The sequence below is a fragment of the Dendropsophus ebraccatus genome, chromosome 4 (assembly GCF_027789765.1).
Source record: "Dendropsophus ebraccatus isolate aDenEbr1 chromosome 4, aDenEbr1.pat, whole genome shotgun sequence".
In the NCBI taxonomy this organism is placed as follows: domain Eukaryota; kingdom Metazoa; phylum Chordata; class Amphibia; order Anura; family Hylidae; genus Dendropsophus; species Dendropsophus ebraccatus.
In genome coordinates, this window is record NC_091457.1 from 61,596,233 (window position 1) to 61,835,853 (window position 239,621).

General features: G+C 43.2%; 2 protein-coding genes across 4 annotated transcripts; one reads left to right on the top strand and one right to left on the bottom strand.

The window, feature by feature from the left end:
• Positions 1-58,330: 58,330 nt before the first annotated feature.
• Positions 58,331-92,557, top strand: BRD7 (bromodomain containing 7). The gene is made up of 16 exons (XM_069965938.1): positions 58,331-58,583; positions 59,505-59,707; positions 60,423-60,552; positions 63,199-63,253; positions 63,557-63,701; positions 67,187-67,297; positions 67,426-67,604; positions 76,036-76,159; positions 82,900-82,972; positions 86,368-86,475; positions 87,147-87,282; positions 88,604-88,715; positions 89,046-89,160; positions 89,758-89,901; positions 92,162-92,305; positions 92,416-92,557. The coding sequence occupies exons 1-16, from the start codon at positions 58,361-58,363 to the stop codon at positions 92,475-92,477; spliced, it is 2,064 nt and encodes a 687-aa protein (XP_069822039.1). The 5' UTR covers positions 58,331-58,360; the 3' UTR covers positions 92,478-92,557.
• Positions 92,558-100,754: 8,197 nt separating this feature from the next.
• ADCY7 (adenylate cyclase 7) lies at positions 100,755-213,450 on the bottom strand. Of its 3 annotated transcripts, none has more exons than XM_069965939.1 (26): positions 213,187-213,450; positions 161,048-161,524; positions 150,235-150,432; positions 143,565-143,726; positions 132,860-133,009; positions 130,384-130,529; positions 130,148-130,259; positions 127,995-128,122; positions 125,032-125,190; positions 124,438-124,570; positions 121,670-121,858; positions 121,012-121,055; positions 120,518-120,598; positions 119,761-119,833; positions 118,932-119,029; positions 110,141-110,225; positions 109,686-109,823; positions 109,532-109,600; positions 109,224-109,387; positions 108,785-108,872; positions 108,330-108,488; positions 107,380-107,526; positions 107,169-107,276; positions 104,908-105,022; positions 103,229-103,353; positions 100,755-102,489 (listed from the first exon to the last, which is right to left on the bottom strand). In XM_069965939.1, exons 2-26 carry the CDS (start codon positions 161,219-161,221, stop codon positions 102,343-102,345), a joined length of 3,192 nt encoding a protein of 1,063 aa, XP_069822040.1. In that variant the 5' UTR covers positions 161,222-161,524; positions 213,187-213,450; the 3' UTR covers positions 100,755-102,342. The 3 variants fall into 3 exon arrangements, with proteins under 3 accessions (XP_069822040.1, XP_069822041.1, XP_069822042.1); XM_069965940.1 differs by lacking the exon at positions 213,187-213,450 and adding an exon at positions 187,142-187,301; XM_069965941.1 differs by lacking the exons at positions 143,565-143,726; positions 150,235-150,432; positions 161,048-161,524; positions 213,187-213,450 and adding an exon at positions 141,799-141,832.
• Positions 213,451-239,621: the final 26,171 nt, after the last annotated feature.

Here is a 239,621-nt window from a genome sequence, read left to right on the forward strand (position 1 = left end):
AGCATGTGCAGCCGCCATTTAGTTTTTTGTGAATTTCCTTAACAAATGGGCGGAAATTCGCTCCACAGAATCAAGTGAATTAACGGCCCAATTCACATCGCATTTTTAATTGCCAGATTCGCTTTGCTCATCTCTAACCGTCATGTCTGAAGTAGACCCAAACCCTTGATCCAAAAGTGGACATCTCTGATGATACATCTTTTTAAAAATGAGGACGCTGAAATATTGACCAAATCTGTGCTTTTTGGAAGCATCCTAACACATACAAAATAACAACCAAATACCTATATGTTCAAACAAAACAAGGTCAATAATTTTAATAATACATTTAATTTAAATAGTCAAAGTCAGGATGGGATTTCCAGTTGATGCAACATAATGAAAAGAGAAATACTTAAATCCCTGGTTTCAGTTTATCAAATGCAATTTAGCAATTTCCACACATTTATGGAAAAGTGCTTAGTTAACTCTGTCTGTGCCAGCATAGCAGGTTCCTTTGGGAACAGTAAAGTTTAAAGTCAGTTCAAAGCAAGTCAGTCTGCATTTGAACAAGCTCTAACTTTGATCTCCACCCCATCAGGATCTGGAATTTTTGCTCTGCATAAAATGTGTGAATACTTTTATGGGTATTAACCGAATATCAGTCCGCTGTAATAAATAATTGACAATAACCCTGTATCTCTGTATATCCAACATGAACATAACTCTTATTTATAACATGTTTATTTGTTCTGTGCATGCTGGACAAGTAATTACCTTAAGGCTTTTTGACAGGCACAAATTTTGCATGGCTTTTGTTTGGGCAAAAAAAGCGCAACAAAAACAGTTTTTTGGTATTTTCTGGCGTTTTTTTAAGCATTTTCTCATTTTGTGTAAATTAGCATAGGCATTTTTTATGTGGCATTTTATCCCTTTCTTTTTTCATTGTAAGCCATTGCAACAAAGCTCTTATTCTCTTACCAAATTTTAAATCTGACAGAAAAATTGCCATTAGTTTTTGAGAAAACCAATATCAGGAAACAATTGTCTGATCTTTAATAAGCTCTTCCAGTCTGGAAAATAAGTGCTGGCTTCCCTGACATCATTAACCCGATGTCTTGGTATGGGTAATTAGCAAACAGTAACAAGAACTGGATAATCCAGCCATCCCAGGTTTGACCCCTCACTCCCATCTAGATGACTGTAATTAGATCCTATTTCACAGAAAGATCCATACTATAGTAGCTTTGCAGCTCTCTGGCCAATGAAAAAAAAATTGGCCAATGATTCCCACCATTTTTCCTTTAGACGCAAAAAAAAAAAAATACATGCTAAGAAACTGTCAACTGTCTGATGCATTTCATGAAACGTGTAAAATTACTTTTTATCAGCTTTTTAACCCTTAAAGATCACAGTTTTTGCAGCAGCTTTTTAAGGGACTTCTGATGTGGTGCCTATATACAGCAACACATAAGAAGAAGACAATGCAGGCTTTTGGGCATCAGGGTATTAATAAAAGACCAACAAAGTTTACTTCTGATCACTTAACTCCCTAGGGATGCATTACACAGTCCAGCTCCTGTCCAGAATGAGCACCACTCTCCTAGATAAGCATTTGTTTACTGACCATGTTACATGGCTTAGTATGAGATGGGCAGGACCACACAAATGACCATTGGATCATTTGTGCAGCCCTTTACTTCTATCATTCATTGGCCACACATGTTTTCTAACCCAGCGTGATGTGCAGCCAATGACAATTTCTGAACCTGTCAAAAGCATGTGAACAGCCAGCAAACCAGCATTTGCTTGTGTGTTGGCTAATTACTGAAGGCCCCCAGCATCCTTGGAAACTTATAAGTCCCACCAATTATTATTGCCATGCTGCCAATGGGTTAAACCACCAGGATCTGAGATTTCACTGGACCTAATAATAAGTGTGGGAATATGGCATGAGCAACAAGGCTCGAATCATAAAAAGCAGGAGGCCTAGTAACAGGTTTACTTCAATGACTTATTATGATCATACAATTATACATGTATACATTTCTCTTGCACCATCAGTAAAGAGTCAGCAAGAGCAATAAAGCGACTCTGTACCCACAATCTGACCATTCCCCCCCCCCAAAACACTTGTACCTTCAGATAGCTGCTTTTAATCCAAGATCTGTCCTGTGGTCCGTTCGGCAGGTGATGCAGTTATTGTCCTAAAAAATACTTTTAAATTTGAAGCCCGTGCCAAATGGGAGTATCTGTGCCCTAACTTTGAACCACCCCTCCGTCCCTCCTCTCCACCCTCTTCATCATTAGGAATGCCACTGAAACATTATCTCCATGCTGAAAACTGCCCAGGTCCTCAGCGATCCAGCCCATGTGCCGGGCTGCCACAGGTGGGGAAAAGGAGGCAATCTGCCTGGAGCATTCCTAATGATGAAGAGGGTGGGGAGGAGGGACAAAGAGGTTGTGCAAAGTTAGGGCACAAATACTCCCGTTTGGCACGGGGCTTCAAATTTAAAAAATTTTTAGAACAATAACTGCATCACCTGCCAAACAGACCGCGGGACAGATCTTGGATTAAGAGCAGCTATCCGAAGGTACAAGTGGTTTGGGGAGGACAGATTGTGGGTACAGAATCGCTTTAATGGGCTGCGTTAAAACATGGCAATTTTGCCACAATTTTTCCACTATTTTGCCATAAATTTCCCATTTGCCATAAAAAAAATAAAATAATAAAATTTTGACAAGATTTTTGCAAAACTCTGCAAGATGGAGCTATTTTACAGCAAATACGCAATTCACTGCAAAACTGCAGGTGAACTGCAGTAAGAATGGCAAAATCCCAACAAAAACACCATGTGTAAACACAGACCTACAATCTGTACACAGATTGAACACAAAGAACAATTTAAAAAAGGAATTGGATTATTTCAAACATCCATTTCATTGCCTAAAAAGTCAGAACAGTGTAAAAAGTAGCCCCCGCCCCCAATCCAATCATCATATCATAGACTATGAGAACAGCGGCGGATCCAATATATAACATGTGTAAAACATGATGACTAAGTCAAATAACAGTAACCTATAAATTGCTCATGGGTTACACAATAAATATTCAGTGTCTCTCCGGCTTTCTTTTGTGATGTGCTTAAATGAAGCAATTGCTGTACGGACATTAGATATAGACACTAGTTTTAGGGTAGGAGGAGATAAACCTTTTTATGTCTGTTTCTCTTTGCCGAAGAAGAAAAGAAATGATATTGACTTAAATGTGGGAAATTTAAAAAGGGCCATATGTTCTCACTTTGTGCTTTGTCTCTAATAGATAGGGAGAAATCTTTGAAGTGTGGATTGGCACAGCAGGCTAAATCTTTCAGTAAAGAGAAGATTGTAAAAAGGGGGGGGGGGTGAATGGGGATAGGATACAATATTACCCATGCAGCCCAAAAGACACACAAGAAAATCCTATGATAATGTACATCTGTTTCAGGGAATTATAAGCTTTGAACATTTTTATGTGCTGATAAGTGGATCCTTCTCTTGCCATAACTTAGAACTTCAAAGCAGATTTTGTGGATAATGCAAATTGCTGAAATATAAGATTTTTCTACAAAGAGGTTCTGAAAAAAGAGGAATTAGGCCTAATTGATGCAACAGCCTTTAATGTGCCGTGCAAAAGAATGTTACAAAAATTGATTTTTCCTTTTTAATGAAATGCGGTCTTGTATCCTTTTTTCGCACAGGAACTTTGGTTGGACTATCTGTACATGATATATTTATCTCTCCTTTCAGCAAATTGTACTTTAAATGAAAACATCAGTCAGAGTTTAACGCATCAGTACCAGTCTGTCGTAGCAGGAATTGATGGGAACTAGCGTTTATTTCTAACAGGGGGCGACAAGTAATACAAGTGTAAGAACACTATATTGTCAGGGCCTTAATGAACAGATTGATCTGAAGAAGTCAATTCGGTATTTGATGAAAGCATCTCGTACCGCTGAGTGCACGGCTGTGAGACCGTTCATCATTTTATTTATAGCTATTTGAATGTTCTGTGAATTACATTGGCGCTATCTGGAATAAAAATATGATTATGTGAGTTTCTTTTTTTGTTCTTCTGACAGATGGTCTCAGAAAAGTAGCAGGGGTCCAGTGCAAAATGAGTAACAGGGTCCCTACCTACCATTTATAATGATTGTTGCTTTTGAGATTTTGAAATCTCACACAGCTTTGGACTGTCTTATCTCTAAGTCTGATTCAGCTATTAGTTTTTGACAAAGAATGTTTTCAAATCAATTGGTGCTAAAAAGGTATACAGATTTTTAAATTACTACAATTTAAAAATCTCACGCCTTCCAGAACTTATAAGCTGCTGTATGTCCTGCAGGAAGTGGCGTATTTTTTCCAGTCTGACACAGTGCTCTATGCTGCCACCCCTGTCCGTGACAGGAAATGTCCAAAGCATGAAAGGTTCTCTATGAGGATTTGCTACTGCTTTAGTGTAGAAACACACACACCGGATTCGCAGCAAATTTCATGATGCAAATTTGCAGCGAGATCTGCTGCAGATCCCTTGCCTGTCATTTTCAATGTTATTACATCCTCGCAGCAGGATTGACATCCTGCTGTGAGTATGTAAGTGACAGCCCACTTAACCCCCCGCCGCTGGAGCATACTGTACCTGCTCCACGCTCCAGCTTGCTTCGGGGGTTATCTGTGTCTAGACATCGCACTCAGCCAATCAGTGGCTGCGGTGGGGCAGCGCACTGATTGGCTGAACCCCCGAAGCAAGCCAGATTGTGGAGCAGATAATGTATGTATCGACCGGCAGGAGGTTAAGGTAAGTATAACCCTCCGGCAGGCCTAGCAAACAATCGGCACCCCTGTTCTTTGCTGCAGGGGTGCCAATCGGAGCCCTGACAGGTCCAGTACCTGTTAGGGCTCTCTGTGCATGCTGCGATCAATATTCATCAAGGCATGTACAGGTATTGGGATCAGATTTAAATCCGCTCCCTGTAACTGCAGACAGGTGTCACCTGTAACATACAGCTGACGCCCACTGCACAATTACATAGGTTATCAGGTTTTCTATAGAACAGAACAGTTTCCAGCCCCAGTATTTCTAATATCAGTGAGCAGCAGCCTGGCCTGTAGTGTAGGTGCCATTACTCTGTTACACAAAGAACATCAGGTCTTCCACAATTCAGGTAGCTGCTGGCCACTCTGTCTGCCCTGCCTGCTAGGACCTGCACTGCTAGAAATATATATTTACCCTATTATTGATGGGTATGTAAATTATAATATCTTAAGGATCTCCCTTTCACTTATTTGAAATTAAATCTTTTGGGGGCTAGTCTTAGATGGGATCTTCTGGGCCCTGGAAATGGAGCACCTATTGCTCCGATAATACTCTGGCTCTTGCCTCTTCTGAGTGTTGTACCCATAACAATGGATTGTGACTCTTAAAGTGTTTGCAATCACAAAGCTTTCTGTTCATGTTCACACTGAGTAAAATAGGCGGAATAGGCTGCCTCAGCGTGTCATAGCATCTCTATGGGGGAGCGCGCGTCTTCCGCTGCCGCGGCTCTCCACTTCTCTGAGCGTGAAGCGCGTGCTCTCCCATAGAGATGCTATGACACACTGAGGCAGGCGGAGAGTTCCGTCGCGTAATTCCGCCTATTTTTCTCAGTGAACATACCCTAAACCCCCTATTACACGGGGAGATGTAGAGGAGCAAACTAGCGCTGCTCTACAGTGTCTGAGCTCCTGCTGTGTCCCACCTGCGCTACAGTATCTGAGCTCCTGCAGTGTCCCACCTGCACTATAGTATCTGAGCTCCTGCAGTGTCCCACCTGCACTACAGTATCTGAGCTCCTGCTGTGTCCCACCTGCTCTACAGTATCTGAGCTCCTGCTGTGTCCCACCTGCACTACAGTATCTGAGCTCCTGCTGTGTCCTCTGCCTGATCTACAGTATCTGAGCTCCTGCTGTGTCCCACCTGCACTACAGTATCTGAGCTCCTGCTGTGTCCCACCTGCACTATAGTATCTGAGCTCCTGCTGTGTCCCACCTGCTCTACAGTATCTGAGCTCCTGCTGTGTCCCACCTGCACTACAGTATCTGAGCTCCTGCTGTGTCCCACCTGCACTATAGTATCTGAGCTCCTGCTGTGTCCCACCTGCTCTACAGTATCTGAGCTCCTGCTGTGTCCCACCTGCACTACAGTATCTGAGCTCCTGCTGTGTCCTCTGCCTGATCTACAGTATCTGAGCTCCTGCTGTGTCCCACCTGCACTACAGTATCTGAGCTCCTGCTGTGTCCCACCTGCACTACAGTATCTGAGCTCCTGCTGTGTCCCACCTGCACTACAGTATCTGAGCTCCTGCTTTGTCCCACTTGCTCTACAGTGTCTGAGCTCCTGCAGTGTCCCACCTGCACTACAGTATCTGAGCTCCTGCAGTGTCCCACCTGCACTATAGTATCTAAGCTCCTGCTGTGTCCCACCTGCACTATAGTATCTAAGCTCCTGCTGTGTCCCACCTGCACTACACTGCCTGTATGTCTTCTGTTTCCTGTGTTCTCTATAGTATCAGTTCCTGCTGTCTCCTCTGCCGGCTCTACAGTGTCTGAGTTCTTGCTGTGTTTTGCCATGCCTTATAGACTGTGTAGTGTTTATCAAGCACTAAAATGCTTGAGTGCTCATTAAACAAGTCAAGCATTTTTAATACTCAAGTGCTCAACTCAAATAATGAGCCCCATTAAGTACAACAGGAGACTCAAACATTTAACCAGATGTCCCACCCCCCATAGGTTTAAAGGGGACCTGTTATAACTTTCAAACTTAACAGTAATCATTTTTTTATTAGTGTCATAGCTCAATGCGTCCATCAATCAAATTACTGCTTTCTTCCAGAGCCAGCACAAATCTTGTCTCCAGATCAGGTGTGGTTTGTAATTAGGCTCCATTCTCTTCAATGGAACAGATTTACAAAACCCCTTTAAGGACAGAGCGTAAAATGGCCTTGAGTAAAGAGACAATTTTAATTTTTGCGTTCTCTTATTTCCTCTTCGCCTTCCTCTTTTATATTTCTATCTACAGAGCCATATAAAGGCTTATTAAAAAAAAAATAGTACTTTGTAATGAATCCTTTGCATCTAACCTAAAGTTTATATTTAACCCTTTGAGGACCAGGCCCAAAATGACCCAGTGGACCGCGCAAATTTTGATCTTAGTGTTTTCGTTTTTCCCTCCTCCCCTTCTAAGAGCTCCAGCACTCTCAGTTTTCTATCTACAAGCCATGTAAGTGCTTGTTTGTTACAGGAATAGTTGTACTTTGTAATGGCGTCATTCATTTTACCATAACATGTATGATGGAATTCCAAATATATTATTTATGAAGATATAAATAGGTGAAATCGTAAATAAGAATGCAATATGGTAACGTTTGGGGGGTTCCTGTGTCTACGTAATGCACTATATGGTAACAGCGACATTACACTATTATTCTATAGGTCAGTCCGAACACAACCATATGCAGGTTACACAGATTCTCTAATGTTATATATGTATTTTTTTTATGAAATCCTTTTTTTTGGCAATTAAATATTAATAAAATGGGCCTATTGTGACGCTTATAACGGTTTTATTTTTTCACCTACGGGGCTGTATGGGGTGTCATTTTTTCCGCCATGATCTCTAGTTTTTATTAATACCATATTTGTGAAGATCGGACGTTTTGATCACTTTTTATAGATTTTTTTAAATATATAATGTAACATAAAATCGGTAATCTGCGCACTTTTTCCCCTCTTTTCGTGTACGCCGTTCACCGATCACAATGACGCTTGTTATATTTTAATAGATCGGACAATTACGCACGCTACGGTATATTATATGTTTATCTATTTATTTATTTTTATATGTTTTATTTATATAATGGGAAAGGGGGGTGATTTAGACTTTTATTGGGGGAGGGGCTTTGGGGTAGTGTGTTAGTGTTTTGAACTTTTTTTTTTTTACACTTTTGAAGTCCCTTTGGGGGACTTTTACATTCACTACTTTGATTTATACACTGATGATTGCTATGCCATAGGCATAGCATTGATCAGTGTTATCGGCGATCTGCTCATTGAGCCTGCCTGTGCAGGCTCAGTGTAGCAGATCGCCGATCGGACCGCACGGAGGCAGGTAAGAGACCTCCGGCAGTCGGTTTCAACGATCGGTAAGTGACAGGGTCACTTACACTTAAACGCCGCGGTCGCGCCGCGATCGCGGCGTTTAAGGGGTTAATGACACGCGGCAGCGCAATCGCTGCAGCGTGTCATTACCGGTGAGGTCCCGGCTGCTGTTTGCAGCCGGCCCCCACCTGCTATGAAGCAAGCTCCGCTCCGGAGCAAGCTTCATAGCGGGAGAAACACCCAGGACGTAAGGTTACGTCATGGGTCGTCTGGGGACAGACTTCCATGACGTAACCCTACGTCCAGGGTCGTCTAGGGGTTAAACAACCAAAATAATATTTATTTGGTGAAATTAGGAAAGAAAGCAATTTCACAACATTTTGGGGGTGCAGTGTTCACACAATGCACTTTATGGTATAATTGCCATGTCGATATTGGGTCAGTTCAATGACAACATTAACCATGTTTACATAGCTTTTCTAATATTTTATTATTTTTAAAACTCCTATAACGATTTTATTATTCCACCTACTGGGCTGGTTGGGGCTCATTTTTGTGCCACGAGCTATAGTTTTTATTGGTAATAAATTGGTGAAGATGAGAGTTGTTGATTGCTTTTTATTCTTTTTTTCTTTTTGCTACATAATGTGACAAATTAGCAATCCTGACCATTTTTTCCTGTTCACCGTTTGGGAAAATTACTGTTATTTTTAAAGGGGTTATCCAGGATTAGAAAAACATGACTTCTTTTCTTACAGAAACAGCAATGCTCTTGTCTCCAGTTTGGGTTTGGTTTTGCAACTCAATTCCATTTAAGTGGATGGAGTTTATTAGCAAAATCACACCCAAGATTTGTTGTGTTTTAGGAAGAAAGCAGCCATGTCTTACTAATCCTGGATAACCCCTTTAATAGATAGGACAAATGCACAGTGTATCCTACAATATCAAATATGTTTATTTTTATGTGTTTTATTTGTAAAATACGAAAGGGAGGGATTTAATCTTTTATTTGGTAAGGGGCCTTTTTATATTTCTAAAAACATTCCTTTAAAAAACATACACTTCCTTTACACTTTTTAAGTCCCGCTAGGGGGCTATTAGAAGCAATCACTGGATTGTTTATACTGTTCAGTGCTATGCCATTTATCAGTATTAACGGCACTCAGCTGCTAGAGTCTGCCTGAGACAGACTTTATGAAAAGATTGATGATCGGACCACATTAATCAGGACACCCGCAGTCACACTGCGGGGGTTCTGATTGGACAGTAGCCAGAGCTGCTACTGTCACTGACATTTAAATGCCATTATCGCTCAGTGCAAGCATTTAAGGGGTTATTGGCTGGCGGTAGTGCGATCTCTGTTCTGTCATTAACTGTGAAGACTCGACTGCTGATAGCAGGCAGTCTTCACATGCTATGGAGCTCGCTCAGATCCTGACCTAGCTTCATAGTTCTTAAAGTGACTGTACCACCAGGCCTAGGCTGAAGCACTGGAGGCGGGCCGACCCACCCCTAGTGGGAAGAAACCCCAGCCCCTCCATGACGTGACTCCATTAGAATCAATGGAACCCTATCATAGAGGGTCTAGGGTTTCCTCCCACTAGTGGTGGGTCGGCCCGCCTCCAGTGCTTCAGCCTGGGCCTGGTGGTACAGTGACTTGACAGTTATAAAGATAAATTACAGAAAGTACAGGACCGATCGGAAAAACAGAGGTATGGGACGCCACTACAACACACAGACCTTCCTCACACTGTCAGCACCTCAGACCAAGAAAAGGTGCTGACAGATTCCCTTTTTAAAAAAACACAAAAAATAAATAATAATTTTTCATGATATTTTGATGTTTTTCACAAAAAAAAGATAGTGACCAAATTCTGCCCATAATATAAAGTAAAATATATCAGGAAAAAAACAATCTCAGAATCGCAAGCATACGTTAATGCATTACGGGGCTATAACTGTATAAAGTGAGACAGGCCAGATTTTGAAAACTTAGCTTGGTCATTAAAGCCCAAACTAGCTGTAGCACTAAGGGGTTAACAGGACCCATTTCTTGACGGCATGTTTGTTCTGCCACCTGAGACTCAAGCCTCCCTGCATCATCCACAGATAACATCGCTGAGTTAGGTTATTCATACCTTGAACTGATTATGCATTGCTCTATAAAGGAGAAAGGGTATGGGTACAGTTTACAACTTTCTCCCTCTGTAAGGCATTAGCCAATCTGCTCCAATAGGGAAAATTCTATACATTTACATGTACATAGTTTGTTTGTTTTTCTAAGAAATCATCTACTTCTCACCTGTCACTGCTGTGTGAGGCATGAATTTGGGGCCATCACTATTACATGCACACTAGCCTAAAGCGGACCTGTCAGCAGATTTTTGCTGACTAGGGATGGCCTGAACCCGAACGCTCGGCATCGGATTCCCGCTGTCTGCCCGCTCCGTGCAGCGGGCAGATCCAGCGGGAGGAACGCCTGGAAAACTGGGATACAGCCATAGCCATAGGCTGTATCCCAGTTTTCCAGGCGTTCCTCCCGCTGGATCTGCCCGCTGCACGGAGCAGGCAGACAGCGGTAATCATTGCAGAGGGTTCGGGTTCGTATGAACCCCGACCGAACCAGGTTCGGACCATCCCTATTGCTGACTAAAACAAAGACAAATCTGTACAATCTGCTTAAGGGCGGACGATTAACATAAGCTTAACATAACCCCCTTTGTAATGTATACATCCTACTATGATATTTTGTTCATTTTAATATTTTTTTAATTGGTGGGCAAGCTGTAACACCATTAACCATACTCCTTATTTTATACAATATATTAATGGTGTTCACTTTGCTTTTTTTTGTAAGGCCTATGTGAATAAACATTCTTGCAAGCCTACGTTCCATTCTGGGCTGTTCAGTGGGTGGCGTACATGGAAATTATAATTAACCATCTCACCACTATTTCAGCCTGTCGTTTGGAATGTCCGGTGACATGACTAAGAGTGTTACTTGCACTGGAAACGTGTTGGAAATGTTGAAGGTGTTACTGCAGCAATCAGGAATAAAGAAATTCTTAAAGGGAAACTAAGAAGTCACTAACTTGCTGATATGTCCCTATACCACATGGGGCGCTGAGCATGAAGCTAAGTTTCTAACCTTCATCCTAGGCACAGTTTCCATGCACTTTGTAGTTTATTCCTTATGCTAATGAGGCAATTGGTGCACTGGAGATGGTACTACCACCCTTAGTTTACCGATCTACCCTGGGGGCAGTGCTTTGCCGTGATTATGAATATTCATTATACGGGGCAGATCATTGCACGGAGGGCAATAGTCCTGTCCCCAGTGCACCAAATTAGCATATGGATTAAACTAAAAAGTTCATGAAATTGGCACCTAAATTCAAAGTAAGAAAGATGCTTCTAACTTGCTTAGTTTCCCTTTAACTGCATGCCATTTGCCAAGCTAGTCTTTCTTCCTATGGTATAATAGGGTTTCTAAGTCTTTTTAAAAGGAGAAGTCTCATGTAATTCAAAACAGGCAGGGGGTGCAGGAACATAGTAAACATCCTCATGCCCCCTAGCACCGCTCCCGGGTCTCATTGACAACCAGCCTCCTGCAGCTTCTCTAGCTGCAACATTACAGCTCAGCTGATCAATTGCCTTCTCAGTGATGAGGCAAAAGGAATGGTAACTATGCTTTGTTAATTAAACTCCCAGATGTGTGAGAGACTAACTCTTTACAAAGTTTTCCTACGGGACACTAAACGCTATCTCTGTGATAGCACTCAAGTCGTGTGTCAAGATTTGCACTATTGTATCACGTGTACTGTTGAATCTGAACCTTCCTTCAGTAAAGTGTTCTGTCAAATCTGTCAAATCTGTCGGCTCCTGCATTTTCACCCACACACACCACCGTCTATTTGGGTTATCTCTCCGTTCTGTGAATGGCGGTACCAACTACCTGGGTGGGTCTGCCACCACTCCAGGCTACCGTGACAAGTGCCCAAGTGACCCCCAACACCCCCAGAGGTTACCGACCATTGGGGATAGCAAACCGGCCAAAGTAGTTACCTACATCATACCTGTATACACCTACACCCGAGGCCCCAGCCATTATAGAAGTGGCTGAGTATCACAGTATATCTGTACATTTCCCATAATTAGTGTACAACAGGAATTTGTCTGACTTTGCTTATGTAATAACATATTTAAAAAAAATGCTATGGCCGGAGTTCTCCTTTAAGTGTGAAAGGAACAGCTCTTGTCACTGGCCGATCGAGACCCCTGTAGTGTGGTTGCAGGGGTCCTGATTGCTTTCCCGGACTGCCGGAGGTATACTGCTTACCTCAGTGCACACCAATCGGCAATCTTTTCATAGACCTTTCTCAGACAGGCTCTATGAGAAGAGCCCTAATAACACTGATCAATGCTATGCTATTGTATAGCATTGACTAGTGTATGCAATCTAATGATTGCATGTATTAGTTTCCTAGGGGGACTTACAAAATGCAAAAATGTACAAAATTAAAATAAATTTATAAAATAAAAATATTCCAAATCCCCTCCCCCCAATAAAAGTTTAAATCACCCCCTTTTACCATTATATAAATAAAACATGTAAAAATAGTTAAATAAATTAGCACATTATATATTGCAGCATGGGTAATTGTGTGATTTTTAAAATATAAAAGTATTGTTCCCGTACTGTGAGCGGTGTAAAAGGAAAAAAATAGGATTGCTGATTTTTTTGTTACATGATATATAAAAAAAATTATAAAAAGTGATCAAAACTTCTGATGTACACAAATATGACACTGATAAAAACTAGAGATCAGGGCACAAAAAATTACATCCCGTACAGCTCCGTAGGTGAAAAAATAAAACCGTTATAAGATATAAGAATCACAATAGGGCCATTTAAGAAATAATTATGTGCAAAAAAGCTTCGAAACGCTATGAAACCATGTATATCACTGTGTTCTGACTGACTTATATTGTATATATTAGAATAAAGATAACATGTCAGTTTTACCGTAAAGTGCATTACTTTACAAAATTACAAAATTTCATTTTCTTCACCAATTTCACCCCATAAATAATTTTTTGGGGGGTTCTGTCATACATGTTATCGTAGATTGAAAGAAGCAATTACAAAGTACACTTGTTCCTGAAAAAAACAAGCCTATACATGGCCCTATAGATGGAAAAATAAAAGTGCTTTTAGAAGATGACGAGGAAAAAACAAAAAATGCAAAAATGAAAATTGGCGTGGTCATTTAGGTTATTTTGGGCTGGGTCATGAAGGAGTTAAATGTAGGCATAGGGGTGTTAGTTTACAGTGAAGGGGCTGAATGTTGCTGGATTTCTGATTCAGGGTAAGAAGCCCTATTGTATGCTACCTTACTCTAGCAGCTGACCGGTCCACTTTAAGAACAGTTTACCTAGTTGGCATTACTGCAATGCAAATGGATAAACACAGAGGTCCTCTAAGTACATTGTGGGCTAACTACCAACCACTCTATACTATCATTGCTTGCAGAGGGCTTGATATCAGGGAATAAAATGTTTCCTACTAGTGGACAGCACTTAGATGCAATAAGATTGAAACCTCCCCACAACAGACTGCACATTGCTATTTATTGCAGTTAATTGACTTAGAGATGATTTTTAGTCTTTGGTTCAAAGTTTGTATTTTCCTATAATCCTCAACAGTGACCTCTTATTATGTTTATAATATCAATCATATGGAGCAAATATCTATTACTGTTATACAATCTCTAAAAACCCCTGTTATATCTCAGATCTTTTCAGGAGATGAATGGTGCTTTAACAGGGTCAACGCTTCAGTTCTTCAATCAGAATCTTTCATTATATGTATAAAAGGGTTTGTAATACATTATGTTGGATAAAAGCTGAGCACAAAATTCTTTTTTCTTTTTTAGCCTTTTTCTCCTATTGTCCGCTGGGAAGGTGAGAGTGTCCCTTTAAGAGAGAAAAACCTAGCAGATTCAAAGTTCTCTCAGTCTCTACAAATCATAAGGCGTTTTTTCATTTTGGTACATCAAAGCCATCTGCACTGCTTTGAAGTCCTCGCATGCTGTTTAAGGTAGAGCATGAATGAAGAAATGTCAATCTAGCGGGCGTCCGTGTAGTTTATGCTGAACACTAACGCGGAGTTGCTACATAAAAGGCAAACAGGAGCCTTGATAACGAATGTCCTACATGGAAGTTTGCATATCTAAAAGAGAGATCTCAGCTGGAGGACACGTTTCCAAACCTCAAACTGAAACTCAGACCAGGTCTGAGAGATTAGGAACAAAGCAGAAACACATAAGTATAATATAATCCTCTATCTATCTATCTATCTATCTATCTATCTATCTATCTATCTATCTATCTTACAGTACATATACTCTATCTATCTATCTATCTATCTTACAGTACATATACTCTATCTATCTATCTATCTATCTATCTATCTATCTATCTATCTATCTATCTGCCTATCATTAACACCTGTCAATATTTAGAACTGAGAAATGTATTTTTGTTGTTACCAGTATAGCCATTGCTTTTTGAGTAATGTTCAACCTATATATTTTATTTTAACTTTCAATGTGTTGAAATACATAGCCGCAGCAGGTATCCAAAAGGATAGTAAACCAAAAAAAAAAAACAAAGACTGTATGTCTGTATGAACAAGCCCTTTAACTGAGAAAACATAGAATGGCATATTACAATATTGTGGTCATGGAATATTGACATGATTAAAGGTGGTCTGTCAGTAGTTTTGGCCCCTCCAAACTGCTAACAGTGATAGACAGGTGATGAACAGGCCAGTTAAACATACCTTAGTTAAATAAGCAGCATATGTTTTAATACAGTTGACGCCACAATCCCAAGAGTACATTGGACGATCCCTAAAGGGGTTGGCCACTTTATAGTAAAATTGTTCTATAACAATAGATAAATAGATAAATACCCTGCCTTTACAGACCTCATGGTCTTACATCTTGGAGTGAGGTGGAACTTCTCAAGTTGCTATAGGAGTAAGGGCCCTATTAGACGGACCAATGGCAGCCCGATCATTAATGTAAACAAGCGCTGATTTGCTAGGTTTGCCTATTACTTGGCTCGATTATTGTTTAGCAAGGGCTGCATGGACATTGTTAGCAACTTACGTGCAGCCCTTGCCCTAAACTGTTCAGTCTTAAAAAAAAAAACATTTTCAAAATTGACATTGACATCCTAGTTTTTAACCCTTAGAGGACCGGGCCAATTTCAAGTTTTGTTTTTTTTTTTTACCCTCCTTGTGCTTAAAAGGCCATAAGACTTGCATTTTTTTCACCTAGAAACCCACATGAGCCCTTATTTTTTGCGCCACTAATTGTACTTTGTAATGACAGGCTTAATTTTTTCATAAAGTACACTGCAAAACCAGAATAAAAATTCAATGTGTTGTGAAATTGAGAAAAAAAATGCATTTCTTTTATTTTATTTTTTTTTTTCGTTTTTACGCCATTTGCCCTGGGGTAAAACTGACATGTTCTTCAAGTTGTTACGATTACAACGATATGTAACATGTATAACTTTCATTGTATCTGATTGCTTGTAAAAAATTCAAACCATTGTTAACAAATATATGTTCCTTAAAATCGCTCCATTCCCAGGCTTATAGCGCTTTTATCCTTTGGTCTAAGGGGATGTGTGAGGTGTCATTTTTTGCGCCATGATGTGTTCTTTCTATCGATACCTTGATTGCACATGTGCCACTTTTTGATCGCTTTTTATTACAATTTTTCTGGATTTGATGCGACCAAAACTGCGCAATTTTGCACTTTCGGATTTTTTTGTGCTTACGCCATTTACAGTGCAAGATCAGGAATGTGATTTATTAATATTTTGGGTGATTACGCACGCGGCGATAGCAAACATGTTTATTTCTTTTATTTTTTTTATTTATAACATGGGAAAAGGGGTTGATTCTGACTTTTATTAGGGGAGGGGGCTTTTTATTGATAATAACAATTTCTTTTTTCTTTTACACTTATACTAGAAGCCCCCATGGGGGACTTCTAGTATAAGTGCACTGATCTCTCATTGAGATCTATGCTGCATAGATATGCAGCATAGATCGATGAGATAGGCACTTTGATTGCTTCCGGCTGCTGCAGCCGGAAGCAATCGAGTGCCAAGCCAGGATCAGCGCCATTACGGCGCTGACCCCAGATGCAGTAAGATGTGTGGATCGCTCCTCCAGAACAACGTCCCGGAGGAGCGATCTACCCCACTAGACACCAGGGATGGCTGCATTCAAGTAATCGGATGCAGCTGTCAACTTTGACAGCTGCATCCGATTACTTTATTAGCATGCACGGCGATCGGACCGTGCCCGCTAATAGCCGCGGTCCTGCTCCCGGTTGCTATGTGCAGCTGGGGACTGCATGTATTAGCTGACAACTGTATTTAAATAGCCTGTGTCCCCCTTATCCCTATGGTCTAGTAGGGGAAAATCCCGTCTACTGAGCCAGCCAGGGCTCAGCGTCAGAATGAAGCTGAACCTGGCTCGGCAATCAATGCATCTGGTCTGCAGCAGACCAGACTAATACAACACCGATCTGATGGATCAGAGCTCTATTAAATACACAGCGTTGATCTCAATGGGAGATCAGTGCTGTGTATATAGAAGTCCCCCAGGGGGCTTCTAATTAATGTATGTTAAAAAAAAAGGAAAGGTTTTTTTATTAATAAAAAATCCCCTCCCCTGATAAAAGTTTAAATCACCCCCCTTTACCATTTTATAAATAAAAGTAAATTAATTAACATATTTGGTATCACCACAAGCATTATCGCCCAAAAAGTCACATATACGCAAACAAGGTACCAAAAAAAAAAGAACAGATCATGGTGCAAAACATTACACCTCACACAGCCCCATAGACCAAACAATTAAAGCATTATTAGGCTATGTTCACACTACATAAAACTACGGCCGTAGTTCTCGCCGCAGAACTACGGCCGTAGTTTTGCGGGGTGGGACATAGCTTTATTTTTAATAGGAACCCGTCCGGAGCGTACACGCATCGTATGCGCTTCTGCCGGGATCCCGTGTGGCGCCGGAAAAAACTGACATGTCAGTTTTCTGCGGCCGGAATTCAGTGAATTCAGGCCGCAGAAAGACCTGTCAGTTCACACAGTGAAGCAAGCTGCTCCGGCCGCTTGTTTCACTGTGGGCTATGGGAAGCTCTGATGCGGGCGTGCGCTGATGCGCCTGCATCAGAGCTCCGTGGCCGGAAAGATCATCCAGATGATCCGGACTAAAACCGGCCGTTCCGGTTGTTCATGTAGTGTAAACATAGCCTTAGAATGGGAATAGAGCACTTTTAAACATATTTAGTTTTTTTTTAAATGTTTTCATTTTTAAAAGCCATCAAATAAAATAAAAGTTGTACAAGTTACATATTGTTGTAATCGTACTGACTTGAGGAACATATATAACATGTTAGTTTTACTATAGGGCGAACGGCATAAACACAAAAAATAAAAAGAATTGCACCTTTTTTTTCCAATTTCACTGCACATATAATTTTTTTCTGGTTTCGCAGCATATTTTATGGAAAAATTAAGTCAGTAATTTCAAAGTATAATTGGTGTCGCAAAAAATAAGGGCTCATGTGGGTCTGTAGGGGAAAATATGCAAGCGCAGTGGCCTTTTCAAAACGAATAAGAAAAAACGAAAACAAAAAAATTAAAACTGTCTCCATCCTTAAAGGGTTAAAGGGGTAGTGCGGCGCTAAAAAATTATTCACAGAATAACACACATTACAAAGTTATACAACTTTGTAATGTATGTTATGTCTGTGAATCTCCCCCTTCCCGTGTCCCACCACCGTGTACCCGGAAGTGTGTGGTGCATTATACATTACCTGATCCGTGTCACGTCATCAGCTGCTCAGCTGCGATTGGCTGAGCATAACACTGCTCAGCCAATCTCGGCTGAGCACAGTTGGGACGCGGCGGAGGGGGGACGGCGGCAGGGACACGGACCAGGTAATGTATAATGCACCACACACTTCCGGGTACACGGGCGGGGGTGGTGGGACACGGGAAGGGGGCGATTCACAGACATAACATACATTACAAAATTGTATAACTTTGTAATGTGTGTTATTCTGTGAATTATTTTTTAGCGCCGCACTACCCCTTTAAGCACAAGGCCTTAATATAACAAAATGTGAAAAAAATTAAGGGTCTGAAGGTCTGTAGCTCCGTAAAGTAATAACCACACATGAATTATTGAGCCCTCATCCTTGTCTCGTTCATACTACTTGCACTCTCAGTATCCAAATGGATCTGCACCAGAAGGTGTTGCAGTGGACAAATGATAAATTTATTTAAAGAGTCACTGTCGTATTTTTTTTTTTTTGCAGAAATCAATAGTCCAGGCGATTTTAAGAAACTTTGTAATTGGGTTTATTAGCCAAATCTGCCATTATCTGCATGTAAAAAGCCTTTTCCCAGGTCCCCCCCTCCTTCCTCTTTTTCATCCACTCCAAAAAATCTGAAAATTGTGACTTGTTGAAGGAGACGTACCCTGTCTGCTCTAGGGAGAGGGGAGGGGGGAGGAGGAAGGAGGGAGTTAGCCGGCAGCAGAAAGCAGATAACAGAGGATTACAGGCACGGAGCTGGGTGACAGCTGTAATCTGAGCTCAGACAGGTCACTGGTGACTGTCACAAGAGATATCCTGTGAGGGATTTGTAGATTAACTCTTTGTTGTCCTGTTTTGGTCTTTTCTTTAGCTCTCTCCATAGGAGAACAATGAAGACAGGGGGGAGAGCTTCAAACTGCTTTTTCATGATAAAAATGCATTTTTCGGATAATAAACCCAATTACAAAGTTTCTTAAAATCGCCTGGACTATTGATTTTTGCAAAAAAAAAATTCACGACAGTGACACTTTAAGCTTTCAGAAGCTCTTTTTTTTTTACTTTTTTTTCATTTCTGCAATTTTGGTCTGCTGCAAACTTTTCTCTATAGTGGCTTGCGAAAGTATTACCCTTATTCCACGGATTGATTATCGTTCATAAAATCGCTCCAACGACCACTCGTTAACGATCACTAAACGATTTTTTTTAGCGAGCGTTAACACATAATGTGAACGATATATGTAGTGTAACGATTATTTTGCGGTCGTTACATGGTCTTTTAAAATGTTCATAGAAATACACACATGGGAATCAGCTCACCCCACCTGAATAGAGGTGCGTGCAAAAACACGAGTCTCCAGGAAAGGAATGGAGCACGTGGATATAGATGCGGGCCGTGTCCCGTATATGCAAATCCAACGTAGAAAGAGTTTCCACAGCTCCTTAAGATAGTGCAAAATTCTTTATTGGTACATACAGGGTGAGGTTAAAAGCTGGTTAAAATCGCGCCGACGCGTTGTGGAGGCAACCCTCCTTAATCATGGCAATATCTCCGTTACAAAAATAAACCTTATATAGTGTGTGGGATGTACCATGTACCACTAGCTCCTCCCCCACAAAGGGAGGAGGGAGGAGAGGGGGGGGAGAGGGGAAGGGAAAAGGAGGAAATGGACGGGGGAAAGGAGAAGGCAGGTGGGGGAAAGAGGAGGAGGGGGGGGGGGAGGGGGGAAGGGAAAAAAGAAAAAGGGAGGGGGGAGGAGGGGAGAAGAACGCCTCACAGGTCAACGCCGGAGAGGTATGAGTGCATAATAATGAGTAAATAGTAAGTAACGTATAAATAATTGCTGTATAGTAACAGAAGCAGATACATAACAATCCTTTACAATGTACTATGGAAAAAATAACAGGAGTAACAAAAAATGACCAAAAAAGTGAGAATAAAAAGGAGAAAAGGGGGAGATGACTATGATCATAATGATGATGTCAGAGAATAAGTATCTGGAAATCAAAAAATATAAAACAAGTCCGTTTTGAGATTCATACCCTGGGGAAAACGTGTGGCCAGGTTTAGGTTTCAGTATGCTTCCCGTTTTCTAAGGAGCTTGGCCCAATCTCCACCTCTTGTGGGTTTATTCACTTTTTCTATGGCTATTATTTTAAGGGTGCTAGTGTCGCCCATGTGACATTGGTGGAAATGTCTGGACAAACCAGACATGCATTTGGTCCCCCAAGGCACGGTTGTGGAGCGAATGTCTCGCATATGTTCAGAGAATCGAACCTTTAGTTTTCTGATGGTGGACCCTACATATTGGACATGGCAAGAAGAACATTCCGCAAGATACACTACGTGTGTACTAGTACAATTAATGAAGCTCTTGATGTTATAAGAGCTTCCCGTGGTATGTGACGAAAAAGAATAGGTTTTAAGTGAGAATGTACACATTGGACATCTGGGGGCAGCACATCTAAAAAAGCCGGTCATATTAAGCCAATTCTTGTTTTTTCTGAGCTGGTGATCAGTTTTAAGTGTGGATAGTGACAGAATATTTCCTAGGGTTTGACCCTTTTTAGCCACACATTTAACCCCCCCTATAAGTGCTTGTTCACACAATGTATCTTGATACAGAATGGGTATATATTTAGTGATGATAGTCTGTATGTCCTTGAACTGGGGGCTAAATGGGGTGGAAAAGATTAGTGGAGATTTACCATCCGCTGCATATTCAGTTTTTTTATATCTGTCAGTGAGATGGTATGTTCGGTCGTGGCTCTCGGCAATATTGCGCGCTCGATTAATGTTGTGGTCACTATAACCTCGTTTACGTAGTCTATCTGTAAGTTGCGTGGCACTAGCCAGATATGCTTGGTGAGTGGTGCAATTACGTATTACGTATATACCACACTTCAGGACGTTAATAAATTTATGCGTCTGGTTACGATCAAGAGACATTTCCTTACTAATGAAGATGCAGTATCTAATTTTCCTTGTTCCCCTACCTCCCCCCTGCATGACTTGAACATGGTAGGAAGTAATGTTACACCCTTAAATTTATTGTTTCATGAACAAATGTCTGTTCAATGTTTATTGGATCTGGAAGGGGAGGGTTCCACACACACTGAAAGGGTTACCAACACTTAAAAAATACCAGTTCCGGACTTTTACCCAGTCAACTCCAGGGCACCCTGTATGGATGTTTTCCAGACTAAAATAGAAGAGGAGTTGACTGCCCTGGCACATAGGTCCGTTGCCGAAACTGTTAAGGATAACCTGTCCAAGGGGGAAAGACTTGCCCTTAAGGATTTAATGCTTAACCCCTACCTCATCATACGACAATCTGACAAGGGAGGGTCGGTGGTTGTCCTAGACAGGGACCTCTATGTACGGGAGGTTCTCACTATCTTGGGTGACACCTCCACATATAGGTCTCTTCCCTCGGACCCCACCAATATAGTTAGGACAAAACTACAGGACATCTTGGACACAGGACAGGAGGGAGGTTTTCTGACCACCAAACAATGCAAACACATGTTGCCCCCTTTTCCCAAAACTCCTGTATTTCATGCCCTACCTAAAACTCATAAGGGGTTGTTCCCTCCACCCCTTCGCCCGATAGTCTCGGGCATTGGCTCTCTACTGGAACCCCTATGCACTTGGGTGGATACCCTGCTACAGCCTTTGGCTACACGTAGCATAGGATTCATCCGTGATAGTAAGAGTCTCCTCTCTGCTCTGGACAAATTGCCACCCATACAAGATGCCACTTGGCTATCGTGTGATGTGGTGGCACTTTACCCCTCTTTGCCACACGACCTTTCCATCACAGCATTATCCTACCATCTGCATAAGTATGGGAACTATAGTAATGCTCTCTGTACGTTTATCCTGGAAGTCACACATTTCCTATTATCTAATAACTTTTTTCAATTTGGAGATGCTTTTTTCTTGCAGATTAGGGGCTGCCCCATGGGGGCTGCTTTCTCACCGTCGCTCGCCAACATCTACATGGCCTACTGGGAGGAGGTCGTCCTGTACAACACCCACAACCCATACCGAGGATTTATCCTCTGGTATGGCAGGTACATCGACGACCTCCTCCTAGTGTGGGCGGGCGATGCTGAAAGAGCCAAGGATTTTGTTAACTACATCAATGGCAACACACTTAATCTTAAATTTACTTTTCAACATGAGACTCACTCCATTCCTTTTTTAGATGTGTTATTGTCCTGGGAGGGGGATAAAATCATTAGCACATTATATAGGAAACCTTCCGCAGGTAACGGGATACTTCATGCTCACAGCAGTCACCCGAAACACGTTACCAGAAATCTCCCCATTGGGGAATTCATAAGAACAATACGTAATTGCACCACTCACCAAGCATATCTGGCTAGTGCCACGCAACTTACAGATAGACTACGTAACCGAGGTTATAGTGACCACAACATTAATCGAGCACGCAATATTGCCGAGAGCCACGACCGAACATACCATCTCACTGACAGATATAAAAAAACTGAATATGCAGCGGATGGTAAATCTCCACTAATCTTTTCCACCCCATTTAGCCCCCAGTTCAAGGACATACAGACTATCATCACTAAATATATACCCATTCTGTATCAAGATACATTGTGTGAACAAGCACTTATAGGGGGGGTTAAATGTGTGGCTAAAAAGGGTCAAACCCTAGGAAATATTCTGTCACCATCCACACTTAAAACTGATCACCAGCTCAGAAAAAACAAGAATTGGCTTAATATGACCGGCTTTTTTAGATGTGCTGCCCCCAGATGTCCAATGTGTACATTCTCACTTAAAACCTATTCTTTTTCGTCACATACCACGGGAAGCTCTTATAACATCAAGAGCTTCATTAATTGTACTAGTACACACGTAGTGTATCTTGCGGAATGTTCTTCTTGCCATGTCCAATATGTAGGGTCCACCATCAGAAAACTAAAGGTTCGATTCTCAGAACATATGCGAGACATTCGCTCCACAACCGTGCCTTGGGGGACCAAATCCATGTCTGGTTTGTCCAGACATTTCCACCAATGTCACATGGGCGACACTAGCACCCTTAAAATAATAGCCATAGAAAAAGTGAATAAACCCACAAGAGGTGGAGATTGGGCCAAGCTCCTTAGAAAACTGGAAGCATACTGGATCCTAAACCTGGCCATACGTTTTCCCCAGGGTATGAATCTCAAAACGGACTTGTTTTATATTTTTTGATTTCCAGATACTTATTCTCTGACATCATCATTATGATCATAGTCATCTCCCCCTTTTCTCCTTTTTATTCTCACTTTTTTGGTCATTTTTTGTTACTCCTGTTATTTTTTCCATAGTACATTGTAAAGGATTGTTATGTATCTGCTTCTGTTACTATACAGCAATTATTTATACGTTACTTACTATTTACTCATTATTATGCACTCATACCTCTCCGGCGTTGACCTGTGAGGCGTTCTTCTCCCCTCCTCCCCCCTCCCTTTTTCTTTTTTCCCTTCCCCCCTCCCCCCCCCCCCCCTCCTCCTCTTTCCCCCACCCGCCTTCTCCTTTCCCCCGTCCATTTCCTCCTTTTCCCTTCCCCTCTCCCCCCCCCCCTCTCTTCCTTCCTCCCTTTGTGGGGGAGGAGCTAGTGGTACATGGTACATCCCACACACTATATAAGGTTTATTTTTGTAACGGAGATATTGCCATGATTAAGGAGGGTTGCCTCCGCAACGCGTCGGCGCGATTTTAACCAGCTTTTAACCTCACCCTGTATGTACCAATAAAGAATTTTGCACTATCTTAAGGAGCTGTGGAAACTCTTTCTACGTTGGGTTTAAAATGTTCGCCTGGGTAATCATGACCATACGACACACCTACTTTTTTTAAACCTTTTTACGAACAAATGAAAGATTTCTAATTTTACGAACTGATTAGCGAATTATCTTTCAAAGACCAACAACTTTTTTTCGACATGCTGAAAAAAATTTTGAACGACAGTATAACGATTTCGCCTTTGTCGTTCGCTCGTTTACACCAATTCCACGAAGTGACTATCGTTAACGAGCGGTCGTTGGAGCGAGTTTATGATCGATAATCGTTCCGTGGAATAGGGCCTTATTCCCACCCACCCCCTGGCTTTCTACCTATTTTGTTAGCTGTGATTAAATGTTGTTTTAATCTTAATTGTGTGTCATGAATCTTCACAAAATAGTCTAAAAAGTGAAAAGAGAAAATAAATTTAAATAAATAAATAAAAATTGGCTTGTGCACATGCCTTTCCCTTTGAACCTCCTTAAAAATTTTGGCCCAACCTTTTTCCTTCAGAAGTCACATGCTTGGTGAAATGAAGTCCAGCTGTGTGCAATCTTTCACACGGTCTGTCAGTATATACACACACCTTTCCTGAAAGGGTTATAAAAAAATATTCAAATCACTGATGGTCCCCGGAGCACCATCAAATCCATTATCGTTAAATGGAAAGAACATGGTGCCACAACATACCTGCCAAGAGCAGGGCTGTATTAACAGCTGCTGCTGCTCTAGGCACTAAACCTGAAGAAGCCCCATCTTCACTCACCAATTAGCATCATGATTTTCTTGGGTGTATCGCCTATAGGCGTATTGCTAACAATCCTGGTAATCAATGATTAGAGCAGTCTGCATATTGTTAGGAATTCTCACCACAGGATTGGTAGGTAATAGCTCCAGCTACTGTAACTGGATAACACCAGTATACCAGACCTGACCAATACCACCATAGCCCCCCCCCCCCCTTCTTCGAAAAGACACCAGAGCTACTGGCAAGTCTGAAAGGGATGTGAGAGACTAAAAAGAATTAAAAAAAAAAAGTTGTTTTCTTCCCCCTGCTCCCTGCTGCTGCTCCCCTGCAAGGTGCTGCCCTAGGCACCAGACCACGGGTGCCTAGTGGTAAATACGGCCCTGGCCAAGAGAGGGCCGCCCACCAAAATTCTCAGGCTGGGCAAGGAGGGCATTAATCAGACAGGCAGCACAGAGACCAAAAGTAACCCTGAAGGAGCTGCAGAGTTTTGTCGCTTCCTTCACAATAAAGAGAAAACAGTGGGGAACATTAATCATCATGTGCCCATGTCATACGCCACAGAAAAGAAACAGATTTGTCCCTTTTACATGGCATATGCCAGCCGAATGCTGGGCTTGCCTGGAAGGCACGTTTACTTAGCGCTATAATGATTTTTTGAGTGTTTGGTTCCCTTTAAGGGTACGTTCACACATATTGATTTTAATTCTTCTGTGAGAATGTTGTGGAGTCTTTCTTTAATTACTTCCATGCTGTGTCGGTAGACCATGCTCACCTGCTCCCGTTCCTCTGGCGTGCTCCCATCTGCTGCTTTGGGTCCCAGCTCACTGACAGTCTGCTCAGCCAATCACTGACTGTGGTGTCACAGCGCAGTGATTGGCTCAGCGGACTGTCAGCAAGTCAGGACCAAACAGGCGGACTGTAGCGTGCTTTAGAAAGAGGTGCAGGGGTGTCCTTATTATTTTTACCAGCATGGCATGGAAGTATAAAGCTCCCACTACATTTTTGCAGCGGAATTAAAATCCACCACAAGAATGCAGGGCTACAGATTCTCAGCTGCCAAACTGCCCTCTTCATGCTCCTGAACTGTGCTCACTTTCTGTTTTGGGTGGAAGGTAGGCACTAGGGATGGTCCGAACCGAGTTAGGTTCGGGTTCATACGAGCCCGAACCCTCGGTAATAATCCAGCGGGAGGACCGCCTGGAAAACTGGGATACAGCCATAGCCATAGGCTGTATCTCAGTTTTCCAGGCGTTCCTCCCGCTGTATCCGTGTCAGGAACCAGTGACACCAGACACACAGAGACAGTGACCCCTAAGCTCAGCCCCGCCCACTGTCCTCTACCTACTTGCCACAATCCGCCCTAAGAGGGCGGCGAGCAACTGGGCGGCGGTCCCTGCACTGACTAGGTGGGACACAAAGACAAGACAGACAGACAAAACACAATAAAGAATGGTCGACAGTCCGGGTCACAACAATCAGGCAGTGCAGTACAAAATCACAATCCAAAAAGCAAGGTCAATAAACAGGCAATATGGTCAGGGGCAGGCAGCAAGCAGGGATAGTCAGAATACAAGGCAAAATAGTCAGAATAAACACAGAGCTAAACAGAGGCAGAAGCAGGCTGAGACAAGCTCAATAACCGGCACCAGAATGAGCCTCAGCCAAACACTTATAGGGAATAAGGGGAAACTCCCAGCCCCTATTGGACAAGGCTCCTGGTATCAACTAAATCACCTGTGCACAGAACTGGAGCAGTGTAACTCCTACATGGCCAGAGCACACAGCAAACGGGTGGGGCTGAACATCCTGATAGAAACAGGCCAGTGTTCAGACAGGGTTCAGGTTACAGCACAACACATACAAAACACTGAGTATCAGCGCCATCTCAGTCGCACAGCACGAGCCGAGGGGCGCACGGAACTCAGCACAGGCACATTCATGACAATCCGCCTGCTCCATGGAGCGGGCAGACAGCGAGAACCTGCTGCCGAGCGTTCGGGTTCATACGAACCCGAACCTCGGCAGGTTCGGACCATCCCTAGTAGGCACCTTCATGGTCAATGGCTGTTCTGGCCAGCAGTGCTGTGCTCCTCTGCTCTGCACTCTGCAATGCTGTGTTGGGCTCTGCTATGCCATGTCCACGGGACTGGGAGCTGTCAGTGTGAACATAGATTACTGCAAATAAGGTGGCCCGGCAAGAGAGCCAGTACACAACTTTTTACTGATGCTTGCTCCAAGATCCCAACCACCCCTCCCTTCAAACCACTGCTCTTAATACACAGAGGTGGTCGGGACCTAGACAACAAGCTGTAAACAAAGCAGACATACAGTATCAATGCTTAGCAGGCTGATCACTTGCCCTTTTACACGGGACAGTTATCAGTGAATGAGCGTTTCTAGAAGTGCTTACTAACTATAATAGATCCATGTAAAAGGGTCTTAAAGGGGTTATCCAGTTCTACAAAAACATGGCCACTTGTCCCCCTCTCTTGTCTCCAGTTCAGGTGTGGTTTGCAATTAAGCTCCATTTACTTCAATAGAACTGAGTATAAAACCCCACCCAATCTGGAGCCAATAGAGGGGGAAAAGTGGCCATGTTTTTGTAGCGCTGGATAACCCCTTTAATACTGGGAGCCTTCTCTGCGGCCCCATTCACTCTTATGATTTAGCACCTCCCCCATGCTCTCTGCCCATTGCTGTATGCAGCCAGATGGGTCCTGTGTCCATACATGGCAGCCTATAGAGGAGCATGTGGCGATACATATCATGAGGTAGCCTAATGGTTGAAATCAATTAATAGCCATACGAAAAAAAAAATCTCTGTGTAGCCCAGGCCTTTAAAGGGAAAATAACAGCAGGTTAGAAGACACGAACCTGCTGTTATGTTCCCATCCTCAGCTTTATTTTAGCTCTATTTAGTAAATCTTCACTTTATTCAATATGCAGTTTGGTGCACTGGGGGTGGTGCTACCAACCTCAGTGCACCAATCTGCCCCAGGGCTTAAAATTTTAAAGTTTTTCCATTTTGTGGGATAACCCCTTTAAATCGAGAAAAGTGATGCACTGACTGCCATCAGTCTATATAAAGAAATTTGTCAGCCCAATTATGGACCTAAAAATAACATGGCTTTAGGAAGGTGGACGTTCACTTAAAAAAAAAAAAAACTGGCAATATAATTTAGCTAAATGTGCCTGAAAAATCTCTTAACATGATAGCCTGGCATTCAATGTTACAAACATAGCTTTCCAACCATCTGCTTTCATTTGGAAGTCAGGCTTCACTCCTAGGACTGTCAGCAGACAAATAACTAGTTGCTCTTGTGAATAGGAGATGACTGATGTCTATATTACATAGGAATAATCACTGACAATTATGTTATTATAAGACAATATTTTTATTCTGAATCATAACTTGCAGTCCTAGATCTCAATACTAAATGTGTAACACATTCCCCCACTTACCATGTACCAGGTGGCCTGGGTGTAACTACCCCTGTGCCCCCTTTTTATAATTTATTTAATTTTCTGTTTGGTATCACATGCATGCTTTTTCCCAACTTGTTGGCCGTAGCCCGCACTGCCCTAGTGCCATGGGTTATAATTGTACTGACTGGTGGAATGCACCACCAGTCAGCTTTGTATTGTGGCTGGGGGCTGAAGTCTCTGCCCCAATCACATTCTGGGGCTGGGACTTCAGTCTCCATAAGACTACTACCTCCATCATGGTTAGTTGCCTGCAATGGAGCCTTACTTGTGAGTGCCTAAGCTAGCTATTTCTTTTCTGGTTATTCTCCCTGGTTTACTGATCCTTGGCTTGGCTACCTGACTACTTTACTTCCTGACCGGTTGTTACCTACCCGACTAGTGGACCCTCCATTTATTATATTTGTATTGTCTTGCCTCTGTCTTTTGTCTTGCACCCAGGCCCGCTTCTGCCATGAGGCAGAGTGAGGCTTCCGCCTCAGGCAGCAGCTCTTGTGGTCCTGCAGGGGGTGGCAGAATCTTCTCTGCCACTGTCATTTTAGTGAAGTTTAACGTCACTAAAATGACAGCAGCCCCGATCTCCTAACAGTGCTGAGTGCCTGGCCGCCCCTACCGCCCTCCCCAGGAACTGCCGGGCTACGTCTCTGTGAGGTGTGACGTCACCCTGCAGTCTTCCTGAGTATTGGGTAAGAGCCTGCACAGCCGGCCTCAGCGGCTCCACATGCTGATCCCTCCTCTTCCTGAGTCCTAGTGAGTATGATAACAGGGCAGGGGGGAGGCTGGTGGCTGAGGGTGTTGATTGTTTGTAGGGGGGGGGGGGGGGGTCTGGAGGGTAGGGGTCAGGTCTCAGAGTCCAGGAGGGAGCCATGTGTAAGCCAGAGCAAGATCTGTAGCTCAGACATTACAGCTGTGTTGTGCTCCGTGTGCATGTATGAGCTCAGTCAGAGCCCGTCCAGGCAGTGGAGTGTGAAGATTGGAGTGTGTGCACACAGGAAAACACACCATCCGTCTTTGTGACAGCTTAATTCCTATCCGGGTGAGAGAATGTATGCTGATAACAGTAGCAAAGCCCTGTGGTATCATGTCAGTGTGTGCTCCTCCTGCCTGTGCTGGACTCCAGCTCCCCCCCCCCATTACTATAACCCACTGTATACCCTAGTGTGAGGCATAGTGGTGCAGGTGGCGTATATAGCAGCACATGTTGATATATGTGTACACTGGGGCATAGTGGTGGTATATAGCAGCACATGTGGATATATATGTACCCTGGGGGCCCCAGTGTACACATATATCCACATGTGCTGCTATATACCACCTGCACCACTATGCCCCAGTGTACATATACACATTTGCTGCTATATACCACACTACACTGCTTAATAGTGTGGAGCTGCTATGCTGTGCACACTAGTTAGTAATGATTGTTGTGCCTAAACAATTTTTTGGAAGATGGTTAGGCCTGGACCTACTAACCAAATTGTCCTATAATGGCTCCTTAGTAGGAGGATGCATAATTGTCATGAAGATTTAAGTGTGTCACGCTGCCAGATGATACTGATTGGCAGCTACTATATCCAGGACCAGCACTTGCTCGCCACCAGTGTCCGCTCCGCTTCTCTGCTGTGCTCATGTCTTCTGGCAACTTCTTCCTTGTTTTTCTGCAACAATACCTCTGGCCACTAGGGTGTGGGTGCAACCAACTGTTCTGAATTTATAAGGGCAGCTTGTCTCCACTTGCCACTGCTGTCTGCCAATCCAGAGGCACCTGCACCTATATAAATCAGGTTTATACTGCCCTATCTAAGGACAGCATAAACTAATGACAGAATGTTGTTTCACTTACACTGTTTTGTGCAGCTGATTATGATATATCCTTCTGAATAATTAGGGCTCTAAGCACATTATGTGTGTGTGCTCAGTAGTCCTCAATATTCATGAGCACCAGCTATCTCTCTGTTTACCACCTGCTGATTGTCAGTTGTCTGTCTATACCAGGGGTGGGGAACCTTTTCCATGTCGAGGGCCGGTCGCGCATTAATAAAATCATTCGAGGGCCGCATACCGTGTGCGGCAGTTAGTAGCGTGGGTTTGCAGCACCCAGGGCAAGGCAAAGTATTGTTCCCCTAGTTCCCCTGCTATTGTAGTTAACCCCCAGTGATGCCCCTGCTATTGTAGTTAACCCCCGAGTGATGCCCCTTGTAGTCTAGTTAACCCCCATCAGGCATGTCCCTGGTGGCCTAGTTAACCCCCATCAGGCATGTCCCTGGTAGCCTAGTTAACCCCCATCAGTCATGTCCCAGGTGGCCTAGTTAACCGCCATCAGTCATGTCCCAGGTGGCCTAGTTAACCCCCATCAGGCATGTCCCTGGTGGCCTAGTTAACCCCCATCAGGCATGTCCCTGGTGGCCTAGTTAACCCCCATCAGGCATGTCCCTGGTAGCCTAGTTAACCCCCATCAGTCATGTCCCAGGTGGCCTAGTTAACCCCCATCAGTCATGTCCCAGGTGGCCTAGTTAACCCCCATCAGGCATGTCCCTGGTGGCCTAGTTAACCCCCATCAGGCATGTCCCTGGTGGCCTAGTTAACCCCCATCAGGCATGTCCCTGGTGGCCTAGTTAACCCCCATCAGTCATGTCCCTGGTGGCCTAGTTAACCCCCATCAGGCATGTCCCTGGTGGCCTAGTTAACCCCCATCAGGCATGTCCCTGGTGGCCTAGTTAACCCCCATCAGGCATGTCCCTGGTGGCCTAGTTAACCCCCATCAGGCATGTCCCTGGTGGCCTAGTTAACCCCCATCAGGCATGTCCCTGGTGGCCTAGTTAACCCCCATCAGGCATGTCCCTGGTGGCCTAGTTAACCCCCATCAGGCATGTCCCTGGTGGCCTAGTTAACCCCCATCAGGCATGTCCCTGGTGGCCTAGTTAACCCCCATCAGGCATGTCCCTGGTGGCCTAGTTAACCCCCATCAGGCATGTCCCTGGTGGCCTAGTTAACCCCCAAATAAAAAAAATAAACATCCCATTCACCTTACCTCCGCTCCCACGCTGCCCATGTCCTCTTCTGTCCCAGGTCCTCTGTGCCGGTCTTCTCCTGCAGGCGGCGCGCAATGAAATGACGTCATCGCGCGCGGCCCGCAGGAGACTGAAGACACGCGCCGCTCTGCTGGGGAAGAAACCGGCATAGACAGCATCCTCCTGTGTCCGGCAGCTGTCACAGACACCGGAGGATGCTGTGTATGCCGGCTCCTTTCTCCTCCAGAGCGGCGCGCATCACAGGAGAGCTGCGGGCCGCGGGCCGCATCGGGAGGTCTCAGGGGCCGGATGCGGCCCGCGGGCCGGAGGTTCCCCGCTGCTGGTCTATACTGTGTATACTGTGTGCAGCCAGACAGCTGTCAATACAGCAGCCAGAGGGCAGAAGCAGTGGTGTGGCATGAAGCCCATTCTCCTAAGTAATACACCATTCTGTTCAGCATTTGTGTCACAAATTTGTTGTGCCATCATTTAAGGCAGCATTGACTTAGAGACAGATTCTCGTGAGTACAAGAATCTTATCTCTTCTACTTTTACACTTGTTCCGGCAGAACACAATCACTACATTGAGAAAGGGCTCCTATGGCAACTCCTCTCCTCTTCTTCTCTCTCTCTCTCTCTCTCTCTCTCTCTCTCTCTCTCTCTCTCTCTCTCTCTCTCTCTACAAAGCACCTTCTACTCCTACAAACAGTGGTTACCTTTGTGTCAGCACTAACGATGTGTGTCAAGATTTGCACTACTGTATCACATGTACTGTTAAACTTGAACCTTACTTCAGTAAAGTGTTATATCTTTTGACTAAACGCACAGGACTCTGGTCAAATCTGTCAGCACCTGCACCAATACACACTCCACCGTATACTCAGGTTATTTCCCCTTTCTGTGAGTGTCAGCACCAACTACCCGGGTGGGTCTGCTACCACTCCAGGCTACCATGACAAGTGCCGAAGTGACTGTAACCATTCCCAGAGGTTACGGACCATTGGAGATAGCAAACCGGCAATCCCTTGATAAAGCCACGCGAAACGCGCGTAGGGTGAGTAGGTGAGTGGGACTTTATGGTATACAGGCATCCTCCATTGCCCATAATTATCTAATATCTATTGGTGATTTCACTGTGTATGTGATACTTATTTAGTATCTTTATTATTCCCCAGGGCTCTGCCCGAGTATATACCTTTCATTGATTGTTGTTTGCATCATTGTGTGTGCCATCTAGTGGAGGCTGTCTGTATTTCTGTAACTTTACATATTTTTATTAGCATGTGCAATATATGATCCTATAAAGTATATTTATATGTCCCCTCACTGTTTGGATGTCCATCTGTTTGGTTCTGCTTCACTCCCTTCATTTTTAATGAATTTTATCAAATATGAACTATCTAAATAAAGGTTTTTGATAATATTTACTTGTGATTGTCCTGTATTTTTTGATCCTTAATTGGATTTTCTTTTTCTGTGGTGCTTCTAAGCTCAGTTTAACCGTGAAGTTTCTCATCTTGACCAGCCAAGCTAAATAAGGCCCCTAAAGGAGAAGGCTTACCGCAAAGGCCCCTGAACCTGCCATCCAAGTGAATTCAAATGCTCCTGAAGTGCCTCAAAGTCATACAACAGCAAAGACAAATGGAGAGCCAGCACTGGAATCTGTCCACTTTGCTGGTAACACCAAACAGAGCACAGATCACAATCACAGCACAATTTCATCTACTCAAAAGTTCTGCTTTTTGGCAAGTGTCTTTTTCAAGCTTAAAAATGCCATTGTTGCTGAAACATAACAGTTTTGTGTAGAAGCAATGTAGAAACATCTTTAATTAAGACTTGCCTCTGAAAGCCCCTGTACATGTGGGTAGGACCAGGGCAGTATTAACATGCTGCTGCCCTAGGCCCTACACCTGAAGATGCCCCAATAATCCTGGTAACAGCACATAACTACTGAGAGTGGGAGAGTGGGAGCCTGGTTTCGGCCACATGCATTTCTCTACATGTAGAAACATTGTCTGAATCACGTTTTTCAGGGTTTCTAACTGCTTAAACCATCAACAAATTACCACATTGAGTCAATGATTAGAGCCGTCTGCATATTGTCTGAAGGTATTCTTACCACAGGATGTGTAATAGCTTTAGGCATCACATTTAATACCTGACCAATACCGCAATACTGTGGCTGGATAACACCGCCACACCAGGCCTGAATAATACCACCATACTGTGACTGGGTAACACTGCCACACTAGACCTGAACAATACCACCATACTCTGACTGGATAGCACCACCATACCAGACCTGCAGACCTGACCAATACCGCCATGCAACCCCCCAACCCCTACACCCCCCCACCCCCCACCCCCACCCCAAAAAAAAAAACCACCAGATTTTTTTACTAACAAGTCTGAAAAAAGGGAGGTGGGAGAGGGGAAAAAAAGGTTTCTCCCCCCTGCTCCCTGGTGCCTAGTGGTAAATACAGCCCTGGGTAAGACAAGCTACAGTACAAGCAAGAAAGTCTGCCTCTGCAAGCCTTAGAGACAACTCTGAGCATTTCTCAAAGCTGCTACAAGTAAGTAATTGCTGCCTGTCCACACTGCCAGGATAGTTTCAAGCTTCAACAACTCTTTCCAGTCTACGGCTCAATAAATTTCAGCTCAAGGGCACCCTAGCATTCACCTGTCTCTTCCTAGACCTCTGGTCAAGGTCAATGCTGATGGACTGCTATAGTTCCCTCTGGGTGTAGTCACAGATCTACAGAGTTCTAGTGTGGGCATAAATTTGCACTTAAAGCGAATGTACCTGATTGTACATTTAAAGCGACGCTGTACCCAAAATCTGTCCCCCCCCAAAAAAAAAACCTTTTGTACCTTTGGATAGCTGCTTTTAGTTCAAGATCTGTCCTCGGGTCCGTTCGGCAGGTGATGCAGTTGTTGTTCTAAAAAACAACTTTTAAACTTGCAGTCCTGTGCCCAATGGTCATGGCTTGGAGTATCTCTGCCCTAACTTTGCACCACCCCTCCGTCCCTCCTCCCCGCTTTCTTCATCATTTTTCCTGTTCTTCTGCAGTTAAAACTACACAGGTGCCTTAACGATCCAGCCCATGTGATGTGCTGACACAGGTGATGAATAGTAGAAAATCTGCCTGGAGCACTCCTAATGTTGAGGAGGGCGGGGAGGAGGGACAGAGAGGTTGTGCCAGCCTAATGCATACCCAATCTAGGCCATGGCCGTTGGGCACAGGGCTGCAAGTTTTAAAGTTGTTTTTTAGGACAATAACTGCCGAATGGACCCCAGGACAGATTTTAGATTAAAAGCAGCTATCTGAAGGTACAAGCGATTTGGGGGGGTCAGATTGTGGGTACAGAATCACTTTAAGTATTACCCATGTATAGGACGATGGCGGCGCAGGGAAGGCAGTGCCATAGTCCATTTTCCAAACCATTCTATACATGGGTGATATTAAAGCGAATGTACCTGATGGTACATTAACTTTAAAGGGTACCTATAATTTAAACAAATGTCATGTTATAGGGCCATGTTAGATATGTGTATCAGTGGGCGCCCAGGTGCTGAGACCTCTGCCAATCGCTAGAACGAGACAGACGCACTACCTCTTCATCTCCACTCTAAACTGCTAATGCGAGTGGTCTATTGTTATATTGGAAGTCTATGGAACTTCCAGTAGATAGATTTGCTTTTCCATAGGCTTTCATTAAAATTGTCTTGACTGTTTCTGTTTAGCAGTTTGGAGCGGAGATGTAGGGGCAAAGCCATGAGCGTGCCTGCCCCTTTGTTCCAGTGACTGGTGGGGATCTCAGTATCTGAACTCCAACCAATACAAATTTGTCACATGTCGCTCTCATATGTCAGAACTTTTGTTTAAATGATAACTGCCATTATTTCAATATAATAGCCGTTGTTCTAAAATAACAGCAAATATTTGCCATTAAATGGCGGCCATCCACTCAATTTCAACATTGTGTGAACAGATCCTTTATGTGTTTTTAATCCACTCCTGGTTTTGGTTGCAATACTGACTGAAATATACTGACTGAAATATACGTAGTGTGAACGCAGCCTTAAAATGAACCTTAAAGGACCCCCTACAGATTTCATACAAAATCTTATTACTTATACTTATATATTACTTATAAAATGCTGTTTCCTGATGTTAAAGGTGCTGTCCCACTCTTAAAAAAAAAAGCGGGCAGCACATGCTACAAAATAACAAAAAAGAGTAGTTCTCACCTCTTCCATCCACCAACGATCCTCCACATATACCCCTGTGATACCCTGTCAAGCTTTGTTAACAAACTGCCAGCAATGACCTGCCACATTAGGACTTCCCTTCTGCAGCCAATTAGTAACCTTAGTGGCCATGTACTGTACCACTAGCATTGCCACTAGATGCTGTCAAAAAGTGCAGTGTATGATTGTCAAGGCCATTGATTGGCAGCGGAGGCCAAGTGCCAGTATAGAATGCCAACTCTGACAGCTTGTAAACAAATACCAGTAGGGGTTCACTGGGGCATGTGCACTGGATCAGCAGGGGACTGATGAGGTTTGCTCTTTTCTATTTTGCTAATTTACATTTGCTGTTCCTCTTTTTTTTTAAAGGAGTTGGACAACCCCTTTAATAAGTCATGAAGAAATGACATTTTGAAAAGGATTGTGTGAACTTTGTATAAAATCAGGGGGTCTTTTAAGTTTTATTTTAAATAAATATAAAATTCTGAAAGTCTGTATAAAGTTCACACCGAGGGCACCTGAAAAATCTCCCTATTACTAGTACACACAGAAGCCGAGCCTTTTCTCCCTCCAGCACAGATCCATAGGCTCAGATGCTATAAAAGCTTAGTGTACCAGCAGGGCAACTGCAGCCTACATTAGAGGCATGATAGCAAGATACTGATTAATAACAGGAGGGGGTGTTAATCAGGAAAAGCCATATGCTATTAAACTTAAGATGAAAGTGGAAATGATAATCATTATTTCAGAAAAGATGCAGTTAAAAGTGTAGTTGAACAGCAAGCGGCATCTTTTTATCATTACGTCTTCCTGCAAAACCTCTCTCCATTTTCTTTTCTAAAGATTTCTTTTTTCCATGAACATGTGATTCATTTCATCTTTAGACATTCTTTCAATGTCCCCCTCCCCTCCATCCACTACATTTGATGTTGTTTTTTGAAGAACGACTTCTAAATATGCAATTAATTCCTATTAATTATGGCCTTTAAATATGCAAAATTATACTCTATTAAGATAATACATTTTATTTTATCAGAAAACTGCTAGCAGCTTTTTTATGTTTATATACAGATTGTTGTGCTTAACTGTTCTGTCTGGTGTAATTTGTTAACACAGAGACTGAGATGTACCTTGAAGCTTGGTAATGTGAGGTTTTATAAATGGCTGCCCTCTAAAAGAAGACAAGTACCGACCAAAATTAGGTTCAGGCTATTCAGCTGTATTGGTTCCCATTTTCACATACAGTGACAAAGGAAGGCTTGACAGTTGCAGGCAATGGTTGGTTGGTCACAACACGTATTCTGAATTTTGGCGGATTCAACACAGACAAGGCAACATGTTGCTTAAACATTGCAGTACTTAACTGAACAAAATTTAAAGTATACCTGTCAAGAAGCTCACATTACCGTGTTCCATCTACATAGATACCCAAACCTTCTGAACTCTGAGGAGACCACCAAAACCACTATATTAAGTGGCCCTTTCAGCCAATATCCAATACAATCATGAGTTAAGTACATAACAAGGGAAATACTAAAGCCAGGTACCCATCCACAGACAGCTGTTTCGGGGTGTTGTCCCCATCAGTGTGGAGCAGTCTTTTGACTAGGTGGGAACAATGCCTAGTAGACCACCACAGCAAAACAATCACTGATCTCAGGGAGATCAGCCATGGATGACACTGTAGGCTCTTAGTAAAAGCACTCAACACAGTAAAAAAACCTAGGTGCACTGCCCCCCTGAAAACATAAATATAAATAAGATCAAGAGTAGCCCAGCCTCCCAGCTGAGAGTGCTTAGGGAGCTGAAGTCATTTTACACATTTTATGTAACTTTTATTGACTTCGATGGAAGTTGCAAAAACATTGCATTGAAATTTGGCTTTAAACACAGTCACAATCCCACAGTTGTGTCCAAAAGATCGACAATGGTGTACATGTGCAATGTGTGAAAATTACTTTTGCTGGAAAGGTTTAAAATGCAGATATTTGTTTATTTATGTTAAAAACCTCTATAAAGGATTGAAACGAGTGATTTATAATTTAGTATTTACATATTTTCAGCAGACATTACAGCTGTAATGTAATGCCAAGCATATCATATATCATTTACAGCCACAAAATTACAATCACTTTGTAGGCAGCAACAAATGTAGATTACCCCATGGGGAAAGTTTAAGGAGAAAAAGTGGGAGATGGTGCACAAGGTATATGGAATAACAAGACATACCGGTCACCTCTCATTTCTGTGTCATGCCATCTGTAACACAAGAGTGGGGGGAATGTCGTAAAAGAACCCTAATCTAAATGGATACTTCTGAGCTATGCACAAAATTTGGGGAGGAACCAATGAACCATAGTAGCATCTTTGATGGACTGGCCCACAGAAATGCAAGATGTGTTACCTACTGAGCACTTGTAGGATGATCCTCACCATAAGGTCAGGCATAATACCCTACAAGCCAGTCAACATCTGAATATCTCAGAAAACTGACAGAGGAGAATGCCAAACATCTGTAAAACATCTGTACTACATCTCTAATCTCTACAATGACTATTTGTTCAATGTTGACTAAATAGTTAACTGCATAGTTTGCTTAATATAACTGTTATAGGTCTTATCTTTCCGTGTGGACTGTTCTTTTGTATGAGTACAATTTAATTTTAGTAATGGCTAAAAAAAGAAAGTGCAAAGACATAATATTAACTTTTTTATATTACTTTTGGTGAGTCTTTTTTGTTCTTGGGACTCAAACCAAATCATTCAATGAGAGGAGCACCACCTAGTGGCCAACTTGGCTACTATCCACATTAGAGAGAAAATAAATAATAATAATAATTTTTATTTATATAGCGCCAACAGATTCCGCAGCACTTTACAATTCTGGAGGTACATACATAGACAAAAAAAATCGACATTACAGAGATACATATAATTATCCATACATGAGGAGTGAGGTCCCTGCTCGCATACATGAGCTTACATACCATCAGGAGGGGGTGCGAGACAAAATGGCAGAGGGGCAAAGTGCATCGTTGTTCTTATGCTATCTTTTTAAGGCAGTGCGGGTAAGGGGGGGTGAACCTGTCACCAGCCAATGCCTGCATGCACAGGTCTAAGTGCTTAAATGCTTGGTGTGTGCGTGTATGTATGTGTCTGTGTGTGTGTGCGTGGTGGAGGTGTGTGTGTGTGTGCGTGTGTGTGTGTGTGTGTGTGTGTGTGGAGGGGGGGTTGAGGGTTGAGTCAAAATTAGGGAACTTGGTAAGCCTGTTTGAACAGATGTGTTTTGAGGGCACGTTTGAAGCTTTGGGTATTGGAGGTGAGTCTGACAGTCTTGGGTAATGCATTCCATAGAACTGGTGCAGCTCGGGTGAAGTCCTGGAGACGGGAGTGAGAGGTGCGGATCAAGGTGGATGTTAATCGTAAGTCATTAGAGGAGCGTAAGGCACGGGTAGGGCGGTAGACAGAGATGAGGGAGGAGATGTATGGAGGTGCAGCACTGTGGAGAGCCTTGTGGGTGAGCAGGAGGACTTTATATTGTATCCTGTGTTTAACAGGGAGCCAGTGTAGTGACTGGCACAGGGGGGAGGCATCAGTATAACGGCTGGACATGGGGATGAGCCTGGCCGCTGTATTGAGAATGGACTGGAGAGAGGAGAGTTTAGAGGAAGGAAGACCGATTAGTAAGGAATTGCAGTAGTCAAGACGGGAATGAATCAGAGCGACAATAAGAGTTTTAGCAGATTCGACAGGAAGGAAGGGACGGATTTTAGAGATGTTTTTTAGATGCAGATTACAGGAACGTGAAAGAGATTTAATGTGAGGAGTGAAGGAAAGATCTGAGTCAAACATAACCCCAAGGCAGCGGGCTTGCTGTGTAGGGGCTATAGTCGCACCACAGACAGAGATGGAGATGTCAGGTGGAGGGTGTTTAGCAGAGGGAGGGAAGACAAGAAGCTCAGTCTTAGAAAGGTTTAGTTTTAGGAATAGGGAGGACATAGCGTTAAAGACGGCAGACAGACAGTTACTGGTGTTCTGTAGAAGAGCAGGGGTGATATCACGGGAGGAGGTATATAGCTGGGTATCATCAGCATAGAGATGGTACTGAAAACCAAACTTGCTGATGATTTGTCCGGGAAAAGTGTAAAGTGAGAAAAGGAGAGGGCCCAGGACTGATCCCTGAGGAACCCCAACTGTAAGGGGGAGAGAAGATGACGTGGAGCCAGAAAGTGATACACTAAAGGAGCGGTCGGAGAGATAGGAGGAGAACCAGGAAAGAGCCCTTGAGGCCGATAGAGCGGAGCGTGGAGAGGAAGAGCTGGTGGTCTACAGTGTCAAAAGCTGCAGATAGGTCCAGGAGGATGAGAAGTGAATGGTCACCTTTAGATTTGGCGGAGAGGAGATCGTTAGAGACTTTAGTAAGGGCAGTTTCTGTAGAGTGGTGAGGACGGAAACCGGACTGAAGGGGGTCAAGGAGAGAGTTGTCAGAGAGGTAGCAGGTTAGGCGGGAATAGACCAGACGTTCCAACAGTTTGGAGATAAAAGGAAGATTAGAGACAGGTCGATAGTTGGCTGCACAGGAGGGGTCTAGGGAGGTTTTTTTCAGTAAGGGAGTGATAATGGAGTGTTTGAAAGCCGAGGGGAAGATGCCAGAGGAGAGGGAGAGGTTGAAGATTTTAGTAAGGTAAGTAGTGACAACAGGAAAGAGAGACTGGACAAGGTGTGAGGGAATAGGGTCACTAGGGCAGGTGGTGAGACGAGAGGAGGAGAGGAGTCTGGAGACTTCCTCCTCTGTTACAGGTTCAAATACTGAGAGGGAAGAGGAGGAAATACAAGAGGAAATGGGATCAACACTTCTTTGGGACTGGGAGGTGATCTCCTGACGGATGGTATCTATCTTTTCCTTGAAGTAGGATGCTAGGTCTTCAGCACAGAGGTTAGTTACGGGTGTCTGAACTTTGGGTTTGAGGAGGGAGTTGAGGGTCTCAAAGAGACGTTTTGGGTTATGGGATAGAGAAGAAATGAGAGAGGTAAAGTAAGATTGTTTAGCAGAATGAAGAGCGGAGTAGTAGCTTCTAAGCACAAATTTGTAATGTAGGAGGTTTGCATCAGTTTTAGACTTCCTCCACGAACGCTCAGCACACCTAGAACACCGTCTAAGAAAACGAGTTGAAGGTGTGTGCCAAGGTTGTGGTCGTCTGCGTTTTGCTGATTGAGGTGTGAGGGGTGCCATTTTGTCAAGGGTTGTTTTGAGGGTGTCGTGATAGCATTTGGCAGCCAGATTGGGACAGGAGAGCGAAGAGATAGGAGGCAGTGATGACTGTACAGAGTCTGTAAGTTGTTGGGTGTTGATGGCACATAAGTTTTTGTACATGACCAAGGTTGGGGTGTCAGGAGGAGAATGAGTATTAGTGATTGAAAAGGAGAGAAGATTGTGGTCCGAGAGCCCGGTAGGAGTGTTATTAAGGCGAGAAACTGGGCAAAGTCTGGAGAAGACGAGGTCCAGGATATTCCCACCCTTGTCGGTTGGAGAGTCAGAATGTTGGGAGAGGCCAAGGGAGGAGGTTAGGGAAAGAAACTGAGAGGCCGATGGGGAAAGTGGTTTGTCAATAGGGATATTAAAATCGCCCATGATGAGGGCGGGAATGTCAGAAGATAGAAAGTAAGGAAGCCAGGTAGAAAAATGGTCAAGAAAGCGTCGTTGTGAACCAGGGGGGCGATATATGACTGCGACTCTCAGGGAAAAGGGCCGGAAGAGTCTAATGGTGTGCACCTCAAAAGAGGAGAATGAGAGGGAGGGCTCAGGGGGAATGACCTGGTAAGTGCAGTCCTGAGAGAGAAGTACACCCACTCCTCCACCATGTCTGTTATCAGGTCTAGGAGTATGGGAAAATTGAAGACCTCCATGGGTCAGAGCAGCAGGTGAGGCTGTGTCTGACTCTTGTAGCCATGTTTCTGTGAGAGCCAGCAGGTTGAGCGATTTATTGAGGAATAAGTCATGGGTTTCAGTGAGTTTGTTGCAGACAGATCTAGAATTCCATAGAGCACAGTTAATGGAGATGGGGTCTGGCATGCAGGGAATCTTAATCAGGTTAAAAGGGTTTCTGTAGGTGGCCGATGAAGAGAAGCTGTTAGTAAAGGTTGGAGGACCAGGGTTAGGAGAGATGTCTCCAGCAGTAAGCAGGAGCAGAGATAGAGATAGCAGGTGTGAGTAAGAGAGGGAGGGCGGATGTTTGGAGGGAATGGGAAGAAATGGTTTATTGTATGGGAAAAAGACAGCAGGGGGGGTTAGATCAGCAGGTAGAAGGGAAGGAGAGATAAATATACTATTGCTTGATATAGGAGTTGGGGGTTTAGAGCAGAGTTTGAGTATTAGGGAAGCAAAAGTAATAGCAAAGGTGAACATTTTTGGAGAGCAGAGGAGTATATGGAATGCAGTTACCTTCAGTTCCCTTCTGGTTCAATTCTGGTTTAATTCATCTAGACACTTTGACTGATCAGCACTTAGAGTGATCAGCAATGACTGTATGGGTTTCCGTTTTCGTCACGGATGCCACCGTAAAAGTCTATGGGAGTGTCCAGAATCCTGGATGCTTTCCTGATGAGCATCTGGAATTCTGTATGCTACAATACATTTTTTTTTTGCTTGATCAGAAAATCCTGAAGGCACTCCTGGTGGCTTCCTGATAGCTTCCTGAACAAAAATACTGATTGCTGTAGGGAAATCCTCATGGTTTCCTGAACCTTGTCTGATGGCCTTCTGATCGGGATTTCCTGACAGTAAAACTGACATGGATGTGTGAAGGTGGCCATAAGAGTACAAATACTATATTTTGGCTGTGGGGGCACAATATGGTGTTTTCAAGCAGGAGAATGCTATTGTAGATGAAGTCCATCACAGCGCCTTTGGTTGTGTGACACAGAGTGCAACATTGCACCAAATGTTAGTTAATAGTGTCACATTGTAACTGCAGCATGGCATGACTGCAACCCAACAGGCACAACCAAAAAATCCTCACAATTAGAGATGAGCAAATCAGATTTGTTTAGCTTCATACCATCTTCGTATGATCTGAGCTCATCTCCCTCAGGCTTCTGACTCCACGCAGAGAGATGATACCACCTGGGGACCACCTGGAAAACCAGGCATTTTCCAGGTGGTATCCTTCCTCTGCACGGAGCCGGAAGCCTGAGGGAGATGAGCTCAGATCATACGAAGATCGTATGAAGCTAAACAAATCTGATTTGCTCATCTCCACTTGCAATTAGGGATGGTCCGAATCTGCCGAGGTTCGGGTTCGTATAAACCCGAACGCTCGGCAGCAGATTCTCGCTGTCTGCCCGCTCCGTGGAGCGGGCGGATACAGCGGGAGGAACGCCTGGAAAACTGGGATACAGCCTATGGCTATGGCTGTATTCCAGTTTTCCAGGCGGTCCTCCCTCTGGATCCGCCCGCTCCACGGAGCGGGCAGACAGCGGGATTCGTTACCGAGGGTTCGGGTTCGTACGAACCCAAACCGAACTCTGTTCGGACCATCCCTACTTGCAATCATAGACCTAATGCAAGACTGAGCCCAGCTTCAGATTTCCCCGCAACTTTCTGCAACTTTCTCTGTGACTGCAGTAATTTTGTAAACAGCTGAGTTGTAACTGTAAGGCCTTATTCTCACATATATGGACAGTGTGCAACAGAGCAGATTATTAGACCTCCCGACATTGCGTCTCATTATGATACCAGCATCTCCAGAACAGCTCCAGCTTGAGATTCTCTCATCTCTACTTGTACCTAAAGGAAGCTTTTGCCTTCAGATAATTAGACATGCAGAAGACACCTCTTCTACTCACTTCACGTAATTTAAAAAGCTAGGAGGATTCAATAGTCTTTTTATCTCATTTAATTCATGATCTTCTGGTCTTTTCTCACCAGGAGACTTTTTTTGTTCAGTTTCAGACTTGCAGGTGTGTTTTATCTACTTTACTTATAGTTTTACACATGAGAAGTCTTTTTTCTGTCTTTCTCAGCCTTTTATTATGCAGCAAGATGTCATAGATTTGTCTCCATACGTGTAATAATTTAGAAACATAGAAGAGTGTGAGCAGAAAAAGACCACTGGGTCAATCTAGTTTGCCCTTTTTTAGTACTGTATTTCCATTCTAAGGTGTACTTGTGCCCCACAGCTTCAACCTTGGACCTTGATGGCCTTCAGATCAGGCCTACAACCATGTGACTGGCAAGTTACATGACTTTAGGGACCTACAACAAATCCTGCTATTAGGCTGTAAGAGACTGTGCATCCATCTTGGAAGAATCTGTCTAAAGTGTAAGTTGTGCCTTCTACATGTTAGACCAGTGTTAGGCTTTCTTCTACACCATCAATGGCACTCATAAAGTCAGGCATCTTTCATGGTGTACCCTGGGGTGCATTACTACAATCAACATCTACTGTGCAGCCCCCTTTTCAATGTACCAGCCCATGGAATATTGGACAACCCATTAAAAGCCCCTATACCAGTGTGGTGTACCCCCGGAGGTGTTATATGGGAGGGTTGGTCAGTCACTTGCTAGGTGTTGTAGTGTGACACCACTCCTGTGGTGGATGGCCGAGATACAGCTGGACCTTAAAGATTTGTCACATGATGCTAGTGCCAGGTGGGCACACAAGTGTGATGGCACGCCTGCTTTTAGTGTGTAAGGCCGGTTGTACCCTTTTCCCCTGTTGTCCGTGTCCTGCCGGGTTGCTACTGGGTCCCTTGGGATAATGTTACAGATGATGTAGTCGCGTGGTATAATGACCCTCCCAGAAAGTAGGACCCGCCACCCACAGAAAGGGGAAGAATCCCAAGGTTGCGGTGTGTATGCTGGGTAGGTGGTGATGAATGACCACAGACTCTTGGAGTAACGTTGAGTTAATTTACTACTTGTAAATGTTTAACAGGTAATACAGGAAGTCTCTGATATACACTTGACAAAGTTCCAAGACTTGAACATAGGACGACCAGATCTGTAGGATAAGTGCAGTATAGGAGATAGTCGTGTCCGTAGAGTTGTGTTGAGAAAGAGTAGCAGAGAGGAGGATGCGGTGAGAGTCTCAACCCATGTAGTAATGTGCTCTGCTGGGATGTTGGAGAATGAGGAAGAATACTTAGAAGAAGAAGAAAAAGAACACCTGTGCCTGTGTATTGACCTTTGACTTCAGTCTTCACACCACCTTATGCCCACTAGCGTTGGCCGAACCGTACTAATGGGTGACACAGGCCCCAGACCTTGTTACCTGGGGTGAGCGGAATGCTGAGGGTTCCCTGCTGACACCTTCGCTGCGAGACCCTAAGCTCACTACAACTTTGCTCTCTCCGGACCAGTTCCTGGCTCTGTGGCTCTATAGTGGATACTGTCCTGCTCTGTGACTTCTCCTTGTCCATTGGCATGGGTTGAGGTTATCTTTTGGCTAGTGATAAGGCCAGGTCATGCGATTTTACCTACTTGCGCCGTACCTATATGACTACACCTCTATATTTATACTGCCCTCTGAGTTAGAAGATGATCAGAGTATGATCAGAGCGTGATCAGAGGGTGACAGAGAGATGTTCTGGATGAAGAAAAGGAATGCTGAAAGCACGTCAATGAGAAGAGCTCCTGGAAAATTATAATTTGTAGTAACAATACCCAAGGAGAAGAGAGCCAGAAATCTATAAACAATTTATGGAAAATAACATGTTGTGCTAGCCTGACTGCGCCGTACAGGAAACTGTTACCATTTATGGACTGGCCTATCAGAGTGTGACATGTATGTGTCTTGTGACTTGGAACCCTGCCTGTATTAAATGTTTACATTTCATATGAATACACTATGCATGAGTAGTACCGCCCCTTATTCTGTCTATAAAATGTGATTACCATAATAAAACTTGGGCCATTTATCCAGGCTTATAATCATGATACATTGTCTTATCTGTGTCTGTGATTTATAAGTGACGAGTTGGTAATACTGCAGGTTACAGCTCTAGATATATTAAAAACCATCCATCCTGGGAGGACCTGGCTCCATAGAGTCAGGTCAACATCTAAATTTGGACTTATCAGCTAGTCCTCTCCTGAGAAGTTTAACACTGCATAGTGCTTGGTGTAGGTACTTGTGAGAAGGTTGATAACAGTGTACTGTCTTGCGTTCTACCCATGTGGGGTAGTAGCTAAGACTGACTACTTGGGGATGTGGCAGCAGGCCTAGGCCCAGATAGGACTGCTGTGAAGAGCTGTCTAGTTTGCGTCCTTTCTCCACACCGTCCCGTACAGAAGATTCTTGCTTCTCCCCCACCCTTGGGACTAACTTCCTCTGCAGCTTGTAGGGTGCTCTGTGATTGGGTGAACATAGTGCAATAGAAGAAGAGAGAGGAGAGGTGATAGGAAAGAAGAAAGCAGAAATCCTACTGATCTACAGATTCTGGTAACATAAATAAAATAACCCTTTGCGATCCTTCAGCTGTGCAGCTTCCATATACACATACATAATACAGCGACATCTAGTGGGACACCACACCAGTGTGACTGGAGATACCTAATCTTTTATGGCATGGGACTACAGGTGCCAGCCTTTCCACAGGCATTCTTATCCACTGCCCAAGGGAGAATAAAACTTAACCTTTATTGTTACAACAATAAAAAAAGTCACTTACACAATGTGTGAAAAATGTGATGCCATCACCAACGTGCTAGCGCCAGCCACACAGGTTGGTGTATCCATAGGCTGCACATATAAGGGGTCACTATGCCTCACCAATGAAGGGAGAGAGGGTAAGGATAGGTGGGGAGCAGGCTGGAGGGGAGTGGGGGCAACTAGATGTGGGCATGCCTATAATGCCCTAGCCTGGGTAGCTGCTCTATCCTGTCCTAGGTGGAGTGCGCTTCCTAATAAGGGTGGCCCGCACCAGATCCTCTCCCTAGGCTCTGTAAGTTCTTTGACTGCAATTTATCTGTAAAGCATGAACTGCACTGCTGTATACCTGTGCTAAGTGGAACTGTTTTGGTATCTACCTGTACAACATGTACTGCTCTGGTCTCTACTTATGATACATGTTCTTTTTCAGCTATCTACCTGTACTAAATATATTGTCTTCCTGTACTACAAGTCTACATGCATTGTTCTTCTTTCTATCAATACTAGGACAAGCTGGTCTTTTGGGCACCAAGTGTTAGGGCCACGGCGGCGTCCCGTGCTCCGGACCGCCGCCGCACCCCCTCTCCTACTCCTGCAGCAGCCGGTGTCCATATGTAGGGACCCGGTGCTGCGGTTGCTTCGGCCCCGGGGGGTGCCTCACCTCACCGCACTCCTGCCCGACGCTGTGCCGGCCGGCGCGCGTCCCCGCCTCCTAAACCTGGCTCAGGTTTAAAGGGGCAGTGCGCTCCTAATTGGCTTCAGTGTTAAAGTGTCACTGTCGTGAAATTTTTTTTTGCAGAAATCAATAGTCCAGGCGATTTTAAGAAACTTTGTAATTGGGTTTATTATCCGAAAAATGCATTTTTATCATGAAAAAGCAGTTTGAAGCTCTCCCCCCTGTCTTCATTGTCCTCCTATGGAGAGAGCTAAAAAAAAGACCAAAACAGGACAACAAAGAGTTAATCTACAAATCCCTCACCCGTTATCTGTTCTGACCATCACCAGTGACCTGTCTGAGCTCAGATTACAGCTGTCACCCAGCTCCGTGCCTGTAATCCTCTGTTATCTGCTTTCTGCTGCCGGCTAACTCCCTCCTTCCTCCTCCCCCCTCCCCTCTCCCTAGAACAGACAGGGTACGTCTCCTGCAACAAGTCACAATTTTCAGATTTTTTGGAGTGGATGAAAAAGAGGAAGGAGGGGGGGACCTGGGAAAAGGCTTTTTACATGCAGATAATGGCAGATTTGGCTAATAAACCCAATTACAAAGTTTCTTAAAATCGCCTGGACTATTGATTTCTGAAAAAAAAAAATACGACAGTGACTCTTTAATCACTCCCCTATAAGTTCCTGCCCTGCCCCTTCCCAGGTGTTGGAGCCTCTACATGCTTCCCATAGCGTTTGGCCCAGCTCCCTGTTGTTCCTGATTCCTGTCCGCTACCTGGTCCCTAGTCCTTGTTCCTGATTCCTGTCCGCTACCTGGTCCCTAGTCCTTGTTCCTGGTTCCTGCTCCTCTGTCACACTATTGCTCCTGTGTTCAGCCTGTCACCTGCGGTTACGCCTACAGACCTCTGCCAGCACCTTCTCCTGCCTACTCCTCCTGCCTCGCCTCCCCTGCTGTCACTAGCAACCAAACCAGGGGTAGCGACCTGGGGGTCGCCTGCTGCAGCAAGCCCATCCCACCTTGCGGCGGGCTCTGGTGAAAACCAGTGGCCCCTTAGACTTCGCTCCCTGGTGCGGTTTAGTGCCATGGCTAGTGTCGGCTCAGTGGATCCACTACTCCAGGCGTTACAGTAGGCTCCAACCATGGATCCGGGCGAGGTGCCTGATATCCGTGAAGTAGCCCGAGTGGTCGCCCTACAGGCTCAACAGATCCAGCAACAGTCACAGCTGATCCAACAACTGACTGCAGCCGTACAGCAGCATACCACAGCTCAGCATTCATCACCTCCTGCAGCCTCTTCAAAACTACGACTGGCTCTCCCAAGTAAATATGGAGGTGACCCCAAGTTGTGCAGAGGATTCCTGACCCAATGCACTATGCATATTGAACTTCTAAGCAGTCAGTTCGCCACTGAGCGCTCTAAAGTGGCTTTCATCATCAGCCTATTGGAAGGTAGAGCTCTGGCCTGGGCCACACCGCTGTGGGACCGTGATGACCCTGTTGCTGCTAATCTCCGAACCATCCTGGCCGAGTTCCGCTCTGTCTTTGAGGAACCTGCCCGTGCGTCTTCGGCTGAGACTGCTCTCCTCAATCTATCTCAAGGAACATCCTCCGTTGGTGATTACGCCATCCAGTTCCGCACCCTGGCTGCAGAACTAGACTGGAATGAGGCCGCCCTAATTGCCACCTTTAAGAAGGGCCTGTCCAGTCGAGTGAAAGATGTGCTCGCTGCCCAAGACCTTCCTACCTCCTTGAACGGACTCATTCTACTGGCTACCAGAGTCTACACCAGGTTTTCCGAGAGAGAGGAGGAGGTCCGGCAAGAACGGCGTTTGAGTCTGCCCCGTCGCCATCCCCGGCTGGCACCGGTGTTCCAGAATCCCGTTGCTGCTATGCCCCAGTCGTCTCCAGACGTTCCTATGCAGGTGGAACGAGCTCGCTTGACGACTGATGAGAGGGCCCGCCGACTGGAACTGAATCTCTGCCTCTATTGCGGTGGCGCTGATCACTACCGGCAGAGATGTCCCCAACGTCCTCAGCGTCCGGGAAACCCTCGCACCTAGGTCCGGTGGGAGAGGCCTCCCTAGGTGTGAATGCCACCTCTCCAAGGTTGACTATGCCAGTCTCTATCCAGACACTCTCAGGGCAAGTTCTCCAGACTACTGCCCTCATCGACTCTGGCGCTGCTGGCAGTTTCATTTCAGCTTCATTGGTCCAAAGATGGCGGCTACCCGTGATCCAGCTAGCCCAACCCCGGTCTATCTCTTCGGTCATGGGCGAGATTCTTACCGAAGCTGTGCACTGCCAGACTGCACCTCTAGTCCTCCAGGTGGGCGCCTTACATCAGGAGAGGATCTCCTTCTACGTCTTGCGCCATTCCTCTTCCAACATCCTGCTGGGTCTTCCTTGGCTGCAATTACATTCCCCTAAGCTGGACTGGAGAACTGGGAGGTTCTCAGTTGGTGTCTGGACTGTCCTAATCAGTGTCTGAGGTCTCCTCAGCCCAAGTGCTCTACGAATTCACCTGCTTACGCCAAGCCTCTATCCAGCCTACCGGAGGAATACCAAGACTTCATTGATGTCTTCTCGGCCAAGGAGGCGGACTCTCTACCACCTCATCGGCCCTATGACTGCCCCATAGACCTTCTTCCTGGAACTTCTCCTCCACGTGGTCAAGTGTACCCTCTCTCCTTGCCCGAGACTGAAGCCATGTCCTCCTACATCCGGGAGAACCTACAGAAGGGCTTCATTCGCAAATCCACGTCCCCTGCTGGCGCTGGATTTTTCTTTGTGCAGAAGAAGGATGGTTCTCTCCGCCCATGCATAGACTACCGTAGCCTACATAAGGTGACTGTCAAGAACCGCTATCCCCTTCCGCTAATCCCTGAACTATTCAACCGTCTCCGTGGAGCCAGGATCTTCTTCAAGCTGGATCTCAGGGGAGCGTATAATTTGATCCGTATTCGTGAAGGAGACGAATGGAAGACCGCTTTCAACACCAGAGATGGGCACTACGAATATCTGGTCATGCCTTTCGGCCTATGCAACGCCCCAGCAGTCTTCCAGGAATTTGTGAATGATATATTCCGTGACCTTCTCTATGTCTGCGTCATCGTCTATCTTGACAACATCCTGGTCTTCTCCCCTGACCAGCAGACCCACGTGTCCCAAGAACGGCAGGTCCTACGAAGACTACGGGCCAATCATTTGTATGCCAAGCTGGAGAAGTGCGTTTTCCATCAGCGCAGCCTGCCGTTTCTTGGATACATTGTCTCCGACCAGGGCCTACAGATGGATCCAGCCACGCTTTCTGCTGTTCTCCAGTGGCCACGTCCTGTGGGACTTAGAGCTATCCAGCGTTTCCTTGGATTTGCCAACTACTATCGGCAGTTCATCCTACACTTCTCTACCCTGGTCGCACCCATCGTGGTTCTCACCAAAAAGAAGGCGGATCCCAGACATTGGCCTCCTGAGGCCGAACAAGCCTTCAATAGCCTTAAGTCTGCCTTTGCCTCTGCTCCTGCTCTAGTTCGTCCAGATGTCACCAAGCCATTTTCTCTTGAGGTTGATGCATCTTCTGTGGGCGCAGAAGCCGTCCTCTCGCAAAGGGACACATCAGGCAAGACCAGAACCTGTGGGTTCTTCTCTAAGACTTTTTCCCCTGCCGAGAGGAACTACACGATTGGAGACCGTGAACTCCTGGCAATTAAGTTGGCACTGGAGGAGTGGCGTCATCTCCTAGAGGGGGCTAGACATCCTGTTAACATCTACACTGATCACAAGAACCGCCACATAGGGATGGACTTCATCACGGACCTACCTCCATCCGCGGGCAATACAGTCATTTGGGTGGTGACTGACCGCTTCTCTAAAATGTCTCACTTCGTGGCTCTTCCTGGACTACCCTCTGCTCCCCGTCTGGCCCAGTTGTTCTTCCGACACATCTTCCGCCTGCATGGTCTTCCTCTTCACATTGTGTCCGAGGCTCACAATTTGTCTCCAAGTTTTGGCGTGCCCTCTGCTCACAGCTTCAAGTGAAGTTGGACTTCTCATCTGCCTATCATCCCCAGACCAACGGGCAAGTGTAGAGAGTCAATCAGATCTTGGGCAACTACCTACGTCATTTTGTCTCCAGCCGCCAAGACAACTGGTCCAATCTACTTCCATGGGCAGAGTTTTCTTATAACCATCTGGACTCGAGTTTCACAGGCAAGTCTCCCTTCTATGTGGTCTACGGGCATCACCCTCATCCTCCTCTGCCTCTCTCTCCATCATCTGAGGTTCCTGCCGTGGAGGAATTGTTGTCTGACCTGCAGTCGATCTGGGAACAGACTCGACAGTCCTTGCTCAAGGCCTCCGATCGCATGAAGGACCAGGCGGATAAGAAAAGGAGACCTGCCATAAACTTTCTCCCTGGAGACAAAGTCTGGCTTTCGGCCAAGTATGTCCGACTCAAGATTCCCAGCTACAAGTTGGGTCCTCGATTCCTTGGTCCTTTCTCAGTGCTAAAACGCATTAACCCAGTCACCTACAAACTCCATCTACCCCCTACTATGCGGATCCCAAACTCCTTCCATGTCTCCCTCTTGAAACCAGTGGTCCTCAACCGATTCTCCAGTAGCGCTTCATCCTCCACTCCACAAGCCGTCTCGGACGACGTATACATTGTTGAAGACATTCTAGCTATGAAAACCGTCAGAGGAAGACGTTTCTTCCTAGTGGACTGGAAAGGGTTTGGTCCTGAGGAACGATCCTGGGAACCCGAGTCTAATATCCTGGATCGGGATCTCATCAAGGGATTCTTGCAGACTAGAAAGAGGGGGAGGCCAAAGGGGGGGGTACTGTTAGGGCCACGAAGGCGTCCCGTGCTCCGGACCGCCGCCGCACCCCCTCTCCCACTCCTGCAGCAGCCAGTGTCCATATGCAGGGACCCGGCGCTGCGGTTGCTTCGGCCCCGGGGGGCGCCTCACCTCACTGCGCTCCTGCCCGATGCTGTGCCGGCCAGCGCGCGCGTCCCCGCCTCCTAGGGCGCTCGCGCGCCGGCTGTCTCAGGTTTAAAGGGGCAGTGCACTCCTAATTGGCTTGAATGTTAATCACTCCCCTATAAGTTCCTGCCCTGCCCCTTCCCAGGTGTTGGAGCCTCTACATGCTTCCCATAGCGTTTGGCCCAGCTCCCTGTTGTTCCTGATTCCTGTCCGCTACCTGGTCCCTAGTCCTTGTTCCTGATTCCTGTCCGCTACCTGGTCCCTAGTCCTTGTTCCTGGTTCCTGCTCCTCTGTCACACTATTGCTCCTGTGTTCAGCCTGTCACCTGCGGTTACGCCTACAGACCTCTGCCAGCACCTTCTCCTGCCTACTCCTCCTGCCTCGCCTCCCCTGCTGTCACTAGCAACCAAACCAGGGGTAGCGACCTGGGGGTCGCCTGCCGCAGCAAGCCCATCCCACCTTGCGGCGGGCTCTGGTGAAAACCAGCGGCCCCTTAGACTCCGCTCCCTGGTGCGGTTTAGTGCCATGGCTAGTGTCGGCTCAGTGGATCCACTACTCCAGGCGTTACACCAAGTCATAGCAGCTATATGTGTACTGTTCAGGGTACTGAAGTCCCCTCATATAAGGGCTTGCTTTAGATGTGTTAGGTGTCTGGTTATTTTTCTGTAAATGTCATTGTTTCTTTGGTTATATTGGCCTATTGTGACACTTTTCTATTTCTTCATGTAAATATAAAAGTAAAGAAATTAAAGCACTTTCAAAGTATATAAATGATGATAAATAGACTTTTCGGGGGCGATTTATCAAAGGGTGTAAAATTTAGACTGGTGCAAACTACCCACAGCAACCAATCACAGCTCAACTTTAGGCAGTGCTGAAAGGAAAGCTGAGCTGTGATTGGTTGCTGTGGGCAGTTTGCACCAGTCTAAATTTTACACCCTTTGATAAATCTCCCTCTTCATGTTGGTATGATATGGGAGATGCAGTGACTGAGCTGCAGTGACAGTACTTATAATTTGGCAGTGTTATGAGAGAAGGGTATTGCAAACAGGTTTCTTAGTATTGGTAGGGTCGGGGGGACTCTCTCTATGTCTTGACAACCTTGGTCTGTGCCGCAGAACCCAATTCCTGTGTCCTCAATGTGATAAGAATATAGAGGCAGTTTATCAGTGAACTCTGGGCAAAATCTATTTATTAATATGTTATTATTACATATGCAAACTTAGACAAATTCCTAATGTACACTAATGCTATTTCCCTCAATTTTGTAGATCAGGCAGGCTTCAATTTCTCTAAAAAAAGTGACGTCACGACACGGATCTATATACCTGAAGGGTTCAGCAGGGGATGCAGTATATGTAGAAGTATATGTAGAAGTTTAGAAGTAGAAGTATATGTAGAAAGTATGTGTAGTGGAATCATACCCAATCCCCCCACTGCCGTGCTGCCCGGTGCCCGTGCATCTCCCTCCCTGTGCTGCCCAGTGCCTGTGCATCTCCCTCCTCAAGTTGCCAAGTGCCTGTGCATCTACCTCCCTCCCTTTGTTGCCCAGTGCCTGTGCATCTTCCTCGCTCCCTGTGCTGCCCAGAGCCTGTGCATCTACCTCCCTCCCTTTGTTGCCCAGTGCCTGTGCATCTCACTCCCTCCCTGTGCTGCCCAAAGCCTGTGCATCTACCTCCCTCCCTTTGTTTCCCAGTGCCTGTGCATCTTCCTCCCCGAGGTGCCCAGTGTCTGTGCATCTCCCTCGCTCCCTGTGCTGCCCAGTGCCTGTGCATCTCCCTCCCTCCCCATGCTGCCCAGTGCCTGTGCATCTCCTTCCCTCCATGTGCTGCCCAGTGCCTGTGCAACTCCCTCCCTCCCTGTGCTGCCCAGTGCCTGTGCATCTCCCTCCCCGTGCTGCCTAGTGCCTGTGCATCTCCTTCCCTCCCTGTGCTGCCAAGTGCCTGTGCATCTCCCTCTCTCCCTGTGCTGCCCAGTGCCTGTGCATCTCCCTCCCCGTGCTGCCCAGTGTCTGTGCATCTCCCTCCCTCTCTGTGCTGCCCAGTGTCTGTGCATCTCCCTCCCCGTGCTGCCCAGTGCATGTGCATCTACCTCCCTCCCTGTTCTGCTCGGTGCCTGTGCATCTACCTCCCTCCCCGTGCAGTCCAGTGCCTGTGCATCTCCCTCCCCGTGCTGCCCAGTGTCTGTGCATCTCCCTCCCTCTCTGTGCTGCCCAGTGCCTGTGCATCTACCTCCCTCCCTCTCTGTGCTGCCCAGTGCCTGTGCATCTACCTCCCTCCCTCCCCGTGCTGTCCAGTGCCTGTGCATCTACCTCCCTCCCTCTCTGTGCTGCCCAGTGCCTGTGCATCTACCTCCCTCCCTCCCCGTGCTGTCCAGTGCCTGTGCATCTACCTCCCTCCCTCCCCGTGCTGTCCAGTGCCCTGCACTCATCTCCCTCCCACCCCCGCAGTACCGTGCAGCGGGGTGAGCGTTCCTTATCTGCCGGGTCGTGACGTCACTTTTTTTAGGGAAATTGAAGCCTGCCTCATCTAAATTAAGGAAATAGCACTATATGTGCATTACCTATAATTAGTTTACATTAGGAATTTGTCCTAACTTAGGGAAGTTTCCTTATGTAATAAGATATTAAAAAAATAGATTTTGCCTGGAGTTCTCCCTTAATTTTTATACAAAATGTATAAATAAAATGTACCTAAAATCTGAGGCTACCAACTTGAAAAGCCCAGTTCTAGTCATTGAATTTGATGAGGCATTTGGTTTCAAAAACGTTTTTTTCATTACATAGTGAGAATTTATATATTTTTCCATTATATTTACACTTCTGTATCAATTCCCCAAATATTTTAATATACCTGCAGAAATCTGATCCAGTCATATGATGTACATACATGTGCAACTCCCTTTGACATCGCATCTTCTGAAAAAAATAAACCACTAGACATCCCTCATTCTTTTTTTCTGTGATTTTTACTGCACAAATATTTCAGTATTGTCACAAGTATAAATATTATAGAAAAACACAAAGAAGTCTCATCAGCAGCATAGCTATAGAAGTCGTAGGGGTTGCTACTGTGACCGTAACTGCTTATGCCTGACCTGCTTAAATTCAGCTCCAGTGCTCAACAGTATATGGGGGTCTATGCAGCAGCACTGACAGGAGCAGAGCAGAGTTTCACAAGGGTTAGAGGTCAGATGCTTAAATGGTTCTGTTTCTACTGATTTGCTGAACAGGTACAGTACATGTTACATGTAAGAGCTATAATATGTCAACCAAAAGATTATTTACTTGGAAACATTGCCACCGTGTGGTAAAACCTATATTTTGCAAGCCAGAAGTATAAAATGATAAAGAGATGATCCCATGAGCTTAAAGGGGAACTCCGGATAAGAAAAACTTGTTTTCTATTAATAATACATTAAAAGTTTAATATATGTGGCTATACAATGTGTTACTGTATCTGTACGGCTCTGCCACACTGGTAGCTGATAGAAATCCAGGAAGTGAAGAATAATGGCCTCTGTGCAAATCCACTTTGTCTCCTGCTCCTTCTGCTATCCCCCCTTAGAAGACAAATCTTCCATGCCTCTGTCTCACATTGTGTGTTTACTGAGCACAGGCTGATGATGCAGACAGGGGGCAGGGCGTGATGTCACAGGAGGCTTGGCTGGATCCCCCAATCCTCTGAATGATTCACCATCTCTGACCGGCCAGAAGCAGCTGCTGCACTGATTTCTCTGATATGTGTAGAAGTCTGCAGTGAAATTAGGGCTGTGCTCACACATGTTGGAGTGTCATTGCAGTACTGCAGCGTATTCGCAAAAATTATGCAGTAACACAAGTAAATGATGCTATGTCACTTCTTTCGGCGGAATGCGGAATCAGCCGGCCCATAGAATGGTGTCTATGGAGCCAGCGGAAAGGTGCGCGGCCGTGAACGGACAGCCAATGGAATTCCACCGAGTTTATCCGCGAGAATTCCTCAGTGTGAATCCACCCTTACAAGTAGAGAATACAGCGTGCTGTGTGGTGTTACAGGTAGAGAATACAGTGTGCTGTGTGGTGTTACAGGTAGAGAAGACAGCGTGCTGTGTGGTGTTACAGGTAGAGAATTCAGCATGCTGTGTGGTGTTACAGGAAGAGAATACAGTGTGCTGTGTGGTGTTACAGGTAGAGAATACAGCGTGCTGTGCGGGTGGGACAACAATGAAATGATAAAGTACTGCAAATAATTTAGTAACACAATGAAACTGCAATGTGTAAACACAGCCTAGATGTTCTGCAACAGATTTGGGTGGGGAATGTGCAGGGTGGAGGACTGTGATGGAACAGCTGAGGGAAAGCATTGCATTCTGGAACCTGTAGTACTGTGTACATCTGCTCAACCAGGAAATACAGAAACACTAAACAGAACGAAACCCCCCAAAACAAATGGATTTTTGGTAGTTTTAAAGCTGGGATAGATAGGTAAGTATTGTTATATGCTTCTGCAGAAGTTTCATTTTTTTAACCTGGAGTTCCCCTTTAAGTGATGGCAGGATATGCTGTTTTTTTTATAGATCTTTTGGGGTCCAGCTGCCACAACCCCTTAGAATGGCTACATGACTTAGTCATAAGACTGGGGTTCCCATTATATTCCAAGCCCACAGTGGTGATCATTGGGAGTGGATCCTGTGTATAAGTGATGAGTTTTCTTTCTCATGACAAATATTCATTAAAGTGATATTGTCACCCCCCCCCCCCCCTTAACCCTATATGAGGTTCTCCGCATGATCCACAAGCGTACGTGCTGCACATTTAATATATACTTGTATAACACTTGCCTGTGTCGTCTTTCTGCTCTAAAATTGGTTCATTTTATTGGTGAACAGTGTCACCTAGGAGGGGCTTCATGGAAATTAGGCACCGCCATAAGGCCCTGCCCAGGTGACACTGTTATTTTTTTATATACAATTTTACTTACTTATCTTTTGGTCTAATTGATTATTATGTTTCCTTAATGCGATATTACGGATCCTCCTACTGACCCTCAGGCTTTTTGACAGTTCATTGGAAAATGTATACATAAGCCTGCTGTCATTAGCCTACCTGAGTAGAAAGCTTCATATTTATACATATACTGTCTACAAGTCTGGATTCCTCTGGAGCAGCGCTGACATCCAATTCCTATTTATTCTGATCAATAATTAGTATTTGTGGTATGTCTCCATGCAATGTGTAAGCAGGATTTGTGTACTGTGTGTTAAATGCATGAGTGCTATGTGATGTGAACAGCATGATTAGCATATGTATGAATTCACTTGTAACTTTTTTAGGAATTTTCTACATATGTACAGATATATATAGTGAGCTTAGTGCTTGTTTGCAGTGTTCTTACAAGACACGAAAAAACGCATAGCCGGTCCACACACACAATGACTGCATTGTTCGTGTAGCCATTGAAATGCCTTACTATCAGCTGCACATCTCCTGTTACACAGGGGGATGTGCAGCCAATAGCGTTAGATTTTTAGCACTGCGCAAAATGAGCCGATGAGCGGGTGCTGTCCCTTTTGTCATCTGATCGCTGTCCTTTTTACCCAGGCCAGTGTGTGGAGTAGGATGTAAATAAAAGAACACGCTTGCTTTCGCATTTATATTGGACTGTCTCTAGGACATGTCAAAAGTTTTTTTTTTGTTGTTTTTTTTAGGTGATATAACTACTTTACAGCTAGTGACAAGTATGGTGGTCATAAGCTGCTACAGACAGCAAACTAAATAAAATAAAACAATATACAGTTATTTAGTATGGTCACAACCACAAAAACCTTCACAATTAATTTATTACATCGATGACTGGTATATTCTTTTATTGGTGGGGAAAAAAAAACTGTAAATGTATCATTATTTGTATACTGCATTTAATGACATTTCAAGTGCAGGTCCTCCTGCAAGGGAAAAAAAAGCCTCATACATCACAGGAAGAATACTTATACTATGACTGCAGAAATGCAGGGATAAAAAAATTAAATAAAATTCATGTCCTGAAGGGCAAAATTGGCCCAAATCACAGGGGATTAAATGGGTTATCCAGCGAAAATCTTTATATTTTAAATCAACTGGTGTCAGAAAGTTATATAGATTTGTAATTCCCATAGAAAACCTCTCCTGCTCTGGACAATTCCTGTCTCGGCCAGATATGTCAGCAGAGAGCACTGTGTCAGACTAAAAATAAAACATTTCCTGCATGACATACAGCAGGTGATAAGTATGGGAAGACTTGAGATTTTTAATAGACGTAAATTACAAATCTATATAACTTTCTGACACCACTTGATTTGGAAGAAAAAGATTTTCAGTGGACAAACCCTTTAATACCAGCCGTAGTACTACAGTATATGAAAGTACTAATACCTGCCTGTAGGTGGCACTGTGGTACGGTGTAAATATTAATGAATAGAGACAATGAGAATCTGCCACTAAAACGATGTTTCTGCTATGAAATCAGACTTTAGTCTGTGCTGGGCCTCTTGTCATTCCCCTTGAAGAGCTTATAATAATTTACATGCTAGGTTCTACTGAGAATTAATCTACACAAGGATTTGAAGTAATCGCCGGTGTAGTTCGCTATAGTTGTCGGCAGGGGGAGCGCTAGCGTGTACATTTACTCGAACAATACCAGCACTGGCGCTTTTTCCGGCATCAATGAACGTCTCTATGGTTTCCTCCGCCGAACCGAAACCACCTCCGGGAAGACAACAGAAAGAGTTGTCGGTCCGGCGGCGTGACGTCATCAGCGGGATACGGCGGAAGATCCTGAAAGGCTCGGCGGGGGATATGGGCAAGAAGCACAAGAAACACAAAGGAGAGAAGCACGGCTATGAGGGGAAGGGGGAGGCGCGCTCTGCGGCAGCTGCTGCTGAGAACCGTGAGTGCCGCACATTCTGCTGTGTGTGTTGTGTGTGTGCGCGTGTATACATATATACACACACGTATGTGAGGGCACGACTCCCAGCCCGAGAGGAGGTGCGGGGAAGTAGTGCCTTATGGTGGCGGCCACCGGCCATTCATTCTCCTCCATTCAATCCTTGTTTCCTTTCTGTTCCTAGATCCACGACCCCTCATTGCCCAGGGCATCACTCCCCATTGCCCAGGGTTTCACACACCCCCCCCCCTCCCCATTGCCCAGGGTTTCACCCCCCCCCCTCCCCATTGCCCAGGGTTTCACCCCCCCTCCCCATTGCCCAGGGTTTCACCCCCCCCTCCCCATTGCCCAGGGTTTCACCCCCCCCCCCCCCCCTCCCCATTGCCCAGGATTTCACCCCCTTCCAATTCTCTAGGCTCCCCTTATTGCTCTGGGCTACTGTTGATTGGCATGTATTTCTGTCATTGCACCTTGTTATGGCCGCTCTCCTACGCTGTATAGGGCTATATGGATGTAAGGCCAGCTTCTCGTATGTCCAGCCACACTAGATGGTACCGCCAAGCACAGCTAGCTCCATTGTTGTAGCCCGCGTCCAATCTGGTGCTACACTAGTCACAGTGGATGCTTCGGCCTAGTTGTCTTTCAGCGTGGTTGCATCTGATCAGAAACCCAGCATTTTTTTTTATCTGACACAGCTAGGGCAAATGGCAGCTATGCCATATCACCAGACATGGCTGAAACGCCTACCCTATTAGACAATGACAGTAGGGGGCAGCCAGGTGCTGCTCCCAGCTTCTTTTCAGCGATCGGTAGAGATCACCCAGACCCCAACTCACCTAAACTTTTCAATATTTTGTTAAATGCCAGATGTGGTTTAAGTTTTCTTACTCTCTTATGTTATTCTTGTCTCTAATATTCTGTCAGAATATGTGGAAAAACCACTGAAACTTGTCTTGAAAGTGGGTACTGGAGAGGTGAAGGAGCTTTCCACAGCCCGAGCTGCCGCCCTGCCACAGGGTTTCCATGAAGATAAGTCAGACCATGATAAACATAAAGACAAGAAAAAAAAGAAGAAAAAGAAAACTGAAAAAGTAGCACCTTCTGGTGAAGAGAAAAAGAAGAAAAAGGTGAGCTGGATTCATGGTAGAAACATGGTAGGACCCTCCATTATTAGGGTAGGTTCACACTACGGAATCCATGCGGATAAGTTCCAGCAGATTCCGTCACTTGTACCTATTCACAGCGGCACGCCTATCCGCCGGCTCCATAGACGCCATTCTATGGCCGGGCCGATTCTGCATTCCACAGAAATCAGCGGACAGCAGAATCTGCTCGGCCATAGAATGGTTTCTATGGGGCCGGCGGACAGGAACTTATCCGTGTGGATTCCGTAGTCTGAACCTACCCTAAGAGAGTACATTTCTTTGTTAACCCCTCCATGACCAAAGGTTATTAATGCACGAATGTTCAGGTCACCCTTAAACAGTGTTCCTCATTGCCTTCTAAGATCCATAACACTTTTATTTTTCCACCTATAGGACTTGTTGGGGGCTCTTTTTTTTTTTCACCCTGAGCTATAATTTTTTTTGTATCATATTAGTTTAAATGTGAATTTTTGATCACTGTTTATTCATTGTTTTTCTAATATAAAATTAAAAAAAATTTGTAAAATGGAAAAGGGGGCGATTTAAACTTTAATTGGTGTAGGAGGTTTTGTAATATTTAAAGGGAACCAATCAGCCCACTTGTGCAGCTCACGGCACACACTGGGCCTGGCTGCAGTAGATGTTGAATTTTGGAGAATATTTACATTTCATATTTTCTGGTCCCTCATATTTTCAGGATGATAAAAAGAAAAAGGATAAAACATCACATGAGAGTGACCTGGATAAGGACCGCACCCTCCATTCACCACTTAGAGCTGATTTACCAGCAGTATCTGTTTCAGAATCTTCCTTGGCGAAACCAGAAGGTAAAGATAAATGTTTGTTGGGTGTATCTAAGCTGATAAGCACTCATCATTAGAAGTTCAAAATCAACTTTTACCAAAAGTACAACATTTAACATTTTGCTGTATTTAATGGTCCTGATCAATTATAAAAAAAAATGGGATCCAAGAACAGAGATTGCATTAAAGGGAATTTATCAGCTGCTATTCACATTCCAAACTGCTGTCAGATGCTTTTAGGACAACAAGACACTTGGTTCTTTTCATATCTGTCTGGGATTTAGGGATGTAGAAAAATGCTTTGATTACATAGTAAGAAGAGTCATAGAAGCTTTCCTTGGCTCCTTAAGTGCAGCAAGCTGTAACACCTCCTTCCCTCCCATACCTGACCCTGCTGGGGACTCAGCTTTTAGGTGTCAATCAAACAGAGGAAGGAGAGAGGGGGTATTCCAGCATTCAGCTATTCAGGAGCTCGGGAAAGCCTCTTTAACTCTTGGCACCAGAGAATAAAAGCATGTTTCTACATCCTGGAATCTCAGCTGGCTATATGAAAGATACCATGTCCCTTTCCTAACAGCATCCATCAGTGTCAGCAGTTTGGGACATGACGTACAGCTGACAGATTCCGTTTAAAGGGGTGTTCCATTTTTTGCTTCATCTTACTGTCCCCTTCCAGCCTGTTTATGGCCAGGGGAGGTGGTCAGGGAGTGGGAAATAGCCAAAGAAAGTGAGTTACACGATTTGTCTAACTTCTATTGACTTTAATGGAAGTGGGGTATGTAGAGTAGACCCACGTAGGGGGCCAGGTAGACAAAAGTATGATCCATTCTGGAGCCAAAAGCAGATTTCTTTTAAAGGAGAAGCCCAGCGGAAATTTTTTTTAAAGTATTGTATTGCAAACCAAAAGTTATACATATCACCAATATACACTTATTATGGGAAAGGCTTATAAAGTGCTTTTTCCCTGCACTTACTACTACATCAAGGCTTCACTTCCTGGATAAAATGGTGATGTCACGACCCGACTCCCAGAGCTGTGCGGGCTGTGGCTGCTGGAGAGGATTATGATAGGGGGACACGGAGGGACACAGGACACTGAGCATCCCTCTGCCATCATCCTCTCCAGCAGCCACAGCCTGCACAGCTGTGGGAGTCAGGTTGTGACATCACTATGTTATCCAGGAAGTGAAGCCTTGATGCAGTAGTAAGTGCAGGGAAAAAGGCACTTTATAAGCATTTCCCGTAATAAGTGTATATTGGGGATTTGTATAACTTTTGGGGGGCAATACAATACTTTAATAAAAATTTTCGCTGGACTTCTTTAATTCTGGTGAAATCCTGCTGTGGTAATGCCTTTATATTCATTTAAAAATATGACCTGAAATTTTATAAAATGAGATGTTAATGCTAGCCTAAGGAGGCTTGATCAGGAACACAATCGCACCCCATGAGTCTAGCATTCACACCTCATTTTACAATGAATTTTCTGCCCATCTGACAATTCAGTAAAAAGTGCAGATAGCCACATAGTAAAACCCCTAGATCTTGCGAATGGATGGTGTGTAGCAAGAATGGCCCTCTTTGTCTATTTGTGTACATTTGAACCTCATTATTACCTGAGATTGGGTACGTGAGTACAGCAAAACTCATGGATTTTTATTTTAGAATCTGCATAATAAAAGATTTATTGTCTCTGCAAGAGCTGCAAGTTTTCTATTTTTCCATTAACGTATGATGGCTTGGTTTTGTGCGACGAGTCGTAGTTTTTATTGGAAAATTTTTGGGCTACATTCCGTTTATACAGCTTTTATTATTTTTGGGAGGGGTTGTTTTTGGATGCTAACATGAGGATTAGTGAGCATGTTCAAGATCAAAGTTTCAATAGGTAGAGAGTACCCCCTTTCTCTGCCACATCACCAAGGGGCCAGGATCAATATTGACGCAGGAACATTATGTCCAGCAGGACATGTCCAGCAGGAAGATTCTGTATTCTTTCCAGTTAGTGTTCTCTGCAGACATCTCTGTCTGAGACAGGAACTGTCCATTACAGTAGCAAACCCCCATAGAAAACTTGTCCTCCTTTTGGTCAGTTCCTGTCACAGACAGAGGTGGCAGCAGAGAGCACTGTGTCACACTGGAAAGAAAACACCACCTCTTGCAGGACACACAGCAGCTGATAAGTACTGGAAGGCTTGTAATTTTTAATAAGTAATTTTCTGTATCTTTCTGACATCAGTTGATTTGAGAGAATTTTTTAACCAGAGTACCTCTAAGTAATGCCCTGTCTAAGCCGAACCAGCCCTGACAGGGTTCAGAGCAAACTGTTTGAAGAGTTAGAAAGACAGGATGATTTGTATAAAAGCTGTTTCCATTAACCATACTGGCTATAAAGTGTCACTTTGGAGGAAGCAATATGTCTGTGTGTTACATTGACAGCCCATTGATTTTATGTTGGAACAGTGCTTCATTTCTCTACAGTGGAGCTGCAGTGTAATTATTTGCTGCCGATTTCCATACAGATTACAGCTGGTAGCAGGGGGTCTAAGCATGTTTTCAATTTCAGTTCAGAGCTTGTTTTGTTGAGGTATGTTGTAGTTCTGCTGCACCTTTCCTGCAGCAGATCTGTTATGTGTGAACATTCCTTTACTTTTTTTTTTTTTTTTTAATCAGAAGAACAAACTCCACTGCAAGAGGCTTTGAATCAGCTTGTGAGGCAACTGCAAAGGTGAGGGACCTTGCCTGTGTGTACATGGCAGACTCATTCTGTATGGTAAACAGTAGATGCAACATGTATAGTCATGGTTCAGGACAGTCTTTCTTATAGACATAAAGTTAATACGAGCAGTCAATGCCTTTTATTCATAATAAAAGTTCAGGGACACTACAAGCAGTTGATATGTCTGTATAATATAATATATTTTTTTTCTCTCAGCATTCACTGTGCCAATACTCTTAAACACTTGTCTGTTTCAGTTAATACTTTTGTTCCCCATTAAAAACATTTCAAGAATATCATTTACTTCCACAGAAAGGACCCCAGCTCTTTCTTTGCATTTCCTGTCACAGACTTCATTGCACCTGGTTATTCAATGATCATTAAAAATCCAATGGACTTCAGTACAATGAAGGAGAAGATTAGGAATGGTGAATATGAATCCATAGAGGAACTTAAGGTATGAGCAAGGTCAACCATAGCATTTCACAGTAAGAACCAGTGAACAGCCAGTGATCAGCTGGCCTCCAGCACCTGTGCAGACTTGGGCCAGACATTTAAACCCGGATTGGGCCACTGCCAAAAGTCCCATAACAAGTAGTTTGCTATAGGTTTTCAGCTTTCCTGGATTCCTCCATGTCTCACCCAGCTTTTCATGGATGAGCTATGGGCTAGAACCTTGTGCACATGTATGACATGTATCTTGGGGAGATATAGTGATTCCCAACCACCATTCCTGTCACTGTTATGGAGAAAAACTGATGCAGTTGTATGCCATATGTCCGTCCGTTTTCCACTTTCATATTATAGAAAAAAATCCTGATTGAATCGGATCAATTTATTTTTATTTTTATTTAATGTACTCAAAGACGTGGTTGACCGCATTTTTCTGTACGTTAAAATTGAATGTTCAAAAACAGATACAGTGAAACAGATGCAAAAACGCAGTGCAATCTATGGACAGTTTACTCTAGTTTCTATTTCACTCTTTGATAAATTAAGGCCCATTATTTGCAGCGTAAAAATAAAACAACTCTCCTTATTTCATCATATTGTCTAACATCAAAATATTTTAATGACATAGAAAAGCTTTAAAGGGAACCAATCACGCTACAATTGGCCATAAAGTTAAGGAAACGTGCTGGTACATCACCCAGCACGCTTCCCAAACATACCCCTGTAGCCTGCGTCCCCTGTACATATAGACCGCAAAGTTAGTTTAACAATCTCCTGCGCTGTATGTAAATTACCAGCTAAGTAGTCACGGTGGGCGGGTGCCTGGTCTTCTAGTAACGGTCCTGGGCGGGTTCCGGCGCTGTAATCACACCCCTCTGGGCATGTTCGAAAGTGCCACATGCTGACGTCACCTGGGGGGGGCGGCATTGCACATCTGCAACGCACACTTCTTCTCTATGCTGCGCATGCGCAGTACAGCGGGAGAAGCCACTGCTGCTTTTCATTGAAGGCTTATAACTAGAGAAGACTCACTGAACTTCATGTTGCCGTATTTTATTTTACATCATGGCACCTCGTAACACTCTGCTCCTAGGCTGATGTGTGATCAAGCCACACGGGAGGCCGAAGTGGTCGGAGTGTGGCTTGATAACACATCAGCCTGTGAGCAGAGTGTTACGAGGTGCCATGATGTAGAATAAAATACAGCAACATGAAGTTCAGTGAGTATGCATCTTCTCTATATAGAGTTATACGCCTTCAATGAAAAGCTGCTAAGATCTAAAGTAAGACTCGTATGATGGAATTACCATTGTTTGTAACCATACTTTTTTTCCTGATACTATTACAGACAGTACAGATTTAGTGGAGTCTGGATAGTGCAGCTTAGAATCTTTATTCAAGGGCGGTGTTGGTTGTCTTTGAGAATCATTCAATAGAAGGGAGCTGTACTCATTCAAAAAAGTATTGTCCTTTTACAGCTTCAGAGTCAGAGATGGTCCCCCATGTATCTAACATAGATGGCCTATCCTAATACTTTTTTATTTGACACTTCTATTGAATGCCATTGGGGAGTACAGCCACATGGGTATAAGCTCTTGCCACTAGGAGGTTGACACTGAGGCAGGGTTCACATTCCATTTGTGCCAACATATTTGTGCACGTACAGCTATGAACCCCATTTTTGTGGTTTGAAAGTCAGCTGGTCACTATATTGGGGTCATTTCCTGCACCTGCACAGTTACCAGTTTTGCTCATAAACAAAAGCATTTTTAGTTCAAGAGAAAACATGTAGAAATGTGGGAATTGACCTAGATGTGTAGGCTCATTCTAGGCAGGCTATACCCCTCTTACCAACACAAAGCTGATCAATTTTAGCTTGTTGTAGGGGTGGGGTCTATCAGCCCACAGGCCGCAGCATCCGGCCCCTCAGATGTTTTGATGCGGCCCGTGTGTTTGTGGGCCACACCCATCGCACTCCTTTTCTATTGGTTGCTGTGCAGAGTATAACATTGAGTGCAGCAGACACAACACACAGGAGGATGCAGTGAGTGCTGTCTCCTGTAGGCCTGAGCGACATACATCATCTTCTTTCTCCTGCGGGCCCTGTGCGATGACATCACTTCATTGCGCCTGTAGCAGAAGACCTGCGTTGCTCTGGCACAGACTGCACTTTCTCTGGGGATTTCTCGAACTCCAAGAGTGAACCGAACAATAATATCACTTTTACCATGCAAGTCCTTCTATGAGCAGTATGGGACACCTTGCAAGTCCAGGAGGAGTCTCCTGTCCCCTATCAGTTAAGATTTCCTTCTGTCACTGCAAATGAGTCTCTGGCTTTCCCTGGCCACAAGGACTACTTTCCAAGGACTAGAAGCACTCCGACAGGCATGTGACCTGTTCTAAAATAGCTGTGCCACTAAGTGATCAGTTCATCCATCTGTGTCTTGCCTAACCAAGAATACCTCCTTTACCTTGTCAGATGGCACTTTACTTCGCGATCCTCTCTCAGTTGACACAATTTCCGCTGGAGCCAGAGCTAGCTCCATGACTATTTACCTTTCCATTTGGCTAAAATCTTGGGTAGCTGATTTAGATAAAAGTACATACAGTACTCCCCTTCTCTGACAGCAGACATTTTGGAAAATTCCTGGGAACAATCAGCCCTGAGGCCAGGGCCGTATTTACCACTAGGCACCCGTGGTCCGGTGCCACCTCCACTTCAGACTTGCCAGTAAATCTGGTGCATTTTCAAGGTGGTGGGGTGTTGGGGGTATGCATGTGGCGTAAACCATGTTCTCATTTCTTTCCCACTAGTCATGTGCTGTTACCAGGATTGTTGACCATACACCTATTGGTTATCATATGAGTGTCTGGTATCTTCTGCATGTGGTGATGTACAGTAAATGTGTGAACGCAGCCTAAGACTGATCAGATATCAATGTGATGGGCATTGAAGATGGGGCGTCTTCAGGTTTAGTGTGTATGGCGGCAGCAGCTGTTAATACGGACCTGCCTGAGGCCACTGGAAACAATTGTATTGTATCTCTGAGAATCACTTTAGGCTTTAGCAATCCTGTCTGGGATTGGGCTATTATTGTGGGTTCCTGGTTACTTTGCCTTTCTACTGCTTTTGCATAAACTTATTAGCCTATAATATTGGTAGGGGTGGTATAGCATGCCTAGGCAGAGCCAACACTTTTCATCCTAGTGTCATCCTTGTTAGTGAAAAGGATTTTTACAAAGTCTCCTTTTTTCCCTGTGTGCCTAAAGGAAGCTGTTCTTAAAGGCTCTTGGGACATGATTTGTGGGCAAATTTGTATATGGATTGTGATACAAAATGCATGTAGAAATCCACATCTGACTGTGTGAACATATCCTAAGTGTTCTGTTACGTGGTGACGGGTGCCATTTACAGCAGCACTCTTCACTCATCACTACAACTAATACTCGATAATCCGACAAACTAAATTTATAAACATATACTCTTAGGAAAATTTCAAGCAGATTTGTGACAATGCAATGATTTACAACAAGCCTGGAACCATTTACTACAAGGCTGCCAAGAAATTGCTTAACTCAGGAATGAAAATCCTCAGTCAGGTAAGAAAGAACTTTATTTACTATTGCAGAGTAATGTAATAGACTTTAAATAGTTGTGAAGCTACAATAACAAAATAATGGAAAATAGTGTAGTCAGTATAACAGTTTATCTGCCATGGCTGATACAGGAGAGAATACAAAGTCTGAAGCAGAGCATAGAATTCATGGCAGATCTTCAGAGCACCGGGAAGGATAAAGACAAAGTCGACTCGCAGGGCACTTCCGAGGTAATGGACGAGCTAACAGAAGAATCAATGGACACCAGTGATATAAAGGCTTTAAGAAGTCCTTCCAAGGACCTGAAAAGGTATGTGTACAAAAATGGCTCAGTTAACCCTCTTCTGCTGCTGCACAGTAAATTAATGCCGCTGCAGCCTATGCCTGATGCTGCAGCGACGTTAATTTACTGCACAGGATGACACAGGCGTAGGAGCTGCGCCCGTGTCATCCCCGGCGGGTCCCGGCTATCAGTGATAGGCGGGGACCCGCCGCAACTCTTGGCACCGGAGCTGCGCTCCGGTGCTGAGAGTTAACCCTATAGATACTGCGGTCAGCAAGACCGCAGCATCTATAGGGCTCCGGAGAGAGAATTTTCCCTCTACAGCAAACTGATCGCAGAGCCCCGATGGTAGCCATGGAAACCGGAAGCCTCAGGCTTCCGGTTTCTAGCTACGGAGGACGACGGGGGGAGGAAAGGCAGGGCATCCGGCCGGACGCTCTGCCCCCTCCCCTCTCTCCCCTGCCGCTGTCACAAGATTTTGACAGCGGCAGGGGACATCAGCTTATGGGATCACTATGATCCCATAAGCTGATGTCTTAAAGAAACCTTGGCATTGAGGAATCGATGATCCCCAGGTCGCTAACATCTGTAAAATGGCCTGGGTTTGTAGCATACTTTTGCATACTGGCAGAAATTATATACACACACACCACCGTTCAAAAGTTTGGGGTCACATTGAAATGTCCTTATTTTTAAAGGAAAAGCACTTTACTTTTCAATGAAAACTTTAAACTAGTCCTAACTTTAAAGAAATACACTCTTTACATTGCTAATGTGGTAAATAACTGTTCTAGCTGCAAATGTCTGTTTTTTGGTGCAATATCTACATAGGTGTATAGAGGCCCATTTACAGCAACTATCACTCCAGTGTTCTAATGGTACAATGTATTTGCTCATTGGCTCAGAAGGCTAATTGATGATTAGAAAACCCTTGTGCAATCATGTTCACACATCTTAAAACAGTCTAGCGCGTTACAGAAGCTACAAAACTGACCTTCCTTTGAGCAGATTGTGTTTCTGGAGCATCACATTTGTGGGGTCAATTAAACGCTCAAAATGGCCAGAAAAAGAGAACTTTCATCTGAAACTCGACAGTCTATTCTTGTTCTTAGAAATTAAGGCTATTCCATGTGAGAAATTGCTAAGAAATTGAAGATTTCCTACAACGGTGTGTACCACTCCCTTCAGACGACAGCACAAACAGGCTCTAACCAGAGTAGAAAGAGAAGTGGGAAGCAGTGTTGCACAACTAAGCAAGATAAGATAAGCACATTAGAGTCTCTAGTTTGAGAAACAGACACCTCACAGGTCCCCAACTGGCATCTTCATTAAATAGAACCCGCAAAACACCAGTGTCAACATCTACAGTGAAGAGGCGGCTGCGGGATTTTGGGCTTCAGGGCAGAGTGGCAAAGAAAAAGCCATATCTGAGACTGGCCAATAAAAGATTAAGATGGGCAAAAGAACACAGACATTGGACAGAGGAAGACTGGAAAAAAGTGTTGTGGACGGATGAATCCAAGTTTGAGGTGTTTGGATCACAAAGAAGAACGTTTATGAGACGCAGAACAAATATTTCCCTTACGTCCTCAGCAGCAGCACAAATGGGGAAGATCCTATCTTCCTGCAATGGTAGGACAGATGGTACTAATAAAAGATTGATTAGGAGCCCTATAAGAAGGCCATACAGACCCCTCCTCCTTGTGTTTTTTTCTGTCCTCCTGTGGGACAGGTGGTAGGAGAGGGAAGCAGGCTCAGGCCTATGTTTGTGTCTGACTTTCCTTTCCAAAGATTCTTCCTTTCCACATGGTCGTGTGGAGAGGGGAAATTTATAGAAATGTTGTTTTTCCTGCTCTGCTGTATCAGAGAGGAGATTATTTACTTTTTAGTAGAGTTATCGCTCAGCTTCTCTGCTGTATGGAGCCGCTGTGTGAGGGAAGCCATGAAGCTGCTGCAGTAAGTATCATGGTGCTGCCAGACCTGTGTCCTCACCTGGGCGGCTGCTAATGTTTCTTGATACTTCAGCAAGGTAAGATATGCTGTTTTTTCTTTTGAGCTGGAAGCCTGGCATGTGTATCAGGAGGATTATTGGATATATATATATATGTTGTATGAGGCTTTTATGCCTCAAATGTTTCGTTTCAATGTTTTTCACTTTTTTTTTTTAACATTGGTTGTGCAAGTCCTGTTAGACTGCTTCACTATATGAGTGACCTATGTAACTATAGTGAGTATACATGAACACAGCTTTAAAGCTGCTAGTTGGGTATTTAGTACACCTGCTGTCTCATAATTTTCTTCAGTACTGCTACAATGAAACTGTGTATGTGTGTGAACACAGCCCTAGAGCTGCTAATTGTGTACACCTGTTGCCTCATTACTTTCTATAGTACTGCCATCGGATGATGCAGTGAAGCTATAAAACTGTGTGTTTGTGTGTGCACACAACCCTAGAGCTGTTAGTTGTGCAGTGTGCACACCTACTGCCTGATTACTTTCTATAGCACTGCTACCAGATGATGCAGTGAAGCTCTGAAACTGTATGTGAACACAGCCCTAGAGCTGCTAATTGTGCACACCTACTGCCTCATTACTTTCTATAGCACTGCTACCAGATGATGCAATGAAGCTATAAAACTGTGTGCACACAACCCTAGAGCTGCTAGTTGTGCAGTGTGCACACCTGCTGCCTGATTACTTGCTATAGTACTGCTACCAGATGATGCAGTGAAGCTCTGAAACTGTATGTGAACACAGCCCTAGAGCTGCTAATTGTGTACACCTGTTGCCTCATTACTTTCTATAGTACTGCCATCGGATGATGCAGTGAAGCTATAAAACTGTGTGTTTGTGTGTGCACACAACCCTAGAGCTGCTATTTGTGCATTGTGAACACCTGCTGACTAATTACTTTCTATAGTACTGCTACCAGATGATGCAGTGAAATTGTGTGTGTGAACACAGCCTTAGAATTGTAGTTGTGTAGTGTGTATACCTGCGGTCTGATTACTTTTCCAGTATTTCTATCAGATGATACAATGAAGCTATAAAACTGTGTATGAACACAGCCTTAGAGTTATCGGGTAGTGGTAGATACACCTCCTGTCTAATAACTTTCACTAATACTGCTAACAGATGACGCAGTCACCCTATGGAGCGTCTGTGTGCTACTCCAGTGCTGCCATTTAAGAATGCAGTTAAGCTACTGTGTATGAACACGGCCTTAGAATTGTTAGTTGTATACTATACACCTGCTGTCTATTTACTTTCACTATACTGCTATCAGATGATATAGTGATCATGTGGACCTTCTGTGTGCTGCTATCTAAGAATGCAGTGAAGTTATGAAGCCACTGTGTGTGAACATTGCCTTAGAATTGTAGTGTACTGTGTAACACCTGCTGTCTGATTTCTTTCATTATACTGCTATCAGATGATGCAGTGCCCTATGAAGCTACTGTGTGTGAACACAGCCTTAGAGTTGCTAGTTGTGTACTGGATACATCTATCTAATTACTTTCCCTAATACTGCTATCAGATTATATAGTGACCATATGGAGCTATGTGTGTGAGCACATGCTTAGAGCTGCTGGATGTGTACTGGATACACCTGCTATCTGATTACTTTCCCTAATACTGCCATCAGATGATGCAGTGATTCTATGGAGCTTTTTTGCGCTGCTCCAGTGCTGCTATTTAAGAATGCAGTAAAGCTACTGTGTGTGAACATGGCCTTAGGATTGTAGATGTGTACTATCTGATTAGTACTGTTATCAGATAATGCAGTGACCTATGAAGCTACATTCTTAGAGATGCTGGATGTGTACTGTATATACCTACAGTCTAATTACTCTGTAATACTGTGTACACCTGCTGTCTAGTTACACTCTGTAATACTGATATCAGATGATGCAGTGACCCTATGGAGCTTCTGTGTACTGAAGGATGCAGTAAAACTATGAAGCTGCTATGTGTGAACACTGCTTTAGGATTGCTGGTTGCATATTCAGTGCACCTGTGTGTCTGATTCCAGGCACTCTGCACTAGTCTGTTAGTCGGCCGGTCAGTCTGGCACAACTTCCATCCTTGGATGTAGCAGGATTCTGGTAACAGAACTTCTGGGGAAAAAGCTTTCTTGGCGTACAGATCCTGCAAGATTCCACTTTAAGGTGGCAGAGAATTCATTTGTGGATTGCAACTTTTTCTCAGAAGAGACAATGACTGCTTAAGATTTTACATCTGAATGATAATCTACAGGCTGAACTGGATGGAGTCCGAGGTCATGGCTCCTTCAGACGCACAAAGTCCTTGTTCAAAAAAAAAAAAAAAAATTTCTTAGTAATTTAAAAAAAAAAAAAATAATAATAATAATAAATAAATAAATAAAAATAAATAAATAAATAAAATAAATGTCTATATTACTATAGCTGAGCAGTATACTTGGCTGCCCGATCCCCACAGTTTGGAGACTGGTCCTTCGTTGTAAGGGGGCAGATGTTCACTCCAATATAAAGATAGTTGGATCTGTATTGGACATTCTCATGAAAGTCTAATAAGAGAAGGAACTTCTACTTTGTTCCACATTCCGTAGGAATTCTAGTATGGAAGGTAAAGGAAAGAATCCTGCACAAGAAGGACCAGACGTCTCGGAGGCCTTGGGGATGGGGACAAGAACTTGTGACTACGTCTTTTCTGACAATTTATTTCCATAATGAGAGAGGTCTGTACCAGTGTTATATGATAGGAAAGGCTACCATATTGAATTTTGATCTGTGGGTCCCTCCTAGAGGGATGTTATCTGACCGTGTATACCTGTATACAGCCTCCTCTGAGGAAGGTGCTGTATGTGGGATCTATGATCTGTAGGTCCCTCCTAGAAGAAGGATGTTATCTGACCAGGTATACCTGCATGTACCTGTATACAGCCTCCTCTGAGAAGGCGGTTGTATGGAGGATTTATGCTCTGTAGTTCCCTCCTAGAAGAAGGATGTTATCTGACCAGGTATACCCGCATGTACCGGTCTACAGACAAAAGCTGCATATTCCTTTACATCAAGACCTTTTGTACAAGGCAATTGGCATTCTTTTCAATTTACAGCCCTTCTATCTGGAATAATCTTGGCTCCATCTACAGTCACCAAGAGGATGTCTATTGTACTTTGACTGTTTGAGAAAATTGAAGCTCATCATTGTTTTCTGGCATCGAACAATTCCTAAGGAGGAGAATAGATCCCCAGTCTGTGACTTTCTTCCTCCAGAGAGATTACAGAAGTTGACACAAGTCGGGGTTCTCAGCACTCCCCAGTTGCTGTCACTTCATCTGATACCCTTGGGTCTTATGTCTACACTGGAAATAACACCCAGAGACAAGGATAGCTTTTCCTGCTCAATGGCAGCAGTCTCCCAATGAAGTGGGTAGAGAAAACCATTGATATATCAAGCAGTGGGGCGCTTGTATGAGCAACTGGCAAGGAAGCCTTAATCCCCATCAGAAATGTTGCTGGCATCCAACATATGAAGGGAATACTAGTCCACTCCAGCACACCAATCTATGGTAAGCTATCAGTATAAGATCAAAACCGCATCTAGGATGGCGCATACCGATCTTTATAGGGGCACTACTGGAGGCAGGGGCATTTTGTCTGCTGGCAATCTATGCTGCGATGTAACCCTGTCGGAGGAACGGTCTCTGGACCAGAAGCTTTCTGGAAAATCGCATGGAGGATAGACCTATTCCTATTCAAGGTTCAAATTGGAAAACCTTTTTTCCTCACTCCTAAAAAGCCCAGAGTCTTGCAGAATCTGAGACAAGGTTGGGCCTTGGTCAGCCTCATTTGCCCCTATTGACCCAAGAGGGCATGGTTCACAATGGTGAGCCCCCTGCCTAAGAATCTTCTGGGAACTCTCCCAGTCTCCCCAGCTACTGACACAGAGTAGCAGAGATTACTCCCAGCGTCCCTGCCAGGTGTGGGCAGAGTCTAAAAATCTTGCAAGTAGCAAGTCTCTGGTTTCATGATAGCCTCTTATATTATCTAAAAGCATGGCGCTAATTCCATAGGAATAATCTGGAGGCTTCTGTATACCCTCAGTTAATAACTCAAGAGGACAGGCTTGTCCGAAGCTTGACTGCCGTCAACAAGGTGGGAATTGATATGCTGTCAAAGTGGTGACCACTCTTCTGTAGTCCAGAGCCACAACTGCCTACAGAACCTACCTGAAGGTAAAGAAGATGTTTGAAGCCTGGTGGGTGAAAGTCTCTTCCACATCTCCATTGTTACAATCCATTACTCCTGCCAACACGGGAGAGAAGGAGCTTCATCCCTTAGATGTGGGAAGGGCTTGGAGCATGTATATTGAACGGGCAAACTCCTTCAGGAAATCTAACCACTTGTTTTTATCCTTTGCAGGGAAAAACAAAGGATGCAAGTCATCCAAAGCTTCTCTGTCCAGATGGATAAGGGAAGTCATCTCCATATGCTAACAAGAAGCTGGATTACAGGTACCTGGTGCAATCAAGGCACATTCAATGAGGGCAATATCATCCACATGGGCTGAAAAAAGATCTGTACCCTTGGAACAAATATGCAGGACTGCTTCATGGTCGTCCGTCAATACCTTTTGTCAAGCACTATAGACTAGATATTCACGAGTCAACCAGTTTTTGGCTCAGCCATTCTGTCTTCTGTAATGTAATGGCCCTCCCTAGTCTGTTTTCATAGCTTGCTATATCCCCATTTGTGCTGCTGCTGAGGACGTAAGGGAAAGGATAATTTTTTACTCACCGTAAATTTTCTTTCCTGTAGTCCGAAGCAGCAGCACAGACTTCCCGCCCTGATTTAAACAAACTATTATTTATGCAGCATACCTTGATTGTTTTAATGCCTTATTAACTAAGATTTTATTATGAATTTTAAATTTTTTTCGTCGTTAGAATTAACACAAGGAGGAGGGGTCTGTATGGCCTTCTTATAGGGCTCCTAATCAATCTTTTATTAGTACCATCTGTCCTACCATTGCAGGAAGATAGGATCTTCCCCATTTGTGCTGCTGCTTCGGACTACAGGAAAGAAAATTTACGGTGAGTAAAAAATTATCCTAAAGATGCTGAAAGAATGCCTGACGCCATCTGTTAAGCATGGTGGAGGTAATGTGATGGTCTGGGGTTGCTTTGGTGCTGGTAAGGTGGGAGATTTGTACAGGGTAAAAGGGATTCTGAATAAGGAAGGCTATCACTCAATTTTGCAATGCCATGCCATACCCAGTGGGCAGCGCTTGATTGGAGCCAATTTCATCCTACAACAGGACAATGACCCTAAACACACCTCCAAATTGTGCAAGAACTATTTACAGCAGAAGCAGGCAGCTGGTATTCTATCATAGGTAATGGAGTGGCCAGCGCAGTCACCAGATCTGAACCCCATTGAGCTGTTGTGGGAGCAGCTTGACCGTATGGTACGCCAGAAGTGCCCATCCAACCAATCCAACTTGTGGGAGATGCTTCTAGAAGCGTGGGGTGCAATTTCTCCAGCTTACCTCAACAGATTAATAGCTAGAATGCCAAAGGTGTGCAATGCTGTAATTGCTGCAAAAGGAGGATTCTTTGACGAAAGCAAAGTTTGATGTAAAAACAATGTTATTTCAAATACAAATCATTATTTCTAACCTTGTCAATGTCTTGACTTGACTTTTCTATTCATTTCACAGCGTATGGTGGTGAATAAGTGTGACTTTTCATGGAAAACACAAAATTGTTTGGGTGCCCCCAAACTTTTGAACGGTAGTGTGTATATATAAAATATTTTCTATTGCAGCATACCTGTGCCAGATCCATAGATTTTTAGTGGATCAACGGCACCTTTTCTGTGTTTTCCACCAACTCCTGATTTTGGTAATACTGACTGAAATACTGAGTGTGAACCTTATGTTCTAAGTATATTCCATAATACAGTAATTCTAATGGTAGCACATTCCTGCTGTCACCACATCTTCCCCTTTTCTTACTGCAAGTCAGTAATAATTTGTATGGATGCAGATAGGCTAAGTGTATTGTTTCAGTAGCAGGCTGACACGGCAATAATCTGACCTCCCTACAATCAGGTATGACCATGGAAAGCCTGTCTGGCAACAAACAACTTTAGCTTTACAACTGTATTACAGCTGACTGAAGGTAGCTTACTACTAAGAACAGTCCAGATAGGGCCACTCCATAACTGGCGGGTGCTAGCTGTTTCCTGCATCAAAATAAAAATGAACGCCCTATAAAATGACGCCTGACTGTACAGGAGCACTTCTGAATATGAAAGTACTAGATAAAGATGCCTGTCCCTCAACTTCACCTTTATCATTTTATGTAAACTTTGTATTGGAAAGAAAATAACAAAAACTAGAACCACAAAATCTAAGAGGAGATGTGTTTTTTTCATTTGCATTAACTGTCTGTATTTTACCCCCTTTATAGAAAAGATAAAGACCAACTAGAGGACAAACAGAGTGATGGAAATGCAGAGAAGGAACAGGAATTGATTGACCAAATCATTAAAGAATCCTTGGGAAAATTATCAAAGAGAGTGGTCTCTAGTCAGGTAAGAGCTACACTTGTTTAGATGGGGACTGCAGAGAAATCATTTTCAATTTAGCTGGTGCCAGAAAGTTGTTGTTTTGTGAATTATTTCTGTTCAGAAAACTCAAATCTGCTGCTAGATGTCCTGCAGGAAGTTGCGTTATTTGCAGTCTGAAACCGTGCAGTAGTAAACCACCATAGAAATCCTTTCCTTTTCTGGACAGAGGTGGCATCAGAGAGCACTGTGGCAGGCTGAAAAGAACACCCCACTTCCTGTTGGGAATAAAGCAGCTGATAAGTACTGGAATACTTGATTTTAAAAAAACAGTAATTTTCATATTTAAGGGTATAAACCCACACACCGTATACGCAGCAAATATGCAGCAGATGTGATGGTGAAGATTTGATGCGGTGTTCAGTTATTTAGATCTAATTTGCTGCGTATCGCAGTAGTAAATACGACGCATATACGGTGTGTGGGTTTATACCCGAAGTGTATTTTTTGTATTTTAGCTGTACAAGACCTCTTTTTCATGACTAGTATTTTTTTAAGGACCATTTTGGGTACATGTATTTATTTGTGGGTAGGGATGATAAATTATGATAACAATATCGGTTTTATCTAGCCTAACTACTCACATTTTATAAATAGAAAGGAGTGCAGCAGTTATATTTAGGTTGTGTTCATACTACTGTTTGTCAGTGGCCCCCGGGCACTAACCTAATAAGCATATGAAGAAAATCCAAAAACTCCTACTTTGATTTGAATGTATGAACACCTATATCTTCAGGAAAATCACTGACTATAGACTATACACTAAATTTCCTGCTGAAATAACCAATAACACCAAATTACACAAAAGGTAAAATTTATTTATGCATCACTGCTTTGGGAGTAAGTAGGCCAGACAACTAGGACTGCTGAATGCAATATAAAGTCATTTCAGTGCATTACATTTGTGTGCTAACAATAAAACAACACACCACAATTGCATGAAACAGACCTATAAAGTGCTAGGTTGATGCTGTGGCATGTATGTGCAAAGTAAAGATGTACCCAAGATGCAACAATACCAAGTATGAGAAAGATACGTTGCTTGATGTCCCAGCTAGTTTGCCTCCGCCTCCAATGATGTTTTACTTCTGCTTCCTCAGGGAGTTCTATACTTGGTATTGTTGCCTGAATAATGTTTACTTTGCACATACTACAGCATGAACCATGGCACTTGCACTTTATAGGTCTGTGTTGTACTATTGTGGTATGTTTTATTGTTTGATGCTGTGCTGCATGAAAGGTTGGTCTATAAAATGAAGATGATGGAACTAGGGGGAAAATATATGTAAATGGGTAAGTAACTGGCTGAGTGATAGAAACAGAGGGTTGTTATTGATGGAAAATACTCAGATTGTGTCACCGGTTACTAGTGGGGTACTGCAGGGGTCCATATTGGGTCCACTTCTTTTAAATATGTTTATTAATGACATTGTAAAGGGGCTACAGAGTAGAATCTCCATATTTGCAGATGATACTAAACTGGGTAAAATAATCACCACAGAGGAGGATAGTATAATGTTACAGCAGGATATGGATTAGCTGGGGGCTTGGGCAGATAAATGGCAAAGGAAGTTTAAAGGGAATCTGTCAGCACCCGGACCCTACCTGAGGTGCTTACAGTGTGCTCTAGTTGGCAGTCCCCTAGTGAGTATGGTGCCTTTTGGTAATTTGTTAATGCACTGGATTATGCACATCACATCTTTTACTGTAAAGAAGAGTCAAAGAGGAGTTTTGCCTCACACTAGCACACCTCACCACTCCATCCTCCTCCTTTCTCTTCATGAATAATCAATGCTGCCTGGTCTCCTGCTCGCTTAACTGTCAGTATCTGTCAACAGAGGACTGGTCTGCTATCAGATATAGCTGAATCTCCTAACCTGTGTAGGAGCTGTGGTCTAGAGGTAAATCACCTGTCTTCAATTCCCCTAATTGAAATAAAATATAGTTATACACAGTGGTGCCTTGGATTACGAACATAATTCGTTCCGGGACCGTGCTTGTAATCCAAATCTACTCTTAACCCCTTAGCGACCCATGACGTATCTGATACGTCATGGTGCCGCGCGCGGCGCTCTGAACGGCGCTGATCCCGGCTGACATGTGCAGCCAGGCAGTGCCTCTATTAGCCGACGCGGGTCCCGTTGCCGCGCCGGCTAATTAAGCCTCTAAGTGCAGCTGTCAAACCTGACAGAGGCTTTCCTCCGTGCATCCCTGGTGTCTAGTGGGACGGATCTCCCCCGGGCCCCCCCCCCCCCCCCCCCCCCCGCAATTGCATCCAGGAGATCCGTTCTTCTGCCCGTGGCGGGCCTCAGCGTCGGAGTGACGCTGATCTCGGCTTGGCAATAGATTGCTATGGCCTGCAGCAGGCCATAGCAATCTATGACCGATCTAATCGATCTTTGCTGTGTATATAAAAGCGTTATAAACCTGGGAATAGAGCGATTTTAAGGAACATATATTTGTTAACAATGGTTTGAATTTTTTACAAGCCATCAGATAATATAAATGTTATACATGTTATATATCGTTGTAATCGTAACGACTTGAGGAACATGCATAACCAGTCAGTTTTACCATAGGACGAACGGCATAAATGCAAAACTCCGCGAAATCAAAACAAATTCCTTTTTTTTTTTTTTTTCAATTTGACAGCGCAAATTATTTTTTCCCGGTTTTGCAGCATATGTTATGGAAAAATAATGCCTGTCACTGCAAAGTACAATTGGCTTCGCAAAAAATAAGCGCTCATATACGTCTCTCGGTTAAAAAATGCAAGCGCTATGGCCTTTTAAATATAAAGTAAAAAAATCAAAAGTGCAAAAACGAAAATTGGCTTTGACCTTAAAGGACAAGTGCCATGAAAAACTTTTTCCCAGTAATTGAAGCACATTACAAAGTTATATACCTGTGTAATATGCTTCAATCATCTATCTGCCTCCCTTCCCTGTCTTTTCCCCCCTCCACCCCCCACCAGGAAGTGTCCTATCTCACACAGACCTGATTACTGTCGTCATCTTCACCAAGCTCTTCTCTCAGCTCCTTCTCCTGTTACACTGGCCTCCCCCCTCCCCTGCCTTGTCAGGTGACAGGCTTGCTCAGCTCCCATTGGCTGAACAACTGCAAGCCATCACTTGTCACATGTCACTTGCTTATCTTCCCTCAGACTGACTCCCACACATAGGCAGCTCCCCTCGCCCCTCATACCCTCTCTCCTGCTGCCCTGGACTCAGTGAAGGAGTCATGTCACTAGAGAAGATAAGCTGAGCAAGCAGAGTCACCTGACAAGGAGGGGGAGGCTGCTGTGACAGGACCTAGAGCAGCCCTCCTGCTGATGACTCATCCTCACAAGAAGGAGCTGCCTGGTGACGGTGAGGACAGTAATCAGGTCTGTGTGAGTCAGGACACTTCCTGGTGGGGGGTGGAGGGGGGAAAAGACAGGGAAGGGAGGCAGATAGGTGATTGAAGCACATTACAGAGTTATATAACTTTGTAATGTGCTTCAATTGCTGGGAAAAAGTTTTTCATGGCACTTGTCCTTTAAACTAAAGCAAATTTTACCATAAGAAATCATTGATATGCAGACAATTGGTTCCACACCCCTAAAATGATTTTTTTATTCTGAATAACCTGTAGAACAGATGAAACAAACAATGATAGAGAGCTGAATATGTCATATTATAAGTTACTGTACAGTATAGCAATATGCATGTGGTGTATAATGTATAGTTAGTGTATAAACCTGAAAACAACTACAGCCATTTGTAGATACAGGATGGAGCTGCAGATCCTCATAATGCAGTAGTGTAGTACAACAGGCTAGAATAGAGAAGCAGGGCTGCTGTCAGAGGTCGGTGTGGTCACATAGACCTGAGTGTGAGTACAGGCATATTATAGCAGAAGTGTGTATAGCTGAGTGTAAGTGCAGGCACATTATAGGAGGAATGGAGAGGATGGGAAACACATGGGCTGACAGACTGCAGGGAGTATGAAGGAATGAGCAGGACATATGAGGGTACATAAATGCAACACTCTCTGTCCAGGGAGAGAGGGGTCACAGCTATGTAGAGATTACCTCCACAGTCCTGTCTCCTAATGCAAGCCCCAGCCTGAAGTGGATCTGCTATGATTTGGAAGTTGAGGGAGACTTCCTGGGTCAGAGTACAGTGCTGTAAACCACACTATGCATACCATGCCCCTCCTCCACAGGGAGCTCTTAAACCAAAGCAATACTCTTAAACCAAGTTACTATTTTGAAACACTCTGAGCTCTTCTTGCAAAACGCTCTTAATCCAAGTTATATATAAACCAAGGTACCACTGAATAAATATTTTTTTTCTCTTTTATATTGTATCATTTTTAAAAGTGCAAAGAATTCCCAGTCTGGTCCAAATTAGTTTTTTAATACAATGTTTTCTCATCATTGTATTTAAAAAAATAATAATTTGGCCCTGATTGGGAATTCTTTGCACAATGAAAAAAAAACTATTTCATTTCATCGGGGAAATCGAACCAAAGAAAACACTGTTGCTGGTCTCTAGACAGATGATTTACCCCTAGACCACAGCTCCGACTAAGGTTAGGGAATGTAAATGTATCTGCTTGCAGATCAGTCCTCTGTAGGCAGATGCTGACTGACAGCATGAGTGAGCAAGAGGCCAGGCAGCATTGATTATTCGTGAAGGAGTGGGGAGGCGTGCTAGACTGTGACACAAACGCTGAGGCACAACTCTTCATTACAGTAGGTGACGCAGGATAGTGCATTATGCACATACAAATTACCAAAAGCTAACATGCACACAGGGGAACTACCAACTACAGCTCACTGTCAGCACCTCAGGTAGGGCCCAGGTACTGACAGATTCCATTTAATGTGGATAAATGTAAGGTTATGCAGTTACAGTATGTGCTACATAATAGAACACTGGGTAAAAGGATGTGGGAGTATTGGTGGACATTCAACTTTAGTGATCAGTGTCAGGCATCATCATTGGATGCATCAAAAGAGGCATAGATGCTATAGATGAAAACATCACTTTGTGTAATAAAGACAACGACCATCAAGTGATTGTGTCTTTTGGTCCTGCTTAAAAATCATTGGCCGCCAACTGCGCATCACTAGGTGTAGGATCATGCACAGCTGATTACTGTTAAAAAATAAATAAATAAATTCATACATACCTGTTCACACTGGCCGTGGCACTGTCCCGTGTGGGCCAGTGATTGACTGAGTCACTTTAGAGACTGGCTCTGAACAACGGCTGCAGGGAGTGGGCACAAGCGAGAAGAACACTTGGACAGGTGACAAATATATATATTTTTATTTACTATATAAAGCAAGGGCAGCCAGGACTGAGATCCAGCCCTGCACTTGAGGGAGAGGGGTGGCAGGACAGTGAGACATAGGTGCTCTGGCGCAGGCTGATCAAAGCTAGTTAGTGTGCCGGACGTGGCCCGAGGGCCATACAATGCCCAGGTCAATTCCTTACTAATCGGCCTTCCTCCCTCTAAACTCTACCCTCTCCAGTCCATTCTCAATGTAGCGGCCAGGCTAATCTCCCTGTCCAGCCGCTACACCGATGCCTCCCCCATGTGCCAGTCACTACATTGGCTCCCTATTAAACACAGGATACAAACTCCCCCATGTGCCAGTCACTACATTGGCTCCCTATTAAACACAGGATACAAACTCCTCCTGCTCACCCACAAAGCGCTCCACAGTGCTGCACCTCCCTACATCTCCCTCATCTGTCTCCCGTCCTACCCGTGCCTTACGCTCCTCTAATAACTCGGCGCGCGTGCTGTGGACATAGGTCCGGCGCCCATAGAGAATGAATGGAGCCGGACTCATCTCTAAAGCGCGCGCATGGCTCCATTCATTCTCTATGGACGCCAGACCCATGTCCACAGCGCGCGCGCCAGCTTCTGAACAGGTTATCTCCGTACCGGGACCGGCTCCGGGAGCGGGACTCGGCGAGAAGAGGTCAGTATAAGGGGATCTAGCTGGGGGTTGGGAGCCTGTCACCCCGGCACAGGGGGTGACAGTTCTCCTTTAAGACATCCTCCTTAATCCGCACCTCACTCCCATCTCCACGACTTCACCCGAGCTGCACCAGTTCTATGGAATGCATTACCAAAGACTGTCAGACTCCCCTCCTCATCCCAAAGATTCAAACGTACCCTCAAAACACATCATCTGTTCAAGCAGGCTTACCAGATTCCCTAATTTGACCACTACCCTCAACCAACCCCCCCCCAACCACCCACCCACACACACACACATTACACGTTATGGACACTAGATTACATGTGATAGAATGTTGGTTCAGGGATTATTCTGACTGCCATTTTGGAGTCGGGAAGGAATTTTTTTCCCTGTGATGGGGCGATTGTCATCTGCCTCATAAGAGTTTTTGCTTCCCTTTGGATTAACACTTTGGGGTTTCTGTAGATGAAACTTGATGGAGTCTTGTCTTTTTTTCAACCTTATTAACTAGGTTTCTATATTGTTAGGACACATATATGATGCACTGAAATCACTTTTTATTGCATTTAGCAGTCACAGCTGTCTGGCCTTCTTTCCTCTAAGTTGTGGTGTTTTTAACATGTCATTTTTTTTATAGTATGCATAAATAAACTTAACATTTTGTGTAATTTGGTGTTACATGTATTATCTTTAGTTTACAAAAACATCTCTTATTCTTTTACAGTTTGACTTTGAGAGACGCAAAGCAGATGGGACCACAACACTAGCTCTGATCAGTCCGGGAGATGCTGTATTAGGTGCGGAAACTATCAGCATGACTTTTAGATGCAATTTTTTTGTTTCCAAAGTTGATTAATGCTTTAAATGAAACAGCACAGGAAATGATAATCTTTAGACATTGGCTATCTTCTAATACATTTGTTGTTGTATACAGTACTTGCACTTTTAAAGCATTTCCGACATTTAGAACAACTTTAAACATGCCATGAGACATGTCAAAAGTTACTGATCGCATCAGGTCTAACTACTACTCTGCGATCCTGAGATACAGCCAGGGGGAAGTGCACAGTGGTGAAAATGTTGGCTGTTCGGATCGATAGGCCGCGCCTTAACACTTCTCATGACCCAGATAAAGGCATTTCTTTTATTCAAATAAAAACACGGACTTGGGCAACAAAGGTTGCTTTTATTCAGGGCGATTTCTGAGGGAATGAGGGAAGATATAAAGCAGCTTCTCCTGTGTGTGCAGTGGATGCAGCCAGTCTCCAGCCTCCATGTCCTGAACTACTCACAACTAGACTAGATGGAGCAGGTGGTCTTTTCCTGCTGACAATCTTCTATGTTTCTAACTAAATATTCACCATACACACAGAAACACTGCTAACAATGCCAGATCCCTGTGATATAGATGTCAGCCATAGTGATATAGAGGGGGTCAAACATAGTGATATAGAGCAGTCACACATAGTGATAGTGGGGTCACTGTGGGTGTGGGGGCATGCCATAGAGCGCGCGTACACACACACAGCCTGCTGCAGCCATAGCGCGCGCACACACACACACACACACACACACACACACACACAGCTGCAGCCATAGAACACTGAAGAAAAACACCACATTGAGGACAGAGGTTACTGCTGCACCACTTGTCTTCTCCTCCTCTATATTACACAGAACAGCACAGATCTCCCCCCACACAATGGACTCTTCCAGCTCATAAACAAACTGCCAAATACTTTCCCCGACCACCCTTATCTAATAGGGCCAGTGCCCTATTAGAATGTTGCTCATAATATATATTGATGAGCAAAGCTTATAAAATTCACATCAAAACTCAATTTTAAATTGTTGCTTTTTTTTTTTTTTAAGCTGGAGTCGGTACATTTTTTCCAATCCAGCCAAAACTAGTTCCGACTCCACGATTTCGACTCTGACTCCACAGCCCTGACTCCACAGCCCTGCTTTTATTAATAACTATCCAGCGGTGTCCCCAGCTCGGTAGGCAGTGAGAGGGTGACAGATTCACTTTACTTTTTGTTAAATCTTAAAAAATGCAGCATTTTTTGTAAATTGTGGCAAAAACCTTGATGTCTTATTTAATCCTTTGCATTCGGAATAGCATGGGGTCTCCAAAATTTTGGTAACGCAACCTAAGGGCCCTATTCCACATTAACGATAATTGGCCCGATCGGCCCCATTTGGCCCGATTCGGCCGATTATCTTCGGTGAAATAGAGAGAACGATCAACCGATGATCGTGTAATCGGCTGATCGTTCATTTAGGGCCAGACCTAAAATCATCGTTCCCCCACCGCTCATCGCTACGGTTGAATAGCGGTGCGCGGCGGGCAACCAACGATTTGAGAACTAACAGCAGCAGCATCATCATACATTACCTGGCTGCAGGGCTTCTTCTCTGCGCTGTCTTCATCCCCGGGTCCCGCGGGGATGACTGGTCAGCTGACTGAGCGCTCAATCACAGGCCGGGACCGCCGCGGCCTGTGATTGGCTGAGTGTGGCCTGTCAGCTGACCGGCCATTCTGAAGATAGAGCGCGGGACCCGGGGAGGAGACGGAGCGGAGGACAACCCTGCAGCCAGGTAATGTATGATGCTGCAAGGGCTGCAAGGACATCGGTAATGATGTCCTTGCAGCCCTCGCTCAACGATCATTGGGCCGTGGAATAGGCCCAGAAAACGAGTGGCGATCTAGCAGATCGCCGCTCGTTTACATCGTTGATCGGGCCCTCCTCGGCCCGTGGAATAGGACCCTAACTCTTGTGGTAGCTTTAGTGATCAGAAGTTGCTATTGTAGTAACAACTGTATATTGGCATTTTTTCAGTAATTGATCATTATAATTGTCAACATTAAAATTGTTTGAATTTTCTTAATGAAAAAGATGTAACACTTGTGACCATGTATAGCAGTAAGACCAAAGAACGTAAAAAAATAAACTGCCCACAGCAACCAATCGCTATTGATTTTTAATTTTACCTGACAGCCAAGCTGTGACTGGTTGCTGTGGGCAGTTTACATCAGCGTCTATTTTACACTTTGATAAATCTCATGTGTTTGGATCATTCCAGGCCATCATTTTTAATTTTTTTTAAGTATTTCTGTAATGGCTGTGAGGTTGCATTAAAATCATCAGTAAGTTTGGTTTTCAGTACCAATTCTATTCTGATACCCAGCTCTTTACCTCCTACCGTGATATCACCCCCGCACTTCTACAGAACACCAGTAACTGTCTGTCTGCCGTCTTTAACGCTATGTCCTCCCTATTCCTAAAACTCAACCTTGCTAAAACTGAGCTGCTTGTATCTCCTCCCTCTACTAACCGCCCCCCACCTGACATCTCCATCTCTGTCTGTGGTGCAACCATAACCCCTACACAACAAGCTCGCTGCCTTGGAGTTATGTTTGACTCTGATCTGTCCTTTACTCCCCATATTCAATCTCCTTCACATTCCTGTTATCTGCATCTAAAAAACATCACTAAAATCCGTCCCTTCTTTACTTTCGAATCTGCCAAAACTCTTATTGTCGCTCTGAATTATTCCCGTCTAGACTGCTGCAATTACTTACTCGGCCTTCCTTCCTCTAAAATCTCCTCTTTCCAGTCCATTCTCAATGCAGCGGCCAGGCTTATCTTTCTGTCCAGCCGCTACACCGATGCCTCCCCCCCCATGCCAGTCACTACATTGGCTCCCTATTAAACACAGGATACAATACAAACTCCTCCTGCTCACCCATACAACTCTCCACAGTGCTGCACCTCCCTACATCTCCTCCCTCATCTCTGTCTCCCGTCCTACCTGTGCCTTACGCTCCTCTAATAACTTAAGACTAACATCCTCCTTAATCCGCACCTCTCACTCCCGTCTCCGGGACTTCACCCAAGCTGCACTAGTTCTATTGAATGCATTACCCAAGATTGTCAGACTCACCTCCAATACACAAAGCTTCGAACGTGCCCTCTAAACTCATCCTCTGTTCAAGCCGGCTTACCAGGTTCCCTAATTTGACCACTACCCTCAACCAACCTCACTCCTCATGTATGATAATTATATGCATATTTTTGTAATGTCTGATTTGTGTCTATGTATGTGCCCCCAGAATTGTAAAGTGCTGCGAAATCTGTTGGCGCTATATAAATTATTATTATTATTTATATATATATATTTTTTTTAGAAACCGGTCATGGCACTGCTATCCTTGGGTCAACAGCTGGTCGACTGCAGTCAGGAGTCAACTCACTGCAAGGGTTCAAGGAAGACAAGCGCAACAAAGTCACTCCAGGTAACAGGGTTTCAAAAGGTCAAAATTCACCTAAGATACAGAATCCCCAAGTCATGTTTGTTTATCTGCACACCCTGGGCTGGGTTCACACTATTTTTTTTGCAATACGTGTTTTGTTTTTGTTTTTGTTTTTTTTTCATCCATTTTTTGCGAGAAACGGATGAAAAAAACGGATGCATTTGTTTGCATCCGTTTTGATCCGGTTTTTTTTAAATTGACTTCCATTATAAAACAAAAAAGGATCAAAACAGATCCCTTTTTTTTTTTTTTAAACGGACACAAAAATGAGGTCAATTACTTTTTTGTGTACGTTCTTTCTTTTTTTTTTAATAATATAATTGAAGTCAATGAAAAACAGAGCAAAACGGATGCACACAAATGCAAAAAAATCGGATTGCAAAAATGTAGTGTGAACCCAGCCTTGCGGAGATTGCGGTGTATCCGACCTCTATACTTTATGGAGAGCCAAGTATAGCACTCTGCTCCATAGGAATGAATAGATTAAAAGGTTCACATGCTGGTCCCATGGCTGTATTCATAACAAAGAAGCCAGGGGCCGATCTGAAGAGCTGTGGGGCGTATGGCAGTCGTCCTACACCCTGATTCTAACACTTGGTTGACTGATTTTAGGTGACTAGATAATCAGTACATTATATATGATTCATCTTTAGTGTTATACTTGAACTATGGACCATTCACCACCTACGCTCCTTCGTATGACTCAACGTTTGCAAACATCAGTAAGGACGACTCTGACCTTATTTATACAACATATGGAGAAGAACCCAATCTGCAGGGCACTTTCAGGTACAGTACAGTTTTGTTTATTTATATAACTATACATTATATATACACTATTGCCCATATTTTTTAAAGGGTGTAAAACAGAAACCAATGTAAACTACCAACAGCAACCAATCACAGCTCTGCTTTAATTTTACCACCACTGACAGCTGAGCTATGATTGGTTTCTGTGGGCATTTTACACCATTTCTATATTACACCATTTTATACCCATTGATAAATGTGGGACTGTATCGCCCAGATTTATCAGATGCAAATGTATGCCCATTGGCTGTAAGGTACCACTAAAGTGTATGTACATTTACATCCATATGCAGGAACGGGTTACTAGGACTCGTGCATACAACCCTCCAGATGTGGGACATATCCACGGCAATATGGCTTTAATTGCAAGTACACGCCAATCTGAAGATGGTTACACTGGTCATGATGGTTATGATGGTTCTATCACCTTTTGCTGGCGGCAGGATGCACTGTCAAAATGCGCTCTCCGTGGGGGCATGCTCCAGAAATGGAATTCTTATGGCAGCACTGTTGTATGCAATGCATTTAATGGCACTGCTGCAAAGATTCCATCTCCGAAGCGTGGTGGCAGGATTTTGACAGCGTATCCTGCCACCAGCAAAAGACGATAATTACACTTCAACATTTGTGACCAGGGTCCCGAAAGGATTATAGTGAATAGCTTTTTGTCTTGGCACAGACATATCCGGTAATCAGTCTGCACAAAGTGGACAACTGTTTTGTTAGAACAGTCCCTTGATCTTAAACTTTTTAAAAAGATGAATACATTTTAAACGACTAGATTTCTATATACTATCACCCTGTTCACTTTCAAACTTACCTCAGTGTGTATCTTATACATGATAATCATTAAACATTATGATTATTAAGTAGATAATGAGCCAGGCTAGATATAAAAACCTATAGTCTCAAGTTCACACCAGGGTAAGGAGTCTATAGCATTTCTTATTGAATTCTCCTGTTTTTTGTATCTACTGATGTTTGAGAACAACTTCTGCTGGTGAATAACACCCCCCATAACCCCCCCCCCCCCCTCCATATGTCACTTCTTTCGGGGGAATCCGCCCAGCCATTGAATGGTGTCTATGGCACTGGCAGAGACGTACCTGGCCGTGAGCGGGTATGAGCAACTGAATCCGCCGGACATTCTCAGCACGGATTCTGTAGTGTGAACACACCCATACACTGGCTTTCCATTCTCTTAAATTAGCCTAATGTGAATTGCTAGTTGGGCTGAAAAAAGTTGAATTTAAGTCATTACAACAATCATTTTGTCTATATTTATTTGTTTCTTATTTAGCATGGAGGAGTTCTTGGAGAATTCAAAATACCAACCTTATGGAATGGCAGACTGTGTTCTTGATGTGTTTAGCGATGGAGAGTATTCCAGAACAGAGAGAACTCGGAATGCGGTAAGTACATTTACTATACAGAGAAATTTTCTTGCATCCGGCAGATATTTCCCTGTGTGATAGAGACAGTGATTGCAGCCTTTCAGGATTTAAAAATTATCTTCTGTCACCAATAGCTAATTAAAAAAAGGGCTGCATGAACATCGCTAGTGATGTCTGTGCAACCCTGGCTGTGCGATTATCATGCCTACAAGCACAGGTCTGGTCGAATAAGCCATTTTTTTAAACGTCTTTATCCTGTGCAATCATGTGAGTGTAGCTATTGCTAGATGATAATGTAGTTGTTGTCTTTTGTAATTTTTTTTTTTTTTTTTTTATTTGTAATTTTAGGCAACTGTGAGTGAACAGGCAACAAAGCCGGACAGCCTCAATAGCACTGAACAGTTTGTAAGTCTGAAGTCTGTGCTTGGTCTTGGAATATTTGATGAAACGTTTGATAATGAAGGTAAATTTGAGCTGGGGTTGTATTGGTTTTCTCTTTAATACATTACATGCAATAAATATTGCTCATTATTGGTATTGCATATTACACTTGTATAGCTCGCATCTCAATTACCAGACTATTACAGAGGGAAAACTAGGATCATATATCCAATATTACTGAGAACTGAGTTATGTTTTTGTGTTGTAAAGATATGTAAGAAGAGTCTAGTAAAAACATATAGGTCATTACTTTCTCTGTATAACTGTGATATCATATGACATTTTTTTTCCTTACAAATTCTGTATGAAAAAAAGTCACATCCCATTACCTGCCTGTATTACAGAGGTATTCTTCCTAGACATGGATTGTGCAGCTGTACTCCACACCATATGGTGCATGTAGGAAATACAGTAATTCTGTATCTAAGATGCAACCCTTGAATATTGAATAAGGAAATAGTAAAAATGCTGTAATTCTACACATATCCATGGTGTAGTTTAAGCAACGAAATATGTTGTGCTATACAATGAAATACCTTTACCAAAGATATAGAATCTTCTATAAATGCCCATACTGCAGCAAAGGTATTTACTTTTCTTTTGTGAACTATATTTTCAGAAACAGAGAAATTTCAGAAGAAACTGGATGAGACCACTGTTTTGTTACGGGAGCTTCAAGAGGTCCAGAGTGATCGTCTGAGTACAAAGCCTCCTCATAACATGGTCTGTTTATTAGCACCATCAACCAAGGAGCTTCAGATCGGTAAGTTTCACAGATTTCTAAAGTTTAGACTGAATTGCCAATAGAAATGCCCTGATGCTTATGGTGTGTAAACAAACTGTGTAAACGCAACATTAGTCAGTCTCCACTTTTTTTGTCCTACCCTTTTTGGGTACAAAATTTTAATGCCGATTTATTAGATTTTTCTGAGCACTAAGGGGGAGATTTATCAAACATGGTGTAAAGTGAAACTGGCTCAGTTGCCCCTAGCAACCAATCAGATTCCACCTTTCATTTTCCAAAGAGTCTGTGAGAAATGAGAGGTGGAATCTGATTGGTTGCTAGGGACAACTGAACCAGTGTCACTTTACACCATGTTTGATAAATCTCCCCCCTAAATCTCTAAAATCTACCGAAGCCTTTTGGGGGATTTGTAGGTCTGTATCAGAAAAAAACTTGGAGCAAGCATGCAATATGGAGAGGCTGCTTCTAGGTGGAAGTGCTTTGTAGTTTTTCTTTCACTGCCTACACAATCCATAACACCTTTCTATAGTATAATTTATGAAACTATAGTCTACAGAGCACTTTGAAACCTACTTTTGGGGGTGCATAGTGTAAAAATGAATTACACAGTTAAGTTAGGTGGGCTGTAGTGATTCACTTATTTACACTCGGTCAGTGCAGTAGCACGAAGATTCAATTGGTTTCATAGCTCACTGCATAGTAACATAGTAAATAAGGTTGAAAGAAGACAAGAGTCCATCAGGTTCAACCTAGGGAAACCCTACTGTGTTGATCCAGGGAAGGCAAAAACCCCCACTAGGGAGACAAACTCCTCCCCCCCCCCCCCCCACCCGACTCCAATGGCAACCAGAACAATCCCTGGATCAACGTATCACCGGAAATCTAATGCCCATAACTTGTAATATTATATTGTTCAAGAAAAGCATCCAGGCCTCCCTTGAACTTATTTAATGAATCGGCCATGACAACATCATGTGGCAGAGAGTTCCACAGTCTTACCGTTCGTACAGTAAAGAACCCGCGTCAATGCTGATAAAATCTTCTTTCCTCTAGACGTAGAGGATGCCCCCTTGTCATGATTACAGACCTAGGAGTAAAAAGACCACTACAAAGATCTCTGTACTGTCCATTCATATATTTGTACATTGTGATCAGATCGCCCCTAAGACGTCTTTTTTCTAGCGTAAATAACCCCAAGCGTGATAACCTGTCCTGGTACAGTAACCCACCCATTCCCTTAATGACCTTTGTTGCCCTCCTCTGCACCCGCTCTAGTTCAGCTGTGTCCTTCTTATATACCGGTGCCCAAAACTGTACACAGTATTCCATGTGTGGTCTGACTAGTGATTTATAAAGAGGCAAAACTATGTTCTCATCTTTAGCATCTATACCTCTTTTGATGCATCTCATTATTTTATTAGCCTTGGCAGCTGCTGCCTGGCACTGATCACTAAAGTTGAGTTTACTGTCCACCAATACCCCCAGGTCCTTTTCAGAAGTAGTTTTACCCAGTGTTTTATTATTTAGCACATAACTGTATTTATTATTTCTATGGCCCAAGTGCATAACCTTACATTTATCCACATTAAACTTCATTTGCCATTTCACCGCCCAAGCCTCTAGCTTCTCCAAATCCCTCTGTAATATAATATTATCATCCTCTGTGGTGATTACTTTACCCAGTTTAGTATCATCTGCAAAAATGGAGATTCTACTCTGTAGCCCCTCATAAAGATCATTAATAAAACTATTAAAAAGAAGTGGACCCAACACTGACCCCTGTGGTACCCCACTAGTAACTAAAACCCAATCTGAATATGTTCCATCAATGACCACCCTCTGTTTTCTATCACACAACCAGTTACTTACCCATTTGCATACGTTTTCCCCAAGTCCCAGCATCCTCATTTTGTAGACCAACCTTTCATGCGGCACAGTATCAAATGCCTTTGAAAAGTCCAGATACACAACATCCACAGCCTCCCCCAGGTCCTGTCTATAACTCACCTCTTCATTCATAATGAATGATGAGGCCAGGAGTTCTGAACCCCACTTCATAGCACATCGTCCGTATATATGCACCTTGCACAGAACGCGCGAATAAGGCCTGGATTTGCATATGCAGACTCCAAACATTGGAGTCTTTCCACAAAACTGCATCAAAACAGCCTGTTTGATTTAGCTTTAAAACCTACCACGGACAATTAGACAATACTGAGTACAAAAAGACTGGCTTATTCAAAACACCTTGACTGCACTCACCCCTTGTTTCTTGCAGCTGAAAGGGTTAATGAAAACCTGAAGGAATTAGCCCAGCAGGTGCCTCCAGGAGACATTGTTAGTGTTCTTGGCATCCGAAAGGCAATGGGAATTGTCTCTCCTTTTGTGAGCCCAGAAGAGATGGTGATGGATCTGACTGCAGGTACATCAATAGGAGATTGGATTTGCTTACAGATATTTTAGATTTGTCAAACACTGACCATTTCAGTAATGTCATTTTAAATACTTTTCCATCATTCTGTTTTCCAACAGATACTCAAGATGGCAAAGTGTTAAGTAGCAATGGGAATGAGTGTCCACCGATGGGGACGTAAAGTTGGAGAGAAAGAAGTTGTAAATTAATATGTACCTTATCTTTTAATACAAATAAAAACAGGACCATGGTTTTGATAAAGTCTGCTTTAAGTTAATATGGGTTAAAAAAACAGGCATTTGCAAAGGGTAAACTTGTAGAGTTTTCTGTGCAAAATATTAGTAATCAATTAGAAATCAATAGACTTCCTTAAACTCACCCGCAGGAAGTCTGACAGTTTTTAATATGGGCAGTCCAAACGTCTGCCTATATTACAATGAATGAGTCGTGTTCTGGCACAGGCAGCGTGGTGATATCATCACACTTCCTGCAACCAGAAGGGCCGCATCATTTAGGTCAGGATAGGTAAGTCCAGTACAGTCTCCTGGAGGGTTGTGGGCTTGGGTGTGATGTGTAACGAGCGACTGAATCCGCCGGAACTTATCCGAGCGGATTCCGTAGCGTGAACCTACCCTAACAGTGGCATTTCTGGAGGAAACAATTTGTGTGGTACTATAGGGGGGGGGGGGGATTGTGGGGCATTAGTGAGGGAATTTATTACTATTTGGGGGCGCTATCGGGAATTACCTACTGCATAGAGGCAACTTATTCATGCGGCAGTATCAGGGCTTTTTTGTAAAGGGAACTACTTCCTCATGGCCTACAGAAATACCATCCTGTGGGGGTGGGTCTTTTATATAGATGGGTAGAAAGTGGTTTGAAAGTGCAGTGTCTAAAGTGAATTTGTGGCATGTGGGGGCAAGTTCTGTGAATGGCCTAGAGCACATAAAGTAACCAGCATACTAGGCTGCAGCCTGCCTTCTACCCTCCTATCCATCATTTATCATACTTCACAACGCTTGGAGACGCAGACTACTCTGACAGTGCCTGGAACACTGCATGCTTCAATAGATAATAGATATCAAGGTTGGCCCTCAACTTTGTCCATTTATTTTTTTTATTTTTTTGGCCCACTGTTTGAGTTTGACACCCCTGTTATAGAGAAAGCATATAGGTTTTGCCAAATGTCTGTAAATGTTAGATTGATAAGTATTTACATTACAGTAGGTAAATTGACTTAAATTGGAGACAGCAATAATATTTTCATTTGCATTTCTTAATCTGTGCAGTTAATGCTAAAAACAGAAATGAGGATCATGGTTTTGTACCAAACTTGACAAAGTAGAAATTGACCTACAGGATATGTTTTAATCCACAGCTGGATGAAATTGACTGATGGTTGCCACAATCAAAACAATGACATTAAGGCAATTAAATTACATAGTAATTAGTCATATATAGTACATAAGAGTCAGCATCAGAAATGGAAATATATAGAAAAACAATTCACTTCACAGGGTTTACAAAATGATTAAAATACAAAATCCTACGCATGACAGTTTCACAGAGGATTGAACACACCATGGTAGAATTTACTACATAAATAAACATTTATTTAAATGAGTACAGCAGTTTATGGTGGAAATAATATATACTGGCATATTATGTTTTCCTCTTTGGCTGAGCACTAGAGGCCATTTCTTAGTGTAAGCAATACTCTGTTCCAACAAAGCTTGGACCATTAGCCTATAACTTAATGTAAGCCCTTTGCCCCACAGACAAAGTTTGCTAACAAATGTTGCATTGATGCATGCCTTACCTTGGTCTATGGTGGCTTTATCATCCCAGAAAACAATGTGGTACAAAAGAGTCAGAGAGGCATGTGCCATGGTCCATTGTGCTCCTGACTCGTTCTGCCTTTTAAATGACACATAAGGCTCGCCTGCTAGCAGCAACCCTGCCTGGCAATTATGCTTATTCTCCTTCATTAGACATCGCAGCTAGAGATGAGCGAACCTGGAGCATGCTCGAGTCGATCCGAACCCGAACTTTTGGCATTTGATTAGCGGCTACTGAAGTTGGATAAAGCCCTAAGTCTATGTGGAAAACATGGATATAGTCATTGGCTGTATCCATGTTTTCCAGACAACCTTAGAGCTTTATCCAAGTTCAGCAGCCCCAGCTAATCAAATACCGAACGTTCGGGTTCGGATCGACTCAAACCCGAACCCGGTTCGCTCATCTCTAATCGCAGCACATACCTAGTGAGTCTGCCTCTTGGTCTGAAAGACTGACTTACTGTGAAATCCATTAACCACGTATGTACAGAGTAGCCACTAACAGGCACGCCTTGTGTGTCATTAAAAATACGCAGAGGTGGAGACAAGCCAGGACCACAATGGGCCTATGGCACGTGCCTCTCTGACATTTGAGCTGAAAGTGTTTTTGGGGGGATAAAGCCATACGTAGACCAAGGTATGGTATAAATTACAGCAACATTACCTAGCACATAGAGGGACATTTACTAAGGATATGTGCAACTATTCTAATGGGGATTGGTGTGTATTTTGTTCCAATATCTTGTGACTGATTCATTAAAATGTAGCACTGCCATAGTAAATGCATCTAAATAAAAAGGCGCAACTATTTTAAAAAAATTGCACAGTTTTATTCACCTGGTTCTGACCAGACGTAAGCTTGCGCCAGTTTGTGACTTTTTAAAAAGTCGCAAATTATAAATTGGGCGCAAATCCCGGATTATGCGAAATTTTGGGTGAATACTTAACAGGCAGATTAAAAAAAAGTTGCATCTAAAAATATTCACCTGTGGAATGCAGCTTAATAAATAGAACTTAGACCAAAAATGGTGAAAAATGCAATTATTCACCAAAAATTAGGCGCAAACCCCTTGATAAATGTCCCCCTAAGTGTCATTGAGTCAAAAACCTTACACCAGGTGATTTACTTTAAATGGACACTTGTTACACAACTGGTGCTCATGTGATTCTAGGAGTGCTCACATGTATATATGATATTGCCTTTGAAAATGTTTTTTTTAACCCCCTAAATATGTCCAATGTTTCATCCACTACTGGCCTTCCTTTCACTGAATTGCTGTTCACTGCCTATTGTTAGGCTTAATACATATGAAAACTCAGAGCCAACAAGACATACTGCAGATAGTGGGGGTAAGGCAAAGCTTATCAGACTTGCTCCTATCTGCTCATACAGCCAGGTCCTCAGCTAAAAGCTACTCACTCTCAGCCGCTGCAATTAGTCAGCTTTTACTTTATTGTGGTCAAATATCTTTGTACATAGTTAAAGGGGTTATCCAGTGCCACTTTCCTTCCGAGACAACACAACGCTTGTCTCCAGGTCAGGTGTGATTTTCAATTAAGCTCCATTCACTTCAATGGAACCAAGTTGCAAAACCTGCACCCAAACAAGAGACAAGAGTGGTGCTGTCTCTATAAGAAAGTGGCCATGTTTTTCTAACGCTGCACAACTCCTTCAATTACATGGTTCTGTTGGTTGTCACTGTATGTGTTAAACAGAGGTCTCACATGCTGAAATGATTCTTCGTCTTCTGGATTTTGAGCACTATAATCCAGAATACAAACTGCATTATGTTCAGAAAACACAGACTGCCTTTTAAAGGGGTTATCCAGTGCTACAAAAACATGGCCACTTTCTTTCAGAGACAACAAGACTCTTGTCTCCAGTTCAGGTGCAGTTTGCAATTAAAGTGACTGTACCACCAGGCCCAGGCTGAAGCACTGGAGGCGGGCCGACCCACCCTTAGTTGGATGAAACTCCAGCCCATTCATAACGTGACTCCATTAGAATTAATGGAACCTATGATAGAAGGGCTGGGGTTTCCTCCCACTAAGGGTGGATCGGCCCGCCTCCAGTGCTTTAGCCTGGGCCTGGTGGTACAGTCACTTTAAGCTCTATTCACTTCAATGGAACTGAGCAGCGAAACCCCGCCCAATCTGGAGACGAGAGCGGCACTGTCTCTGGAAGAAAGTGGCCATGTTTTTGTAGTGCTGGATAATCCCTTTAACTTTTTGCAATATTTAGCTCTAAAACACTCCCGGCTAGGCCAGTGGTCAATGGTGGCCAGCTGTTGGGACCCCTGCTGTAGCTCAGTATTTTAGGAGTGATTTACCACAATATGGATTTTTCTGGCTAACATGGTACTATACTATTTTTCCTGGAAAACACTGATACAGTCATAGGCAATATCCATGTTTTCCTGGCTTCTAACTTCTCCAGCCCCCGACAGTCAAATACAGAGCAGGTTCAGATAATGTTGCTGAATCTGAACATTTTGACAGATCTGCTCAACACTAGTCCTGGGAATTGAAGGCATAAAGCAGGGATGGCTGTAGGGGTAGTGCCTACCAATGGAAAACAGGTGGCATCATCTGGGCTAATAACTACATACATCTATAGCTCTAGTGACACAAACATTTTGAAGACGTATTCTCACTTCAGCATGTTAAGTTAACTAAGTGGGTGAGAACTGCATTCAGAATGCCCATGAAGAATGAATAAAGCGATGTCCATGCATGTGTTCATTCAATTTTACTACAATCTCTAGTAAAGGGAGGTCCTATTCCAAGTGGAGGTCAGATTCCAACAAGTTATACCCTATCCACAGGATAAAACATAACTAGTGGATTGGTTGAAGTGAGAATTCCCCTATGATCAAGTAAAATTAGTGACCGGTAACAAAGATTAAGAAAAAAAGAAAAACTACCCTAAACTTCTAAACAACCTTTGCATAAACCAGTAGTGCAAGTGATATGTGAAATTTTGCACTGTGTTAGTGGGAAAAGAGGCAATTTTTCCTCTCTAAGGGCCCTATTCCACCGGACGATTATCGTTTAGATTCGAACGATTTAACGATAATCTGAAATGATAATTGTTCGGTTGAAATGCAATTAATGACCGAACGAGAAATCGTTGATCACTTTATAAGACCTGGACCTATTTTTGTCGTTTCTCGCTCGCAAATCGTTCGCATTGAATAAGACATTGTTCAGTCGTTCGCAATAGATACGAATGCAATAGCGAATAAATAGCGATGAAAAACTATCGCAATTACGATCATAAGTAACGATTATCGTTCCATGGAAATGAGTGAACGTTTTCAGGTCTTTGCATAATCGTTAACGATCTCAAACGACCGCTATTGCAAAACGATAATCACCCGGTGGAATAGGGCCCTAAGTCCATATTGAAAGGACTGCTGGCTCACTGAGGAATCTGGTTACACACTGTATTCTAAGTGCCCATTGTTCTGTGCTGAGTAGGGGCAGGTGAAGTGCTCCATTCACAGAAGGACAGCTCTAGAGGTTTCCTGATTGAATTCTAGAGCCTAGGTCTGGGGAAGTGCTTTGTGCAATTGGTTCATGCTAAGATGCTATGCTCCACTCTGTTTGCCAGCTCTACCATCCAATCCAACTAATAGAGCCCACACAAAGAGCTGCTAGCAGGACGTGGCAAAAAGCTCCATGTGCCTAGATCTGGCGACTGTCATGTGAATCTAGTGGCGGAGCTTTCATGCTAAGTGTCCAGAGCTCAGCACTTTACACTTCCCAGCCCTCTCAGCTGTGAGTGACAGCTCTAGATTCCAGTCAGTAACCCACTAGAACTGTCACCCATTGCTGAGAGTAGGGGCTGGGCAATTGCACAGAGCTCCTTCCTCTATATAGGGATGTTAGCAGATTTGAGAACTGTAAACTGCTGCCAGATTCCCTTTAATAGGAATAATTTAAAATAAAATGATCAGACTCTTGTTCAGTAATCCCAGGGACAAAGAAAATACTTGAAATAATTTTAAACAAAATAGGAGAGGTAAACAGGGATTAAATACTAAACTAATCAAGAGTTGGGGAAACAAACAAGGCGGCCATAGCCCTAAGTGAACAATGGGCAGGATGGAGAAACTTGGTGTGGAGACGGTCCTGTTTCCCCCACTGGTAATGTCTGCTACCTTCCCACCTCCATCCATCCTTAAAGTGTACCTGTCGTTATAACGTTATAACAGTGGACGTGATATAAAGCAAGTTCGCAATTTACATTCATTATTTATTTTTTTAGTTATCATGGAAAACACGACATTTCCTGTTTTCTGTCTTTTGAGAGAAAAAAAGTCAGAAAACGAAGTCCTTTGGATCTCAGGCCATCTGAGCGCTCACAGAGAAGAGGTCATGTGACTGATGGACACAGTGAATTCCTGTGTTTAGTCTTTTTTTTTTCAACCAGCACAATTCAGAAAATCTGCCTTCAGGATACTGAACCTGGATTTCTGGTAAGTTCCAGGGCTGTGGAGTCGGTAAGCCGCAGCTCCGACTCAGACTCCTGAATTTTATCAGGACTGATTTCAAATCAGACTCCTGCTCCTTCATAAATGGCCGGTCAGATACCAGGGGAGTTATTTATCACACTGGCTCAGCAGCTTCTCCCTAATGTCCTACATGATCCTGGGGCAACTTCTGAGTAAATATATACTGTATATAAAGCAGCTTCTCCTGTGTGTGCATTGGATGCAGCCAGTCTCCATGTTCTGAACCACTCACAACTAGACTAGATGGAGCAGGTGGTCTTTTCCTGCTGACAGTCTTCTAAGTTTCTAACTAAATATTCACCATACACACAGAAACACTGCTAACAATACCAGATCCCAGTGATATAGAAGGTCACTGTGGGGGAAAGCAATAGCACGCACACAGCCTGCTCCAGCTAAAGCGCGTGCACACACACACACACAGCTTGCTGCAGCCTTAGCGCACTACACACACTGCTTTCTGCGGCTATAGCACACATACACACAGCCTACTGCAGCCATAGCTCACGCAGACACACACAGCTGCAGCCATAGAACACTGAAGAAAAACACACAATCTTCTCTCAGAGAGAAAACACCACACTGAGGACAGAGGTTACTGCTACACTACTTATGTCTTCTTCTCCTCCTCTCTATTACACAGGATATCTTCATATTACACTGTTGCTCATATACAGTCATCCAGCATCCAGGAAGAGACCAGCACAGATCTCCCCCCACAAAATGGACTCTTCCAGCTCAGAAACAAATTGCCAAATAGTCACCGACAACTTTTCCATGACCACCCTTATGTAATAGGGCCAGTGTCCTATTACGATGTTGCTCATAATATATATTCATGAGCAAAACTTTTTTAGAGATTTTTTTAAAGCTGGAGTCTGTACATTTTTTTTCCAACTCCAGCCAAAACTAGCTTCGATTCCAACACCACGACTCAGACGCCACAGCCCTGGTAAGTTCAGCTTAGTTTTACAGCACAATAATAACAAAATAATGAATGTAGTCTATATTGCAGACTTGCTTTATATCACATCTACTGTTGCCTTAGATTTTGAAAGTTATAACGACAGTGACACTTTAAAGGAGACCTGTCACCCACCCCGTGTCGGGGTGACAGGCTCCCAACCCCCAGCTAGATCCGCTTATACTGACCTCATCTGGCCGAGTCCCGGACTCGGTCTATGGACCCTGGACACCTCCCCACAGCGCGCGCCGGCTTCTGACCAGGATATCTCCGTCCCGGGACCGTCTCCGGGAGCGGGACTCAGCGACATGAGGTAAGTATAAGGGGATCTAGCTGGGGGTCAGGAGCCTGTCACCCCGACACGGGTTGTGACAGGTCCTCTTTTAACTTAAAGTGCATATTGATCATTCTATAAATCAGAGGCACAGCCAAGTAAAAGGAAGGCTTTGATTTTTATTGCAAAACATTACTGGCTACTTTTCCACAGCAGTATTTGTATCAGGATTTGTAAGAACTTCCATTGTTATTCCTATTTGTGGTTAACAACTACTGACCTGAATATTACCAAGTGAAAAGACTCTACTCTGATTAACTTGTTATCCTGAAATGACAGATTGTGCCAATCTAAGGTGGCATTCACACAATCCGTTTTCTGCACTGTATTAATATACCCTGTGCTGTACATATTCATACAGACCCCCCGCCCTCCCCTCCCAGCATCTTATCACAGATACTGCCCATGAGACTCAGTTAAAGGCAATCCACTGCACCCAGATGTACAATGAATGGAGCACTGTGATTTCTGCTTCGTTCACTCTTTAGTAGCCATGTCTTGTTACTCCAGCTCAGCTGCCAATGAAGTGAATGGGAGGGGAGCTGCAGTAATCTGACAAAATCAGTACACATTGACCAGAGCCATGTGCTACCAAATCCACTGTGTACACCCAGATGCAGTGGCAGGTGTCTGCTCCCAACCAATCAGATATTGATGACCTATCTTGAGGACAGGCCATCAATCACAAATCCTAAAAAAAACAAATCTCTTTATATAGTTTTCTCTGGTGGTTAGCTGTCCTTTTATTTGGGTGCCCATCTTCCTTCCATATCCTCTCCCGCACATCGCCTGAGCGCAGGCCCTTTTACACAGGCAGATTATCAGTTGAATGAGTGTTTCTAGGAATGCTAGTTGCTGATATTTGGCCCATGTAAAAGCACTCTTACATAGGAGGCTTCTTGCATTGTAAGGTTGACCTGCCAGTAAGACTCATGCTGTCTCTCCTGTTATCAGACCAACATCAGTGTGGAGATAAGTAACAGTGGAGGGACCAGTGGTGCTCAGTAGGCCATACAGTACAATACCGGCAGCTCCATCCTATGTTATCTTCTGATTTCAATTACATTTATTTGATTCAAGATTACTGGGAAAGCAGTTGCTACTTTTGGAATCCCACATAGTGTATTGCCTCACATTATATACACAAGAAGCTACAGCAGTGCATGACAGTATATACACATACATACATAAACACAGTTCTTCTGATTAATATAACCACAGACTGTGAAACATTTGTACTGTCTTCTAGGACAATAGCTAGACATACTCTATGCAGTTGGTGCATTCTGTTTATAGTCCTCTCCTGTATTTCTTGCTCCATGGCAGTGATGGGGAAGCAAAGACTTTCTATACTATACATCCCTTTTACAGCTATTTTCATATCCTATGAGCCTGTACATTTTAATTAAAATATTTTTCAGTCTAAAAATCATCTAAAATATGCAAAATATAAATAAAATACAACTACAGCTTTTAAAAGAGCCTCATATCTTGTCAACATGTGGATTCTTGTATACTTTGCTGATTGTGAACATTGTAGGCAGAAAGAACACGGCATTTATGTTCTCCAGTGTCCCTAATCACGGTCACAATTTAGTTTCACCTCTCAGTTTGGTTCTTTTATTGGTGGCCTGTGTAGAACATCAGAGCACACAGGGGTAATGGGTTCTGTATGGGCCCATAGCAGTCTATGAACCTATTTTACAGGCCTGTAATAAGGATGGGTGCCTAAGCCTGTATAACTAAAAACTGGCACTGAAGTCAATACAATCTGGTGAAAACACCCTCTCAGTGTTGTTCCTTTGCTGTAAAATCAATTAAAAACCTGGGAATTGTCACTACAACCCATCAAGGTATATTATGTAATATGCCACTAGAATTCTACATCTGTGCAACTGAAGAGCAACCCTGCTTTCCAATGGCAACAGAGAGCTGTATACCACTGCCTTTTTTCTTGTTGCTATCTTGTGGCAGAAGGCTCACGTTTGGCAAGCTAGGCTCGCTGATATGTATTACAGCCGTTCAGACTCTTATGTCTTTATGTTTTCTGCTTCAAAAAAGAATTATTACAGTCTGTAGGAATAACCTAAGAAAGATTTTCTAAGATACAAGGTTCTGCAAAGTAACATCCTTGAGGTATGAAGTACCATTTCACCTGGCATACCCAACCTTCACTGTTGGGTAATAAATACTGCATGTGTAGCAAACTTTCCATAGTCTTCTCCTGTCCTTTCCCAAAGCAGGATATGAGAACTGCTAAGAGTTCAGTAAAGGGGATCTCTTCCAAAAGAATGTGCATACGCTTTACTTGGCAAAGTCTTCATATAAAATTAGGCAGCATGTAAAACGTTCCTCCATACTTTTAAATCTGCAAGGAAATATCAGGCGTAAAGTCAATTCATGCCAATGCTTTGGGATTTGGCCATGTCTGTACAGACAAAGTAAGTCCTGAGTTCTCCCTTCCCTTTAACGTTGATCAGTCCTCGGCACTCACAGGAATAACCCAGTCCTTCCAAAATATGGCATGTCTCTTCTGTCACCTGGGGGAAGGTTATACAGATAATTTTTATGCATTTTACATTGTTTGTTCTTAGAGATCTCAGAGCTGCCACCAAACACTATATCTGCATGCTCACCAGATAGTGTGGTACCTAACTAAACTGCAGTAATTTCTTATTTCACCTTCTGTATGCATGTGGCATTTTATAAAACCCTGTGACATGGTCCATTTTTCAAAACACTGTCAGGTTCCAGCTCTCTGCGCCATTTTCTTCTTCTGCACCAGCCCAGCGCCGAGTGTAATGATATCACCTCAGTGACAGACCTACAGTAGAATCAAAGTGAGGGAAGGGGATATGGTCACACTGAGGGTGGCCTGGTTGCCTGCACTGCACAGAGCCATGTAGAACGTGGGAACCAGGTGGCGTTTTGAAAAATGAACCGCTTCACTGGGATGCCCGTCCTGGTGCTGACCAGGTAACGTAAAAAATAAATAAATTGCTGGTACCAGACGTGCCATCTGGTAATGCAGTTGAGTGGTCGTCTGTTACCTAGACAACAAGCTGTCAACAATAGGAGTGAAAGAGGAGGAGGTGGCAATTTTACCAAATGAATGTATTTGTAAAAATCTTGATAAGTCCTGCGAGTTGAAAGATGTGAATACCCCTTTAATCACATTTGCTATACCAACGACTACCTTTCACACCTTCTTAACTAGCATTTTTCTTTTTTGTTCAGTTCAGATTATCCAGTGCATACTATAAGGGCTCAATAAATTACCTGGATTTTTCCAAGTTCTCCTGTGGTCTCCATCCTGCTGGCCACATTCACAGTATTCCCCCAAATGTCATATTGGGGTTTTCTAGCTCCGATTACTCCAGCAATGACAGGCCCATGATTTATCCCTAAAAAATTGTATCATCCATCATTGTGATCATTGCCATCAGACGGCAAAGGAAACATTATCAATGTTGCTTACTTTAAGGTAAATGCTTTTTCACAGACATGACTGTAGGTCATGTATAAATTAGTGTGCAATTTAAAAATTGTAGAAAGAATGTAGAAAAAGGCATTTTCCCAATTTTAATCCTTTATATTTTCAGTGTCACACTAAGGGTGCTAACACATACAGGATCCGCAGCAGATTTGATTTGCTTCGAATCTGCAACTTCATATCTGTGCCATCAAATCTGCTGCAGATCCTGTACGTGTGAATGTACCCTAAAACTGTAAAATGTAGCAATTTAATATATACTGTACCTAAGTGTTTGCTTTTTATCTAGTATATGCACAATGAAATGTTTTAGCCTTTTTTTTTTTTTTTTTTTAACTTCAATAATTTTCTTACAACATTTATTTTATTAGGGGGCTACTATTTTACCACTGCTTACCAATGTTGGCTTAAAGTGACTCTGTACCCACAATCTGACACCTCCCCCCCCAAACCACTTGTACCTTTAGATAGCTGCTTTTAATCCAAGATCTGTCCTGCGGTCCGTTTGGCAGGTGATGCAGTTATTGTCCTAAAAACAACTTTTAAACTTGTAGCCCCGTGCCCTAACTTTGCACCACCCCTCTGTCCCTCCTCTCCACCCTCTTCATCATTAGGAATGCCACTGGAACATTTTCTCCTGCTTGAACATTGCAAAGGTGCTTAACGATCCAGCCCATGTGCCGGGCTGCCACAGGTGGGGAATAGGAGGCAATCTGCCTGGAGCATTCCTAATGATGAGGAGGGCGGGGAGGAGGGACAGAGATTGTGCCAGCCTAATGCATATACAATCTAAGCCACACCCATAGGGCACGGGGCTGCCAATTTAAAAGTAGTTTTTTTAAGACAATAACTGCATCACTTGGCGAACGGACCCCAGGACAGATCTTGGATTAAAAGCAGCTATCCGAAGGTACACTCGGTTGGGGGGGCAGATTGTGGGTACAGTCACTTTCACTTTAAGTTAGGCAGCTGCTGTAAGAACAGGAGCTGTTGGTAATGGCTCATTCTGAGAAGAGGGGATCCCCATACCCCTCTCTACTGCAGTAAAGAAAAAAGAATGTTGCTGCAGAAGATCCATACTGTCTTACATCAAAATATCACATTCAATCAAGTTGAAGGGTGTTGACTTTAATAACGTATTTGGGTAAAACTGGTAAAAATAACAACCCACAGTTTTACTCACGCTGATGCTGCACTATTATGCAGGAGCTGGGCCCATTCCATCTGCATTGGATGTTATCTATAACATCCAGCAATTTACCCTCTCAGATCTTAGGATCAATGCCAACCCACCCAAGTGTTTTTCCCTTCTGAAAGTCCATCAGTGCCCTTGAAAAAAAATGGCCATGACTGCTAGGGTCTGACAATGACCACAATGCATTTCATGTACCACAGGCTATTAGGGCTTGGCATCATACACAATAAATACAGTGTACTGCAGTATAATTTTGAAGCAAGAACTCACCCACACGCAAGCGGAAGTTATTAAATGAATGTCTATTGATTCCATCCAGCTTTTGCATAAGTGCCATGGCATATTCAACAGTGATTCCTATTTGAGCATTCTGTTTCTCTTGGTCCTATATAATTCATAATAATAAAAACAGTCAATAGGATAATTATAGATGGTTCAAAGGTGTATTTCTTATAGCATTCAATGTTTGTTCTTCTAATACAGACCTCAAAACCCTCTGCATAGCCATTTAAAAACATAACTGGCTGCAGTCGCTACTAGAGGAGGCCGATCCATTTACTGCATACTGTCTTTACTAAGTTTAAAAGGTCATTCTGACCATGTTTATTTGTTGCTGCCCTTGGGTAAAACATAGCAAACATACTATTCGTACCTCTCCGCACTCCCTTTGGTGTTGTCCAATGTCATCTTCGGGTCCCCTGCTGAATGATCCCGCCTCAACTTTTCAAGACGAACTTGTCTCAGCAATAAGAGTCCACTCAGCCAATCATTGCCAGCAGCACCGTCTCTTTCTTGTTCAGCGGGGGAAGATGACATAGAATGACACCGGGGGAGTGTGGAGAGGTAAGAATAGCATGTTTGTACCCTTTAATGCAGAGCAGTATACAGTGAGTACCTAACACCCCTCTAGTGGTGTCTGCAGATGGCCACAATGTTGGGCCCTTTTGACACAATAAAATGCCTTGCTGTTTTTCACATTGAATCTTCATTGACTTGTAACAGTCAATTATTGCTATGTTCCCACAGAGTTCTTTACAGTAAGAGTAGATTTGAAATTCCTGAGCACAGGAAGTGGTAATGCTAAAAGTAAAATCATGAAAAAAAAAAGTCCTGTAGGGTCAAGGAGCAATATCTTCTCTTGGGGGAGTTTAGTTTTAAATGTTTTTTTTTCCCTAGTATATGCAGAGGCCATGGCTCTGGCAAACAGCTGATCAGCAGGGGTGTCTGTTGCTAGTACCTGTTGACCAGATATTGATGAATAGGCCATCAATAAAAAGTAAAAAAAAGTCCTGAAAAATCCCTTTAAGTCTACTGAATTGAAATGAGCCACTGAAAAGTGTATTGCCAATGATAGTGCTGCATTCTTAGGGTCCTATTACACGGAGCGATTATTAACGATTAACAACTAACAATAAACGATCGCAAGCGACATTATAGTTAACCTGAAATCGTTCACCATAATACACAGAACGATAATCGTTAGTTACGATCGTTATTGCAATCGTTACTATGATTGTTCATTGTTTTGCTGGGATCAGAAGGAATAAACAATGTGCAATTACACTGAACGATTAGTGAACAAATGCGGAACTTGAGCGAACGATTAGCGAACTATTAACGATAATTTTATGTTTAGGTCTAATGGTCCGTTTACACAGATTTATCTGACAGATCTTTGAAGCCAAAACCAGGAACAGACTATAAACAGGGAACAAGTGATAAAGGAAAGACTGGGATCTATCCTCTTTTCAAATCCATTCCTGGCTTTGGCTTCCAAAATCTGTCAGATAAATCTTTCTGTGTAAACGCACCGTAAATCAATGATCAACAACATATGAACTATTTTTCGATCGTTGCCTGAAATTACACGGAACAATTATCGTTTAAATTCGAACGATTTTTCGCACATTTATTGTCCCGTGTAATAGGGCCGACTGATAGGAGCAAACGAGCGCTATTAGCGCTCGTTTGCTCCTCGTTCCCCGCAGCTGCAGCAAGTGGGTGAGTCTGGAGGGGGCCACGGGGAACTGCGGGGGGGTGGGGGGGGGCTGCCTGGGGGATCGCTAGATCGTCCGGGCAGCCCATAGGATACAGCAGCTTCTGCTGCTGACACTCCTATTCCATGGAGCGACGGCAGAAGATCGTTGCTGTATCAGTCGTTTGTTTTTCAACATGTCGAAAAAAAAAAAAAGACTGCAACGACCAGCCGACATGAAGGATGTCGGCTGATCGTTGTTGTCAATTCCACGGGACGATTATTGGCCGATATCGGCTGAATATGGCAGATAATCGTTCCGTGGAATAGGGCCCTTATTTACAGGTGCCAATTCTTCCCTTCTGCCCCCTCCCCCTCCCCCAACCTTCCTGATAAATGTACAGATAATAAAAACTGCACATCTTTTCCTGAATGGCGCATGGAGAATAATTTCAGCAATAAAAGGCCTGCGTATTCAGATCCACATGCAGTACAACTTAAAAAAAAAAATTATTTAAAAGATAAAAAACCCTATTTTACTAAAGCTGTAATATACCTGCTTATTTTCTTGCCCAGGGGTTACAGTTAGACCTGTTGCTGCCATGTAAGTACTTCCAATTGTCTTAATTTTCTCCACACCACTGAATTTTGGTTTCATTAAAAGCTGGGGGGAAAACATGAAAAGAACTATAATTTATGTAAAATTTATTGATGTACATTGTGAAAAAAACAACAATGATTTTTTTATTTTTTTTTTTTAAAAGTACCTCATCAAAATCAGCTATAATCTCATTTAAAAGCCGAAGACACTCCAGCCCTTCCTTATTGACATCACACTCTGTGTAGAAGACCTTGAACTCTGGCACTGAGGCAAACATCACACAGACACAATCATACGACTGGTGGTACAGGTCCTGGTGGTAAAGGATGGTCAACATGAGCAGTACTATGGTTAAGGACAGACTTCTATTTCACAACTATATGTTAGTGAAGCATATTAATAAAAGGTTTTCTTTTTGCGGCAAGACAACCACCTTGAACCTTAGTACTATGAGAAAGAGACTAAGTCCAGTAATATACTTATTGGCCCTAAACACTTAGGGCCCTATTACATGGAGCGATAATAGGCCAAATCAGGTTCATTCGAACGATTATGACTCCGTGTAAGAGACAACGATCAGCCTATAACGATAATCGGCTGATCGGGTCTTTAGATCTGGACCTAAAATCATTGTCCGCTACCACGCATAGCTGTGTGTAATAGCAGTGCGCAGCTAAAGATTGTATACACTTGTATACATTACCTCTCCACGCTCCCAGCCTTCTGCCCTCTGCTTGTTGGGCAGGAGAAGACCGGGAGCATGGAGAGGTAATGTATAACAGTTTAAGGCAAGAGCTGCACGGACGTCATTAACGATGTCCATGCAGCCCTTACTAAAAAAGGAAAGAGCCATGTAATCTAGCAGATCGGGGCTTGTTTTTAATTGGGCTGTGTAATACTACCCTTACACAGAAGGAGCAGATTTAACCAACTTTAAATGGGTTGCCTAAAGATTTACTTTTTGTTGTCCCTTATGAAAAAAAAAATAGCTTCCACTATCACCAGAAATAAAAAATACCCAAAAGCTTCTTTTTTAAACTGTACCACCATCTATAAACCTTCTGATCTACTAATATATGGCCATCTTTGCCCCAGTCACCTCAATAAAGTCCTTACCTCGTTCATTTTGTTGTCAACAATAAAATATGCAGCAACATGTGCCGGGAGAACATTTTCTAGAAGAAGTCGATTCAGATTCTCCATTGTTTCAATCTCTTCATCCTCCTTCCTGAATTTCTTCTTCCACAAGCAATCTAGCCTAGAGTAATAGTCAACCTACAAATAGAGGCAATAAATCTATTTTACTTGGATAAATACTTGGCTGGAGATGTATACATATACATTATTTCCTCTGGACAGCCAACAGTAAAACTTAATCATCTTTCCTGTTTCCAATTTGTTGACTCCCTCATAGGAGTCTTATTTGGAGGGAGGTATTCCAGCCTATAACACTTATCTGCTATATCCACTATCTATTTGAACAATGGCTGTTTCTGCAAGGCAATTTTTTTAAGGGTGAAACAACAGATTTAGAGCCCCACATAATTAATATATATTTTTTATTTTCTTACCTGCCTTGATAGCAATACTAGTGTGAAGTAAAATAAAGAAAGATAAAAGCAGGACATCCTCTGCAGATCTTTTAAGGTCCCTGACGTACTGAAAGTGTAAAAGAAGAGCATGTAACATTGATATGATATTGAGTATACGGAGTACCAGTCCTCTAGAAATAGTAATATTAACATTAAAGTACAGTAAAAATCTAGCACCACATTGAGTTGAATGGTAGCCAAGTATGCTTCCTTTAGGACAATCTGATTTATTTCTAATACAACAAAGCAAGCAGTGCAGGTGGATCAGGATGTGATAGTATGAAAAATGGAGCTGTGATGCCTAGATTTAAAAAAAAAAAAAAAATGCATCAAGCTTCTCTGTAAGGAAAACTGAACACGTAGCAGAATACAGAGAGGTCTCAGTGGGACTTTGTAGTCCACCCAGAAGCCAACCTACCTGTTAGTTGGGAAGGCACCTTTGAACAAATCTTTGTGAGTATGGAAGATGATCACATTGTACACGATGAAGGCAGCTGATAACAGGACCATCTTAAGCTCAAAACTCATTCGCAGGAATACAGAACATGCGATGAACCCCAAAATACAGCAGTATATATAATACTGAAAAGTAAAGAAACCAAACTCATTACAAGACTAAATTAGAGACCTTATAATTTACACCTAAAAGAACTTTTATGCATACTAAAGTAGTGTTATGTCACTAAGACAAGATTATGTCACTAAGAGCAATATAACTAAACTCACAGGGATACTTTGACAGGCCTCTATTTCTGGGGTCGACCCATTGCACTTCTGTAGAGACTCATCTAGGGGCTGGAAATGTAAAATGTAAAACATGTCAGCTTTATATGCATTAAAAGGTCTAGTGAAGAACTATAGATTCCATTATAAAGCTTACCAGATTAAGAATGGCAATTACCAGCAGGGCTCCAATGGTGAGTGCAGCTAAAAGGACTCGTACCAGTGGCTTCGTCTCCACATTTTCAGCTATTGAACACAGGACATGTGACATGGGGGAGCTCTCTTCACAGAAACGCTGGCAAGTAAATAAACTATAGTCATTTCTAAAATGGAGCCATGAAGTCGGATGAGCAATAGAACATATGGTTATATGTATACAAGGTATATATTTTTTGTGTGCTAATGTTGTTCTCTTGATGCGCCATACAGAGATGATGTTCGGACATGTTGTCCTGTGGGGGGGGGGGTATAAGTTGGGGGGGGGGGGGAATGGGTTTTGTTGTAACACTGATAAAATGTTTAATAAAAAAATATCTGATTAAAAAAAAAAATGGAGCCATGAGTCAAGCACACTTATACTACCATATTTAATTATTGTATACATAGACTTACCACTCCCTTGTCAGCATAGCAGATTAGCAGTACGCAAAGGATTAATAAAAATACCACAGCAAATGAAACACCCAGATTTACACTCCTGTAGAAAGAAATACATGAATGAAGTGAATGAATACTGGAATTTGTATCCGGTGTGTATTAATGTTAATGTGGAAAAGAAAACTGGTATTCTTTGTTTTAAATCATGCCTGGACAGCCCAGAGTAAGGTTATCACATGGTTCAATTACCAGACAAATGAGCGTTCATAAGAATGCCCATTGCTGACAATCAGCCCGTGTAAAAGGGCCAGCAAGATAGGAGCCTGCAAGTCTGTGTGAAAGGGTTGTCAGGAGTTTGTCATTTTTTAACATACTGCTGCTGGTGCATATAAAACAATAAATATCCTATGCTTGCAGTGTCACTGGTGCCCCCCACTGACTGCAGAGCCTCCATAGGACAGCCCCTATAGCCAAGTTAGTCTCGGAAGTAGAGGCTCTGCAGTTAGCGGGGGGACATTGGCGACATCAGGCGAGGACACCAAGGGAGCATGGAGAGGTAAGGATAACATGTTCATTGTTTTATATGCGCCAGCAGCAATGTTAAAAATGTTGAACGCCAGCCAAATCCTTTATGGTTTGTAGGCCTATAGAACTAGACTGCTGACTCAGTTTATATTGGGGCCCTATTGAGGCTACTTTAGCATTGGTGAATGGGTGACACATTGATCAAATGTGCGCTAGGAGTCTCAATTTTACATATAAAAGTAATTGTACCAGTAATGCAGTTTAAAATAATAAAAATTTTAACAAATTTTAACAAAATTTTAAAAATGTTTAAATTTTTTAAAAATTTTAACTCTGTTAAAGAGAATTGCTTTGCTTTAAGAGCTCCCTGTACTGGGTGGGAGGGGGAGTGAGGAAGGGATATGGTCAGCATAGTGGGGGTCTAGAGCACTGTACTCTGAGGCAGGAGGTCTCCCTCATCTTCTAAATCATAGCAGATCCACTTCAGGCTGGGGCTTACATCAGCGGCCAGGACTGTGGAGGTAATCTCTTCATAGCTGTAACCTCTCTCCCCGGACAGAGAGTACTGTATGTACAGTATGTGCCCACATCTGCCCTGGTCACTGATTCATGCTTCCTGCAGTCTCTGTCAGCCCTTGTGTTTCTCATCCTCTCCATTTCTGCTAAAATGTGTCTGCACTTACACTCGGCCATTCACACTGCTGCTATAATATGCCTGCACTCACATTTAGCCATACACACTGCTGTATACAAAGGTTTCTGTCACTGTCCTCCTGCACAGCTTGTGATTCTCACTTCCTGATTGGTCCATGCTGAACACACACCCCTTCCCCACTGCTGTCATGTGACCACACAGACCTCTGACAGCAGCCCTGCTTCTCTATTCTAGCCTGTTGTACAACGCAACTGCATTATGGGGATCTGCAGTTTGATCCTGTATCTACAGCTGCTGTTTTTTCAGGTTTATGCACTTACTATGCATTATACACCACATGCTGATTATTGTACAGTAACTTAAGACTAGAGATGAGCGAACTTTTCAAAAGTTCGTTCCGACCGGACTTCCGGATTTTTCCGGAAAGTTCGGTTTGACCGAATTTCGGATTTCTTCAGATTTCATAGCTTAAAGCATCTATATGATACGGGGGTAGTGTATTTGGTTGAATTTAGAGCTCTACATGACAGTAACATCATTATCTTTTCAATATCTCAAAGTCATTTTTTTCTTTAGACTTCAATATTCACCATTACAGGGTCTATGCAGGAAATTCACCATTACAGGGTCTATACAGGAAAAAGGTCACAAATGCAGTGAAGGAGCAGCAGTATTCATTGGAGGCCAGTGGAGGTCCAGCAATAGTCATTTGAGGCCAGTACAGGAGCAGCAGTAGTCAACATGGAGGCCAGGCAGGATCAGCAGTAGCCAACATGGAGGGCAGGCAGGAGCAGCAGTAGTCAACATGGAGGCCAGGCAGGAGCAGCAGTAGTCAACATGGAGGCCAATTAAGGCCCAGCAGTAGCCAACATGGAGGCAAGGGCAGGCACAGCAGTAGTCAGCAGTAGTCAACATGGATGCCAGTTAAGGCCAAGCAGTAGCCAACACGGAGGCAAGGGCAGGCACAGCAGTAGTCAACATGGATGCCAGTTAAGGCCCAGCAGTAGTCAACACGGATGCCAGTTAAGGCACAGCAGTAGTCAACATGGATGCTAGTTAAGGCCCAGCCGTAGCCAACATGGTGGCAAGGGCAGGCACACCAGTAGCCAACCTGGATGCCAGTTAAGGCCCAGCAGTAAGTAACAAGGAGGCAATGGCAGGTACAGCAGTAGCCAACATGGAGCCAAGGGCAGGAGCAACAGTAGTCAACATGGAGGCCAGGCAGGAGCAGCAATAGCCAACACAAAGCCAGTATAGGAGCAGCAGTAGTCAACATGGAGGCAAGGGCAGGAACACCAGTAGTCAACCTGGATGCCAGTTAAGGCCCAGCAGTAGCCAACATAGAGGCAAGGGCAGCCCCAGCAGTAGTCAACATGGATGCCAGTTAAGGCCCAGCAGTAGCCAACACGGAGGCAAGGGCAGGCACAGCAGTAGTCAACATGGATGCCAGTTAAGGCCCAGCAGTCGTCAACACGGATGCCAGTTAAGGCCCAGCAGTAGTCAACATGGATGCTAGTTAAGGCCCAGCAGTAGCCAACATGGAGCCAAGGGCAGGCACAGCAGCAGTCAACATGGATGCCAGTTAAGGCCCAGCAGTAGCCAACCTGGATGCCAGTTAAGGCCCAGCAGTAGGCAACAAGGAGGCAATGGCAGGTACAGCAGTAGCCAACATGGAGCCAAGGGCAGGCACAGCAGTAGTCAACATGGATGCCAGTTAAGGCCCAGCAGTAGCCAACCTGGATGCCAGTTAAGGCCCAGCAGTAGGCAACAAGGAGGCAATGGCAGGTACAGCAGTAGCCAACATGGATGCCAGTTAAGGCCCAGCAGTAGCCAACCTGGATGCCAGTTAAGGCCCAGCAGTAGGCAACAAGGAGGCAATGGCAGGTACAGCAGTAGCCAACATGGAGCCAAGGGCAGGAGCAACAGTAGTCAACATGGAGGCCAGGCAGGAGCAGCAGTAGCCAACACGAAGCCAGTATAGGAGCAGCAGTAGTCAACATGGAGGCAAGGGCAGGCACACCAGTAGTCAACCTGGATGCCAGTTAAGGCCCAGCAGTAGCCAACATAGAGGCAAGGGCAGGCCCAGCAGTAGTCAACATGGATGCCAGTTAAGGCCCAGCAGTAGCCAACATGGAGGCAAGGGCAGGCACAGCAGTAGTCAACATGGATGCCAGTTAAGGCCCAGCAGTAGCCAACCTGGATGCCAGTTAAGGCCCAGCAGTAGGCAACAAGGAGGCAATGGCAGGTACAGCAGTAGCCAACATGGAGCCAAGGGCAGGAGCAACAGTAGTCAACATGGAGGCCAGGCAGGAGCAGCAGTAGCCAACAGGGAGGCCAGTATAGGAGCAGCAGTAGTCAACATGGAGGCAAGGGCAGGAACACCAGTAGTCAACCTGGATGTCAGTTAAGGCCCAGCAGTAGCCAACATGGAGGCCAGTACAGGAGAAGCAGTAGTCAACATGGAGGCAAGGGCAGGCACAGCAGTATTCAACATGGTTGCCAGTTAAGGCACAGCAGTAGCCAACATGGAGGCAAGGGCAGGCACAGCAGTACTCAAGATGGAGGCCAGTGAAGACCCAGCAGTAGCCGATATGGAGGCCAGTGAAGGCCCAGCAGTAGCCAATATGGAGGCCAGTGAAGGCCCAGCAGTAGCCAATATGAAGGCCAGTGAAGGCCCAGCAGTAGCCAAGATGGAGGGCACGGCAGAAGCGGCAGTAGCCAACATGGAGGCCAGGGCAAGAGTGGCAGTAGCCAACATGGAGGCCAGGTCAGGAGCGGCAGTAGCCAACATGGAGGCCAGTGAAGGCCCAGCAGTAGCCAATATGGAGGCCAGTGAAGGCCCAGCAGTAGCCAAGATGGTGGCCAGTGAAGGCCCAGCAGTAGCCAAGATGGAGGCTAGGGAAGGAGTAGCAGTTGTAATGGGGTGACATGAGCAGCAGAAGCAGAATAATGACCATGTCCATGGACAGGCGAGAGGTAGCAGGGCAGCAGGAATGGTGCCAGGAATGACCAGTAAGGTCTAGTTCACATATAGGCCATAATAGATGCAGAAAAGGTCCTACATCTTGGTGACAACAGGACCAAATCCTACTCTGTGGTATCAGGAGCAGGTGTCACAAAGTCCTTATCTATCCATGTGGTGTTCATTTTGATGAAAGTCAGACGCTCCACACTATCACAGGACAATCTGGTTGTCCTGGGACTGACAATATGACCTGCTGCGCTGAAAACTCGCTCGGATGACACACTGCTGGCCGGACAGGAGAGTATGTCCAAAGCAAATTCAGTGAGTTGTGGCCAGACAACTAATTTTCCCACCCAGTAGTCCAGGGGTTCTGGCACGTTAGGTGGCAACATAGAGACCAAAAACACCTGGACTTGCTGTTTAAGGTGTGTCGCCATGTCCTGCTGCTGAGCTCCTGTTACCCCGACATATGGCTGCATGAAAGCGTGCATCATGGACATCAGGCTCAGACTGGTGCCGCTGCTCATGCCAACCAAGCTGCTAGAGGAGGATGTGGAGGAGGCAGCGCTGCTGGTGTGGCCCTGGTGGGAATGGCGTGAATGAGAGCGCCATGTTCCAAAGGCTGCCACTAACTGTGCACCCAGCTCCTCTCTATAATAATTCATTTTTTCCTCCCGTTGGGAAGGGTGAATGAATTCACACAGCTTGTTGCGATACCGTGGGTCCAGTAGTGTGGCCAGCCAGAACTTGTCCCGTTGACGAATCCTTTGCAAGCGTGGTTCAGCCCTAAAGCATATCAACATGCGCTTAGCCATTTCCACCAGGGAGTGGAAAGGAGTCCCTGCCTCTGTTTCCACACCATACTGCCAATGAGTACTGCCTCCATCCTCCTCATCGCCCTGAATATCCTCATCTGGCCCCCCTCTGGTCTGGCAGGAAGGCTCATCTCCTTCTCCTCCACCCGTCTCCCCTAAAAGTTCCTTCTCCTCCTCAACTTCCTCTCCCTCCTCTTCCGCCAAGCCTTCCTCCAGTGACCCAGGCTGCGACAGTGGCATCAGCTCCAGTACATGAAGCATGAGTATGATGGCGCTCAGTCTTGTGTCTTGCCCAATGACCAGAAAGGTGGCCTCCTCAAAGGGTCGTAGCAAGCGTCAGGTGTCACGTATGAGCTGCTACTCCCCGAGCTCCAGGTTACACAGGGGACTCGCCGTGTCCGCCTGCATCAAGAGGAAATCAGTCAAGGCCTTCCTCTGCTCATAGAGCCGGTCCAGCATGTGGAGGGTGGAGTTCCATCGCATGGCTACATCGCAAATGAGACGATGGTTGGGAAGACCATTCCTGCACTGCAGGTTGAGGAGGATGTGGTGAGAGCGACTTGAATGGCTGAAATGGTTACACAGCTTTCGAGCCATTGACAGCACAGTGCTCAGTGCCTCATACCTCCTCGACGCAGCGTGGAGAGAATGTTGCTCCCATTGTCACCACCGTCCCAACTTTAAGATGGCGTAGAGTCAGCCACGAGAGGATCTCCATTTTGAGCAGGCGGTGCAGCTCTTCCCCTGTGTGTCTCCTTTCACCCAGGCAGGCTAGATGCAGCACAGAGTGACACCTCCATGCTACACCCAAGTGGTACAAGGGAGGAACACTGGCGGTTGAGGAGATTTTGGACCTACTGGAGGAGGTGGAGGAGGACCGCGACACAGGAACCCTGCTGTGACAACGGGGTGGTGTCATCGCCCTTCCCTGGCCAAGTTGCTGGGGGTCCGCCGGCCATATTACATTTACCCACTGAGCAGTAATGGACATATACTGCCCTTGCCCGTAATTACAGCTCCAGATGTCTGTGGTTAAATGTCCATGTCTGCTCACTGAATGGCTCAGCGAGTCAGCAACCTTTTCGCGAACATAGCTATGCAAGTAGTGTCGACAACTTCCACCGTGGCTCCGAACACGACATCAGTTCACGGAAAGGTGCCGAGTCGACAACTTTGAACGGCAGAGCCTGGAGCACCAGCAACTTGGCCAGGTGGGCGTTCAGCTTGACTGCTGCGGGATTGCTGGGTGCATATGTCTGCCTCCGGTATAGGAACTCCATGATGACAGGCTGCCTACTGCTAGCAACACAGGGGCCACCAGCCGAAGAAGGGAGTGAAGACACACTCCCTTCCACAGAGGAGGTCTGACTTTGTGAAAGGCCCCCCTGATTACTGCTGCTTCCTGCTGCTGTTGACCGCGGCTCTGCTTGGGCCTGCTGTGACCCACTATCACCCCGTTTCTCCCAGGCGGAAAGGTGGTGGCGCTTCATATGGGCAGCCATGGCGCTGGTGCCAGGATGGCAACTCTTGCCTCTTTTAATGCACCTGTCGCACAGGTGACAGATGACCACATAGGTATCCTCTGGGCACACAGGCGAGGTGTAGAGTCTAGTACCGACAGGCTGCGAGGATGGGCGGGCGCTGCCGATACTAGGACCTGCAGTGAAGGAGGTTTCCCCAGTGGTCATCTGCTTGTCCCAGATACGCTTCCGACTTGTTAAATGACTACTGCTGCCTGTCTGCTTTTTAGTTGTGGCGGGCCTGCTGGCGGACGGATTCCCGGTTGACGAATCCGTCGAATAAGCCAAATCCTGCCGTGGATCCCATGTAACATCCGATGTACCTTTATCCTGTTCCAGAATGATGCTATCATCCTCATCAGGCTCCTGCCCAGCCCTCTCTCGTCTACTGCCTACTGCTCTCCTGCCAGGCCTAACATGGACCTGCTCTGATATTGTCTCCGACACAGCTATGCCCTGCACTTGATTGGATCCTGTCTCTTCCCCCACGTGTTCAGCAGTTTGCTGCTCATAGACGCCAACAGTTCCCTTGCAGGCGGCGGGTCAAAAGTTAGCGGGATGTTGCTGAGGATGTCAGATGGAGGATGTGGGGGAATTGCTGCGTGCCCGTGCCAAGTCAGGGTCGTGTCCGAGGAGGGTCCAAGTATAAAAATTGTCTATATTTATAGCCCTTTTTTTAAGACTTTTATGCTATACACCTGCATCAGGTATTTTTGTCTCTCAGGATAAGACGGATGTGATATACACACCAGAAATATAGGACTTGTATACACATCAGAAATATAGGACTTGTATATCTGTACAGCACGTTTTTGTTCTGTGCACCCTTTGCTGTCCTATGCCTAATCTATCTATCTTTCGCCCTCTCTATATTTCTCTCTCAATCACTAGATGTTTCTCCTCTCCGCTTTCCCAATCTTTCCTTTCCTACAATATCTCTGTAGTCTGTAGTACACAACAGCAGCAGCACCAGCAGTGTTTTGATAATCACGAGCTGTGTGCACTGCAGCCAGTAACAACCTCCTTCCTCTCACTGTGCAGACTGCATGGTGCAGTCATTTGACCGATCCTCTTAAAGAAATACAGACGTCACACAGGGGGTGGGCTAGTGCAAAATCCCTGCTGATTGGATGTGTTCCAGGCATCATGGGAAAGCGCTTTTCCCGCCCGGAACACTTCCTGCTTTTTTGGAAAAATCCAACCGGATCCCATACCGGCCGAACCTGTTCGCTCATCTCTACTTATAACATGACATATTCAGCTGTTTCTAAATGTTTGCTTAATTTGTTTTACATGTTATTCAGAATATAAAATTAATATTTTTGGGGTGTGGAACCAATGGTCTGCATTTCAATGATTTCTTATGGGGAATTTTGCTTTGTTTTTTTTTTATTACAAGCACAGTCCAGGAACGAATTACGCTCGTAATCCAAAGCAGGTATTTCAGTCACACTCATTGTAAACAGTTGCATGAAATCAAGCACACAATAATGCAAAGCCAAACATATGTTGTACAAAAGAGCTTGGTGGCTTTAAAGGGAAACAATCATCTGCCTGAGGGAGAGTGAGTTGGCCTCAATACCTTACAGCTGCCAGGCACAGGTCTCCTATGCTATGCTTGGCAGTCTCTAGAGGGGCAGTTAATCTTCATCTTAAATCGTCCATCCCATTGCCTGGGACGGGTCCCATTCCGCACTGCTCCGGTCCGCACTGCCCAGCTACTTCCAATCTGCTTCCTGGTCTCTGACGTGGGCTTGAGACGTGATGTTTCAAGCCCGGCCAGCCAGTCAGTGGCAGAGGCGGGGCATCGTTGGCCTCATCAACCTCCGCCGCCATAGCCAGAAAAGCCCCCTAGCCCAGAGTACCCCTTTAAGTTCCCAACGCACATGCCACTGCGGATTAAAGAGGAAGATTTAGAATTTGCCGCCCCATCAGATACTGCCAGGCACAGGGTCAGAGAGCTATGCCTAACAGCTGTAAGGTAGCTCCGGGAGAGTGAGAGCTATACCCGGCAGCTCAGTGAGGGAATTGGTTCCCTTTAGGCAGGTTAACCAGTATTAAAAAAAGAAAAGCCGATATCTTCCAGAAACAGCCCCACTGTGTTTGTAGTATTACCACAATCTGAGGGTGTTAGCAACTGTTTCTGGTAGAAAGCAGCCAATCTTTTTTTATATTGGATCACACGGTCATAGAATAAAATCTTTGTCAGTTAGTGATTTTTATTATTTGCAAGACCTGCCTGCTGTCAGATAAAACCTCTGTTATCGTAAATCCAGGTGTACCATTTATTATAAATAACATCAGTGTTAATACTGAGAACACTCACCTCGGCATTACCAAAATTTGAACTAAGAATATGCAAAGGAACACAACACTGGCACACATGAAGTAATTTCGGATCTTCGGAATTCGAAGTGTACGATACTAAAAGAGAAAAACATTTGCACTAAAATAATCATATGTTGAAAGAACATAGAAACTAGTTAGCATATTTCTTGAATATTCCTAGTGAGAAAGAATTTTTTAGTACAGTAAACAAAACATACCATTATGAGCGTATCATAGCAAGAGGCCAAATGCAAATGGACAAATTTACTAAAATATCATGGCAATCTACAGTACACTGTGAGAAACTAGGAGTTTTCACTAGTTAACCTTTGTAGTCTAACAAAATAGAATATATAAACATGGTTTGTTCTCTTCATAATGGTTAAGTAACATAACTAGTAATTTTTATTGTCCCGGTACCATATTATTCTCTTTTTATACCTTTAACAATTTAATGTACAAGTTTTATAGCATCTTGTTTGTATATCTTCCTTCATGTATACAATACATTTGTTATTGCTTTTTTAACCCCCAAAAAACTTAATAAAAATTATTGAACCTGAAAGAGCATAGAAAACGTGTTGCTATTGGCACATCTACTTGACCAAGCGGGCCTTGGTCTGCTAAATTAGAATACAGTACTGCAGTGCAAAACAAACAACTCTGTGCCCATAACTGGTGACACATGTCCTTTACAGGGTCAAAGGACAGCTCTTAAGTGTGCAGTCTGTACACAATTCACCCCCTGCCCCTCCTCTTTCCCTTTATGATTATAATTATTCTTTGTGCAATGCATAAATTAAATAGAATATAAAATGGTTCCCTACCTCTCTTTCCAGGCCATCACCGGTGAAAAAAAGCAGGAATGCATAAAAGTCATCAGATTTTCCACACCAGGGCCTAATAGAAAGAAAGGACAGACAAAAATGGATACATCCAAATATGAAATGCAAAAACAAAATGCTTTACACTCTGCACAGATAGAATGATTAACTAGCTAATCTCCCAATGCAGTAGATATTTCAGGTTCTTTTGCTTTATGGTATATATTCACACACAGCACATTTCTTGCAGAAATGTCATCAGAATGGGGCTTGCAGGGATCTATGTGCTTGTAACTGAAATGGCCTGTGTTACGGACTCTTTTAGACACTGGCAAAATTAGACAGCTAAACCACTACACAATGAATGCAAACTGAGCCTGACAGACGCCAACGACTGTGGGGCCGTGAGGTTTCTTGCTCATGTCTGTTATTTTGAAGGATTCTGACAGACCCCCCCACACACACACACACCAAAAAAAAAACAAAAAACCTTTATGCATATACAATTTTTCTTGTTCTGTTGTTTGAATGGATACTGTGATAAAAACCTCGAATGGAGCCGCTAATGGAGATGTAAAGGAACTCTAAAAGAAAAAACTGTCCCATAGCAACCAACCGCAGCACAGCTCTCCTTTCTTATAGTAATATTAGCTGTGCTTTGTTGCTACAGGGAACAAAGCCCAGGTTGTATATATTCTTAACAGGTGCTAGAACTATTTTTTGTTAAAAAAATAAAATAAAATAAAATAAATGGACTTACTTAACTGAACTTAGCCCATCGATTGTGTTTAGCATTCTGTCATGAAGCTCTTCCTCTTGGTTCCGTTTTTGTGATACGGTCCTGAATAAAGAACAATCAAAAGCTGTTCTATAAATATGTATTTGCTCTTATGAGCTCATGACAAAGCTTGGGTCGCTGCTGTAATACCTATCTATAAGTGTAATGTGTCTATTGTATCTATTGTGTACATCAGGGTCAGCCTTTTCTTTCCTTATCCAGCCTGGTTGCCTGGATATGATTACACTGTTCCCGGCCTGGGCAAAGACAGATGAGGTCAGCCTGCTGGTCACCTGTTAATGCTGACATGGACTATGTATAGTATGCTTCTGTGCCCACCTATCCATGAGAACTATATTGTTTATGGAAGTAAAATCTCAAATTATATTTATTTATTTTTTTCTAACTCTGGATCTACAAGGTTAGAAATAAGAAAATTATGTTGATGACAAAAATTTGATTTGAAATCTCCATACCTTTCTGTGTTAGCCTGGCGCCCCATACTCTGCAGTGCTATTTCCTAGAAAAGCAAATATAAGAACGTTAAATAGTTTTTTAGGTCACCAGTGATAGAAGATAGACTCCTGCTCACTGTGGTTGTGCTGGTAAAGAGAAATGCAGGAACCCAGACCCCCTGTGCCAATGAGAGATTGCTGGGGGTCCTACCTGACATTTACTGCATATTCTGTGACAAAAGGTAGTCCAGATTTCTTGGGTGTCACTACTGATAGAAGTTGTCAATAACCAAGGGTAGACTATCACTTTGTGATGGTTCAGGCTGACAAAATGACAACTCATGCAGCATATTTTTTACTCTCTTTAATGCACCATGTTCCCCTGCTCAATAGGATTTAGTGAGTGCAGCATCTTACTAGTTATAGGAGTGTGATATTCAGAGTACACTTTTTATAATTTATGTAACAAGTGTGTCCCTGAAAGGGGAAAGGAGACTGAGCATCACATAACTGCACCTTAGCTCACTCATGAACATCCCAATAATTTCTGATATCATTTTAGATGATCTGTCCCAGATACTAAACACTACTCCACAATAAATGCACAAAAGTATATATATAGTGCATCAAAAATTCTAATAAATGCTTGTAAAGTGCAATATTACAGAAAGCTACGTACCCGTTTTGGCTTTCCATTTGTAACTGGTGTGACAGTGGTTGAGGGCTCACTTGTGTCAAGATGAGAGAACGGTCTTGCTGCTCCCCATGATTCTAGATATCTAGTCATCCTGACTGATGGTCGAACCTTCAAGCCATCATTTACCCGAGCCCTAGATATGTGGTGGTTCTGGATCGAACGTTGCTTTGACTAAACATTAATAGAAAACAAAATGCACTCTCATTAAACTGACCTTGAATACCAGTGGTTTGTTATTTTTATTTTGGTCAGATAATTTTTTGTGTTTAATTTGTTTTATATAGCCTAAAAAAAAAAAAATTTATACAAGGAATAGAATTCACATGGAAAATCAGCACCAACTCCGCCATATAATACTTGTAACTGTACAATAATAGTGATATGCCTTATTGATATAGGTTCATTTGCACCCATGTCTGTGTAAAGATTATTCCATGCATACTGTAAGTCATAAAATAACTCAATAATAGGGGGTCACCCACTCTATAGGCCAGAAAGGAAAGCTGATCTGAATGTTCCTGTTACCATTCCAGTGAAAACAAGTCTTTCTTGCATTACTAAGACAGCCATTTAGATGCCACTGTAGAGAAACCTCATAGACGTGCTGACTTCAGGTACTCAGGTTGTCAGAAAAGGTGTTGCCTTTAATAAAACCATTCTTTGGTTCTGATGAGCCATTCAAATTACTTCACAATCATGCCATGTCTTTATGGATCTTGCTTTGTGGCCAGAATGGTCATGGTGAAACTGTGCAGGGTACCACAACCTGAAAAGCATTCATTGTCAGAAATGTCTTTTTATGCTTTACCATTGACAGGACATTTCACTGAAAATAGGGTATCAAGCCTGAACCCTTAAAGTGACTCTGTACCCACAATCTCACGGGGCTGTAAGTTTAAAAGTTGTTTTTTAAGACAATAACTGCATCACCTGCCAAACGGACCCCAGGATAGATCTTGGATTAATAGCAGCTATCCGAAGATACAAGTGGTTTGGGGGGGGTCAGATTGTGGGTACAGAGTCGCTTTAAAAACTGTTCCAAACCATTTTCAATCTTCGCCAAATGTTACAATATTCAACAGGCACTCTGGTAGGTAACGGTTCTTGTGCTAATATGCCTTCCAGAGACATCTTGGTATTGAGTCATGCAAAGTTGGGTAGGTAATTTTTACATACCACACTTGCTATTTGTGGTTGGTGAGATGTGTGGTGGTACCACATCATAGGCCTAGTTGCTGTTCTTCCTAGACACTTAGGCCTGGATTTAAGTGTGTAAAATAAAACTAGGCCCAGCCCATGATTTTCAGGCAGTCCTTGTGCTGAATTCACCTTTTCCGGGCAGCAGGATTCAAATGCTGATCGTTTGGATTTAGGCAAACCCAAACTTACTGTAAGTGCGCTCATGTGTCAAAAAATAGCTGTGGACCACAGAGGGGACTTTCAAGAGCTCAACAACAATAGCAAGACATAAACTCCCCTTATCAAAACTCTGAAGGGTTAATCTAACAAAATCTTTCAGGTTTATACAAATCTTTTAAAATGACTGCACTCTTCAATATAACCCATACACCTACCAATGTTAGTCTATGGAGAACTTAGTTAAGATGTATAAGCCAAAAAGACAGAAATGGCTGCACATCGCACCCATGGCTGACACGAAAGCTTATTCAGCTACATTTAAAACCAACATCAGAAGTTAGTATATAATTTGGCCAAACCATATTGCATATTGATACATGAGGCAATATGGTTTGGCCAAATTATATACTAACTTCTGATGTTGGTTTTAAATGTAGCTGAATAAGCTTTCGTGTCAGCCATGGGTGCGATGTGCAGCCATTTCTGTCTTTTTGGCTTGTGCATATTTTATGTATTCTGTCCCTTTTTTCATTGTGGCTAGCACTCGTGCTTTGTAAGACCCATGTGATCCAAATTAGCAGGAAGCACCTGTGTACATAAGGGGAGGATCTCCTAGTATTCTCCCATTCTACCTGCAGAGGAATGGAGAGAGGTAAGAGCTTGTTCACACTTGTGTTGCTTGGCGTCCACTTTTTCCGCCGGTGGCACCTGCGGGGTCTGGGGGGGCCCTTTAGGGTCTGGTCCTGTGACAATGGGGTTGCAGGGCCATTCCGTGGCCCCCCCTTCTCTGCTTGCGCACGCTTTGCAGGGATTGTGGTCGCTGACCGGCACAGTGATGTTTTTTTGGTTAGGGACTCATGTGTATCAGAAGACCTGCACGTGGTACATGAGGCAATATGGTTTGGCCAAATTATATACTAACTTCTGATGTTGGTTTTAAATGTAGCTGAATAAGCTTTCGTGTCAGCCATGGGTGCGATGTGCAGCCATTTCTGTCTTTTTGGCTTGTGCATTAGTTAAGATGTATGTCCACATATTTTTGGCCAACAAGTGTACATGTAACATATTTAAATAAAAAACAGAACACAAAAACAAAGTATACATAATCTGAGGTTATTTGGCAAAAAGGTCAGAAACAACACAAGAAAATATTACTTTACTGAAAGAGTAGTAGATGCTTAGAACAAACTTCCAGCAGATGTGGTTAGTAAATCTACAATAACTGAATTTAAAAGATGCCTGGGATAAACATATATCTATCCTAAGATAATTAGAAAGAAAACACTAATAAGGCTGACTTGATGGACCAAGTGGTCTTTTTCTGCCGACAAGCTTCAAAAGCTAAAAACAAAATCATAGTTCATTACTTCATACATTAATATCACACTCACTCTTGGATCAATTATAAGGTAGGTTTTAATATTCATTTCTTTCAGGTATGGATCTCTGAGTTCCCCGTGTCCATCTTCAACATTGTAGGCTCCATTTAAGTGCTTCAGTGTTGCTTCTGTGATGTGAACTCGGCTAAGCAATGTGAAAAAAATAAAAGTAAAGAAATAAAATAAATAATTTCAGGTAGGAAAAAATAAATTAAAAAAACCCTTATAGTGCACAACTAAAGGACCTTTGCTAATTTTGATATAAAGTGGCCAACCCCTTTAATCGTGCCCTGGACTGAACTCTGAACAGAGGCCCATCCAATTTGTGGAGCAACTCATGCTGCCTGGATTCAGCGGCTCTAACATTAGACGGATTTCCTCTCTGTAGAGAGACCAGACTACGGTAAGTTTCATTCACTGTCCCGCTGGTCTGAAACATGGGTGAAGAAACATACAGCTAAAGTTTTTGGATACGCATCTTCATGGCATGATAAATAACATAAAACTCCTATTCATCCTGATATACAGTAGTATTGTTGCACACAAATAAATCCTCAATCAAAATTTTAATAATGCTGAAAGCAACAGAATTAAGCACAATCTTACCCTGGTACTCCAGCAGATTCCATGCGATTGGCTAAGGAGACATCATGTGACCAAACATCAAATTGCCACTTCCGCAGTCCAATCACCCCACAGAGAACATTACCAGAATGCACTCCAACCCTCATGTTGATATCCGCTCCCGTCGCTTCTCTCACCTGTCTTTTGAAATACAGTATCCAACAATGACATGGCTTCCTCCAACACTTAAAAAAAAAACGTTCTAACAGTTGTCTCTATAACAGCTTGGCAATATACAACCATGTATAAGTACATGCACAGATACATATGAGATTGGACTGTTTAAAAATTTTTTTATAATAATAATATTTGGCTTAGGTGCATAAATGAACTGTGTTTGGCATTACAGCTCTGAATTGATCACTTTTGACAATCCTTTTTTGCTTAAGTCCATTAATAATAAGCAGATCACAGGTAAACTCAATGATGGAACTGTGGTGTCCCACCACGGGTGTTGCTATTGGTTACACCCTTCGCATAAGCCTGTACTTATTGTAAGTAAGTAGTGATAAAGTTTCGCCCCTAGATGTCGCTATTATAGGTATATGCACTTAATTGCTGCACGGCTGAAGGATGGAAAGGGTTATTGTTTATTTGTGTGTCACATGGATCTTTAAACCTATAGGAATATCTTCTTCTTCTGTTCTACCATCTCTCACTTTACTTCTTCTTATGCATTCTTCACCCACTCACAGCGCACTTTAGATATGCTGGGAATAGGAAGTCACATGGGTAGAGGAAGTGTAGAGAAGTCTTAGTCAGGTTCCCGTGCAGTGAGTAAGCAAGACAAGACACAGCTAACAGTTTCTCCTCAAGCAGCTCTATACAACACTATGCAGTCTTAAACCCTCTTACAGGAGAGGATACGTCAGAGATAATCTCAACCCACGCCATGGACTTGGAGAGTCACAGTGCAGAACAATATCTACACAGACAGCAAAAAGCTAGGAACTGATCCGGATAGAGCAAAGTTGCTAAGAGCCTAGGAACTTTATCTTGCAGCGCGTTTGTCAGTAGGGAACCCTCAGCATTCCGCTCATCCCAGGTAATGGGGTCTGGGGCTTTGGTCACCCTCATAGGACAGGTCACCCGACACTGGTGAGCAAAAGGTGGCGTGAAGACCCAAAGGTCAAAACACAGGCACAAGTATTCTCTTCTTCTAAAATATTCTTCTATCTCTTCCTCCAACATCCCGGCAGAGCACAGTACTACTTGGGTTGGGACTCTAACGACATCCTCCTCTCTGCTCCTCTGATTTCTTGTATCTTTCAACACGCAACTCAGTCGGCACGACTGTACTCCTCGCTACACTCCTTTCACAGATCTGGATGTGTTACATCAAGTGTCACATATTCTGTCAATGCACAGCTGTATGTTCTGCTGCACCTCAGTACTTTCCGAATAAACAAGAGATTATTTATGATAAAGAGACTCTGATTATTCAACCCACACCAACACAGTATATACACACTCCCTGGGACATTTCCCCTTACTGTGGGTGGCAGTACCAATAGTCCTGGAAGGTCACTACACGACTCCAGACCACCATGACTACACTAACCCAAGGGACCCCTCAGCAGCCCGGCAGGTCATTGACCACAGGGGAACAAGTTACAACCGTCCCTTTAAACAAAAAGCAGGTGTGCCACCATACCTGTGTGCCCAACTGGCACTCGCGTCACAACACAACATCACTGGGCTCGACTGTATCTCCGCCAACCACCACAGGAGTGGCGTCACACCCTACCATCTAACAAGTGATCTGCCGTTCCTCCGCCAAAGCACAGTGGGGGCTCACCACAGACCCTCCTGTTGTCAGCTATATAATCTTAATCATAACTCTCACAGAGGTAAATGAAGAAAGCCAAGTATGCATGCAACACCTCTTCTTTAAAGGGAACCTGTCACCCCCCGTACCGGGGTGACAGGCTCCCGACCCCCCGTTAGAGACCCCTATACTTACCTCATCCCGCCGGGTCCCGCTTCTGGATGCGGTCGGGTCCCGGAGATCTCAGCCGCTGCAGCCCGGCGCGCGCGCTGACAGATGAGTCCAACGCTCATAGAGAATGACGGGAGAGTCCAGCGCTCCGTCATTCTCTATGAGCGTTGGACTCATCTGTCAGCGCGCGCGCCGGGCTGCAGCGGCTGAGATCTCCGGGACCCGACCGCATCCAGAAGCGGGACCCGGCGGGATGAGGTAAGTATAGGGGTCTCTAACGGGGGGTCGGGAGCCTGTCACCCCGTCACCGGGGGTGACAGGTTCCCTTTAAATCTGTCTGGGCCCAGTATATGTCTCATGAGGTACAGGACCCCCATTTTCTATATAAGTGCAAGTCCAAAAGGTCAGTCCACATCTGGCAGACATTTATAACATAGCCTGTGAATATACCACAAAGGCTCGTGTTGGGAATACCCCCTTTAAAGGGGTTATCCAGGGCTACAAAAACATGGCTACTCTCTTCCAAAGACAGCACCACTCTTGTCTCCAGTTTAGGTGTGGTTTGCGATTTTAAGCTCCATTCACTTCAATGGAACAGAATTACAAAACCAACACCCAAACTGGAGATAAGATTGGTGCTGTCTCTGGAAGAAAGTGGACAGGATACAAAATACCAATTAAAATTAATGGGCACAACATGGTATCAGGTAACTCCTCTATGAAATTGTTTTTTCAGAATTATAAAAAGCACATCTACTTTCTTGCAAAAACAGCACTACCCCTGTGCTCTGGTTGTGTGTGATATTACACTTCAGGCTCCATTAACTTCAATGGAACTGAACAGCACAATTACATCAAAACGGGGGACATGATTGGTGCTGTTTCTGGAGGAAAGCATCCATGTTTTGCTTAGCCTGGAAAACAATGTTAACTCAGAATGTCCAAGCAGAGTATTTAAAGTGGGATTTCTAAACAAGACTGCACCTTCAAGTCAATACATACGTACTTTATTGCTTCACACATATCCAGTCCCATTTTGACACAGTTCTTTGCATTGTTGGGTAAAGACACGGGAAGTCCAGAGACGCAGTAATAGCAATCTCCTAAAATCTTAATCCTCATGCATTCATTTTCCTAGATAGGCAATAAACACAGAATGTCAATTAAATGATGCTATTAGAAGGGTTGCCAGTAATCTGAAAAATTGGCTTAAAAGACGGATATTGACATAAAATGCTCTGTGTTGGTCTGTGTTTACTTGTCTGATTGCTGAGGCCAATCATTGCCTGCACATATCACATGGGTATAAGAGCACATCATTGCCACAAGCAAGCAAAGATCAGCATGGACCAATAAAGCAGTGGTGCAGCGCAGCCAGGGAATTCATCAGAAGAGCAATTGAGGTTTTGCTATTTTCAACCATTTACCCCCTTTGGCTTTTGGAAGAAATACAAAAAGTATAAAAATAAATTACTGGTAAAGACATGGAAGACATGGAAGTATAACGTTAAATTCCTTGAAGCAAATTCAATAACTGTATTTATATCTGGAAGTGGTTAGATAGGGGCCTTATGAAAGCTGGAATATCTGAAATTTTTTTTTGTATTGTATTTACCAAAATTCATGCATTTTGGGCTAAAAAGCATGTGGGTTTTATATAGCCAACTGGCTTATGTTTATCCCAGAGCATAGCCAGCAGTTCCCTGGTGTTCAGTCTGACAGCCTGATCTCCTGCCACTCCTGCCCTCCATGATCAAGGCTGATCATGGACAGGATTTGGCAGCTTGACAGGAATACATAAAAACTACAGAAGGCAAATGGCTGAAAAACCTTAATAAAACATGTATTTTAGTAATGATGCCCCTAAAGTTAGCCATATACACCTTCAATAATATTCAATTGTCTCAAGATGTACTCTTTATAAATCCATATAAATGCTAATTGCTACTTGAAGAAATAGGGTGGGATTTATCAAACATGGTGTAAAGTGAAACTTGTTCAGTTACCCCTAGCAACCAATCAGATTCCACCTTTCATTTTCCAAAGAATCTGTGAGGAATGAACGGTGGAATCTGATTGGTTGCTAGGGGCAACTGAGACAGTGTCACTTTACACCATATTTGATAAATCCCCCCCATAGTGTCTTGATGCTTAGGGAGAAGTTAGCTTTAAGAGACATAATTAATGGGAAAATCTTCCTAGACCTATGGGCTTTTATCTTGGGGATTATTTTCTCTGTTCCCTGAAGTCTCACAATATTGGTAATTTACATGACAGCAGTAACCTACTCCTTATCCATTCTGGGTTGTATAGTTCCTTAACTATAGTAAATAAAAATTAAGTTTTAGGAATTTTTTAAATATTGTTTCCTTTTATTTTTTTTATCAGAGCAGTGTAATGCCTGGTTACAACCAACAGAGGTCAGCAAGTAGCAAGGAAAAAAAGTTAAAAGGCAGAACAGGATTTGGCTTGTATTGATGTGTATTGAAAGTGTGAATGTATGAAAGATTGTCATACTGTATAACCAGATGAAATGCAAAGGAAAAAATATTGATTTTTCTATGATCAGACCAAAAACTATCATGGATGCCTTTTAGGCTCCTTTTAGACTGAGTTTTTGCAGTCTGCAGTGAAGGTATGCTCTGGGGGATGTCTGACCTATGTCTATGAAAAACACAGGGCTCTATGGAATAATCCACTCCATCTCCTTCCAAAAAATAACAGAAACCCCGATGAAAACCACCCGAATAGGCCAAAATGACACTCTTTTGGCTTTGTTGGTGATGGGCGGTAGGGGGGATGGTCTGTGGATATGTCTTTTGTAGATATATATTAAAAAAAATAATCAGATCCATCACATACAATCATTATCAAACCTTGTATTTTGTGATCCAATCATGATATCATTAAGAACATTAGAATAAAAAAAAAATTAAAATCTTTAAAGCAAAGACTGCTCCGCGTAAACCTATGAAATTTCCTAGAAGTGAACGATGTATATGCCAGTAGAGCAGTAATAACACTTACCCTATGTGAGTGTCATAAATGGCACACAAATATTAACAGAAGCATCATAAACCTAAAATGGTCAGCCTAACAAACACTGATGGTCTACTATCAATGGCCAACTTTAATTGAAGCCAGAATCTCCATTCTCACCTTGGCTATCTGGTCAAACTTTCCAAACAGCTCATTCAGCATGACCACAAGTTCTTTTGGTGAACAGTCGCTGGCAAGTCGAGTGAAACCTACAATATCTGCATACAGAATACTGCAGGGGATAAAGGGGATAAAGAAAAAACTGAGTTAGTCAATAGACTGTACTGATCAAGATATATCTGTTGTATAATTCAAGGACTTCAGGGATTATAAACAGGCACTGCGGTACCACTCACCTGACATTTTGATGTCGCTTTACATATAAGCTATGGAAGTTCTTGTCTGGTTGGCGATTGTCATTGGTTTCCTTTAGTCTGTCCTGAATGGCCAACTTCATCTCCATTGAAATATAGACAGGCAGTACGGATAACAGAAGACTCTCCTGGTAAGGGTGCCAGGTATGGGAGTTACATGGAGTAATGTTCAATTTATATTTATTACTGAGAGAAAAAAGGTAAAGGAAGTAAATAGGAAAAGGGAGTAGAGAAGATAAAAGAATGAGAAAGAATTAGAGAAGAAAAGGATAGAACACTTTCTCATGTGCATGTTTATAAACAAGTTTATGAGGCAGTAAAGGGAGACTAGTTGTCAGCCAAAAGCTATTTTATGTGTATGGTGAGCCATAGAGATACCACCTGAATGACTAATCCCTCACCTGCAGAAGTGAAACAATGGAGCCAATAAGAGCCTGGCATAGCGAGGTAAGCTGCCCATACACAATAAATAATTTTTCTGCCGGCACATTACCCTAGCAGAAGGAAGGGGCCCCATTAGCTCCCCTCCCCTGCACGGGAGATGGAAAATTCTTAGGGGTGCAAAGTTTTGCACCCCCAAAGAATGTGTATTGTGTGTAGTGATGCATACAATGTACGTATCACCACTTACCGCTGTACAGGGGCAGGGAGTCCAGCAGTAAACTGGAATCCTTGCTCTTCTACATACATTTCATAGCGTGCCTGCTTCTGTACTCTAGAATGGTGCAAGCGTTCTGCTGTGGGCCTCACACAATGACGACATTTCATCGCATACCGAATGCAGAAGATGATATGCACCACAGACTGACCCAGAGCGTGGGAGGAATAAGAAGAGCAACCAGCTGCAGAGCTATAGAATTCGTGGGACCTACTGGGGGCATCTACTTAACAGGGGGGGGGGGGGTGATTACCTGCAAAAGGCATTTATCTAAATTTGTAGGAGGTTGTAGGTTTAACTATTTGCTGGGGCAATCTACTTAAAGGGGTTGTCCGGCGAAAAAAAATTATTCACAGAATAACACACATTACAAAGTTATACAACTTTGTAATGTATGTTATGTCTGTGAATGGCCCCCTTCCCCGTGTTTCCCCCCACCCACGCTAGACCCGGAAGTGTGGTGCATTATACTCACCGCATGTCGTGTCGTCCACGGTCTCCGATCGTCAGCAGTGACGTCTTCTTCGGGAGCTTGGCGGATCTTCCCGAGTGCCGGCCACCCTCTGCAGCGTCATCCGAAGCTCAGCCGCGATTGGCTGAGCATAACTGTGCTCAGCCAATCGCGGCTGAGCGGCTGATGACGCGGCCACGTCATCAGCTGCTCAGCCGCGATTGGCTGAGCACAGTTATGCTCAGCCAATCGCGGCTGAGCTTCGGATGACGCTGCAGAGGGCGGCCGGCACTCGGGAAGATCCGCCAAGCTCCCGAAGAAGACGTCACTGCTGACGATCGGAGACCGTGGTCGGCACGCGACAGGTAATGTATAGCGCACCGCACTTCCGGGTACACGGGTGGGGGTGGTGGGACACGGGGAAGGGGGCCATTCACAGACATAACATACATTACAAAGTTGTATAACTTTGTAATGTGTGTTATTCTGTGAATAATTTTTTTTCGCCGGACAACCCCTTTAATTGGGGGAGGAGTAAACTACCTACTGGGGGCATCTACTTAAAGGGGCAGAAATATTTTTCTTATATAGTTATATAGATTTGTAAATTTACTAATATTAAAAAAATCTCAGGTCCTCCAGTACTTAGCAGCTGTTGTATGTCCTGCAAAAAGTGGTGTTTTCTTTCCAGTCTGACACGGTGCTCTCTGCTGACATTTCTGTCCATGTCAGGAACTGTCCAGAGCAGCAGCAAATCCCCATAGAAATCCTTTCCTGCTCTGGGCAGGTTCTGTCTCGGACAGAGGTGGCAACAGAGAGCACCGTGTCAGACTGGAGAGAATTCACCACTTTCTGCAGGACACAAAGCAACTGGTAAGCACTGGAAGATTTAAGATTTCTAAATATAAATACATTACAAATAAGTACTTTCTGACACCAAATTTTTGCCAGACTACCCCTTTAATTGGGGAGGGGTTAACTTGTTCTCTGTTTATAGTCTGTTCCTGGCTTTGGCTTAAAAAATCTGTCAGATAAATCTGTCTGTGTAAATGCACCATAAGGGCAACCACCTAGTGGGGAGTTAGCCCATCCAATTCCATGTTTCTGTGAGTTCTATCTATTCCCTCATTATCTGTCAACAACACTTTGTATTAAAAAGGTGAAAACATGGTCCAGTTGAGCACTTTGTGCCATTAGCAGAACGAACTATAGATTAATATTCTTATTGCATGGAAACTTGACCAGACCTGATTTTGTGTGACAGATTTGTCTTAAGTGGGATTGTCTTCTTAAAAGTAGAGTTTCATTTGTATATCCTAAATTACATGTTATAGCCAATGATTTTTTACCTGCTGCCTCTTTTGCATCTCCAGCTTCATCTTTACTCGAATGCATTTGACTGTGTAGCTGTACAAGTCCCTGGAGGCGTCCTGCATATGGTATTTGTGAAATGCTCCCATAAGATTCCCACAGAGGAATATAATGGCATTTGCAATCAGCTGGTAGATACAAAAAATGTCATCTGTTACTCAGCTAAAACTACAACACATACCAAGTAAATTATTGTTATTCAACATGAAAATCTGCAATCTGTATAATTACAGAAAGTGGGTCAGCACTAGTCTGTAGGAAGTATAATGGAGCTGGCACCCAGTCTGCTGTGAACGCTGATGCTTTAAACAATTCTTGGAAGTTCTTGGCATCACTAGTAGTGGACCCTCAGACTGCTAACAAGATTGTCTGAGATTTTAACTAGGGTTTCTTTTCAGGACATGGGCTGAGTAAAAGATGGTGGAATTAGAGTAGTACATACATTTGAATAATATTCTATGGCACATAAATGTTGAACACCCTTCAACAGGCAATACACCCCGACATCCTCTACCGACAGGCAAAGCGCAACCACAATTTTAGCAACCCCTACAGAGAAAACACTACCACCATTTTGTAACTATATCAAAAACTCCCTAAACTTCCCTAACCTGTGCTGTGGATAATAAGTTATTGCTATAGAAACATTTATAAATAGATATTTATTATATATGTGCAGTGTTAGGTACTTAAATTAATATTCTGTAGACTCCAAAGCATTATTTGGCCATTCCAAGCTAATTAATTAAAGTCGATTGGCTGAGAGGTGTAAATATCAACTTCAGTAAATTTTCTAAAAGAAGAAAAAACTAAAAAGAAAACAAAATAAAACACAAACATCACTCCCCCGTTAAACTATATGTCAATGCCAATGTCAGTCAGCGGCCATTAGACAGGGGGAGCAGTGCGGCACAACATTTGTTCTCCTTGGCATCCAGAGAATAGTTGCCTTACAAGTTATAAGATATAAGTAATGCATGATTGTCATCAGCTTCTTGGTCACTAGTTTATACGGTCCTCAAGTAGGACAGCACAAACCTAGTGACAGATTCCCTTTAAAGCTGAGCGGATGTAAGCAGTGTAGTCTCTGCCCTTTCAATGTGATGAATCTCATGCATGACCATGTCTTAAACAAAAGTATAGTTGCTATTGGTTGAGGTCCAACCAGAGCACCTTGGGGCAATTCTGACACACACATATTTATTTATTTTATTGTTTGTTTGTTTGTATTTTTGCATCTTGGTATTCTTTCAGTTTATCAGAAAAACCTGGAGGGGGGTATTTTAATTCTAGGCGACATCTCTTAGCACTAGTTTCAATTAATATTTTATTATTAATGATCCTTGTATGTGGTTATTAAAAATGTAAAATCCCCTATCACCTCATCTGCAAATGACATATATAAACTACAAACAATATGAAATTCACTTTCTTCACTCAACATTCCACAGGAGGGCATAATAATAACAAAGACTCTCTATAGAGGAAGCAAAGAAAGTTCACCCATGGTGTCAGTTGTAATTAGTTTTCTAGATTTCACCCCATTCCCTTAAGTTTAATCATAGGCTTTCCTAATATTGTATCATTCACAGTGAATTGGCTGCCAGTATATATCAGACAGTACTCTGTGAACAGATTAGCAAAGCTACATCTAGAAGTCTAGAGCTCTTCGCCAGCTCTTTTCAAAACTTATAGGGCTTCAGCACACAGCTCCATTCAGCAGGGATGTTAGGGTCTCAGTTCTTAAGAATGAGGGGGCCACAGTGGTCAGACCCCAGTTATCTTAGTTATGCCTTATCCTGTACATACTGGGGATAGGGCATAACTACCCCAGGTAGAAATATCCCTTTAGCAGCATACACTGGGGGGATATTGTCGTGCAAGGGCTAATATTTCTGCTGCGTCTTTGACACATTCAGTGTCACTTTTGTGGAAGGAAGATGATTTGGTCACATGACGGTCTCTTAACCCATGAGAGCAATCCCCAGTCCAGTCTCTTCTAACCAACAGAGAGTGGACCAAAGTGACCAAGAATTCTTACTCCCAAGTGTATAAGCGCTATATACCTTGTGCTATACAAGCCTATACTGTATGTTTATTGGATTTTTGCAGAAGAACTGCTTAGTAAAGTTTAAAGTTTTAGGCTAAACTGGAATCCTAGTGTTAGAAGTCCTTTGCCTGCATGTGGTATCACTAAAAACAACTCATTAAAAAGCTGTGTGTGTGGTACCCTGGGGATACTATGCTAGCATTCCACCCTGCCACATGACACAGACTGTGCACTACTGCACCCAGCTAGTGCTACACTATACCATCTCTTTAAACCCCTTTGTGGTCAGCACACAATAAATTCTAAGTGAGAGATAACACCATGTAGTAACAGTTCAGCGTGCTCTTTCATGGTCAAAAGTAAAACATTTTGTGAGCTACAATCATGGTACAAAGGAAGTGATTTACATTTTAACATGTCTGTGCAATTCAATAGGACTGACATCATAAAAACAGCAAGTCGTAAAGGAAAACTATCAGCAGGTTAGACAAATCTAACCTGCTGATAGCCCCCTATAGTGCCTGGGACACTGAGGAGGAAGGTATGTGTCTTACCTTCCTCCTCGGCGCCTGTCCTCCGCTGTTAGTCAGTGTAATATTTGGCCAGGAGAACTGTTAGGAGCATTGCCCTGCCCCCACAGCGTCACCTGGACCATCCACTCCTTTGGTTATTATTGCATATAGTTATTCTCTATATGATCTAGCACTTCAGTGTGGACTTTGGTAGCAGGTATATGGGCAGTTGCAATAGCACCACCACTTTTTTCAGGCTTTTTATTGTCCTTTAGAAACAGCAGCGTAATTAATGAGTTAGGATGGTTTATCAGGGTTTGGTTTAGATATTTCACCTTACCATAGTGGTGGGTAAAACTCTTTGATCAAAATGCATGCCAAGACATGAATAATATTACGGTAATGGTTATTCAAAATCCTTCCCCATGCAAAGGATGCTTATCAATACAGATAACAGCCATTAGTACAGACATAACACTCAAGGCTTCTGTCAGACACAGAACACACGATTTTGCATGGAATAGTTATGGGCTGAAAACACCCAAAAAGCTGTCCGCAGTTTTTACCATTTTTCTAGCCGTTTTTTCTGGCCCTGGACATGGTGCAATACTGCCATAGAGCAGAAAAACACGAAAATGCCCTAGGAAAAAAAAAAACACCATGTGGGTATGGTGTTTTATATTTCGCTATTGACTCCGAACATCTGACCTCAGAGTTTTTATCCACTGTAGGAAATGGCCTAGAATTATTTTCCAGCATTATTTCTGTATTCTAAATTCTCACACATAGGTATTAAGGCAGAAGCCAATGCTTTTAAAATATAATAAATTTATAGTAAGTACGACAAGTTTTGAATTCTCTGTATTAAGTCCCAACTCCACAATCTCAGCAGTAGCACAAGGTGGGCCTAACAATACAATAGGTGTAATTGTCTGGTGATTAGAGCACTGACCTCACCGCCACACCAGAAGCTTGTCTGCAGAGGATATGAGATCATGGAGCATTGCCTTGTAGACTCATTTTGCAGCCTGAGTCATAGTCCGACTGATCAGCTTAACGCCCTGGTTGCCAGACTGCAGTGTAATTTATAAGGGAAACAATATACTGCATAGTAGCAATACTTCATAGAGCAATTATCAGTATGTTTTTATTGGACCATCTTTAGGCATTGTTTCAACCTCTTCTACTAGGCCATAGAAATAGCATTATAGCATGCTAACTACTGACTATTAAATGGCTATCAAAGAATGAGATGCATATTCTACATACAAAGACTGTTTTCTGGTTTTGTACAACTAACCAAAATATTAGGAGGTATGTAACTTTATGAAGTAAGAGTCGGTGAAGTGTATGGAATCTGTGAACAGATAAAGATAAGATGAAGAAGAAAAAAAACAACAGGTCACATATAGCACCCTGAGGAGGGGCTGATAAGGGTTTAGAGATCAGCCCACAAATGATGAAAAAAAAAAATGTAATGCAGTAGTATGGGGACTGACTACAGGCTAAAATACTGCTCAGTGCCTAAATAAATAACCAAATGATATATGTACTCACATGCAGAGCAAACGGTTCCTATGCTGCCATTAATCTCTTTCCTTTTCCACCTGCTATTAATGCCCTTTGCCAACCTTGTTGTACATGTACTACATCATACATGTTTACATGCATTTTAGGTCTATATTGCAAAAAGCTAGTAATACTGATATTCATTATCATTTAGTTTTGGTTGAAGGGTGTTCAGCAGTTAACACTTATGTGTGCCGATAATTAAATCTACTCAAATTCTTCTGGTTCAATATTTTTTAGGGATTAGTTCCATCTAGTCTGCCCTTTTAGTATTTCTCATCATCTTAGGATAGAGTATAGGTTTCTATTACAGAGATCTAAATCCCCTGCTTTATTTCACAGAACTAAATACTACAACTGGACTGATCGAGAGTCTTCCAACCCCTCTGATCTCTAAAATGAGCCAAAAGAAGCGTGTGGCTATATACAGTGGTGCCTTGGATTACGAGCATAATTGGTTCCAGGACCGTGCTTGTAATCCAAATCACTCCTAAACCAAATCACATTTTCCCATACGAAGTCATTGATATGCAGACAATTGGTTCTACACCTCAAAAATAATGATTTTTTATTCTGAACAACAAGTAGAACAGATGAAACAAACATTTAGAGACAGCTGAATATGTGATATAAGTTACTGTACGGTATAGCAGTCAGCATGTGGCATGTTATGTATAGTAAGTGCATAAACAGCCGCAGTTTGTAGATACAGGATGGAGCTGCAGATCCCCATAATGCAGTAGCATAGTACAAAAGGCTAGAATAACCTCCACAGTCCTGTCCCCTGATGCAAGCCCCAGCCTGAAGTGGACCTGCTATGATTTGGAAGGTGAGGGAGACTTCCTGGGTCAGAGTACAGTGCTGTAGACCCCGCTATGCAGACCTATGGCCCTCCTCCACTCGCACTCCCACCCAGTACAGGGATCCCTTAAACCAAAGCAATGTTCTTAAACCAAGTTCTAATTTTGAAAAACTGTGAGCTCTTCTTGCAAAACGCTCTTATCCAAGTTACTCTTAAACCAAGGTACCACTGTACTTTACTCTGACTCACTGCACATGATGAGCTCCCCTGTCCTAGCTGCTATCTAAATTCAGATAAATGGAAGTAGGAATTTGCAATGATCAGCAATTACAAATGCACAATGCTAGCAGAGGAAGCATGCATGGCTACATTCCTCAACATTATGCCTTGCATCACCTGCGTCTGACCAACAAACAAAGAAACAATGATGCTCAATAAAATTATTATGGTGCTATAAATATTTTTTATTATTTTCTAACTAAACGATTTACATGTGGCTTGTGAGCATGTCACCTTTGTACTGCGTCTAACAAGGCAGTGTGCGTATACATTTTTTTGATCTTAATGAGAGGCAGACTGTTATATGGCACAAAAGTTGAAGTCAACCTCAACAGCATTGAAGGGGAAATAAATGTTATCCAATAAACTGGTTCCAGAAAGCTATACATATTTGTAAATAACTTCAGAGCATACAGCAGCTAATAAACTTTTTATTTAAAAGTAATGTACAAATCCGCATAACTTTTTGACACCAGTTGATTTGAAAACATTGTCACCAATAGCCACGCAATGTTGCCTATTAGAGATGATTGAAGTTTTTCGAAAAATTCGGTTCGTCAGGATAGCAAATTTTTGGCATAAAATTTGTGAATTTAACAGCACACGGGGGGCCCACGGGGCCTCCAGGGCCCCGCGAGGCCCTCCCGATTAATCAATCTTGTGACCGCAAGCATTGTTTTGCTTGCGGTCACAACGAGTCTGGCTCCGTCTTCTCCCGGCTGCTGCGCGGCTGCCGGGGGTGTCGCGTCTTACCCCCGTCAGCGCGCGCATCCCAGAGCTCCCTGCGCGCCTTGGGCCCTGACTTCCGGTTCCGGCGCGCAGGGAGTTCTGGGATGCGTGCGCTGTCGGGGATAAGACGCGACACCCCCGGCAGCCGGGGACAGACCAGGAGGAGAGAGGATCAACGTGGGAGCGCGTTGTCAGGTGAGTTAAGTTTTGTTTTTTATCAGCCTGCAGGGTGGGGGGAAAGAGGGGGGCATCTATGAGGGTGGGGGGAAGGGGGGCATCTATAAGGGTGGGGGGGGGGGAAGGGGACCATCTATGAGGGTGGGGGGGGGAGAAAGGGGACCATCTATGAGGGTCGGTGGGGGGGAAAGGGGACCATCTATGAGGGTCGGTGGGGGGGAAAGGGGACCATCTATAAGGGAGGGGGGGAAAGGGGGCCATCTATAAGGGAGGGGGTAGAGGGGGCCATCTATAAGGGAGGGGGTAGAGGGGGCCATCTATTTGGGGGGGGTACATAGGGGGAGAGGGAATACACAGAGGGGGGCATATATTATTAGGGGGTCACATAGAGTCAGGGCTACCCACTAAATGAGGGTGTAAAGGGGACAGTGGAGATGTGCAGTGTGTATAGAGATGAGGATGGTGCCAGTGTGAGGAGCCTAATATGTCTGTCTGGCAGATTCTGTGGATTCGTGGCTCGGAGAAGTTCTCGTAATGGCCCAGGACGGATGGAGAAGATGAAAAGGAAAGAACTCTGATCAGAAAAGACGTCTCCTGTGAGTCACCTGATATAACTGCACTGTAATGTATATGGTGTATAGAGCCTGTGTAGAGCTGGGGCCACCTCTATATGACTGGATGAGGTGATTTAGTCAGTAACAATATGGTGGTGATGGTAGTGGTTGTGGTGTGGCGGTAATGTTTCCTTCCTATATACTGGTATTACTGGTAATATCGGTCATTAACAGTATGGCGGTAATAGGTAATATCTGTCTTGGTGTGTGTGTGTATATATATATAAATATATATATATATATATATATATATATATATATATATATATATATATATATATATACACACACACACACCAATAGCATCACTTGGTCGTGAAAGGAGGGGGGGGGCCAAGTTGGCCTCTCGCACCAGGGCCCAGGAGACATTAGCTACGCCCCTGCCTACATGTATGTTAACCCCTTATCATATGTACAGCACTCTGGAATCAATGGGTTTTAAAGGCGTTAATCCAGCGCTACAAAAACATGGCCACTTTTCCCCCTACTGTTGTCTCCAGTTCAGGTGCGGTTTGCAATTAAGCTCCATTTACTTCAATGGAACTGAGTTTCAAAACCCCACCCAAACTGGAGACAACAGTAGGGGGAAAGTGGCCATGTTTTTGTAGCGCTGGATAACCCCTTTAAGCAGAAAGGATAAGATTGAGCATACTTTTCATAACCGAGACTAAACTTTTATATTTAATGTAACTAGAGTACAAGATTTCCTACAGGATCAGACATGTGGCATTTACGTCATCACTTCCTCTCTATTCTTCAGTTTCTGAAGAATGTACAAAAAATTTGCAAAGTGTACAAAATGTTAAATGCAAATTTAAAGAAACACCCAAGGAAGACTAACAAGCTGTGTTATGCCTGGTGCATGCACTCCTATATAAAGAATACTACAGATAGAAGTTAAAGGGGTTATCAGTGGGGAACATAACAAAATGTTATGCTTACCTCTCTGCGCTCCCCCAGTGTCCAGCTGTGTTTTCTCCAGTGTTTCCTGCTGACTGAAACCGCCACCACTTCCAAAACAAACTTATCTCGGCAGTAACAGCCCGCTCAGCCCATCACTGACTGTGGCCCTATTGCGTCTCTGCCAATGGTTGGCTAAGTGGGCTGTCCCAAGAGGAGATTGTCTCGGAAGTGGCAGCGGTTCCAGTCAGCAGGGGACACTGAGGGAGTGCAGAGAGGTAAGCATAACATGTTTGTTATGTTCTCCAGCAGGGTAGCATTATATAAGGACATAACCCATTTAAACCGTACCCTTTATTTAGAGCCTGCACTTTCCCGCTGTGTTTCTTTTATTACTGTAAGCACAATATAGAGAGAGATGGGCTAAACTGATGACAAAATATTGTACCATTGAAACTCAAAACAGTCTTTGTCAGATCTCATATCGCATTTAGGCTTCATATACAATTAAAGAGTCACTGTCGTATTTTTTTTTTTTTTTGCAGAAATCAATAGTCCAGGCGATTTTAAGAAACTTTGTAATTGGGTTTATTAGCCAAATCTGCCATTATATGCATGTAAAAAGCCTTTTCCCAGGTCCCCCCCCTCCTTCCTCTTTTTCATCCACTCTGAAAAATCTGAAAATTGTGACTTGTTGCAGGAGACGTCCCCTGTCTGCTCTAGGGAGAGGGGAGGGGGGAGGAGGAAGGAGGGAGTTAGCCGGCAGCAGAAAGCAGATAACAGAGGATTACAGGCACGGAGCTGGGTGACAGCTGTAATCCGAGCTCAGACAGGTCACTGGTGACTGTCACAAGAGATATCCCGTGAGGGATTTGTAGATTAACTCTTTGTTGTCCTGTTTTGGTCTTTTCTTTAGCTGCAAAAAAAAATTCACGACAGTGACACTTTAAGCATTATATTGAAGGTTTACATTAACAATACTAATAATCTTGCTTAGGTTTCCATGGATTTTTTTTTTTAAGCCCACAGGAAACATAATACATCCATCATATCAATGATCCATGCGGTGTCACAAAAGCCTTGCCTGTCATCACTGTTAATGGCCATAGTGATCAGACCTGATATCACACTGGGAAAAATTCAAATTACTATTATTGCCAGTATTTGCATGTGAACATTAGAATGGTTGTCTTCCATTTGTATGTTCCACATAGCTAAAATGAGCATGGTGACTTAAAGAGACACTGGGGGAGATTTATCAAACATGGTGTAAAGTGAAACTGACCACTAGCAACCAATCAGATGCCACCTTCCATTCCTCACAGACTCTTTGGAAAATGAAAGGTGGAATCTGATTGGTTGCTAGGGGCAACTGAGCCAGTTTTACTTTATACCATGTTTGATAAATCTCCCCCATCGTATCCACCAACCCACCCTTAAACTGCTGGTTTCTGCCCATTTGATGAGAACAAGTCCTTCCACGCCAGGTCTTAAAATGTCCCCCATGGTTAGGGTAAAAAATTATCTTCCTCCTCTCTCTCATCATCATCATCATCATCAGGAATGCCCTTGGCAGGATTTCTTCTATTCCTTGCTTATTTAAACAGTGCACCTTCAGATTGTTAAGGCGCGTAAGCACTGTGTAGACAAGTGATGAATAGAGGAAATCCTGCCAGAGGTGTTCCTAATGACGAGGAGGGTGGGCACATTTTAAAAGACATGGCCAGGAAGGATTTACTGTCATCAAACGGATGGTACCAGCAGTTTGGGGGTAGTGGGTTGGTGGATACAGTGTTGCTTTAAAGCCAGATATCCAATTGTGGGGCACCTGGTTTCCTTAAAGGGGTACCCTGAAGAAAAAATATTTTTTTTAAGTCAACTGATGTCAGAAAGTTATACAGGTTACTTCTATTTAAAAAAAAAAAAAAAGCTTTCCAGCACTATCAGCTGTTGTATATCCTGCAAGAACAGGAGAGGTTTTCTATGGGGATTTGCTACTGCTCTGGACAGTTCCTGACACAAACAGAGGTGGCAGCAGGGAGCAATGTGTCAGATCAGAAAGAATACACCACTTCCTGGAGAGCATATGGCAGCTGATAAGTATTGAAAGGCTTGAGTTTTTAAAATAGATGTAACTTACAAATCTGTTAATTCTATGACACCAGATGCTTTAAAAACTGTTTTTTCTTCTTTGGATGGCTGGCCATGATATTTAGTGGGAGCTTGCAGTAAGAACCCCTTGACGTGGCTCATCTGTTGGTTAACTGAGAACATTTCCCTTTCAGAGACCCTTTTGCCGTTGTATTAACTATGCATACATAAGGAGAAAGTGTTATATTAATTAGCACAGGTGTATACACTAATTTCAGAGGATCAATTAAAGTGTACCTTTACTAAAGCAATGCAAATGCATGATTGTAAGTACAGTTGCCGAGACAAACATACAACACCTGGCAGGCATGCACATACTTGCTGAGTATCATACAGCTGTCTCTCAAACTGTACCACCAAATGTGCAGTTTGGTCCATCCATACTCAGATGAGGAAGGAGATTCATACATGAGTAAAAATCTTTTTATGTGCTTTAAAGGGGTAGTCCACCCAAAAAAAATTTCTTTCAAATCAACTGCTGCCATGAAGTGACAGAGATTTGTAATTTACTTCTATTAAAAAATCTCAAGCCTTCCAGTACTTATCAGCTGCTGTATGCCCAACAGGAAGTTGTATTATTTCCAGTCTGGAGAGCAGGAGGGGTTTTCTATGGGGATTTGCTCCTGCTTTGGACAGTTCCTGACATGGACAGAGGAGGCAACAGAGAGCACTGGGTCAGACAGGAAAGAAAACACTACTTCCTGCTGGACATACAGCAGCTAATAAGTACTGGAAGACTTAAGATTTTTTAATAGAAGTGAATTACAAATCTCTGGCACTTTATGGCACCAGTTGATTTGAAAGAAAAATTTTTTGGGTGGACTACCCCTTTAAAGTTTAAAGCTCTGAGCTATTGGGAATTTATCACCTTTGTCTTTCGGTTATGGTCAATGAGATTACCTCAAATGCAATGGTGTTGCGGTTGTTTGAGCACATCATTACTGTGATACTAATGACAACGATGTGGGACATTCCGGAGAGGATACTGATAATCAGGCAGGCTCGCATCCCTAAGGGCAGCATAGTGTACACAGAGAAGGTTATAAACAGGAAGAAGGGCACCTAAAAGAGACATAAATACAACATTAATACATACATATATACTGTAAATGTTAATCTATTTATATCTAAATAATGCTTTGTCTTTATCACTGCTGTTTATGTGGCTAGATGACCTGAAAAGCAAAACAAAGGGTATTCCCAATGTGCAAAATTATCCTTGATAGAGAACAACAAGCTGATCAATGTGGGATCTTCACTGATCATGAGATTGGAGGAATACTGTCCCCCAAATGAATGAAGTGTACTGTGCATGCGCAGTTACCGTTCCACTCTTAGGGGATAACAAACAATGCCGAGCTCAGTGCTATATAACATTCATTTCGGGGTCAGCTTTCTTCCATTCTTGTGACTGGTGGTGGTCCCAACGGTCAGACTCACACTGATCAGCTTGTTTTCCCCCATCTTGTGGGTGGGGATACTGCAGGTTGGGAATACCCCCTTTGAAGTCAATTTGGGCCAAGAAGGGTTACCTTTTTGGCTATGTTCCAACAACATCTTTTTTGGCCACCTAAGGCCAAATAATGGATGTTATTTCATAATAACAGCCGGTATTGTACAAATAATGGCCGTCATTATGAAATAATGGTGGTTATTTGGCCTTAAACGGCCCAAAAAAGACATTGTGGGAAAATAGCCCTTCACTGCTGGTAGTATACAACAATGGTAGGGCTATAGATATCATTCTACTATTTTCACTGCATACACTGCTATAATAAATATTATAGGCCAATCTTTAACTTATGAAATATTGCATTGCATGTGATGGTACAAACATTTAAACATTTGGCAGGATGTATAACTGTTACCATAACTCGCTTTATGGTTTGCATGTACAGCAAGTAAGCAGGACAACACTGAAGTCCCTTACAGTGCAACCCCGTTAAATAGATAATCAAAAAAGCTGGAAACCCTAAAATCATTATGTAAAGTTATATATATTCTATTCATTAAAAGCTATGAAACAATAAAAGGCATATTTTAAACTTCACAACTAACAAAATAAGAGAAATTCATTTTTTTGCCTATATAACAATTAAAAAAAAACAGCAGTTTATAGTTTTCTGAATGCGATACAGCAAATACATAGAATTATACTGAACCCTGTACTACAAAATGAGCCATGCCATAAGGGGTTAAATTGTGTAAACTTGGTCATTTTCCAAGTTACATACCCTTTAAAAGAAGAGGAGAACCATATTGTTAAAAACCTTGGTACAAAATGGATGTGTTCCAAATCCACAAGTGCCCTCTGACTATTCCCAGAGTTCCACAGGACAGGGAATGGTGCCAGCTGCTTGTTATTCTGATACCTATTAAATATTTATTGAGTCTGTGGGGAACAAGACTTTTTGGCAACCGCTACAGTCCAGTGCGGAGTCTGTCTGAAACTAAACAATGGCCTGAGCTGGACAGCCAAAAATTCATTTAGAAAGAAACCAACTTTAAGCAGATTCCTCCGCTATATACACTTTACACACAGAAAGGCTATGAGTTAAAAATATTTCAACACGTTTATTAGCATGATTTAAAATATACAAAAAATATACATATAGTGCAAGAATAATCCAGTAGAAAAAGCAACTCATTGCCACAGTGCTTAATAGATCATATTAGTATATATCCATAGAAGGAGCCTATGATCTGCGTCAACCCCCGGAAGGAATCCCAGCGTCCACTGTAAATAGTGGAAGTGACGGGAGTTAAGACACGCCCCTTGAGAAAACAGAAGTACGTGAAACGTACGTCGGGGTCAGCGACATCATTGCCATGGGTAAGCATGTGTTTTGATTAGGGCTTAGAACCAATATAGGTCAGGTATACTTATGCCTAGGATGCCTGGGAGGCCATGTGGGTATACATGTGTGCTAATAGTGATCTTCATGCTTACCATTACGGATATATACTAATATGATCTATTAAGCACTGTGGCAATGAGTTGCTTTTTCTACTGGATTATTCTTGCACTATATGTATATTTTTTGTAGATTTTAAATCATGCTAATAAAAGTGTTGAAATATTTTTAAATCATAGCCTTTCTGTGTGTAAATTGTAGTATTTATGGGCTATTAGCAATATTATAGTATGAACTAAAATACTAAGGGTAATAAATTCTGTTAGACCGAAACCGCTATATATTTCTTAGTGTCCATTGGAACTATCGTGTATAAACTCCGCTATATACACGCCAGATTTTTTTCCCCAAGGAAAATTATATTACATAATAATTATTGGAGAAACATCTTTACAAACAAAAACGTAGAATTTCTCTACCACAGATACAAATTTGTGACATTTACATGCAAAAGTTAGGGTAGTTTCATACTTGTTCCTTATTCTGGATCAGAGCAGATCAGATACAACCAAATATATGACTTTGGCTGTCCAGTTATAATGGGAATTGTAGTTTTTCAACAACTGGAGTGCCAAAGGATAGTCATTACTAGGCTACCCTGTCCAGGGATTCTAACCAGTCAGCAGAATGAAGGGGCAGCACCGAGTTATATGGAAGTGCCGCAGTAGCTTTTTATCAGGCCTAGGATTGGAAACATCACAGATAACACATTAATTGCCTGTTTTAAACATAAGCCTTCAATGAAATTTATAATCTTGGAAGGTCCGCTTCAGAGAATATTGCAGGCAAATATTCAGAAATGGATGAAGTCAGCAAGTGTAAATAAGGTGTAGCCTGTGGTCACATCTGCACCACAGAACCTGTTCAGATGCTGTCGGATTTGTAGGGGAAAATAGTTCTGCATGCCATGCTATTCTTCTCATCAAAAAGTCAGACTCCATGATGGCACCCCATTATAAGTCATTGTGATCCACTGAGCATAGTATGACAGATCTGACACACGTCAGACAAAGCACACGTAAACTGAGACCTTTAGATTATTTAATATGGCAAAGAAATGCATTCAGACATTGCATATCCAAGGTGACCAAGAAGCTGTCTATCTACATTATTAAGTTACCAATACACTGACTTTAGCCGGATTCAATAACAATCTTAAGGTATGTTCACTAGGCAGATTTTGTCTAAATAATGCATGGCACTATATGGTAGAAATAAAAGACACATCCTCAGACTTTTGCTTTATTGCTACAGTTTTTTATGTGGGTTAGCTCCAATCTCTGCCCCAATTTTAAATTTTTAACACTGGATTTCATTGTCAACTACACTGCATATTCCCACTGAAAATATACATTTAGGGGGTATTCACATGTACAGGACAGGATCCACAGCAGATTTGATGGTGCAGATTTGATGCTGTATTCAGTTATTTCGATCAAATCTGCTGCAGATTCGCAGCCGAAAATCCGCTGTGATACGGTACATGTGAAGCAGCGTACTAAAAGCGGTCTCATGTCAGATGACCCCATAAATAGGGGGTTTAAAGAACTACATTAGTGCTATATTTACTACACATATAAATGCATAGTACACATTTTGATGAAATTGTCCATCTACCATGACATCATCGTATGGGACCTACAGTAAATATGTTCATTTGTTTCATTAATTCGAGAGAGAGGAGTGTGTTTAAAGAAGCAGTTCACTTTTTTTTTTTTCGCCCCCCCGGGTAGCCGCTGTCAAGTATACTTACAGAAGATGATCGGTGTCCCGTTCCCGTCGGTCAGTTCCGTCCCGCGGTGCCGTTCACATCGGGCGCGCGCTCACTTCCGCCGGCTGCTGCGAGTCCTCTTCTCTGACCAGTGATTATACGCCGGAAGTCACTCGCTTCCATGCATTCTCTATGGAAGCGCGTGACTTCCGGCGTTCAAATGACAAGGGAGAGAAGAGGAGTCACAGCGCCGGCGGAAGTGAGCGCGCGCCTGATGTGAACGGCACCGCGGGACGGAACTGACCGGCGGCAACGGGACACCGATCAACTTCTGTAAGTATACTTGACAGCGGCTACCCGGGGGGGGCGAAAAAAAAAAAAGTGAACTGCTTCTTTAATGTAAGGTCCCATCTGATGGGGTGGCCTTGTCACCTTTGTGCTTACAGCCAACGCACACGATCTACATTCATGTATTACTATAGGATCTCCTGTAGGCGTTACGAGTCCTAATACTGTACAAACAGTTGTGGCAAAGATCACCATTCATCTATGAACAGGACAATGCTATTGTGTGCAGAACAGACATGTAAACCAGGCCTTACTCTAGTTCTTTTTCTTCATCATCTACTGGCTGTACATTAGAGAGTAGTAGAGGAATACAAGACTGTGGTATCAGATCATACAGGGGTTGTTTGCAGTCTAGGCAGGGAGACACGTAGATTTGTATAGGGGCTGTATACATCAAAAGGGAGAACATTTTAATAAACATTTACAAAGCTTCTTCACATTTTGTTTAAGATGCATTGGGGCAATAAAAATGGTTTTATTACTAGACATACTTTCCTAGAGGATTTTACTTTTTTTTTTAAGACATTATTGCTTCTTGTAGACTAGGTGCTTTTGTATATGTAGATGCAGCTGCACCAGACAGGACACCTGAGCTTTTCGTCTCTCTCCTTGCTGACAACGCCTCATTGTTCTTATGCCGAGCGTTACAGAAACTATACAATGCACTTGATTCTATTTTTTATTCCTACATAATTATAAAATTTCTAAACTACATCATACAAGGGTGTTATTTTTCATTAGATAAAATTCTATGCTATATAATGGTAGCTGGTAGCACATTCTAACCAGATCTCCTCCTTGACAGTACAAGTTTTTATGGTGCAGAAAGGCTAAGAATGACTGTCCTGGACCTCCATAAAAATAATAATAAAAAAAATAAAAATAATAACCTTTGTACAGCTGTTCCTGTTCCTCAAAGCAGATGGAAATAAAAATAGTTTCAAGAAACATATTGCATTAAATTACATGATATTTATTAGGAAATTAATATGCAAGTCTGCAACAAAAATGAAGTTACAACAAAAGATAAAATCAGTGGTGGGTACAGCTACTAATAAGGTGAAAAACAAGAAGCCCAACAGCTAAGTATACACAGAAGAGAAAAGCGACTATGCACACGTGGATACAAACTATATCAAATAATAAATAACACTTGTATTGATACAAAGTCCAAAACATAATTAAAAACATTTAAAATGGGACAATGAGTAGTCTTAGTAGACCCAGGTGTATCCCCACAAGCCTTGTGATGACACACATACACCAAGGGGGGCTGTCATGATGTATACCCACACAAATTGCTTCACAAATAGCATCAAAAGCAATAGAACAATAGTCAAACAACAAGGATCTGTCAAATACACAAAGCTAATGGCAATGCAATGATGAGCAAATCAACCTTGGTGTAATGTCACCTAAATCCCACAAGTTCCAATATGTCCCCATAACTTCAGCAGGAGTCAGCATGTGTGTGTCATGATGCTGGTCATATTTGTATCAAAAGCGTGATTACTTGATAGTATGTACCTGTTGAGAGTATTTGATGGCCGCTGGCACGCACGCCGCACTGTAGCGCATAGAAACCTGAAGTGATGTCACATTGCAAATCATATTAAACGCACAGATACAGCAAGAGACAAGGTTATTGCGATCATGTGCATGAGCAGATAATAAAAGACGATACATGATCGCATTCATTCAATGTATTAATGCACCCATCACGAGATAATAACCCCGAATGAATCCTAAATTAAGTATTATGTGCTCAGCTACAGTAAGCAACACAGGCAACATGGTCAAACATGTGTCCCAGAACAACAATCGCACTCATTCTGTATGTTAGAAAACCAAATCACGTGCTATTAGTCACACAAGGATTACAAATAGCAACATTAAAATGGATGGCACATTAATGTATGCACTATATCACTCCAATTACATAGTAATGTAATAGTATGTTTTATGCCCATATAGTACATAGTATGATCACACGCATACAATATAATGAAGCATCAATCACATAATTTTTAGTCAAATTTAAAGTAACCACACACCAGTGAACGTATGCGCTATTGTATTTAAACCCAGCAGGTATTACATTTGTCACAACATAAAATAATGTGATCTACAAATATCAAACATCAAGTTCTATTTATTGGAAAAGCCTAGGTTTGCTCCTACTAGCCAGAATCCTACGCCACACTGATGAGGGTCAAATAACCCGAATGGTGGATAGATACCTTGCTGGTGTATTTCACAAGTCCTGTCATTCTTTGATTGTGGTTTGTTGGAAGGTGGTTTCCTTGACTGGAGACCCCCCTTGGCTTGGTTGTTCCTTCCCGGAGAAAGGTCTGGCTAGCTCACGGACATGCGACGGTGTCTGGGCAGTACTTTTGCATAATGTGTATGGCTAGCTTTACATTACAGCTTAGTGCTGGGGCGTATAGCAGCACATTGTGACCAGCTTATTATCAAAGAAATAAAAAGTGCACCAGAATACAGTGAAACCTCCATCATTAGGTACTATAGCTACAAAAATCTTACTTCTATTTTAATGTCATGTTCAAAGAACCCACAGTAAATAGATTTGCTTTACCTGGTCCCAAGTTTGGACATTGTCTGGATCAAAAATTAATACATATCCAATAGTCAGAAGGCAAGTGTAGATCACCATGGAGAAGACTTGCAGCCACTTTCTTACAAAGGATTCTGTGTATACCAAAACATAGAGAGCGCAGAATATCACCAGGGCCACAAATACTGTGATTATGAAGGGAAGGTGCTGAGTGGGAGCCTGTGAAAAAAAAATAAAGGATGGTGTCAGAAAAAGCAATAAAATGGGAAGATTATAGATTATAAAATATTAGGCAATTATACAAATAGCAATTTCATATTATATTCTAACTGCAACAACTGTGTACGTGTTCTCACAATAATTCAGGGCAGACAACGTGTATCCAATTGACACATCTTCTGTCAGTATTTTAGGAATGTAATATTGCGTGCCAAAAACCTATAACCTGTATTCTGCTTATGTATTCACAGAACAAAGAAAGAGAAGCTTAACTGTAAAGTTCTGCAAGCTTATTATAGGAACACTGGCATGCAAAGAAGGAAGCGAGGCCTATACGGAATATTTAACTGGGCCCCCACTGCGGTGCCAAGAATTAGTGCCCAGCATGACAGTTTCCCAGCCACCTACTTGTAAAAAATGCACCCTACAGATGGGAGTTATACAAAGGTCTTTCAAATGGGATAGGGGATATTTGCTACCAATCAACTTGAAAAAAAGGGAAGTCAAAATATGCACACGGGAAAATACCCTAAAGCGCCTTTTCATTGTTAGTGTTGCTAGAAACGTTCCTTGGCCAATAAACGACCAGTGTAAGCTGCTCGTCGGCTGATCGCATCTTTTGTGCAGCTTCAGAATGTATTGGTATTTGCTGCACTCACTGTGTACACAATAGATAGAAATGCATTTAAAAGGCAGCATAAACGATACAAGGATCAACACTCACTTGCGCCCTTTGCATGGCCCCTAAAAAATACAATTACAAAACTTGGGCCATATGGATATTGTTATATATTAATTCTATTACTTCTAAATGCAGGATTCCTATGGCCAAAGACTGAACAAGCAAAATTCCTTATAGTGCACAACACAACATTACATTATAACCAGTTTCTTTGTTTTATTACGAAGAGATGTGGCCGGAAGTTCCTGGGCACCTATGAAAAATCTGTACCAGGATCTCCACTATAATCTGCCATTTAAAAATGACAGTGCCCGGGTGGACTGTGCAATAAACTTAAAGTTTGATACTGGTAAATACAGAACATAGATTTGCAAAGAGATCACACAAACTGTGACATAAAGCCATATGCCAATATGTTTAAGACGCTTCCAGTTCATGCTATGCCACTCACCATGCCATGACTTGTCACGTATTCAGTGACATGAGGTATGTGAGCTAACCGTTCCTGTGACAAGAAGTAGGCCAGGCCAAAGCCCTTCCCTTCACTGCAGCCTGCTCAGGTAGTGAATACCACTGCAGGGTTGCCAAAACACTATTACAGTAGCTACAAAACTGCAATTAAATCTTTATACACAATATAAACTCAGTAACACTTGGCCAGAGGAAGTCTCCAGTTGTATTGTTCAGGATTCCCTGTGGTGTTAGAAGAGGTTTACAATAACTATAAATACAGTTCCTGGGAATACAATCTTTGAGGGGTACCCAACAACTGTCTTTAGACTTCCGATAAAACATCAATTCTGGAGAATCTTTATTATCTTATATTTCCGCATTTCTCCATTATTCCTCCAGAAATTTAAAGAATATTGACACACTCTTCCCCATGAAAGGGGGTGGGCTGGGGCATGCACTACTTTATCCACATGGGTCAGTGGCAATTTAGTACATGCCCAGATGAAAAGAACAAAACCTTCCAAGGGAGGAAGCCATAGGACCATGCTGGCAATAGAGCACCAGAGAGAGAAGAAAGTAACAACTTTTCAGATCTTAGGGCAACCCTTTATAATGAACTGTCAGCTGCAATTCACGTTCCAACACTGTGCATAGAGACACATGGTACCTTTCATATATCCATCTGTGCTTTCAGAATGCAGAGAAATGCTTTTATTCTCCTGGGGAAAGCTTTAGAGAGGCTTCTCCATTCTAAAATGCTGGAAGCTGCAATACCTTCTCGCTACCCCTCCCAGTTTCATCCCTGCTTGAACTCTGCTTCAAGCCAAGCTGTCAATCAAACAGCGTTAGGGTGCGTTTACACAGAAAGATTATCTGACAGATGATCTGCCAAAGATTTGAAGCCAAAGTCATAAACAAGACTATAAACAGGGAACAGGTCATAAAGGAAAGCCTGAGATTTCTCCTCCTTTCAAATTCATTCCTGGCTTTGGCTTTAAATCTTTGGCAGATAATCTTTCTGTGTAAATGGACCCTTAGGGATGGGGCGATGAGGTGATGTTACAGCTCACAACATTTTAGGGACTTGGGAAAGCCTCTGACACTTTGCATCTTTGCAGCACTGTAAAGCAGCGTTCTCCTTTGCAAACACTTTCCCTGCTCCCAGCATCATATTGATACATGACACTGGGTGGAGAAAAAGCCCACTACACAGCTTCCCCATCAATAGGCTCCATGTGTGACAGAACGTGGAAATAAGCCTTTATGGTCGGTGTCTTCACACCCCCACCCCCTTCTAGACTGTGGGAGTCCTATTAAAAAACTCCCATTGATCTACCACTTATAATCTATCTAGTGAAAGGGAATCTGTCAGCTGCAATTCACATTCCAAACTGTTTACACTGTTAGATGCTGTTAGGGCAAGGAGACACATGGTATCTTTTGTATATCTGTATGTGCTTCCATAACATAGAAAAATGCTTTCATTTTATAGTACAATGAGTGAAGTGCAGTAAGCTGTAACACCTCCATACTCCCCCTCCCATACCTGACCCTGCTTGGGACTCTGCTTCCAGGCGTCAATCAAGCAGAGAGGAGGAAAGAGGAGACATTCCAGCTTGCATCAGTTAAGGAGCTTGGATAAGCCCATTTTACTCTTTGTGCCCGAGCATAAAAGCATTTCTCTATATCCTGGAAGCACAGACAAATATATGGATGGTACCATGTGTCTCCTTGATCTAACACCTATCTAACAGTGTCAGCAGCTTGGAACATGAATTACAGCTGACAGATTCACTTTAAAAGGGGTTTTCTGGTGAAAACAAAAATTTGCTCAATGGATGGGTGTGGCATAAAAAATAATAAACATATGTACTCTTCTCCTCCACCTGCTTCTAGCAATAAAGAAACTAGACGGGACACTACTGTTGCCACATATCGGCTGGGCATGTCAGTTTCTGTAGGGTTGGGACATAAGACCAAAGAAGCAGCGGAGATCAGTAGAGGACCAAGAGAGTGGAGGCGGTAAATTTAGCTTCTTTAATATTTTTACAACACCCCCCTGATTAAGCAAAATGTGTTTTCCCTTGACAACCCCTTTAAAGGGGTTATCCAGCGCTACAAAAAACATGGCTCCTTTTCCCCCTCTCTTGTTTCCAGGTCAGTTGTGGTTTGCAATTAAAGGAGTTATCCAGCTCTACAAAAACATGGCCACTTTTCCCCCTACTGTTGTCTCCAGTTCAGGTGCTGTTTGTAATTACGCTCCATTTACTTCAATGGAACTGAGTTTCAAACCCCCACCCAAACTGGAGACAACAGTAGGAGGAAAGTGGCCATTTTTTCTAGCGCTGGATAACCCCTTTAAGCTCCATTAACTTCAATGGAGCTGAGTTTCAAACCCTGTCCAATCTGGAGACAAGAGTGGGGGAAAAGGGGTCAAGTTTTTGTAGCACTGGATATCTCCTTTAAAGGGGTTATCCAGCACTACAAAAACATGGCCACTTTCTTCCAGAGACAGCCCTGCTCTTGTCTCTAGCTTGGGCGGGGTTTTGCTGCTCAGTTCCATTGAAGTGAATGGAGCTTAATTGCAAACCGCACCTGAACTGGAGACAAGATTGGCCATGTTTTTGTAGCACTGGATAACCCCTTTAAGTCTTTGACATGCTGCAAGTGATGCAAGAGTACTCCAAACAGATTTAAAAAAAAAAAAAAAAAACTTAGACGGGACCTAATAAAATAAACCGGTCAGCTGGTTTAGAACATAATGTAATAAAGGTGACGTTTTGGTAACAATATTTCCATTTAAACAGTCAAAAGAAAATCTCAATTAACATATTAGCTCTAAAATGACTGCAGAATGTGTGTTAATTTTTAACAAAAATGGCAATTAAAGGGATGGCTGGAAACAACCTTTAGGATTTTTACCCTCGCTTAACAAAAAACAAGCAGGACAAACTGTCTTATAAGGCTGTTCACTCACAAGTCACTAAATGCCACCACAGTCAGTTGTTGTGTGTGTGGGGGGAACCATTTTTCAGGGTTTCCAATTAAACATGTATCTTCAATAGACATTCTTTGGGGGAAAGTTATCATTTTGCACCTCTGGCGTACACCACAAAAGAGTGGCAGATTTTCCCCATCTCCATGGCGTACACCAGCCAAATCCCCACCGACAGGGGGAACGTAACAAGATGGGGAGGAAGCGTGGCCTTATCCCACGCCTGATTTTTGAAGGTTTATGCTTCAGAGTAGATGTAGATTTTTGCACAGTGCCTGCGCCGGGTACAGGACCGGGGCGGAGAAAAGGGGCGGGGCTTTATGACTGGCATGCCTGTCTTGATAAATGTCCCCCTATAAGTTGATCTTCAAGAAGTGAAGTAGTACACATACCAGTCACCTTATCTGGCAGTGGTTAGATAATAGCAGAGCTACAAATGGGACCTCATGCAGCTTTCCTATAATTAATTCTGGGGCAATAGATTGCAGTGATCAATCAACAATCATGTGCTCTATTGGTATGGCTGCCCATTTTTAGAGCTCTTAAAGAACCCGTCTGTGGTGTCCCACCATGGGTGTTGCTAGTGGTTGCACCCTTTGCAAAAGCCTGTACTTGTAAGTGTAAGTGGTAATGTAGCAGTACCAGAGTGTTACCACTAGATGTCGTAATTGCAAGTATGTATATCCAGATATTTCACAGCTGTAGTACCCAAAGGGTTATTGTTTTGTTTATGTGTCACATGGATCTGTACACCAATGAGAATTCTTTCTTCTCACCTATCATCTCTCTCTTTACTTTTGCATATGCATCCTCCTCACCCACTCACAGCACAATTTACACATGCTGTAGGAAGGAAGTCACATGGGTAGAGAAAGTGTAGGGTCTTTCGCCTTTAGACTCTGTAGAGGTAGGATGCTCCCTACAGTTTCTCTTCAAATAACCATATTCCACACTATGCAGTGTTAAGCTACTACTAGAGAGGACAAGTCAGCAATCATCCTAACCAACACCATGGGCAAAGAGAAACACAGTGCAGGACAGTATCCACAAAGAAGCAAAGGAACTGATCCGAATAGAGCAAAGTTGCTAGAAGCCTATGCACTCTATCTTGCAGAGCAGGTGTAAGCAGGAAGCCCTCAGCATACCGCTCATCACAGGTAACAAGGTCTGGGGCTTGTGTCACCCTCTAGGATGGGTAACTCGACACTGGGGAGCAATAGGTGGTGCAAAGACCAAAGAGTAAAAACACAGGCACAAGTATTCGCTCTACTGTCAAGTATTCTTCTATTTCTACCTCTGAAGTTCTGGCAGAGCCCAGTACTACTTGGGTTGAGACTCTCTTGACATCCTCCTCTCTACTCTTATGATCCTCTTGTCTACTTCTCATCACGCAACTCAGTCAGCACGGCTGTATCTCTCCTACTCTCAGTACAGATCTGAACTCTGAAGTATTAACTATCTTTTGTAAATTGTAAAGTATTGTATCAACGCAAAGCTGTATTATCTACTGCCTATGCTAAAGAGACTCTGTGATTCTTCACTATGCACAGAAACAGCAGATACACTTTCCTTGGATCATCTCCCCTTTCTGTGGGCGGCAGTGCCAATAGTAAGGGTGGGTCACTACTCCACTCCGGAGCAACGTGATAATTACCCAAGGGACCCCACGACAGCCCGGCAGGTCCCTGCCCACAGGGGAACAAGGTATAGCCAGCCCACTAAAATAAAAGCAGGTGTGCCACCATACCTGTGTGCGCAACCGGCACTGGCATCACGACAAACTACCATCCGACAGAACTATACCTCGGCCAACCACTACATCAGTGTGACCCATCTAACCCTGCTCACCGGCGGGGCAGTCACCCCAAGTCCACATTATTTTTTATTTGCCCCCACTGCACTCTGGCACATACACTTAACAATGAGAAACGGTGTCCTGCGGCATGGCTTCATTCCGGCCCTGTGGTGCTGTTCGAATCCTGTGGGTGGTGAAGTCACGGCTCTCCTGACCCCTCTTCTTTTTCCAGGGCTATTCAAGGCCAGAAGTCAGGGTCTCCAATGTATCTCTATGAGATTGCTCTCATAGAGATGCATTAAAGACTCTGACTTCCAGCCTCCCTAGCTGTAGAGCTGAAGCAGAAGAGATCCAGTAGAAACCCACGGGATTGGAATAACGCCACAGGACCAGACTGAAGCCGATCATTGTTTGAAAGTATATGTACCAGCATGCAGCAGGAGGACAAATAAAAAAAATTATGTGGAATTCTTCTTTAAAAGTGTTTAAAAACCACAGCTGCTTACTTCCAAAAACAGCACCATTCTAGTGCTCAGTTTGTGCATGGTCCTGCAGCTCGGTTCCATTGAAGTGAATGGAGCCAAGATGTAATACCTCATATAACCTGAGGCGTATTTTTCAGCAGCGGTGAATTCAGCAGAAGTGAAGATCATCCGGCCGATGATCAGTAACACCGGCTGTTCTGTGACCCTGCTGGATCACAGAACTGCCAGTGTTATACATAGCGTGAACATGGCCGAAATATGTATGGCGGAGTCAGGAGAGGAACTATCAGACGGAAAATTTAATTGCCCGATAATTACTGAAGGTGTATAGTAGGGTGTTTTCCAAAGATGTTAATTGCTTATGCCCCAATTATCCTAAGTTATATATGGCAAATGTCAAGAAGATTGGATAAAATTTAGAGCTTGCACACTTTGATAAGTTTTGTAACTTATAACTTTCAATGATTCTGTGATGCTGAACCACTTTCAGCAAGATTTTTTTGTTGTTGTTCGTTCCTAATCAATTTATTAAACTTTTTTTTTTCATTAGAACAATTCCTCTTTCTGTGGTATCATTGACCATCTGAACAGCGATCACATGGTTTCTTAGAGAATCACTGTAGTATTCAGTCACACTTCGGATTACAAACAATTAAAATAACATCTTTGTTTTATTAGTAACAAAATAGCTCATGGTCTTTTCCTTCAAAAACTAGGTTTTTACCCTCTTTGCAGGTTTGTTTTCTAAATCATTAATCACAATTTCCTTAACAGACTGAGTATCGTATTTTTTGGAGTATAAGGCGACTTTTTTAAACCTGAAAAATCTTCTTAGAAGTCAGGGGTGGTCTTATACGCTGGGTATGGTAGTAAGTGGTGTATTCTTTCCAGTCTGACACAGTGCACAGTGGCCGAGACAAGAACTGTCCAGAGCAGTAGCAGATCCCCATAGAAAACCTCTTGCTCTGGACAGTTCCTGTCTTGGACAGAGATGACAGCAGAGAGCACTGTGTCAAATTGGAAAGAATATACCACTTACTGCAGGACATAAAGCAGCTAATAAGTATGGAAAGACTAGAGATTTTTAAATATAAGTAAATTACAAATCTATATAACTTTCTGACACCAGTTGATTTGAAAGAAACTCCTTTAACTGGAGTATAAATATTGAGCTTTGTTCAAACTGTGTAAAGACAACGGCCACTGTTTTACATATCGGCCACATGAACATCATTTGATTTTATTTGGATAGCAGGCACATTTGGGTGTGCCTGCAATCCAAAATACCATTAAAGTCTAGGCAATGTACGTCCGTCTATACATTATGTGAAAATTGCAGAACAACGGCCGTTGTTCACACTGTAGCGGACAGAAATAATTGACCTAAGATGGCAGCAGAGATCACTGTGTCAAATTGGAAAGAATACACCACTTACTGCAGGACATACAACAGCTGATAAGTATGAGAAGACTAGAGATTTTTTAATAGAAGTAAATTACACATCTCTATAACTTTCTGAAACCAGTTGAGGTGGAAGAAAAAAAAAAAAAAAAAAAAAAAAGAATCGCTGGAGTACCCCTTTAATTTAACTATCACCTTCCTATTTTTTACAGATCCACAAAAAATACAAATTACAGATGCACTACGGACAAATTCTTTTGTAAATTGTGGACATAATGTACGGTTCTGACAAACTGCTGAATGTGTGAATGAGGCCTAAAGCTGCATTCACATGTTCCGTGTTCCGTATGGAATGCCTGTAAAGGAGTGCCCCCCGCCTGGGCAGCATCTGTGATAAGATACTGGGAGCGGGGGAACTGTATGAATATACAGTTCGTCGTAGGCATTCCATGTCCATGTTCCGTGCAGAACACGGAATGCATGAATGCGGCCTAAGGGTATGTTCAAACACAGTAAAATAAAAGCAGAATACAACAACATCAATATAGGCACAAAACCTAGCGATATTTTGAATAGAGAAACAGCTGCTTGGGCAAAACAATATATACAGTATATATATACACACACACACACACACACAGTAAAACCTCTGTTCCCGAACACCTCGGTATTCGAGCAATTCGGTTTTTGAACTAAATTTCCCCCTGAGGTTTTGCTCGGTACTCGAACTTTGCTCAGTATCCGAACAAAACCAGGGGGATAACTGTCAGCTGAACTGATGTTCAGCTGACAGTTAGAGGTGTTCGGGAACACTGAGAGGCAGGAGAGGGCGGCTATTTAAACTTGCCGCCGCGCTCCTGCTCCTCTCAGCTGCGGGGGACACCCTGTAAAGAAGCGGGGATTCCCCTCATTATGATGGGATTCCCCACTTCTTTACAAGGTGTCCCCGGCAGCTGAGAGGAGCAGGAGCACGGTGGCAAGTTTAAATAGCCGCCTGCTCCTGCCTCTCACTGCGGGGACGACCTGAAGCCGGCCGCACTAACCTTTCATTCCACGTCGTCGCCCCCCCCCCCCCCCCCCCGCTGGCCCAGAGCTCTTCCTGTATGCGTCCCCCCGCAGCCGCACACATCTGCTGTTCTGCACGCGGCCCCGCTCATCAGCTTCTTAGCCGCTTCCTCCTGCTGCTCCCCGCCGTGGCTGCAGGATGAAGGAGAGTCTGCAGAGGCGGCGGGGACCAGCGGGAGGAAGCAGCTAAGGAGTTGGTGAGCGGGGCTGCTGGCAGAACAGCAGATGCGTGCGGCTGCGGGGGATACAGTACATACAAGAAGAGATCCGGGCCAGCGGGGGGGGGGGGGGCTGGAATGACAGGTTAGTGCGGGAGCAGTGCGGCTGCCTTCTTTATAGGGAATCCCCCGCAGTGAGAGGCAGGAGCGGGCGGCTATTTAGACTTGCCGCCGTGCTCCTGCTCCTCTCAGCTGCGGGGGACACCCTATAAAGAAGTGGGGAATCCCATCATAATGAGGGGAATCCCCGCTTCTTTACAGGGTGTCCCCCGCAGCTAAGCGGAGCAGGAGCGCGGCGGCAAGTTAAAATAGCTGCCCGCTCCTGCCTCTTAATGTTCCTCTGAACATGGAGCGTTCTTACGCTCTGTGGGCCAGGTGCTCTGCACCTGACCCACGGAGTGTAAGAACCTATTAATTAGTTTAACATTGTACCCTATGGGAATTTACAGCTCGGTTCTCGAACTGCTCGATTCTGGAACAGCCTTCCAGAACCAATTATGTTCGATAACCAAGGTACCACTGTATTAGTTTATTTGTTTTACATTGTGTGCACAGACTGACATTTTCCATAGACTTTAATGTAGCACATTATTAAATTCAAAACATCGCTGCATTTTGTACCTATTTTAATGTTGCATCGTGCTTTCATTTTACTGTGTGTGAACATAGCTCTAAAGGGGTACTCCAGCGGGGGGGCACTTTTTTGCTGGGACCAGGGAGGAGGTGGCCAAGTCAGACACCTGGAAGTGGCCTGGAACCAGGCCCCGTCCGCCGTGATGCCGGACCCGCCGCAAGAACCGTGGAGGTGAGTGGACGTCTTTTCCCTCGGCCACCTCCTCCCCGGTCCCAGCGAAAAAGTGCCCCCCCCCCCCCCGCTGAAGCACCCCTTTAAGATTTAGCTCTAGGTTTTCAGGCTGCAATTGCACTTGACTCACATTGAGATAAAGTGCTTCCAGCCAAATATCCATCAAATCCGGATTTTCAGTGATCATGTTGCTGACACATTATATCACACTGGTAATCATTAGATAATATGCCATAATGCAAAAAAGTTGCTGTGTAGCCTGAGCCTTTCAGTCCAAACACAGCAGTCTTCAGTAACATTACCTATCCAGAAGCGACACTGCCTGCTGAACTAGAGTGTTCTATTGACCTACAGCAAAAGCCTATCTCTGGAGCCATATTGAGCCTTTGTTTTGCTCTAGGGACAAAAAATACTCCCATCTAGAGGCTGGATCTGCTTTAGGTGAAACACAAAAAAAAAAGCAAACTTCTGTGCCAAATAGGTAAGGCTAGGTTTACACACACCACTCAGCTGTCCCGAGAACTGCTGTAGGTCAGTGCAAACTCGATATTTCCATACTGTGATATTCCACTAGAATGCCTCATCATACGCACACGTGTAAATGGAATCAGCTCATTAACTGAGCTTTCATACGGTTTGTACTAGATGTAGTACTCCTGTAAGGGTTATAGCTTTGCTTCCATGGGGTTAGAGAAAAGAAGGAAAGTGTACTCACATCGTTGGTTGTGAAGAAGATGACAATCAGGGTCACGCTGGCTGTCCCCACCACAAACAGTAAAATGAGCAGCAGTGGATAGTGCTGGCTTATGCACTGGTACTTTTCATAAAGTGAATGTGTAATCATCCAGTCCTCATTGTCCTTGATTAGATACTTCCCTTTGGATGGCATTTTTGTTCACTCTGCTTTCCCTTCTTTTCCTTTAATTCCTAGATTTCACAGCACAAAAGACAGACCAAACTTGCTTGTCTCCCCAGGCTGCTGTGGCGTGCTTGTCTGATTCACATTGTAAGCCTGCATCCGCCGTGAGAAGTCTACAGCTGGGGCAAGGTAAGAGAAGCAGCTCCCTCCTCCTAAAAACATGTGCAGCTTATCGAGGGCTGTAAGCAGGAATTGCTGTGCCTGGATGATATGCTGTCAGGCTACTGCAGTGACTTGCCAAACACCATCCCATGCTTCAATACCTGCAGACGGCTTAGAGAAGAAAAAAATGCTCTATTAGTGTCAATGTCATTATTAATTTTTCATATATATATATATATATATATATATATATATATATATATATACATACTTTAAGCATTTTATTGCACCAAGGGAAGAACAAAGCAGTAAGCGGTAGAAGTTAATCATGTAATTGTAAGGTGTCAGTACATAAAAGCTGGCTTGCATGTAATGTGTACACAAAGGACATCACACAGTCCACGCAGCTCATTGAACAGGTGAGTCTGCAGGTGGCTCTTGAAAGGGAATTGAGATTTGAGAGGATGCAAGAGTGGATGGGGAAAGGTGGAGCCCCAAGAATAAGGACATGACGGCATCTGAAGACGTCAAAGTCACATGAGTCAGACACATCACACCTTGTTTTCCGCTCCTATGATGCAATTTGTATACATTATAAAATGTTCTGGCTCCATAAAATTATTCAGGTGCTTAGGGTATGAACCATGCTCTATTACAGATTATCTAGTCATGCAGCAAACCAAAAATTCAATTATTTTATTGCCTATAGAGCACAAAAACATTTCACAGCTCGAGAGAATGTCACAATTCACCTCACCCCCTGTGACAATCACTTGCTTCATATACAATAGGGCTAATATGACCTAAGGGGCATATCAACAGGAGTTGTCATTAGGGATGAGCGAATTTACAGTCTGCGGCTATGTTAACACATAGTATTTTGCAACAAAAGCCAGGAGTGGATTGAAAACACAGAAAGGCTATGTTCACACACTGTTATCCCTTTACATGTTAAAAAAAAAGGATACCTGTAAAGTACAGTATAAGACATTACAGGGTTTCATATCTGACAAAATAAGCTGATCACAGCTCAAAAGAACTAGCCATTTTTTTCATTAAATGTCTGTTTACTCATAGGAGTCCAGTGGGTGGGCCTATTCAGCCCAACCAGACCCCACTGACATACGTTGTGGTCCATCTGTGGTTCCATGGTGGGTTTTTGTCATTTTGAGCCTACAACACATGTGTGAAAAGAACGTAACTCTACGTATTGCGTTCTGTTTTCTTGCAGTGCTGGCTGCGTACTCTAGTTATAATCTGTGATATGAGAGTCTGAGGTAGTGTGAAATCCACCACTGGAGCACTACATTTCTCCACATTTAAAGTTAGTCTCCAAGCCAATCCAGTTCAGCTAGAAAACTCATAAAGAAAACTAAGCAGCTGGTCATCATTGAATTTCAAGCAGTGATGGACGACATGAACCCAAAGAGTCAATGTTACTGAGATCCTTAGGAAAAGAGATGCCTACATGGATTTTGAAGTGTGAACAGAATGACTACGTGTGGAGGGGGAAGAGTGTACACAGAAGGGGAGTAGAATGGCTTTGAACAAAGAAACTGGCTGCCCCTTTTCCAAAGCTGCTTTCTCTCCCTCCATGGTAACCAGCCTATTCAGATCACAAAGCACTACTGAAGACTGGCAATTAACCCCCTCTTTACCTTAAGAGAAAAAAAAATCAAAAACTTTCAATAACAATGAACACAAACACATTAGATCACATACAAAAACCCTCAGTTACTGTCTATCAAGCTACATTGTGTACCCCAAAAGGTATGAAATAATGTCATATTATTATTTTGCTGCATATAAGTTAATATAATACATAATTAATTTTCTATCTGTTTTGATTCTATGTAACAATGTTCCAAACTGTTTAGATGTGAAGAGACATAGGAAATCACAAACCATGGCTGTGAGGAGATGAGATCAGGTCTTTAAAGTGTTACATCCTTGCATAAAACTGGTCTGGATATGGATCACAGTCGGATTGCACTCACTTTGCAATGATCATTTGACACATAATTAAACAAATGAAACACAACTCAAGAACTTGGATCGCAGCTTAGAAGAAACCGCCAGGGGTCGACCATGTAATGTATGCATGGCACAAGGAGAGGGGAGATAGACACTGTCAGCCTCTGAGCCCGGCCTTATCATTAATGTGTCCAAACTAGAAGGTTTCTACTTAGATCACTGCAGAAAACATGTTCATCCACAGGAATGTCATTTACAGCTCAGTCTCTAGCAGCCGGCATACCGATATCTTGTCTAATAAGGTGGGTCTTATCTTCTTAACATAAATGTACTCCTGACTTGACCAGTTTGGCTTACTGTCACTTTCTGGGAAAGGAATTTTTATAAACACTTCTAAACTATTCCATAACTTGAGCCAGAGAAAAAGGCAGCACATGCACATTCTCCTTGTGGCCATTCAATGTCTGTTAAAATATACTGAATTATATGGTGAAATAAGTTAACCAAATGTTTACATCTTTACAAAGAGAAAGTTAAAGAAGTTTGCTGAGTGGATACAATGCGTGCTACAATTACTGGCAAAACACCATTTACCTGAGGGTGCTCTCACACAGTGCAGTTTGCAGGGGCAGACCATAAACAATTAAGTGAATTGCACTTTTTTGTGAGGAGAGTAATGGTCCTTTTACACGGAGCGATTATCGTTCGAATTTTCACGATAACGGTCGCATTTGAGGGATAATCGGCTTGTGTAAACACAGCAAACGATCAAGCGACAAGCAAGAAATGGTTTATCTTGGTCTTTCAACATATTCACAAATCATCATTGGTCGTTCACTGAAAATGAGCAGATCGTTTTGTCTAAACAGTCTTTCACAGAATTACCCTATGTGTGAGATGGGCTTAAGCGATCGTAAAACGATTGCAATAACGATTTTTTCAAACAATATATCATTCCGTATAAATGTTGATCATTATAAAAAAACACATTGTTACTTCGAAATCATGAACCGTTTGATTGGGCGAATTATCGCTCCGTGTAAAAGGATCAAAATTGTAGGATGTACTTGATTAGCTCTACTGTGTAATTAGAAATGCATGGGTTTTTATGGACTACTCTGGAAGAGAGGTCTTATGGGGGCATTCACATGTTCCAGGCACAGACAATGTGCTATGGACCAGACTTTGGAACTTGCTGCAATACTATTCAACAGGATGCCATAAGCTCTGAAACTTTAATCTTCGTGCTACTATACTGATACAGCATGTTGGTAGAGTAACGCAAAGATTTTAACAGTTTTGGGATTCACGCCATCATAAAGAATGATGATGTCAGGAGTTTCAAAGTTCGTTCCATAGCAAATCATCTATATATACGGACTGTGCATAAAACGTGGGAATGTAGGCTTAGATTGTATTGATTGAGGATTTATTACAATTTGGACTTTAAAGTGTATTAGTTCACATTTTTGTGTGCAAATGAAAAAATATTAGGCCCTGTCCACACATTGGTTTTGAAAATAGGCTCCATAGACTCTATTCTCTTCACAAGTGCACAGTTTGTGATTGCGGAGACTGCCCATCTGCGGGCTGTCCACAATCACAAACCATGCATTACAGTTTTGCCCATGGGTGTGTGGACAAGTATAGGGTATAGCAAACGCCAATATGCAATTTAGTACCTTTTTGGGCGGGTTATGATATACATTTTTAAATAGCTTTTATAATGTTTTACAATTTTTCTTTGTACTGTAAAACATTTGTTTGAAAGGGTTATAAAGGTTTTCTTTTTTAACTTACAGGGCTATACGGGATGTCATTTTTTCTGCCATGATTTCTAGTTTTTATATTATGATATTTGTCAGCAATCCGTTCACCGTGCAGGAATAATATTGTTATATTTTAATAGATCGGACAATTGCACACACGACAATATATATGTTTATTTACTTTTACATATTTTAATTTGTATAATAAGAAATGGGGGTGATTTAAAAATTTTAAAGAGAGGGGGGCGATGTAATATTTTTTTTAAAAAAATCGTATTTTTTTATTATTTTTTTTACACATATCTTAAAGTGACTCTGTACTCACAATCTGCCCTCCAAAACTGCTTCAGATAGCTGCCTTTAATCTAAGATCTGTCCTGGGGTCAGGTGATGCAGTTATTGTCCTAAAAAACAACTTTTAAACTTGCAGCCCTGTGCCAAATTGCCCTGGCCTAGAGTGTCTGTGCCCTAAGCCTGAACCGCCTCGCCGTAACTCCTCCCCGCCCTTCTCATCACTAGGAACACCGTTTAACATGCAAGATTAGGAATGTGATAATTTAATAGTTCGGGTGATTACACACGCGGCAACAGCAAATATGTTTATTTCTTTTTATTAATAAAATGGGAAAAGGGGGTGGATTTAATCTCTCTCTCTCTCTCTCATTCATATACAGATCTCTCGCTCTCCCAAAACTATATTCTGCTCTATATCTACATAGCCCTGACCACTATTAAGATATATTAAGAAATTACTCAACACAGAATTATTGCCCTAAAAATAACCTGGTGTGAAAAGGTAGATATAAATGTCAAGCTCAAAAGCACTGGTCACATTGAATGTCTTAGATCTTTGTTCTTTTAAATCAATTTGTAAGCACATTATTTGCAAATCTTCACTGTAATATTTTACACTTAAAGACCTGGTACAAACACCTGGTACATCCTCTTTAATCTGAACCCACGGATCGGTCGGGGAACGGGGAAGCTGGTGCCGTGGTCCGTTTTTCGGACCGCCGCCTGGTTCCAGTGCACGGCGCCGTTCGATCCAGCGGTACCGGCCGGTGCTCAAGCACTGGAAGTAGGCCGGCCCGCCCCCAGTGGGAGGGAATTCCCTCCCCTGTATGACGCAGCTCCATTCATTGCATGGGAACGGGGCCTCGGTCCGAAAAATGGACAGCGGCATCGGCTTCCTCATTGCTGGCGCCTATTGATCTGTCGGTTCAGGTTAAAGAGGATGTACCTGGTGGTACATCCTCTTTAAAGGGGTGTGCCCATGAATACAAAATCTGACTTCCCCGCCATCTCCAGCCTGTTTGTGGCCAGCAAAGATGGGCACTAAAAACCAGGCAGCCGGCACGGGGGAGTAGGTGAGTAGTCAGATGCGATGACAGGAGCACACATTATGCGCTCTTGTCATATCTGTGCTGGGAGGTGGGGGATCCGTGCCGTACTAAAATATGTCCTATTTTTTAGTGGTGCAGAAGGCGGTGGGGTTCGCAGCACGGATCGTGTAAATGGCTGCATTAACTTTAATGGTTCATAAAATTGCTACAACTTTACGGGACGTGTGAATGCAGCCTTCGTGGGACATGTATCAAGCAGTGTACCTTGTGCTCCTTAGCATTTTTTGGCGTATGGAAGATGTGCACAGACCTTCGTCAGATTTACTAAACAGTGTATCTCGGTGTATTTGTGAATATGACAGCTTACTCCAGTTTTTTGCCTTCTTGACATTTGTGGGTGTGGTTAATCTTAGGAATATTCAAAGCCGGGATTTATCATGTGAGAATTTTGAAATTTTCGCATTTTCGTTCGCTTCTGTACTCCAGTCCCAGGGTAGCGGATCTTTTCTAACCAAGGTCAATTCATGAATACCTGCAGTAAAATGCGCAGCGCCAGTGAAGCTACGGCAGGTGATTTATGAACCAACATGTGAATGTTCATAAATACCTTACTAGGCTGCAAACATATAAGCCAGTGCACAGTGATAAAAGTATTTGCAAAAAAAGGTGCAAATGATAAATGTCTCCCTTAGAGTTCATTGTGCAACTCTGTTATATCTACAGCACTCTGAAAACTGGACGAATATAGACAGATTGTGAATAGAGATGAGCGAACCTCAAGCATGCTCGAGTCGATCCGAACACAAACTTTCGGCATTTGATTAGCAGTGGCTGCTGAAGTTGGATAAAGCCCTAAGGCTATGTGGAAATCATGGATATAGTCATTGGCTGTATCCATGTTTTCCAGACAACCTTAGAGCGTTATCCAAGTTCAGCAGCCCCAGCTAATCAAATACCGAACGTTCGGGTTCGGATCTACTCGAACCCGAACCCGGTTCGCTCATCTCTAATTGTGAACCAATAGATAATTGCCCAACTTATGCCTGGAGTCTGCCATCTACTGTTATCTGAGTGGTAAGATAGCAGTTTTAATGTGTTTTTTTTATGTCTAGTTCATTCTTGGGTTTTTTATTGAAGTTTTTGGGGCTAGAATATTATGGGCATGTTTTATCAGTTGCTGTTGAAAATAAATTTTGTTTTCTGAACTCTTTCAGTGAAAATTAACATTTCATACATGTATCTTCTCCAGGCAGCGAGATTCAAATGCCGAGCATCCCGGTTCGCGTGAAACTGAACTTACTGTATGTTCATTCATCTCTACTGGGCAGCTATATTGTTCGCTTGAGGACAAACCCATTTTAATTGTTTAGTAAATGCAAAATATGGATTTAGTCTCATATAGATTCTTCTTGTACACACAATTTTAATGTGAGTATGAGTATCATTGATCCAGAAATGAAAATCTGTTATTAAACCTTTACACACGTTTTTAGTAACTGGCACCATTTCATTTCTTTTCTTTTAACAGAGAATGGTGTTATTTAAATTGTTCAGTAATGATTAACAGCAACAGGAAGAGCAGGCACAGACTTCACGGTAATAACAATCTGTCTCTAGACTCTGAGCTGCAAAAAATAAAAAAAATAATAAAAATGATGTGTTCTATATCCCAATTCCTAACCTGTCTGTTTTAACAAATCTTTGTATTCTCCATTAAATAAAATCCTGAAACCTATATCTCCGTGTTGTGCTGCTCCTTTGTCATCATGGAGAAATGCATAACTAGCCATCTGGGTGTTACCAGTTGTGGGTGTGTCCCTACACTGTCTGAGACTGTCAGCGTTGACTGGATAGTCTCAGACAGTGCATGGAAACACTCTTGTACGGAAGTAGAAAAAACTGCAGGCAGGCTAGTGGGGGCAGGAAAAAAATAAACAACTGAACTCACCCGACCTTGTGCCTCCAATGTGCTGCTCACAGCAGACGGCTGCCATCTTCAGCTGGAAGCCGGGTAAGTCAGTACCTGGCATCCCCAGCTGAACTGTCACGGCCTGACTGTCTTACCCTAGTCACTGATTGACTGGGCATCCAACCACTCATCTGGGGATGTTATGTTGCAGCCAGCAGAGCTAGCTGATGTCATGTATAGAGATGAGCAAACCTCGAGCATGCTGAAGTTCATCTGAACCCGAGCGTTCAGCATTTGATTAGCGGTGGCTGCTGAAGTTGGATAAAGCCCTAAGGCTATGTGGAAAACATGGATATAGTCAATAGCTGTATCCATGTTTTCCAGACAACCTTAGGGCTTTATCCAACTTCAGCAGCCACCGCTAATCAAATGACAAACGCTCGGGTTCGGATGAACTTCAGCATGCTCGAGGTTTGCTCATCTCTAGTGATGTAGTATTTTCCTTCCCCCTCCAGCCTGTCCTCAGTTTTTGTTCTTCCGTGGGACTTCTCCTTTAAAACCCATTTTGCTACATTGCATGTAAGAGTAATACCACAACACAGAGCTAAAAGAAAAGGTTATTTCTGTGCAGAAAATAAACTGTTCATACTGTGAATAAATCAAATGATTGTTCCCAAAGCAACGTATGCAATAAATAAGCATACACCAAAATCATAAAAAATACAAGTATTTGCATATTTCCCACAAAAAAATGCATTAAACACTAAACTAAAGACGTATTTTTGTGTGCCAACCACAGGAAATGCACACACACGTCTGTGAACTACACTCGTAATTCTTGAAACTTGAACTTAAGCTTGAAGTAAGGAAGCAAGGGGAATTACTTTAGTACTACTACTACAGTATTTCTTAAGCCTGAAAGCAACCTAAACTCAGATTTTACATGACTAATACCGGGCAGATATTATCTGAACATTTGTGTGTGTCTGTGTTGGTACAAGATGACCAGGGCAGATAAAGCGGTAAATGGAACAACTGCAAGTGGATGATTCTGCTAAATAAAAGAACAGAGATACTCCAGTGCCAAATTACATATTTTGGAAGGTATTCTTCATTACAAGTGTCTAATTAGAGGACTTTTTTGCTATGATTTTTTAGCAGATTTATAGCTGCAAAATGTATTGCCTAAATTGGTAGAACAAGGCAGGTTCCTAAATGTTGTGGTTTGTTAGATGTTTCTTTCTCCTCTTGTTCACTCATATAAAAAGAACTTTCTATATTTATATGTACATACAGTCATGGCCAAAAGAGAATGACACAAATATTATATTTTCACATATTATATTATCACATACAGAAAAATAATTGCAATCATATTATGAGTAACAAAAGCTTATATTGACAGTTAGGCTGCATTCCCACATTCCGTGATCCTGACGGATCACGGACGTGGAATGCATGTACCGGAGTCCCCCTGCGCCCGGACAGCATCTGTAATTAGATGCTGGGAGCGGGGGAGACTGTATTCATAAGCGCCGCGCTGTAGTAACAGCACCGCGCGGCTGATTCATTACAGCGCGGCGCTTATGAATACAGTCTCCCCCGCTCCCAGCATCTAATTACAGATGCTGTCAGGGCGCAGGGGGACTCCGGTACATGCATTCCACGTCCGTGATCCGTAAGGATCACGGAACGTGGGAATGCAGCCTTAGAATGAGTTAATGCAGCAAGTCAATATTTGCAGTGTTGACCCTTCTTCTTCAGGACCTCTGCAATTCTCCCTGGCATGCTCTCAATCAACTTCTGGACCAAATCCTGACTGATCAGTCCATTCTTGTACAATCAATGCTTGCATTTTGTCAGAATTTGTTGGTTTTTGTTTGTCCACCGTCTCTTGATGATTGACCACAAGTTCTTTATGGGATTAAGATCTGGGGAGTTTCCAGGCCATGCACTCAAAATCTCTGTGTTTTGTTCCCTGAGCCATTTAGTTATCACCTTTGCTTTATGGCAAGGTGCTCGATCATGCTGGAAAAGGCATTGTTGATTGCCAAACTGCTCTTGGATGGTTGGGAGAAGTTGCTCTTGGAGGACATTCTGGTACCATTCTTTATTCATGGCTGTATTTTTAGGCAAGACTGTGAGAGAGCCGATTCCCTTGGCTGAGAAGCAACCCGATACATGAATGGTTTCAGGATGCTTTACAGTTGGCATGAGACAAGATTGGTGGTAGCGCTCACCTTGTCTTCTCTGAATAAGCTGTTTTCCAGATGTCCCAAACAATCAGAAAGGGGATTCATCAGAGAATATGACTTTACCCCAGTCCTCAGCAGTCCACTCCCGATACCTTTTGCAGAATATCAGTCTGTCCCTGATGTCTTTTCTGGAGAGAAAAAGCTTCTTTGCTGCCCTCCTTGAGACCAGGCCTTGCTCCAAGAGTCTCCGTCTCACAGTGCATGCAGATGCACTCACACCTGCCTGCTGCCATTCCTGCTCTGCACTGCTGGTAGCCCGATCCCCCAGCTGAAACACTCTTAAGATACGGTCCTGGTGCTTGCTGGTCTTTCTTGGGAGCCCTGGAGCCTCTTTGGCAACAATGGGACCTCTCTCCTTGAAGTTCTTGATGATGCGATGATGAGGTGCAATCTTTCTAGCTGTGATACTCTTCCCTGTTAGGCCATTTTTGTGAAGTGCAATGATGACTGCACATGTTTCTTTAGAGATAACCATGGTTAACAGAAGAGAAACAATGATGCCAAGCACCAGCCTCATTTTAAAGTGTCTAGTGGTGTCATTCTTACTTAACCATGACAGATTGATCTCCAACACTGTCCTCATCAACACCCACACCAGTGTTAATGGAGCAATCACTGAAACGATGTTAGCTGGTCCTTTTAAGGCAGGGCTGCAATGATGTTGAAATGTGTTTTGGGGGATAAAGTTAATTTTCTAGGCAAATATTGACTTTGCAAGTAATTGCTGTTAAGCTGATCACTCTTTATAACATTCTGGAGTATATGCAAATTGCCATTTTAAAAACTGAAGCAGTAGACTTTGTAAAAATTAATATTTGTATCATTCTTAAAACTTTTGGCCATGACTGTACAGCTGTGGAAACCACTTAATACTAGACAATGATAACCAAAGGAAACATAAGGCCCCGTTCACACTATGAAATCGGCGCTGAGAATCCATGTGTAAAACTCCTGCGCTGACTCAGCGCCGAATCCTGCCTTCAATGTGTTTGAATGGGAGGGCTCGCGCACCTCTGCGCCTCTCAACTTAAAGAATTGACATGTCGATTCTTTGAGCGGAGAGGCGCGCAAGCCCTCCCATTCAAACAGACTGAAGGCAGGATTCAGCGCTGAGCCCGTGCAGGAGGTCTCGTAATCAAAGATCTGTCCTGGGGTCCGTTCAGCAAGTGATGCAGTTATTGTCCTAAAAAACAACTTTTGAACTATCTGTGCCCTAATTTTGCACCACCCCTCCGTCCCTCCTCCCCACCCTCTTCATCATTAGGAATGCTACTAGAACATTTTCTCCATGCTGAACATTGCACAGGTGCTTAACGATCCAGCCCATGTGCAGAGCTGACACAGGTGGAGGGTAAGGAGGGTGGGGAGAAGGGATGGAGGGGTGGTGCAAAGTTAGGGCACAGATACTCCCGTTTGGCACGGCTGCAAGTTTGAAATTAGTTTTTTAGGACAATAACTGCATTAACTGCCGAACGGACCGCAGGACAGATCTTGGATTAAAAGCAGCTATCTGAAGGTACAAGTGGTTTGAGGTGGTCAGATTGTGGGTACAGAGTCACTTTAACTGTTTTGTGTCACCTGCTATGTTATATTCTATCGCAGGTGCAGGCTTGTTTCCCTCACTTTTTCTCCTAGATTATCTATTCTCTTTTACACACCAAAAAAAGCTAGTTCCTGGTGGAGGGTCTTTTGTCACTAAAAGTGGAGAGACAGAGAGCACAGTTCCTGCTGCAGTGAATCCAGGGCCTGGCTTAGGCCAGGAACCTTGTCAGGGACCTAGAGACTTATTCCTATGCAACTTACTACAGGTAGTATGGGGGGGGGGGGAGTGACATCCTTGTCCACGCCAGGGATACCTTCTGCAACAAACTGGGCAGTATACCTGGAGTTAGGTACTGACTCCAGTAGCAAAATCAGCGTGTAAGCCTACATATCCTACTGTAATGCACAGCTATTCTGAGAAGTCTTGGAAAGTCTGCTCAACCCAGCGCAGGGACCTGGGACCGTACTACCCTAGTAGGACGGGTAACCCAACACTATAGGACAAAAGGCGGTCAGATCCAAAGTATCTATACGGTACCCCAGGAGAGTACAGTGCTACATTGGACAGGGCCTTCAAGACGCTCCTCTCCATCACTCTACTTTCGCTTCACAAAGTCTATTGCAACTAACTCCTGCCTGCATCTGCAGTTAAAGCGACTCTTTACCCACAATATGACCCCCCAAACCACTTGTACCTTCAGATAGCTGTTTTTAATCCAATATCTGTCCTGGGGTCCGTTCGGCAGGTGATGCAGAACATTTAAACTTGCAGCACCGTGCAAACGGGAGAATCTGTGCCCTAACTTTGCACCACCCCTCTGTCCCTCCTCTCCACCCTCTTCATCATTAGGAATGCCACTGAAACATTTACTCCTGTCTGAACATTGCACAGGTGATTAACGATCCAGCCCATGTTCCGTATTCACACAGCTGACAAATAGGAGGCAATCTGCCTGGACCATTCCTAAAGATAAGGAGGGTGGGGAGGAGAGACAGAGAGGTTGTGCCAGCCTAATGCATACACAATCTAGGCCACACCCGTTGGGCACGGGGCTGCCAGTTTAAAAGTTGTTTTTCAGGGCAATCACTGCATCACCTGCCAAACGGACCACAGGACAGATCTTGGATTAAAAGCAGCTATCCGAAGGTACAAGCGGTTTGGGGGGGGGGGGGGCAGATTGTGGGTACAGAGTCGCTTTAACTTAAGTGTATTTATCTTGTATTGCACTGAAGTTTCTAAAAGTCAACAAAGTTATCCTGGTTAAGCCACTGGACTCTAGTCTATCATTTTTGCACCTGCACCCATACACCTGTCTATACTTGGGTTACCCTCAACCTCAAGCGTGGTACCCGTTTTTCCGGGGGTGGGTTCCAACACCACTCTTGGCCACTGTGACAAGTGTCCAAGTGACCGTACACCATGCAGAAGCCACAACACCACATAGCTGCCAGGCATATGGCAATCGCACCTGCTGGAGGATCTGTCAAGCGGCTGACAGACTGGAGGAGAGAAAATGGAGGGACCGGCTCCCTGCCTGAAATAGGCGAGTATCATGTGTTTGTTTTTTATGCTGGAGCACAACAGGGGCATTATTACTGTGGGTGGGGGCACTGTACACAGCAGGGGGTATTATCACTATGGGTCGGAGCACTGTACACAGCAGGGGGCATTATCACTATGGATGGGGGCTGTACACAACAGGTGGCATTATTACTGTGGGGGGCAATATACAGCAGGGGGCATTATTACTATATGAGTGGGGGCTGTACACAGCAAGGGCATTATTACAATGGGGGGGCTGTTCACAACAGGGAATCATTGTTGCTATGTTAGAGTAAAAGAGAACAAAGACAGAGCTCCATGTGAAGGATCAGATGGAATAGGATGGAAAAGATTCAGTATCAGAGTAAAACCAGGTCCCCTCTAACCTGGCTGAGATTAAGGCACAACTTTCCATACGTAAAATCAAGAAGGAAACCAGTGTGAAGCCTTTCTGCAAACCCATGCCAGGGCCCAAGCAAGATGCAGTCCTCCTCTCCCAAATTTAGCAGGATTAACAGGCACAACTACACAACAGGTAAGGTATAAAAAACTACTTTAATAAAATAATTATAAAAATGCATATAAAAGGCTCAGCATAAGGTGTTTCTAGACCAAACCAGTCTCTTTATCAGGATAATTACAGTAATTTGTATTCCAGACCCTAATCTGCTGCTTCTTTAGTGGTTTCAGTGCAAAGGTTTCATTATTTATTACCATGGATGTAAATGGAAAAGAACTTACAGAATATAACATTTTAGGCATTACATCTTTATCACATTGTTGGTCCTTAAACAATAATGTTTAACAATAGAAACCAATTAATTCATTTCCGGACACAATCGTAAATACAATTAGATGATATGACAACAAATGACCTGCACTGGCTTGTGTATACAGTAGAATGTCCACATCACCAGGTTGCAGTGTTACTGAGGAAGATCCAGATACTAGCTGAATCTTGAAACAACCAGGTTTTGTTTACTGTGACAAGGTTGAGCACTGATTTGGGCACATTTGACAACAGATAAAAGACGTTAAAGAAGAAGTCCAGCCATTTTGAAAACCTGGGAAAGAGGGAGTGGCGAGACCAGCCTCTGGACCCCCGCCAGGCTCCGGGATGCCAGCGCTGATAGACTGGCCGCTCAGCCAACATGTTGAAAGACTAACAATCCAGATATCAATGATCTGCTGCCGTCACCCCGTGTAATAGGAGCAGCAGCAAAAGACCTCCGATCACCCTTTTTACAAAGAACGAGGAGCAAGCGAGTGCTGACCTGACAGGTTGGCGCTTGTTTGCTTCTGCTGATCACCCCATGTAATAGGGGCTTTAGATTTTAGATTTCGGTTCATAAGTTGTCCATTACGGGAACGCTTTTTGTGCTTATCAATACTACATGCCAGCAATACCACACAAGACATCTTTTTGTGGATGATCTGATACAGTCATCTAGTCATCATAATTTGGTGCTCGTTAAAGTAGTTCGGAAACTTTCCATTTTTATGGCTCCAACATATCAAGGTAATCAAAGTGACATGTCATCTGGTTCTATCTTCCTAGTTGCTTTGTTTTCAGCACTATGGACAACACATTGAACACATCAAATAGCTGTGCATGACAGTGAACACTGCCAGTTTTTGCAACTTTTTGGTGTTGATAGCTTTTGAACCACAGGAGATATTGCAAATCTGATTGCGACAAATGATTTCTTCTTTCATATGCTACACTTGCCCTTGATCCAATATAGCAGCTTTCTATATAGCAACCATGTTCTTAAAGGGAACCTGTCACCCCCCGTGCCGGGGTGACAGGCTCCCGACCCCTGTTAGGGGCCCCCTATACTCACCTAATCCCGCCGGGTCCCGCTTCTGGAGGTGGTCGGGTGATGAAGATATCAGCCGCTGCAGCCCGGCGCGCACGCTGAGAGATGAGTCCAACACCCATAGAGAATGACAGGAGAGTCCAGCGCTCTGTCATTCTCTATGAGCGTTGGACTCATCTCTCAGCGCGCGCGCCGGGCTGCAGCGGCTGATATCTCTGTGACCCGACCGGATCCAGAAGCGGGACCCGGCGGGATTAGGTAAGTATAGGGGGCTCTAACGGGGGGTCGGGAGCCTGTCACCCCGGCACGGGGGGGGTGACAGGTTCTCTTTAAATAAAGGGGTTGAATGCAATCTCCAGGGAGCAGAAAAGGCCTCGCTTCTGCTTCCCGGCAGGGATGGTCCGAACCGAGTTCGGTTCGGGTTCGTACGAACCCGAACCCTTGGCAATGATTCCCGCTGTCTGCCCGCTCCGTGGAGCGGGCGGCTCCAGCGGGAGGACTGCCTGGAAAACTGAGATACAGCCACAGCAATAGGCTGTATCCCAGTTTTCTAGGCGTTACTCCCGCTGTATCCGCCCGCTCCACGGAGCGGGCAGACAGCGGGCATCCGCTAACGAGCGTTCGGGTTCATACAAACCCGAACCTCGGCAGGTTCGGACCATACCTACTTCCCGGCACTTCACTTCTTCCACCTTGGACATTGCATGAGTTTAACATGCACACAATGCTAGTGACATGCTCACACTCCCCTTTCATCCTGGATTGTATACTTCCAAGAAGGCAAGAGGGAGAAAGTGAAGCACTGGGAAGCAGAACAGTTAACTTTTCTGCTCCCTGAACAACCCCTTTAAGTCAGACAACCATATACACACAAATACAGTACTCCACCTAAATGAATTTTCACAAACACATTGGGGGAGATTTATCAAACATGGTTTAAAGAGAAACTGGCTCAGTTGCTCCTAGCAACCAATCAGATTCCATTTTTCATTCCTCACAGGCTCTTTGGAAAATGAAAGGTGGAATCTGATTGGTTGCTAGGGGCAACTGAGCAAGTTTCACTTTACACCATGTTTGATAAATCTCCCCCATAGTTTATTAAAATAAAAAAAATAAAAAACAACATCCCTGCCAAGCATTATTTATCTACCCCTGCTTTCAGCATAGCAGTAAATCTACTTTTTTGAGTAGTAAACTAGTTGCTACAGATGTGAAGATTTTACAAACAATTCATCCCTAGCAACCAGCATGTCAAACATGACACTGTCAAGAGAAAGAGAAGAAAAGGGAATTGTCAACAGAAATGTCATGCCATGGTCCACGTACAGTAGTGTTATTATGGTCCACCTATAAATAGCTTTTGGTGATTCTGTTTAAGGGAAGTCTAAAGACGTCAAATTCTTTCTCAAAAGGTATTGAAAACACCATTCCATGCCCGCCTTATTCAGCCATAAAAATACAAACATTCCAACCATACGCATAGCTAGGTGGAATGGTAGCCATTATTTAGACACTATATAAGGGGAGATTTATCAAACATGGTGTAAAGGAAAACTGGCTCAGTTGCCCCTAGCAACCAATCAGATTCCACTTTTCATTTCACACAGACTCTTTGGAAAATGAAAGGTGGAATCTGATTGGTTGCTAGGGGCAACTGAGCCAGTTTCCCTTTACACCATGTTTGATAAATCTCCCTCTATAACCTAGCATATATGGAATGATTTCTATTTGTGAACTGACCAAAACTGAAGAGTAAAAATGAGAACATGTATGTCTAAAAACTGCTATGTATCCTAATAGTGTTCTCCTGTTTCTTATTTAAAGTAAGTTTTAGCTAATGGTTCTTAGGCGCTGTAGTCTATGTGTGATACATGACCCCCCAACATAGTACTGTATTACCGATATTCTCTACTACAAGCAAATTTCTAGTGTAGATTAATTTAACAATAAAGCATCCAATGGAAGTTTAACATAAATACAAGTGCCTACACAGATATAGAGATACACAGTGATCAGGTGGCTATGAGTGTAATATTATGAATTTATTAAACTCCTTACATTTTCCACAAGCATAATAAAGACTAAGGTGCATAAATAAAAACTGTCTAATTCTTAGGGTAAACTTAAGGCCCTATTCCACGGAACGATTATCGTCCGTATTCGGCCGATATCGGCCGCTACGGACGATAATCGTCCCGTGGTCCGTGGAATAGTATGCATGAACGATGTTGGCTGATCGTTGCAGTCGCTTGTTTTTCAACATGTTGAAAAACAAGCAACTGATATAGCAGCGATCTGCTGCCGTCGCTCTGTTGAATAGGAGCATCGGCAGCAGACGCTGCTGTATCCTATGGGCTGCCCAGACGATCAGCGATCACCCGGGCAGCCCCCCCCCCCCCGCAGCTCCCCGCCGCCCCCACCCGCACTCACCCGCACTCACCCGCCCGCTGCTGCCGCGTTGCCGCGGCAGCGAGCGGGAAACAAGGAGAAAACGAGCGCTGAGAGCTGAGAGCGCTCGTTTGCTCCTCTATGACGGCCCGTGGAGTAGGGCCTTTAGACTAAACAGTCTATGGCTTTGTTCACACTACGTACATTTCAGGCAGTATTTGGTCCGCAAGTCAGGTCCTCATAGCAACCAAAACCAGGAGTGGATTGAAAACACAGAAAGGCTCTGTTCACACAATGTTGAAATTGAGTGGATGGCCGCCATATAACAGTAAATAACTGCCATTATTTTAATATAACAGCCGTTGTTTTAAAATAACAGCACATATTTGCCATTAAATGACGGCCATCCACTCAATTACAACATTATGTGAACATAGCCTTTCTGTGTTTTCAATCCACTCCTGGTTTTGGTTGCTATACAGCCTCACAAATACAGCCTCAAATATACATAGTGTGAACCCAGCAAACAAATGCATCAAATTTATCACAGTGGCTAAGGCTGTTAAAAAATCTGGCACATCAATTAGCTGTCTAGTCTATGTTTGCACCATCTATTAAAAGCTTTAGCTATTCACTGAAAATTTCTGTAAGTTCTCCCCCTTTATGGAGCATGGTAAAAAACGGTCTAAAACATTTACAATATGTCATGCAGGCAGTTTTATCTCTTTGTTTGTGTAAAGCTAGGCTCTACTATGACTTTTTTTTAGTGCCATTGATTGATTTGAAGGCGTACCTGTAATTAGAAAAAAAATTGACATGTCACAGAGACGTGTCAAAAGTTTTGATCGATGAGGGTCTGAGCAGGGCCGCCATCAGGATTTTCGGGGCCCCATACAGCCAAATTGTCTGGGCCCCCCCCCCCCCCACTAACGAAAACTATGGAACGTATCTTTGACTCAGGGCTGGCCTTTGGGGGGTGCGACCTGTGTGGTTGGCACAGGGCACATCACTCCCGGCTAGCTGGGGTGGGGATGTACCGGCAAACAAACAGCACACTTAACATACAAATTGAAATTAGATGTGCTGTCTGCCGCTGCTTTGCAACTAGAACCCCCAGCATGCCTGGTCAGCCGCTGCTGATATATATATATATATATGGATGTAGTATACACATATATATATGCTGGATATAGTATACACATACCATACAGCCTGGATATAATATACAGATGCCATACAGCATCACCCCTCCAGACTCCATGTCCACAGAAATCAACACACACACATCCTCTTTAATATGACCCACGGATAGAACGCCGCCATCACGGTGAAGCCAATGCCGTGGTATGTTTTTAGAACTGCGGCCCGGTTCCCGTGTACGGCGCCGTTCTATCCACGGGTACCGTGCTATGTCTTAAGCACAGGAGGCGGGCCGGCTTGCCCCAGTGGGCGGAATCCCCCGCCTCCCTATGACGCGGCTCCATTGATTATAATGGAGCCCCGTCATAGAGGGGAGGGAATTCCCTCCCACTGGGGCAAGCCGGCCCGCCTCCTGTGCTTCAGACGCATTGTTGCATTGGTCAGGCACAGCAGAGCCGAGTTGTCGGTTACATTGGTCAAGCACAGCAGAGCCGAGTTGTCGGTTACATTGGTCAAGCACAGCAGAGCCGAGTTGTCGGTTACATTGGTCAAGCACAGCAGAGTTGTCAGTTACATTGGTCAGGCACAGCAGAGCTGAGTTGTCGGTTACATTGGTCAGGCACAGCAGAGTTGTCGGTTACATTGGTGAGGCACAGCAGAGTTGTCAGTTACATTGGTCAGGCACAGCAGAGCTGAGTTGTCGTTACATTGGTCAGGCACAGCAGAGTTGTCAGTTACATTGGTCAGGCACAGCAGAGTTGTCGGTTACATTGGTCAGGCACAGCAGAGTTGTCAGTTACATTGGTCAGGCACAGCAGAGCCGAGTTGTCGGTTACATTGGTCAGGCACAGCAGAGCCGAGTTGTCGGTTACATTGGTCAGGCACAGCAGAGTTGTCAGTTACATTGGTCAGGCACAGCAGAGTTGTCGGTTACATTGGTCAGGCACAGCAGAGTTGTCAGTTACATTGGTCAGGCACAGCAGAGCCGAGTTGTCGGTTACATTGGTCAGGCACAGCAGAGCCGAGTTGTCGGTTACATTGGTCAGGCACAGCAGAGCCGAGTTGTCGGTTACATTGGTCAGGCACAGCAGAGCCGAGTTGTCGGTTACATTGGTCAGGCACAGCAGAGCCGAGTTGTCGGTTACATTGGTCAGGCACAGCAGAGCCGAGTTGTCGGTTACATTGGTCAGGCACAGCAGAGCCGAGTTGTCGGTTACATTGGTCAGGCACAGCAGAGCCGAGTTGTCAGTACAGTAGGGACTGGTTCAGCAGTAGCAGATTTATATACTATACCAGGATGGGGGCACACGCACTCTCTCTCTCTCTCTCACACACACACACACACACACACACACACACACACACACACACACACACACATACACTCTCTCTCTCTCACACACACACACACACACACACACTCACACACACACTCTCTCTCTCTCTCTCTCTCTCTCTCTCACACACACACTCACACACACTCACTCACTCACTCACTCACACTCACTCTCTCACACACACTTACTCTATGCAGGGAAGCTCCAGGACCCATTCAGTCTTCAGTGCTCCTCACACAGCGGCTCCTCCCCTCCCCCTCATGTTCCGACCTTGCAGCAGAGACGACGGCAGCCAGAGAAGTTTGTGAGATGGAAGGAGGGAGAGAGGAGAGAGGAGAGGGGGCCGCTGCATCTACCTGTTATCTGGGAGAGCACACAGGCCGGAAGTCACCAGCTCCACACGAGCCTGGGAGCTGCTGAGGAGGGGGCCGGTCCATTGTGGAGGGTGGGGGGGGGATTTTGCAGCCCGGTCCACAGACAGTGCAGGGGGGAGGAGGGCCTAATGATTTTAGTTAAGTAGAAGGGGCCCCTTACATCTGCGGGAGCTCTCCCCTCTCCCCTCTCCCTGCACTGTCTGTATACCAGGTTTCTCATAAAAGTGAAGTGTGTGGGAGACCCGGGCCCCCCTATAGGCCGGGCCCCATACACCTGTACTGCCAGTAATGCCCTGTTGGCGGCCCTGGGTCTGAGAATTCAGACTGTGACCAACCAGAACAAGCCGGGAGAAGTTTGTGCATTTCTCTCCCCATTCTGTGTCTGTCAAACCTGGACAGCCCCATAGAATTACATTATGCTGCCATTCAGGTCACAAAACACAAAGTCAGGAGACAACTTGAAATCTGTCAGCTCCCAGGCTTTACCTAGGGTGGTGACAGTGTGCTGTAGCTGGAAGTCCCCTAAAAAGAGCATGGTGACTTTTGGTAATTTTCTGTGCAACAGATTGTGTACAATCTCAGGTCTCCTACTGTACTAAAGAGGCAAAGAGGAGTTGTGTGTGTCACACTATGGCACACCTCACCACTCCTTCCTCCTCTCTCTTCTTCATAAATAATGTATGCTGCCCGGCCTCCTGCTTGCTCAGCTGTCAACAGTGTTTCTGATTGCAGATGAGTTCTCTGTAGGAAGCAAATGTGTTGGAGCTGAGGTCTAGGGGTAACTCATCTGTCTAGTGACCGGCCAGCAGTTTGGTCTCTGGTTCAAATCTGCTGATGGACATAAAATAGAGCTCTTTGTTTTTTTTCTCATTATTGTATCATTTTTAAGGCTATGTTCACACTCAGTATTTTTGCTCAGTATTTTTGTCAGTATTTTGCAATCAAAACCGGGAGTGGATTGAAAACATAGAAAGACTATGTTCAAACACTGTTGAAATCGAGTGGATGGCAGCCACTTAATGGCAAATAATTATTGTTATTTTAAAATAACGTCCGATATTTGCCCTTAAATGACGGCTATCCGCTCAATTTCAACAGTGTTTCTATAGCCTTTCTATGTTTTCAATCCACTCCTGGTTTTGGTTGCAAAATACTGACCAAAATACTGAGCAAAAATATTGTGTGTGAACATAGCCTTAAAAATTATACAATACGAAAAAAAACAAAGACCTCTAGTTATTATTATTATTTATTTATAAAGCGCCCTTAATTCCAGAGTGCTAGCTCTGAACCAGAAAACTAACTGCTGGCAGGTCTCTAGACAGGTAAGTTACTCCTAGACCACAGCTCCAACACATTTAGGCTTAGAGATTCCACTATATCTGAGTGTTTCTTTCAAACATAAACTGCCTACAGAGGACTGATCTGCAATCAGACTCACTGGCTGACAGCTGAGCGAGTAGGAGGCCAGGCAGGATTGATTTAAAGAGGGAGGAGGAAGGAGTGGTGAGGTGTGCCAGAGTGCGGCACAAAAAACTCCTCTTTGACACTTCATGACAGTAGGAGATGTGAAATTCTGCATAATCCACTGCACAGAAAATTCAAGTCATAGTGGAGCCTGGGCTTTACAACCACACAGGGAGACATGTCAAAAGTTTTTTCTAATGACAGGTACTCTTTAAATATTGAGACAGCTGCAGCATACAAGATTGTATACAGCTCAATGTATTCTTGCAGATGTAGTGCAATAGTTAAATTCAATTAGAAGCATTACAAAACATTGCGACCAAATGTGTATGAGGAATAGCATGACATTCCACAATGGTGTGCTTTTATTAACTAAATAAAGAAATACGGGATAGTAATAATAATTCTTCCTGGATATTGGTAAAAAAAAAAGACAAAAATGGTTAGGTGAATAAATACACAAGTCTGCAAGCAACAGTATACAAAGAGACATGTTAGGTCTCATTTTTATTTTTAACTAAAAGAAACATTAACCATATTCAGTTACTTCTAGCTACAAAATAGGCAGAAAGAGCTGCTGTGGGATAAATAATTCTTGTACTTAAGGAAGTGGTTTCTGAACATGATCTAACTAACCAGTAGCAACAACCAGTACGCTATGAAAGTCTCCATTATATGAACCAATCCAGGAAGTAAGAACATCTGCATACAACCTGTAAATATGAATTTCATGTACTCACATATGCATTGTGTGTGTGGGAGGCTAGAGATCACAATGATGCAATATTTTCCATGTCCTGAAACTGTAAAAATGTGAGGATTTCTGCAACTTTCAGTCTCTTTGTCAAAGTATTTCAAATACTTTGACAATGTTTCTGAATTAACTAAATTCACTATTTAAGAATGAACAAAAGAAAGACACAATATGGAGAATGTATCACCAGAAAAATGCCATTAAAGGGGTACTCCCCCCAAGAGCTAAAAAAATTAAATGCCTCCAAACCTAGCTGGTCTTACTCACCAAGCCCCCCTGAGTATTTTTTATTTTTTTTTGGGGGGGGGGGGGGGGCGGTCTGCACTGGCTGCGACCAGCGCCGCATACTCCGCTCCCTGGTGGCTTCAGGTGAGCACAAGTAAGCGGGGAGTGACAGGGGAGGGCTGCGGGCGGAGAGGGCAGGCTAGACCCGGCTGACTCCACTACGGCTGAGTCAGGGACCTGTCTGCTCGAGCGGCCACTTCATCAAGTTCTCTACCTTTTTATGAATGAAACGGGGCGGCCTGGAGTTGCAGGCTGAGGAGGATGCAGGCTCTGGGCAGTGAGGTGCGGGACCGCTGCGGTTCCCAGGACAGCAGCACCGCTCATGGCCTGCTCTGTATAATGTAATGGCCACCGGGTGAGCTGCGGGGGGGGGTAGACATGCTGCACTGAAAGGAGCGCCGCAGGCGGCCACCGAGTCAGCTGCAAGGGGTGAGCTTCGTGGGGTGGAGGATAGGGGGCAAAGACTGTGGGTACGCTCCGGGTGGTGAGGATACACAGTGCTGCTGAGCTCCAGGGTGAGGGGGGATACACAGTGGGGTGAGATCAGGGGGGTTGGGGGGGGCTGCTGTCAGAGAGGCAGACAGCTGCAGCTGTCAGCGTCTCACTGTTCTCCCTCTCTTCCGTGGACTGGGTTAGAAGCGCTAATCCAGCCCATTGAAGAGATGGAGGACACGTGATGCCGTCTCGGAGGGTTGGGGCCAGGAGCAGGGAGCGTGTCAGGTTGGACTGAGAGCTGATGATTCTATGCAATCCCTGGGGGTGGATGCATCTAGATAACAGCAGAACTGTGCAGAATCCGTAATAGCTTTATATTGGAAAGATGGAAAGCTACGGGTGGGTAATGTATTAATGGAAAAGTAATTTTTGGGGGAATACCCCTTTAATGTAAGGGATTAGTAGCCTGTATAAAGCAATAAATTCTCAGCATCCTCAGACTTGTGACAAAGGAGGTCCTGTAGTTTTCTTTATGTACTAATACTTATCAGAACATTGTCATATGACTGAGGGCATCCTCCCTGTTCTGTTTGTGCCAATTCCTTACCATTTGCAGCCTCTACTTTTTGTCACTTGGGATGGTAAAAAAGAGCAAGATACTGCTCCATTCTTGGAAAGACACTTCAGCTGAAGAAGCTATAGGAAAAGAAGTTCCACAATTTTTATTTTTTGGGGAATAGTAAAACAGACTGGTCCACAGAAGCCACCGGTTCTCTCTTAGATGCCCATACAGATTGGGCATATGGGTGGGGACATCTGAAGGAACTGGTAAGATGGATTTCAACATGCCCACCCTTTGTCCCTAGGTTAGTTAAGCTGCTGGCAAACCCATCTGGTATGACACTGTTGTATTGCCCTTTTTTTGGATTGAAATAAAAAAATACTCATTCAGCGATATTTAGGAAACTTTGAATGCTTAATCCCAGGGGTTAGAATTATAGGGAAAGTTTACATACAAAAGAAAAATATAGTTTTAGTATAGGCTGCTCGGAATACTATAAAACCACTGACAGATGTCATAAAGATTCTCAATAAAACAAGTTTAAGAAAAAAAAAAAAAAAACATGCTGAAAGTTGAAGGGCAACCAAAAGGATCTATGCAGTGGTTTGTACCTACCAAAAGTGTTCCAAGGAAGAACAATCAAGAGAGCCAGCAACATGGTTATGGTCACCCAAGTCTATTCTCCCTTGTCTGATCTCAGAGAAGAGCACTACTGAGTTAGTTAGTGACAGAACACACAGAAGATCAAAGCTTGTTGCATATGGGGCTGCGTAGCCAGAGACTAGTAAGGGTGTTCATAGTGACATCTGTCCATCACCAAACACACCAACAATGAGCATCGCTCTTCTGAGAAATCTCAGGACCTGTCATTCATGTACAATATATGTTACTTTGACATGTACCATGTGCCTAAGTATTAAGAAGGGGAATGATGTCCAGCGCTGTTGCAGACCAAATTAAGGCTTCTTTATTCTGAGACTAACAGGGACATAAGACCTTCAGATTTCTAGTGGAATAGATGAATGGAGGTCATGTTTCGATGGGTCAAAGTTGTTTAAAGGCCATATTATGCAGCCTGATCACTAATGTAAGCGAGCACAGATCTGCTAGATTGGTGCTCGCTTACTGAGCTTATTACATGGCTCAATAAGGGCTGCAGGGACAGGTATGTAAAAAGTTGGGGAGGGTATCCATTCATCAGCTATCGGCCACACATCACTGTTACACGTAGCAATGCGCGGTCAGCAGCAAATGATTTTTCAACATGTTGGATGACAATGAACAGCCAATGATCGTTCCTTTGGCTGATTGTGTCCTTATTACACGGAGCAATAATCTGCTGAATCTGCCTTATTGGGCAGATTATCGCTTCGTGTAACAGGACCTTAAGCCACACAATACAAGTTTTACACAAAATGAGGCCAAATGTTTTAATGTTACTTTTTGCATCACGGGGATTAGCAATGTGAATTTATAAAGTGCAAGTACAGTTTGCTGAGATAATAAGATCTGCTTATAGACAGACAATGGAGGTGGTATTTGATGTCAGTACCTGGAACAAAACAGGCCATGAACTTGATACTTGCTGAGTGTTCCTGAACAGCACAGTAAAGCACGGGCAATTGGAGGGAGGAGGGGGGGGAATAAAATGTATTTTGTGAACACAAAATGATCTCACCTTTTCACAGTTTACTGAATCAGACGATGGATAATGGAAAATGAGGAATCTCTTTTGTCATTTATTGTAGTGATAGCAATAGGCTGTTAGCGCAAAAAGGATATACCAGGCAACAAGTGGAGTGGCCGACCAGGTATCGAATGGCTGCAATAGGTCTGTTACAGACTGAATAATAACAATCTTTAGATCTTTCAACAAACTGATATTCATTTACCATAAATTATTAGACAAATTAGCACTGCTGTAAGTATTCCTATACGTTAAAGGAGAAGTTCAGCCAAAAGTATTTTTTAATATGTTATTACTTATGGAAAGTTAGACAAATTTCTAATATACATTAATTATGGGAAATGCACAAATACTGCTTTTTTCCATAATTTAGTAGATCATGGAGTGTTAGAATTCTGTCCAAAACCGTGACGTCACGAATCAGTTGTAATTCCTATGCAGTGTCCAGCAGGGGGCACACATGTCTCAAAACACATGAATAGCCAGATATCCCTCCAGGGAAGGAAGCCTGTTGCCAAGGGGTGCCTCCCAGTGGGGAGATCACCTAAACCATGCTGATACATTGCCCCTTAAGCCCTAATGGGTTGCAAATATTGGGACACATACGGAAATACCAGGGTGGCATCTTTTCTGTCAAAGTCTAACTCAGTTGCAAGTATTGCGACATCATAAAGGATTACCAAAGACAAGCATCCATCCACAGACAGCTGTTTCGGGGCATTGACCCTTGTCAGTGTAGAGAAGGATTTTGGCTAACAGGGGCAATAAAGAGTAGACCAACAAAACACAGCAATCACTGAGCTCAGGGAGATCAGTGACAAAAAAAAAAAAACAGTGGAGTACTCACTCGAGTCTCCATTGACACATTGCCCCTTATAAAATTTGAATATGCAAAGAAGGGGTCCATGGAGCCTTGGTTGGGAGTCTGAAAACACGGGAATAGCCAGATATAGTATCAGAACAAGCAAGATACAGATCTAGATGCAACAAATACGGGGCAGACATGTTATTTTTAACTTCCTATCACAGAGTCTCCCTGTCCCCAGGCTGAAATAGACATTTACAGAGAGCAATAGATTCCATCTAAATCCACTATAAAGAGAGGTATAATATCATTTAAGGATAGGGTCCATTAGAGCATTAAATGACGTGTAATGTATATTAAATATACTAAGTGTAAAAATGAGCAAATTACACTACTCACCTAACAGATGACTTTAGCCGCAATGTAATGTGCACACAGGACCAGCATTGCAGAGAATATAAACATGCCTTTTACTGCAAATTAAAGCCTGTAGTCCCATATACATCTCCTCAAAAAAATTACCAAGCTGGCTCTAAGGTCCCAACACAGCCCGCCGAATAAATGCTATCAGTTTCATCTCCTAAGATTTGCAGAACTTCCTCTGCACACCCAGTTTTACACAATGTCAAAAACAAGCTGTGTGCACAGCTCGAAACAGCCATCCTCTTTCACAACCACATTGTCTAAAAATGGTGAGCTCTGTGGTAATCTCATAAATATGCTGACCTTACCAGTACAAATGTTACCCGAACAAAGCACCTTCCTATAATGTTGCAATTTTATAGAAAGCATGTCATTTCACCTGTTCTTCAATAAGATGAGCAATATTCAGTGCTATAAGCACTCACGGCTGGGCTGGTGGAGAGCAAAGGAAATTGCCATTTTTATTGGAGTGAATATCAGGTTACAGAGTCAATTTTGTGTCTTCGGCCTGTGAAGAATATAGTCAAATAACAATAACTGTAAAGTATTCTGTGCTATGGTATACTAAACATGATGATATTAATACCATCAGTTATACTATATCAATCAATATATCCATTGTTTAGTGAGGTTGTTGCATTGTTGAATGCAACTTGTAAGCCTGAATAAGTTAAAAAAAAAATGTATTCCACAGTATAGAACCTGCATCTAATTCTGTGTGAATGTACTGTATGTGTAGGGGTTTAATGGCATATGGTGTAATATGTGTGAGTGTATATACACCAATCAGCCATAACATTAAAACGACTTAAAAGAATTGACTAGCTTAGCAATATCAGCTGTTAATGGTTTAATATTAGCCACTTATTGTCCGTTTACACAGAGTAATTCTGGTTTGAATAACAATCGCATTTGAGAAATAATCAGCTTGTGTAAACACAGCGAACGATCAAGCGAGGAGCGAGAAATCGTTCATCGTGGTCTTTCAACATGTTCTCAAATTGTTGTTGGTTGTTCGCAAAACATTCGCAGATCGCTTCATCCAAACGGTCTTTCACAGATTCATCCTAATGTGTGAGGTGGGCTTAAGTGATCTTAAAACAATCGCAAAAACGATTTTTTCAAACGATATATCATTCCGTCTAAATGCTGATCGTTATAAAAAACACATTGTTAATTGTACTTAATTATCTCTACTGTGTAATTAGAAATGCATGGGTTTTTATGGACTACTCTGGAAGAGAGGTCTTATGGGGGCATTCACATGTTCCAAGCACAGAAGATTTATCTTTGTCTAAATGCTGATCGTTATCAAAATAAAATCGTTGGTTCAAAATCGATAAATGATTGATTGGGCGAATTATCGATCCATGTAAACAGGCCATAAGTGAATAGTCGCCTCTTGAAGTTGATGTGTTGGAAAAATTGTCAAGTGTATTGTATATGAGCAACTTTAATGGTGTGTTTACACAGGCAGATTTATCTGACAGATTTTGGAAGCCAAAGCCAGGAATGGATTTGAAAAGAGCAGAAATCTCAGCCTTTCCTTTATGACCCGTTCCCTGTTTATGGTCTGTTCCTGGCTTTAGCTTCAAAAATCTGTCAGATAAATCTGCCTGTGTAAACGCAGCATAACAAGGGAAAAATTGTGATGGCTACATGACTGGAGTCCCTGTGTGGTGTCCCTGGTATGCAGTGGGTAGTACCTGCCAAAAGTGGTCCAGACAGTGGACCACTGGACAATATGGTCTCTGAAGTGATGAATGGATATCACTTAGTTCTAACTACTAGAATGCACTATGCATACTGTAAACTTGGGGGAAGGCATAATAGTATGGGATCGTCTGACCAGATTTGGGCTGGGCCCCTTATTTCCAGGGCAGGGAAATGTTCTAGCATACAGAGACATTTTAGTCAATTGTATTACCCCACCTTTTTGGTAACACTTTGTGGAATGCCCTCTCCTTTTCTCCTGCGACCCTTTGCAAAGAGGTCCATAAAAAAAAGGTTTGACTTGTTCTTGTTACATCCCCCCCCCCCCAAGTGTCCATGTAGGTCTGTACATTTTCTTCTCCAGTGTCTGCTAGCAGTGTTTAATCTTTCCTGGTTCTAAGCATAGTTGCTACTTGGTTCTAAATAAGCCTGTCAGGCCTGATTTCTCTCATATTGTCTTAACTCCAGGTTACTTGCTCAGATTCTTTATTAGGTGCATTAAAGTGTACCTGTCACAAAGTATGGTGACATGACTGGCATGATAGCCATTCAGTCGATAATGCACCCCATCCCCAATCTGATCCAGTTTGGCTTGTGCACAGTACCAACCCAGCATGGTCGTATTCACGGATACCCAAACTTCCAGCAGCTAAATGGCTTTCGTACTGATCGTGTAAACATACTTCGTGACAGGTACACTTTATAAACTGGCTCTGGTCATCTGGTAACTGTTGTCCTTCTTCTGTGTTCATACTCTGAGGAGTGTCCACATACTACATTACTGCTGTGCTACTTCTGCCAGTTTAAGACTCTATAAGGGGCTGCAACCTGGGGTTTCTCTGCAGCTTAGTTCATCTCACTGTAAAGTGGTTTGAGGGTGACAACCAGGAAATCCTGCTTCTGGCCTCAACGCTGAGTTCACATACGCATAATAACGGTACATTTCTTAACCAATATTATGGCTACAAGTCCCAGCCAATCCACTAGTCCAAATACATACCATGAAAGTATCAAAGACCCCTATGATCAGTTGGACCAAGACAAGAAAGAACAGAAAGTCTTCCATTAGTGCCTCACCTTCCAAGTGCACTTTTTTTTTTTACACAAATGTCATGTTCAACCTCAAATCCAAAATGTGACCCTTTGGGGTTCTAGTGCAAACGGTGACTTTTGCCATATAAGAGGCAGCTATCTAGTTTACATCTGCTGGGTTTCTAAATGTCATTTTATTGTTTTAAAGCAAACAAGCCCAGACACTCTGCGCTTCCTATCATCTGCTTGTAAATCTCATACATAAACATGGCTTCTGTACTGACACTTTCTTCTGCATTTAAAAATTTTTTATTTCTTGTTTACATTTGTATTTTGTGCTACCAGCGAGACATCAAATAACCTTATAACTACCACAAAGCTGGAAAAAAAATACTACAGCAGCATGTTCACACATATTATTTCTGTCAGTATCTTGGTCAGTAGATTTTCAACCACAATCAAGAGTGGAAGTGACAGGGCAAAATCATAATGGAAAGATTTGTGCAGTTTCTGGGGTTGTTTTCTTTTCAGTTTTTCTTTTTTTTTTTTGGAGGGGGGGTGTTTAAAATACAGAATTTTACAGACCATTGCGGTTTTAAAAACGTATTGTTTCCAATATTCTGGCTCTTGAACAGAACTATAGCAAAAATATCTATTGCATGCCCTAGGGTTGCACGACACTGGGAGACCTTTAAATTTCCGTGTAATGCACTGTCCCGTTCCCCCCACCACTAGCCTGCACTAAGTATAACATGGTTGACAAGTTTTTGTGATTGCACCCAGATACTGTAACATGTTTTCTTTTCTAATCTCTTTTAATTTTAGCTTATTATTATGGGAGCTGCCACCTGAGCTGCTTTAACAGCATTTATAGATATGGTTTAAACAAGCCCCACGGACATAGGAAGCAGTGGCGTAGCTACCATAGAGGCAGGGTAGGCGGTTGCTATGGGGCCCGTGCAGGAGGGGGGCCCGGGTGAGAAGGTAAGAGTGTGTGTCCTTCTGCTTAACCCCTTATGTACTGCAGTCTGTAAGTGACCCAATGGTTACTTACATGCTGCAACACAAAAAAGGGTTAACAAGCAGAAGACAGAGACCTCTGCTTCACTGCTCTGATAACCTCTGACTTCTGTTCTCCAGCTGGCAATCAAGTAGAAATGTGCAGAGCTCCGTGCAGAGGTCAGGGGTTATCAGTGCACCAGCATTAAACTATATATATATATATATATATATATATATATATATATATATATATACATATATACATACACACGCAGTGCTTTGTGTTGTGTTTAGGGGAGGGGGGCCCCTTAAAACATTTTGCTATGGGGCCCCGTGAATCCTAGCTACGCCCCTGATAGGAAGAATGGATTCTTTTCTCTTCTATGGAAGAAATAATTAGGTATGCTCTGTGACCTGTGTAGAGATCACTGTGCAGTGACTGCAGGGATGATAGAAAAGCTACTAAAATATTTTCTCTACAAAACAGGAAGTGGAGTATGCGCCACCTCTATACACAGCAGACACTCGCTGCTAATGACTGACATCAGCAATCTCATTGAAGCCAGTCATTTAACTCCCTAAATGCATCAATCAACAGCGATCATGTCATTTAAGTGGTTGTCTTATAGGTGCCCACTCTATTAAGCATCCAATCGGCATCACCGCTATGAAATCACAGGGTGCTGATCAGTTAACATGGCCTTGTGAAGGCCTCCGTGGCTCTCATGTTAACTTTACATTACTCTACATTTACATTTACTCCACATTTAACAAATAGAATGTCAATTTTACAGATTAGTTCAGTGTAAAAGTGCTGCATTAGGCTGTACATTTCATGGTAAACTGAATGGTGTCAAACTACAATTGGTTTAAAGGGACAGTGTCACATTTTTGATTTTTTTTTAATAAAAGGTATTTAGAGAAAATAAGTGTGTTCTATTTTTTTTTTTTTTTTTTTACATGGTGCTTGAGTGTTTTTTAATCAATTTGATGCCTGCACAGGGGGCTGCCATGTTTATAGTGTCTGTGTGTGACGTCATTTCACGACACACACACAGACACTATACGGCACCTCCAGAACATTGGAGTGAACCGACGGAGTCCGTCTGGTTCACTCACACTGGAGGCTCCATCACTGTGTACTGCGCATGTGCATAGACATGCGCAGTACACAGCTGAAGTACATGGGGCAGGGTGGTGGGGCCATTTTCGTGAAGCCACTGGCCAGCAAGAGGCACGAGAGGGGAGGAGAGAGAGACCGCACAGTGAGTGTGCTGGAGAACACTGTGCAGCTCTCCCCCCCCCCTCCCCCGCATCCCCCCACCAACCGTTCAGCGCACCGCCGGCGACGCCGCAGGCCAGGCAGGGGTGGTCTGGGTAGGACAGTCCCCCCCCGTACAGTCACCGGGCAGCTGTGAGCTTCGAGCACGGACAGGCTGTAATACACCGTCCCGGAAGCTCACAGCTGCAGCCACTCTGTGCACGGACTTCTCTCCTGCTCGGTGAAATCATTGTTGCAGAGCAGGAGAGAAGTCCGTGCACCGAGGGGCTGCAGCTGTGAGCTTCCGGGACGGTGTATTACAGCCTGTCCGTGCTCGAAGCTCACAGCTGCCCGGTGACTGTACGGGGGGGGACTGTCCTACCCAGACCACCCCTGCCTGGCCTGCGGCGTCGCCGGCGGTGTGCTGAACGGTTAGTGGGGGGAAGCTCAACGCGGCCCTCTAACTGTACTGGGGAGCCTCTGCCCTGCCTTATCCTCGTGCCCCCCCCCCCCCCCCCGGTTGCTATCCGTGCCCCCACCACCACCAGTTGCTCCCCCTGTCACCCCAGCCTCCCCTCCCCTGTCACCCCAGCCTTCTCCAGCCTCTCCCTCCTGTCACCCCAGCCTCTCCCTCCTGTCACCCCAGCCTTCTCCAGCCTCTCCCTCCTGTCACCCCAGCCTCTCCCTCCTGTCACCCCAGCCTCCTCCAGCCTCTCCCTCCTGTCACCCCAGCCTCTCCCTCCTGTCACCCCAGCCTCCTCCAGCCTCTCCCTCCTGTCACCCCAGCCTCCTCCAGCCTCTCCCTCCTGTCACCCCAGCCTCTCCCTCCTGTCACCCCAGCCTCCTCCAGCCTCTCCCTCCTGTCACCCCAGCCTCCTCCAGCCTCTCCCTCCTGTCACCCCAGCCTCCTCCAGCCTCTCCCTCCTGTCACCCCAGCCTCAGCCTCCCCTGTCACCCCAGCCTCTCCCTCTTGTCACCCCAGCCTCTCCCTCCTGTCACCCCAGCCTCCTCCAGCCTCTCCCTCCTGTCACCCCAGCCTCTCCCTCCTGTCACCCCAGCCTCCTCCAGCCTCTCCCTCCTGTCACCCCAGCCTCTCCCTCCTGTCACCCCAGCCTCCTCCAGCCTCTCCCTCCTGTCACCCCAGCCTCCTCCAGCCTCTCCCTCCTGTCACCCCAGCCTCTCCCTCCTGTCACCCCAGCCTCCTCCAGCCTCTCCCTCCTGTCACCCCAGCCTCCTCCAGCCTCTCCCTCCTGTCACCCCAGCCTCCTCCAGCCTCTCCCTCCTGTCACCCCAGCCTCAGCCTCCCCTGTCACCCCAGACTCTCCCTCTTGTCACCCCAGCCTCTCCCTCCTGTCACCCCAGCCTCCTCCAGCCTCTCCCTCCTGTCACCCCAGCCTCAGCCTCCCCTGTCACCCCAGCCTCAGCCTCCCCTGTCACCCCAGCCTCTCCCTCTTGTCACCCCAGCCTCTCCCTCCTGTCACCACAGCCTCCCCCTCCCCTGTCACCCCAGCCTCTCCCTCCTGTCATCCCAGCCTCTCCCTCCTGTCACCCCAGCCTCCTCCAGCTTCTCCCTCCTGTCACCCCAGCCTCTTCCAGCCTCCCCCCGTCACCCCAGCCTCTTCCAGCCTCCCCCCGCCACCCCAGTCTCTTCCAGCCTCCCCCGTCACCCCAGCCTCTTCCAGCGAACAATAGCCTGTACATACACACACACATATACATATATATATATAGAAACCGAGAAGAGGCAGCACTCCAATATGTGGTGAAAAACGGAAGATAATTTATTCACCCATCAATGTGCAACGTTTCGATCTCCCAATGAGATCTTTTTCAAGCAAGATCTCATTGGGAGATCGAAACGTTGCACATTGATGGGTGAATAAATTATCTTCCGTTTTTCACCACATATTGGAGTGCTGCCTCTTCTCGGTTTCTTTCATTACTAAGGTGGTCCTGGAGTCCGTCCACTGAGGTTGAAGCACCCACCTGAGCCACAGTGCCACACAGTGCCGTCCAGCCCTATATTCTTACTTATATATATATATATATATATATAGACACACATATAGGCTACGTTCACACAACGTCAATAAACGGCCGCTAAGAAACTGCCATTATTGCTGCAATTTGACTGCAATGGCAATACATTGAAGTCAATGGGAGGACGGACGTCCAATGCACACACGGCCGTTTTTCAATGCGGTGTGTGCATTGGACGTCCGTCCTCCCATTGACTTCAATGCATTGCCATTGCAGTCAGTAAAATTGTGGCAAAAACGGCCGTTTTTTGGCAGCCGTTTATTGACGTTTTGTGAACCTAGCCATACACACATTAAGGCTATGTTCACACTACGTAAGTTTCCAGCCGTAGCGTGTTCCGTGAATAAGCGGCCGGAGACTTACGTAGTTTGCGTACAATGTAAAGTATTTGATCCCGGCTGCACAGTTCACACTACGTAAGAACTTACGCCAGGATCGTATACGGCGACGTAAAAAATGAACCAGACCATTGTTTCCGGACGGAAATGCTGTAACTTACGCGCGTAGCGTAACATGCGGTCCCGTACGGAGTGGTGATTTCTTCTTTTTTCCACTCTTCTTTGCCGTTTCAAAAGGTTCTGTGGGGTGTCCGGGGCTAGGCGAAGCTTTCCAAGTAAAAGACCGCTGTCAGATCACTACATATGCCGCTCGGGAAGCGTAAGTAGACTACGTACGGTCCGTATGTAGCCGGCCGCAACTAGCGTAAATCTCCGGCCGGAGTTTAACACGTATATATCCGGCCGTGAAAATATGCGGCCGGATATATACATAGTGTGAACATGGCCCTAGGCTACGTTCACACTATGTTCAACAGCATCCGTTGCATCCGTATCAGATGCAGGAACGTTCTTTATTCACAATTGATTTGGTGGCTGTGCCCGCAAATCAATTAGCCATTCACTCCAGTGCAATGTGCGGCCGTACTGCACATTGCGCTGTGTGAACAGCTGATGTTTCCAGACGCTGTTCAGTGAACAGTGTCCGGAAATAATGTCCAGGAACATTATTCTAACGCCCGTTCTAAAGATCGGGCGTTAGAATAACGCTATGTCAACACAACGGGCGACATTGCATTGACTTCAATGCAATGCCACCCCTGCAGTAAAGAACGGACACTGAGGCAATTGCAATCAGCATCTGTTCTTTACTACAAAATGACGTTATGTGAACATAGCCATACACACATATATATATATATACACACACACACATCTCTATCTATCTCCTATCTATCTATCTTTCTATCTATCTATGGCTGCGTGCACACTACGGAAATGCCGCGTATAACCCGCGGCGTATTCCGTCGCTCGTCCCCGCCCGTGCCATAGACATGTCAATTCTTTTGACGGAATGCAGAATCCGCCCGTGCACAAAACGGTGTCTATGTCACGGGCGGAAATGCGCGCCGCCGCGTGCGGAGATGAGCAACGGAATACGCCGCGGGTTATACGCGGCAATTCCGTAGTGTGCACGCACCCTATCTGTGTAATGTGTGACACAGCGGACACCAGAGAACAATACTCTGGTGCCTTTACTCTCCTGTATATGTATACCCTCTACCTGTGTAATGTGTGACATGAGTTGTCTGTATGAGTGTAACAACAATACTATGTGCATTCGGGGGATGGGTGGCTGTATGTGGTTCTGCAGCGAGTTGAGGTGTATTAGGAGGTTCTGCAGCAGCTGAGGTGTATTATCGGCTAGGGACATGCTTCTTGTATCTGTACTGCTGTGCAGACAACAACAAAATGGCTCTGCCCAACAGTACACATAATATCACCTTTCTCCTCTTTGTTCTTTTGTGAAAAGAGGGGGGAGGTGATGATGTCACAGCAGCTGAGCAGGGACTGCCTCTTTTTTTCAGCATCCCTATTTCAGGCTGCTTTTACCAGCAGTTTCCTGCTGGAGCTCCCCCTGGTGGCCATCACTGGGAAATATGGAAAATTCGATCGTTAATTTTTCATATTTCCTTACATGTAAAAAAAATAAAAAACACATATAAATTAACAAAAAAAAATAACAAAATCACTTTTAACACTTTCAAAAAATTTTTTTACTTGCCGACACATTCCCTTTAAGTACAGAGTTTGTGTTGTGGTTTTGTGGTCGGAGGCCTTTTTTATCCAGCAAGCTCTTGGTATGTTGTTTTTTATACCCATATGCTTTCTATAGGTCTAGAAAAATGCCAGGAAAACATATAAATTACACTTGAACCACTATACTACATTAAAAAAAAACCTTATGATTTTACATGGCTTGCTTAAAATGCCTCAATATAAGAAAGAAGCCTAAATGTGCCTTGCCATGTAAACCCCAAAACTTTAATTCATTTTAGAGCAGCAAGTTCTGATTTTCATTGCCAAAACCATCCTTTGTCTATGCAATAAACCCTGCTTATTCCGCACACACATCGGCCTGCACTGACAGCTTACATAATTGATTTTGATCTGCGGTTTGGTGAGACAATGACAAGTTTACTCTGTATTCAGAATGAGAACATTCTGACTCCAATACAAGTAAAGATGAGGGACTGACTTGTTTGTTCTGAACACACCTAAATATATCAATGTAGTTTGGAATAAGGACACAATATGACACTACACACTGTGTTAGTTTTTTTTTCCCTTTTATAAAGACCTCTTGCTCACAGAGGAAGCTTGACGCTGTGGGGCAGTGCATAGAGGATGTATGATTTAGGGTTCTATAGGGTTCCTCAGTGGTGTACATAGCCATATTGCCCTAGATGCAATAGGTAAAAAATCTGAAGTAAACAAAGATACAGAAGAGACACCATTCTTCTTTATAGGAACCCTGTTATGGCTCAGTACACTTATGCAGCTATTAAGGAAGTTATCCTGGGAACATTAAAGAAGTACTCCTATAAAATTTTGTTTGTTGGCCTATTAGCCATGTACATGATGTACTCTGCAGTGCATTTCCCTTTTCCACCACAGAGTTATTGCCTACTTTTTTTGTCCTTTCCCAGTACCGAGGGACAGAAACTCAGTCTTGCTGGACGTTCAATGTTTTGTATGGAGTGGAGGTCACTTTCTATTCATTCCAATAAGAGCATCAGAATGCCACTGACTGTGGAAATATTATAGTGAAACATTATGCATTTGCATTATTTGGTGAGACCGTGTGACCATTAGGAGCACTGGGGCACCCGTTAGAAATGTAAACAGCTCCAATCCCGAAGCTGGAGTCAATGGAGCCAGACAGCTTGTAGAGTCCAGATATGTAGCTCTTCCCTCTTCCCTGCTGAGACCTCATCACACATCATGAAGCCGGGAGGGGGGAGCTTAGAATTTATGCCATTAAATGTAAACTAAAACTTTAATAAAACTTTCTGAATCTGAGCAGTACGTGCAGGAATTATGCCATGTGTGAACCCGGCCTTACAGGAGTTATCCTTCCTCTGGGCTGTTATAGGGGTGGGGGTGCTTCTGCTTCCTCCTCCGGACACATGTGGTATTACAGGGCTTCCTTAGGGATGACTGGCTAAGTAATACACACAGGCTGATGTTTGCAGCTTCTTTTCTCTCTGGCTCATATATAGGGATCACAGCAGCGCTCTCTCTATGACATGTGTCAAGCTCCATTGTTGGATGGTTTGTACTTTATGTTTGTTACCATTGAGTAACATAAATCTAATAGCAAAACTGCTATAATTCTCTGTTATCAGCTCTTTCTGGTCCTGTTGGATCAGGGGGTGACTGACGACATTTCTTATAATGTCTTATAGAAAGATACTTCTTGTTGCCCATAGCAACCAGTCCCAGCTCAGCTTCCCAATAATAACTAGATTTGCATTTCCAGGAAAATACATAGTGCTTGAAAAGAGCGCCCCTTTAACAGTGACTTCCCTTTAAGAGAAACTTGGATCCCATTCCTTTAAGAGCGACATGGGTCCCGTCCCAATAAGAGCGACTTGGGTCCATTTAAGAGCTACATGGATCCCTTTAAGAGCTACATGGATCCCTTTAAGAGCGACTTGGATCCCTTTAAGAGACCCAGGTCGCTCTTTAAAGGGACCCAGGTCGCTCTTTAAAGGGACCCAGGTCGCTCTTTAAAGGGACCCAGGTCGCTCTTTAAAGGGACCCAGGTCGCTCTTTAAAGGGACCCAGGTCGCTCTTTAAAGGGACCCAGGTCGCTCTTTAAAGGGACCCAGGTCGCTCTTTAAAGGGACCCAGGTCGCTCTTTAAAGGGACCCAGGTCGCTCTTTAAAGGGACCCAGGTCGCTCTTTAAAGGGACCCAGGTCGCTCTTTAAAGGGACCCAGGTCGCTCTTTAAAGGGACCCAGGTCGCTATTTAAAGGGACCCAGGTCGCTCATTAAAGGGACCCAGGTCGCTCTTAAAGGGACCCAGGTCGCTCTTAAAGGGACCCAGGTCGCTCTTAAAGGGGCCCAGGTCGCTCTTAAAGGGGCCCAGGTCGCTCTTAAAGGGACCCATTTCGCTCTTAAAGGGACATATTTTGCTCTTAAAGGGACCAAGGTCGCTCTTAAAGGGACCGATTTTGCACTTAAAGGGACATATTTCGCTCTTAAAGGGACCCAGGTCGCTCTTAAAGGGACCCATTTTGCTCTTAAAGGGACCCAGGTCGCTCTTAAAGGGACATATTTCGCTCTTAAAGGGACCCATTTTGCTCTTAATGGGACATATTTCGCTCTTAAAGGGACCCAGGTTGCTCTTAAAGGGACCCATGTCACTCTTAAAGGGACCCAGGTCGCTCTTAAAGGGACATATTTTGCTCTTAAAGGGACCCAGGTTGCTCTTAAAGGGACCCATTTTGCTCTTAAAGGGACATATTTCGCTCTTAAAGGGACCCAGGTCGCTCTTAAAGGGACACAGGTCGCTCTTAAAGGGACCCAGGTTGCTCTTAAAGGGACCCATTTTGCTCTTAAAGGGACATAATTCGCTCTTAAAGGGACCAAGGTCGCTCTTAAAGGGACCGATTTTGCTCTTAAAGGGACATATTTCGCTCTAAAAGGGACATATTTCGCTCTTAAAGGGACCCAGGTTGCTCTTAAAGGGACATATTTCGCTCTTAAAGGGACCCAGGTCGCTCTTAAAGGGACCCTTTTTGCCCTTAAAGGGACATATTTCGCTCTTAAAGGGACCTAGGTTGCTCTTAAAGGGACATATTTCGCTCTTAAAGGGACCCATTTTGCTCTTAAAGGGACCTAGGTTGCTCTTAAAGGGACATATTTTGCTCTTAAAAGGACATATTTCGCTCTTAAAGGGGCCCATTTTGCTCTTAAAGGGACCTAGGTTGCTCTTAAAGGGACATATTTAGCTCTTAAAGGGACCCATTTTGCCCTTAAAGGGACATATTTCGCTTTTAAAGGGACCAAGGTCGCTCTTAAAGGGACCCATTTTGCTCTTAAAGGGACCCATTTTGCTCTTAAAGGGACCCAGGTTGCTCTTAAAGGGACCCATTTTGCCCTTAAAGGGACATATTTTGCTTTTAAAGGGACCCAGGTTGCTCTTAAAGGGACCGATTTTGCTCTTAAAGGGACATATTTCGCTCTTAAAGGGACCCATTTTGCTCTTAAAGGGACCTAGGTTGCTCTTAAAGGGACCCATTTTGCCCTTAAAGGGACATATTTCGCTCTTAAAGGGACCTAGGTCGCTCTTAAAGGGACCCAGGTTGCTCGTAAAGGGACCCATTTTGCCCTTAAAGGGACATATTTTGCTCTTAAAGGGAGCCATTTTGCTCTTAAAGGGACATATTTCGCTCTTAAAGGGAGCCATTTTGCTCTTAAAGGGACCAAGGTCGCTCTTAAAGGGACCGATTTTGCTTTTAAAGGGACATATTTCGCTCTTAAAGGGAGCCATTTTGCTCTTAAAGGGACCAAGGTCGCTCTTAACGGGACCGATTTTGCTCTTAAAGGGACATATTTCGCTCTTAAAGGGACCCATTTTGCTCTTAAAGGGACCCATTTTGCCCTTAAAGGGACATATTTCGCTTTTAAAGGGACCAAGGTCGCTCTTAAAGGGACCCATTTTGCTCTTAAAGGTACCTAGGTTGCTCTTAAAGGGACCCATTTTGCCCTTAAAGGGACATATTTCGCTTTTAAAGGGACATATTTTGCTCTTAAAGGGACCCATTTTGCTCTTAAAGGGACATATTTCGCTCTTAAAGGGACCAAGGTTGCTCTTAAAGGGACCGATTTTGCTCTTAAAAGGACATATTTCGCTCTTAAAGGGACCCAGGTCGCTCTTAAATGGACATTTTTTGCTCTTAAAGGGACCAAAGTCGCTCTTAACCTCTTAAGGACATAGGACGTACCGGTACGTCCTATGTCCTCATTAGCACTTCAAAGCGGGGCCGCGCGGCGGCCCCGCTTTGAAGTGCCGCGATCCCGGGTGCCGCGTGTAGCCCGGGACCGCCGCTATTAGCGGGCACGGTCCGATCGCCGTGCCCGCTAATTAGCTAATCGGAGGCAGCTGTCAAAGTTGACAGCTGCCTCCGATTACCGGAGGCAACGTTTCCCTGGTGTCTAGTGGGGGAGATCGCTCCTCCGGGACCTTGTCCCGGAGGAGCGATCTCCGTTACTGATGCCGGCCGGGGACGCGTCCAAGATGGCGCCGTCCTCGGCTCGGCACTCGTTTGTTTGCGGCTGCAGCAGCCGAAAGCAAACGAGTGCCGATCTCATGGATCTCTGCAGCATATCTATGCTGCAGAGATCTCTATGAGAGATCAAAGTGTATATACTAGAAGTCCCCCAGGGGGGCTTCTAGTATATGTGTAAAAAAAAAAAAAAACGTGTTGTTAATAGTAAAAATCCCCCTCCCCTAATAAAAGTCTGAATCACCCCCCTTTCCCCAGGTTTTAAATAAAAGTAAACAAATAAATAAATAAATAAACATGTTTGGTATCGCCGCGTGCGTAATCGCCCGAACTATTAATTAATCACATTCCTGATCTCGTACGGTAAACGGCGTCAGCGCAAAAAAATCCCAAAGTGCAAAATTGCGCATTTTTGGTCGCATCAAATCCAGAAAAAATGTAATAAAAAGCGATCAAAAAGTCGTATATGCGCAATCAAGGTACCGATAGAAAGATCACATCATGGCGCAAAAAATGACACCTCGCACAGCCCCATAGACCAAAGGATAAAAGCGCTATAAGCCTGGGAATGGAGCGATTTTAAGGAATGTATATTGGTTAACAACGGTTTGAATTTTTTACAGGCCATCAGATACAATATAAGTTATACATGTTATATATCGTTTTAATCGTAACGACTTGAGGAACATGCATAACAAGTCAGTTTTACCCCAGGGCGAATGGCGTAAAAACACATTTCCCCCAAATAAAAGAAATGCGTTTTTTTTTTCAATTTCACCACACTTTGAATTTTTTTCTGGTTTCGCAGTGTACTTTATGCAAAAATTCAGCCTGTAATTGCAAAGTACAATTAGTGACGCAAGAAATAAGGGGTCATGTGGGTTTCTAGGTGGAAAAATGCAAGTGCTATGACCTTTTAAACACAAGGAGGAAAAACCGAAAACGTAAAAACGAAAATGGGCCATGTCCTTAAAGGGTTAAAGGGACCCATTTTGCTCTTAAAGGGACATATTTCGCTCTTAAAGGGACCCATTTTGCTCTGAAAGGGACATATTTCGCTCTTAAAGGGACCCAGGTTGCTCTTAAAGGGACCAAGGTCACTCTTAAAGGGACCAATTTATCTCTTAAAGGGACATATTTTGCTCTTAAAGGGACATATTTCGCTTTTAAATGGACCCAGGTCGGTCTTAAAGGGACCCATTTTGCTCTTAAAGGGACATATTTCACTCTTAAAGGGACCAAGGTTGCTCTTAAAGGGACCGATTTTGCTCTTAAAAGGACATATTTCGCTCTTAAAGGGACCCAGGTCGCTCTTAAATGGACATTTTTTGCTCTTAAAGGGACCAAAGTCGCTCTTAAAGGGACCCATTTTGCTCTTAAAGGGACATATTTCGCTCTTAAAGGGACCCATTTTGCTCTTAAAGGGACATATTTCGCTCTTAAAGGGACCAAGGTCGCTCTTAAAGGGACGTATTTCGCTCTTATAGGGACCCAGGTCACTCTTAAAGGGACATATTTCACCCTTAAAGGGACCCAGTTCGAGCATAACGGGTCTCTTTAAGAGCGAAATATTTCCTTTAAAGGGACCCAGATCACTCTTAAAGGGACCCAGGTCGCTCTTAAAGGGACATATTTAGCTCTTAAAGGGACCCATTTACCCCCTCAAGGGACCCAGGTCGCTCTTAAAGGGACCTGGGTCGCTCTTACAGGTACTTAGTTCGCTCTTAAAGGGACCCATTTAGAGCGGCTTGGGTCCCTTTAAGAGCGACTTGGGTACCGTTCCTTTAAGAGCGGCTTGGGTACCGTCCCTTTAAGAGCAGCTTGGATCCCGTACCTGCTACATGGCTGCCTCAGCTCTGCTATTTTACTGACTGACCTCTGCTACTTATAATGGTAAAGATCATTGCTCGGTTACCATGACAATCTTACTCATGTCGGGGAGACAAAATCGTTTAGGACCTTCCATATATTATATCTTCTATTGGCCAATAGTGGACATGTGACTGTGGATCGTGTGATACATTGCATGACGAGACCTTAGAGTTCCTATTGGCTGCTATATTTCAGCTATTTGCATATGTGCTGTGATTGGCTGTCAGCGGTTAGAGTGTGGCCATTATTTGCAATGGGCCATTATTTTCTATGGGAAATTCGGGGTCTTTAAACGTAAATTTCTTAAAAACGACAAATCCGATCGAAACGAAAAATAGATAGCACACCACACACGCAGTTTTCGAAACGCAGTTTGAACGGAGTCTGTGCGCAAAGCGATTCGGGCTGTATTACGCGCAGAAAAATGGCTGGAAGAAGAAACGGAAGAAGAAGAAGAAGAATACGGATTACAATATAGAGCTTTTCAAGCACTATAATAATGAGCTTTGGTTGCTATAAGCAACAAAGGACACTCCTATTATAACACTGCTAGACAGAGTATACCACATTACATCATAAGGCTTATGACATCATAGACACCATATGACATCACACTTGTTATAGAGTATAGAAATCTCTAAACCTGAACCTTGTTTTATTACTTCACAGATTGAAAAGTCTGGACATGAAGCTGTATGAGGAGCAGGACATCTGTTAGGTATTAGAGTGTAAGCTCTTTGGAGCTTCTCATGTACATTGCCTGTACGCGCTCAGGCGGGCGGTGCAGCTAGTGCGTGTGGTGAGAATGTTGGTGGTGTGTGGGCCCTGGTGGGAATGTGACCGCAGGAGCCCCGCGTCTGGCTGTCCATATAGCGTACGCTCTCATTAGCATTGCGCCTCCTGTATAATGGCAGAGTGTCTGTGGTTGGTTAGACTGTACGCGTCTACGAGCAGTGCACCTGATGTACATAGAGAATAAGCTCTGAGGAGAAGGACATGTATTGTATTTTGGAGTGTAGGCTCTTAGGAGCAGGGCTTGTATTGTATATTAGAGCGTAAGCTCTTAGGAGCAGGGCATGTATTTCTCTCCCTCCCCTTTCTCTCTACACAGCAATATGCAGCAGGCCAGATGGATCCAGGGAGATATCGCCACAATCGCCACTTGTGGGGTCAGGAAGGAATTTTTTCCCCCCCCTGAGGTATAACTCTCCAGGGGGGGTTGTTTTGCCTTCCTCTGGATCTTTGGGTTTGGTGGCTCTAGATTCAGGACAATGGTGGAAAGCTGTGAATGACGGCGGTGAGTTTTGTGGTCCCCACCAGGCCTGACCTGAGAGTCACTGTGACCATGTTTAGTGCAATAAAGGCCGGTAATGTTTCATTACAATGTTGCAATAAAAAAAAATTAAACTGATGTTGAGTCCAATCTGTTTTATCTGAAATTCTCCTTACTTGGTGATGGGTGCCCCTCAAAGTGTAATAGACTGCACTGTTGTGTATCAAAAACAAATCATATGTCAACATGCAGACACAAAACAGTAAATGGTGGGATCCGTTTTTGATGATGTTCTAACGTATAGCCATGGTTTGCAGCCACAATGTGTTGCGATCAGCCCCCTTATATATTGCACAGGATTAGTATTATGTGAATGTACTGTCAGGGGGATATGTTCTCATGTGTTCTGCATCCTAGCAATTTACCCATCAGCCCAAGATGGCAGACACAACTGGTTAAAAAGGAAAAAGGAACAATGATTCTTATTAGGGGACACAAGAGCAAATCACTCAACATATGTCAGTACCTTGATCATCGGTTTGTGTGCTCACCCACTATGAACCCAAGAAGATTTGGGAAGCTGTCTGGTCGGTCAGATGCTTAGTCTAAGGCTACGTGCACACGGAGCAAAAGTGGCCTCCCATAGACTGTCATTATGAAAGGGAGGCTGGCGGCATTCCGTGGCGGAGAATTCTGCAGTGCAATTCCGCCACTTTTGCTCTGTGTGCACGTAGCCTAAGCCTAGACAGAATGAACAGTATACATAGTCACATCCACACTGATGGCTCGCCTACTCTGATACATTGTAGCAAACCTTCAGGTGCAGGGGCGTAACTAGAAATGGCTGGGTCCCATAGCAAATTTATAATTGCCCCCCCCCCCTTCTGACTGACCACTAAGCCGTTAAGTGTAGTCATAACTTCATGTGCTGCAAATGATGACAGCTCAAGGGGGGGGGCAGTGTATTGCAGGAGTAGGCCACAGGGCCCCTAATGCGATGGGCCCCATAGAGGCCGCTATGGCTGCTACAGTGGTAGTTACACCCATGGTTCCACAGCTGAAGCTGTTGTGTAGAGGAAAAGGAGCCGCTAGACTTGTGTATGGTGGTGTAGGCGCTAGGCCCTACTCTGCCACTGCCTGTTAATCAATTGGACCACCTGTTATGGGCGTCCCTTTGACTAGGAGGAGGGGATGCCCATGCCAAGTGGTCCAATAGATTCACAGGCAGGGGCAGAGTAGGTGCTTCTTCGAAAGCTTGTAAGTCCCGCGGTTTGGGTGAAATCCGATCCTAAAAAAAAAACTAGCAAATTAACTCCCCAGAGCACCATTAAGCCTGCCCACTAGCTCAGATGCTCACGCCTACTTATGCATATGCATAAGCAGGCAGGCTGGAATATGCATCAGGAGGCACAGGCATCTGAGCAAGATGGCAGGATGAACGGTGCTCTGGGGACTGAGGAACGCTCCTAGTGCTCCGATCTAGTTAATTTGCTTATTTTTATAGAATCGAATTTCACCAAAACCGCGCTGGTAAGAGGATGCAAGGGGCTACAGGAACTATCAGCAGGTTTGTACCCCCCAATAGACATTTCATTAGTGTTAATGTGCTCTAAATGGAGAAAGTTTGGGAGCTGTAGGCCATGTTTAGACTTCTTTCACAGCAACTTATGTCCTAAGAACAAAAGGACCAGGAGGTTAAAATTTAACATGCTTCTCTTACCTGACTTGATGTGTAGGAGAATTAAACAATGGGCAGTGAATAATTTTGCTGGGAACAGCTGGGAAGCCAAAGACTTCCCATCCCTGCATTAGGCAGTCAGCTGGTTCCTTGGATAAACAGTCTCTAATGTAAGATATGGGGGCCTTAAGAGACAGTTTAAAAGATCCAGTTCATATCAATTAAAAATAAAAGTGACCCTCCTTATGCTAGTGATCACAGTTGGTCCATTGGTTTATTGTTCTCCTCCTATGGGACATGCCTAGGTTTAATAAAGACCTGTTCCTGTATTTGGCATGGTGGTCTAAAACCTCCTAATGTATCTAGGAAATATCTGAAGAAAGATTATTTAGGATGAGCTCAAGGTCCCTTCACGGCTGTCAGTTATTTTTCCCACCTGCTGCCCTTCCTCCTTACACATAGGAACGTCTCGCATAGGCAAGCGTTCCTGTGTTCTTTATGGGGAGGGATAAGCTCTTGCTGTGACTTATGTCTTCTGAAACAAAGGGGTCAGCCATATTTTTCTATCACAGGCGACCACTATCAGCACCGATATCATCTTAGGATATTTGGGACAGCCCCAAGCACCTTAGATTGAAGGATAAATTCCTTGCAAGTGGCGGGTTCAGCCTTTTACAGTGTAAGGGCCTATTCACACGTCAGTATATTTTCCAATCCGCAATTTTCAGTTCGTTAGCAATCCACAAATTTCTATCCGTATTGCATCCGTAAATACGGACCCCATAGAGTTGTATTGGGTGTGTCAGTTGAGGAATTTCTGTCCGTACTAGGGCCTGTGCTTTTTTTTTTTTTTGCTGAATGGATTGCAGCCCAGTACACAACACGGATGTGTGTATGGGTCCATTGAAATACATTGGTCCTATTTTTCTGTCCGTAACTGCGGATCCGCAATTGCGGACAGGAACAGGACGTGTGAGTTCTTGTCTGCTGCACTTGTAAAAAAAGACGAGCAGGGTACCATCCTGCCATAGCAATTTGTCTACCTTTTAGTTTTTGCTTGCCCTGCTTGCTGAAACAGCTGAGCATTAAAGTAAAGCAAATGTGTTCTATCATATTGCAGCCACAAAGCATCTCCTATGGCTGCAACTGGATGCTTTCCCAACAAACGGATGTGATATATCATATTAACATGTTCTCTCATTTCACAATCTTCTTCTAGATAAGAACTCCACATCACAATTAAAAGCTCGGTAAATGGTTTCTGTGAAAGTTCTCCACCCTGTACTGTAATGTACAGTTATTGTAATAAGCCAAAAACTTTATTATAACTCCTTTATATAGTACAACCTGACAAGGTGCTAAAAACAGAAAAGTGTCCCCCTCCCCCCCTGTTGTTCCATAAAGTAATGGCCCCAAACCAAATATTAACTTCAAGGATCTGGTAAAATACATATGAGGCTGACAGCAAAATAGCGTATTGTTTTACCAATAAGAACAGGATACAAAGCATTACTAATAAGATCATAAAACCTGTCCCCAATGACATAAGTCACATTATTTAATGATTCTATGAGTATTTTGCAATATTTGCTTGCAACAAATGTGTCATTGAAGTGTCGTAAATCAATGCACTTAATAAAGAGATATTACATTTCCTCCATTGTCCTGTTGTGTGTGTATAGGTGCACAGTTATTGAGAAGCCCACAGCAGACAGTTTTATGTTACTAATCCTAATAAAACACTTGGTATCCCTGCATTGATTGACTCCTCCCAAAATACATCATTTTCATGTGAAGCTGCTATTTACATTTATTTAAGATTTATCTGTAGACCTATTTTATATTTAGATATGTCAAGGCTGGAATCTCACATGCACTTTTCAATGCCGTTTTTTAAGCCAAAGGCCCCGTTCCCACTGAGCAAAGCTAGCGGAATTCCGCGACGGAATTGTCCGCCGCGGAATGCCGTTAGCCTCCCGCTCATAATGGGAGTCTATGGGAGGCGCGCGCTGCTGCTCTATACGCGCTGAAGAATGAACATGTTCATTCTTCAGCGCGGACAGGGCAGGAGCGCGCGCCTCCCATAGAGTCCCATTATGAGCGGGAGGCTAACGGCATTCCGCGGCGGACAATTCCGTCGCGGAATTCCGCTAGCTTTGCTCAGTGGGAACGGGGCCTTTGGCTTAAAGTGTCTCCAAAAGGTTAGAAAACTATAATGTTAAAGAGTCAGTAACGTTTCATCATACTTTACATCAGTGCTTCTCAATTTCAGTCCTCATGGCCCACCAACAAGTCATGTTTTGAGGATATCCAATACAAAGGATAACACCTGAATTATATCACCTGTGAAATACTAAGGAATTCCTCAAAACATGACCTGTTGGTGGGCCATGAGGACTGGAATTGAGAAGCAGTGCCCAAAGAGAGAGGGGAGTGGTCCCATGTCGGCCATCTTAATGAGAAACTCACCACAGCGCTGGGCAGTACAGCCTGGGGGAGGGGAGTCTGATGTTAGCTCTATGAGGTACACTGGAGGCTGCTGTCAGTGAGTGCAGTTACTAATACTGAACACTGAACTATTTTACTATAAGGGTACAAACCCAGATACGCAGCAGATTTGATGGTGCAGATTTGATGCTGTGTTCAGTTATTTAGATCTAATCTGCTGCGTATCTGCTGTGTATCGCAGCAGAAAATACGCTGCGTATATGGTGTGTGTGTTTGTACCCTTAAGGGTATAAACCCACACACCGTATACACAGCGTATTTACTGCTGCGATACGCAGCGAATACGCAGCAAAAACGCAACAAATACGCAACAAAAACGCAGCAGATTAGATCTAAATAACTGAACTCAGCATTAAATCTTCACCATCAAACTGCTGCGTATTTGCTGCGTATTTGTTGCGTATTTGTTGCGTATTTGCTGCGTATACGGTGTGTGGGTTTGTACCCTTAGGGTATAAACCCACACACCGTATACGCAGCAGATTAGATCTCAATAACTGAACACAGCATAAAATCTGCTGCATATCTGCTGCGTATCTGCTGCGTATACGGTGTGTGTGTTTGTACCCCAAAGTGGCTAAACACTTTTAGGCATTTGAGTTGAATAAGTTAAAAAATGATCCATCATAATAAGTCAGAGACTCCTTGATATGAGTATATTTAGCTCCTTACTGGGAGCACCTTCTGTACGATATGTAGTTCTATAAATGGAGCCTTAGAATATACACACGCAGTATATTTTTAGGAACTGCTCCCTTTAAACATCTGTATTATTCAGCGTCTTTATCTCAACCGTTCACTTTGAACAAGGGGTGGTACTGTATTTTTCATGTATAGTTTAATTGCATAGGGGAGAACAATAAGCAGTTAATTTTTCCAAAGGAAACATGATCTGGACTCCTTGACACATTTCAGTCCTACACTATGGGCCAGTGTTTGAGTTACACCCTTCTGTGTCTGATACAAGGTCAGAGGTATCCTATTGTATTGCAGTATAACTTTTCAACAACGTCAACTTCTGCTGACTGTATTCAAAAATAGGACAACTCCAACCACACCTTAACCCACCAAGCAGCACACTGTACTGGGAAATCCTCCTCTCTATTTTATATTATATATTCTCCAGTAATAAATAGTTGGTGCAGAATAGGCTGGTAAATATGAAAGACCTGCACACCATTCTAGTGAATGCGCTACAGTATCAGGCACAGCCATTACAACATTTCTGCTCAAGTGCTTTTCTAGGGACACTGGGGGAGATTTATCAAACTGGTATAAAGTGAAACTGGCTCAGTTGCCCCTAGCAACCAATCAGATTCCACCTTTCATCTTTCAAATGAGTCTGTGATGAAAGAAAGGTGGAATCTGATTGGTTGCTAGGGGAAACTGAGCCAGTTTCACTTTGACAAATCTTTTCAGATTAACAGAGAAGGCAGTCATGTGACTGATGGACACATTGAGCCGTGACTCTGTACTGGCTGGACTTCCTGTGTTTAGTCTCTGTTTTTCATCCAGCACAAGTCAGAAAATCTGCCTTCAGGAGACTGAACCTGGATACAAGTAAGTATAACTTTGTTTTACACAAAAAAAAAAATAAATAAATAATGAAAGTAAATTGTAAACTTGCTTTATATCACATCTACTGTTGATTTAGATTTTGAAAGCTATAATGACAGTGACCTTTTAAGTATCATAACAAAAAAAAAAACATTTTTGACCTTATAGGTCTATGGAGCTGGTGTCATGTACTGAGAAGGAAATTGCAGGGAGTCAGGAGGAGAAGAGCTAAGGAGCGCACTTCTTCTGGCTACATCACAAGATCAGCGATCAAGGTCTGAATACTGTAAGGGGTCATTCACACATCCGCAGAAAACTGTCCGTGCACAGACAGTGTTCTGCAGACCAAACCTTTCATGCTGTGAGTTGCGCAGTGAAATGCGCTGAAATATTCTGTACTGTCATAGGCTGCCTACTTAACCCATCAGCTGCCAAACAAATCCATTACTTGCCTGTGCTCCCGCTTGCTTCTCCTGCTCTTAGGTCAATGATGTCAGACTCAACCAACCAGTGGTTGTGGCGGGACAGCGCACTGATCTGCTGACATCAGCCTACAGCCTTATTCCCTTATTCCGTGTAATGAAGCAGCCGCTTATTCATGCACTTATTCATACAGTTTCTCTGCTCCCAGCATCATAGCGGAGATGCTGCTGTGTGGAGGGGATTCCACTACAGGCCTTTCACATCCGTGTTATCTGTGAAACACAGAACATGGGAATAAGGTCTTAGTGTTAAGAAGCCCATAGGCTGTTTCCATGTTTTCCACTGGTAATCAAATGCAGAGCGTTTAGGTTCCAACGAACCCGAGCGCGCATGAGGTTCACCCATTTCTATTGGAAGCATAGGTGGAGATTTATCAAAGGGTGTAAAATATACACTGGTGTAAACTGCCCACAGCAACCAATTACAGCTCAGCTTTGAGCTCTTGTAAAGTGAAAAAGGATCTGTGATTGGTTGCTGCGGGCAGTTTACACCAATGTATATTTTACACCCTGTGATAAATCTGAGCCATAGTTTCCACTGTATTCAGAACGCATTGCAGACACATATGAGGATATGTACTCAGCTGTTTTGGGCTATGTTCACATGCAGTATTAGACCGGCCATTCCGTGACCTGGCCGGGTCACAGAATGGCCGATCTTTGAAAAGATCAGTACCGGCCGGATGATCTTTCGGGCCGCAGAGTTCTGATGCGGATGCATCCGTGCGTGCCCGCATCAGAACTCCCCACTGCACACTATGGAGCTTGCGGCCGCAGCTGCTCGCTCGCTCCACCACTATTCAATGAATAGCAACCGCAGAAAACTGACATGTCAGTTCTTTGCGGCGCCGCGAGGGATCCCGGCCGGAGCGTATACTATGTGTATACACTCTGGCCGAGATCCCATAGAGGGCTATGTAATGTATATTTCTGTAATAATCATGGCCGCTGTACAACGCCCGTGATTTTACGAATATATACGTTGTGTGAACATAGCCTAACAAAACAAAACATCTAAATACAGTTTTAAATGAAAATACAGTTGTATGTTTACCTCTAAATTACAGCTGTATTTAGCTTTTACATAACTATATTTAGGCATAGCTTTAGCATGTTTCATTATACCACCTGTGTTAAGGTGTAATTTGCACCAATATTTGCGTCAAACATTTTTGCAGGATTTTTTATTTATTTTTTTTTGCAGGATTTTACTAAATGAATCAAGTTTTGCAGCCTTGTCTGGGCCACCTCTCTTTTGTGTAGAAAAATGAAAATAATTACATAAAATGCATAACGCTCATACAGTGACAAGTTGTGGCAATCTACTTCATAAATGTTAGTTTTGGCGCAGCAGCCTTAGTAAATTTAGGCCGTATTAGCAATGTTCAAGTGTAACATAGGAGCAATGTTCCCAGCTATAACATAGGACACATAGGAGCAATGTTCCCAGCTATAACATAGGACACATAGGAGCAATGTTCCCAGCTATAACATAGGACACATAGGAGCAATGTTCCCAGCTATAACATTAGGAGCAATGTTCCCAGCTATAAGATAGGACACATAGGAGCAATGTTCCCAGCTATAAGATAGGACACATAGGAGCAATGTTCCCAGCTATAACATAGGACACATAGAAGCAATGTTCCCAGCTATAACATAGGAGCAATGTTCCCAGCTATAACATAGGACACATAGGAGCAATGTTCCCAGCTATAACATAGGACACATAGGAGCAATGTTCCCAGCTATAACATAGGACACATAGGAGCAATGTTCCCAGCTATAACATTAGGAGCAATGTTCCCAGCTATAAGATAGGACACATAGGAGCAATGTTCCCAGCTATAAGATAGGACACATAGGAGCAATGTTCCCAGCTATAACATAGGACACATAGAAGCAATGTTCCCAGCTATAACATAGGAGCAATGTTCCCAGCTATAACATAGGACACATAGGAGCAATGTTCCCAGCTATAACATAGGACACATAGGAGCAATGTTCCCAGCTATAACATTAGGAGCAATGTTCCCAGCTATAAGATAGGACACATAGGAGCAATGTTCCCAGCTATAAGATAGGACACATAGGAGCAATGTTCCCAGCTATAACATAGGACACATAGGAGCAATGTTCCCAGCTATAACATAGGAGCAATGTTCCCAGCTATAACATAGGACACATAGGAGCAATGTTCCCAGCTATAACATAGGACACATAGGAGCAATGTTCCCAGCTATAACATAGGAGCAATGTTCCCAGCTATAACATAGGACACATAGGAGCAATGTTCCCAGCTATAACATAGGACACATAGGAGCAATGTTCCCAGCTATAACATAGGACACATAGGAGCAATGTTCCCAGCTATAACATAGGACACATAGGAGCAATGTTCCCAGCTATAACATAGGAGCAATGTTCCCAGCTATAACATAGGACACATAGGAGCAATGTTCCCAGCTATAACATAGGACACATAGGAGCAATGTTCCCAGCTATAACATAGGACACATAGGAGCAATGTTCCCAGCTATAACATAGGACACATAGGAGCAATGTTCCCAGCTATAACATAGGACACATAGGAGCAATGTTCCCAGCTATAACATAGGAGCAATGTTCCCAGCTATAACATAGGACACATAGGAGCAATGTTCCCAGCTATAACATAGGACACATAGGAGCAATGTTCCCAGCTATAACATAGGACACATAGGAGCAATGTTCCCAGCTATAACATAGGACACATAGGAGCAATGTTCCCAGCTATAACATAGGACACATAGGAGCAATGTTCCCAGCTATAACATAGGACACATAGGAGCAATGTTCCCAGCTATAACATAGGACACATAGGAGCAATGTTCCCAGCTATAACATAGGGCATAGGAGAGCAATGGTCCCAGCTATATCACATCCTAGCACCTACAGAACATAATGCTATTGCCTTGCTATGGCTGCAGTGACAGCTCCCATCAGTCACCCACATGAGAGGCGTATAGCCCCGGGTGCAGTGTGCTCACCTGTACGGGGAGGACCCGGCTGTATACGGGGAGGACCCGCCTGGCGGCACACACAGGTGAGGGCACGGTCCTGGCCCCGGGCACCAGCGGCCTCTGTGCGGTGCAGGTACTCGCTGTCCCCGGTGGCCGCTCGTCAGGCTGCCCGGTCCCGCCGCCGTGTGAGATGGAGCCCCGCCGCCCTGTGACAGGGAAATCACAGCCGAGTGTGTGGGCGGGAGAGGGCCGGTGTGCGGGGAGTGCACGGCACCGCAGCATGTCCCGTCTTATTCAGAGGGAGAATGCACGGGGACTTTTCCTGGCCGCATATTAGGTGTGTGATACACCTGCCTGTAATACTGTCATTTATAGCTGTATCACCGCAGTATCACTGAGCCCCAGTCACACAGTGCGGCCACAGGGCTACTGTTACCTACTGAGGGAATGGGAATCAACATTTGCATGTAAATCATCCCCTGGCCATAGAATTAGCAACATTGTACACATCAGTCATCTCTGTCTGCAGTTGCAGATAATATGGGATCTAATCTATGGGCCAGCGAACAAGACCATGAATTCCACAGTCCATGCATTAGTCTTGGTTCTGGACCCCCCTAATAACAGGACATGCACTTATACAGGCCAGGCTCCCCCACCATAGGCCTCCTTTACATGTGCACCATGGGTGACTGAGGGCAGCCCATGGGTGATACTTTTTGGCTTGTCCGTACATTCCACAAAACCAATGCCAATGTATGTATGAGGCCTAAAGCTTCCTGATCCTCGTTCTCCGCTTGCTGCCGGTGCTACTACAAACACTGACAGCAAGTGGGTAAGGGCGGGGGGAGTTGCGGGGGGGGGGGGCTCCCCGGCTGCCCAGACAATCGTTAGATCATTCCGGGAGCCCATAGGTGATAGCAGCGGTCTTTTGCAACCGCTCCGACTACACAGGTCGACTGTAGCAGATCGTTGCTATCCTAGTCGTTAGTCTGCTGATCATTGCCTTTTATTACACAAAGCGATTATCAACCGTAATGGCGATAATCATCCAAATACAATTATTGCTGTACTTTTAGGCTGGGTTCACACACAGTATATTTCAGGCAGTATTTGGTCCTCATGTTAGGTCCTCATAGCAACCAAAACCAGGAGTGGATTGAAAACACAGAAAGGCTATGATCACACAATGTTGTAATTAAGTGGGTGGCCGTTATTTAATGGCAAATATTTGCTGTTATATTAAAACAACGGCTGTTATATTGAAATAATGGCAGTTATTTACCGTTATATGGCGGCCATCCACTCTATTTCAACATTGTGTGAACAGATCCTTTCTGTGTTTTTAATCCACTCCTGGTTTTGGTTGCCATGAGGACCAAATACTGCTTGAAATATACTGTGTGTGAACCCAGCCTTATTTAAAGTGTCACTGTCGTAATAACTTTCAAAATCTAAATCAAAAGTAGATGTGATATAAAGCAAGTTTGCAGTTTACATTCATTGATTTTTTTTTTTAGTTCTCATAGAAGACACAGCACTTCCTGTGTTTAGACTTTTTTTTTCTTTTTTTTCTTTTCTAAACACAGGAAGTCCCAGGTCACCTGCGCTCACAAAGAAGGCAGTCATGTGATTGATGGACTGAAAAACTCCTGAAAAATCAGCGTAATAAAAAAGACATCCTGTGAGTATTACTCTCAGCTAACATCTGACTGCAGTGGTTTTGACCCAATAAAAACCCCAACAATTTTAGCATTATTGGTAAAGTTTTTTTCTGACTCACGCATTGTTACATAACAATTTTTAATTGTACGACCTGTCATGGCTAAAATCTCAGCCTTGCTTTTACATGGATCTCCCTCCATTAGCTTTAGAAGTGGCCTTTATAAAGGATGATTAAATACATCAGCCCAGGGCAGAGCAGCCAAATGTTGGCGGCTATAAATTACACACATTCTCTGCGATATGAACATACTCATGTCTGAGCACATCACACTCATGCAAAATGCTAATAATGCTGCATGTGAGTTCAGAGAGCTGTTCACTTTTTGGGAGGTGTTGATATTTTACTTTTTCTTTATTAATTTTTTCTATCTCTTTATTGTAATTAATAATGTTATACTCCTGTGGCAGGAAATGCATGATCTAATAATGTGTCCCTATGTACAGATCATATCACTAATCTTTGTACACCCCAGAGACCTTTCTGCACAGGGAATCCCAGCTGCTGGGAAACATAGAACTAACATTTACTAAAACTGTCTAGGCTGTCTTCACACTGCCTTAAAATCTTGGAAAACCGCCAATAAAAACGCCATGGCATTTTGATTATTTTTTTTTTTGCAAAAAGCCAGAGGCCAGATGTTAGCTGTAAGTCAAAGGAAATTTATGATCTGTCTTACACCCATTGGGGGAAATTTATCAAACTGGTGTAAAGTAGAACTGGCTCAGTTGCCCCTAGCAACCAATCAGATTCCCTCTTTCATTTTCTGAAGAATGTGTGAGGAATGAAAAAAAGGAATCTGGTTGCTAGGGGCAACTAAGACAATTCTGCTTTATACCATGTTTAATAAATTTCTTTATTAAAGTTTATTATTTGCATTACACACATGGCATTTTTTGGGGGTGGCGTTTTCTCTCCTTTCTATCCAAAAAGAAAAACAGAGAATGCACTGCCACTTGTAAGGGGGCTGGGTGCACAGTCACTATATATAAGGAACAGAGAGAGAAAGGATATATAACACAATAGACTAGCGCTCCAAGCAAAATACAACAAATGTAAATACTTTTGTTTTTATTTATATATATATATATTTATATATATATAAATATATATAAATATATGTGTATATAAATATATAAATATATATATAAAAATACATAAATATGAAAATGTACACAAAAAAATTGCAGCAAAAAATTTAAGTAGCAAAATACACATTCCCACCCATAAAAAAAATTTAAAAATCCCCATGATCACGAGCTGTAATAGACAGTAACAACAAATTCCCTGTCCTATAAAGTAAGCAAGACTGTTCCTAGTACAAAAGTAAACCTCCAATATCTAAGTGGCATACAAAAGTAATAATCATACCATAAAGTACTAAAGTGTCTGTGTAATGGTGCGTTTACACAGGCAGATTTGTCTGACAGATTTTGGAAGCCAAAGCCAGGAATGGATTTGAAAAGAGAAGAAATCTCAGTCTTTCCTATATGACCCATTCCCTGTTTATGGTCTGTTACTGGCTTTGGCTTCCAAAATCTGTCAGATAAATCTGCCTGTGTAAACGCACCATGATTGTGTTGTATGAACAATGAACTATACAGAAAATTCTAAATATACTGCGTGCCACAATCCAATCCTAAATTACTACACAAAAAAAACACAATAATAGTACTAAACAGAACATTACACAATATCACCAGTGAAGGATAGACCAGTCAGTCTCAAGACGGGGTGTTAGAAATCCCACGTGTTCCGTCCGCTGCTCGGACTTTCTCAAGGGTGCAAACAAATGAAAAAAATGCCATGCACCGCATTGGCTTTTTTTCTGGCATTTTTTTGAAGGCCAGAAAAGTGTGAGGGCATCCTAAGTGCAAACTTAGACTAGACAATCTTCAAATGTGTCTATGGCCCAGATTTACTAATGTGTCTCCACCAGAATTTTGGCTGAAAAGGTGGCTCATGCGACTTTTCTCTACATTTATTATTCATTTTAGACACTTTTCTGCCCGGTACGAAAAAGGGTAGGGTTTATGCAAAACAAAAATGGGGCGTCATCTATTTTACACCAAAAAAATTCACCTGAAACTGTCTGGAAACTCTGGAAGACTTCAAGCAAAGTAAGAGATGGCATACACTACACACACACACACACACACACACACACACACACCATAGCTTTTTAGTGTTACAGATTTATCAAACAGCCTGATCTAGTCTAAGTTTGCACTTATTTAGTAAATGAGGGCCATAGTATTTTAATGCCACATCCAACACTCCAAACAATGTCAGCAATCCCATTTAACACTAGACTCTGTATCACTGCTATTACATCCACATACAATAATCTGGATACTTTGGCCTATAATAATAAAATGCAAAACTATTTACAGCTTGGAGATTTGATGCAAACTCGGTGCAGGCAGAGTGCAAAGTGCAGAAAAATATGATATTATAACTATTTCCATTAGGAATAAGGGTCAATGACTTGAACTTTGTCTGAACTTGTAAGAACTTTGTTGTCATATCTATGATATTTGTATTTTCTACAAAGTTTTGCCTGGGGTTGTATACAATAGAAAAAAAAATACCAACATATGTTGGCACTATAGTGGCCAAAAAGGACACTCTTTTGGCCTACATTAGGTGAATGGAGCCTTATGGATACACTTTCCAGTCTATGCAATAAGTCCATCAAGTGGCCAGGTAATATTACATTATGTTCAGAAGTAAACAATGAAAGTTCCTATGCCTCTGGTCACATAAGGTCGCTAAGTTGTTCCCTCTCCCTACTATCCTATGGCAAAAAAGTGTTAAACATTCGCTCGCAGAGCAGAATGGAGAAGAAGAGGCTGGAAGACACAGCAAGTCATGTGTGTTTTTTTGCTTTACACAAGGGGGGTTCCTACCTCCTGGAGGTGTGTGGGGCATTGGGGTGCTAAGCAACCTAACATGGTGGGTGCCATCTACTAGGAAGGAGGGGGTTACTTGATAGAGCGACCATCTACAGTGGGATCCTACGGCATTGGGAGATACTACATACTAAGGGGGCTATCTGCAAGGGGGGTGCCTGCTAGGGAGAGGGGTTGACAACATGAGAAATACTACATAATGGGAAGTTGCCTATAGGGGATGACTACCTATAAGGGGGATTAGCTACATGGGGTACTACCTACAGGGGATGCTAGCTGTCAAGGAGACTACCTCTATGGCAGGCAGTACTAGCTGCATGGGAAACACTGCTGGGGGGAACCTGCCAGCATAGAGAGGGCATATTACAAAATGGATGCACAGAGGGGGGGACCTGACTAATATATGGAGGAACAAGGGGGCTAATCAACTATATGGGGGCACAGATGGTGCTCTTTCTACTATTTAATAGCATAGAGGGGGCATCAGTACTGTTTGAGGGGCCCCACCTAGGCCTAAATACTACATTGGGGATTTTGTATAGAGGCGAGGATGGAGCTGGAATGAAGATCCTAAAATCTTTGTCTGGCAAATTCTGGGGAGCGGAGTTGTGATCAGAAGAAGTTGTCATGATGGCCGAGCCAAATACAGAAGATGACAAAAGAGGAAGATGACAATCAGAGAAGATGTCACTTGTGAGTCACTGGAACAATGGTCTGCTTATAGGTTTTATATACAGTATGATAGTATTAAACATTAGGCGGTAGTAATATGTGATCATGGTATGCTGGTTTTATTTGTCCCCTGTATTGTGTTGCTATTGGTGATATTGCATATGGTATAATGGGCTTTATTTAGTAAGAATATAATACTATAACATGTAGTTATTATGTGGTGATAATATCTTATTGAACAAGATGCAACTCAGAGGGCCTGTGCCCTGGATGTTTTTAGAACCCTAGCAACGCCCCTGCCTGCCGCATCTGTCCAAATGCCTGGTCCTGGCTGTGTCTTGAGAACGTCAATATACTGGAAAAAAGTATGGACCAAGCTCCTCATAGAGTAGTGTGTAATGCATGGGATGATCCCCACATAGGGTAAAACTTGAAAAGAACCTCACCCTGCTCATAGGAGATGCAACTACCCATGTAGGCCTTAAGGCTTATGGGAAAATGCTGCAAAATGAGTTACAGTATGCATTTTATCAATCTTTTTTAAACAATAAAACCTGGGAAAACTGTAATTTACAGAATATCCCAAGGGTTTCTTTTACAGAGTGTCTGTGGCAGATTCACAGGGCTTTGCATTTTGCTCTCCTTGTCTCCCTGTGCTCTCTAAGAAAGTTGCCTGTGAGCCTGTGGGACTCTGTCAGACACCCCTTTGGACTAGGTATTTAATTTTCTGTACCACTCCCTAAGTTTAACCTTTAGTTTGATACCATCATTAGCAGGTCATTTTTTTACCATGTTTTTTTATGTATAAGGCTGGGGTTATACTTTTCTGAGGTGTAGGAATTTATTTATATATCTTTGTGCTATTTTGAATCTATTGGTTACTCTAGTTTTGCACGTTTATGTATAGTGTTTCACAAAGGAGTGCCTTACTATAATATTATTATCACTAGACCAGTGTTAGGAATAGTATATTTGAATATGGAGGTTGTTTTATGTACCCCTCAAGATGTTCTGTGTTTTTGAAATTATGTGTCTATTCCCATTTTATTTATTTGTATCACTTTTTGGTAATTTCATGTATGGACACTTTATATATTTGGTTTTCTTAGGTGCTTATTTAGCCCTGGCTGTGCAGCACTTCCTGCTTTCACTTCAACACACATCAAGTGCCCACCAGGGACTGGCTGAATGGGTGCTTCCTGTCTGGTGACATGTTTCAGCACTGAACTGGTGCCTTCCCTCCCTAGCCAGTAGAAATTATGGAATGGTTACAAAAAGTATGTGAAAATGGTATAAGTTTTTCATTTATACACAATATAACATTTTATTTTCTGCCATAGTCCTTTAATGGCAAACATGTTGCAAAAAAAAAAAGTCCTTTATCCTGGACTCAGTCACAGATTTGAGTCTATAATACTGTCTGTACTATCAGCCCAGGATAAAGGACCTCTTCTTTTTTTAGCAACATGTCAGATCACAGCACAGTGGTGAAGGCATGTATGTGTTGCAGGGAAATGATAGAATCAAGGATTTTATCAAATCCCGGGAAATAATAACATCACCACTCCGTTGGGTCATTTCCTTGAAGAAAGTCAGGGAATCGATCAAATCAATCAATCAGTGAAATGATTAAATAAACAAGCTTCAAGCCTGGTGCCTGGTTCAATGCACATATGTGCCTCCGGCTCCCTGTCATTGAACCATGCACCAGGCTTGTTCAATTACTCACCCCAGCCAGTGTTCGGACGGCGAGGGGAAGATGCCAGGAACTGGTGGGAGGCTGCAGAATTTAAGTACCAGGTACGGCAATGGGGATGGGGAGGGCCCAAGGTGGCGCCGGTATCCTGGTTCATATGTGCATTGAACCAGGCTTGTTGTATTACTCACCCCTGCCAAGTACTACCAGGCACGGCAGCGGGACGGGGGACCAGGAGGCCCATATGTACATTGAACCAGGATTGTTCATTAAATTCCCGATTTTCCTGCAACATACGCACTGCTCGTATATGCATATATGTGCTATCAGTTCCCCTTTAAACACTGCATTTTAGTAACATAATATCTTTTTCTACCTGAAAATGAGAGCTCACACATCTCTGCTATGCACTGCATACACTAGGGCTTCCTATGCAGTCGTATAACCGGCTAAGAACACTGGCATGCAAAGATAACAGTCCTATCTGAAATATCTCTCAACTCTGGCAAGTTCCTGTGTAGATAACGTATATACTCATGAATGTTGCTAATAGATACAGTACTTCATAGGAACCAATGGCACATTGAAGTATTTCATTATAAACAGGCTGGTTCTAATTTCCACTGAAAGCCATAGGACACATCAATGTTGTCTTACCGATAGTTTTTATAAATTATGATGCTACCCACTTCTGAATACACGGTGCCTAAACAGTGACATAATTTTCCATTCTGACTTAAAGTATACTTGTCATTTCAGGTGACTTTGCAGGATAAGCTGTCCTGTATGTGTCCACGAGGAGCAGCACTATATCTGGCCATTATTAATCTTGTATATAGCATTTAAAGCAGATTTTGGTTTTTAGTCTCTCTCTTGCATTTTTGTCTAAAAATATATTACAAAGTTTCTTGTTCCTTTGTACTGCTATGCAAAGTTTGCTGAAACAACAGTCTATTTACCCTTCTTTTATGTTGTAAAATCTCCAGTAGACAATTTATGTTCCTGTCCTAGCTTGATGTGACTTCCTCCCTTATTATAGAACACTATGACTAAATAGTAGTCATCATATACACATAGTACACAATAGGTACTTTTGCAATTGTCCACATGCACACTTTACAGGCTTCTCAAAAGCCCCACTCACTTGGTGAATATATGACACATACAGGCCACACACATGCAGTACACTCATCTCTTCACCTATTAATGTCCCCCAAAATGCAGACCCTTATATGTTTCCGCCATTTGCAGTAACATTTGACAAGTCCTCAGACATAGGAAAAACGTTACTGATCTAACCAGGTCTCACTCCTAAGACCTGCTGCGATCCCAAGATACAGCTGTGGGAGTGCACAGCAGCAAGCCTCTCTCTTCAGCTGTCAATCAAATCTGACTAGCTCCCTTCCATTATAGCCTATGAAGCGAATTGGTTGGATGTTCTGCCAGCCACTCACTCTTCCCAGTTGTATCTTGTCTGAGGACTTGTCAAGTTACTGCAAATGACATTAATACTTTAAGCTGGCCATACACTTAGTCAAAATCAGCCATTTTGGCCAGCTATGATATATGATCATTCATCATGTGCAACATATATTCAAAATTTTTTGACGTTGTGTGTGGAAAATGTGATCGGCTAATGATTTGCCACTTTGTTGCCATGTTGTGGCTGATCAAAGTCCTGTGTCTATGGCCAGCTTTAGCCAAACTAAATCACAAGTAACACTTCCCACAGCTATGGAGGCACAGGCCCTTACATATTCATTCAGCTGCTCAGGTGGTAAGTCTTTCGTAATTAGTTTATTTTTAGAGGGTCCTATTAGTTTTCCAATCTGATTTTTAGAAAGACTATATATGTGCACATTTAAAGGCCTTTTTACACAGGCTGATTATCAGCAAGGAGCGTTGCTAGCAATACACCGTCAGTGGTTAATCGGCCTGTGTCAGAGATCAGCCAAAAAGAAGGAAAAAGCCAACTAGTCAGCTGTTCACATCTTTTGTGCGGCTTATTAAATTATTGCTATTGGCCACACATCTTCCTGTGTACCCTGGGGAGTTGTGGCTGATAGCAATACATTTAAATGGCCGCATGACCAATGCAGTGATTGTGCCTTCTAAAGGGACTGCAAGCAAGCACTGATTTTGCTGATCAGCCCTTGTGTCCTTGCACGGCCCCAAATTGTACAAAAATGTTGGTTTTATGAATGTTTTTATAAATCAAGACATAAATCTGATTTTTGGCCATGAATACTGTGCTGGCATGCTATATATTGAAAGATTATCGGACATTTGTAGAAATCAAATTCTATATTTCTGACTGCCACTGCACAGATTGCATTGTTTATTCAGGTCTTGCCCATGAAAGTTGAATATGCTCATAGGCTTAACATCCAATTACAGTTGGGAAGCCCAGCATATACATTATTAATGGCTAAAAAAACTCTTTTGATTGAAGAATTCACAAGATCACCTTTAGGGTACGTTCACACTTACTGGTTCCGCAACGTATTTTTCTGCTGCGGATCCGTAGTGAATCCGCAGCAGATTTCATTTAAATAACTGAACACAGCATCAAATCTGCTGCGGATCTGCTGCAGATCTGCTGCGGATCCTGTAGGTGTAAACGCACCCTTAATATGCCAGATACAGAACATGTAAATAGATATAATCTGTTTCTTTCTCTGCTTCTAGGGGCAATACATGGGAAGCTGTTCTGTGTAATGTCTATAGAAAAAAGCTGTTGTATATTAAGTTAGCGTAGCGTAGATATTGAACAGTGCAAATATATCTGCAAACACGGAAGTGAACCCTGCTTCCATAGCAGTGGCAGAGCTATAAATAACAGACTGGGAATTATTAATCCTGTGTTGGAGCAATGAAGCGTGTTATTATGCCTTCCATTGTTAGATAACATTCAGACAGCACATCTCTCTGTACTTCCTGCCTGCTGGTCCAGCTCTCCACTGATTCTACAGAATAAGAATGAACGTATCATGCACATCACTTGTACTCGGCTTTAGTCTTATATTAATGAGGCGTACAGAATACAGGATGCTGGTAATGGATTCATGTTTGTCACAGTCTCATTGTAATTTCAATGGGCACAAATCACCAATGACAACAGGAGACAATCATATTACAAATTAGGGTTTTCTCACCATAGCAAAAGTGGGGTCTCACTTCCTGGGACCCCATCTGAGCATTTATTGGCTACATCACTTGCAGTGTTTCCCTTACATTTCAGGCCATCTGCTGTGTTTCTCAGTCGCTATGTCCTCTGCAATTTTGGGTGATAGGCAAGGGGTATCTGCTGTAAATGGGGGCACCCCCTTCTCCGCCATTCTGCATTTTATTGTATGTATAACCCCCAGTGTGGGTTATGTAAAAACTAAATACTATATCACACTTTTCACATGTCCTCTACACTATGACATACATCCACCCTCTCTTATTAAACTTGACATTTATAGTTGAAACAAGGTCCTGAGGTCCTCAGCAACAATACAAACGGATGCATTTTTTACAGCAGAAAGATTGTATAGTTTTAACCTGATGTTGCCATCTAGTGCTTAGAAGGAAGTAGGACATTTTTTTCTTTCTATACTTTTAGATCCATACTCTGATGTTTGGAGCTAATGTTTGCCCACCTTACACAATCCTTTTGCTAGAAGGGTATGCCAATAATAAGTCAATCAAAGGGTATTTTGCTGTTTATGCCCCCTGGCAGTTTATCCTAAATGTAAACTGTGATAGAGCATAGCCTCCCTTAACAACAGGTTTAACGAAAAGGAGATGCTGAGGAGAAATGTGGTTTTCTTACCTTTATCCTCAGTGCCCTTTTCCTGAAATCAGCATTTTATTAATATGTTAGGAGGTTTGGTGCACTAGGGAGAGTACTACAGAGTACGGATCCAGTCGCTCCTCTTTAATACTATTGTGGCAGCACTCTGCAGTGACTTCACTTAAGCCATTCACAACTACAGAGCTCTGGATACATTTTCATAAAGAGGGACAGGTGGACAGAATGGTGCACCAAGGGCTGTAGTCCCGCACCCAGTGCACTGAATCCCCTGATCTACACATTAACTAAATGAAAGTTATGACTTCCTCAGCATTTACTGATCTATGTGAACGTAACAGCAGGTTAGATTTATCTTTAATTCATCCATTGTGCCCTGATGGGGAATATAGAGAATTACACAGTAGCCGGCGCTGTCCATGCAAAGTGCTGAGGGGACAGAGTAGCTTCAAAGAGCAAAGAACCTAATTTAATAAGATAATTTGACCTTTATTTTATAGAACTGCTGCACACAACAACCTGTACTTTATTAATCCAAAACTTGTAGCCAATTTTTCATCACCATTATTAAGAGTGGGGTTCCAGAAGTCAGATCCATTGCCATTGATGGCCTGTTAAAAAAAAAAAAAACAAATGAGGACCAGATTTTTGTATCATTGCTATGGTCATTGTGCCTGTGTACTAGCAGCACTGTGTATTATTTTACTGTGTAGTATTTGTACATTATACAGCCAAAACTATGTGGTACGAAATGGCAAACTACATTGTAATCACCTCACCAATCAGCTACATTCATCAAGTCAAATAAACAGAGAAACTGGTCGGATCTAAGCATGAGTGCTGGGGCGGGCAAGGTGAGCAGTGTAGTTTATTATTTTCTAGCCCTAGGAGGCAGGAAGTTTTTGTTTTTCTTTTAATTACATCAGAGATCCTGTTTTAAAGGGAAACTGACAGCATGGATATGCATATATGCTTGAGATTAAACCATATTACATTTGTGAACTGCCAGAAGCTTACAGCATAGTGCAGTGTTAAAATTTCCCTGTTCCTATGAGCAGATTGCAGTTTGCGAAATAAAGTCTTGCAGGAACTGTGTACAGCAGTGTTTCTCAATTCCAGTCCTCAAGTATCCTCAACAGGTCATGATGTGAGGATATCCCATGCAAAGAGCATCTGATGCACTAATTATAATTGTATAACCTGTGAAATACTAAAGGAAATCCTCAAACACAAGCAGCTACACTTATATAGCACCACATGAGCCCAGATGGTTTCATATAGCTGCCACACTAACCCTTTCCCAGGTTCTACCGAACTTGCATCACAGTGAGTTTCAAGTTTTGCTGCAAAAACTCAAGATATGAACATAGCCTCAAGAATGATTCTGCTGTCCCTGCGGGAGTCAAGTTGCATTAGCCATGAGAAATCAGCACGTGGGTTGATATAAAGCTTTTTGTAGCAGTGTTTCTGGCAGTTTTTTCAATTAGTTTTTCGAGCCAAAGCCAGAAGTGGATTCAACAGTATAGATGAGTGAAACTACAGTAAGTGCAGAACACTTGTCATTTGACTTCTGGTGGTTGGAGAAGATGAAGGCAGCCTTAGGGCTCTCTATTTAACCTCTTATTGACTGCCGATTTACAGCGTAGTCTGATACCAAATGCCTGTCTGGTGCTGATAAAAAGTACCGATCATACTGCAAAAAAGATAAGCTCTCATGTCTCCATAGACAGAAAAAATGATGAGGTTATAGAAGTCAGAATATGGTGATTCAAAACCAAGTATATAAACTGCCTATTGTGAAATCATACTGGCCTACAAAATAAAGATCACATCAGCTTTATTGCAAAGTGAACAATGTAAGAGCAAATTTCCTTAATAGGTGCAGAACTGCAGGGTTTTTCTTTAACACTTTTTGACCAGAAATATTTTTCTTTTTTTTATTTTTCAGTTTGTTTAATAACATCCTTCATTTTATCATAAAACATTTTTATTTGTCCTGCAAAAAAATATGCCCTCATATGGCTCATTATATGGAAAAGTTATGACTTTAAGGGTACAAACACACACGGCATATACGCTGCGTATTTACAGCTGTGATAGCAGCAAATACGCAACAAATACGCAGCAGATTAGATCTAAATAACTGAACACAGCATCAAATCTGCACCACCAAATCTGCTGCGTATACGGTGTGTGTGTTTGTACCCTAAATGTGAGGAGTTACTAAACTGATTTAAAAATTCCTGTATGGGGGAAGGGGTTAAAAGGAAATGTACTTGAAGGACTTATACTTCTTCTTTCTGCTGGATCCACTTCTCCCTTTGGCTCAAATACAAGACAGCCACAAAACGCTTTTTGTGAAACCCGGCAAATCCTAGAGAGAAACCTTCAGGACAAAAGTGGAGAAAAACAATGCATTTTAGATTTCACAACATCTGGTATGTGCTGTAAAACTTTTTATTTAGAAACCAAAGCGTAAATGTGTTCTTCTGCTGCTCTCACATTACTGTAATCGATGTCTTGCTTGTTTGCTTTTGGTTTAGTAGAAAAACAAGTGTTATCACACACATAACATATGTAAAGGAAATCTGTATACTTACGTACATACAATTTAGATGTGTTATGATTACATCCTTGCCGAGACAGAATGGAAAAGCCACACTCAAAATTTCCTGCTGATACTCACAAAAACATGGCTGATTCATCGACTGCAAAAACTGCCAAACCACAAGCAAACATGCAAAATTTAAAGACACCAGTATTGTTAGGGCAGCAGAAAAATAGCACTAAAAATAGAACTAAATTCAGACAAGTGATTCCCCTTTGTCTGCTATTGCTGGCACCACTTATGAAACCATTGCTATGCAAAACAGGTTTAAAAATGAAAGGGGTACCCTATCCACAGGATAGGGGGCAAGTATGAGATAACAGGTGGTCCAACCTCTGTGCCCCCTGAGGATCTCTGTATCAGCGACCCAGCTCCTTAGTTTTGAATGGAGCTGTAGGTCAATGTGTAAATCACTGCTCTGTTTATTCTCTATGGAGCTGCTGGAAAAAGTTGGGAGTGTAGGACTCTGGTCCATGATAGAGAGATCCCCAGGGGCATGGAGGTCAGGCACTACCCCTGCAATTTCATACTTGTCCCCTATGCTGTAGAGACGGGACAGCACCACAGCCAGTGATTGGCTGAGCTGGCTGTCACTGCTGTCCCACCATTTAATTGCAACTAACAAATACAAAGCCAGGGAAGGATTTGAAAAGAGCAAAAGTCTGTCTTTATTTTATACATGTCCTCCATTTGTCATCTGTTGACATCCCAGACAGAAATCTCACACAGGGGCCTTGGTCTCCACAGGCATGGTAAGTATCACTACTCACTAATGATTAAAATGCACTTTTGGGGAAAAGACACCATATACAAGTAGAAATGAGCTAATCCCTTACCATCTGCATTCTGCGGATCAGGCTGCGGACTCCAAGCTGCTCCTCCCCAGGTGCTGGGAAAAGATGGATCCAGTCCTGGGAAACTTCTCCCAGGACTGCAGTCATCTTTTTCCAGCACCTAAGGAGGAGCATCACAAAGCAGAGAAGACTTTAAAGCTCGCAGCCTGATGAGCAGAATGCAGATAGGAATAAAGCTCTTTGCTTCGTTCCTACTGTAAATTCACTCATCTCTATATGAGGTATTTTTGAATAAACAGTTCATTATGTCTTTAATTATGTAGATATGATAAAAAAAAAGGATATATAAATTCACCAGCACATATTTTTAGGTTGAAAAAACAATGGGGGAGATTTATCAAACATGGTGTAAAGTGAAACTGGCTCAGTTGCCCCTAGCAACCAATCAGATGCCACATTTCATTTTTCAAAGAGTCTGTGAGAAACATAAGGTGGAATCTGATTGGTTGCTAGGGGCAACTGAGCCAGTTTTACTTTACACCACGTTTGATAAATCTCCCCCATTATCTTCATATATGAAGATTCACTTTGATCATAAAATAGGGTTCTAAGGATATATTAAAATTGAGCTGCCAATGTATATACCCTCTAGTTTATTAATATGCTTAGTGTGTTCCATTCTTACCTCTCAAAAATTGACCCGCTGAGGTAAACATGCCCACAGACCCTCTTCATCTGACTTTGGGGTTTCCATTTATTTGCTGGATGGAATAGCACAGGCTGTTTCACAGGCCAGGATCCAAGAAATCTATTGCACATGGTACAGTTTTTCTTAAACAATAGTTTATGTACCTATGTCCCCTTTCTTATCTCTAAGCTCAAAATATCTGAAGATGTATGATGTGAGACTACCAGCTTTTCAAGATATGCCTGAGATGTAAATGATGTGTTTGTCTATATGTAGACACCCAGACATTGTTAGGGTATGTGCACACTGATGAAAATACGGGGAGGACTTGCACCATCTGGCCATAGAATGAACCAGTCCTCCGCGTGTTTTCATCAGTGTGCACATACCCTTATACAAATGAAGACTTGGGCGGACTGAGAGCATGTTGTGATATTAGAAACATAGAAGATTGTCGGCAGAAAAAGACCACTGGGTCCATCTAGTCCGCCCTTTTAGTATTTTCTTCCTTATTATCTTAGGATAGATATATGTCTATCCCAGGCGTGTTTAAATTCTGTTATTGTAGATTTACCAACCACCTCTGCTGGAAGTTTGTTCCAGGTATCTACCACTCTTTCAGTAAAATAATATTTTCTTACATTGCTTCTGATCTTTCCCCCAACTAACCTCTCACTGTGTCCTCTTGTTCTTGAGCTCAGTTTTTTACTAAAAACACTCCCCTCTTGAACCTTATTTAGTCCCTTAACATACTTAAAGGTTTCAATCATGTCCCCCCTTTCCCGTCTTTCCTCCAGACTATACAGATTCAAATCCTTAAGTCTTTCCTGATATGGTTTATGCCTCACACCCTCCACCATTTTTGTAGCTCGTCTTTGGACCCGTTCTATTTTATCAATGTCCTTTTTTAGGTGAGGTCTCCAGAACTGGACACAGTATTCCAGATGTGGCCTCACCAGAGCTCTATACAGCGGGATCACAATCTCCCTCTTCCTACTGGTTATACCTCTAGCTATACACCCCAGCATACGATTTGCTTTCCCCACCGCCTGGTTGCACTGGTGACTCATTTTAAGGCTTTCAGAAATCATTACCCCTAAATCCTTCTCTTCTGAAGTCTTTTCCAACACAGTACTGCCGATGTGATACTCGGATAGAGGATTCCTCCTCCCCAAGTGCATTATTTTACATTTGGAAACGTTGAACTTCAATTTCCACTGTTTGGACCACGTATCTAGCAAAGCTAAATCATTTTCCATATTACTGACACCTCCAGGAATATCCACCCTATTGCACACTTTTGTGTCGTCAGCAAACAGACAAACTTTACCTATCAACCCTTCTCCTATGTCACTTACAAACATATTAAAAAGAATAGGACCCAGAACAGACCCTTGTGGCACACCACTTGTAACCAGTCTCTGCTCAGAATATACACCATTAACAACAACCCTCTGATATCTCTCCTTCAGCCAACCACAAATCCACTGAACTATCCAGGGATTTAGTCCAATTTTCTCCAACTTCTCTATCAGCTCTTTATGGGGAACTGTATCAAAAGCTTTGCTGAAGTCCAGATAGGCGATATCCACAGCACCACCTTCATCCAGCACTTTTGTGGCATAATCAAAGAAATCAATGAGATTAGTCTGACATGATCGGCCCTCAGTAAAGCCATGCTGGTTTGGATCCATCAAATTGTTGATTCTTAGGTGATCCATTATCTTCTTTTTTAGAAGAGTTTCCATCATTTTCACTACTACAGATGTCAGGCTCACTGGCCTGTAGTTACTGGGCTCTTCTCTATTCCCCTTCTTGTGGATTGGTATAACATTGGCTGTTCTCCAATCATTGTGTTTAATTGGTCTAATGAGAAACTAGAACATTTAATTGAACTAAAAGAATGGTATGGGTGGACACATAAGCTACACACTCTTATAATGTCACAGGTTAGCATCCAGTGTAAGGGACACAAATCATTTTTTTTTTACATGTACAAAAACAGATAGATGTGATCAAATTCATCAAGTCTGCTGTTAGCTCACCAATTTTCTTCAAGAAAGAGAACCATAGCCATAGTGCCCCTTTAGTACTACCCATAAACTAAGTGAAGCCATCAACTTTGCATAAATAAATAGTAGAGATGAGCGAACTTGCATAGAATCCTGCTGCCAGGAGAAGGTGCATGCTGCCCCAGAACTGCCTGGAAAACATGGATACAGCTGCTCTGATTCGTGCAAGCACAAATTTTCGGCAAGTTCACTCACCTCTAATCAATAGTACAAGTAAATATGAGAAACCAGGTCTTATGCTAGTATCACACATGGCAGCTTTTTTGGAAATTTCCCACTGCGGTTTTTGTGCCAAAGCCAGAAGTGGATTCAAATGGGATGGAAAATATAAAGGGGGAATTGTATTATACTTCCTGTTAGATCCACTTCTGGTTTTGGCACATACAGTGGCAGTTTAAAAAAAAAAAACACCTGCCATGTGTGAAAACAGCATTAGATTATAAGACTGCAGTAAGGAAATCCATCTACAGCAGTGTAAAGGCAGGTTTTCAGGTTCATCCAGGGATCAGGGTTACACTGTCCATAAAAGTCTATGGAGTAAGGAGGGACAGGCAGATGAGTGAGGAGAAGAGAAAATGCAGGAAAAAGACAAACTAAGGCTTGTCTCACAGTAAGTTCTGGATATACAGGTTAGACTGCTCAGAAACTTGTCTATAAGGTCTTCTATGCTGCTGCAGCTTCTGAGGATTTGCTGCAGAGAAGTAAGGAATCAGCATCCTCTGTTTTCTGGGTGTATGTAGTATAAGAGAGCCATCAGTGTAAGAGAGACTAGTCTTCATCCACTCTGCAGAGGTGCTCAGGGAAAGCCGACACAGATATGAAGCCTGCAGTAAGGAGTAACCAAGGGGAAAATACCATATATGTTAAATAATGGTAAGGAATGGTGCAGAATGGGATAACACAGCTGAAAAGCTACCTAAAATAACAGTTATACTTGTAATTGCTTACTAGGAAGCCAGAAATAGATGACAAAATAGGAGAAAGTCTTACCCTGACTTGGTATTTATTAATTGTTAAAAACCTGAACATGCAAATATAGGTTAGGTGTTGGTATTTGAACCCCTGTCAAACATGTACACACTAATAGGTGTGAGAACAAAGGTAACACAAATTAAAGTACAACCGGATTTGAATTAAACATTTATTCCCTTCCCTCCCAATGACATTCACAAAGTTCTCACAAAAGTATATCAGCTCTGAAAGAAATAAAATAATTAAACCGAGTGATATACACAGATGAAATATACAATAATAAAGCATTTGAGGAAAAAATACAAAAGGTTTATATTTCCATTTTATCTCTAGGCAATAAGAAATATACACACTTACATTTTTATATGTTTTCTCTCTCTCTCTATATATATATATATATATATTTATTTTTCTTTAAAGCAGTTTACCCCCAAAGTGATTTTACATCCTACAAGAAAAAAAAAAAAGATTTTTCTTTCCTGCTGTATTTATGAAAACCATAAAATGGGGCAAACTGGAGATTCCAAAAGGAATCAATATAACCTTCCCACAAACACCACTGTTTAAAAACCCTGCTAGAAAATAAGATGGCTGCTTTTCTTTTTTCTTTTTTTAATAGTATTTGCTTTTTAGAGTTCTAGAAAATGAAGCAATACAGTTTTGCATGGTGCAATTTTGCACATATAGAGTCCTGTTGAATACCGACACCAAAAGGCAAAGAAAATGTTAGTTAATTCAGTACACAGAAACTTGAGGCCATTTTAGCATGTGGCGGATTTCTGCAATGGCTGAAATCTACAGCAAATCAGACTCTAAGCCATACACTGTAAATATCTATTGGCTGAATGCTTCTTCAATTAACAGAAATAAGCCACTGCCAGGCCCCACTAGCATTACCTTCCCCTGTAGGAACAAGAATCAGGAATTAGCTAACTTTAACCTTTAGGTAAGAGTTAAGGTCTTTTTAAACGGGCCATTAGGGGGCAATCTACAGAAGCAAATAAGCGGCGATCAAAGATTGGCACTCATTTGCTGAGCCGCACAAACGATCTTTGTACAGTATTGCTGTCTGCCGCACGTCCCCTTGTTTTCCTGCTCCTTGGCTGATCACTGACACTTTCACACAGGCCTATCATCAGCCAAAAGGAGCGTTTCTAGCAACGCTCCTTGCTGAGAATTGGCCCGTGTAAAAGGCCCTTAAAAAACCTGCATTGACAAACTGGATAGTTGATGGATCCCTCGGAAATCAGTGGGCTCAAAGGAGTTCTCAAGTATATGGCCAGCTTAACACGAGTCTGTTGCACACTGCAAGAAAATCCACAATGGTTAGCTATTTCTGAATGTGGCCTAACAATTATCATAGTGATATCTGTAACTCCAGTATACACAGGCTGACTACTGATATAGTATTCCTGTAACTGATAGAAATAAAACCCAGATTTTACTTATTAGAGATGAGCGAACCGGGTTCGGGTTCGAGTCGATCCGAACCCGAACGATCGCCATTTGATTAGCGGTGGCTGTTGAACTTGGATAAAGCTCTAAGGTTGTCTGGAAAACATGGATACATCCAATGACTATATCCATGATTTCCACATAGCCTTAGGGCTTTATCCAATTTCAGCAGCCACCGCTAATCAAATGCCGAAAGTTCGGGTTCGGATGGACTCGAGCATGCTCCAGGTTCGCTCATCTCTAAGTGTAACTTTATTATGTAATACTAATTAAAATGCATACCCATGTCCTCACAGTTATATTGGAACTTCACTATCACTTTTTCAGTCTAGAGGACATCATCAAACAGAACTATATGAACCTGCCATTCTGGTTAGAATATTCACCATAAAAACCTAAAATCGTAAAAGTTATGTACCTCTTTTAAAGAAGTTATCCAAGTTTAGGAATAAACAGCCGCTGTGGTTTTGTAGCTGAGTTCCAATGAAGTGAATGGAGCTGAAATGTAATACCACACACAACCTCAGGACAGGCGTGGAGCGGTTTTTGCACAAAAGTAGCTGTTTTTTTCTAATCCTTGATAACCCCTTTAAAGGATGTACTTTCATCGTTGACATCATAGAGGAAGGTCCTTCACTCAGAACCCACCTTTATGAGCCTGAGCAAACTCTGGCAAAACCCGCTTTACATGAATGGCCATAAGTTCAGGCAAAAGGAGTTTAGCCAGATGTGGATTCTTCCAGAAATAAAAGGTAATCACCAAGGTTTAGAGAAGTTGGGCCTGTAGCAGTGAGCGGATCACTACACATTATAAAGGCTTTGCTCTAAAACAAATGGCTGAACCAACAAACTAATGACAGGCGAGATGTGCTCCATGACTAGTCACATTTAAAAACTTAAAATAAACTGCAAAAGAAAAAAAAAAACATTTCCTTTTTTATAAATCTAATACAGCTAAAATATACATAAGTATTGGAATGCAAACAATACCATATTTGACCATTTATTTTATTTACCTATTGCACGACTACCGCTTTACTATCTTCTTATGTAAAGCCAAACCTATGCTGAAATGTAAAGGACTTGCACTGTAGTAATCCTATTACAAGATATCCCATGGTTAAGGCCTCATGTAAATGGCAGAGTTGTGCGCACAGAGCATGTAAGGCAGCACAAGGAGGATATATCATATTGTGCCTCTGTATAGCACTCCATCATTAATACACTTTCCCTTGAAGAAATGCTTTCATTGGAAAAATAAAACTATGTCCATATAAAATGGAGATACAGCAGGGGCCCCATAACACTTCTTTTAAGATGCCCTTGCGATTACTATACATTTGACACTGCTCTTCTTCAGGCAGTTAGCCTGCTCTCTGAATGACATGGCTGATCATGAGATGTCAGCACAGTAACACAAGCCAATGACAGTCTCCCAGATCACTCTCTCTAAACGTATTAGGCTTGATTTCTGCATAGATCAGGAAAAACAAAAAAACAAAAGTCTCTGCCAGTTACTTTTTACCACAGCCTGATAAATACATGTATTGTGACAGGGAGCTATCAACATTTCCCAATTCTGAATGGCCATCAGAACAAACCCAGAAAGAAAGAAATGCAAAAATGAAAAGAATGATTGACAGATACAGTTTTCCACTCTACAGATATGGTGAACAAAACACTAACATAAATGTATCAGAAGAAGCAAGTCACTATTATACATGTTGAAAGTCCAACTTTATTTCATGCAGACTAGTACTGTGAATGCACGGGACACATCCACAAAGATAGAGAGTACTTGTTTATGGGAACACACTATGCAGGTTACAGTGAAGATTACAGTAAAGTGTTGCACTTCTATCGCACTTTAGTCTATTAGTGCTTCTATAGGACTTTAGTCCAAGCAACAGAAAACTACTGTAAACCAAGTAAGCCGTCAAGTACTCTTGTGGTAACGCACAATACTTACTGAGAGCACTATTTACATGCACCAAGGATGTGGTACTACACAGATCCGCACGACAGCACTTGTGGCTGCTTTGTCTTTATCAGTTAAACTTTGAGATACAAACTTGTGCTAAACAATGGCTCAGTGGTCTTAAGAAATACACCCCACCCCCAATTAAAAGCAGCAGGAAAATACCAGAAAGGTTTAAACACCTAGAACAGTAACTATAGTTATGGCTCATGAGTCCTAAACAGGGACGAGACACTATAACAAAGTCAGCAGAAGACTTTAGTGAAAGCTTATAAGTCATTGGCTTCTTTAATGACATTTCCATTGGCTGTAGTACAGACACCGCTTTGTCTGCGATCATAAAGAGGTTTTTTTTATGAATAAATTCGGGGCATCAGTGACTGTAGATTTCAGCTATAATTTATGCCAGTTTCTAGTATAATTTTTTTTTCATATTCAATTTTTATTAAAGTTTTCAATAACAGATCTAGTATAATTTTGTTCAAATTATACCAAGTGTGCCTCTAAGATAATCACCACACATTTTTTTTTTTTTTAAAGGAGGTAGCATGTTATAGCCACCTCCCAATAATTTTATATTGATTCAAAGAACCTAGTCATAAAGTGAATGTAAGGTCTGCCACAGTAAAAAAATAAGAGAACATATTGCCTGCCAGAACACAAGTACATACAAAGCTGTGCTTCCTATTTCAAGCTCAGGGATACAAAACAGCTTGTAGGTGCTGGGGGTAAAGGATGCCCATCAGCCAGTGCAGAGTCTGTACAAAAAGAGGCTCCCTCTGGATGATATAAAGTCTTAACAGTCCAGTCAATAGCCCTTTATAGTTTATGCACCCTTCTAGCAAAAGATTTGATTGATTTAAAAAGGAATCTATCATCACGTTCATGCTGTCTGAATCACAAATCATCAGGATAGCGCCCCACAGCTTCGACTGATAAAGCTCTTCTTACCCCCAAATAGGTTAAAAAACCATCAATCAAGGCTGGTGGGGAGGGCAAAACCCTTGTTTTTATTACTGCCTGCCTCTATGACACTTCAGAGCAACAATAAAAAGCATGCCTTTTCTAGACGACCTTTAAATTTGTGTCAATGGAAAAAATGGCGCACCTCAACTATAGATGTATGTTTATACATCAAGATCTCTCCACTATGTTTAAACATTTAATATAGACTGCATAGAAGATTTCTGATGTGAAACTGGTGTTTATTTCATCATAGTAAATTATAAATCCAATAAACTAGATAAAATAGCTTCAAGTCTGCTACACTGACCGGCTGACATGGTCACATGATGTTACAAGCATGATATCAACTAATAGCTAGCAGGGGACCAAAGAGAACAGAGACAGAGGAATCGGTAAGAAAAGATTTTTTTTTGTGTATATATAATTTTAGTTAGTTAGAAAATCTTAAAATTTCCTAATAAAGCACTAGGTTTCAATAACCACCCTGCAGAACTATCGGCAGGGAAATCTTGCTTGCATGAAACTTGCATATTTAATTTGTGGTATAAAAATAATGTCTTTGATGAGAAAAGTGGCATTCACAAAAGTTTGAAACAGTTCTAGGGTCAGAGGCTTAGCGTGACTTCATGCTTCCTGCAAACAGTATGATGTGATCTCAGACATACCACTTACACACACCTCTCCACCATTTACAAAGATTCCTAATACATTGTTACAAGAAGCTGAAAATGTAAGAGACACTAAATTGTAAAATAGGCAAATGGATGGATCAATCAACCCAAAATGTAAATTTTCTACTATTATTGCGCTGCCATTAACCAACTAGATTTCCTTCAGTTACAAAATAATTTGGCCCAATTCTTAAAATGGCTAAATACTTTGGGCTATACCCATAAGTCTGTCTGGGGCCAATTGTGGGGGTATGGTTGCAGAAATACTTACATTTACACATAGAATTACTCAGAAAATAGAGCAGTAAATGTAATGTATGTAAGTTCGCCAGAAGCGCTCTCTCTTAAGAGCTTATAGACATCCCTTCATACAGCTATTTTTGTATGTTCGCCTTACCGTTGTTAGGCAATCGCAATCCGATCATATTAGGAAACCTCATGAATGCAAATGACTTTTATTGAAGGGTAAAATAATGAAAAGAAATATTAGATATTGACATGTCTTATCTGTTGTCCTCCCACCCCCCCCCCAAAAAAAAAGTAGTAGTTCCGCCTGGTAGTCACTACCTTTCTCTTGATTAAGGCATCATGATTGTCATTATTGGAAAATTCCAGTACATCTAAAATGTGGTGTCAAAATTGCGGCCCTCCAGCTGTTACAAAACCACAATTTTCATCATGCCTGGACAGCCAAAGCCTTAGCTCTTTAGGCATGATGGGAACTGTAGTTTAGCAGCTGAAGGCAGCATGTTTGACACCTGTGATCTAAATGGTTAACTCCCCTTCCAGATAACAGTGACCATAGTGCCTGTAAATACAGAGGTGGTTTGTAATAAAGCAATTCATTTGCAACAATTCTTTGTTGTGCTATTTCTCATTTCTAAATATCTGCTTGACGTCAGTAAATTGAAATTCTTCCTGATAATTTCTAAGTATGTATTTTAAGGACCCTATTACATGGGGTGATTATTGTTTGAAAAATCACATGGTTTGAATTTAAACGAAGTGTTGTTGATTGCATCTTTTGAGCTGAACCCAAAATCATTGTTAATTGTTCGTGTAATTCCACATTCGTTTGCTAATTGTTCAATGCAAGGCTGGGTTCACACTACGTTTTTTCATCCGATTTTATAAAAAACATGCATTTGTGTGAGTCAGTTTTTCGACTGACTCCCAATTAAAGAAGAAAAAAAAGAAAAAAAAAAAAAGGATCAAAAAGCATGTTTTTGTAACCCACACAAAAATGTGGTTGAACACGTTTTTGTCTAAATTAAAAAAAACAAAAACGAATACATGTTTGTTTTTTTATATTGACGTCAATGGAAAAAAAAACAGATCAAAAACAGACGCATCCGTTTTCCATCCTTTTTTTGTAAAAACAGATTGCAGGAACGTAGTGTGAACCCAGCCTAATTCCACATTATTCCTTCATTTGCTGGGATCAGATTAAGTAAACCATCGTAACAACTATGGTTCTGTGCAATATAATATTTCAGGTAGTTCTAGTTTGCAATCATTTATCATTAAAAATCGTTATGTCTAAAAAGGAACCCTTATGGTGCATTTACACAGATTTATCAGACAGATTTTAGAAGCCAAAGCCAGGAATAAATTTGAAGAGGAGAGATCTCATTCTTTCCTTAATGACACATTGTTTATAATCTGTTCCTGGCTTTGGCTTCAAAAATCTGTTGCATAAATCTGTCCATGTAAACAATTCATTTCCTGAATTTCTGCATGCACACACTGACACGGGTGAACAATTCCCTCACTATTAAATACCCCTATGAGGAAACGTACAAATGGTAAAGTAATAGACAGTGTTACGTTATTCAGGGATCAAATGTTATTTTTATAAAAAGGACTCCACTTCAAGACATTGCTCACACCTATTTACCATTTCCTTTGTGCAGGTTATGCAGTAAAACATCCAGATAAGACATGTACGGGACATAGACTAAATTTTTTTGTTTGTTTAAAACCAGCATGTCCTTTCCATATTCAATCACTGACTTGCTCAAAATGACCTAAAACTAAAGTGACTATAAAAGCTGGTATATACATGTATGAGGCTGTGTACACAGAAAGGGGGCTCATCTACTGCTCATTTATGAAAGGTCTTTTGCTGTGTCACATTCTTAGTATACCCATATCCTTGGCATTCTCAAAATTGGTGGGGGTCTGACCATTGGGACCCTGTATGGCCTATCCTGTAGATACGGCATAACTTCTTAAGATGAGACTACCTCTTTAACTGAAGCATAAACATGGACCAACAGTGACAACAGTAATCTGCACCATACTACAAGATATCTAATTATACATCTATTTCTTCATTTCACTTGCAGAGAAGTATTTATTAAAGGATCTATTAAGAAGTCACGCAATTTTAAAATTTATCAGCCAGCAGGGGGGAATATAATAAGCATACTTACCTCTCCCTGCACCTTTGCAGCGCTAGATTGCAGTTTTGGGACTCCTGCAAGGCTCCGGGATCTCCTTCGTCTGGAACGCCATGACGCAGTTGATGGACTGCCCACTCAGCCAGTCAGTAACTGGGGTGGAACACCACTGCAGCCACTGATTGGCTTATGGGGAAATCAGCTGAGTCGGGTATTTTCCCGAGTCTTAACAACATTGTAACTCTCCTTCTGGCGGGGGTCACGGAGCCTGTGACGCAACGCTTAACTGGGAGAAATAAGCAGTAATCGTTTATTATGTTTACCTCTGCCGACTGCCAAACTTTAAAAATAGACGCACTTCTCTTTTAAGATGCTCATATATATTGGAGCTGCATAATATACTGTGACTTATGCCCTAATTGAACTGCTCCAGTCAGGACAAGCCATGCCCATGTGTGGCATTATTCAGCCCGAGTCTCTGAAAACTGACCATGTAAGTACTACAGTTCCCGTATGGTGGCAATATGGCCACAACTTTCCCTGTTCATAACCGCTAACTGCTGGAAGATTTCAAAATCCAGTTTCATATTTACAGTAGAAGAGGTGTACAGTGTGTGTGTACACACACACACACTTGTGTAGTTTTTTACCTTCATCTTTGTTGCATATGGCCACACTGATCTTTGTTCAGTCTATATATTACCACATTTAGATAATGTAAAATCAAAAATACATATAACGTACTTACCCAGGGAACAGGAATCCAAACATAAGTACAAAGCAACCACATAACATGTCTAACTTTTTCTAAAAGTTTAGTTAAAATTGTACAGTTTAGTTAAAATTGTACAACCAATGACAAAAAGTATGGAATCTCCTTACACCTAGACAATGCTCTCCGGGTTTTTCAGTGCACAACAAATACACAAATCACAGATCGGACACAAAGCAACATTGGGGTAAAAGCTGAACATTCTGCTTTGTGTAGCATACCTCAAACAAGTGACTGTAAATTATTTTATTTGCACATGTTCTTTCAGATCAAGTAGAGGAAAAA

Bases quoted from the DNA above. Each gene is read 5' to 3' on its own strand.
- BRD7 (XM_069965938.1), top strand. From the start codon at position 58,361: ATGAACGTCTCTATGGTTTCCTCCGCCGAACCGAAACCACCTCCGGGA. The intron at 63,254-63,556 runs GTGAGGGACCTT...TTACTTCCACAG, and splicing joins CTTGTGAGGCAACTGCAAAG to AAAGGACCCCAGCTCTTTCT. The intron at 67,605-76,035 runs GTATGTGTACAA...CCCCCTTTATAG, and splicing joins CCTTCCAAGGACCTGAAAAG to AAAAGATAAAGACCAACTAG.
- ADCY7 (XM_069965939.1), bottom strand. From the start codon at position 161,221: ATGCCATCCAAAGGGAAGTATCTAATCAAGGACAATGAGGACTGGATG. The intron at 125,191-127,994 runs GTACGTATGTAT...GTATTTCAAAAG, and splicing joins GATATGTGTGAAGCAATAAA to ACAGGTGAGAGAAGCGACGG. The intron at 110,226-118,931 runs GTGAGTGTTCTC...TTCTTTCTACAG, and splicing joins CAAATTTTGGTAATGCCGAG to GAGTGTAAATCTGGGTGTTT.